The sequence below is a fragment of the Oncorhynchus tshawytscha genome, linkage group LG16 (assembly GCF_018296145.1).
Source record: "Oncorhynchus tshawytscha isolate Ot180627B linkage group LG16, Otsh_v2.0, whole genome shotgun sequence".
Classification (NCBI taxonomy): Eukaryota; Metazoa; Chordata; class Actinopteri; order Salmoniformes; family Salmonidae; genus Oncorhynchus; species Oncorhynchus tshawytscha.
The window spans coordinates 52,579,991-52,868,348 of record NC_056444.1 but is presented as its reverse complement, the minus strand read 5'-3'; the positions used below and the strand labels follow the sequence as shown (position 1 = coordinate 52,868,348).

The window sequence follows — 288,358 nt, the reverse complement described above, 5'->3', positions numbered from 1 at the left end:
TTGTTGAGCTGCCTTTCAGGTTATGTCGATATAGGACTCGTTTTACTGTGGATAAAGATACTTTTGTACCTGTTTCCTCCAGCATCTTCACAAGATCATTTGCTGTTGTTCTGGGATTGATTTGCACTTTTCACACCAAAGTAAGTTCATGTCTAGAAGACAGAATGCTTCCTGAGCAGTATGACGGATGCGTGGTCCCATAGTGTTTATACTTGAGTACTATTGTTTGTACAGATGAAAGTGGTACCTTCAGGATGAACCAGACTTGTCGAGGTCTACAATTATTTTCTGAGGTCTTGGCTGATTTCTTTAGATTTTCCAATGATGTCAAGCAAAGGCACTGAGTTTGAAGGTAGGCCTTGAAATACATCCACATGTACTCAAATTATGTCAATTAGCCTATCAGAAGCTTCTAAAGCCATGACATAATTTTCTGGTATTTTCCAAGCTGTTTAAAGGCACAGCCAACTTAGTTTATGGAAACTTATGACCCACTAGAATTGTGATACAGGGAATTATGAGTGAAATAATCTGTCTGTTAACAATTGTTGAAAAATTACTTCTGTCATGCACAAAGTAGATGTCCTAACCGACTTGCCAAAACTATAGTTTATTAACAAGAAATTTGTGGAGTGGTTGAGAAATGAGTTTTAATGACGCCAACCTAATTGTATGTAAACCTCTGACTTCAACTGTAGCTGCATTTAGCATGGCTTCCTTATTTTCAGTATGTTTCTAATTTTGCTAGAGTTGACTTGGTATTGTATATTAAACCCACCTTACACATTCAGTTGTTTCTCAATTTGTAACTTTCTCAATTTTCAAAATACGTTGTTTTACATATTGTGTTATTCGTGCTGGTCTAATTCCTAAAATGGAAACGGAGAAGAATCTGTTCGCTCTAGGATAGTAGTAATAGTTAATATGGTGCTCTTGAGTGTCCCAGGTTTGTGCCATTGATGAATAAATCATTTAATCTTTGCTTCATCAGATGTTAATATGTTATTAAGTATGAAAAGCATATGTATTCCTTTTTCACTATTTTGATTTCTTGCATTCAAGTGTTTGTTGTGATTGATGGGTGACTAGGGGCTTTCTTGTCAAATAATATGCTTATTAATTCATGCTTTGAATCTGCAACATAATATGTCAACAAGTTAGTTCTGAATTGCTTTAATACAGTAGTGCATTCTGACACCATGAATTGAAATATATTTCACCTTGTTGATATAGTTGTCATAAATGACAAGGGATTAAATATGGACCACCCACCATCTGAAGGAGAAGAGGATCTGATCAAATAAGGGCATGTTGCTAATATCATCTAGGTAGGTAGCTAGCTAGCTTCTTTGCAAAAAATTAGCCTAGTATTCATGGTACATTGTAAACATCTGACTGCTACTAGGATAGTATTCTGTACAAGACACAATACCAAATGCATAAATATGCCAACAATTATTTGTTAAATAAAATATTGAACAGTAAATTAAAATGTTCAATATATCTTTAGATTTGGATCAAGGTTGCTAGTAGCTAGCTAACAAATCAAATCAAATCAAATCAAATTTTATTTGTCACATACACATGGTTAGCAGATGTTAATGCGAGTGTAGCGAAATGCTTGTGCTTCTAGTTCCGACAATGCAGTAATAACCAACAAGTAATCTAACTAACAATTCCAAAACTACTGTCTTATACACAGTGTAAGGGGATAAAGAATATGTACATAAGGATATATGAATGAGTGATGGTACAGAGCAGCATAGGCAAGATACAGTAGCTGATATCGAGTACAGTATATACATATGAGATGAGTATGTAAACAAAGTGGCATAGTTAAAGTGGCTAGTGATACATGTATTACATAAGGATGCAGTCGATGATATAGAGTACAGTATATGCGTATGCATATGAGATGAATAATGTAGGGTATGTAAACATTATATTAGGTAGCATTGTTTAAAGTGGCTAGTGATATATTTACATCATTTCCCATCAATTCCCATTATTAAAGTGTCTGGAGTTGAGTCAGTGTCAGTGTCAGTGTGTTGGCAGCAGCCACTCAATGTTAGTGGTGGCTGTTTAACAGTCTGATGGCCTTGAGATAGAAGCTGTTTTTCAGTCTCTCGGCCCCAGCTTTGATGCACCTGTACTGACCTCACCTTCTGGATGATAGCGGGGTGAACAGGCAGTGGCTCGGGTGGTTGATGTCCTTGATGATCTTTATGGCCTTCCTGTAACATCGGGTGGTGTAGGTGTCCTGGAGGGCAGGTAGTTTGCCCCCGGAGATGCGTTGTGCAGACCTCACTACCCTCTGGAGAGCCTTACGGTTGAGGGCGAAGCAGTTGCCGTACCAGGCGGTGATACAGCCCGCCAGGATGCTCTCGATTGTGCATTTGTAGAAGTTTGTGAGTGCTTTTGGTGACAAGCCGAATTTCTTCAGCCTCCTGAGATTGAAGAGGCGCTGCTGCGCCTTCTTCACGATGCTGTCTGTGTGAGTGGACCAATTCAGTTTGTCTGTGATGTGTATGCCGAGGAACTTAAAACTTGCTACCCTCTCCACTACTGTTCCATCGATGTGGATAGGGGGGTGTTCCCTCTGCTGTTTCCTGAAGTCCACAATCATCTCCTTAGTTTTGTTGACGTTGAATGTGAGGTTATTTTCCAGACACCACACTCCGAGGGCCCTCACCTCCTCCCTGTAGGCCGTCTCGTCGTTGTTGGTAATCAAGCCTACCACTGTTGTGTCGTCCGCAAACTTGATGATTGAGTTGGAGGCGTGCGTGGCCACGCAGTCGTGGGTGAACAGGGAGTACAGGAGAGGGCTCAGAACGCACCCTTGCGGGGCCCCAGTGTTGAGGATCAGCGGGGAGGAGATGTTGTTGCCTACCCTCACCACCTGGGGGCAGCCCGTCAGGAAGTCCAGTACCCAGTTGCACAGGGGGGGCCTCGAGACCCAGGGTCTCGAGCTTGATGACGAGCTTGGAGGGTACTATGGTGTTGAATGCCGAGCTGTAGTCGATGAACAGCATTCTCACATAGGTATTCCTCTTGTCCAGATGGGTTAGGGCAGTGTGCAGTGTGGTTGAGATTGCATCGTCTGTGGACCTATTTGGGCGGTAAGCAAATTGGAGTCTAGGTGGAACAGAAGTGGAGAGGAATACCTATGTGAGAATGCTGTTCATCGACTACAGGAAAATAACTCAACGTCAACAAAACTAAGGAGATGATTGTGGACTTCAGAAACAGCAGGAGGGAACACCCCCATCCACATCGATGGAACAGTAGTGGAAGGGTAGCAAGTTTTAAGTTCCTCGGCATACACATCACTTGAGACAGCATCGTGAGGAAGCATCGCAGCAGCGCCTCTTCAACCTCAGGCTGAAGAACCGATTGCACTACAGATGCACAATCGAGCATCCTGGCGGGCTGTATCACCGCCTGGTATGGCATAAGGCTCTCAGAGGGTAGTGAGGTCTGCACAACGCATCACCGGGGGCAAACTACCTCCCTCCAGGACACCTACACCACCCGATGCTACAGGAAGGCCATAAAGATCATCAGGTAGGGTGGAGGTGATATGGTCCTTGACTAGTCTCTCAAAGCACTTCATGATGACGGATGTGAGTGCTACGGGGCGGTAGTCGTTTAGCTCAGTTACCTTAGCTTTCTTGGGAACAGGAACAATGGTGGCCCTCTTGAAGCATGTGGGAACAGCAGACTGGTATAGGGATTGATTGAATATGTCCGTAAACACACCGGCCAGCTGGTCTGCGCATACTCTGAGGGCGCGGCTGGGGATGCCGTCTGGGCCTGCAGCCTTGCGAGGGTTAACACGTTTAAATGTCTTACTCACCTCGGCTGCAGTGAAGGAGAGACCGCATGTTTTCATTGCAGGCCGTGTCAGTGGCACTGTATTGTCCTCAAAGCGGGCAAAAAAGTTATTTAGTCTGCCTGGGAGCAAGACATCCTGGTCCGTGACTGGGCTGGATTTCTTCCTGTAGTCCGTGATTGACTGTAGACCCTGCCACATGCCTCTTGTGTCTGAGACGTTGAATTGAGATTCTACTTTGTCTCTGTACTGACGCTTAGCTTGTTTAATAGCCTTGCGGAGGGAATAGCTGCACTGTTTGTATTCAGTCATGTTACCAGACACCTTGCCCTGATTAAAAGCAGTGGTTCGCGCTTTCAGTTTCACACGAATGCTGCCATCAATCCACGGTTTCTGGTTAGGGAATGATTTAATTGTTGCTATGGGAACGACATCTTCAACACACGTTCTAATGAACTCGCACACCGAATCAGCGTATTCGTCAATATTGTTATCTGACGCAATACGAAACATCTCCCAGTCCACGTGATGGAAGCAGTCTTGGAGTGTGGAGTCAGCTTGGTCAGACCAGCGTTGAACAGACCTCAGCGTGGGAGCCTCTTGTTTTAGTTTCTGTCTGTAGGCAGGGATCAACAAAATGGAGTCGTGGTCAGCTTTTCCGAAAGAGGGCGGGGCAGGGCCTTATATGCGTCGCGGAAGTTAGAGTAACAATGATCCAAGGTCTTTCCACCCCTAGTTGCGCAATCGATATGCTGATAAAATTTAGGGAGTCTTGTTTTCAGATTAGCCTTGTTAAAATCCCCAGCTACAATGAATGCAGCCTCCGGATAAATCGTTTCCAGTTTGCAGAGAGTTAAATAAAGTACGTTCAGAGCCATCGATGTGTCTGCTTGGGGGGGAGCTATATACGGCTGTGATTATAATCGAAGAGAATTCTCTTGGTAGATAATGCGGTCTACATTTGATTGTGAGGAATTCTAAATCAGGTGAACAGAAGGATTTGAGTTCCTGTATGTTTCTTTCATCACACCATGTCACGTTAGTCATAAGGCATACGCCCCGCCCCTCTTCTTACCAGAAAGATGTTTGTTTCTGTCGGCGCGATGCGTGGAGAAACCCGCTGGCTGCACCGCCTCGGATAGCGTCTCTCCAGTGAGCCATGTTTCCGTGAAGCAAAGAACGTTACAGTCTCTGATGTCCCTCTGGAATGCTACCCTTGCTCGGATTTCATCAACCTTGTTGTCAAGAGACTGGACATTGGCAAGAAGAATGCTAGGGAGTGGTGCATGGTGTGCCCGTCTCCGGAGTCTGACCAGAAGACCGCCTCGTTTCCCTCTTTTCGGAGTCGTTTTTGGGTCGCTGCATGGAATCCACTCCGTTGTCCTGTTTGTAAGGCAGAACACAGGATCCGCGTCGCGAAAAACATATTCTTGGTCGTACTGATGGTGAGTTGACGCTGATCTTATATTCAGTAGTTCTTCTCGACTGTATGTAATGAAACCTAAGATGACCTGGGGTACTAATGTAAGAAATAACACGTAAAAAAAAACAAAAAACTGCATAGTTTCCTAGGAACGCGAAGCGAGGCGGCCATCTCTGTCGGCACGTCAGAGATTATGACGTGCAGGAACTTGCAGGGATTCGTAGTCTTGCATGAGGTCTATTGGATGCTAATTAGCATTTTCGAATCTAAGAGTAAATAGAGCCAAATATATTGATAAATGTCACCTTGTATGAGAGAGATATGAAAATGAGATATGAAAAATATTGAAACAATTTACATGTTTTACCGCTAGGTTTTATGGGAAATACTGTGGTGCACTACTTGGCATTCTTGTTGCTTGCTAGCTACTATGTTTACAATTTGACAGGAACATGGTTAACTATCTTTTTTTTTGTTTACAAACAAATTAGTTAGTGCGCTAGCAAGCTAAACAGCTACCTAGCTTGTTGACTATTGTGGCTAGCGAAAAAAGCCCTTGTTTTGAAAGTTTGATTCACCTTATCCTTTAAGGCATTAGAAGTGTACTTACATTATGATTTAGAACATTCAAAGCAACTGGGAAACTTCCATGGAAGGCATTGTTGTCACCTTAGCCTGCTACATAACTACTTCTGAGTGAGAGGAAGCAGGAACACCAACATCAATCAGCAATGACAACTAGTGTAACCATATCTGCAATGACAACTGTCTGAACACATACAAATCCAATTGGGTCACTTGTAACTTGCTGTTTGGACAGTTAGTCTTCCAAAACGGATGAAAAAAAAAAACGGAACATTGTAGCCTGCAGATTCAGGCCCTGGTCATTAAGGTTACAGAGGTGTCACAGTGGTTCCATTGAAAAGTCCTCCGACAAAACCTCTAACCTTTTCCTTTTCATACATTGATTATATGAGAGCCAGGGCGCTCTGTCTGTCTTTTACAGATACCCAGATGTACTTTTACTCTAATGATCTTAGCATGACATCTTGAGGAGAACCACTCACTGTGGAATGTTTGATGGGGACCAACATACTCAATGGTAAATCATTGAGGTAATGCAATAGGAGAGCAGATTGCATGTAGTATGGAGAACGAGTTTGTGACAGACACACACACACACACACACATACACACATACACACAAACACAGTGTGTGTGTGTTCTACATAGTGGTTCTACATCACTTACATTCCTGGAGCCCATTGGTGATGATATATGGTGAAAGGGTGTAACGGCAGAACCCAGTGATTTAGCACCGTTTAACAAGTCCAGATGGAGGGCCCCTGCTCGGCCCCCCATTGGCCCCCATGCTAAATATGTCATGTGGCTTCCAACTCTTGTTCCAATGACGTGGGAGTAGATTTTCGGGGCACCTGCTCTCTCCACACTCTTGGCTGTTCCTTCCATCTTCCATCTTTGTTTCTCAGAGCACTTACATCCTCTCTTTCAATGAGTCTTTCAACTCCACTGTCTATCTTTTGAGGTCTCAAGCCACATGTATTAACAGAACACAGTATAGCAAACAAAATATATATATATATACAGTAGTTAATTCACTGGCAAAACGTTTTGTATAACTTGTTGTTTATTATAATTCATATACCAACACTAACTGTTAATAACAGGTATCATATTGTATTTAGTAGGCCACATCAAACTGTACTGTGAAAGTAATAAGTGTGTAGCACAGATGTACAGTAAAAGGTTTCTGCAGTTCAGGGATCTACCCAACTAACAACAAATGTTCCCTTAAGTCTCATTAGGTCAATAACTCACGTTTTCGTAGGAATGTTCCTGTGATGTGCAAGGATTGTTTCCAAGGGACCATTCCCTTAACGTCAAATATAAATAACCAGATCGTGGTTATTTGTTCTCTGAATTTAAGATATGAACGTTCTAGACACGTTTCATGGGAACATTGCAAGAACATTCATGTGTCCAGTTTTTTGAAGGTTAGGACAATATTCCATCAATGTCCCACCAAACATACACAGAACATGGTCAGGTATCAGTTAATCAGACTATTCTCATCATTTATTTGATTTACTTATATCAACAATTTAAGGGCTTTCTGTATAGTTGTCTAATGTTGGTGGGGCATGTTAACCTGTTTTAATGATACTCCTTAAACACTATGATCAATAAAATAGTTTTTGTTGAGTGTACTTTTAACAGAGCTGATATTTACTTCAAATTGCATTCTCCCTATTGCTTACACCTATCAAGTTTTTTCATCTACATACAGGAAGTGCCTTGGGAGGAGGAGTTAGGGTTTCTTCTGGACAGGGTCTAACTATACTGGCCCAATAAGCACATGCCCTAGAGCAGGGGTGTCAAACTCCTTTTGCCACGGGGGGCGCATTCGGTCTTCAATAAGGTACGGAGAGCCACATTGAAGACTGGTTGTTTCCACGCCGTGAAAATGTGAGAAGAAAATAGTCCTCTATCCGTCGTTTTTTGAATTTTTGATGCTTCCTGATTGTCTAGCTATCGTTTTGATGATTATTAGCAAGCTGGGCACAGTCAAGAAACTGTATTAAGGGAAATCCATTATAATTTATACACAGTTTCAATATGATTTCAGTCATTTTAACATACAGTTGAAGTCGGAAGTTTACATACACCTTAGCCAAGTATATTTAAACTCCGTTTTCACAATTCCTGACATTTAATCCTAGTACATATTCCCTGTCTTAGGTCAGTTAGGATCACCACTTTATTTTAAGAATGTGAAATGTCAGAATAATAGTAGAGAGAATGATTTATTTCAGCTGTTATTTCTTTCATCACATTCCCAGTGGGTCAGAAGTTTACATACACTCAATTAATATTTGGTAACATTGCCTTTAAATTGTTTAACTTTGGTCCACATGCTTCCACAAGCTTCCCTCAATAAGTTGGGAGAATTTTGGCCCATTCCTCCTGACAGAGCGGAGTCAGGTTTGTAGGCCTCCTTGCTCGCACATACTATTTCAATTCTGCACACACATTTTCTATAGGATTGAGGTCAGGGCTTTGTGATGACCACTCCAATACCTTGACTTTGTTGTCCTTAAGCCATTTTGCCACAACTTTGGAAGTATGCTTGGGGTCATTGTCCATTTGGAAGACCCATTTGCGACCAAGCTTTAACTTCCTGACTGATATCTTGAGGTGTTGCTTCAATATATCCACATAATATTCCTACCTCATGATGCCATCTATTTTGTGAAGTGCACCAGTCCCTCCTGCAGCAAATGATGCTGCCACCCCCGTGCTTCGCGGTTGGGATGATGTTCTTCGGCTTGCAAGCCTCCCCCTTTTTCCTCCAAACCTAACGATGGTCATTATGGCCAAACAGTTCTATTTTCATTTCATCAGACCAGAGGACATTTCTCCAAAAAGTATGATCTTTGTTCTCATGTACAGTTGCAAACCGTAGTCTGGCTTTTTTATGGCGGTTTTGGAGCAGTGGCTTCTTCCTTGCTGAACGGCCATTCAGGTTACGTCGATATAGGACGTGTTTTACTGTGGATAAAGATACTTTTGTACCTGTTTCCTCCAGCATCTTCACACGGTCCTTTGCTGTTGTTCTGGGATTGACTTGCTCTTTTCACACCAAAGTACGTTCATCTCTAGGAGACAGAACCCGTCTGCTTCCTGAGCGGTATGACGGCTGCGTGGTCCCATAGTGTTTATACTTGAGTACTATTGTTTGTACAGATGAACGTGGTACTTTCAGGCGTTTGGAAATTGCTCCCAAGGATGAACCAGACTTGTCGAGGTCTACAATTTTCTTCTGAGGTCTTGGCTGATTTCTTTTGATTTTCCTATGATGTCAAGCAAAGAGGCACTGAGTTTGAAGGTAGGCCTTGAAATACATCCACAGGTACTCAAATGATGTCAATTAGCCTATCAGAAGCTTCTAAAGCCATGACATAACTTTCTGGAATTTCCCAAGCTGTTTAAAGGTACAGTCAACTTAGTGTATGTAAACTTACGAACCACTGGAATTGTGATACAGTGAATTTTAAGTGAAATAATCTGTCTGTTAACAATTGTTGGAAAAATTGCTTGTGTCATGCACAAAGTAGATGTCCTAACCGACTTGCCAAAACTATAGTTTGTGGAGTGGTTGACAAACGAGTTTTAATGACTCCAATCTAAGTGTATGTAAACTTCCGACTTCAACTGTTTATTGAGTCAACCCCCCACCTAAAAACAAATCAATAACAATATTTATATGAAGAAAAAAAATATCATACCACCCGAGGGGCCGGATTGGATCCCCTTATAGGTGGCCTGGGTTTGAGACACACAAAGGGAGTCATCCTACTCTCACATTCTTGACAATGTACAGTGCATTCGGAAAGTATTCAGACCCCTTAACTTATTCAAATATTGTTACGTTTCCCCCTCATCAATCTACACACAATACCCCATAATGACAAAACAAAAGCAGATTTTTAGACATTTTTGCAAATGTATTAAAAATAGAAACTGAAATATCATATTTACATAACTATTCAGACCCTTTACTCAGTACTTTGTTGAAGCACCTTTGGCAGTGATTACAGCCTCAAGTCTTCTTGGGTATGACGCTACAATCTTGGCACACTGGAATTTGAGGAGTTTCTCCTAATCTTCTCTGCAGACCCTCTCAAGCTCTGTGAGGTTGGATGGGGATTGTTGCTGCACAGCTTTTTTTGATCAGGTTCAAGTATTTGGCATTCAGGCCAAACAATTCAATGTAGGTTTCATCAGACCAGAGAATCTTGTTTCTCATGGTCTGGGAGTCCTTTAGGGGTCTTTTAGCAAACTCCAAGCGGGCTGTCATGTGGCTTTTACAGAGGAGGGGCTTCCTCCGCCTGTCACCTCTAATATAAAGGCCTGATTGGTGGAGTGCTGCAGAGATGGCTGTGCTTCTGGAAGGTTCTCCCATCTCCACAGAGGAACTCTGGAGCTCTGTCAGAGTGACCATCGGGTTCTTGGTCACCTCCCTGACCAAGGACCTTCTCCCCCGATTGCTCAGTTTGGCCGGGCTGCCAGCTCTAGGTAGAGTCTTGGTGGTTCAAAACCTCTTCCATTTAAGAATGATGGAGGCCACTGTGTTCTTGAAAAACTTCAATATTGTAGACATTTTTTGGTACCCTTCCCCAGATCTGTGCCTTGACAAAATCCTGTCTCTGAGCTCTACTGGAAATTCCTTCAGCCACATGGCTTGGTTTTTGCTCTGACATGCAGTGTCAGCTGTGGGACCTTATTTAGACAGGTGTGTACCTTTCCAAATCATGTCCAATCAGTTGAATTTACCACAGGTGGATTACAATCAAGTTGTAGAAACATCTCAAGGAATCAATAGAAACAGGATGAACCTGAGCTCAATTTCGAATCTCATAGCAAAGGGTCTGAATACTTACGTAAAGGAGGTATTTCTGTTTTATATTTTTAATACATTTGCAAACATTTCTAAAAACCTGTTTTAGCTTTGTCATTAATTTAATCAATTTTAGAATATGACTGTAACGTAACAAAATGTGGAAAAGGGGTCTGAATACTTCCCAAATGCGCTGTATATTAAAATCATTATTACAACACACCTATCTGATCTATTTAAAATTAGGGGCACATTCGCTATATAACACAACATTGTTTTGTGAGAAAACCATCAGTTGAGTTGAAAATGCGATGGAAACCCATTTAATTTGTAGTTTTTATTCGGTACAAGGGAATTTCAACACAGAAGGTAGTTTTATGTGCACTACGTCGTCACACACAGCCTCCTATCAGCAACAAGTCATTTTGATGGAAACACATCTCTGGTGGGAGATGCGCATATTGTTTTTATGTTGATTTTAGAATATGCGCATACAAATATTTCGCCAATTGGATGTGAACTACTGACACCTTTGTTCTACATTGTATATATGGTGTAGGTTTCAAAAATAAGATAACCTTCTTTTTTTTTTAGATGCTCAGCTATATAGAATTAATAAATACTGATCATTTATGAAGTAGTGAAAATGTGGTCATAATTCGTGCTCAAGGGGAAATCCTACAGATTCCCATCTTTCAATAGTTAGGTTCCCAAACAATTTACTACAGGTTTTAATGCAAATATTCAAAAATATGAATAAAGAAAATATGCTAATTTTCCCACCAATGATGTGTAGGCCTTTCCACCAAACTAACTTGTTGCAGATACAAATCTGTGCGTGATGACATAACATTGTGTACGTTTTCATGTATTGAGTAAAAATGTAAAGTTGAATGTGTTTCCATCCCATTTTGAACCCATTTTGTCACAAAAACTGTTGTCTAAAATAGCAAACGTGCCCACTCTGGTCTTGACAGGTGTGCTCTAGTCAACAGTGTGGGTATGGCTGTGCAGATAGGCTAGTCCACATGATGAGATTATTATGGATAACCAGAATAAGACCCTTGATATTTCTATTTGACAAACGGCAGTCAAGCATCGATCATCATGTCACCAGAATAAGACCCTTGATACAGTATTTATTGGAAAGGAGCATCAAGTCACTGTGCACTTTCACCACCCTGTGAAGTTTATAATAATTTATTTAATCTGTAATCTAATAAACTTCATAGTTTCCCGAGTCGTAATGGGAGGACCACACACCATATCATCGCGTGACTCCAAGTTTACCTCAATATGATGGTTATTATAACAATATTTGCGCATTAAGGCATTTCCACCGCCATTTCTCTCATAATTTGTGAGAGCAGGGTGATTGCCCTACACTCAGAAAGGGTTCTATGATTGCTTCATATATGGCAACCAGTGGCGATTTTAGCATGTAAATCTTGGTGGGGCAAATGAAAAAAATACATTTTTAGATGCATTCCAGCAAATCCACTACACAACACAACATTAAACAATACATTAATTGCGCTACAACGGTGACAAATGGTGCCCACACACTGTTAGGGCCTACATAAAGCTGTCCCAATAGCAGAGTCCCAACAGCAGTCCCAACACCTTACCACTGCTACACCTGGCTATCAGCGGAGCCTTGTCTGGCAACGCAACAGTTAATTCAGCCTCATTTACTGCCTTTTAAAAGAACATAGCTGATATGGCTGTCTTGCTTAAACAAATGTGGTTTCTACTGACAATTGAGATGTACAAGCTATGGCATAAGAGGATGAGAGCAGATAAGAGGCAATCCGTAATTTCGATTAAGACATCAATGAGCGAGCTAGGACTGACGTGGCCAATATAACTATTTTTTCAGCGCTTTTGAAATGTACAGCGACAGAATTCAGAACATGGGGCGTTCTTACAGTATTCTCCCTGTACACCAAGTCAAAACTGTATGATAAATAAAGTGGGAATATAAGCAGACAATGAAAGCTCTTACAATATTTGATGATTACATTTCTCTAAAACAGGCTATAGGCTACATGTGTACCACCAAATCTGAACAGTAGGCGAAATTAGGAGAGGAATTGGGACCAAATTATTAGGGTGAGGCACATGGGCTACTAACAGCTTACTACACAACATACACTAAGTATTACTTTCTTAGCTACAGTATACATATCTCCCTAGCATATTAGATCATTTATGCAGCAGCATACAATACATTTTTGGACTCACCTTGTTGTGCTGTGCTCACTTGAACAGGAAGGTGGTGCAGCGGTCCATCGTCGGCAAATGTTGTCATCACACTTTGTTATCAAATCTGGCATTCTCTGGATTTATGGTGCTTTCAAGACAACTGGGAAATCTGGGGGAAAAAACTATGTTGAATCATGATGACGTCAGTGATCTTCAGGTCAGAGCTCAAGAAAGAGGCCCGAGTTCCCGACTTGCAATTCTGAGTTGGATGACCTTTCAAAGCATATTTTTCCAGTCTAAGCCATTTTTTCCCCGATTCCCAGTTGTCTTGAACTCACTGAAATCAGATTTCTCAGTTCTGAGTTTCCAGTTGTTTGAGTGCGGCAGAAGTCATCCTGGATTGACACTATGGCCAATGTATAATGTTTATCATTTAAGCTAGGAAAAGAGACCCTTAAACCCAGACTTTGGACCACATACCCACTCCACTGAATAGCAGGCTAGTGATTGCTTTGCAAAGCCACTGATTCCTCCCAAACTACTCATTGTTGAATTTGCAATTTCCATCTTGTTGCGTAATGTTTATGCTCAATAGCTGATGAGCATCTGAGCTCCTAGAGTGTGCGGCTCTCCTTTATTTTCAAGTTTTCTACTCCGCTAGCCAGCATCTCGCCTAAATAGGTGTGCGTTTCTTTTTCTTCTAAATAGCTGATGAGCACCTATACATTTGATCTATGATTCATGATAATGACTGCTAGCTTGTTAGCTAAGATTTGGAAAGTATGTCCAATTCTGGTGACTCTGTCAGTAATTTAGTTAGAATTCAAGGCACAAGCATGGCTACCACAGCATTTTTCAGCGATAATCCATCCCATCTGGCTTGCGCTTAGTGGGACTATCATTTGTTTTTCAACAGGACAATGACCCAACACACCTCCAGACTATGTAAAGGCTATTTGACCAAGAAGGAGAGTGATGGAGTGCTGCATCAGATGACCTGGCCTCCACAATCACCCGACCTCAACCCAATTGAGATGGTTTGGGATGAGTTGGACTGCAGGGTGAAGGACAATCAGCCAACAAGTGCTAAGCATATGTGGGAACTCCTTCAAGACAGTTGGAAAAGCATTCCAACTGAATCTGGTTGAGAGAATGCCAATAGTGTGCAAAGCTGTCATCAAGGAAAAGGGTGGCTACTTTGAAGAATCTAGAATACATTTTATTTGTTTAACACTTTTTTGGTTAGACATGATTCCATATGTGTTATTTCATAGTTTTGATGTCTTCACTTGTATTCTACAATGTAGAAAATAGTAAAAATGAGTAGATGTGTCCAAACTTCTGACCTGTACTGTACACACATCAAGTCGGTCACGTGGGGGAAGAGTTGTTGTGTCATGAGGTGTTGCTGCGTCATATTATGTTGTGCTTGTAATTGTTAAGGACAGGGGAGTTTTTCAGGATTAAAAAGAAATGGAATGGAGCTAAGCACAGGAAAAATCCTAGAGGAAAACCTGGTTCAGTCAGAAAATGGTTGCCTAGAAATAATCATCAATCAATAAGACGGAGCTTGAAGAATTTTGAAAAGAATAATGTGCAAATGTTGCACAATCCAGGTGTGGAAAGCTCTTAAAGACTTACCCAGAGAGACTCACAGCTGCTATCACTGCCAAAGTTGCTTTGGCAGTGATAAGTATTGACTCAGGAGTTTGAACACTTATGTAAATGAGGTATTTCTGTATTTCATTCACAATACATTTGCACATTTTTCTAAAAACATGTTTTCACTTTGTCATTATGGGGTATTGTTTGTAGATGGGTGAGAAAAAAATAAATGTAATCAATTTTTGAATTCAGTCTGTAACACAACAAAATGTGAATAAGTCAAGGGGTATGAATACTTTCTGAAGCAAGTAATGTTTTTGGGCTCCAACCTTTTTGGGCTCCAACCGCTGTTCCAATAAGGATTGCCCCTAAGACATGTGCTTATTGCGTCAGTATAGTTAGGCCCTGTCCTGTCCAGAAGAAACCCTACTCCCTTATCCCTAGACACTTGTGTAGATCTGAAACAAATTGATTGGTGTAAGGAAGTAAACAATAGGGTGAAGTCACTTTCAAGTTAATCTCAACTCTGTTAAAAGTTTACTCACGAAAAACTAACATGCCCCACCAACACTAGACAACTATACTGAAAGCCCTTAAATAGCTGAAATAAGTAAATCAAATCAATGATGAGAATAGTGTCAGGCCCTGATCTGTTTCACCTGTCTTTGTGATTGTCTCCACCCTCCTCCAGGTGTTGCCCATCTTCCCCATCATCCCCTGTGTATTTATACCTGTGTTATCTGTTTGTCTGTTGCCAGTTTGTCTTGTTTGTCAAGCTTACCAGTGTTTGTCCTGTCAGCGCCTGTCTTTTCCCAGCCTCTCTTTTTCTCGCCCTCCTGATGTTTGACCCTTCCATGTCCTGACCCTGAACCCGCCTGCCTGACCACTCTGCCTGCGCCTGACCACTCTGCCTGCCCCTGACCATGTCTGCCGTCCTGTACCTTTGCCCCTATCTAGATTTCCATCCTCTGCCTGACCAGACCCTGAGCCTGCCTGCCGTCCTGCACATTTGCCTCTGTTGCTGTAATAAACATTGTTACTTCGATACAGTCTGCAGCTGGGACTTACCTTATTCTGATAAATGGTCAGATTAACCTCTACATGACACGAATATGGTGGTGTAGCAGAAAGATTGGTGTACTATGACCCGAGAGGTTGTGAGTTCACTTCCCAGGTGAGGACTGTTGAATTATAATTACTGTATAAATAAACATGTCAAAATATGTATGTTTAATACACTGTATGTTCAATGCACTGTGTGCGTATCCCTAACCTTGCCAACAGACAAAGAGCTATGAATGGATCAGTGATCCACCAATCAGGGTCATGACTGGCTTAGCAACAGTAACAAGATGTGATTTGTAATTTAACCATTTTTTGGGTTCCATCAGGCGATGTCCTAACAACCGATACACAAAAATGTTCTTTCAATGTTCCCATGAAACGTCTGTAGAACATTAATATCTTATGTTCTGAGAACATGGGAACCATGTTCTGTGTATGTTTGGTGGGATGTTGATGGAATATTCTCCTAACCCACAGAAAACTGGATACTTCAATGACCTTGCAATGTCCCATGTAACGTGTCTACACGCTTAGAAAAAAAGGATCCAAATGGGTTCTTCGCCTGTCCTCATAGGATAGCCTTTTGGTTCCAGGTAGAACCCTTTTTGGTTCCAGGTAGAACCCTTTTGGGTTCCATGTAGAACCCTCTGTGGAAAGGCAGGGTTGGGGGTACTGAAAGGGTTCTACCTGAAACCAAAGACGGTTCTGCAAAGGGTTCTCTTAGAATTATGGTGACAGCCAAAGAACCCTTTTAAGTTCTAGATAGCACAAGTGTAGCAGATCATTAATATTGTATATTTTGAGAACATGGTATCCACATTCTGTGTATGTTCTGTTTGACATTAAGGGAATGTTCTCCTCACTCTAATGCAAAAACGTTCCTCGGAAGGTTTTTGGTAACATAAAAAGAATGTTCCCATAAGGGAAAACTGGATACTCAAACATTAGGGAAACATTATGGGTAGCATTATAAAAATGTTATCTCTCTCTTAAATTCTAAGCTTGAAATCTATAGGAATACAGCCACCACTTCCTTTTACATGATATTCTACACTCACTCTTTCAGAGGCCTGATCAAACAATTCTCTGCAGGAAGCGCTAACACATTCAAATAATATTGTGCAGATGTGAGCATGACACGCTGGGTTGACATCCAGTCTAACACGCTTTGGGGGTAGGTGTACAGAGAGAGAGAGAGAGAGAGAGAGAGAGAGAGAGAGAGAGAGAGAGAGAGAGAGAGAGACAGAGACAGACAGACAGACAGACAGACAGACAGACAGACAGACAGACAGACAGACAGACAGACAGACAGACAGACAGACAGACGTATTTACTGTTTCAAACATTATGTAGTATTGCTTGGTTTAATTTAAATTAATTCCATTTGCTGTACCTCCATGTTTTGGAACATAGTCTCCCTCTAGTGGTTGCCACGTGACATGGCGCTTAAACACATAACAAGTAACTGACATCAATTATTTAGATACCAAGAGTGCACGTCAGTTTTTCAACCCGTTCGTAATTACTTGAATTGGATTACTTGCAAAAAGGCCCACCAATTAAGAATGTCCATGTGTTATTATTAACAACTCTCAGTGTTTCAAAGATTATGGATATTTAAATCCTGCAAAATCATAAATGTAGGCATATGGATAAAATTCTATGCATCGGTGAAGATAGTATATGTCCAGGATGATCCTATTCAAAGTGTGATGGGCAACAGGTGTGCTGGTGCCATAAAACCCTACTTCCGCGCCAAACACTGCATGTCAAGCGGCGCGCAGTTACCTCTGCTCCCTCAACCCTGCCACGCGAAATCATGAGGAAGGATCAACAAGTTTGGTATGCTAGACCTAAGAAGACGATTTCGACTAGGCCTAATTAACATTTTCGCTGGGCAAGGTATAGGCTATGATAAAGCAAGGTATAGGCTATGATAAAAACATAACAAACAGGCCTAACTAAATGCCCACTACCAGTGGCGGTTCTAGCTTGTATGGCTCACTGGGCGAACCCCCATTTCAGCCCCCCAAAAAAAACAGAACCATTCTGCACTAACTGTAATTTTTATTCAGACATTTAGAACAACACAAATAAATAATCATAACACTTAAAACTATATAAATATAAAAATATATACAAAAATAAATATCAAAAAGAAGTAACAAAGACAAATAGAAACACATCTGTGTTGATTTGGCACTTGAGCATCAACTCATTAACCAAACCCACAAAACTGTCAACCAAGAGTCAAGACTAAACCAATTCACCTTGGCGGTGTGCAGACTGGTTTTATGTTTTTCTTAAGGATTTTGCACAACCAGACAAAAATGCAACAATATGTCTGTGAAACTATATATTCACAGTATTATGAATGAATTGTGGTTTATTTTGTAGCATTTTGTAGTGTGACTGATTTGACTAATTACATTAGTACTGTACAAAGTTAGAGGTGTGCTATTTGATAGACTCCGGCAAGATGCCGCCCTGGGCGGCTGCCCATTTCGCCTGTACCTAAATCCGCCACTGACTACTACCCACTTCAGGACTGCTCAATCAGGTAACTGCCAAAATAAAGGAAACTCTTGAGTAAATGAGGGATACAAAGTATAAATCCATTCAAAGTAGACGCTTCCACACAGGTGTGGTTCCCAACATGCTTAGGGTCATGTATAAAACTGCCCTGTGGCCCAGGATTTTGGCTACCATGGCAAGGTATCTCAGTGAAAGAGTGGTCTCAAAAGAGCATAAGGGGTTTAAAGGGTGTGTGTGTGACCAGATCTTAACCCAGCTGAACACTTATGGGAGATTCTGGAGCTGTGCCTGAAAGTGTTTTCCACCATCATCAACAAAACACCACATTATGGAATATCTTGTGGAAGAATGGTGTCGATTCCTTCCACTACATTTCCAGACACTTGTAGAATCTATGCCAAGGCTCATTAAAGCTGTTCTGGCGGCTGGTATTGGCCCAACGTCCTATTAAGACACTTTATGTTGGTGTTTCCTTTATTTTGTCAGTTACCTATATTTTCTTGTATGTTCATTATTGCATAAGCCGTCAACTAGGTCTATTTATGAGTAGACTATTTATTGATTGAGGTCAAACTTACAGAATAGGGCAAGCTATTGGCGTATAGACTATGCTTGTGTCCTAAGCATTAAAGTACAAATAGGCTAAATGTAGCCTGTCCTATCTCCAACTCAACGCCAGTATACTCATTCACTGAGTATACAGAACATCAAGAACACCTGCTCTTTCCATGACATAGACTGACCAGGTGAGTACAGGTGAAAGCTATGATCCCTTATTGATGTCATTTTTTAAATCCACTTCAATCCGTGTAGATGGAGGGGAGGAGACAGGTTAAAGAAGGATCTTTAAGCCTTGAGACAACTGAGACATTTTACATTTTTAAATTTTATTTCACCTTTATTTAACCAGGTAGGCAAGTTGAGAACAAGTTCTCATTTACAACTGCGACCTGGCCACGATAAAGCAAAGCAGTTCGACACATATAACAACACAGAGTTACACATGGAGTAAAACAAACATACAGTCAATAATACAGTAGAAAAATAAGTCTATATACAATGGAGTTTCATATGAAATATAGGCTTTTAGTTGCATATGGCTTAAAGACGCTGGCTATGTGTACAGTCATCTCGAATCGCATGATAATATTGACAGGAAACGCGTTTTGTTCTATACAACTATGACTGACTCATTCATTACAGAAGGTTTCCAGTTTTCTCTGGACACACCAAGTCGAAGATGTCCCCTTTTGGATTGGGCATGCGTGCCATTCAGAGGGTTAATGGGCAAGACAAAAAATGTAAGTGCCTTTGAATGGGGTATGGTAGTAGGTACCAGGCGGTTTGTGTCAAGAACTGCAACGCTGCTTGGTTTTTCACACTCAACAGTTTCCCGTGTGTATCAAGAATGTTCCACCACCCAACTGTGGCAAGCATTGGAGTCAACATGGGCCAGCATCCCAGTGGAACGCTTTCGACACCTTGTTGAGTCCTTACCCTGACGAATTGATGCTGTTCAGAGGGGGGAAAGGGGAGGGGGGCAACTCAATATCAGGAAAGTGTTCCTAATGTTTGGTATACTCAGTGTATATGTCAATAGTCCCTAGATCTTTTAGTAGAACAACAACTCGGAATGGAGACCTTTTTAAATTATTATTAACAACAACATGTGTATTCCAATTATGCAAATAAAACATATACGGTTTAGTATTTGATAACCTATAAGGAAGTTTACTTTGTCACTTGTATCTCTAACCAAATTAGTTTATTATGAGGTATTGTTATTCGTGGTAAGAATGTGTTCCCTGTCACATCCAAATGGCACCAAAGACCGTATAATCTATTGCATAATTGCCATTTAAAAGCATCATTGATGTTATTGGTCCAAACTTGTTCATCAAGCAAATGCAATTAATGTAGGTCTATTATAACAATGTATTACTTTCCAAAAGGGGACATCTTCGACTTGGTGTGTCCAGAGTAAACTGGAAACCTTCTGTAATGAATGAGTCAGTCATGTATTCTAGTTGTTTAGAACAAATCGCGTTTCCTGTCTATATTATCATACGATTAGATTAGAGATGACTGTACACATAGCCCGCGTCTTTAAGCCATATGCAACTAAAAGCCTATATTTCATATGCGTCAATGAAACAACAAACTACATACTTAAATCCTGAATTGAGTTTACTTCTACGTCCAAAACACACTGTTTTTAACTTTCACTGAAGAAGAATCTCCAGGGCCCAGTGGCAGTTTCATCTAAAAGGTTGGGATGGTTTTGATGCGGCATGCAATGAATGGGAAGGCGCAAAATGTGTTTTACGTCGCATGCCGTTTTTTTGTGATTGGTGGAGAAAACTTGGCTGTACTCCGCTTCCCCTCATGAATAAAAGAAAGCTCAGACCAAGAGCCTATCCGCGCGCGCGACAACCCCCTACGCCGTGCGCCAAAGTTATCACTTAAACACCCAACCTCCATGCAGACTTTGTCATCAAAAACTACCAGAGCTTTTAGGAAAACGCTGCAAAGAATTAAGCAACCTTTGCGCACTTGAGAGTTAAGGGACACCCTCCTCCCTCTCTCTGTACACACACAGTGTACCTTTTTCTCAGCAGTCCTGTTTCGCTCATGCTCCCCACCGTGCTACATCAGAAGTAAGTGTGTTTTACGGTTTTGGGGTCTTTCGTTTTCAGAGATTCGTCCGTTTGGATGAGTATAGGCCTATTTGTCTTTTTTCATTTTTTTTTTTTGTTGAGTGGACTGCACTTGTTTTTTCCATCGTCAAAACAATTACCACAAACAAGTCTCGACTTAGTTTAGCCGATGAAATATTGGCCTTGTTTTTCCTGCTACTTTTAGCTGTAGAATGCAGTCGTCTTTGCCAGGAACAGTACCGCGAATGATGCGACCAGCGCCTGGACAAAACTATCCGCGCACTGGCTTCCCTTTGGAAGGTAGGTGATGCATGCAATTTACAAACATCCATCATTGTCGAAATTACTGTATCATTCCAAGAAACATTTATTACTAATTTAAAGCACGTTGTTTATCAACAAAATGTGCATTTGATTTGGGCCTTTATCCTCAATCACATTTGAAACGGCAAAATGTTGGCTATAGTTATACAAATTGAAAGGACAAGTTAGTCTATTCATTATTTTATACACGTTTGCCCCCTCTGTAGACTACAATAGGTTTTACGAAAGTCAAACTTATATTAGGATTTCACAATGTCTGGGTACTCGATTATGTGACTGTTTATGTAAATAGACAAACGTGTGAATAAAATGTACAGGCACAATTTATTTGCATTGATTAATCTTCCGTGGGAGCGTCTCCCAGACAAGGTTCGTGCTCAAGTAGCTCCAATAAAATCTCCGAGAACACGAAGCTTGCAAGTTATCTTAGATCCGGGATTTGTTGAAGTGTCCTGGTGCTGGAAATAAAAGTAAAATACACATCAAAACGACGAATCAAAGGATTACATCAATATTTGTACGGCATGGCGGTGAATAATGAATCCGGACAAAGCCACACACTTCACAGCCTCTTCAATGACGGATGGAACACTCAAGTGTCATCTGGCTAATGACAAATTCTGCCTTCAAATCAAATATTTTTCCCCAAAATAACTTGTCGATTCTGTTCTAAAATGTCTATTTTTGTCAGTTTCAATTTCAGTAAGCTACGGATTCATTCACTTCAAGCATTATTGGAAATGTGTCCAATTACTTTGAATGTAGTAACAGTGGGTTTAGGCCTTTATGTTAATGTTTTTATGGCCACATTTCATTTCTGAATAGGAAAGCCTATAGGCTACATTCATTTATTTGTATATATAGACTACACAAATATAGGCCTAGCCTACATTGTGGAATAGACTTCCACTAGGTCGTATAGCCTAATAACAATTGCATTAGGCATCCACATATGCATATTGGCCTATCAAAAAATCTTCGAACGCTACAAAAATATGCTAAATATTCAAACATGTAGCCTATAGGCCTAAAGATCAAGCAGTCATCATTTGCACTGTAAAACAATATGCATTCCGAATAAGGTGTTAATGCCAATGTTGCATTTGGTGTGTACACGAAATGTTTTCACAGTAGGCCTTCTTTCTTCTGCACAGTGTCAACTCCCCTGGGTCAAGGTCGGGTAAACCAACTCGGTGGAGTGTTCATCAACGGAAGACCACTGCCAAATCATATCCGACACAAGATAGTGGAGATGGCCCACCACGGTATCCGTCCCTGCGTGATCTCTCGACAGCTACGAGTTTCCCATGGTTGCGTGTCCAAAATTCTTTGTCGGTATCAAGAAACAGGATCAATCCGACCAGGGGCAATAGGAGGAAGCAAACCCAGAGTGAGTTTGAGAAAGTTCTACCTCACAAAACAACAACAACCATTATTATTACACGCTAATATCCTACAAATATCAAAATACATGTAATAATATTATTATTAATAATACTATTAATATTAGCCTATTCTTATAATTATTCGTATAATTATTATTCTTATTATCATGACTGTTTACCGTTATGGACCACCAAATATTTAAACAGTAACTGGACATCCAAGGTATTTATTGTGGATAGTGTACTCCATTCCATGTTTGTTGCTTACATATTTATTAACCTGCCATCGAAATGGACAAAAACGAGCAATTTCGTAGCCTATATTTCCGGTGCCTTGAGACTTTGAAGTTTACTAATATATATTTTAAAAAACGGAATTAGTCCATTCAGATGTTATTTTTACAGTACATTCAACCTGTACTGAAGTTATTTTTCTTGTGCTCTTTCTCCTCTCCTTTCCTCTTTTTGTATTTTTCTTGTTTATCATTCTATTTTCTGCATTGTTTCTGCTTCTCATTTTCTTTCTCGCTCTCTTTCTTTCTCTCTGTTCTACTATCGTTCTGCGTAAATTAAACCCAAAAGCAGGTAGCAACGCCCGATGTGGAGAAACGGATTGAGGAGTACAAGCGCGAGAATCCCGGCATGTTCAGCTGGGAGATCCGAGACAAGCTGCTGAAGGACGGGGTGTGTGACAGAAGCACAGTTCCTTCAGGTGAGGCCTCATCTGGTAAGCAACCCTTTTTACTACAGAAGTGATGTTTGCTCATATATATTTTGTTATACTAGTTCTCCATAATAGTGGTCGATATGAAACCATTACAAACATTAGGTTGATGACGTATTTAGAACTACCAGCATAGTTTTATGTCGGCCAAAAACAGGCCTATAGTGTCACCTGAACTTAATTGCATTCGGTTATTATTTCGATGTGTCTACATTTGTTTTAGCCTGTGTGTAATGACTATGCAATTACTCTAGGCCTACCTTGTTTTGTTTTTATTCTTGTAGTGAGTTCCATTAGTCGTGTTCTGAGAGCTCGATTTGGGAAGAAAGATGATGAAGAAGATTGTGATAAAAAAGATGAAGACGGAGAGAAGAAAACTAAACACAGCATCGATGGCATCCTTGGCGATAAAGGTAGGCTAATTCAATTGGATCGGGTTTTAAAACAACCTCTTACAGGCCTATGCACAACATCCTGTGCGCTCAATATGTTGCAATATTTTTGTTCAGCTTTGTTTGTTTTGTTCACGGAATGCACTTCCTTAATTTAAAACGGACCTAATTGCTCTTTTGCACACATTTGTGATTTTTTTTCGTGATGTTAAGCTGTTTGCCAATACAAGCGTAACTAGACCTGCTTAATTATTTATATGAGCCTTGACGGAGGGTATTTGTGACTGCATTCATTTGCACAACAGACTCCTTTGGTGCTGGTAAATGGTCCCTTGAAACGACAACTGACAGATGACCGATGTAACAATCAATATCAATTACGACCAGCAGGTTGCAGCGATTCTTGATCCTGGACATTAGCCTATTTAGGTAGCGCGTGTATACTGCTTCATAGCTGAGTATTATCATAGTCCTATAGGCTAACTAATATGTAAGCTAAAATAAACCGGAAGCTAGTCATTTGCTAAAACGATAAACGTGCCGCAATTGTAGCCTAATTCGTTTTTTTTATTAGGTCTAGGTCTATTTGAAAATGGCTTATTATTATTTGTTACACTTTTTTAGTTGTCATTTTTTGGGGCAGTTTTAAACATATATTTTATTATGTGGAATGTTTAGGCTACAAAGAAACGGGGTTGTCTTTTGTCCTGGCGTTTTTTTGATGGGACCTCGGTATTATCTAGTCAAAATACATTAGATCCTGTGTCTGAAAAAAAGACAGGGATTTCCAAATGAAATGATCAACCATTTTGTAGCCTATCTGTTGTTTAAACGGTCGCACAAAAAGCCTTTCTCTAAAGCGACAGCCTCTCTAAACTTGAAGATGAACTTCAGTTCTCAAGACTTCCACTCCATTGAAGGCAAGGATTCTGAGGTACAAAGGCAAACCCCTCAAAAGCAGGGTAGTGAAAGGAGGAGTGGGACGTTTTTTTCACACTTAAAAACCCGCATAGAAAGGGGGAGAAAACTTTGGACAAAAGGCCAAGAGGAGAACGAAAGGCGAATGAATTATTCAATCCACCCTGCTGGTATATAGTTTTGTAATATTATAAAATCGTCTGTTGGAATAGATTAAGCAGTGGAGGGTGCAACATGCGTTTCGATTGTTGTTTGGAAATGCATATGCTTTTTAGAATCGAGCTATTTTCTGTTCTAACTGAACCTTTACTGATGTTTTCTCAATGAAGGGGGTGGGGTGAATGGGTCTGTAAGTGAATGTAGACTAGCCTATAACATACTCTTAATCTATTTCACAAACCGATTCATTGATAGATGTTTATAGTTTGTTGTCTATGGGCTCGTGTCATGAAATGGCCTGTGTTGTTGGTTTATCTCGAGCATGAAGTTGCCTGCACCTTGTTAGTAGATCTGTACATAACTGACCTATGGGACATGACACCAGTTCATTATGGACTACTGTTTATTTTACGTGTCGCTGTATGATCATGTCGTATTGTAGACAGAACGCCTCTCCATGATAGCTCGACAGCCGTGTTGAAACGGGTTCCACTGCCAACAATTGTCCCGCCAACAATTGAGCCGATTCAGGGGCCAGCCGAGGCTGTAGCGCTTTTGATTAAACCACAATTCTTCGTTAGAAATCTAACCTGATTGGCTTCAAACCACGTTGTCATCGGCCTATTTGTCAGTAGCCTAGCCCATGCATACACCGTGTGAAAGTAACTAAGATTGGGCTATATAGGCTATGGATATATGGCCTATAATGTACATGAACCCAAAGGCCCCACTGTATATCCTGCGTTCTTTTGGACATGAAATGGTCTCGCAAACCCTCTGTAAATGTTTTGCCCACGTTTGGCTTTTGATGGTGACATGTTGAAACCAGGCTACCAACTGTCCCATTTTTTTTTTATTCTTAAAAAGACTCATCTCTGCGCTTGTTTCATTCTATCATCCGGCTGGCATTTAATAATGTTAAGACTTATTACAGCTCGTAATGAAACCGGTGTCTGTTGAATAGGCGTCTGTGTTGGAGAGGGGTGTAATAGCTCGCAGGCATGGTAAGAAATGTATTTATCCCCTATCAGCCCTCACTCTTGGAGTTTCAAGCACAAACGTTATGTTGAAGGGTTTTAGAGCAGATTAAATTGAGCCTTTTATTTCTTTTCACTTTCATCTCTAAACGGCCCACTCTGCAGCTAGCCGCAGGCACAAATTCATGAGATTTTAGGTTTCTTTTATAGGCTATAGTTGTCGAGATTGTATTCATATATTTATTTTGTTTTATTTCATTTTTATTTTGGGATTGCATTGAAGCATATAACTCTCAACATGCCAAACTCGAATCTGGTGATGGAAATGTCAATTTGAAGTGAATTGTACAGTTCATATTGCAAGCAAATTGCTAGATGCATAGGCTTATTAGAATACAGCGGGGGTGGTTTCACCAAACAAGGGGGCATCGTGTTTGAAGTCTGAGCTTTCAAAAATAACCGCTGCTGTCCATTCGGATTTTAAGTTGACTGCGAAGGCTTTGGCTTTTGGGGAAGAGAATACTGCAGCTATGCTCCGTAAAATAGTAGGCCAAATGTTTTCCATCCATGCTGATATTGACAGATTGCATTAGAACGTATTTAAACACCGCGTGAGTGACATGTTTGCCAAGTTTAGAAGGGGACTGCTGATAGTGGCATACGTTGCCCCTTCCAAAGAGCTTATGTTGAGATGTAAAGACTTATGATATGATGTTTTGTTACACTAGAGTAGACTAATTATAAGGTAATAGTCTCAATATATGTTTACAAATAGATAGTAGGTCATTATGATCGAGATCAAGAATTTATTACGTGATCATATCAATGTTTAAAAGATTGCATTCAACCGTTATCAGGATATCTGCATTGATCATCCCATTGGCATAGCTATATGGTCTATGGTCGATGAGTGACCTAATTTCAAATGTTGCATTGGTGCTGAGAAAATGCACACCTAAATGGTGGCTGAAAGGAGTGTATCGGTCAATTCATAAAGAACAATTGGTTTTGATTAAACCAACACGCACCATCTTCAGCCCTCATGCGTGATAGAAGGGACAAATGGACACTTGAACAAACGGTCGGATTACCTGAGGTTCTCAATCTAATCAAACAGGGGCCAGGCGGGATTTGTGACTGTTGTGAGTGGGATCAGAGGAAATGATAGAGGCCACAAGGAGATAGCAAGATGTCACTCATCCCCAGGCCCCAGACACGGCCGTTCTCTGTAATTCAATTTCAAACGACGTTAAAATACACGTCTTAAAAGGAGACATATAACCTAGAAAACGCGTTTGGAAATGATAGATAGGCTATACCGAGAACTCAAAGAGCGACCGAAAGTACCCATAAAACCATGATATAAATGGTCTACTTATTTAAATGGTTATAGAAATAAGAGGAGCTATTGAGCCACATTGAGGAGTCATGCAATACTGAATAAAAACAAGAGGCTGCCATATTACATATTCCGGAGCATGATCTGGCATGCGTGCTGCTTTTTCTCCGAGACAGTTGTAGAAAATCGAAAATTATATTTAGGAGTCCGAAATAGCCTAAGCTTCATTGAAAGAAAAAGGATGCCTGGATGTGTCGAAAGACCACTTCAAACAAATCCATCTAGAATGGTGAGAGAGATTTAGTGAAAGTATGGGGGAAGTTATTTAGCTATTAATAATAAAAAAAATGTCCTAAGGCATCGAGAGTGACTCCATCTGCACTTTCTCGCAGCTATTTGGCTGGGCTGAAATTGAGGGAGACCCAAATGTTGGGTAGAGATAACACAATCATCACAGGCTTGGTCCTGTGCTGAGCATCAATGTATTCAACTCGGATTAACCTCCCTTTTCCCCCTCGCTGCCTCTCCAAATTTCATTGGAATTTACATGGCGAGATTTTTAAGAAACATAGCCTATAAAAAGCAAAAAACAACAGGCTGCGTGGAATATTTTAATAGCGGAGGGGGTTGCATCAGTTGTCATAATAATCACAAATGATAATGATAGCCCAATAGACATAATAATGCTAATAATAATGATAATGATAATAATAATGTATGCTGGGTTTATATATATATTCCTATAACTGTTATTTCATTCTAATAGTATGCTGATATTAAGATATTATGTACACTTCTACTTTAAACCTTTCGATTGGGTAGGCCTATCCGTGACGAATGCAGTTCATGTTGATGGCGATTCTCCCTTACAACGTTTCAAGACCGAAATAATAATTATATGCCATTTAATTCCACTGTTGTGGCCAGAAATATAGTGTTTTTTAGAGGTTTAACAAATGTGCATGGGTAGGCTATAAACCCGTCGACCAGACGGAACTCTATTACACGGAATCCCGATAAACCAAGTGACATAATTCGTGGAACAAATCAAATTAGCCAAACCAGCAACAAATGACCATAATTTACTATTTAAAAGTCTTTGTTAAGCATGTTGCATCTCTTTAATGCTAGGAATAATAAGATACCCCATTCATCCGGTGAACTAGGGCCTAGTGCTTTTTAAGGCCATGTAGGACCTTACTAAAAATAAACATGGGGAGATGTCAAAATCACTCATTCCCCAAACGAGATTTAAGAGGCAACATAATTCTTCTGTAATTTATTTAAATCAGTTTTGTTAAGCCTGCTTCCCTGACATCAAACAATATTTATATACGTTCATTGAATAAGGGGTCATGGTTTACATGCTTTTGTGCATCTTACAGGCAGCCCAACACCTTCACATTCCCCCAAAAGCATTCCTTAGAATGTATTTAGATGGTCGTTATTAAGCAAGAAACACCATGGGGGGTACTGCGGTAAATTAGTATACACTCATTAGATTAGGAAAATGATATTATGATGGCGACGTATATTTTTCCCTTCCATGACTTAGGCTATAGTCTACATCAACATCACAGCAGCTGATTGAACGCATTTTCAAAATGGACAGGGGGAAATCTTACATTGATGACACATTTTGTCCTGTCAATTCATAAGACATAAGACATCTAGAGAAAGAACGATCTTAGCGTAAGCCTCTTCATCACGTCGAATATTAATGTGCAATTATACCCCAATGCTCTGGGTGACCCGCTAACCTGAGGCAGACCCTGGGGTTTTCATGAAGGGGATTTCGTGTTGTGTGTTTCAGACATTTTAAGAGAAGAGAGGAGGAAAAAGTAGGTGAGGAAAAGTAGAAGCGGCTAGAGGAAATTGAGAGGCTTATAGTCTTTGATCCTTGGGTGCTTTTGCTTATCAGAAACATTTGTGGTGACACCACCACAATGGGAGTTCATCATATTACAGACTGCCAGTGCTGCTTTCAAGCCTGCCTGTCTATTAATTAAAGCACTTTTGCCATGTGGGACAGGGCCTATGCGAGTGCACATGCTACCAGCAGCGAATACTTCTCGAATCTCTGGTGGGTTATTTAAAGGGACAATCTCCCCTTTTGGGCGACTTAGGAAAATTCCAAGGTCTTCTGTAGACTACATGGGGATTTTTTTTCTCCTCATATAAAGGCAAGTACATAATCCTTTCCTGCTCAATAACTTTAAAGGAATTAACTCCCCCCTACCCAAACATTCACCAAATCTCAAGGTGTAGAACTTTCACGGAGTTATTCATTTTACTTTAAAGTAGGCTTAACTGTCCAGTGAAAATCTCACTTTTAAAAGTTCATATTCTGTTAACTCATACCCAAATAATGTTGTTGACTTGTCTTATACTCGTATTTGTGGTCAAAGCATAAATTGGAAATGAAACACTTCAAAAACCCCATCTCAAACTTGTATCTCAAACAGACCATTTAAAAAAATGCTTGCTATTTCCTCATGGAGAATGATGTCATCCTGCCTCATTGGCTGAGCTGGCCAATCAGTGGTCTACTGGCGTTCATATTTTTTAATGACCAATATACATCCACACCATTCTATTGTTGGGGTACGCCCACACCATTTCAACACAGCAAAGCTGCTTTTTAACATAATTAATTACCATTTATTTTAAGGAAAATTATTTTGCTCATATTCGAATTAATTATAGGTCCTATTTCATTATGTATCGAAACACTGGACATTTACTTTAAATGTACGTATAATGTTGCATTTCATTTCCATTTGTCATTGACAACAATTACATTGAAAAACATTTCTAGTTGGTTGGGGTCAGGGATGTACTAGGGAGCTTGGTGGGGGACATGGCCCTGCAAGATCTGAGGAACAAATCGGACAAACGACAAGGGAAAACTCCTGCTGACACCAATAAAAGTATTGGCCTCCGGGCTTCCTATGTGGTGTCACAAATAGTGTTTTTGATACCACGACTCGCCATCAGTCTATTGTTGTACGCTGCCCATAAAATTGGAAGGCCAAGGAACTATTGTTGACCCCAAATGAAGACCGCTCATCAGTTGATGAGGAAATGGGCTTATGTTTAGTCGTGCATGGTCGTTCATCAAATATACAGGCCTATATGCCTTTTAACTATGACAATTAGTTTATATAGTCTATATTAATATCTGATATCGAATGTTTAATTCAATTCAGATGTAGCTTAGTCTGGTATTATGTCCAATTTAATAAACATGTTATTTAATGTATAATTATAACCGCATTATGATTGAAAATATTTAAATATATTTGACCAAACTGAAGCACAAATATTGTCACTATTGTAGTAAGAAAAATAGAGCTTGGGCTACTTGTTGATTTTCCTTTTATTCTTCATCACTTCCAACTGCATCAATGGCGTCTTTGAGAAAACAAATATATAAAGAGGGGCAACTAAACTGGGAAGCGGTTTTGAAAGCGAGAATAGCAGCCCACTTCTTTGCCATAGAGCGTTCAGTAGCCATTCCTTAATCCTGCTTTCATTTTGCCGACAAATGCCAAGAATCTTGTTTGGCGACCCAATGGGAGACTGATCAGTGAACAAAAGCGAAGCATTTCACAAAGCAGAAATGAGCAAAACGAGGTCCAGGGCAGTCAGAAGCCTTGGGCAACCATTAAGCTCCGTTTGCAAATGATAGCCAATGGGACAAAGGAAAACACAAAAATCTTAAGCTATACAAATATGGCTAAACAAACGGATTGACAATGTCACCGAATGTTTTGACGGTTAATTGATCCCTTGGTGAGACGCATAGTGATTTTTGGAGATGTCTTATTGTGCAGGGTTATCGAGGGTGTTTTGTCAAATTAGAAGTAGCCTACTTTACTCATGGGGCATTTTGGGGATTTATCAATAAAATATAAATCAGTAAAATATTGCGCCAAACACATAAAGTAATCGAAAATGACATGACACCTAGGCCATTCATAATAGTCCACCGAATAACGCTTGATGGTGCAGAATTGAGAAAATATGTCAGGATCGTATCTTTGAGTAAAACATGTTAAATCAAACATCGCCAGATTCTACTAATCTACATCTTATCGTCGGTTTGAAGTTGCACCATTAAGACCAGGCATGTATCCTACAAAGAAAAGCAGACCAAACCACCACCTACAGTATAGCCTATGAGTTTTGACCATGCAATAAAGACCAGTGGTTTCCTTTTCGTTTGCCTGTCTGCTGTGTTAACTTGATATTTTGTGCATGACTGGTTTATTAGACACCGCATGTGTGGGGATTTGACAGCGGCTCCTGGGGTCTGGATACCTTCAGTTAAATCCAACTCATTTCGCTCTCTCATGTAATTCATCCGGGGAACCTAGGGAAACGGCCCACGGTAGGAGAGGTATCTTAAACCCTTTCATCTCAGCCTATAATAACTGGACCATAACAAGTTCTCAATGCTCAGGTTCAAACCATATCCTCATACCATGAGAACATTGCAGCACAAGGTTAATTAAGGTCGAGACTGCTGAGTTTACCTAGCATAGCTGTTAAGAACGTCCCATATAGCCTACCCTTTTAAAGTAGCCTACAGTAGCCTATAATTTGGTGAATGATAATAACGGTATATTTATTTAATAACCGTAGTATCATTTATAATAACGTTATTAGTAGTATTTAAAAAATCTGTCAAATAAGCATTTCGCTGCACCTGCAATAACATCTTTAAAATAACATTTGATTATTATTATCATTATTATGTAAATGAAACCTTTATATGATAGAATATGAATTATGTATTGATAATGAAAGTTTTTTGGGAAATGGTATTTTGGTACGTCTACCTAGCTCACTCTGTGCAAGTTAATATCTGTGAGTTTGCTGTGGCCCATTTCCAAGAACGTAGATCAAGTTCAAAGGGACAGAAACAGGCTTGAATCAGAGAGGAATGTTAATATGAAATGTTCAAATTGAAGTTATCTCACACACCAAGGGAACCACGTTACTTTTGCCCAGGTGGACCTGTAAGCAAATGGAGGCATAATGACATCTTAGTTTGTCGACACAGGCACAAGAATGTCATTCTACAAGTGTATTTGTCTAGGATTCGACTCCCTAAAAGCAAACGCTGTTGAAAATGCACAAATCCATTCTAATTGGGTATGAAATGACCCTAAATATATAGAGATTAAGCAACCATTAAGCCCCTACATTTTCTTCTAAAATAAACCTTGAAGCTGTTGAAAGGTTTGAAAGTGGATTAATGGTTCTATATAAGTCTCTGCATGAATGTAATTTGTGCCACTTATTTTACATGCCATCCTAAATAATATATGTGAGAATATATTTAACCAACTACCATCAAATCATTTATATTCACTTTTAATTCAAATTATGTATTTTTACACCCTAACTTCATCACTGTACACTCAAAGCTACCATTCTGGAGAGATTGAGGTTATGCAATGTAGGCCCTATCTATCTTGCTCGGCCATGTTAAGTGTATGTTGTCTGCCCAATCATTAGTGTCTGTTTGCGTGATATAAATGTACTTTCAGGAGAACACACATTAAAGTTAGAGACTCATTGTCGATTTTATCCAGGTTGTATCTGTGTTATAGTTCATAACTCCCTCTGTTAGTGTCAGTGACCAAGGAGCTAAACGTCAACTGTTTGTGTTTTGCCTTTTAGAAGCCTCTTTGTAGCTAAACCAGCTTTTTTGGTTTGGCCTGAAATCCCCCTGATGCGTGTCTACCCACTCAGTCTATTGATATACAAGCAGTCACTTAAAAAGGGAAAGAAAGAAAAAAAAAGTGAATGGGGATAGAGAACCGTCTGTTATTTTGTGTCTTTGGCCTCGCACCATTGGCTATTCAGGCGAGTTGATGAACTCCTCCAAAAGTTTATTAAGGGGAAGGAAACAATGCAAACCAAAGGCTTCAAGCAAACAGGCTGACAGTTTATAAACTAGCTTCCATTGAGCCTCAAAGGCAGATGCATGAATACGTTTGAATGGGCTCCCTCAAACTGACACAATCGAGCTAGACAACAGCCATGTTGAAAAAGGAGGGGTTTTACTCTTCGGTGCTGCTGCGGTGCCGATTGGTATTTCCATGCATTAATGTACATCTGCAGTGGGAAGGATCCAATCTGGGGGTTGGTTGGTTGGTCTGGTCGAGTCAAAGCGTTGGTTTTTGCTGATCTTTTTGCTTGTGTTTGAAGTAAAGCCTTGTGTTCCGCACGCCCACTCTGGACAGCAGGTGTCACGACACTGAGAGAAATATGCTAATCGCAATGAAAAAGAGAGTGAGGGAGAGAGAAACGTTTTACTTATGCTCCCTCACTTTTTCACGGTATGAACCGGAGCATTTCTCGTCCACATGCAGGTTGAATGGGTGATAAGTGGCTTTTAGCGATGATGGTATTCCTTTCAGCCGAAACAACTTTGTTCTCAGTCCAAGCAGTAGTTCCTGCTTGCCAGATCAGTCAGTGAGTGTGTTGGTTCGCTTTGCGTTCAGTCGTTGAACATAATTGCAAAGAAACCATTTCTCTTGAAATGTTAAATTATGTTTACCAGCTAGAACCTTGCTGAGCAGTGACTGTGGAATCAACAGCCTGAGGAAACACTGCTCTTACGAAATTCACCGACTAAAGTTTCTAAACCCTCTCCACCCCGGCCTACAACCTAATTGGGGACTATGATTTGTGAGTGTATCCAGCCCAGACCCAATGCTCCCTAAGTGGGCACCACCCGGGAGAGGTGACCCTGGGCAGCCTGGGGGGGTGTCTGAATGCACTGCGGACACAGCCTATAGCAGCCATCCAGAGCAGGTGTCACAATTAGCAACACAATCAGCCTCCATGGCCTGTGGTCATTGGGCGTCTGTTCAACCAAGCCGTGTAAGGCGGGCTGGATCTTGGGGGACAACACAAGAGGGTACACGTGGAGCAGGGACAAGACTAGGGCGAGATTACCCTCTGAAACAGCCATTAGAGAGGATGACGTCGCAGCAAACAAAAGTGGAGAAGAAATATCAACACTTTGTTAGTTTTCCAAACAGAGCCCCCTCGGTTACACTCTGCTCTCGCACATTTCCCAATCACTTGTTGTTTATATTTACTGTAAGTGTCAACTGTTGCTGTTATTGTTATGAACATTTTGGCAGTGAATTGGAAGTTATCTTTGTGTACTCTGAAAATGTCTTTATTAGGCTACAGTCTGGCTTACTGGGCAACCCCCTGTCTGTTTGTTTTATGAAGGGATATTGCCATAGTCATGTGGAGAGCTGACAGTACTGTGTTGTTGGGTGTTGAAGCCTGGGGACAGCCATATTGGTGGTTGGGTTTGAGTCAGTTTCTGTTCAAACTGATCATTTGTATTTTTTAAGAGGCCTCTCTTTTCACTACCACAAGAGTGCTCTCTTTGAATCCTTGGAATCACTCGCAAAAAGGGGTTATTTAAAAAAGATGAGTACTTCCTAGTATGTTTTATAAGCAGTTATTTAAGAGTGGGCAAATGTTGCATTAAAAACAATTAGAGTATTACTCAATGTGATTGATATGTTTGGTGCCGCTCTCTAGTAATATAAACATACTGCACTTAGTTTTGATGGTGTCAAACCCCTTTAAATACCCATATACTTTGTGAAAAAAATATTCTGTGTATATTATCTGGATTGTCAATATTTATTTGAAGATACTTGTGAGGACTTGCGTTGATATATTTCCCTCTTGTGCTGTTTTGTGTGATTCTACATCTCAGTGGAGGAGCATGGGTCGATCAGATAGGAGTGCAAACAGGCGCCTCAAATTAAAAGCTTTTATTTCACCGTAAACCTGTCCCTTAAAACCTGCTGCTTGCTTATGGAGTAGATCACTTGTTTTACTAGGCAGTCATAAAAGGACGATGGAAACTAAGGTAACCAACACCTGTCTGTATTCTAGGATATCCAAAGATTGCCACAACAGACTCTAACCAATAGGCATATTACATTTAGCTTGTGGCTCATTTGAAGTGAAGTTGATTTTTTTTTTTACAGATGATTGTTTTAAGCAATAAGGCACAAGAGGCACTATGTAATGAATATACTCACAGGTAAATGGCATTGTTTGGCCTGAGGCAAAGTGGTGGGACAGTCAACCCATTTACATGGGACTATATTCATTACATCGCACTGACCCGTGTGCCTTATTGCAGTTTTAAAAAGGTTGCCAACATATTCAAATAACAATGAATGAAATATCTTAATTAAAATTTTTATTTTGATACAATTTTCATAAAATGACATTCTTCCACTAGAAGATATAATCCGGACACACATCTGGTCGTTAGTTATTTTGGCCATGTTGCTACAGACGCTCTAGTCGTTAATTATTTTTGCATAGTTGCTTTGCAAAAGGATTGGCCGCCCGTACTAAAAAAAAAACATTTTTGCTATATAGGCTGACCAAAGTTCTTGTCATTTACTAGCTAGCTAGTCAACTTCAGGTAACTCAGTTGCGTCAAACATTGCACCAGGAATGACAGTACACTAGCTGCATTTTTGTTTATTTGAGCTTATTTTCTATTGGTATAAAATAATAATGATGTTGATGTGAAATTTCGCCTGGTCTCGTCTGGACAACGTTTGTTCTCAATGGTACAGGGGAGATCGCATTTCAAGAGTGAAACACTTTTCGGGGTCGGGCAGGCAGACAGCGTGGCTTATATTAACTACTGTTGTACCAAACTAAATGCTAGGCTAGAAGCGAGGGGAAATGTGCGAGCTGAGATAAATACAAGAGATGATTTGGACAGCAACGTGAACATGACGATATTGTTATGGGGAGACGTAGCGATAATTCAGTTGGAACTTCTAGCAGACACAGGCGTGCCAGTGTCGATGAATACAGCGTGGCTTGGAGCGCTGCTCGTCTGATCGGCATCTAGGATCCAAACAACTATTTTTAATAACGTTCCTGAGAGCCCTGACTGCTTCACAAAATGGTTGACGCTAACACATTTAGTGGCAAAGCTTATTTCAGTTGGCTGGGTTCACAGGTCTCTGTGGTGCTGACTTATCCTGGCCTTGAGGCTACAGCCAGGTCATCCTCTGCCCATTAACACCCCACCTAACTCTTCCTCATCTTCACTTTTCTCCACCACAACTGTCTGCAAGGCAGCAGTGAACTGAGATGAGTTTTTCTATAACCCAAGATAATTGCTTCCTTGAAATATTTATTGGGCTCACTTTTATGGATTCAATTGATAAGTCCCTCCCATTTCATGGCCTAATACAGTGTTAACCATTTTTATGAAGGACAAACACATTTCAACCAATTTTATGATTTCAGTATTACTTCACAATGGTCACCTATTTATATAAAAACGTTGCTCTCTGCCATTGTGTGTGCTTGATTAGTGAGTATCTAGACAAATGTCTACATTCCATTCTGTCCAAGAAGTATGTTTAAAATGAACAACAATCCTTTTGGGCTAATTCCACGACAATGGGGGCATGACATATATAATTAAGTACAAAGGCATTTGGCCAGTGTCACAGCACTGATTAGTAGTTAACACCATGGTCCAATAGTTTAAAAATCACCATTAGCCCACGCCACTTATGGCCATAAAATCTCCCATTTTCTGCTCCCTAGCATCTTCACCCCGGGATCTCTGCTCTTGCTTTATTTATATGTGTGTTTTGCCCTCACACAAAGACAATAAACATGTTCCCAGAGTGTTGCAAATCAGAAATTTGCTCAGATTCTTTCCCCACCGACTTGAATAGTGAATGTGGTGGCCAGTATGTGAACAACAGTAGGGCAGGCCAGCTGCAGGAGAGTGGTAGGGAGGGAGGGAGGGAGAGGGTGAGGCTGTTCTCCCCCAGCTTCAAACAGGGGGCTTGTCTTACAGTTTTTACTAATGGGCTTACTTATGCATCCACTGGCACTCTCCCTTCATGCTGATCCCCCCCTCCACACACACACACACACACACCTAACACCAAATGATTCCCCCCTCCTAACACCAAACTACATTTTTCCATCCAAAATCCACAATATGCTGTTGACATTTTAGAGAATTCATTCTATCATGGTGTGTCTGCCAAAAGGGAGTAGTTTTCTTTCTTACGATTCCCACAAGTCATTATGTGTTCATTTTTATTCATCATTTATTTACACATGCGATTGAATTTGAGCCGCCTAAGTGATAGACAAGTTTCTCGTTCCTGTTTTAGACTTGATTTGACCAATGTTTCACCAAGTGGATATCAGATCTGCTTGAAAAGGACAGCTGCCACACTGTTGATTTTTCATCTTGGTTTTAAAAGGATGCACTCCCAACAGAAAGGCACCAGATCAAGCTCTCAGCTATCTCCCCCTCTCACATAAACACATGGGTTGCATTTCAAAGCACCTTTTAACTGTAATCTTTAAATAGACTCAACAAGTCGAAATCACTTATTTTGTTTGCAGGGGGAGAAAACCCTTTTCTATGATTATTAATCTGCTTTTATTCAAAATAAGATTATTCTTTGCTCTTATAAAACTTTTGGCATTTTCTTTTTTAAGCCCCGAGCTGTCCACTAAGGGCTTGCATTTGTATATCTCTAATATAGCTTTGTCTTGAGTATTATATTTCCACCCCGTCATAATCTAACTCTGTGGTTATATTGACAGTCAGCATTTTGTTATTTATAAGGCCGTTTTCTATCAGTAAATGAGACATATGCATGCCACAGCTGGGGGAGAGAGAGCAGATAAAGACTTTGCATTTAATAACTGCTAGTTTGCTAAGACGTAATGCCTTGATAAGGCAAACATATTTGTGAGGGCTAGATTGAGTTCAATACCAGTTCTATACAGCATCTACTGAGAGGACAGAGCCGGGCTGCGCTGTGTCCTAGCCTATACAGTGTTGTGTTGTGTGTGTGTGTGTGTGTGTGATGATGATATCCATGATATAATGAATTCTCTGAAATGTTAACAGCATATTGTGGATTTTGGATGGAAAAACTTAGTTTGGTGTTGGGATGGGGGACTCATTTGGTGTTAGGAGTGTGTGTGTGTGAATTTTAAGCTATGCATGAATATTCATTAGAAACTATTGAATTAGTCTACTTGGCAAAAATATAAACATTTTGAAAATACTGTATATTCAACAAAACCTTACAACCTATGCCACCATTCACTGTATGCTTTGATGTAACTATACATTTTTGTGTTTTTTACTAAATGATGGCCATTGTGTTGCAGTCACTGTGGGATGATGGCTTATTTATTGGATATTGAATGAGTTAGATGAATACAGCTTTGTAGGCTACTCTGTTTGGAGTGTCTGTGGTTTTTATTCATGGTCCTACTCTCTCCATCAGTTTAGTTTGGCCTATTTTTTGGCCGCTTGGATTTGAGGGTGTTTGTTGGGGGATCAGAGTCCGATGCCAATTGGCAGAGTTTGCCAGCTTCCCTTTTGTGGCTCTTTCATAATTTTATTACTTTCGCTTTGACCTCAATTAGCGAGGTCTTTATATCAGGAAATGAAAGAGCACCGTCGGGTACAGAGAGGGGGATCTGTTGAAAATGGACACCTGCTCTTCAAACGCCAAGCAGCCTTCCTATTTCTGACAGGTCAAATGAGCACTCTTTCCAGTTTCTGTTGACAACGTTAGCTCAGCACTTCCTTTCAAAATGGGTGGTCATTGTTCACAGTTTCGATAGCAAATTAAAACGATTCAGTTGGAATGGGGCATTTTTCTTCAATGAAAGTGTGAGTGGTTACACAGCTGTACACGTCAGGATGACTGTACAGTATGTGTTATATGTGAGGTTTAGATACAGAGATACGATTTGTTGCAAACCACAGTACTCCCATAAGTCTCTAGTACTATTATAATCAAATACTGTACATCTATTGAAGCCCTACATGTTGTTGTTAAATTACTAGCTATTAAATGAGCCATATAGAGATGCATCACACATTGGGCAACACAAACATCTTCCAGGCGCCAAATTCCCACCCCCCCATCAATATACCAGGCCTACGTTCCTGCAACTCTCCTCCACCACCCTACCCCACCCGCCCTCCAACCCACTTGGTGCAGTCCATGCTCTTTCCCAACCTTTTAATGGTTTAATATGCAGTCAGCACTTAGGTGTGCTGTTCGGCTAAGGAGAGTCAATATGTCAGCGTTTATTGATGCCCCACGGAGCTCCGGCGGGTTGTCAGGCTCTCTTTTCAGGGCCAAGCGGCCCCCTGAGGTGCTGCCTCTATTGGTCCTGAAAGGACTGGGAGGCCCTGAGTCCCTCACACAGAGGCGGCGGACACTATTTTTTTCTTTAAGGGGTCCGCTTCAGGAACATGACAAGACACCTAAACGAGCATCACTCATCATCTCTCCTCCGTTACTTTTTATTTTCATTTTAAAAAGAAAGAATAGGGGCCTAATTGTTTCTTGTGGAAGCAAGAGATTATGGAACCGTCCTCTGTCCTTTCCTTCCCTTGGTCACTTGCTTCTTGCTGTTTTCTTCTTCTTCTTCTTAGTATTACCGCAACCATACAATGAGACAAATGTGAACCAAAAGAGAGAACTTTGAGAATTAACATTATTATTACATGCCTGAATTTGATGCAATGACCATTAAGATCACTTATATGTCATAGCAAGTGAATCCTCCTGATCCCCCCATCCATCCTCTCTTGCATCCCATCCAATCCACTGTGGTGTTCTGTAGACAGTGAGAGTGAGTACAGTGAACTTAAGATCTCTTGCAGGGAATGGGGGAGGAGGTGGGGGGCGCAGGTTTGGATAAATCTAGCCCCAAGGCCTGAGAGACTGTGGAGAAACAGATGCATGTCAGAGATAGCACAGCATAATGGCCTGTTTGTACAGTGTGTTTTTTTCTCTCTCCCTCTTTAAACTGTCAGACAAAGAGAAGGGTTGCACAATGGCAACAAAATGCACACACGCATAAGGATAAACTTGTTCAGGAAATATACAGCGACAATACACAGTTATTCTTGAGGAAGTAATCAAATCAAAGAAAAACTTTGTAGACAGTGACGCATGGCGTGGGGTTATTCCGTTAGCTGAAACTGGTCAATGCTTGTGTAAAACTGAAAGCAGGCCTTGATTGTAAATGTACTGGAACTAATATGATTTTCAGAATGACCCATAATGAGTGCATGCTGCTCTCTCCAGAGCTCTGTCGCTCACTGTCCCTCTGTCTTGGCCGACGTCCGGGACGAACAAACTCAAGTCAACAGTCAACAAACCATGGATGTTTCACCAATGTTTACATTTACTTTACATTAGACGCGTCTCTTGTGGGAACAAACATACGCACTTCATGTGAAGTCCATGAAAGTAATTAAGGTGATAAATGCAGAGAAGTTTATTTACAAGGTACCTACATAATGTAGACAACATGCTCATGATACACTGCTAATAATACCCACACAAATGTCAATAATGATAATAAAATGATCTCAGCGACATTAGAGGGTGATCGAAACATATTATAAGCTGGCGTGTAGGGGAATACAATATGACGGCATGATATGCTGTGTGTAAAAAATGTGTTCTGTAGTATTACAACTAGGGCTGTCAAGGTGAACATTTGAATTGTAGTTAACTTTTGGAATGTTTCACACCGTCAATTTTTTTCTCTGGCATTTAATAACATGCATTTCCAGTCTGAGTTTCCGCATGGACCCTTTTGAGCGCATCACACAAAGCGCTCACTGCTGTCGGTCACTACGGCTAACAGCTTCTGTAGAGCTGTCTGCCTCTCTTGTGGTGCTGAAATCAACCACTATGCGCTTAGCTTTGAGCAACAAAGTTGAAGGAAAACTTCGAACCATAAACACTTTCCCATGCGTTTCTTTAGATAACAGCAAAAAATGAGTTTACACAGAAGTGTACTAGGCAGTTATGCTAACGTTCGCTAGCTAGCTAACCAAACGAGAATGGCTGAATGGCTCAAAATTCAACACAATGATTTTAATCAGAACAGAACTTCCATTCCATTAAGCTACTGTTTTGGTTGTAGTTCTTATTCAGGTCAAACGATTAAAGCAAATGATCCCAATTCTAGTACCGTAACAGCTTGAGACTATTTCATGTTGAGCATTGATAAGAAGTAGCTTAGGTTAGATCTAATAGCTATATGATATTTTACATGAACTTTTATATCAGACCTGGCTGTTATTGTCTTAGAATACAGTAGAATACGTTATTATTGTCTTAGAATACAGTTGATTTTTCATTTTATAATCAAAATATATTATACCAACAAACCAATGGAATTAGTTTAAAATAAAAACATCTTTCATGAGGATCAAATTTGAAGTGTTTTTTATTTTTTTAATTGCAATTAATCGTAGTTACCCACAGAAAACCAATGCCATTGACTTGATTAAAAAAAACATTTAATCGTTTGACAGCCCTATTGAGAACTATGTATTATATTTAATAGTTCATTTACTTTACATGGGTGACTAACTGTACGCTATCTTTCTAGACAATGTGTCAATGGCATTTGCGTCACTGACACTAAAAGAAAGACAGTCATGCTCTGTATCCCTTTGGACTTCACAAACCAGAAGTGATGGTCAGTACAGTACGGTCTGTGGTGAAACAAAGCACCTAGCTGCCTCCTCACACTACTTCCGAACAGGCAGCAGAATCTCCAATTGATTGCTCTTATCACAACAATATGATCCCACTGGGAAACACCAGCCTCCAATGTAGCTAATGAACAGGCTTATTTAATTAGAGTCAAATGAGAGAATTTAGCTAATGTTCATTTTGATTCCTGTTTCAGATTGATTCCTCAATTAGAGGGAAGGTTGCAAATGTATTTTTTTGTGTGCAAACATATGGCATTGGAGAATGCCTTGGACCCTGGAGGGGTGTACACACTCCCAGATACTTAATTAGCCTCTAATTTGGTGATAAACGCAGAGCCTCCCTGACATTTTATCACTCTCCCAAGAACTTTCACATGGAATTACAGCTATCGTTATTTAATCATCCCAGATGTCTTCAACAATAGGAGAACTGCCTTTAATTTCGAACCCTAAGTGTTAATGAGATTTGTTTCTGTGTGTGCATGTGTGTATAACGAAAGTAGAATGTGATATTTATGTGCTATACACTGCCTTCGGAAAGTATTCACACCCCTTGACTTTTTTCCTCACATTTTGTTGTGTTACAGCCTGAATTTAAAATAGATTAAAAATACATTGTGTGTCACTGGCCTACACATAACACTTCATAATGCCAAAGTGGAATTATGTTGAAAATGACATGCTGAAATCTTGAGTCAATAAGTATTCAACCCCTTTGTTATGGCAAGTCTAAATCATTACAAATGTGTACAAAGTCACGCAATAAGCTGCATGGACTCACTCTATGTTCAACAATAGTGTTTAACACAATTTTTTAATGACTACCTATTCTCTGTACCCCACACATACAATTATTTGTAAGGTCCCTAAGTCAAGCAGTGCATTTCAAACACAGATTCAACCACAAAGTCCAGGGAGGTTTTCCAATCCCTCTTAAAGAAGGGTATCTATTGGTAAATGGGTAAAACAAATGTAAAAGCAGACATTGAATATGCCTTGGAGCATGGTGAAGTTATTAATTACACTCTGGATGGTGTATCAATACACCCAGTCACTACAAAGATACAGGCGTCCTTCCGAACTCAGTTGCTGGAGAGGAAGGAAACCGCCCAGCGATTTCCAGGCTGGTCACTAGGAACACACGCTGATTTCAGAAGTTTGAAAAGATCCTGAGGATGTTGATATATGCCATCCTCGGCGCTCACCAAAAACAGTGGCCCTGCTCTGGGCTCAAACTCACATTGCTCAGTGCCAGAGAGTGCTGCTTAGACCACTGCACCATGGCAATTCATAATTGTCTAGGAAGCAGGGAGAGTACTTGAGGATACTAAATGGAAACAGTGCATTATTATTTTTTAAATTTAAAAGCAAATTATGCTTTCCCCAATCGACAGCCCTGACCTTAACCACTTGAAATGAATACCTAAACTTAACCCGTTAAGTTGTTTCTGTTTTAACCCTGTAATCATGCAGAATGAACCCTGTAACCACACGGAATTAATGGGTTAAAAATTGACGTTCATCCAATTATGTAAAATCCCGAAGTGAAACTATGAGATCAGTTTGGGATTTCACCATGAAGCAATGGTGACTCAGTAACATATTTTAATGGCTGTGATAGGAGAAAACTGAGAATGGATCAACAACATTGTAGTTACTCTACAATACTAACCTAAATGACAGAGTGAAAAGAAGGAAGCCTGTACCGAATACAAATATTCCAAAACATGCATCCTGTTTGCAACTAAAAACGGCAAAAAATATTTTCAAGCATGGTGGTGGCTGCATCATGTTATGGGTATGCTTGTCATCGGCAAGGACTACACTCCTAGAAAAAAAAGGTGTTATCTAGAACCTAAAAGGGTTCCCAAAGGATAACCCTTTGAAGAACCCTTTTTTGGTTCCAGGTAAAAACCCTATTGGGTTCTATGTAGAATCCTTTCCCAGAGGGTTCTACACGGAACCCAAAATAATTCTACCTGGAACTAAAAAGGGTTCTACCTGGAACCAAAAAAAGAAACCATTTGGAATCCTTTTTTCTAATTGTAGGGAGTTTGTTCGGATAAAAAGAAACAGAATAAAGCTAAACACAGGCAAAATACCAGCGGGAAATCTGGTTCAGTCTGCTTTCTAATAGACACTGGGAGACAAATTCCCCTTTCAGCAGGACACAAGCCCAAATATACACTGGAGTTGCTTACCAAGACGACATTGAATATTCCTGAGTGGCCTAGTTACAGTTTTCACTTAAATCGGCATGAACATCTATTACAAGACTTGAAAATGGCTGTCTAGCAATGATCAGCAACCAAGTTGACAGAGCTTGAAGAATTTGATAAAGAATAATGTGCAAATATTGTATAATCCAGGTGTGCAACGCTCTTAGACTTACCCAGAAAGAGCCACAGCTGTAATCGCTGTATTGACTCAGGGGTGTGAATACTTACGTAAATTAGGTATTTCTGTATTTCATTTTCAATAGATTTGTAAAATAAAAATAAAAAACATGTTTTCATGTTCTCATTAAGGGGTATTGTGTGTAGATGGGTGAGGGAAAAATCAATTTAATACATTTTGAATTCAGGCTGTAATACAACAAAATGTGGAATAAGTCAAGGGGTATGAATACTTTCTGAAGGCACTGTATGTATCCCATTCAAAAGGCAAAATTGTCACCATTATATTCAGCCCTGGCACTTTCTGTAACCGACTGGCTCTTCATAGTGAAACCAAAACACTGGGGAAGGCAGCATGTCTTTTATTTATGCAGTGGCACATTTGCCCGTTGTCCCCCTGTATTGGGGGTGGGGGGGGGATCTGCTCGTCTGCCTCGCCATGGTCCTATTTGCGTGATAAGACCTAGCATGCCAATCATGGGATCTGGCGGAGACAAAGATGAGGTCCAGGTTGAGCCTCTCTATCGGCCAGCAGCGTCTGCTTCATTACCATAATCTCCCTTTCCATTATCGGCAGAGAGGCGCTGACCTTCCAGTTCCAGTGGGCTGCTGTCAAACTTTATTTAGTTTCATTCGGCGGTCGTTGTTCGCCACGGTCATGTGATACTGGGCGTACAGCGGCGTTAAGGTTGTTACCGTCAGATCAAGACACAGCGTGGAGATGCGGTGGTGGAACTCCTTGCCAGCCTCTTCGTTGCATGTTAAGATTCGTCGCCTCAGCTTCTCTTTAGTCAAACACACAATGACATAGAAAGATACATTTGAGAGACAGAGAGAGAGAAGTGGGGGTCTGAAGGTGATTCCAAACATGAAGAAGATCGGTCTCTGACATCAGGCCAAATCCTCTCACAGATAACCATGTGGGATGACAGAGAGAGAGGGAGAGGGAGAGGGGCAGAGGGGGACACAGAGAGAGAGGGACACAGAGAGAGGGGAGAAGAGAGAGAGAGAGTGAGAAAAGGAGAGAGATGGAGGGAAATAGAGAGGGTGAGAGAGCGACATAGAGGGAGTGCGAGAGAGTAAACAAAGTGATGCAAAGAGAGGATGGATACTGTGCCATTCCGCCCCTCCCCCACCCCCCCTAAATCATGCAGAAGAGAACAAATAAATTCCATGCCGTCTGTGGAACGAAAGGCTGCGGCCGCCAGCCACCCGAGCACTCCAAGGTGCCTCTGGAAAGTGATCTGCTGGCCCACTGCACCAGCCTCAAATGTTGTCATGGCGAGTTAACAGCAAATCGCTTTGCACCAACACCCCCAAAACCTCCCCCAAAACAACAACAAAGGGATATACGATGTATGTATAGATCTTTACTTGAAAATCTATGGGCCACTTAAAAAAAAAAATCTTTATGTGAAGAGAAATTGGCACTAGGAATTTATTTAATTAATGCGGCCTCATGTCCTGCGGCCACATGTAATCTGTTGAGAATTGTCAAGCGTGAGCTTTTGGGGCTGTGTAGGGGGTGTGAGGATGGGGGAGAGACAAAAAGACATCCACCGGGAGACTCCTCCAGTGGCCTGTAATGAGAGTCTCCATCTAATCCCATAATTCCTTGTTTAATTAAACCACCGAGCCTGCCCAGAGTCCAAACCAGGTTGATGAGCCCTTTATTTTTTGTGGGTTTGGTTATTTTTCTTGTGGCGCTTCACTTCACTTCACTTCACTTCATAGGAATACAGTCACATGAACAAACAAATGCATAGAATGAATGTGCATCCACCCACAGACTCCTATGACTAATCCCCAGAGTTGCTTGCATCACTCCCGTCCTATGTGTCTTGATGACAGTTGTATTCAGAGTAAGACTACTATATTTACAAGTGTCAAGTGTCATTACCGATGTATTTTGAAGCCTTTAAATGCATACCAGCGTTGTTTTTCTCGCAGTGTTGAAGTTTATTGGTGCTGTTGGCATTAGAGCTGTAAGAGTTGCATGCCACACCCAGGTTCTGCACTTCTCAATTGTCCCCCCAGGGCTTTCATCAGAACACTAGAAAGGAGCAGACAGGAGGCACAGGCTGACACATTATTACTATACAGCCCTGTTAACCCTCTCAAGTACCTCAACGCTTCTCATCATATCTGCCCCTCGAAAACCTCCCAGGTTTCACATGGTACACACACACACACACGCACGCGCACACGCACGTGCGCACACACAGACACACACACACACACACACACACACACACACACACACAAATGCATACACAGAAATACACACGCACAAACAAAGACATGCATACCCACCCACCCGTATGCCCAACCATTCTGAATTAGTTTAGAATCAGTGACAGTGACTCAAATGTAGAATCACAGCTGTCATTCCGAGATCCGTATGGAAATATCGCCCAGAATCACCCTGCCAGTTTGAGTTCACATTTGACTGTTGCCACTTCCTGTTATCGGAGAGGTCTGATTTGAGCGCCAGTCACAGTTCCTCCATAGCCATCCTTTCCTGTAGCACAGGAATTGTGTTACACTTGATGATTTGAAATGCAACGTATCCACATGTGTGGTTGAGTTCTGTTTTTAAATGGGTAAATAAATCAAATGTTAAAACATTATTCTGGTCAGCCACTGCCCTGCGTTGCTGAGGCCATGAAAGAGCAGAGAAAAGAGAAAGGAGTCTGTCATAAGGGAGAAGGCATGTCTGTCAGACCCGGAACCCAACCAGACCTCGCCCAGACCCAGACCAAGACCCAGTTCTGGTAGGCTCTGGAGGCAAACAGGGTCAGAGGCACGGTACTAAAGCATATCAGCGCTGAGAGGGACACAAGGAGGAAGCAGGGACACTGACCTCCCTCATCTATCCCACTCTCCCCTCCCTCCCTCCCTCACTCCTCTCTCTCGTTCTCTCCATCCCTTCTCCCCACCACTGCAGAGCCAGCATTGCTACCAGTCAACTCCCCCCATAATCGCCTGGCCACTGATGCGGCAGCCTGGGACCTGCGCCCCTCTTTTCCCCCTCCCCTCTACCCCTCCTCCTCTATCTCCCCTCCTCCCCGGGCAGGCTCTGCTTCTCATCTCCCCTCTCCTCTCCTATCCTATCCTCCTCTTTCCCCCCTCTCCTTCCTCCATCCCTAGCTCCATGCATATCTATGAGAGCAGCGAGAGGCGGCTGTGCAGCCATCCCTAATGTGGAATGGCTTAAATGCAGGGAGAAGCAATGGGGAGGATTAGGGCCCTGTGTCTGGAGAGCTGAGCCTCTTCAGGCGGCCGGGGGTGTGGAGGGCCATTTGGAGAAGGATCAGCTCTCATGCACACTCACTGCCCCCAAACACTGTCAATAAATATATATAGCCTTAAACACCCAGGGAAATGAGAAAGAGGGACCCTCTCTGCTGTCCGCAAGGGCTGGGCGACGGACAGACCTGACTGTCAATGTGTACTCAAGTGTACACTGTGTCCACTTCGAACATGAGTGTTTTTGATACAGTTAAAAAAATGCATTATTATTATTATTATGGTTTGATAGCAGCACAGTGTCTTGAGTAGTGTGTCAACATTCAATGTCCAACTGGCCAACCTGAATGAATGTGTTTGGTGAAATGGCCTACATTTCATTTCAAACACCCTGTTCATAACAAATATGTCACAAACAAGGGACTGTATGGAACCTCACCACTGTGAAGTCTCATGCTGTCCCTGGTGTACATACATACGGCCACAGAGATCCTATTAAATTATGTATGTAATTCTATGCACACGGCATCACATTACCAGTAGCCACTTGCTCTATTTGCACCCCGATTTACACATTTCATTAGAAACAATGGCGTCGCATCTTCGCAGTTTATCCTTTGCATGCTCTACCCCAGCACAACGCCAACCACGAACCGTAATTAAAACCGATGGCTGTATTTACCCGATAATCTGTCACTGTGGTTATTTTAAAACACCAGCATGGGTATATTGTATATTGTGTGGCACTGATTTCATTCAATCCCCGCCACACAATAATATATTGGCAATATTTACACACTGCCAGTTTGTTGTCGCGTTGCGCCCCAGGCCATGGTGGAAGAATAGTGCTACACGGATCGCCAAGGTGGTCTGGAGAGATTAGCGCCCCCCTCCAATCTGAGCTACCCGCCCCAGGGCATTCTGTGTACTGATGCCGGATTGTGTTGACAGAAAAGGCTCTCATATAAATAACCACACAGTGAAGAAAATACAGTCGTATTCCCTTTAGAGGAGCCATAGGAGGGCATGTCACTGGAGGACACAGCCATCCTCCCCGTGTATCAACCACTGCCTCCCTCGGTGAACAACATCTCTCCATGGTTGTTACCAACACGTCGTTCTTGCACTCAAACCCACGCTTGTCTTTTTAACTGCTAGCCCTGGTTTTGCAGATAGCGGCTCATTTAAAGAAGGTTTCACTTGGAAGGACTGTGATATGTGGTTGATTTACCCACTTAAGTTGAATGCATTGACATTGCTCTGGATAAGAGAGTCTGCTGAATGAGTAAAATGTCAACTTGAAACTGTAGAAAACTGCTAATTTAAGGAACGTTTTAATTGTCTTTTGAAGGTTTTACTTGATTGTGATAGGTGGTTGTTTCACATACCTGAACGCACTGATTGCAAGTCGGTCTGGATGAGCTTGTCTGCTAAATGACCTAAATGTCAATTTGAATGTAATGTACAGCCGAATAAAGAAATCACACAGTCAAATGCATTTTCAATGGAGTGGTACTGCCATAAATGTGTTCTAAGCAACGTAAAAAATAATTTGGACTGCTGAACTGCATTTCACTTCAACAGTATGGTACGGTGTCCATCAGTCGACTGAATTACGCAAGAAGACCAACTGTCTGTCTCTGTCCCCGATGCAGGTAGCCGTATGGACGAAGGCTCAGATGTGGAGTCGGAGCCGGACCTTCCCCTGAAGAGGAAACAGAGGCGCAGTCGCACCACTTTCACGGCCGAACAGCTGGAGGAGCTGGAGAAGGCCTTTGAGAGGACACACTATCCAGACATCTACACCAGAGAAGAGCTGGCCCAGAGGACCAAGCTCACAGAGGCCCGTGTACAGGTAGGACATGCTGTAGATGAATGCACGCACACCAACACGTCCGGGTAGTGTGTCCTCTCAAAAGCCTTCTCCAGCTCCTCCAGTTGCTCACGAAGCACGCGCACGCACGCACGCATACACACACACACACACACACACACACACACACACACACACACACACACACACACACACACACACACACACACACACACACACACACACACACACACACACACACACACACACACACACACACACACACACACAGTCTTGTACAGCTAACCTTGTGGGGACATACAATTCAGTCCCTTTCAAAATCCGATTTTCCCTACCCCTAACTCTAAACCTAACCCTAACCCGTACTCTTACAATAACCTTAACTCTAACCCTAACCTTAACCCAAAAACCTAACCTTAACCCTAATCCTAGCTCCTAACCCTAAACCTATTTCTAACACTAATTCTAACCTTAATCCTAAAACCCCTAAAATTAGCATATGAACTTGCGAGGACTAACAAAATGTCCCCAGTTGGTCAAATTTTTGTTTATTTACTATTCTTGTGGGGACTTCTTGACCCCACAAGAATAGTTAAACATCCACACACAAACACACACACACACACACACACACACACACACACACACACACACACACACACACACACACACACACACACACACACACACACACACACACACACACATTCAACACACCTCTATACTAGTACTAATCACAAGCTCAGATGTCCCACATGTGGTACTTTCTTGTCTGAGATTCTATGGGTCAAGAACAGCAGAAGAGCGTGTCAGAGCCAGCACCTACTCCTCAACACTTGAGAGAGAGAGAGAGCACAGCGTGGATGCCGATACCCTATAGGATTAGTCCTCTCTGTAGGGAGTGAGTATGGTTTTCAGTGTGAGAGTCAGCCATAAGGGGAGATGTCTGAGAGCACAACACAATGTCATCAGGTCTACTGTAATGCAGGGGTACGGAATGCAAAATAGCTGTGCTTGTGCCAATTTTGGGGGGGAATGTTTCATCATTGTGGCCTTCCTTCTTTAATTGGCTTTGGGGGGGGGGCTGTAAAATTAATAGAACATTCATTCAATTTCAATTTGGGAAACCGTTTGCTTTTCATATGTCTTGGAACTAAAGCTATTACTGATATTACTGTATGACTAGCCTGTGGAGTGGGCCTATGCACCATGCTAAATGCTGAATGTTTATGGAGGGTTTAAGGTTTTTAGTAGTCAATGGTGTTTTTATAGTGTTTGTTGGCTTTCTTTGGCACCCAGTTGTCGTTGATGAGTGTTATTGCTGGATTTTTTTTGGCACAGACAATTTTTTTGTAGGCTTCTTTTTTGTGTGTGTGTGGGGGGGGGGCTGCATCCCGTTGGTTATCCACAACAGCAGCTATGCCCTTCTCAGTAGAGAACTCAGTAGCATTTTCTGGCACCATCCTCGTTCTTCTCGCACGTCCACATATTTTCAAGCCTATTGTTTTCGCACACCGTTTCGTATTTATCAAATGCGTCCAATTTTTTCATTCCGACATACGTAAAGGGTCTCGTAAGACTTCAGCTGTTCCAAGCCGGCCAGAGAGCAGTTCTTTCTTCGCACTTAAGTACAGTTTTGACACCTCCTCTGTTCTCTGTACGTTCCTTTTTCCTTCTCTAAGTAACACTGAAGGGAAAATACAGTGGAGTTATAGCAACAGCTGTTGGGTCCGAGTGAGAAGGGGGCTTGGGGGAGACAAGTTGGGGTTGCATTCCTGATGGATTTCTCACTCCTTATACTCTTGGCTGGGATCGTTTCTTCCCACCACTTTCAAGCCCACCGCTCCTTGTAAAATTCGCTGCATATTAGAGAGGATCTCTCACCCTCTCTCGGGAGTCCCTAGTCCACCACCAGAAACATGAATCAATCAAGGGCTTGTTTTAAGAAAAAAAAGAAGAGGAAGAAGAAGAGGAAAAAGAATGGACCAGGAGTGTCTTTTCTTTATCCGTCAGTCCAGTCCTCACTCTTTTCTCACCCCTCCCTGCAGCCAGTGTTTCACTTCAGGACCTCCAGTCTACTGCGACATGACAAGATAGTCTTTGTCTCTGACCATCCAATGCGAACAATCGTAAACAACGCATGTTTTTAGACACCTCATTCCCATTGGACATGGTAGCACACTGCTGCAGTTGGATATAAGCAGTGTTGGGTAGGTTACTTTCTAAATGCAATATGTTATAGTTACAAGTTACCTGTCCAAAATGTTTATTCGTAATGTAACTTCTGGATTACCCAAACTCAGTAACTAATCTGATTACTTTCAGTTACTTTTGGATTACTTTCCCCTTAAGAGGCATTAGAAGAAAACTAAATGGATCCAACAAACGCATTTGGTGTGTCATCATAGTGGTCTCTGACTTGTGGTCAGACTCGCTCAGGTGGAACAAACTTAAACTTGCGCCTTTATTTTGATGCTAAATTGAATGTCATTGAGATAACATCCCATACATACCCACAAGACATGCCACAAGAGGTCTCTTCACAGTCCAAAACGAATTCACTGTAACGCACAGTATTATACAGAGCTATGATTGCATGGAACTCCAATCTCCAATTACTCATGCAGAATGCAAAATTACATTTACAAAATGGATAAAACAACATCTCATGGCACAATGGGGACTGAAATGACACACACAAACCCACGCACACACATACAAACTATATCACACTCTAACACACACAATCTACACATACATTATTAGTTAAATGAGTTATATTGTTTGTAATATCGTTGTATTTAAAATGAGTGTGACTGTCCTTGTCTATCAGTATATCAGTGTCAGTGGTGGAAAAAGTACCTTATTCTCATACTTGGAGGAAAAGCAAAGATACCTTAATAGAAAATGACTGACACCCAGTAAAATACTACTTGAGTAAAAGTCTATAAGTATTTTGTTTTAAATGGACTATATTATCAAAAGTAAATGTAATTGCTAAAATATACTTCAGTATCAAAAGTCAAAGTAAACGTATAAATCATTTCAAATTCCTTATATTAAGCAAACCAGACGACACCATTTTAATTATTTTATTTTATTTACGGGTAGCCAGGGGCACATTCCAACACTCAGACATCATTTACAAACGAAACGTGTGTTTAGTGAGTCTGCCAGATCAGGGGCAGTAGGGATGACCAGGTATGTTCTCTTGATAATTGCATGAATTGGACCATTTTCCTGTCCTGCTAAGCATTCAAAATGTAACAAGAACATTTGGGTGTCAGGGAAAATGTATGGAGTAAAAAGTACATCATTTTCATTAGGAATGTAAGTGAAGTAAAAGTCAAAGTTGTCAAAACATGAAATGCCTACATGAAATGTTGGAGTAATTAGCTACTTCAACATGTGACCCACTTCAGCTGTTTTTACTAGTTTTATTTTTCTGCACTACTTGTTAATTATTGTTTGCGACTGTGTTTCAGCTGCTATCGACAGACCCAACCTCCCTGTTAAAACTATTCAAGAGATTGAAATACTATAGTCTGGTGATAGCCTGGTGAACTTTGGCAAACCTTCGTTGGTAGCCTGCAACAAGAGATGTCAATGTTAACTCTTCTTGCACAGAACGTTCCACATTCCATCCGTTTAAAATAGTAGTGTAACCATACTTTTACCTGTCTTTAAAATTGTTTTGGAGACAATACTGGAAGCCATCTATAACTGACAGACGGAATGCAGTTTCTGCCTGGGTTAATCACTGATCAAAATGCAAACGGATGCGCTGATCTATCGTCACTGGTCTATCATCATCAATGCATCCACTCTTATTTATGGAGCTTATCTTGTGATCTCGACAAAAACAACTTTTATCATGAGGTGATCCTCTCTGGACTTCCGTACTGAACAGCATTTGGTGTCATATTTTTCCTGTCTCAAAAGCAAACATCATTGGGACAGTGGGATTGGTCCTCCACGGATCATGTGATGTGGTTGTTGTTGGCAGTCCATATCAGAGGCTCTGTTTAGCTTTCAGCCATGTTAGTAGGTCAGCTCAATGTCCCATTCTCTTAGCACAACCCCCACGGGGGAATTAGGCCATTATACATATTTATAGCTCACTGACTGATTCAAGTAAAAACATGACTAAAAGGGACATTTTTCTTTTTTTTGTTGTCAATAATGTGGCTAAATTATGTCATGTGAAAGCCTGAGGTATCTGAATTGTGGCAGTAATTTCGTTAGGCGACTTTCCTTATAATCTAATTCTGGGAGGCTTTTAAAAAAGCTCGAAAAGGTCAGTCCAAATTACATTTTTGAAAAGGTCACTGAAAAAAAATGTCCAGGACATGAAAATAACATTAAAAAAAGATGGTGTGCTTGTGTAATGCTCACACCAGTTATTGTGGACAAATGTAGTTTACAGTTTGGCCACTGGACAAAGTAATTCCAAAGATTGACAAATTGTTCCTTTGTCAGATGTCTTATTGCGAGGATGGATGGAGGGGTGGATGGATGGTTGGATGTGTGGGTTAATGGATGGATGGGAGGCTGGGTGGATGGATGGATGGATGAGGGCGAGACACAAATGTCATATTTCTAAGTCTTGTCCACATTGAGCTGAAGTCAATTATTGGTATACCCAGGACAGTGTCTTCCACGTTTCTGTACTCTTTTCCATCACCCTTGAATATACAACTGACCATGCAAGAGGCATCAGTCAGCTACTGACTGGACCCCAAGTGAAAACACATCTCTGCCAAATATAACAGCATACTCCCCTTCCAGGGTGGGTTCTCTACGGTAACAAAGGGCTTTCAGTCCTCCATCCACAACAGACTGAAGAAGAAGGTCCCACCTGAGTTAGTACTTTACTGTATGTCTTGGAAACTAATTGGATGTACAAATTGGGATCCCACTTCTGACACCAAATGTGCCAATTAGAATTAGTGCTCATTCAAAGTAAAGCGGTTCATGGGAGACGATTAACGGGACCAGAAGCTGAGCTCCATTGACTCCCAGTAATGACTCGGTGCGTGTAAAAAATGGCTCCTTTCAGGGCACCACTGAGAGGGGCTGTTATGAAGGAATCAGACACCTGGTGCTTCTGGGGTAACTGTTTTTTACACTAGCCCTCGACAGTGTCAGAGACAGGGCAGACAGGGGCCTAGGGGGCCTAGAGTCAGGTACCCGGGGAGCCAAAGGAGAGGGTAGACAAAGGTGGCCTGAGCCTCTTAGCTTGTGCAGCACACCATGGCCTAGTTGTTGACCTGGCCGGTGCAGCTGTTGCCTGCCTGCCTGCCTGACATGGTATCCAGATGTCTGGGAGAGGGTGAGAAACAGGGCTGCTGTGGTGTGTGTGTGTGTGTCATGGGGCGGGGGGCTTCTATGAGAGGGGAGGAGTCTTCAGCATCAACAGATTTCTCATTTCATGTGGTTCTCATAGAGAGAGACATACACACACAGAGAGAGAGAGAGAAACAGCCCATCTGTCTTCAGAAGCCACCACCAATCCTTAATTACATCAAACCAACTCACCATAGCTTATCCCTCTCCACCACACACACACACACACACACACACACACACACACACACACACACACACACACACACACACACACACACACGCACACACGCACACACACGCACACACACAAATACTTTTACAGCCTCTGTTTGACAAATGAACGACACTGATATGTATCTAGCCCAACGACAGGGATGAGAACTACCAGATCTTTAGGACTGAGCCACGGCTACCTGTCTTACTTGAAACATGTTCCACTGCTGACAACATAACCACACTCATGTTTTCTGTCAATGGGAGTGACAGGTTTGTGAGGCTGTAGTGGTGGCTGTTAACAGTCGACATGGAAATTGAGAATGTACTGTATATCAATGATTACAATTGTCATATCCTTCCACGTCACACCTCCATGTAATATGTGTTAGCCTAACTCATACTTCACTCCATTACTTATTAATTCCATACATAAATACATGAAATCAACAATACACAGTGTCAAAGTATATCATAATACCTTGATCCCACGATACCTTGACTCGCTTAGACCACCTCGGCAGTGGAGCTGGCTGAAAACGGAGCTGTAGGCCTGAAGCCTTGTAGCCTTGTAGTGCGACTTGCCCTGCTGCTACCATTCAGAGTCAAAGCTGCTCCTCCAAGTCATTTGTTTTGTGCGCCACAAAAGAACAAATGGGATTTGTGTCGACGGTGGAGTTGGAAGCAGTGGCAGTGTACCCGCTCTGGTGTTCAAACAGAGGGGTTTATTATTAGAGTTGAAATGAATTTCTTTCAGTCTCTCTTTACTCCTGATACTTATCGGCCTAATCCGCCCCTCCACTCCCCGACTCCCCGATTCACACTCCCAGCTACTTTAATTTGCATAGCGCCAACCCGGCTAGCAGACGGAGAGATCGAACAAGGGGGGAGAGAGATACAGGGAGGGAGAGGGAGAGGGAGAGAGAGAGAGAGAGAGCGAGAGAGAGAGAGAGACTGATCAGTCTGGGGCTAACTGGGAGAATCCTCTCCCTTGGTCTTTTGTTCTGATCTGTGACCATCGTTGCCAGGTTACTGGTGTCACTCCTTCTGTTGTAGAGTGGTGTCTCATTAAACCCATGTATGGAATCCTTCAAACTGTGGACGCAATCGAGGCCTATACTTTTCTAACAAGACATTTAGAATGGGAATACCCTACACAAATGGGACGAGTTCCATGAATAGGAAGAACATGAGCATTTTTGTGACCGTGTGTGTGTGTGTGTGTGTGTGTGCGTGCGCGCGCGGGTGCGTGTATGAGTTTGTGTATGTGTGTGTACGTCTGCATGTGTATGTGTCTGCATGTGTGTGTGAGGATATATGTGTGTGCCCTGGTTCATGTGGACCATCTGTGGGCAGTAAAACAGCATATCTCTGTCTTTCCATCTCCAGTGGAAAGAGAGAGAGAGAGGCCCCGCGGCCCTCTATCAGGGCTTGACCTCTGGATGCCTATGTCATGTAACCTCAGCCCTTTACTCTCCAAAACCCCTCCGCTCTGACGCCCTCACCCTGCCACCTAGAGCTACAGAGAGAGAGAGCGACAGAGAGAGAGCGACAGAGAGAGAGAGCTAAAGAGAGAGAGTGCGACAGAGAAACTGAGAGATAGAGAAGAGGCTACTGCAAAAGAGAGAGAAAAGATTGATGTTGGGCTTTTTCATGCCTCTTAGTCGCTGTTATGTTGGACTTTTTGGCTGTGAAATTCAATCACGTTATCCAGGTTTTACTCGTCATCGTGCCCGTCTCCAAGTCATTCCCCCCGCCAGCCAGCCCAACAGTAATCCCAGACGATATCTCCCCAACTGGAGAAGATACGCACGCACACACGCACACAAAGCACACACACACAGGCACGCACTCACACAGGCAGGTATACACACACACACAAAAATAGAACAGAATGGTTTTTAGCTCTGTTGTGAGCTAAACTAGGTAATTTACTACAGTCTTTATTTAGGGGAGGAGCTGGGGAGTATGAGAGAGAGAGAGAGAGAGAGAGAGAGAATCCTTCCAAGGTGACATTGCAGTCAGATTCCAGAGCAGAGTATCAAGTCCTTGGTGGTGCTCAGAGCAAGCCTCTTAGGAAATCCACTGAGCCCTGCAGCCGCACTCACACAGAGCAGACTTACTGTAAACACACACAGTGAAAAATCTAAATAAAACCTACAATGTGACTGGTATGTTAAATGCAATGAGCTTTCAGTAATGATTTTATTCATAAGGAGTGGACGTAAAAACCTGTCAAGAGTATCTTACGCAGTTGTATGGATGAGATTCAGTTTTCATGAATCTTTGGTACATCGTTTGTACACCGTTGGTGGTGATTCTGAAGTGAAGCAGAGAAAAGGCTGCCAAGTTTGTGAACTGAGAGTGTCTTAGCTCACTCCTCTCACTCTTAGCACCTAGGGCAAACACTGCCTCGTGTAATTATTAGAGTCTACCCTTCGAAAATAGAACTCCAAATGATATTCTACACTTGAAAGGCATGTTTTTCATTTGCACAAATGTAAAACTGCAAATGTAGTCGGTGAGGAGAGGAAGAAAGTGGGTAGCCCGGGGGAAAGTATAGGTGGTGTGTGTGTGTGTACTTTCACTCACTTTTATTCTCATATTGTGTGTGTGCGCATGTGCGTGTGAGCGTGTAAGTGCGAGCACGTGTGTGTGTGTGTGTGTGTCTGTGCCTAATCGTGCGTGTTCGGGTGTGGTGTGTAGGCTATCCATCTGCGTGTAGGCCCGTACTTGTACACGGTTTCTCTCTTTTATTTGCCACGTTTAATTAAGACCCGGCAATTAGTGTCCTGTGGAGTTGAAAGATGGGTAATTTGTGCCTATAGCCACGCACTGCTCTTTCATTTACCATTCTGCTTAATCTGGGCCTATGGGAGTGGAGAGGGAGGCTGACAATACATGAGGGACAGGAGGGCTGGGGGGCTGAGGGAGCTATAGCTGGGGGAGTGGGTGAGGCTGAAGTCCTGCTGAGCCTGAAGCTGGGGGGGGTTAGCACCTGGAATATCAGTTTGGGCCTATCACTTTTGCATATACTGTAGGGTTAAATTAAGTTGAAACTTTTTGTCGAGAATGAGTCATTCATTGATGTCTATGGGAGGATAGTGTGTAAGTGTAGAGTTTGACACACTTCTCTGAAGTTAAGATTCTCTCACAGTAATGTTATGGCCGAGCCATATGGACGTGTGTGTGTGTGTGTGTGTGTGTGTGTGTGTGTGTGTGTGTGTGTGTGTGTGAGCAGTGGAGCACAAATGTACATCCCTGTCCTACGCCATCCCTCCGTTGATCCATGTGAGCCAGCTGAAAGGTAGCGTTGCTGGGGCTGAGAGAGAGCCTGTTTAAAAAGGCCTCTTTGTGGCCCATTCAAGCCAAGCCTCCATTGTATCCTTCTTTCAGCGGCCCTCTCAATGGGCCGGGCCCATTTGGGAGACAACAGGAGATTAACTGCACAGACAGTGTATTAAGTGCTGATGAATCGGCCCCAAGAGCCATAGATCAATGACACAGGCCAACAGTCTCCTACTGCATATGTAGAAACATACATACAAATTTAGGATCTTAATTTGATCACCCTGTTGCAGGATAACTTTCCCGCAATGCAAGACATTTAAAACTTGTAGTGTGTTTGAGGTTTAAAAAGGCTCCTGAAGTCTGTAATTTCCACTTGATTTTCCCTTACAAAAAAATGGATCAACCCCTATTAAAATGTCAATGAATTATAATCCACATAGTAATTCACATTTCCTGTTGGTGCAGGATTATTGTCCTTCTGTAGCAAACTGGAGCCTTTAACTGGTTATTTAAACACACACAGGTGGGTCAGGGAGGGGAAAGATCCCTTACTGCCCGTTTTAGATGCATTACAAGATTCATGTTCGCCTTGAGTGTCTGACCTGTGTTTTGTCTTGATGGCCGCAGTTTGAGACAGCATTGACTAGGTGCTCAAAGACACATACAACGTTTGTTTATCAGGAACACCTTCCTAATACTGAGTTGCACCTCTCCCTTTGCCCTCAGAACAGCCTCAAATTCGTCAGGCATGGACTCGAAAGCGTTCCACAGGGATGCTGGCCCATGTTGACTCCAATGCTTCCCACAGTTGCGTCAAGTTTGCTGGACGTCCTCATTCTTGATACACACGGGAAACAGTGCAGGGTGAAAAACCCAGCAGCGTTGCAGTTCTTGACACAAACCGTGCACCTGGCCCCTACTACCATACCCCATTCAAAGGCACTTAAATCTTTTGTCTTGCCCATACACCCTCTGAATGGCACACATACACAATCCATGTCTTAATTGTCTCAAGGCTTAAAAATCCTTCTTTAACCCGTCTCCTCCCTTTCATCTACACTGATTGAAGTGGATTTAACAAGTGACATCAATAAGGGATCATAGGTTTCACCTGGATTTACCTGGTCAGTCTATGTCATGGAAAGAGAGTTCTTTATGTTTTGTACACTCAGTGTATAATGCCGGCAAAACCTTAAGCCCAAACCTATTTCCTATTTCCAAATCAAATTCATCTACTTTTGCCTTGTCCCAAATGGTACCCTATACCCTTTAGTGTCCACAGATCTATGTTCAAAGGTAGTGCACTACTTTGACCAGAGCCCATAGATCTCTGTTTAAAGGTAGTGCACTACTTTGACCAGGGCCTATAGATCTCTGTTTAAAGGTAGCGCACTACTTTGACCAGGGCCCATAGATTTCTGTTCAAAGGTAGTGCACTACTTTGACCAGGGCCCATAGATTTCTGTTCAAAGGTAGTGCCCTATAGGGAAAATGGATTTCATTTGGGACGCACACGGTGTGAATCAGCCTTTCAACCCAGCTGTCCCATTATGTATGTATTTGATGTATTCCAACACCAGCACATCTGAAACTAGTCATCAGCAAGCCCCTGTTAATTGAAGCAGGTTTTTTGTCAGTAATTTTGCCCATGGTGTGTGGGGCCCTCACACTGATGGTGTTAATTAAGATTTAAATGTGTTTGATTGACACGATAGCGATTATCACCCCCAAAATAACACTGGGTCAACCAGTTTGAATGAACAGTTAAACTGTTAATTGCAGGTTCTTTGCCTTGGTCTGCCTCCCTCCCTTTTAAGTCTTTGTTTTCTATTTTTCTCTCTTCTTATTTTCCTCCTTCCTGCCGTGCAGTCTCTCATTCATTCATGAAAATCCTCTTTCTCTCTAGGTGTGGTTCAGCAACCGACGGGCCAGGTGGCGTAAGCAAGCGGGAGCCAATCAGCTGGCGGCGTTCAATCACCTGTTGCCAGGCGGATTCCCAGGCAGCGGCATGCCCACGCTACCCACCTACCAGCTCCAAGATTCCGGTTACCCCACAACCACACTATCACAAGGTATAGACATCTCTACCACCACCTGCGAACACATGGTCCTAACATGTAGTGTTGAGGTACCATTATCAAAGTTGGTTAGCCACGTAGTGCTAGTGTGATCTAATGCTAATGTATTTTAACCTTGTCTGAGACCTGAAGGCGAATGTTACTGTAGCTCCTTGAGCTAATGGCTAGGATTTAGGTCAGTGGGCTAACACAGTCTCGTGGCGCATAGATGACATCTGAGTCACGTACTTGATTAGATCTGTTACAAACACCCAGTAAGTAACGCTATGATGATATTACATTCCTATGGTGCTGTGTATGTGATCATCACCCATGACCTTAAATGTGATTTCTCCCTGGTCCTCCTTCTGTATAAACCCCAGACGTTAGTGGCACGGTTCACCGCCCTCAGCCATTACCACCGTCCACCATGCACCAGGGAGGGCTGTCGGGCGGGGATGGTGGCTCGGCCTACGGCCTGTCGTCCAACCGACATGGCTTCTCCAGCTACTCCGACTCCTTCATGAGCCCCTCGGCACCCAGTAACCACATGAACCCCGTCAGCAACGGCCTCTCCCCACAGGTAGGTGCTGGGGTTCAAATGGTGGCATGTCAGGGTGTGAGGCAGTGTTATTCCACTGCTCTGAGGGTGTGTGTGGGTGTGTGTCCAAGTCACGCTGGTGTGTGAGGACAAGTCTTCCGCACTAAGAAATGTACCTGCAACCCATAAAGAAAACACTCCGAAGAGAGTATACTTTTCCACGTCCCATTTGATTCAAATCTAAATATTGTGCTGTAAAGAAAAGGACTATTCTTGCTACAACGCCAGAAAGCAAATCTCGATTGATAGTTTTTTTTCCCTTGTCCTACTGTTTATTGTTATTGTTTATTGTATATGTTATTGTTTATCTCTGACAAATGCTATGATTGTTGGTTGCATAAGTCCAAAACATGCATTCTTGCACTTAGGAGAAGAGTTGTGTTTTTGTCATACCCCGGAAACCCAGTGTCTATTTTGATAGAGTAACGCCCAGTGGCTTGTCTCTGATTAAGAGGGTCTCTCGTGGCTTTGACTGTAAACGTGTCAAGTACAGAAGATACCAATATCCTCTTGCTACAGGGGGATTTTGGATGATAATGTTTGACAATTAATTTCATCCCACATCCCTGAGCCTCAAATCAAATGAGGACGATTTGTTTGACACACGTGGATTCTAAACGAATTAGAGTTTGAACTTGAAACCCACAACCATGTTCGACAAATCCTTCGCTCGACTCAGTAGGCACTACAGGGAAACAACTAATACGAAGATATCCTAGAAAAGAAAAGACGTAATCACATTCAACTAATGAGTCTTTTCACGCAATTGTCGAGCTGTGTCTACCGACATCATTTTCGGAATTAACAGACTTCGCCGTCAAAGCGCTCTGTCCTAATGCATTGTAACTGATTAAAAAAAATAAGGCTTAGCTACCCAAGACAAACTTCCATAGATGAATATTGCATGGTGAATGACCTAGGCATGAAGTATTTTTCACTCAGAAAATAGAGATGAATTCATCACTGAACGTTAAAGGCATTATTCTATGAGACAGGTATACCATTTTAATGTTATAGAGCTTCTTCCTCAGATTCTAAGTGATAACTTGATGCTAACTAGCCTGCTCTGCCTCTTCTGTGAGAGGTCCATCGGGTTTTTACATAAGAGTCTTTCTTTTCTTGGCCATCTCTTATTAGAGGACAGTGGACTCGATAAGGGAATGCTACACCGCTGTAATCAATTGGTGTCAGAGGCCTTTAATGTTTCCTTTCCCCTCTATCGTCCGCAATGCCATTGTTGTGCGTGCTCGTGTGTATGTGTGTGCGTCCGTGTGGCATGCAAATAGGAATTGTCCACTTTATCCTCTCACGGCATCTTGAACAATAACCATTGAAAATGAGAATTTCTGATCGTGCTTGATTTTTAACGGCCACAGAATAGAGAATAGGACGGATGTTGATGCAAACCACTGGTGAGGAGGAAATTATATGCAATTACTCACCAAAACTGGGCAGTCCAGCCCACCCTGAGCAACAAGATCTGACTAACAAGCAGAAAATAAGATTGAAATGGTGTTTAAAGAGTCTCAAATTTAATTCAATGCCACATTTGTCCGCAATTACCCCCGCATTCACACATATTTTATTGCGAGCGCCCCCCCCTGAAATATTTCTCAAAGCAGATTGAGAAAACTGGTAATACTTCCACTCTTTTTTTCAGCGGAGAAGAGAAGAAAGAATGAAGGATTTGGGTGACAAAAAAGAGATTTTCTCTTGTACTGGAGAGTTGGGGGATAACAGGCACGTTCCTCAGCGTTTTCTGATTGTTAATCGTAGTGGTGAGGCTTTGGGAGGCTAATGCTTAGCGCTGCAAACCTGCATAAATATCAGGGACATGGGTTGGCTTTTCCTTATGATTATTAACGTGACTCCCTCTCTCCCTTGCTTGTTCGCCGGTAGAACAGATAAAATAACAAGACTTCCCTGTTTTACATTAGGGATTACGACGCTATAGTTCCCAAGCCTACTGTATGGGCAAGAAGAGATTTTTCTATTAAGAGGGGCCTTTACTTTGATTTTGCATACGTATGCGTTTATGTATTAGCAAAGGCATAGGCATTTGAAAGTGATTTTTTAAATTCAATTTGATTCTAATAGGAAATAACTGAACTCTAGTATTTTGTCAATTTAATTTCGAATAATATTACTCTAAGACGTGTTTCATTTGCATTTGAAGTGACAGAAACATTTCAATCACGTGATGTTAATTCACAGCACCTCAGAAAAAGACATGAAATCCGTAACAATGCGAGTTGTGTCAGCAACAGAGAAATGAGTTGTTAAAGCAGGTAGATCAGTGATTCACAATCACAACCCATCCATTCTAATACGTTGCTCCACATGGGTGCTTTTGTAAAGGTGTTCGTGTGTGTGTGAAAAAGTTGTACATTTCTCCAGTCTTAGCAGCACTATCTAGCTCTTCTCAACTCCCTTCTCTCTCTCTCTCTCTCTCTCTCTCTCTCTCGCTGTCTTTCTCTCTCTCTTACCCATTCGCCCAGGTCCCCATGTGACATGTGGCAATCCCATCAACCTCTCATTGTGGGAGAAATTAATGTCGTCCCTGACAGCAGGACTATCACAGTTCAGCCCTCCAGACCACCACACTGCGCTCTGCGCAAGCAACCCCTGGCCGTGCCCCTGCAGACACAAATACTATCCTCTCCTCCCCTTCTCTCCTTCCCTGTCTCCCCCCTTTTCTGCAGGGAAGGCTCATAGCATATGCTGAAGAAGCTGCCCCCCCCTCTTTTTTTTTCTAAATCGAAATTCCTCCTCTTCTTCTCTTTCTTTTAAATCTCCCCCCCTCTCTCCCTAAAATGTCATGCTTTTCCCGTTTCTCTCTTTCTCTCTGTGGAGTATGTTTCTCTGTCCTCAGTGTGGGCTACTATTTCTCCAATCCTTCTGTATGCCTTTAATAAAGTGTTCTATATGCGCACAGCAGAGAGAATATTTCCTTTACAGCAGGCAGGAACATATGGGAGGAGATGCAGCTTTCCCCAGTATGATTAGCCCGTACAGTGCCAAAGCACGGGAATATATATGGAAATGCACGTGAAAGTGTGCGTGTGTAGATACAATTATTTTATTCCCCCGTGCTTTTGTTGTAGTTTGTTGTTGTGTGTTATTGGGGATGTGAGCAGAGGAGCATTCTTCAGCCAATCCAGTCTTTACAACTTCTTCTTTCCCAAAGGAACATTTCTGTTCCAAAGTGGTTGTTTGTTCATTTCCTTTCCTCGTTACAAGACTAAGGTGTTTTAGGGAGTTTGTGTCTTGTTGGTTGTAATTGGTTTGACAAAGCTTGCAATGGAAAGAGCTTTACTTTGATCCAACTGTGGTTTATGCAACTAACATCATCCCCACAAAATATTTATTCCCCCAATTTTTGTACCAGGACAAGCATTGTGTCTTGAAGCGATACAGGTATTTGCACATATTCCATACTGTCCCACTTTCTTTTAGTGGGTTGGTGTTAGTGTACAAATGCATACTATTGAGGTTTTTAAATAACTTTTAATATCTCACCTTTGTAGCTGGCGTTTAATTTTTTTTGCTTTCTATGTTATTTTATTATTGTTTTAATGTAAAGTGTGTAGCGATTCTAAATGCACTTTAAATAAAGTGCATTTATGTTGTCAACAACAGTAAACAGCACTTACAATTGCCAAGTACTGTACTGTAGATGTAAACACAAGCCAGCTGCACCTTCTTTTCCCTCCCTTTTGTGCACTACATGAAAAACCTGTTCCAACCACATTCTATTGCTTATTTCATTCCCCGATTCCGGTATAACATGTTATAGACAATAGCAATCTGCATACTGCGTACCTCAGACAGATGACCAAGACCAAGTCATTACTAGTCAAGATGAAATAGTTCAAACTGAAGATATGAAGATAATATGTTCTAGTAGCATTGTGCCAGAGTTGAACACATTTGTTCTCTGTGGGTGTTGTCTTGTTTGGTGTCCATTGAATGTTCCTGGAGCCTGCCAATCATTGAATGTTACTGGAGGCTGCCAATCATTGAATGTTACTGGAGGCTGCCAATCATTGAATGTTACTGGAGGCTGCCAATCATTGAATGTTACTGGAGGCTGCCAATCATTGAATGTTACTGGAGGCTGCCAATCATTGAATGTTACTGGAGGCTGCCAATCATTGAATGTTCCTGGAGGCTGCCAATCATTGAATGTTACTGGAGGCTGCCAATCATTGAATGTTCCTGGAGGCTGCCAATCATTGAATGTTCCTGGAGGCTGCCAATCATTGAATGTTCCTGGAGGCTGCCATACATTGAATGTTACTGGAGGCTGCCAATCATTGAATGTTCCTTGTGGCTGCCATCCATTGAATGTTCCTGGAGGCTGCCATCAATTGAATGTTACTGGAGGCTTCCATTCATTGAATGTTACTGGAGGCTGCCATCCATTGAACATTACTGGAGGCTGCCATCAATTGAATGTTACTGGAGGCTTCCATTCATTGAATGTTACTGGAGGCTGCCATCCATTGAATGTTACTGGAGGCTGCCATCCATTGAATGTTACTGGAGGCTGCCAATCATTGAATGTTCCTGGAGGCTGCCATTCATTGAATGTTACTGGAGGCTGCCATCCATTGAATGTTCCTGGAGGCTGCCAATCATTGAATGTTCCTGGAGGCTTCCATACATTGAATGTTACTGGAGGCTGCCATCCATTGAACGGTGCTGGAGGCTGCCATTCATTGAATGTTACTGGAGGCTGCCATTCATTGAATGTTACTAGAGGCTGCCATCCATTGAATGTTACTGGAGGCTGCCAATCATTGAATGTTCACTGTGGCTGCCATCCATTGAATGTTCCTGGAGGCTGCCATCAATTGAATGTTACTGGAGGCTTCCATTCATTAAATGTTACTGGAGGCTGCCATCCATTGAACGTTACTGGAGGCTGCCATCAATTGAATGTTACTGGAGGCTTCCATTCATTGAATGTTACTGGAGGCTGCCATCCATTGAACGGTGCTGGAGGCTGCCATTCATTGAATGTTACTGGAGGCTGCCATTCATTGAATGTTACTGGAGGCTGCCATTCATTGAATGTTACTGGAGGCTGCCATTCATTGAATGTTACTGGAGGCTGCCATTCATTGAATGTTACTGGAGGCTGCCATTCATTGAATGTTATCTGGAGGCTGCCATTCATTGAATGTTACTGGAGGCTGCCATTCATTGAATGTTACTGGAGGCTGCCATCCATTGAATGTTACTGGAGGCTGCCATTCATTGAATGTTACTGGAGGCTGCCAGCCATTGAATGTTACAGGAGGCTGCCATCCATTGAATGTTACTGGAGGCTGCCATTCATTAAATGTTACTGGAGGCTGCCATCCATTGAATGTTACTGTTTTGACCGTTATTTATTTAAAATAGTTTCTAACTCTCCCCATTGAATGTTACTGGAGGCTGCCTGTATTGTTATATCTAGCCTTGTTGGTATTTATTTAAAATGTAGTTTCCCTCTCTCTCCCCCCACCCTGTATTGTAGTTATATCTAGCCTTGTCCTGGTAAAACGGATGGCTGGCATGGCTAAGACTTAGTTCCATTAAGCCCCTTTTGTCCCTAACAGTCAGAGGTAGGGAGTGATTTCCCAGTCTTGAACATGTCTTGAACATAACTCTCCATATCTCAGTCGGTGTTTGACAGCCTATCATCTTATACAAGAGCCTGTCCAGTCTGAGCTCAGGGTAATAAGGGAAGGCTTATAAGACATGTTTCTCACCCCAATTTGTTGCATTCTTTTTAATCAAGTACGAGCACTGGGATTTAACCTCTAGAAAGTCCATAAACAACAAAATAGTTGTATAAAACTTACTTGAAATTGAATCATTTGACTTTTTGACAACATGCACCCTCATTCTGAGCAAGGGGGGGTGGGGGGGGTTGAAATGAATAGAATGAGAAATACTTTTTTAAAAAATGCAGTTTATGATATCACTGCATTAGCGTTTTCATTGCGAGATCAACCATCTTGACCCCTCCGTCATGTTTCCCTTCATTTACATGAGATAACAATGTTGGGTGTGTTTCCAAATGATGAGCTTGAAAATAGCATAATGTCTATGCCCTCTGACACTCAATAATTCAATTTGGATAGTGCATATTGCTTTTGGCATCTGATGCACACACAAGACGTTTTGTGCCTCCCCCCTTTCAAATTGAATGCGAAAGAATTACTGACTTTCATGTAGGAAACTAGCAGTAGAATGCAGCCAATTCCAAGTATTATTGAGTGAGAAAATTACAATATGAAAATGCTAGCCTTGTGATGGGAAAGTGCATTTGATATGTATGCAGCCTGGCTCTCAGTCATTCTGTTACAGCCTTGGATTCTTGATGAAATAAAGCTGATCTTATTGAACCACGTTTTAAAAAAAACTCTATTTGGCTATTTTCGGTCACCCCATTGTCAGACTGTTTTCTATATGAAATGTCAGATGACAGGCACAACGTTGGTCCCCTAATCCCTCGCTGTCAGGACACACAACTTGTTGACCTGTCACAGATAAACAAACAATTACCCACAAACAAACCCCAACTAAACCCATAAATTCATCATAAAAGTCAACAAAAGCACACACACAAAAATACTGAGAAAAAAAGTCAAGGTTTTTCCTCCTTAATTTCAATTGCTGTGGTGGTGAAGGAAGATTTGTGTTTTGGAATGGCGGAAGAGCTCTGGCTAGCATTTGATGTCGGGGAGTGTGTGTTTGGGTGTGTGTGTGTTTGGGTGTGTGTATGTGAGCGAATAAGGCTGGGGTTTCAGCACTAGGGGATCAGAGCCACTGTAGCGCTCCCCGGCTCTCCCTTTGATCCATATCCCCAGGCCTGCCTGCCTGTGCTGCGCGCGCTAACTCAGGCCTCACTAGTGATTCCTGACAACTGTCTGCCCGAGATAAGGGGAGGGGGCCCTCTCCTCTCCCTCTTCCCTCCCTCCTGTTCTCTCTCTCTCTCTCTTTCTCTCTCTTTCTCCCTCTCTCTCTCACTCCCTCTCCCCTCACCACAGCACTTCCATTAGCACAGCAGCCACTTTTTAAAAAGGGGATGAATATTTAAGAAGCCTACACAGGAGTTGCCAAAAAAAAAAACATTTACCAGGGGAGATGTTTTTGGCTCCCTCTCTCTCTCTCTCTCTCTCTCTCCTCACCCAGCCCCCTCTTGCTTTTGACAAGACACTGTGTACCTGAATGTCAATGAGAGAGAAATATATATATATATATATATATATATATATATATACACATACATATATATATATATGTATATATATATATATATAGAGAGAGAGAGAGAGAGAGAGAGAGACTTGTGCCTCCTTAGTCTCCTACATTATGAAAACTTGGGGGTATTAAGCTCTTTCACTGGGCACCGTGTCAGCTGGCAAGCTCCGGTGTCAACATATCAAAAAGGATGAATGCGTATATTTACATCACTTCCATACTTAGAGAGAGGGAAAGCGGGGGGAAGGGGAGAAGAGGGTACATACTTGTTAATTAGAACTCATCCTAAATACAGATGCTGTTTCAATTTGGCAAGAATAAAAAAAAAGTAAGAAGCTTTAGAAGAGAAAAAGATGAGACCTGCCAAGAAAATCAGGCGAATTTAAATCATATCCACTGGCGGAATGTTTTTTTTTAGCATACATTTTTAGCATTTACTTATTTATTCATTTTGCTTCTTCTTCTTCTTGCTATTTTCTTCTTCTTCTTCTTCTTCTTCTTCTTCTTCTTCTTCTTCTTCTTGCTATTTTCTTCTTCTTCTTCTTGCTATTTTCTTCTTCTTCTTCTTCTTCTTCTTCTTCTTCTTCTTCTTCTTCTTCTCCCAGCGCTGGAAGCGTGGAAATAAGAAAATACGAGTCTTCCTGGTCTGGTAATTGTAGGTAGTAGAGTTTCAGTGGTTCGGATGAGTGGAAAGCCCTCCTCCTTCCTCCTCTTCTCTTTCTCTGTGGTGCTCCATTGGAAGAATGGACTCAATAGCCCTTAAGCCCCTTAAAAGGTGTTTGAGTTATCTCACGCAGTGCCTCCTGGTGGTTAGGTAGGCCTATCGCTAGCCGAAACCGTCTGGAGGTAAAATAATTCAGAATATAATACGGTACTGTACTGAACAATGGGAATTTGAGAAACCAGACATAGGGGTTAGGGCAGGTGAATGGTTATCAAAATGATAGGATGTCCTTGTGATTACTGAGAATATAGACAGGCCTACAACATGGTGAGATGCATCATGTGAAATTTGATATTTTCAGGACTCACTGGTTAACTTGGTTGCTCGTTCATTTACTTTGATTGCCTTTCTGTTGTCAAGTGGTACTTGGTATTATTGGACCTTGTCAAATCTAGTCTTTGTATTCCTGACCTCAAGATACTATTGTGTTATTTATTTAGATTTCTCTGTTGACCATTGGACATCTCTCTCACTCTTTTCACATTCTCTCCAATTCACTCTTTCTCTCTCCCTTTAGGTCTGACATCACCTCCGTCTTCCTCTCCTTCTTTCTATTTGCATATCTCTCCCTCTATACCCTATCTGTCTGTCTGTCTGTCTGTCTGTCTGTCTGTCTGTCTGTCTGTCTGTCTGTCTGTCTGTCTGTCTGTCTGTCTGTCTGTCTGTCTGTCTGTCTGTCTGTCTGTCTGTCTGTCTGTCTGTCTGTCTGTCTGTCTGTCTGTCTGTCTGTCTGTCTGTCTGTCTGTCTGTCTGTCTGTCTCTCTCTCTCTCTCTCTCTCTCTCTCTCTCTCTCTCTGTCTCTGTCTCTGTGCCCTCACTCTCCCCAGAGAGGCAACATTATTCCCCCTCTCAGAGGTGAAAGGCTAGGGAGGACAATAAAAATGCTATTTAAATGCAAGGTTGTTTGTGTGCGGGTGAGAGATATTTCTCCTGCTGAAAGTGAGGATGCTGTTGCATCCTGATAAATAGCGAATATAAGGGAATGCGATTTACATTTATCTTGCAGAGGCAGCCAATATGAATTTCAGTAAGTCCTAGAAAATGAGGATTTAAGTGGAGTGGTGGAGACCGAAAAGCACACTCTGGGACCCACGCAGTTGCAAAGGCCTGTTAGATCAGTAGCTGTGTTTCTTTATTACACTCTATGGGCTTGGCATTAACAGGATCTTAAATACTGATCATATAGGCATATTTATAGTATATACACTGAGTATACAAAACCTTAAGAACACCATCTTTTTCCACAACATAGACATATTAGGAATGTATACTCATTGTATATACTGTACATTTTCATTATTTCCATAAGAGACTTCATTATAGAGGTTCTGAGTTCCTTTTAACAGCTATTTTCACAGCCTGTTATCTAAACCACAGACAGTAAGTACACAATTGGCTATCAAATAGAATGGAATACATGAATGGAAACATAACCCTATCTTAGGGATGCAGGCAGGCTACAGCATACACTAACAGCCTTGGAGAGTGGTTTTCTCAATCTAAATCACCCTTTTCCCCATATAGTCTTCCTGCTACTGTAGGACAACAACACTACCTCAATTGTCCCATTGACCAGTAGCAGGGTTCAATTTCAATCAGAAACAATTTCACTATGGGTACAGATCGGTGTTCTTATTTTTTGTGACTCGTTGGGCCTCAGCCTTTCACAAGGTGGAACTGTCCGGTCAAAGTTCAGCATCCGGTCAAAGTTCAAAGGTCAAAAGGTTGGAAGGTCATTGAGTCTGGACTGTAGGGGGGCTCTGGCCACTGATGTGAACCTGCACCAGACACCCAGAGGTGAAAGATCAGCAGGGTGCATGTGCTTCCTGTTGGTCACAGATACCACTCTGACAGGTGGGGAAACCGTGATTGATTAGCCTGGATGGTGAGTGTAGGGTTTAGTCTGGTTTAACCAGGCTAGTAAGTTATTGATAAACCTTAGCATAGCAAAAGGTGCGACTGTCACTCCGGTCAATCAGACCATGTTGGTGTTGGTCCAATGTTACTGTACCGTAGGCTGACTTTTCACCATTGATGAACAGCCTTTCCGTTGCTCCTCTTTGAAGAAACATATACAAAACTTCAGACAGGAAAGTAACCTATTTTTTCAATGATTTGAAATTGATTCTCTCTCTGTCTCGCTCTCTCTCTGCACTGCGGTCACCAGCTGGCTTGTGCTAACAGCAGCCCTCTCTCACTCGGTCTCCAGCTGAGAGCCATTTCACAATTTATTTGCATGTAATTATGGGCTATGAGGTTCCAATATTAGCACTGTCAAGAACAATTTGACCTGACATTCTTCACTGGGCCAACTCCCCGCTGTTTTTAGCAAACAAAACTCCCCCCTCCGTCCCCCTCTCTCGCTTCCTCCCTCAGTGAGTTCCCACTTCCCACCATCCGGTAGCAGCACCCGGCTCTCGCGGGCTGGTCGGAGAAAAAAAACCACACTCTGGCGAAATCATTAAAGGCTGCCGTTTAATTTGGTGGAGGCGGCGGAGTGGAGAGGCGAGAGGCATGGGAGGGAGCAAAAGGGGGAAGGAGAAGTGGAGAGGGGTGCAATGGAGGAAAGCTTACCTTGTTCCTGGCGTTCCTGAATCTATCCCGGTTCCATCGCTGTCATATTACCCGGAGAGGGAGAGCGGATTGCTGCTACGCCTCCTCTGCGATGTGAGCCCCATAGAAAGCATTAACCTTTGGTTAGTGAGGGGCCTTGTAACACTTTGGAGTGGTTAGGAAGCGCTGACGGGTTTCTCCTGTGCCACGGCTTCACTCTACTAAGCCAAGACACACACATACAGAGCAGTTAGCAGTGCAGGCGAGAAATGTCCACGTTCAAAATATAAAAAAACATGGCAAAGGATGAATATTGACGACGCTACAGTATCACACTGATATGGTTTTAGTGGTAGCTCATTTACATAATAAAAACATATGGGCATTCTCGGTATGAGTGAGCCTAGAATGTCAATATTTGTTGCTTACTGCATACATTTTTACTAAAGAGTACGTACTAAATAGTATGTAGTAATTAGTCCACAGTATGTAGTTTTAGTACGTAGTAGGCAAGGCAGATTCCGGCCACGGCCCATGTCACAGTGTGTGGTAGGAAGTGTGTTGCAGATCACTGAGGGTTAAAGGAGCCATATGGCCAGTGTTTCCCATAGCTAAACGTGTTGTGGTAAAATGACAGCTTGTTTGGTTACACATTAATCGCTGTCATCTGCGCCTGGCTTGTCCCTGCCCAGTTCCTGTCACTGTCAATCAAACGCGTAATTTGAATCAATTAAAGACTTCCAACGGAGCACCCTTCCTCCCTCCATTTCTCCCTCTATCGCTATCTCCTCCTCCCTTCCCCAGCCCCAGTCTCAGCCCAAGCCTCAGCCTCAGCTCCAGCCTCAGCTCCACCCTCAGCCCCAGCCCCAGCCTCAGCCCCAGCCCCAACCTCAGCCCCAGCCTCAGCTCCAGCCTCAGCCCCAGCCTCAGCCCCAGCCTCAGCTCCAACCTCAGCCCCAGCCTCAGCTCCAGCCTCAGCCTCAGCTCAAGCCTCAGCTCCACCCTCAGACCCAGCCCCAGCCTCAGCCCCAACCTCAGCCCCAGCCTCAGCTCCAGCCTCAGCCCCAGCCTAAGCTCCAGCCTCAGCCCCAACCTCAGCCCCAGCCTCAGCCCCAGCCCCAGCCTCAGCCCCAGCCTCAGCTCCAGCCTCAGCACCAGCCTAAGCTCCAGCCTCAGCCCCAATCTCAGCCCCAACCTCAGCCCCAGCCCTAGCCCCAGCCTCAGCTCCAGCCTCAGCTCCAGCCTCAGCCCCAGCTCCAGCCTCAGCCTCAGTCCCAGCCCCAGCTTCAGCCCCAGCCCCAGCCTCAGGTCCAGTTCCAGATCCAGCCTCAGCCCCATCCCCAGCCCCAGCCCCAGCCTCAGCCTCATCCTCAGGCCCAGCCCCAGCCCCAGCCCCAGCCTCAGGCCCAGCCTCAGCCTCAGCCTCATCCTCAGCCCCAGCCTCAGCCCCATCCTCAGCCCCAGCAACAGCCTCATCTCCAGCCTCATTCTCAGCCCCAGCCCCAGCCCCAGCCTCAGCCCCATCCTCAGCCTCAGCCCCAGCCCCAGCCTCAGCCCCAGCCCCAGCCTCAGCCTCAGCCCCAGCCTCAGCCCCCCCAGCCCCAGCCCCAATCCCAGCCCCAACCTCAACCCCAGCCCCAACCTCAGCCCCAGCCCCAGCCTCAGCCCCAGCCTCAGCCCCAGCTCCAGCCCCAGTCTCAGCTCCAGCTCTAGCTCCTACCCTTCAAAATTCCTCACCCACGCCTCCCATCGTTTGTTGTATTTTTGGCCGACGGTGCTTTTCACTTTCAATTAATGTGCTGTGGCCAATTAAGGCACTGACATGCGACCGGGTGCCCCAATCAGCACTGTCATCTGCTCCCTGCCACCCTGCCACCACCCTTGGGTCTGACAGAGCGATGGATAGAGAGATGGATGGAGAGAGAAAGAAATAGAGAGAGCACAAGAAGGGGGAAATTGTGAGAGAGGCAGGATAGAGAGGACATAAAGAAATGGAGAGAGATAGACAGAGAGAGGGAGAGTGAGTTAGAGAGGGAGATAAAGAGTGAGAGATAGAGGGAGAGAGGTCCCGTCCTGTTGGCTGCTCAGAGATGCTAATTACCCAGCTCTGTCTCCACGGTGACAAAACCTGCTAATTGTATTTATGCATTGGCTTTTACTTTGAAATAGACACTTAGTGACTAGACCCAGACTACCCACCTTGATGGGGGACTGGGCTACAGTATTAGAATAGGGGTGTTAATTTGTAACTGGGTTGCAGTATATATTAGAGTTGTGCAGTTTTTGGAGACACCCATTTTATTATTTTCTATCTTTCATGCCATGGACCTCTTCTTTGCAGATTTTACATTTCAATATTTTAATAGAATTTCCAACTGTACGGTGCTGAAAATGTTATATTTTTTCAGTGCGCGAACATACTTTCACCTGGTGGCCATGGCTGATTCTCCTAAATAGCAAATAGTCGCTACTTCATTTACATTACAATTGAATACAGCAATATAATCTGAGGTCACTATTATCTGTCTCTTGAATTGGCATGCGATTACATCAGATATGCCAAAATGATCTATTTTTCAAAAGCAGCATTGCTCGACGAATACATTTGTTTTTCATTTGGGGTTGATTTGTTTGCGTACAACTCAGGCTTCATGACATTGAAATCTTATTTTTTTCAATGATGGGGGAGTTGGGATTTCAGGATTATTGCCTTTGACAATGAACCCATCTGCTTGCCGTAGAATGGCATAAGCTGATCTTGTAATTACTGATGATTGCATCAGATATTCACAATTCAATACTGTCATGCTTCTTAATTAGCTGTTTTCATCTCTGCTTCATATAGTTGCACCGGTCGCTGACTTAATTTCCATATAGGCGACATACTCTACATTTATGCTATGTTAATGAGATAGCAACCTACATTGAAAAGCCTTCAACAAATAACTCAGTATGAGGGTTGGCAATGGGAGTCATTCTGTGGCCATACAGATAACCTGATGACATTTGGAGGGCTCAACTTTTGTTCAACCTACAACCAACATAGTAAAAGGCTACAACCTACACTGAGAAGCCTTCGACAAAGAACTCAAACCATCATAAGCTGGTATCACGGTTGGAGATCTGGTGGTGAGTGGGAGATGTCATTCTGTAGACTTGAACCTGGTGACATTTGGAGTTGTCCTTCTTTGTTCCACCTACAACTAACATAATATCAACCTACATTGAAAAGCCTGGCAAAAGACTCTAGCTAACCCCCATAAGCTGGCATCAGGGTTGAAGATCTAATGTCGAGTGGGAGACATTCTGTGGCTTTCAGATAACCTGGTGACATTTGGAAGGCTCAATCCTTCCCACTCTGCGCCCGACCCCTCTACCTGCCGACCACTGAGGGGCATGAAGGCACTATTCGGGGGCGTTTGAGTCAGGGTGAGAGGAGAGGCTTATCCAGTCTCCTCCAGAATGTGTGTGTGTGTGTGTGTGTGTGTGTGTGTGTGTGTGTGTGTGTGTGTGTGTGTGTGTGTGTGTGTGTGTGTGTGTGTGTGTGTGTGTGTGTGTGTGTGTGTGTGTGTGTGTGTGTGTGTGCATGCTTGTGTGTATTTGGAGCATGGAGTGGGCTGATGGCACTGAGGTTGGCTACAGACAGACAGAAGGTCCTATCAGCTCGGCAGGCAGGCAGGCCCGCAGGCCTACACAGCAGTCCTACAGGGGCCTTTGTTACTCATCCCTCCTCCATCCATCCCTTTCTCTCTCTCTCTTTCTCGCCCCTCTTTCCTCCTACACCACTCACCACTCCTTTCCATCATCAGACCTGTGCTGTGAGAGCGAGAGGGAGAGGGGAGGAGGGAGGGAAAGAGAGGGAGGGAAAGAGGGAGGAAGAGATATGGGCCAGGTGGAGTGGTTTTTGGTTGTGTGGGGATGTCGTGGTCTTTAGTGCACAGTGTGATCTATACTCCCACGTGTGGTTTATTAAGACAGTGTTTCGTAACGATATTCGTTAAGACAGTTTACAGTGTCTCTCTGTAGGTGGACTCCTGCTATGAAGCCTTACTCTGGGTAATGTAGTTTGTCGTATTGTTTTGAAGAGGGGAACTTTATTCACAATGACAAAGAGAAATATTCACGATATTGCAGTACAGGTAATGAACACGTTCAAATGCCAGAGGATTGCAGGCAGAGTAGACAGAGATACTAATTGTTGAATTATTATCAATCAACCTTGAAATGTGTACATGCAGTATTTAGACATTCCGTCGTATAAGTTATGAGGGCACGGCTTGACAGCGCATCACACTGAAACCAGCATCGTGTTCATTCCAGATGAAATAGGACATCTCATTACAATGCAAATAGTATGTATCAGTTCCAGTCGTGTGAGACTACCACTCTATTTTGGGGGGCTATTAGAAAGAGAAGGCCATTAAATTGGTTCTGTCTCCGCCTCCGTAGCATTTCCACTTCGCTCCAGCTGAGAAAAAAACTGCCGCAACCGGGTCTGTCTGTTTCGGTGCTGGAAACCCAACAAACAGCGAGCTCTCGTCGAACAGTCACACAGAGACAAAAAATATAATTTAACAGTTCAGGAAATTAGGATTGCATGAAAGGCGGCTTTTTTGTGTTGCAAACGTGCTATTTATTTATCTGAAAGGATGCACATTGTATCAATTTACACTTCTCCGTTTACACGGCCGGAGGCTAGGGGGCTCAGAAGTTGAGAGAATTAATTACTTGTTTTATTATTATTTATAAAGTAATCTATCTGGTGTGTGTGTGTGTGAGAGAGACAGACAGACAGAGAGTGGGAGGCAGGGAATGCCCTGAGGCAGTGTCCTTTAAACTAGGTCCTGGCTTACATTATCTCCCCTTCCAGAACTGGCACAGAGAGCAGACAAATGAAAACTGAGCTAGTAAAGGGGATGTTTCCCAAAATGAGAGAGGGTGAGCGAGGAGGGGGAGGAGGAGGAGGATGAAGGGGTAAGTAAGGGGGAGGGAAATAGAAGTGAGAAGGGTGGCGAGGGTTGAGAGGGTTGGAGAGCCACGGAGAGGAGCACATTGTTAAGAGAAGAGGGAAAGTTAAGTGTGTTTTTCGACCAGGGGGTATTTTTGCACCACTTCAGAGAAGCTTTGTCCCCCTCTCCCCCCTCCCTTCCTCTCTCTCTCCCCTTCTATCTCTCTCTCCCCTTCTCCCTCTCTCTGGCCTGATCGTGGTCTTTGAGTTGGAGAGTAGAGAGCCTGGGGATATTGTTTGTCAGCTGGGTTGATTGGCAAACGTTCCCTGCTTCCTCCCAGCAGTCCTATCAGATACTAAGAGGTTACACTCAAACATGTGGAAAGAATATAGATTTTTACTTAGTGACGGTGGTAGTGGAAGTGCAGGAAATAATAGATTACAACGGCAACCCATGGCCGAGGTCTGGACCTCACTGTGCCTGCACTCCCCTCCACCAACCATCTCTGTCTCCACACACACACACACCACACACACACACACACGCACACACTGTCACACACACACACACACACACACACACACACACACACACACACACACACACACACACACACGCATGGAATGAACACAGGCAGTGTGGCTAGGATCGTGTCGCTACACTGTGTGGCTTCCACAACTGTAGAGAGAGCCAGTCACTCACATCCCAGAGACAGCCTTCCATTGACTGCAGTGCTGGAAGAGACTGGAGAGACCGAGCCGACAATATCTCACAACATCTCTCCATGAGTCTCACATAAAGGCTTCGGCTATAGCTCTTGCTGCACTCTCCAAATATTCCCCTATGAGTCGCCGATTTAATTGACGTCAATAAGGTTATGCTAAATATGAAGATTTGAATAATTTGGTCTTTCAGCGCCACAATGGGCTCACCATGGTGACAGAACGCTTACCCGCTGCCCTGAATAGAGGTGTCAGGCCCCCTTACCTCATCCCCCTCGTCCCCCACACGGAGGCTTTGACACCTCCCGGGTCGCCTCTACCCCACGTAGGGCTCTAAATCGCCTTCCTGGGGAGACTCAAGCCCCTTAAACGCTCCTCAGACACACACTAATGCCCTCACCGGGCGCTGGGGGAAATTCTGTCAAATGAAGGAGAAAATAACGGCCTGGGTCGGGCAGAATAATGAGGATTGAGGATTACAGGTACTTTACTAAAAGAGTTCTTAACGTTTCGTTACGATGTGTCCATCTTGGAAAACGAATATAATGTAAAATGGAGAATTTCATACTTGGCCATCATTAATAGACTTTTTCCTCTCTCCAGAAAGACTAAAAACTACGAGATAAAACATGTATATCGGCCTATAAATACACTATAACACCATTAAAAGAATTACCCCTTTTTTAAAAGGAGGGTGACATGACTGTTGAGGAAGTGTGCGTGGAATGTGGCGTGAATTCTAATTGGAACCACTAGATTTAGCATGGCGCTGATAGCATTGCGTTTAATTTAAGGGACAGATAAGAGAAGAGTGGAGGAGAATGGAACCGCAATGAAGCGCCTGTTAAGTCCCTCTCTCTGCCCTCCAGCCGCTTGCCTATCCTAGACCCCCTCGCAGAGTCCCCTGTCCCCATACACTCATGTTCCCTACACCCTACTCCGCTAGCACATAATGTATTGAGAACCATATGCTTCTTAGAGCTTGGGAGAGCGCTTCTATTGGAATTTTAGTACTTCAGCATAACATTTGTTTACAGGTTTCCTCATGGTTCTCTTTGAAGTCATGTTCTCAGAACATTAAGAAAACGTTCCATAAAAACTACAAGAACACATTAGTAACGTTCAAAGAACGTTCTAAGAATGTAATTTAAAAACATGCATTCCGTTCTCAGCATCGTCAAAACTATCTCTGTCCTCTATCTTGCATGATTAATGCCTAAGCAAATACATTTCCTTGTCCTATCTGTGCTTGGAGTTCAAAAAAGTTAACCCAAACTAAGCTAGCAGTGTTATTAAAAGTCTTATTGTTTTCAGAACGATATTTAATTACCTTCAAATAACCTAGAATTTCCCTTCTCAGAACGTTAATAAAGCCTCCCAGGAAAACTTTCAGGGAACCATAGTAAAACATTCTCAGAACCTCCCTGGAATCTAAAAATGTATGTTCCCAGAATAGGTGAAATGTTCACTTCTTTTTCTCAGAACGTTCTAGAAAACGTTCTGTTTTACCGGTCAGGAAACATATGGCTTCGTTCCCAGAACCAATGACAAGGTAAAAATCTGTCGTTCTGCACCTGAGCAAGGCAGTTAACCCACTGTTCCCCGGGCATCGAAGACGTGGAAGTCGATTATGGCAGCCCCCCGCACCTCTCTGATTCAGAGGGGTTGGGTTAAATGCGGGAGACACATTTCTTTCCATTTCCCTTTCCAATGGAAAACCAAAAACATACGTTCCCACAACATCCAATGAATCAAATGTGCTAGCTGGGTATGTAGTGTACCCTTGTCCCCTTACACCCTACATGTAGTGCAACCTTGTTCCCTACACCTACGGTGTGTACTATTGTCTCTTATGTCTCTTATGTACCCCTCTCCCCTACACCATATGCACTTGTTTGTGCACACGTAAATGCATGAAAGTGTGAGTGTCTGGGTGTGCACTTTGAAGGGCTGATATATCTGTCCTGGTCTTGGTACAGTAGCTGGTGACCTCGCCCTCCTTCAGGGACCTCCTGTGGCCCTTATTTAAAACAGACAGGTTCTGGGTTGGGCTGAGGCTACATGTGGGCTTGATTGTGTGGCCCGCTCTATTACTGGCTAATTGGTTTAGCAGCAGGAGTGTAAAGGAGCCAAAGGGCACTAGAGCGTAGCAGAGACTCAACAGGAACCTGATGTTGTAGCTAGAGGAGGCTCAGAGTGTGTGTGTGTTTATTTTGTATTGTGTGCCTTTCCCTCCATTTATCCATGCACTTCTCCCCATTCCCATCTTAGCTTGTCGACATACTCTAATGTCAAGTTTAGTTCAAACAGCTGGGTTGTTGTGTGTGTGTGTGTGTGTGTTCTACCCCTCATCATGTTTTGCACATTGAAAACAAATATTCTGATCTCCAGTACACTTGTTTGGTTCTACTGAACTGTACATTCTTATTACACCAGAGTGTTTCATAATCCCGATCCCCAATAAACAGGTCGTTTCTCTCAGCCCGCTGACCCTTGCATTCTTACTTCCACTGTGATGATCACCATGTTCCTTATATACTATACTACTTTTATAGGGTGCCATTTCATTATGTCTTTTCATGACACCAAACCAGGCAGCACTGGAAGTTTGGCATGTCATCACCTACAGTGTGTTATCTGTGCCGATCAAAGCTGAAGGAAGACATAGCTACTGTGTCTGTCTGCTGAAGTCTCCAGAGGCATCTAATGGAGACTCCTTAGGATCTTATTTAAACAGTGTGAATCATTCATGAGCTCTGGGAGACAGAGCTGCTCTGGGAGAGCTGCAGGGGCTACTACAGATTAGGAGGGCTCCCCAAGTGCTTGTTGTGGAGCAGGCCCCGGGACGAGAGGTGTCTGCCTCTGCCAAGAGAACCCCCCCCATCTTTATCTTCATCTCTACATCTCTTTCTCTGCCCACCCTCCTCTTGCTAGTGTCAAAAGTAACACTGCTTGCCTCAACATTAGTTCAGTCATCCACTTAATAACTCCCAATATTATAGACTGAGCAACTCTCTATATTTTGTCAAGTTTGTTATGCATTAGTTGAACCCTTTGCCTATATATACTGTACCATTGATCCACAGCACACTGACTGAGCTTCTCCTCTCCCCCCTCCCCCCTTCCCTCCATCCCCCCAGGTGATGAGCATCCTGAGTAACCCCAGCGGCGTGCCCTCACAGTCCCAGCATGACTTCTCCATCTCGCCCCTCCACGGCAGCCTGGAGTCGTCCAACTCCATCTCGGCCAGCTGCAGCCAGCGCTCCTCAGACCAGTCCATCAAGACGGTGGACAGCATGGCCTCCTCCCAGTCCTACTGCCCTCCCACCTACAGCACCACCAGCTACAGTGTGGACCCTGTTACGGCCGGCTACCAGTACAGCCAATATGGACAGAGTGAGTCGTGGGTTACTAGGGGTAACGACATGCAGGGGCTTTAGGATACGTGTCGTTTGAGAGACACCGTCACCTCTTCTGTTGTAACGCAAGACATGACGTGCCTGACAGCTATAGTCTTTGTGCCATTAAAATGGCTAGGTGTGTATCAAATCAAATCAAATTGTATTGGTCACATGCACATGGCTAGCAGATGTTATTGCGAGTGTGGTGAAATGCTTGTGCTTCTAGTTCTGACAGTGCAGTAATATCTAACAAGTAATCAAAAAAATTCCACAACAACTACCCAATACACACAAATCTAAGTAAAGGGATGGAATAAGAATATATACATATAAATATATGGTTGAGCGATGACCGAGCGGCATAGGAAAGATGCAATAGATGGTATAAAATACAGTATATACATATGAGATGAGTAATGCAATACATGTGTGTGTGTGTGTTTGTGTACGCCTCCGTGGGTACACATCCATCTAATGGAAGAGGTTTGGAGCGTGTGTGTGTTTGATGAGCTTTTATTTAAGATGTGTAGCCTGGGTGACAGGAGAAAAGAGCTTCCCTTCGAGGGTGAACAAGTATTTACCCCCTTTCTGATATTCTCTATTTTTGTTATCAGATAAAGGGAACCAGAGCTTACAAATAACACAAACATGGTATACTTATTTTATTTATTTAATTAACAAATCAAATCAAATGTATTTATATAGCCCTTCTTACATCAGCTGATATATCAAAGTGCTGTACAGAAACCCAGCCTAAAACCCCAAACAGCAAGCAATGCAGGTGTAGAAGCACGGTGGCTAGGAAAAACTCCCTAGAAAGGCCAAAACCTAGGAAGAAACCTAGAGAGGAACCAGGCTATGAGGGGTGGCCAGTCCTCAAAGTTATGCAACATCCATTTTCCTTATGTGAAAAAGTAATTGCCCCCTTACACTCAATAACTGGTTGTGCCACCTTTAGCTGCAATGACTCCAACCAAACGCTTCCTGTAGTTGTTGATCAGTCTCTCATGAACGCTGTAGACTTGATTGTGTGTTTTGGATCATTGTCTTGCTGCATGACCCAGCTTCAGCTTCAGCTCACAGACGGATGGCCTGACATTCTCCTGTAGAATTCTCTGATACAGAGCAAAATTCATGGTTCCTTCTATTAAGGCACGTCGTCCAGGTCCTGAGGCAGCAAAGCATCCCCAAACCATCACACTACCACCACTATGCTTGACTGTTGGTATGAGGTTCTTACTGTGGAATGCGGTGCTTGGTTTTTGCCAGGCATAATTACTTTTTCACACAGGGGAATTGCATAACTTTGTTAATTAAATAAAATACGTATACCATTTTAGTGTTGTTTGTAAACTAACAAAAATAGAGAAAATCAGGAAGGGTGCAAATACTTGTTCACAGCACTGTAGGTCTCCCCCCCGCCCCACACACATACACATACAGATACACAAACACACGTACGCACACACGACACACACACACACGCACACACATTCCCTCCCCAGCTGTCAGGGTGACGGACAGGTTGGCAGACGTCCTCCCCGCCCACAGGTGTGCCTCTCCTACCGTTACACCTCTACTCCTGACAGCTTCCTTTCTCTACTTACCGTCAGCCCCGTCAACACCCCCGACAGCAGTCTGGCACGGTCTAGAGTAAGACGCACACAAGCGCACACAGACACACACACATACTGTGCCCCTCTCCTGTCACACCCTCTCCACTTGCTCCTCTTTTGACAAAAGAAGGGGTTCAAATCACCTGCAGCGGGGAGGAGCATCAGAAAGAGCGACAGACTAGACATGTTTATAAAAAATAAGGGAAGACGGGCCAATAAGCCCTAATGCCAGCATGCTAATATCCACCTTCAGCAGCCTGTCTGTGCCATGTCTAAGGCTGTATAAGCTGGCCTCCGGTTGGCTCCTTTGTTCGGCGATGACACATTTTCTCCTAATATCAGTCATTTGAATTGGACACAATCTCAAAAGAGCCAATTGAGGCACGCACATAGGAGACGGACAGATAGAGACGCAGACATCAATGCAGACGTGCACACAGCAAAGACAGACAGACAGAGCTACACACAATCTATTTCTACCTGCACGTTCCATAACGTTGTTCCCTACGTGGCCCATCACTAGGATGGAGTGTTAAATGGAGGGCTTCCTTAGTGTTGCCCCCTTGTTCCTTCCTAGTTCTCCTGTCCTCTGTTTGTCCCCCCTGACGCCCAGCCCTGCGGCCCATTGGCTACACCTCTGCCCCAACCAATCAGCCTCTCCTAATGTCTTTTTAGCTTGTGTGGGGAAATTGAAACAGTGTGAGGTGTGAGCTAGATCAATACCCAGCCCCTGGGTTGTCATGGGGGAATGTAGGTAGTTGGGGTTTGACCCCATGACCCAGTGTCTGCCCGCAGGTGAGAGTATACACGTGTTCCTGATAAAGTTCTATTCTAGTATTCGGTCAGTCAATTCAGGAGATCAGAGATCCGTCCAGTCACAGCCCTGCCTGGTTGGATGACTGGCCGAACCCTGGGGGCCGGGTTAGTTAGTTAGTCACACCGTGGCCGTGTTGAACAGGATGTGTGTTTTGAATGGGACACACACATGCACACACACACAAATGTTTGTCTCTGTAACACGCGTACACACGAATGGGTAGTGACTATAGAGAAAGCATTTGCAGGTGGGGAACCAAAGGAAGCCCCAGGTTACTGCTAAATACGGTACATGTGCCAAATGTATTTGTAAAAATCTCTATAAAATCAAACATTATTGATTGCTTGATTTAATTGTATTCATTCATTATGATGGTGTCTTTTCACAGTAGGCTAAGTACGTGTGTATTTGTCCTGTGCTTCCATCTGCAGCTGCTGTGGACTACCTGGCGAAGAACGTGAGCCTGTCCAGCCAGCGGAGGATGAAGCTGGGAGACCACTCAGCCGTCCTGGGACTACTCCAGGTGGAGACGGGACAGGCCTACTAGATTAGTCGCACTACAGTCCCCCATCTCCCCCACACTAGCCCCTTGACCTGCTACCGGCGCCTCTCCCTCACCCCTATCTCTCTCACCGCCACCTCCATCACCAACGGGAGAGCCAGAAGTGTGTGTGTGTGTGTGCAGACGTGTTTCTGTTTTTGTGTGTGTTTGTGGGAGAGAGACAAGACAGAAGATCAAAGCACTTGTAGTCTCGAAGAGAGAAATGGACTGAAATTGAAGCAGCCATTCCAGGAGGAGGAGCAGAGAGCTGTAGCTACAGTCTCTTTCCACTGTTCAACCATTTCACAATTCCTCCTCTCATCCTCAACCAAGAGACCCTTACAGGGCTATGGCGAGCTAGAGGGGAATGAGCTCCTACTGTCTTGGGCCCCATATTGAAATGGCCTGCCCGACCTACGCTACCAAGAGTTAGCACATGCAGGCCGAACAAGTGTAGCTTATCTTTCATTCCCAAGTTTTTGGACCAGGTCATTTGTTACGGTACTTAGCTACTGGTGTTATAATTCCATTTGTCATTATAACTGTGGCTGTTCCTATTGCTGTTCAAAATTATAATTATTGTTACAATGTTGTTTACTTTCCATTTTGTCAAAGATTTCATTGGCGTTTGCTGGTATTATTTGAACAGATGATTTAGAGGAGCTTACAGAGAAAGAAGGGAGGGGGGTGAAAGAGAGAGAGAAAGAGAGGGAGGAGGGGCTTATGGAGAAAGAAGGGAGGGGGTGAAAGAGAGAGAGAGAGAGAGGGGAGGAGGGGCTTATGGAGAAAGAAGGGAGTGGGGTGAAAGAGAGAGAAAGAGAGGGAGGAGGGGTTTATGGAGAAAGAAGGGAGGGGGTGAAAGAGAGAGAGAGAGAGAGGGAGGAGGGGCTTATGGAGAAAGAAGGGAGGGGGTGAAAGAGAGAGGGAGGAGGGGCTTACAGAGAAAGAAGGGAGGGGGGAGAAAGAGAGGGAGAAAGTTGAGAAGGTCTGATAGCAGCTTGCTACTGAAGCCTCTCATGTCATGGATTTTGACCTTCCCACTCTAATCTCGTGCCCGACATTTCTAAAGGAACTTAAAGGCTACTCTGTGGGACGTTGAGCTCCTCAGAATCATCTGGGAATGAACGGCCAATGGGAAACTCCTAATTCCAGAGGTCCGCTTCACCCAGCCTCCCCCAGGCATTGATTGGCTACAGGGACCAGAGGATTGTTTTGAGGGGAAGAAAATGTTCAATGTTCAAGGACATCCATGTGTTTAGCTAACGCTAGGTCAATCATTACTTGCCATTACCATTTCGAGGTTGTTTGGAGGTCTTTTCATGGGTAGTGGCGGTTTTAGTGTGTCATACTTAATGTATGTGTGTCTTACAAAATTATGACCAATATATTTGCATTATTTCTCTCTAAAACAAGAGTGGTGCAGCATTCCAAAATCACAAAGTACTTGAACTATGGAATTTCATTCTATTTTCTATTTTACATTATTTTGTTTGAAAACCATTCCAAGATATGACAATTTGTATTGAATATTTGTGCCATACAAACTGTTTTATTATCTGCATCTCACATTATGCATCCCAGAAAATGACTCTAAGTTCTTAAAAGGTATAGTATTCACATCAGTCTGATATAATATGAAATAGCCCCCCAATACATAACATATGTAAAATAAAACGTTAATATTAAAACTGTAGAATCTGATCGTATTGGAACCAACCATATTCTGCTTAAGTAAAAAAACAAACAGTGAATATTTCATTCAAAATCTGATTGTGTATGGGTTGTTTATATGAAAACATGTTTTGTACTAAAACATATCAATGATGATTATGAGTTGAGATGGTTGAGAAGACATTGATGGTTGAGTGAATGCTGCATCTCTTGAAGTCTTACAATGTATATTTGTGTTACATTCCTGAATATTTGTTTGTTTCATTTGCTCCTTTTACTATGTTGTATTGATGTAAAAAAAAAAAAAAAAAAATACAAATTGTATTTTAGCTTTTGCTCTTAAAAATGATTGATGAACATGAACAATACCACTCAATTCACCAATTTCTGTAACTGGAAAATATGGATGTTAACCAATATCCACTGATCAAGAGAACAGCTGAGACATTTTCACATGAAAAAGTGTATCAGAGCAGGAATATTGAATTGGAACTCAGACCTGAGAGAAAAAAAGTCATTATTCACATTTACATTCCTATTGGAAGTTGATTCTTCCCCCATTTTAACAGACGTTCCCCTCCTGTTGGGACCAATGGAGTGTTCCTGTCAACCCTCACAGACAACATCTTACGTTCCCGCACTTACCTATCTCTTCCTGGGGCATAACATGAGGCGCGGACACTGACCCTTGAACTTGCTGTGGGGTAACATGGCCTCATATGCTCATTTTGGACACACACATACCTGAATGACTTTCCAGGACCTTAAAGGGATACTTCGAGATTTTGGCAATGAGGCCCTTTGTTTACTTCCCCAGAGTCAGATGAAATTGTGGACACCTTTTTTAAATGTTTCTGTCCAATATGAAGGAAGTTAGAGGTAGTATTGTGAACCATTGCTAACTAGCGTTAGCACAATGACTGGGAGTCTATGGGTATCTGCTACCATGACTTCTAGCCATTGCACTAACGCTACAAAGCAATTCCCCTAGAGCAATTTAGCAACTTCCTTCAAACAGCACACAGAGACATAAAAATGGTATCCACGAGTTCATCTGACTCCTGGGAAGTAGATCATTGCCAAAATCCTTGAAGTATCACACCCTCTCATCCAAACCAGTCCAATCAGTATTTTCAGGAAACCCACACAGACTTTACGGCTGCTGTGCCAATCAGTGCTCCCCACAACCCTTCCAATTTGTGTATTTTCTACGAAAAGAAACAGAGAAAAAAAAACCCGCGTCCCTGACCTCCCCCTCTACACCAGTTGCCCCCGCCTCCCGCCTACCTGTAGTTTTTTTTTACTCTTGCTTTATTCTATTTCTGTTCAGCATGTGTGTATATTACCATGGCATAATTTATTCTACTGTATGAAGTATTAGAGTAGTGGGAAACTTGTATTGGCATTTACTACCCTCAGCCTGTTGGTGTGTTGACTGTAACACTGGCGTAACTGTTATCAATTAAAGCTCTAAAACTGGACCAAGACCACTGCTTGGTCGACTCTTTTATTTCACTGTCCTTTATACTTATTTAGTACTTTATACAGTACCTAAGTACCATACATTTGTATAAGTACTGCTGTATATTTCATACGGGATCTGGTTCTGGTTTACTGTGATCAAATAGTGTTGACCTCTGCTTCTCAAATATACTGTTATTTTCCCCATGACAATCAAATCTTTAATTGTAATAGGCAGAATAGACGAGCAATTTAATGCAGGCATTTTACATTCAGAAATTCACATTAGCTCATAGGACAAAATACCCGATCATAATATCCCCTTTCTACTACATTCCAGAAAGCTTTGATGTCAAGTACATCTATAAAGTAACAGTGATCAGTGATTTAAGATCCCAAGAATCCCCATTTGTACAATCCAGAGTTGAATGAGCCAGTGTTACCAGGGGCCTCACTACAGCGGGGACTTTCTTCGTGACCTCACAGAGGAGGCAGTATGGGGATGTTAGGCCCTCGGGGCATTGGGGCCCTCGTTATGTGTCGGTCCCCAGTAAGACTATCTGTCGCCATTGGTGTCGGCTAATGGGAAGCCTAGCAAATCAAATCAAATCAAATTCTCAGACCCGGGCCCATATAGACAAAGCATCTTAGAGTAGGAAATTGGGGCTGAGAATGGAAACATTTTACTCCTACTGTTATGGGTAAAAATAAAACCTTTATGCACAAGCCTCTTTAGTTTAGATTTAGGAGAGCTGTCCAAACCAGTTGAGAGTTACCAGGAGGTGTCTTGAATATAGAAAAAGGCCGTGTGTTTTGTGCCACATGCAATTGCTTTGGAGTTGTTAAAATAATGTTTTGCACTTGTGACAATCATTTCACGTGGCCTATTTCACATGATATGCCTAAATACTTAGAACCACTAGCTAGGCTAATCAGTATCACACGTTTGTCTTTTGATTATTTATTAAACACACATCATGTTATTTCAAGTGATCCTTTTGGAGCCCAATACCACATCATCATCATCATGTTAAAAAATAGGTTGTGACTTGATGCCTACTGTGCCAAAGCAATTTAGAGTTGTTCAACTGAAGTGACGAGAGTGACGAGTGTAATATAACGGTAATATTATTTTTTAAAATCCACTTTTAACAACTATCAGAATTTGTTGAAAAAAAAAAAAAGGTTAAGCATGCCAACAAATTGATCGTATCAGGCGAAAATGATATCAAACATTTTACCATTGCAACTTTTGATGGTTGTCTAAAGCTTGCTATAGAGTCCACAGCTGGCGATGACTCATCATAATTGGTTATTCCCCATCACCCACATGGAAAAATAATATAGTGTATACTATGGTAGGAATACTATAGTGTTCACTGTAGTGTTTTTGGAGGACTTTACTGTAGTATTCACTAAAGTGTTTCTGCAGTCTTCAGCCCGCAAAAACACTACAGCGAATACTGTAGTATTTACACTTGACGATAGTATAAATACTGTAGTCTGAAAAAGAGTAGAATATAGCATAGCAATAACTGTAGTGTTTTTGCAAACTATAGTGTACTGTAGTATTTACTGTAGTGTTTTTGGGGACATTTTTGTATTATTATCTTTGATATAGAGGTGGGGGGGCATTCTCCTTGAGGATACCTACTGGAGAAATACTAAAAGAGCAAACGTTCCATATCTTGTAGGTAGAACTGGGTTCTGAACAGAGTTAAGCACTTTTGCTCTTTGCTCTTTTACATGATCGAGGGATACTACAGTATGTAGAATAGTATTTTACAGTATACTACAGAATTCTATAGTAAGTACTGTAGCATTCTATAGTAAACTGTAGTATTTTTTATGTGGGCATATGCAACAATGTCAATGAGCATCATCACTATCTTTCCTTTGAGGCACCTCAAACTGTCGTGAATACCAGCTGAGATAACATTTTATGAATTGATTTTACTCCTGTCTGAGCAGTGTCTTAACATAATCCTAAAACCCACTTTGAGCTGGGAGTTTTTTTTAAATGTCTTAGAAAAGGATTCCAAGGACCTTTTCTGAGATGCTTTGTGGATACTGCCCCTGACCACAGAGGCTATTTCTGGGCAGCATGTCTTGGGTCCATTTATTAATTTAGCAGACGCTCTCATCCAGAGAAACTTACAGCAGTGAGGACATACATTTTCTCATACTGGTCCCCTGTGGGAATCAAACCCACAACCCTGGCGTTGCAAGCACCATGCTCAATCAATTGAGCCACACATGTACAGTACAGTACAGTATAGTGTCTATAGTGTCTATGTGTGTGGTGTGTGTGTTTGTTTGTATTGAATGTCTCTTCTCAATTTCTGTACTGAAAATATTAAAAGTGATCACACTTAAAAGCGCACTCTGTCACTTTAACTTATGGTCAACCTTGCTGCCCACGGCCTGTACTTGTTTTGGTAAATGAGGTGTGTTTTCTGTGCAAATTCTAGGCCAAATGTGTTTGCAGTAACTTCGGTTGTAGCTGCTTGGGAAATTAAAGTTACAGATTCTACCTTTAGAAAAATATGAACCTACTTGCCTTTTTATCTTCTAATTTATTAAAGTGAGGTACTGTACATGACTGACACTTGGGAAAGAGGAGCATGTAACCCCCCATTACATCAGTTCCCATCCACCTTGAGGAGAACCCCTGGCTAAAATATTCAAATCCAGTCAATAATCTCAAACCTGGCTATGGAGTGAGGGCTTTGCACCAGGGGGGCTCAGCTCACTGGTTCCCCACTCTCTGTGACCCAGCCCTTCTATCCAAACACACTACTGTTCCTCGTGACTAATAATGGGTTAGAGTTGGCCCTCAGAGCAGCCAGGCTGCATCCAGGACCTTGATTGGTTCACCCCACCCCTGGGTAGGCTGATTTAACCAGCCACTCAATGCATTCTATTTAATGAAGACATGCCCATAATGGCAAAATGGATCAAGTCATCACAGTTTACTTTATAGCCCCTAGGGAATATTTGATGCAGTTTCGCTGATATATTGATACAGTCAGCAAATCTTGGTTCTTCAATGAAACGTCACGAAAGCGTGATGACCACACACGCACCCATCATTGGGGAAAACATTGGAGGAGTCTCAACAGGGCCGCCCATCAAATGTAGAAAAAAACATTTAAATGTTACGTTACCTGCTATATTCCATGTTACAAGTGGAAATGTATAGTAAAGATTTTATTTTATTTATTATGATTAATTACTGCATGTATTGTATTGGAGTTCTGGTCTGAGAAGACAAAAAATATTGGCGCTTTGAATTCTAATTATACAGAGATAACATATTGAAAACACTTGGCAAGGGAGTAATCTATTAAAGCAATTAACCTGGCAGCCGAGAGTACAAGGTCCCGCACTTTCTCAGTAATGAGTATTTTGGGTCAGTTCAACGTTATCATTATGACAGAAAGAAAAACCGCCAGGAGGTATGGAATGATTAAAACCTGTTTGAAGAAGTTTCGAGGGCCGCTCTCCCGCTCTCCCGCCCCCTGGCCTTTCCTCTCCTTCCCTCTCTCCTCTGCTCCCTGCTCCCACCAGCCCCCTGGGGTATTGTGTCGTTCTGAGTCTGCTGTGTCAAACACTTGAAAATGTCACAATGAAAGCACTTACAAAGCCTAACATCTCCCTAAATCCTATAATTATTCCAGGATACATTAGGTACCTGAGCCGCGGCTCTCAGATGGGCGCTGAGGGGATTCCACTGGATTCCGACATTCCCACAATCAGCTTACGGAGACAGATCGTCATGATTGGCTAATAACCTGGAATGGTAAGTAGTGCGCTTAAGTCAGGAGAGATTGTTGGGGAGAAGAATGTATCCTTTTTAACTAACACTGTCATTCCTGGGCCGCCTTTTATTTCGGTGACAGATTTTATTCTAGCTGACTACAAAAGGGTACGAGGCAACATTTTCAGAACTAGCCCCCCCCACCCTTCCACCCACCCTTCTTTCATTTCAAGTTCCTCTTAAAACCTCCATCTTTCATGTGCTAGGCCTATATCACCAATCCCCTGAATGTACGATTACAGTCCTCAATATCAACCTCTGGTGTTATGCACCCTACCCTCTCCCCCTCCCTGCCCTCTCCTAGAACCCCGCTCGCTAATCCCCACACTCCAGCATCACTCTCAGTATTAAGCTGGGAGGAAACTGGAGGTCTTTACTAACCCCGCTGCTCTCCGAAGACACTCAATCAGCCTCGTTGACGAAAAGAGCCCAGTCGACACATTTGAACCAAAAGTCTTTAGCCTCGTCTGTAAACTCTCCCTTTCAACGCCAGACGAAGTGTCAATACCGCCACCCTCATCGCCCGCCATCTCACCAAGGGAAAAAAGGAGGCAAAGAAAGAACGCCCTTGGGATTTTAACTTGAAAGAGCCTTAAGTTGTTGAATGCAGAAAAGTCCAAATATGAGATAAGATAAAAATGCAGAGGTCTTGTATTTATTTACATAAGTAAAGATCAGTTGAGTTTTCAGACTAATTCATATGAATGCAGAGCACGAAAAATGAGTTGAGACAGTGGCAAACCCAAATAAAGAAGAAACCCCACCACATATTTAGTCAGGGAATACGTACATAAACCCTTTTTTAAAAGAAGGGAGCTCCTAACAGGCATGAAGCCTGTGCATAGACTAATACACAGAGACAATTTTTCTAGATAATAGCCTATCACGCAGGATACAATTTAAATAAAAAAATGTAATTTTCACCTTGAAATGAACAAATGATTACAATTTCTATACAAATTAAGGCATCCAGGCTGTGCCTCAGTACTGTGCTGGGGCCATGAAACTTGACATAATTACCATGAAATACATTTTCAAATATTTGTATTTTGTCCATCGTTTCAGAACATGCCCGTCTCTGCCTTCTGCAAGCTTGTGATCTCACCTTCTGGGGATGATACAAAAAAAGAGAGACGAAAATCATCTAAGATGAAAACCCCCTTCAACAGATGAGATAACAATTTGAAAAAGGGGAGAGAAAAAAACAAACATTAAATTGCAGCAGTTGAGCCTGGCACCCCCTGCAGTTATCTCTTAGAGCCAAATGATGGCTTCTTATCGTGGGAATCATATCTAATGGTTATCTGCTCAGATGCTTCTCTTCTCAACCCCCCCTTCCCCTACTCTCTTGCCTCTTCTCTCAATCCACACCAAAGTAGTTGTTTATACCTGATTATAAATCTGCCTGAGTAGAAAAGATGTTAACTTGTGCGTTTCAGATTGAGAGTCAGAATAAATTGGGAGCTATATGAAAGGAGAGGCGTTTAATTTCAAGGAGAGGCGTTTAATTTCTTGGCGGGTAGAGGAGCCGTGGGGGGCTCTGGGTGATGCATACTGCTGTTTGTTCAAATGACAATTTCATTTAACAGTATAACTAAAATGTTTGCTATTGCTTCTCCACTGATGAGGCAGGTATTATCACATGTTAAGACATGATAAAGTGACATACCCATCCCTTAGTTGTGGTTGACACCACACATGCACCTACAGGTCCCTACACCTTCCTCCTCAATATATGTTGTCTGTCAGATTCCGGGACCTGAGAGACAGACGTACATCAGATCTCAGCACTTGACCCCATAATACCGGAGGTCAGTGCCACACCGCTGGCGATTTCACACCCGAGATGAGAAGGAAATGAACAGTGAGGCCCTCTGAAGCAGTGGCTTGTGGGGAAAGTGGCCATGCTGCAGGCTTGGCTTCCTTACAGCTGCGCTCCCCTTTTCACTGTGGGGCCACAGGTACAATGGAGAGCTGCAGAGACAGAAAGGAAGAAAGAGAGAGAGAGAGAGCAAGAGAGAGCGAGAGAGAGAGAGATCGCTTTGCCTCAGCCCGGCCCCCCGTGGCTCTCCCTCTACCCCCCCACCACGGGTTAGCGGGCACAGCTGGAGAGCAGCTCCTTATGCATTCATGAGCCGACGTTGCGGCTAAATAAAAAGCTTCATTACAACGCTAAAGTGTTACTAATTACATGTACCTGCCACCCGGCAACCTCTGAAAATCTAATGTGACACACTCGATTGGAAAATCTATTCCACCGCACTGCGCCCCTCTGCTCCGTGGAAATGTCCCTAACCTCCACCCCACCCATTTTAGCTCTCCTCATATTTACTATTCTGTTGCCATTATGTCCAACCAAGCCCTTTGCGCTGTCTGTCACGACCCTAATATTACCTGAAAATTGGACTTTGCAAACGTAACAGGGGAGGAGGTGAGGGGGACTGGGGGAGGAGAAGCCCAGTAGGGGGGCCCAGCTACATCAACCCCCTTCTGAGAGGAGGCAGAGAGGAGGAGAATCTCAAGTCCACTGGTGTTTACTTTCACTGACAGTGTCTGTCTGTGCAGCATTAAGCTAGCTATGCTTAACTGAAGGTGTTTCAACACAGCACAAATGTGAGGTCAAGTAGCATTGTTAATCAATTCATTGGAATGAATTGAATAAGGGTTCGGGAAGACAGACAGATTAATCAAATAGATTTTTGAACAACAAAAATATGAACAACAATTGCTGTGCTATTCTTGGCTTTCTTACTCGCACTGATTTCGGTAATAGCTGCTTTTTTTATACTTACAATGTCTTCGATGTGATTGTCTTACCGCACCGACTGTAGGGCTTTCTGGACAAGAGCGTCTGCTAAATGACTTTAATGTAAATGTCTACTTCCTTAAACCCTTTAAGGGGGAGGGGTACTAAGCTTAAATATGGAATTGTTTTAAGATGGTCATACAATGGGGGCTATAATATCCCTTTAGGTACTATAGCCCATAGAAATGCATAGAATAACACATTCATGAATTGCAAAAAATGCATCATAAAGATTAAGGTTTTGAAGTGTCTTTGTTATATCTAGGAGATATAAGAAAGCTCAGGAAATATATATTTTGGACACATTTATTATCCCCTTATTTTTGTTGGCACAAAACACCTCCATACTACCATTTGCATTACCTCCAGACCAGTCCCGTGACACTTGTGGGGGTCAAAGAGCAAAATGGAGAACATCCTTTCCATAGAGTTTGTAGGTTAAACCGTTCGGACGCTACAGACGTTTTTTTGACAAGAATGATTTTCGGGATCTCATTGTCTGACAAATACTGCTGTAGCTCGGCCACCTTCCACCACCAGATGAGAAAGGCCGACATAGGCGGATGCGGGAGATTGAGAAGCAGCTTGAAATAGCTAGCTTAAACTGATGGATTTTTATAGGATTTTTTTTGTTATGTTACTTAGATTGACACATAGGTGCGTCAATAGCGTAAGGACAGACGCTGGGAGATGAGAAGCAATTACAGGGAGTGAACATTTAATGGATAACAGACAAGAAACAAACAAAGACAGCGTCTGGACAGGGGAAAACATAACGGCATCAATGCTGACACGGAAACAAACTGAGGAACAGACAGATATAAAGGGGCAATCAACAAAGTAATGGAGTCCAAGTGAGTCCAATATTGCGCAGATGCGCATAATGATGGTGGCAATGATGGTGGATGTCGGAGTGTTTTTGTTAGCGGATCATTCATCTCCCCTTGAGGTGCCCAAATGTGTGCTCCGTAACTACTCGGATAGGTTCTGCCTGGAGAAGCCCTTCACCAACCACAGGAGGAGAGGATATGCAGGATCTCCTGCGATCAGGAGAGGTACTTACACTCCTTCTACATCAACCTCAGCCTGGGTTCACGTCTGAGGTTATTTGTACAGGTTGGATGTGGCCAAGACAACAACCCTGATTAGGTATTTGTTATCCACAACCACATGTAGGATGTTGGATGGCCAGCCCTTTCTGTTAACCAAATCCTGGTATCCCTCTAATGGGGGAAGAATTGGGATATGAGTCCCGTCCAGTGCTCTGTAGACCTGTGGCACACCATGTGTCAGGTAGTTGTGACGCGTTATCTCCCGTGCCTCTATATCTCCAGGCAGCTTGATATGGCTCCTCATCCTCCTTTTGATGGCTGTACAGACAGTCTTGCTGACTCCAAACAACTCTACAATCATCCGATATTTGGCACAGGTGGCAGCTTGTCCAGTGCAATGGCAATGCACTTACTGGTGGGTACAGGAGCACAAGGGCTAGGCAATATCGGTCCAATAAATGGTCCTATGCTCTCAGACAAATGCTTAAATGTTGGTGGGGACATTCTAAAATGTTGAAGCCAAAGGCTCTCCGTGAAATGCCCCTGGACAACCACCTCCCGGAACTGCCTAACGCGCTGCCGTTGCCAAGGGTTTGGCGCAGTGGCACAGTGGAGGGGATTTGCAATTGTTTATGTTCCTGATAGGTCAAAATTTAATTGAGGGCAGGAGCTGAGAACTTGAAGCAGCTGTCTGGTATTAGACTCATTTGACACGGTAACAACATGAGATCAATAGGGGCCTCATTTATAATCGTTTCATAAATTTCACACAAAATTTCTGCCTTCGCCATTTCTAAAAATTCTGAGCATATATAAAAATATTTAGATTTCTAAACTTGGCGCATGTTTCCTGTAAAGCATGTGTGAACAAGCATTAATACTCCACCTGGTAAACCATTCACCTTTTATGGTTACAATATGCCCTTTATTTGCTGTATTATTTGAAACTATTGAAACTAAGGCCATGGAATGCAGTTTCTATAAGAAAGAGCAATAACAATTTGGTGTGGGCAGAATGTTTTGATACTTTGCAGTGACTTTCAGTGGCGTGTATTCATGGATGCGAAGGGAAGCCAGGCTTCCCCCCCAAAAAATAAAAAATGTATAAAATAATTCATATTTCGTCTCTCAGTGTTAATTATTTTCCTTTAATTTGCAAGAGGCTGAATGTATCTCACCCTGAGAAAGCATCCAAGCAAGCAAAACAGCACCCCCCTGTCTCTGTATGTGTAGGCCATCTATATGATGCTGTCTGGTCAAAAAGAGTATGACATTGTTGCCGCCATAGCATTGAATGCAAGGGAAGCCAGCGAGAATTTGGCCTCCCTTGATAAAAAAAGTATAAAATAATAGCCAATCAGTGTTGAGCTAAACTGAGTGAGCTCAACTGTGAATGGTCCTGTAGCGCCCCCCCCAAAAAAGGGTCAAGGGAAGCCAGTTTGGATTTGGCTTCACTCCAATAAAATTGAGAGCAAACATCATTGACAGAAACAACATGAATTGTTGCATCTTATTGTGTTATTGTCCTCCGGTGGCTAGCTAGCTACCAAAAATTGTCCCTTTCCTAAATTAGCCATGCATGGAGATAGGGATCTGGACTTGTGGTTTTACTTAATTCTTCTGTACTGGCCAATGATTATAACCACGATTCTGATCCAACCATAAATTCATACATTGTGTCCCTGACCTGAGAGGATAGAAGTTAGATCTAGATGTAGAAAGCTTATGTTAACTAGCTTAACGTTGCCCATGAAAGGAAGTTAGGCTAGAGAGCAAGCATTTTAGCCAGGTAGCCTAGGACAACAAAAATAAAAGCCTGTTCTGCATGACGGAGTCATAGACCGTTTCTTTCAAAATTAAAGAGTGGAGGATGGCTTTGGCGTTTCTTTACAAGTAGAGTGAGTCAACATGTTTTATCTACGCAAATGCACCCCAATTTGATGATGTTGAAATGATGAAGTTGAAATGCTGCTGGAATAGTGGAGGCAGCTCCTGTTTTTTTTGCAACTTGAGATAACTCTAAATCAATAGTTGTTTAGTAGTCGAAAAATGTCAGAAACATTAACTTGCTTGACCATACAGTAGTTCATGTAACTGTTTGTTACATGCAATATGCTTTGTGGACTTCACAGGACAAGGGTTGCTCTCTGGTTTTTGTGTGGTTGAATTTATTCTGCCGCTGTGTCTTCTTATTTTCTCGGCCTTAGCCTATATATCAGCAAGGCATATGAACTAACAGATTATAGAGCAAACAACTCAATTTTGACAATACATTCAATGCCTTCGGAAAGATTGATGAGTAAAAAAAAATATTTTGTAATCAATTTTAGAATAGGGGTGTAAAGTAACAAAATGTGGAAAAAGTCAAGGGGTCTGAATACTTTCCAAAGGCACTGTAAGTTGCTACATGGCTTTCTTTTCTAGCTTGGCTTCCCCAATGATTTTACCCACGCACTGCTACTGGTGACGTTTTCAAACTAAACACCAATGCTGCCTAGTGTCTGTCTGCGCATTGATTGTATATTCAAAACAATTTAAAACTAGGCTAAATGCTACAGCCCACACCTCTATGTAAAATACTAATTGTTCAATTTTTAGTTTATCAATAGATTATTGGGTTTCTGTGTCCTGCCTTGGTATAAGTGCCTCTATTGCACAGCAATTCTGCAGGACTACCAGCGATTTCTGAAATATTGTTAAGAAATAAATCACAGCATCAAAGGCCTTACATGGCCTACTTCAGTGGTTCCCAACCTTTTTCGATTACTGTACCACCAACTGAATTTTGCTCTGCCCAGATTACCCCTGAAGTACCCCCTCGTGTGCATTTTTCCCAGTAAGCCTATGGTCTCACCAGTTTTCTCAAGTACCCCCTATGGATAGGCCAAGGACCCCCCAGAGGTCCTAGTACTCCTGATTGGGAACCACTGGTTTACTTCAATGTAAAATATCAACTGTTCACGACTTTTAATGCAGAATAAATTCCTCACCTTTTCTGGCCATGATGTGAAGTAGCCATACAACAAATTACCATGCGCATCTATCATTTAATTGGAACTTGTAGCCTAATAAATAGGTAGGCTAATGTATATGGAGTCTATTTAAAGTTTTGCAATCCCATAGGTAGTTAATAATATACAGTCAAACTTCTCAGGGATAGCCCCCTTTTTTGCCTCAATGATATACCCAAATCTAACTTCCTGTAGCTCAGGCCCTGAAGCAAGGATATGCATATTCTTGGTACCATTTGAAAGGAAACACTTTGAAGTTTGGAAATGTGAATTGAATGTAGGAGAATATAACAAAATAGAGGAAAATACTAAGAAAAAACCAACTGGTGTTTTTTTACCACCATCTTTGAAATGCAAGAGAAAGGTCACAGTTATAGCCATCACTCTGATTGAAATTCCAATAGTGTTCACAAGATGGCAGCAGTGTATGTGCAAAGTTTCAGGTGGATAACTTGAAGTGTGACTCAAGACTTTTAGTGTGAAGTCCCCAGGTACATTTGGGCAAATCGTGAAGGAGACATTCGCATACATATTCCATTTTTCTGCAAGACTATTGTCAAATCTCTATATTTGGACTTTGTTTTAGCTTTCCAAGTATTAGTAACCATATTATAAGTTCAACATTTGTAAAACAACCCATTTTCATAACTTCTTCTCTGAATATCCTTATAATTTTTGTCTAAAATGAAAAGGCATGCTGTCATACAAGGTTAGTAGCTACAGTTTAACACATATACATGGTTTACAAGCCCAGTTCATTGGCTATCTAGCTAGCTTCGCTTGACCCCGATTGGTGCTTTTTTGACAAAGATACAGTCGTTCAAGTGATGGCCGCCATGAATGCGTTGCTCTCTGACCAAATATGGTGTCCTATAGGATATACTACACCAATAATGAAATAGTGAAGTCTTGTTACCTTCTAGGATCTCTGAGGAATAGATACGAATGTGATTGGACTCTTTGAAACAACGTTTAGGGTGAGATTTTCACAGATTCCTTTCAAATTGAACGATTGGTAATTCAAAATCAATCGTGCATGCTATGTGGACCTTTTTAGGATATGAAAAAGGATTTTATCTAAGAAAACAACACTCACCTATCGCAGTGAAAAAACAGTTTTGTCATTGGGTGCTCTCCTCAAACAATAGCATGGTATTTTTTTCGCAGTAATAGCTACTGTAAATTGCAGTGCAGTTATATTAACAAGAATTTAAGACACATATATGTACCGACATTTGTTGTTTCTCTACAATCTGCGATCTTGACATAACGCGCTGCATGATTTACGAAAAAATTAAACATTCATTTTTACTCTTCTCTCAAATGGAAAATGGCTGCATTCTTGTTCATGTTTTTCTGTTGTTTTTATTTTATATTATTTTTTATACGCTTTTAATAATATCCCCATTTGCACAAAATACTTACTTACGAGCTTGCAATACAATATTTCATTGACTACCAGATGTCTGGACACATGGTTTAAAGTTTGTGAAGAGTTGAGCACATTCTCATGTCAAGTACATTCTTTATAAAATAACTTTTGCATAAAAACGGGCGCATGCACATTTTGGGATATAGTTTGTACATACACAGGGTTTAAAAATGAGGCCCCTGATCTGATGATTTATTATTTCGGCTCTTTGGGTTGCAAGCAAGATTGTTTTAAAGTAACTGTCCAGTGTTTCCAGATTTTTATTAAATATGACCTATAATGAATTACAATATCAGTTAAATAGTTTTCCTTCCAAAAAATAGGAAATAAGTATGTTAAAAAACAACTTTTCTGTGTTGGAATGGTGTGGGCTTACGCCAACAATTGAATGGTGTGGGCATATACCGGTCATTCAAAATATTCATGCCAGTAGATGGCTGATTGGCCAGCTCAGCCAATGAGGCAGGATGACATCATTCTCCATGAGGAAACAGCAAGCATTTTTTAAATGTCTGTTTGATACAAGTTTGAGGTGGGGTTGTTGAAGTGTTTTTTTTCTACAGTTTATGCTTTGGCCACACGAGTATAAAGTGAGTCAACAACATTATTTGGGTGTGAGTTAAAATAATATTAACTTTTAAAAATGAGATTTTCACTGGACATTTACTTTAACACGCAGTGCATATAATGTCCCATTAGTAGCATTTTAAGAAATCCAGCACTACTGTATCTATCGTGCAGCTTTGTGTTACGTTCTGCCCGTTTGTTGGAATCAACCTACTGAGATTAAATTAGGCTGTTATTGTTGCAAACACTTGTGTAGCAATCTGCTAGCTAGTAGCATGCCAAGCTTCATTGATAGAGAGCATGGTAGCTTTGTTAGCCAGCATTGCTAGCAGGCATCCATTCAGGAGCCTAGGATTTTGTGATGACTTGCCTGTTAATTGTATAATAAATGTTGTGTTATAACAGGCCTACATGTCGTGTTAGGCCTATGCAACCTTGTCATTTGTTTATTCAACATGTCTGCCTTTTTGACTGATAAATTCATATGATGTCAAACCCAATGTTCTGTATTTTTCTAAATGTTACATCAGTGTTTTGAGCCCACTTTGGTATTCATTGAGCTCCATTATTGCCGTTGTTTGGCAAACACTAATAACCCTATAAGGTCCGGGCTTCAAAAGGTCTGCCATTCAGCTATCTGACACATCATTAATTATTAATGTAATAATAGGTAGCTGTGGTCCACCTGTGAGCATCTGCCAAAAGAAAATCACTACTCCACTAAAATCAAATCAAATGTTATTTGTCACATGCCACGTAATCAACAGGTGCAGACTAACAGTGAAATGCTTACTTACGGGTCCTTTTCCAACAATGCTGAGTTGTTGGTGAGTTTTCCCCCCATTATTTTCTGCATATCCTCTGCAGCTCTGTCAGGTTGGATGGGATGGATTTTCACATGCTCAATCGGGTTCAAGTCCGGGCTCTGGCTGGGCCACTCAAGGACATTCAGTGACTTGTCCCGAAGCCACTCTTGCATTGTTTTAGCTGTGTGCTTAGTGTCGTTGTCCTGTTGGAAGGTGAACTTTCACCCCAGTCTGAGGTCCTGGAGCAGGTTTCCATCAAGGATCTCTCTGTACTTTGCTCCGTTCATCTTTGCCTCGATCCTAACCAGTCTCCCAGTCCTTGCCGCTGAAAAACATCCCCACAGCATGATGCTGCCACCACCATGCTTCACCATAGGGACGGTGCCAGGTTTCCTCCAGACGTGACGCTTGGTCTTCAGGCCAAAGAGTTTCTTGTTTCTCAAGAAACTCCAAGTGGGCTGTCATGTGCCTTTTACTGAGAAGTGGCTACCGTCTGGTCACTCGACCATAAAGGCCTGATTGGTGGAGTGCTGCAGAGATGGTTGTCCTTCTGGAAGGTTCGCCCATCTCCACAGAGGAACTCTGGAGCTCTGTCAGAGTGACAATCAGGTTCTTGGTCACCTCTCTGACCAAGACCCTTCTCCCCCGATTGCTCAGTTTGGTCGGGCGGCCAGCTCTAGGAAGAGTCTTGGTGTTTCCAAACTTCTTCCACTTAAGAATGATGGAGCCCACTGTGTTCTTGGGGACCTTCAATGATGCAGAAGTTTTTTGGTACTCTTCCCCAGATCTGTGCCTCAATACAATAATGTCTCGGATCTCTACGGACAATTCCTTCAACCTTATGGCTTGATTTTTGTGCTGACATGCACTGTCAACTTTATATATACAGGTGTGTGCCTTTCCAAATCATGTCCAATCAATTGAATTTATCACAGGTGGACTCCAATCAACTTATAGAAACATCTCAATGATGATCAATGGAAACAGGATGCACCTGAGCTCAATTTCGAGTCTCATAGCAAAGGGTCTGAATACTTATGTAAATAAGGTATTTCTGTTTTTATTTGTTATTAATTTTCCCAGATGTCTAAAAACCTGTTTTTGCTTCGTCATCATGGGGTATTATGTGTAGATCAATGAGGAAAATGTTTTATTTAATACATTTTAGAATAAGGCTGTAACGTAACAAAATGTGAAAAAAGTAATGGGGTCTGAATACTTTTCGAATGCATTGTACAGTATATGTAGTACCAGCACAGAGTCGATGTGCAGGGGTACAAAGTAATTGAGGTAGCTACATATATGTACAAATAGGTAGGGGTAAGGTGACTAGGCAACAGGATAGATAATAAACAGTAGCAGCAGCATATGTGGTGAGTGTGAAAGTTTGTGTGTGTGAGTGTGTGTGTTTGGGTGTATGTAGTGTGTGGGTATGTGTGTGTCGGGGTGACAGTGTAAGTATGTGTGAGTGTGTGGGTAGACTCCAGTGTGTGTGCGTACAGTCAGTGCAAGAACGTTAGTGCAAGAATTGGTAAATGCAGGTAGTCCGGATAGCCATTTTTGTTTTGCTATTTAGCGGTCTTTCTTAGCAGTCTTATGGCTTAGGGGTAGAAGCTGTTCAGGGTCCTGTTGGTCCTAGACTTGGTGCCTTGGCACCGCTGCCGTGCAGGTAGCAGAAAGAACAGTCTATGGCTTGGTTGTCTGGAGTCTTTGACCGCCTGATCCTCTACTCTCTGGGATGGGGGATGTATTTAATGAATTTAATTCTGGGGAACCATATTGTGTGTTACACCAGCAGTGTCTTAGACATGTGGACCCATGGTATTTTCATCTTCGGCAGCTAAGGGACAGCTGTACACAAATGACCATAACAATTTACTCTCTGCTGAGTCCGACTTGTAGTGTTTCTATCTATTCATTACTGAAGAGTTGGGGGATGGGGACTGGGATGAAACACACACACACACAAACACAAACACAAACAATGATTATCCCGAGAGATTCCCTTGCGTCTTGTAAAACCTATAAGCCATGTAAAGATGAGAAACCCATAGATCTAATTCCCATCTTTTCTAATTCAATTTCTGGTCTTCCCTTTGATTCACACTCATGTTCTCTCTCTGCTGCGGCCCACTCGAACATTTGTCAATTGTTTTGTTTACACGAAGTTGTGAGCACATGCACAGATGAAGAATGCGCACATTGAGAAAAGGACATTGCTCATTATTTTGTAAACATGGCTCTATTTGTAAAGGACTTTCAACAAAGAGTTCTCATGTCTAACACTGAGATGTGAGTAGAGTCGCTAACCCCATCTCTCTGGCTTATTGAGTGATGCGACAGACAGGCAAACTCCAAACACAAAAACACACCATGGTGCACACAGGTTACATGCCATAACCGCTCCTCTGCTTTTAGTGCATTGCTGCTCCTCTGTCCTAAGTCCCTTTACACTCGGGTGGTAAAGCACCGGGGCTTTAGCTAGCTATTGTCACTCTCCTGCACGGATCAGGGTGAGCTCTAACTGGCTGCCACACTGATGTGTGAGCAGGCAAAGTCAATCTCCACTTTAGCCACCATCGGAGACGGATTGCGGATGCTCCCGATTAACGTGTGACAATGGGACCTGGGGGAAGAGGATCCTGGTGCATGGCTTGCAAGTCTGCTGCCGAGTGTTCATTGAACCAGGCGGCTCTGCTACTGCCTACAGGCCAGAGCATTTGATGTACACACAATGACAGGGTGCAACAATGACCGACCGACCGACCGACAGACAGACAGACAGACAGACAGACAGACAGACAGACACCGACAGACAGACAGACAGACAGACAGACAGACAGACAGACAGACAGACAGACAGACAGACAGACAGACAGACAGACAGACAGACAGACAGACAGACAGACAGACAGACAGACAGACAGACAGACAGACAGACAGACAGACAGACAGACAGACAGACAGACAGACAGACAGACAGACAGACAGACAGACATTTCAATAACACACTTTTGATTCTCCTATAGCTTGTCTCAGTATTCATTGTCTAGCATCAAGATAGTCAGCAGAACTGACATAGTTCCCTTCTGAAGCACCTGCGCTAAAGATATTCAGCCCCTCAGAAAATCTGCATAGGAACTAAATCCTCCTCCCATTGTCCTTGTGAGCTGCCTGTAGAACAGGGAATATCTCCACTCTAACCCACCTGCCTTTGGATGGGAGGCAATTACAGTAGGATTTAATGTACGGGTTAGCCCGGGATTACAAAGCTTTATAACACTGTTGGAGCAACAATGGAGCGACCCTACCCCATATCGTGGTTGTGTATGTATGGGCTTCTTGGCGAAATGAGGAAACTAGCTACAAGGCCCTCAATTTAATTTGAAGGATCAGACGCTCGGCTGATAATGGAGTCAGATCCCATACGATACTGCAAGACGTTTTAGACGTCTGCAGGATTACAGGCTTTGGTGACTCAATTTCAAAAAAAGAAAAAGGACAAAGCGCTCAGCTGAGAGGCTGTCTGACATGAAAAAGCGTGAATGAAAGAATCAAATTAAGAGGAGAAACAGCAGCTATGCTAATGATTTGTTCCCTATCTATAATGTAACCTAGATCACGGACACCATAGCACATAGCCTACTGCAGCTTTTGGAAAGCAACTGTTGACATTGGATTGTCCGTGGTTTGGGACACTCTGAATTATGTTTTTTTCTATCCTTGAAACCTATTTGAGATGATTTAAGTTTATGTCCTTTAGGAAATAGGGTATGAATGTTGATTTTCTCTACTCTTAACTAAAGACTGTTAAAACAAACGGACACATCTCTTAAAGGGCCAATCTGCAGTTCACCAACAACAAAGCGGTCACCTGCCGCTGTTTTAGTAAACATTTATAAGTTAAATTCTTCAAGGATCAATGAGTATATTTTATTCATTTAAAAGTCAATCAAATGTATGTACCAATTACAGAATGCCCCTTTAAAACGGTCTACGTTTGTTTAAGCTTTATTTAACCAGGTAAGTCATTGATAACACATTCTCTTTTACAATAATGCCCTGGCTCCACATATTCATTTGCCTACCAGTGTGCTTGCTAGACTAGAGAGTACATAACAAAACAGTTGCCATTGAGCCTCTGGACAGACCTGCCTGTCCTATATACCCTCATCTGGGCGGGACAGCTCACAGAACTTCTCATGAATCATCGGTTAAGAGATCTCATGCCTTCATCCCAAATGGCTCCTTAAGCCTCCTGGCCCCGCTCCTCTCTCCCAGCGCTCAGTCACCCCCAAAATATGATCAGAATCGGGCCGCTTCAGGTTTCAGCCGGCCATGACTTTGGTTTGGGGAGGGGGCACTAGCAGTAGCAAGACCTCAATCGGGGGCGGGGAAGAAGATAGGAGCACCACTTTCCCAGGGTTCTGACAACCAGAACAGCTGAGATTCCTCCCCCCCACACCATCCCACCAGCAGCCCACCCCCCTGCTGTCCCTTTGCCCAGGGATGTCTCACTGCTGGTCCCACACAGATGTGTGAGGGAGAGTGTGGTTGTGATGTGGTGCCAAGCGGCGAGGCATGTGTAATGAGAACGAGAGGGACCAAACGTAGCTGGGTCCTGGGTAATGTTTTTCCTCCCATGGACGGCGAGAGTACAGGAGCAGCTGTGCTTTTTCCATTCCACTCCCTCTCTTTTTCTCTCCATCCCTCTCTTTATTTATTTTCTCTGTCACTCACTCTCTTTCTTCTCCCTCTCTTTCTCTCCCTCTCCCGCTCCCCCTCCCGCTCCCCCTCCCGCTCCCCCTCCCGCTCTCTCTCTCTCTCTCTCTCTCTCTCTCTCTCTGTCTCTCTGTCTGTGGTTGCCCTAGACTAGAGTAAGAGCCAGTCACTGAGGAGGGCCAGCTGGAGTTGACAAACTGGCATGGTGGGGGTGTGCTGGGGATGTTCTGTACACAGACTAGCACACATGGCAGCTTGCTGGCACGTAGGCATGCACACACAGGTCCCAAGCACGCACCAACACATACAGTAAGCCAATCCACTGCCTCAGACATAAAAAAAATAGGTCCTCCATATTGCAGAACTGACTAATGTCTTCCTCATCACGTCAAGTCACTTCCTTTATTGGCACTATCGTGTGAATCAGGCTTCCATGTTAGTGTCCAAGGCCTGTCTATGCTGTCTCAACATTACTATAATTCATAGTATGTTGTATGTCATTATTACATGCCCACCTGAAATCATATGGCTCATAATTTGAGTAATGTGAATAAATCATGTAATAAATCCTATGATCATATTCCAATCCCCTGGGCTAAGAATACAAGGCCTGTTCAGTGGTCTGAACTGTGTGGCCATCAGGATCTGCTGCAGGAAGAGGTTCGTTAGTGGCTTAAGTAGATTTAATGTCCTGATGGTGTGGGTGGATGGGCTGGTGTGTGTGTGTGAGTCTGTGTGTGTGGCTAACAAAATGTACTGTTTGACGGTTATTCGTTGGTCTAAATGGTAGGTTATGCAATGTGGCACAAGTCCCCATTCATGTTTGCATGCGCTCTCTTTTTAACATGACAGTAAATGTGGAGAATATGGGTCCCATGCTTACACACAGAAGACACATCTGTGAGTAAAGAAGCTGGACATGTGAACTGGATATGTGTCCTATTTGGGGTCCAAGATAAAGATAGAGAGACAGACGGACAAACCGAGAAAGACAGACAAGCAGACGTGACACTGTATACATATGTGCATTACTGGACTGATCGCAAGGACCCAGTCAAATAAAAACTCTAAACTCTAAAGACAGAAACGCTTTCTTTCTATCCTGTGATGGGTGCGAGGCAAATGGTTGAACGTGGGGTTTAACGTGGGTGGCAGTTTTACTTGTTCTCATGTTTTCCAGAGATCTTCAAGTGAGGGGGAGAAACTGAGAGCAGGTGTCAGGCAGATTCCATGCTCTCCTGCAAAACATTGTGAATGTCAGAGAGGAAAGCACGGGTTGAAAAAGGTCAACATCTGTTCATATCGCCATACCAACGCAGCTGGTGGGCAGCTGCACTTCCTACAGACACTGCCATGTGTGTGTGAGTGTGAGAGTGAGTACCCACAGCTCAAATTGTTTCACACTGACTCTACCTCTGGAGATTTGATTCTTAGAAGAGGTTTGACCTCCGTTTGTCAGGAATATGGGTATGCTTGTTGGTAGTATGGCCCTTTCCAGCCATGTAGTCGGGTTGCCTCCCTGTACATTTCCAATGGAATTGCAATAAAAATGGGCTTTATATTTGTGGAGGCTAAGCTTCGGCCTGCTGAAGAGAAGAGAATAGAAAGATAAAACACCACAGGCCTGAACCCCATGTTTCAAAGGAGTGTGTGTGTGTATGTGTGTGTGTGTGTGTGTGTGTGTGTGTGTGCGCGCGTGAACATGTGCGTGCGTGAACATGTGTGATGTTAAAGGGAAGTAGGATTACATATCCCTTTCACCATATTGCTCAACAAAACCCCAAAAACGTTAAATGTTTTTAATGGCATTTTGTATAATGTTGTGTGAAGAAATCTCGCTCACATGGGCCCCCAGTTTCTCAAATGTTCCCAATTACAACTCCAACAACACTTCATGCCCTCTCCCATGGGCGGTGTCAAGAAAGCAAGTTGTCGTACACCCAGAAGGGGACAAAGTAGTCCATGACAGAGTGACAAACAGACGTTTTCCTGGGGGTGGGGGGAGACATCTCTTACACAAGAGACTGGGCTTACACAAGCACCCAGTGTACTGCCGCAGAGCCCCCCCACCCCCCTCTCCAATCTAGTGGATCCTCTTAACATCCCACCCCTCACCCCTCATTCCTATATCAGCAGAGGCCTACAACAGCGCTCTATGGTGGCATGTCGCTGATCGCCGACCCTTGCTGCATGCCTAACAACTACAGGGAGCACGCTGCTTTTAAGTAGAGTAGGGGAGTGGGGGCGAGGGGAGGTGCCATTTCCTCTGTTGGATTTGGCTAATAAAGATGGACACGTAAGCCTGTTGACGGCTCGCGGTTCAAAAAGCCTCTTCGTGAAAGCCAGTGCCACATTCCCTATCTGTCTCGGAAGGGCTTTTTTTTCTATTGAAGTTGTCGCTGAAGGCACTGCAGGGTTGTTTTTTTTTCCATTCTGAGAAGCAGCACTGTGATTACCTCTCTTTAAGTCATTAGAACACAGAGCCCTGGGATCTTTTGTTGCAGCTCTGACTCACAACCAGACGTGTTCGAACAGTAGGCAGGTGGAGTGGAGGGAATACATTGGCAGGGGGAGGCCAGAGCTGCATCCATTCACTCTAAATTATTGGTGCATGTTTTCCCCCCACCTGGTCCATCCTGATCCCCACAGCTGTTTCCTGCTACCTGATCCCACATAGTGGCTCGTAGATGTGTGACTAACACGTTTGTGACTGACAGGTCGCTGTCAGTCAGAGCACCTGCAAAACAACACCCTCTCTTTGGGAAACTCTATGGAGACCCACTGACATTGTGCTTCAGTCCACGACGCATGAGGCCAGTGATAGTATCATTTATTTATGTTCCGACGGTGCAAAGAAAAGCATTAAGAACAGTTTGGAATTTGTTTTGTCACACAGCTAATTTTGATTTACAGTTAAAAAGTAGACAGAATAGAAAAAGATATTTACATACACACACGCACACACGCACACACACACACACACACACACACAATCGCTTTGGTGCTATTTTGGTGCTATATGCTACAGTACATGACACTGTTTTCACATTAGGTAATACACTTGCACTGCCCACCAAAATGTACTGAAAATCAAATGTCCGTAATTTCTATCCCATGTGTGATCGAAGCTGTGATCATTGAATCACAGTAAATGTCCTCATTGTTCATGCACGTTGGGAAAAACCTTTTGGCATGGCGAATCCAAGCCTGACATTGATCTGTATTGATGTCATCGCATGCCTCATCCATGGCTTGAAGAAGGATGGCACGCTCATGAAGATGGCAATCATACACATGTAGTGTATTGTACTTGTGTATTGTTGTGGTTCTGCGTGGCTCAGCTAATAAGAGCATTGCACCAGAGTTGTGGGTTCAATTCCCACTGGGGTCACATGGAAAAATAAATAATGGACTCACTGTTGTCACTGGATGAAAGCATCTGCTACAACTATGTAAATGGCAGGTATTAGAGTACTGTATTGGCCAATGCAATATTTGTGGAGCAGTGTGAATCCCCCCGTCAAAAAAGACCCCAGCAACTTCATTTTGGATACATGTTTACTGTATAGGGGATGCATTTTTTACATTACATACAGTACATCTCTGAGCAGATTTTTTAATCAGAATAGTCATCATCATAATATTACTTTATATGTTTTAACTTAACCGTTTACCAAATGGTTAAGTTATTATCAATTAAGAGTAGTCAGATTAATTAATAGTAAAACGTATTTTAACAAATGAAAGGACAATCAATTTCAAAAGTAATGTGAGTATTGCATTGTGAAAAACAAAAACTGTCAATGAATTGCAATATGTATTGCAATATGAAACATGTATTTATAGATGAAAAGTTTGAGGACAAAGTTACTTTATGATTGTGTGTGTTGTACTTAGTCAATTGAAAATGTTCTTAGAGTTTTAAAACAGCCTTTTTGATGCTCTGTTTTGCGTTTTGTACCAAGCGGTGTGAAAGTCGCACCAAAGCGATTTAAAAAAGGTCATTTGTTCATCCTGACCTAGGAGTGAAAGGATGGTGGGAGTTGCCTCGAAGATGATTCACTAGCAACATTTGACATGTTGTGTTTTTTGGGGTTGTTTGTTGATAAGGCTGCCCTCTATTGACAGTACCCAGTACTGCTGTGATGAACCATATACAAAGGAGATTCCTGTCTTACGTTGAATGATTTTGTGTTAAGTATCAAACATTTTTGGAACATCAAGAGATGTCATTGACGTGACCTGGGTGAATGGGGCGTCACTGACGCTGATTAAGTGATTCAACTTGTCGAATATAGGCTTATAATTGATAGGGCTACATCAAGGAAGGTGTTCACTCTTTCATAGTACACTATACACAAAAGAAACAGGCAAGAAGCTTGTCACATTGACTCAGATTATTGTCGAGACGATCAGAATGGTCTCAACCGGTGTGACTCACAACCGATGCTGGGCGGCTGCGAATTCAACAGGTTTCGCAGGATTCTTTGAGGGGATTAAAATGAGGGGGAATAGCACTTCATGTCTCGGATTGTGGAGTGAATCAGTGGAGTGATGAAGACTGGTGGAGGAAGAATAGGAGGAAGACCCTGTATGTGTTATTCATCATGGCCTGGGATGAGGATATTGGCCGTGTAGGACCCCATGTGAGCACAGATTGGAATGTAGGTGTCACCACAGCTGTGCAGAGGTATGCTGAGAAGTGGATGCCTGCCTACATGCCGACAACATGCCTGAGATGGCTGCTGAATTCCTCTGTGCACCCCCCCATCCCGAACCACACACACCTCCCCACCCCCTGAAAGCATAGCCCACAGCTCTCTCACACACATAAACACACAGACGTGCAGCAACACACAGACACACTGACACAAAAAAAATCACACATCCACCCACCCATACACACACACACACACACACACACACACCATTTCTCCCCACTGCAGACCACTTACATCTGCTGACTAGTGGGAAGACAATGAGGACATTAATATGACCCATAGTCCTTTGCTGCGGTGTCTGTAACATGTTTCACTTGTCAATTGGCTGAAACATCAATTTCCACCCTTTTTAAAGGGCCGAATATCCGTTCAAAATTTAAACAAACCGAATCAGCGTGACTCTTCCGAGTTTTTCTAGGATCTTCACAGCTCTTCCCTGGCATCGATGTAAAATTGTGTGACCTCATAATTAGCTTTGCTCAGAAGACGGTGGTCAGCCTTTTGGCAGTTCGCCATTTTCTTCTCATTTCCAGTTCATCTGCATTCATTTGAATAAAATAACTGAGACTGAGGACATTCTGGATTCTACTAAAAACACACCTATTACATTTGAGTTAAAAACATGACATTTGGGTTCGAGAAATAAGATGCCATATGTGCTTCTGGCAAACAGAACGGTGGTGAAACCTTGAATATCGCCCGTTTAACCCTCAAACTCAAAGCACAGATTCAAAGCACAGATTCAAATCCTTACTTGTGGAATAGTGTACTATTTATCAAACAGTACTATGTCTCAGCGTAAGTATTAATTCACAGAGAATGCATGTTATAAGTGTTTATTTTAAGTGTTCTGTTAAAGCTAGAATCCTTAGTTGCAACATACATTTTTTTAACTTAGAAATGAATGACATATACCCATTGATTCTTGGAGTAAAGCAATCTTATATTTTGGGTTACCATGGGGTAGTTGGACCAAGCTCATGAGGAATTTATACCTTATATTCTTCAATGTTTGTAAACAATGTCAATGTAAACAAACACTGTATAGCCTCAAAACAATTTTGATATCATGGATGGTCAGTCCTTGCATCCATTGCTCTGTCTATACATTTGATTTTGGTTAGAATTCTCCAGGTCCATCATCTTTACCAAAACCGAGGCAGGGTGATCCGCTTGATTTTGTTTCTAGCTTATATTCTTTCGACGCAACGCTACAGTGCACTTATTTATAAGGTTTTATTTATTTAACTAGGCGAGTCAGTTAATAAAGAACAAATTGTTATTTTCAATGATGGCCTAGGAGCAGTGGGTTAACTGCCTTGTTCAAGGTCAGAGCGACAGATTTTTACCTTGTCAGATCGGGGATTCAATCTTGCATCCTTCCGGTTACTAGTCCAACGCTCTAATCACTAGGCTACCTGCCACCCGAAAGTATCTGTATGGATACCAAAAATAATACTTTGGCACATAATTGTATTACATTATGTAAAAAGAAGAGTTGGCAAGGGTTTTGTGACTGGCATTGTCCTGACAATTACCAGAATTTTATGAGATTTGATTTATCTCATGTTTTTCAACAAGTTCCAATTAAATTAAACAATAATACATAGGCTAAATAAATGTATTTATTTAAAGTAAAGCAAATAAATGACCTCGTGACAATCTTTTTCTTTATAGAATTGAAGGAAGAAAAACAAAGAGAATTGTGACCTACAGGTCATATCAAATGAGTTATACAAACTGGAAAAAACAAAAATTTGTGTTCATATTTTCCCCCAGTACAATTGCAGGATTTCACTCATCTAAAAGTGATTCATATTCTAACTTGATTGCATGTGAATATGGTCAGTCAAAAACTGCTTGCTGTTGCGATATCGCTTAACGACGGTCACAATTACTGCTGGCCATTTGACTATGAGACTTAATTAGAAATTGAAAGAGAACTCGGTACAAGGAAGCACTTTGGAATTACCCTTTGATGCCAGGCATTTAGTACAAAAGCTCCGAGTTCACACACAGTTCCACGGAGCATGTCCTATCTGCAGAGAGAAGCTGAGGGAAAGAAAGACTAAGAAAGAAGAGAAAGCAGTCTTTTGGATTCTGACACACAGCAAAACTTCTTCTCTGAGGCTGTGTGTGAAGGATAGATTATAGGAAGGAAAAGATGCAGATGAAGAAACATCTGTCTCTTTCTTCCACTGTGTTTTCCTCTCCAGCCTCCCCCGATGAAAAGTGCCTTCCCTCTTTTCCTCAGCAGCACATTTGTTTTCCATTCATGATTATCCAGTGGTGGAACGCCAGGCCTGCTTTTCATGGAGAAAAAAAGCGGTGAGGGGACATGATCCCAAGTTGATTAATTTCTTATATCTCCGGTTGATATGGCGCAGAAATAATGGATTGCGGAAGCGGCCACTGTTGGATCTCCATTGTGCTGCCAAAATGTCACCTTTCTGATGTGACAGTGGCAGAGATATTAAAGGTTCCATATTTGTTATTTCGTCCTATCGCACTGCAATGGAGAAGGGCCATTTGTCAAGGTTTATTTCAGTCTGGAGACTCATACACTCTCTGTCTTATCTGCTCTGGACAGTAAACCCAACACTTCACTACACTGACAATGTGAAATCGTGAAAATAAAATAATACATTTACCATATCTTTGTAATATGGTCATTTCCTATCTGAATGAAACACATAGCACAGCTAACAGACAAATCTATACATTTCTCTGTATATATGTGGAATAGTGTTGCTTCTGCCCCTCTCCTCGCGCCAACAGTCACACTAAAAGCATTGTTACCTAATCGCCCTAAGAAAGCCAGGTCCTTTCAGAGCAAGGGAAACAACGACTTCAAGGTCGAGTGAGCGAGTGACGTCACCGATTGAAACGCTACTAGCACGCACCGCTAACTCACTAGCCATTTCACACCGGTTACATATGCACGTTTATAATTTTAAATCAAAACTACAATGGTTTAACATTGAGTAGCCATCCCACCACACTTTTTCAATCATACATTTTTCTCCCCCCCCCCCAACTCTTTTGAACATGTATTTCCGTCTTCAGTGTTTTCTGACAGGAGGGCTCTGTCAAAGAGTCTCAACATGCCACACTTTGCCTGGTCTCATACATTTGTAAAAGAAGCAAACATAAAATAGAATAAAAGTGGTTAGCTAGTGTTAATAGTCTCTTTAGCAGGGACTTAAGGGGAGAATGCATAGTGGGGTGGATGAATATAGGGGGATCCTGAGGTTAACTCTACTAAGTACAGCAACACAAAGTGAAGCCCAAAGTGATAATAACAAAAAAATGCAGTACAACTCGACATTACACAGAATTTACTGAGCTGTCGAGCCTTTGGCTTGTACTGTCAATTCCACCGGTTTGAATTAGGGGTGAATATAATTGTGAAATGTATTAGGGTTGTTCTCTTTGTTGCGGGTCCATTCTTTATCCTTAAGGACACGAAACAAACTGTCATGGCGAGACAAGACAGAGAAATCAACTGCAGGATACTAGATTTACTGTCTACAGGAACAGTATTCCCTATCCTATAATATGGTATAAATCTTTCAAACATTGTACTTCCATCCAAAATAGCAACTTATGGCTTTACTATTTAAAAACGGCAAAGCTACAACACATACCAATGCAAACATTTGAGCTTTTATTAAAGGTACATACCAGAAGTTTATTTGGTCATTATTTACCTTACATTTTGGCATTAGGCTTAGAGTGTATCTTTAATTGTAGATGAAGTAGCAATATCGCTGTAATATTATACAATAGTTCTCAGCTAGGTGAAACAGTCTGATGCTCTGCCACTTTGATTTTCCTCATTGGTTACGAATGGTCATGTTCATTTGTCACTGTACCCACAACAGCATAAAAACACAGGATTTTTCAGCCTAATGAAGTGTGAACGAACATGTAAACTTAGCCAAGTTTTAACAGATAAGGCTTTCTACCCAGGCCTACACACACACACACACACACACACACACACACACACACACACACACACACACACACACACACACACACACACACACACACACACACACACACACACACACACACACACACACACACAGCCGTGCGAATCCCAGCCACCGTGACCAGCAGTCAAAGCGCAAACAGATTTGAGGGGGATAAAAAAAAAAAGTTAGAAAGAAATGGCTTCAATATCTGGTGTGTAAATCTCGGCATGAGAGAGATGGGGGGACTTAAGGGGTAAGGGAGTTGAGGGAGTTTTGCAGATGGGGGGGGTGGTGGGGGAGAACATAGCAAATTGATGGCCTCCATATGTTCATGGGTGCTGGGCTCGTCCAGTGAATGACAATACCCTGAGCCGACTACAAGGTAAGGAGGATAAGGTAGCTTATGACGGCTACCGTGTGAAAGATTGTGTGACTCAGTCTGTCACGCTTCTGTTGCCATCCACTGTACTGGGAGCTCCTCTCTATCTGGGAGGTTTTTAGGGGCCCCACGGGGAGGGGGCTGGGGCTTTAGCCATTCTGTCTGTACCCACTTATGGTGTTTCATCATCAGTCCAGAACTGACTAGCAAATTTTTGCAAAACAAAAATGGCCACCGTTGTGTACTACTTTGACTGCCAGCTTCCATAGAGCTGTTTAACTCAATGAGCACACGAGTTTGATTATTAGCTAATTATCCTTCCGTTAGCCTATCTCTCTCATTATTGATTTAATGATATGTGTCTTGTCAGTTTTGATAATTGTTACTGTGTTGATTTTCGGCAAAGAGTGTTTAAGTTGGAATCAATCACCGTGTGAAATCTGAGAATCCAGTAATTATTTATTTCCTGAAAATACTTGGTGTGTAGGTGTCTGGCACAGCATACTGCACATTTGAGTCATTCTCATTTGAAATGGCTCGCACAAGGGCCCAACAACCTGGCCTTATGATCCAAGTATCTACCCACTGGGCACAGATGTCAATTCAATGTCTATTCCACATTGGTTCAACGTAATTTCCTTAGTCACTGTCATAGCCAGCTACCACCCGGTACTCTACCCTGCACCTTAAAGACTGCTGACCATTGTACATAGAGTCATTGAACATTGGTCACTTTAACAATGTTTACATATTGTTTTACCCACTTTATATGTATATACTGTATTTTCGTCATAGCTCATCCTATAGAACATCTGCTATACACACCTTTTCTATTCATATACTGTCCATACCGTCTTTACACACCAATATATGTATATATATTTAAAGACTGTGTGAATAGGCCTTCATGGTCGAATTGCTGCAAAGAAACCACTACTAAAGGACACCAATAAGAAGAAGACGCTTGCTTGGGCCAAGAAACATGAGCAATGGACATTAGACCGGTGGAAATCTGTCGTTTGGTTTGAGTCCAAATTTGACATTTTTGGTTCCAACCGCTGTGTCTTTGTGAGATGCAGAGTAGGTGAACGTATGATCTCCGCATATGTGGTTCCCAACGTGAAGCATGGAGGAGGAGGTGTGATGGTCCGGGGGTGCTTTTCTGGTGACACTGTGGGTGATTTATTTAGAATTCAAGGCACACTTAACCAGCATGGCTACCACAGCATTCTGCAGCAATACGCCATCCCATCTGATTTGCGCTTAGTGGGACTATCATTTGTTTTTCAACAGGACAATGACCCAACACATCTCCAGGCTGTGTAAGGGATACTTGACCTAGCCTCCACAACCACCCTACCTCAACCCATTTGAGATGGTTTGGGATGAGTTGGACTGCAGAGTGAAGGAAAAGCAGCCAACAAGTGCTCAGCATATGTGGGAACTCCTTCAAGACTGTTGGAAAAGCATTCCAGGTGAAGCTGGTTGAGAGAATGCCAAGAGTGTGCAAAGCTGTCATCAAGGCAAAGGGTGGCTACTTTGAAGAATCTCAAATATAAAATATATTTTGAATTGTTTAACATCATTTTGGTTACTACATGATTCCATGTCTTATTTTGTAGTTTTGATGTCTTCACTATTATTCTACAATGTAGAAAATTGTAGAAATAAAATAAAGAAAACCCCTTGAATGAGTAGATTTGTCCAAACTTTGGACTGGCACTGTATGTATATTCCAGGTCTCTGACATTGCTCGTTCTGATATTTCTTATTTTCTTAATTTTTTTCTGGATTATTTTATTAGACTTAAAAAAAAATTTACCTTTATTTAACTAGGCAAGTCAGTTAAGAACAAATTCTTATTTATAATAACGGCCTACCCCGGCCAAACCCTATCCCAGACGACGCTGGGCCAATTTTTATCCTCCTTATGGGACTCTCAATCACAGCCGGTTCTGATACAGCCTGGAATCGGTCCAGAGTCTGTAGTGATGCCTCTAGCAATGAGATGCAGTGCAGACCGATGCGCCACTCGGGAGCCCAAAACATTCCAATTAATTTGTTTTATTGCTAGGTATTACTGCACTGTTGGAGCTAGACACAAGCATTGCACTGCACCTGCGATAACATCTGCAAATCTGTGTACTTGACCAATAAACTTTTATTTGATTCAACCAGTGTGCCCAGTGGGTCTCTCTCTCTCTCTCTCTCTCTCTCTCTCTCTCTCTCTCTCTCTCAAACAGCCATTTGAAACCATATCCTTCATTTCCCCTACTTAGTCCAGTGTATGGTAATGGAAACAAGCACCAGACAAACACACTGGCCTCCCAGTGTAATACAGACATCACTCTCTGTGTGTGAGCAGACGGAGTGGAGGAGAGGCACTCCAGAAATGGGACTCACAGCATTAATCCCTGTGTCTTTATTACATTCCCACTCAACACACTGGTCAGCTGGCCCCTGCTCCAGGAACAGTGGGCAGTAGTCTCTCTCTCTCCCGCTCTCTCTCTCTCTCTCTCTCTCTGTGTTTTATATTATTAGAAGAAAGAAATGGATGGCTTGATTTAGTTGTGCAATATCTTGAACATTATAATAATGATGGTTAGTCACCGTACAGCTTATTTCCCTTCAACAGTATAAGCAGAGCCATGTAGATAGTTAGATACAGTTCAAACATACTGATTCATAAGTACTACTATTGGAGACTCACGCTTTGCCCTTTACCTCGGCTGTAATAGAGCTAGCACCATCTTGTGGCACTTGAGAAGCTAAAGTAAATTCCATGCCATTTGTTGGAAACCTACATTATGCTAAAGACAGCTAGAAACAGGGGTTTCGTGTGCGACAACAGTGACTTCAAGTTGAATTACAACAGTGTAACTGAAATATGTTCTGTTGTTCTGCCAAGTGTAGATCAAGCCACCTGACACTTGTTCTCTGCCTGTTTCTCTGGGCGACTGTTGTCATTCCAGATGGTGGAGATTTAGCATGATTTACACCCCTCAGTGAAGTGTTTTAGCGGGGTCTAAGGGTGCATCTCAATAGTCAAACATTTCTCCCGATTCTCTGCCCCTCTCCTTTAACTGCACTAATCTGGAGAGACAATATATGAAACCAAAGATTTTATATGTCCAGTGTTTTCAGATCAGCTTGGATAAAGGGAAGGAAACAGGACCTACTTTTGACTTTTGAGGTGTACCTTAGGTACCTGTTCGTGAAACGACATGAGTGGAATACGTGGTCAGAATGTAGGCCTATATCTGGTGCAGTATAGGAGACACGATATGCCATTGCACAAGTATGGCTGTCTGTTGCCTTGACAAACATAAAGACATCATTGACTGCTTTTATGACTATTGGACAACATCTTGAAAGATATAGACTCCAAAACAGTTTTTATTAACAGCTTGCAAGATAGTCACTGTAAAGAGATGTAATGTTCCTCAACAAAGTTGAGAAGATGCGCTGGGTCTGCTATCACCACGTTTTTCTTTCTTATTGTTTGCCGGTGTAAACCAAAATTGGATTCTAACCGGAATTCAAGGGGAAGAAATAGGGAATTAATCATAAAAAGAGGTGGAGGAGTAAGCAAAAGAATAGCCGGGACAGTAATTAGTCTATAAAAGCGCTTTGTTTGTTCCGTCCTTGTTGTTGGAAAGGCTTTCCCCCTGCTTTACAAGACAACAAAGAGGGCCTAGAAAAGAAAGTTGGATCTTCAGGAGGATGCTCTCACCATGGCAGATTTAACTTTACCGCGCAGCACAGATGGCTCAGCGGGCGAATTTGCATCGTCAGCGTTTCCCCCCGCCTAATCCCCATTCTTGCGAGGTTACCTGGTTTACAAGCAAGTTTAATAAGCATTCCCTCAGTATGTTCATATGCACACTATAAGCTCCTTTTGTGCGGAATCAAATAAATAAATAAATAGAAAGAGGGAAAGAGGGTGCCTGTGTAGAGAGAATAGCTGGGGTATCTGCTGCTGTGTTGAGCTGAACCGTACCCAGCTGCATATTTGGGTAATCATCTTGACTGCCTGGTGGATTTGCTCACAGATGTAGGAAATAGGCTGGCTCGAGCAGCTAAAATCTTTGTTTAATCCGTTGTTTCATTGGGCTCTTTTAAGAAACACAAATACAGAATATCTCAATGCAGCATAATGCACGGCAGTGCATTAAAACAGGACGAGTAGAGCGCCTGGTTATTCAATCTCTCCCAGATTTACACTAGGAATGTGATTCTCAGTTTTTCCACATGACTGTTTGGAAGTGGGAAGGTCTTTGTCTGCGGAGATACATGTGCCGAGATCTTTGCTTTGGCGTTTGAGGACTGGCTTGACCCTTCTCCCGTTTACATAATCCTGTGAGACAATGATAAGCATTGGGCCTACTACATGAATAAGATGTGCAAACCTGCTCTTTAAATCAGTTATTTCAGTCAAGTCAAATTATTTTCCACAATAGACAAATTAGACAAACTATGAACATTTGCACAGTGCAGATTTGAATAGCCTACAAAATCATGTATTGTCCTATATCGCCCCCTGGTGTTAATCTAATGGCAAAGCAGTGAATGATTTATGATGTACTCATTTTGCAAATTGTTCAACCCCCACTCATTCCTTATGCGTTTCAGTTGTCAATATAGTGATACATATAGCATTTTGGTAAAAAGGTAGGGAAGAACAGGGTAAGGTAACAGATGAGTTACCCATACTATCTAGATAACTGACCAAACCCTAACCCGGATGATGCTGGGCCAATTGTGCGCTGCCCTATGAGGCAGCATCCCGGAGATGCCTCTTCACTGTTGACATTGAGACTGGTGTTTTGCGTGTACTATTTAATGAAGCTGACAGTTGAGGACTTGTTTCTCAAACTAGACACTCTAATGTACTTGTCCTCTTGCTCAATTGTGCACCGGGGCCTCCCAATCCTCCTTTTATTCTGGTTAGAGACAGTTTGCGCTGTTCTGTGACTGGAGTACATCATTGTGCGGGATCTTCAGTTTCTTGGCAATTTCTCGCACGGAATAGCCTTCATTTCTCAGAACAAGAATAGACTGACGAGTTTCAGAAGAAAGTTATTTGTTTCTAGCCATTTTGAGCCTGTAATTGAACCCACAAATGCTGATGCTCCAGATACTCAACTAGTCTAAAGAAGGTCAGTTTTATTGCTTCTTTAATCCGAACAACAGTTTTCAATTAATCTACTCAGTCTGCAACCGAGAGTTTGTAAGGTTCTGGTTTAAATGAAACAGACAAATTTCCCAGCTTACAATAGTCAAAACGTTTATTCACGAGAGCACTCTGAAGTCCATTATACAAACCCAGTCTTTATAACACACACAAACAAGTTCAAATCTTAAGCTACGCCTTGCTCAGACAGTCTGTGTTTTCCCAATACACAGATACATTGTTTAATCTGCAACATGTTTCATAATTTTCTGCAAGCCTAACGGTTTCTCCCCTCCACGGGTGGAGACAGAATGTCCTGTAAGGAACACAGTATTACAACTTGTCTGTCGATAGCTCCTCTTATCATTTGTTTCCCACTTGCACCCTGCTTACATACTAAAAAGGAACAAAAGGTCCTTGTTCTAATTCTGACTAAAACTACTAAAACTACACACATCATGATTCTAATACATTTCATACAATTATATGGTTTCAGGGTAGAATTATTTAATCATTATCTTTTAAACATATAAATTATTTTATCAAACTGCAAAAGGGTTTTCTAATGATCAATTATCCTTTTAAAATGATAAACTTGGATTAGCTAACACAACGTGCCATTGGAACACAGGAGTGATGGTTGCCTATGTAAATACTCGATAAAAAATCTGCCGTTTCCATGTACAACAGTAACAATGTCTACACTGTATTTCGGGTCAATTTGATGTTATTTTAATGGACAAAAAAAGTGCTTTTCTTTCAAAAACATGGACATTTCTAAGTGACCCCAAACTTTTGAACGGTAGTGTATATTGTCCTGCTAATAGCCCATCCTAGAAACGTTGTTTGCAAAATTCACAGCCTTCTACCCTTGTGAAAAACACAGTTAATAATAATAATAATAATAATAACACTTTTCCCCCCTTCCACTTGTTAAAGGTTCCAATTTATATATATATATATTTTTTAAATAAATTAGTATATTTTAGTTTAACCACAATATTTGTTGTATTATATGTTCAGTCTTTTCTGGTGGATTAAACTGAAATTGCAACCAACTTTCTATGGCTTGTTTAAAAAATAACCATATTTTGGAGATATTTTCATTTTCAAATAACTGAAAGTGAGCGAGAAAAAGGTCATTCTTGAACATGAGGTGAGACCGTCTTACTAATTTGTAAATAAAGCCAGTTTGGTAATTTAGAATGATTTATTTCTGTTTTTAGAGGGAGAGAAACCAAAAGCCTACCGTCGCCTCATAAAACCTGTTTTTTGTAAGAACATAGTACATGGAATTGATTTTAGGAAATGTAGCTTAATTAATTTGATTATCATTATGGCGTTTCTATTCCAAGAAAAACTACAAACGAAACCCTCAGGGGTTCATGGAGCTCTGCAACGCGACCTTTATTTAACTAGGCAAGTCAGCTAAGAACAAATTCTTATTTACAATGACGGCCCACACCAGTCTAACGTTGCTTCCAGAGGCGGTTTGGAACTCGGTAGTGAATGTTGCAACCATGGACAGGTGATTTTTACACTACACGCTTCAGGACTTGGCAGTCCTGTTCTGTGAGCTTGTGTGGCCTACCACTTCGTGGCTGAACCGTTGTTGCTCCTAGATGTTTCCACTTCACAATAACAGCACTTACAGTTGACTAGGGCAGCTCTAGCAGGGCAGAAATTTTATGAACTGACTTGTTGGAAAGATGGCATCATATGACGTTGCCACGCTAAAAATCACTGAGCTCTTCAGTAAGGCCATTCTACTGCCAATGTTTGTCTATGGAGATTGCATGGCTGTGTGCTCGATTTTATACACCTGTTTCAGGTGTGACTGAAATAGCCAAATCCACTCATTTAAAGGAACGTCCACATCATGTTGTATATCTAGTGTATCTATGACCAACAGATGCATATTTCTATTCCCAGTCATGTGAAATCCATTGATTAGGGCCTAATTAATTTATTTCAATTGACTGATTTCCTTAAATTACCTGTAAATCTAAGTAAAATCTTAGAAATACTGCATGTTGCATTTATATTTTTGTTCAGTATAGTCTAATTGATGATATACGACTTATAAAGTATCGTTACATTTCATTTGCTGTGTTAAACCTACACTTTTGGAATGAATAGCTGTTGATGAATAACTCTCCACTTGGAAGTTTTGCCCAGCCTATTGTTTTTTGCTGATAGTGGATATGATGTTGAAGCTCTGACATTGTTTCAAAAGTACAAATTCAACATATTTTACACAAGGTTTGTCAATGTTGAAAATTGGTGACAATGATGACATAATCCTGTGGTTGAAATTTCAACCTCAAAACAACAGTTGATGATTTTTATTCAAATCCAAAGTATTTTCCACGTAGATTCCACCGTCACAATATGTTGACAAATTAGGTTGAAACAACGTTGATTCAACCAGTTTGTGCCCAGTGGGTAGTGTATTTCTCCTCTAGAGGACACCATCTCATTACAATAACTTTGACCCCGGGAGGACTACACTTTTAATAGGTTTACATAGATATAAACAGTGAAAAAATATCAAGAAGAAAAATCTTATTAGGGCTGTGAAGGAGTTTAGGCTATTAGCCTATATAAAATAGGCTGTAGGCTATGCTACTCAGTGGCTCGTTAGGGATATCTATACCTTCTACCTGCCGCCATTCATTATAGGCTATCATCAAGCTGAGGCTATTGAAGGCTGTAGCCAAAGACAGTGCTGTAGCATAATCTGCATTAGGCCTTCCTTTTCACAGCCATTGGCTCGTAGGATTATGCAACTTTTATTGACCTGTCATTCGGAGATTACATTTGGAGCGAGTGTAGTAGGCCTAGATGACACCAAAGGGAGCCTGGGAAATAGACACATTTCTGAAAACAACTGCTTGAAAAACATACAGCAACGGTGACGTAGGAATCTTACAGGAACATGAATATCAATTACAATTTCAACTGTAGGATCAAATGGCGCGTGGTTTAGGTTGATTATACAGTATATGGCCCAATGATGGACCAGGCTGGCACAAATCATTGGTGGTAAAACATGAGGATTGGGCGCGAGACATGATTGGGAATTCTGCTCTTGCTGTCATCTATTGACATCAATTTACAAAACAATAAGCCATTCGACTTAGAAGATGCAAGAAAAAGAGGCACACACCTGTTTATTTTGTAGTTGGATGCAAGTGCTGAAGAAGGCTTAGCATTTGGCAGGCAAATGTCAGTCAGTTCACCAAGCTTGTAGCTATGGCAACCTAATTGTGTTGGCTACATTTCCCTGATAGCATAAATATCTCAAAACAGAATGCAAAGCAAATCACTATTCATGTCTCATAGATTAATAAAGCATGGTTACATTTCATTTGCTCTGTTGAACCTACCCTTTGGAATGACTTTGATGGAGAGTGGTACTCAGTAATGTATTCAGTAATGTATTGTATTTTCCCTAAACATAACACTTTGTATTCAGGACAAAAAGTGAATTGCTTTACCAAATTTTTTTACAGTTTTACTTTAGTGCCTTGTGTCAATCAGGATGCATGTTTTGTAATATTTGTATCCTGTACAGGCTTCCTTCTTTTCAGGCTTCCTTCTTCCTTCTTTTAAATTAGGTTAGTATCGTTGTTGATCCAACCTCAGTTTTCTCCTATCACAGCCATTAAACTCTGTAACTGTTTAAAAGTGACCAATCCCTGAGCGGTTTCCTTCCTCTCCGGCAACTGAGTTAGGACCGACGCCTGTATCTTTGTAGTGACTGGGTGTATTGATACACCATCCAAAGTGTCATTAAAAACGTCACCATTCTCAAAGGGATGTTCAATGTCTGCTTTTTAAATGTTTACCCATCTACCAATAAGAGCCCTTCTTTATAAATGTTTTTGTTTTTTGTTTGTTATTTATTCCAGGTCATCTACAAGTCCATGCTAGGTAAAGCTCCGCCTTATCTCAGTTCACTGGTCACGATAGCAACACCCACCCGTAGCATGCGCTCCAGCAGGTGTATCTCACTGATCATCCATAAAGCCAACACCTCATTTCTTTCGTTCCAGTTCTCTGCTGCCTGTGACTGGAACGAATTGCAAAAATCGCTGAAGTTGGAGACTTTTATCTCCCTCACCAACTTCAAACATCTGCTATCTGAGCAGCTAACCGATCGCTGCAGCTGTACATAGTCTATCGGTAAATAGCCCACCCAATTTACCTACCTAATCCCCATACTGTTTATATTTATTTACTTTTCTGCTCTTTTGCACACCAATATCTCTACCTGTACATGACCATGTGATCATTTATCACTCCAGTGTTAATCTGCAAAATTGTAGTTATTCGCCTACCTCCTCATGCCTTTTGCACACAATGTATATAGACTCCCCCTTTTTTTCTACTGTGTTATTGACTTGTTAATTGTTTACTCCATGTGTAACTCTGTGTTGTCTGTTCACACTGCTATGCTTTATCTTGGCCAGGTCGCAGTTGCAAATGAGAACTTGTTCTCAACTAGCCTACCTGGTTAAATAAATGTGAAATATTTTTACATATTTTTTTTTACAGAAAACACAAGGAAGGGGTAACATTAAAGTTAGAACATGAAGGACAAACAATGCAGCATCAAGACACTATCAAACATGTATCAGTCTTTCCACAACAGAGCCATCCTTAAGAGCCCTTCTTTGCAAGGCATTGGAAAACCTCCCTGGTTGTTGTGGTTGAATCTGTGTTTGAAATTCCATGCTCCAACTGAGGGACCTTACATATAATTGTATGTGTGGGGTACAGAGATGAGTTAGTCATTCAAAAAACCCGTTAAACACTATTATTGCACATAAAGTGAGTCCAAGCAACTTATTATGTGACTTGTTAAGCAAATGTTTACTCCTGAACTTATTTAGGCTTGCCATAAGAAAGGGGTTAAATACTTATTGACTCAAGACATTTCAGCTTTTCATTTTGAATTCATTTGTAAAAAATAAAAAATAAACATTTCCACTTTGACATCATGGGGTTTTGTGTGAAGGCCAGTGACCAAAAATCTCAATGTAATCAATAAATTCAGGCTGTGTAAAAACTTTCTGAAGGCACTGTTGGCCTAAATAGCAGCATTGATGATTGATAAATTATGGTCACATTTAATTTGCTCTGTTAAACCTACCCTTTGGAATGACTTCGGTAGTAACAGTGAATCTATTTAGTTTTTAAGTGATATCTCAACAATCGTTCTCACTATAGCACATTGGTAATAGTGAGAAACAAATATCATAGCTAGGCTAGGCTTGCTAAAAACCTTGGATAGGAGACCAAAGGGTATCTGTAGATAGATCAATTCTCCAGTAGGAGGTGCTGCCCAGGCTATTGTATATATATATTTTTCTGATAGTGGGTATAACGTTGAAAGCATGACGTTGTTTTAAAGGTTCAACATATTTCATACAAGGTTTGTCCCAAATTTGACATTACATTATTCAGACGTAGTAGCCTACAAACATCAATACATTATTCAGTAAATACCGTCCCTAGATGACTAAACAAAAACTGTTTGGTTATAACACAATAGATTTAAAGAGGAAAAGGGGAGGGGCAGAGAAATACAAAGGAACATAGGCCTCTATCAGACATGGGAAGCTATGAATATATATGCACTTGAACAATTGCTCGTTCGGATAACTTACTTACTTACTGACTTTATTGTCCCCATGGGGAAATGTTGTTACAGTGTCATGTACACATTTAAAGTGGCGTTTAACTACAAAACTAAATTGACAATACAACTTTCATAACAGTTATGCACCAATAAAAATAAGAATAGTAAGAAATAAGAAATAAAACATGAAATAAAAAAAGAACAAAAGACTTAGGCTGCTGGCCTTACGGAGTCAATGGGAACAGTCGCCTGCTGGCCTTACGGAGTCAATGGGAACAGTCGCCTGCTGGCCTTACGGAGTCAATGGGAACAGTCGCCTGCTGGCCTTACGGAGTCAATGGGAACAGTCGCCAGCTGGCCATACGGAGTGAATGTGAACAGTCGCCTGCTGGCCTTACGGAGTCAATGTGAACAGTCGCCTGCTGGCCTTACGGAGTCAATGTGAACAGTCGCCTGCTGGCCTTACGGAGTCAATGTGAACAGTCGCCTGCTGGCCTTACGGAGTCAATGGGAACAGTCGCCTGCTGGCCTTACGGAGTCAATGGGAACAGTCGCCTGCTGGCCTTACGGAGTCAATGGGAACATTCGCCTGCTGGCCTTACGGAGTCAATGGGAAAAGTCGCCTGCTGGCCTTACGGAGTCAATGGGAACAGTCGCCTGCTGGCCTTACAGAGTCAATGTGAACAGTCGCCTGCTGGCCTTACGGAGTCAATGGGAACAGTCGCCTGCTGGCCTTACGGAGTCAATGTGAACAGTCGCCTGCTGGCCTTACGGAGTCAATGTGAACAGTCGCCTGCTGGCCTTACGGAGTCAATGTGAACAGTCGCCTGCTGGCCTTACGGAGTCAATGGGAACATTCGCCTGCTGGCCTTACGGAGTCAATGTGAACAGTCGCCTGCTGGCCTTACGGAGTCAATGTGAACAGTCGCCTGCTGGCCTTACGGAGTCAATGTGAACAGTCGCCTGCTGGCCTTACGGAGTCAATGTGAACATTCGCCTGCTGGCCTTACGGAGTCAATGGGAACAGTCGCCTGCTGGCCTTACGGAGTCAATGGGAACAGTCGCCTGCTGGCCTTACGGAGTCAATGGGAACAGTCACCTGCTGGCCTTACGGAGTCAATGTGAACAGTCGCCTGCTGGCCTTACGGAGTCAATGGGAACAGTCGCCTGCTGGCCTTACGGAGTCAATGGGAACAGTCGCCTGCTGGCCTTACGGAGTCAATGGGAACAGTCGCCTGCTGGCCTTACGGAGTCAATGTGAACAGTCGCCTGCTGGCCTTACGGAGTCAATGTGAACATTCGCCTGCTGGCCTTACGGAGTCAATGGGAACAGTCGCCTGCTGGCCTTACGGAGTCAATGTGAACAGTCGCCTGCTGGCCTTACGGAGTCAATGGGAACAGTCGCCTGCTGGCCTTACGGAGTCAATGGGAACAGTCGCCTGCTGGCCTTACGGAGTCAATGTGAACAGTCGCCTGCTGGCCTTACGGAGTCAATGGGAACAGTCGCCTGCTGGCCTTACGGAGTCAATGGGAACATTCGCCCAAGATGTTTAGGAGGGATATCACACCTGGCACAAATGATTGTCTCGTTCTGTTTTTCCTGCTGAGGGGTGCCCTATACCTGCGCCCAGAGGGGAGTAATTCAAAGTCCAGGTACAGGGGGTGACTTGGGTCTAAAATGATTTTGTGAGCCTTACGGAGGGCCCTGACCTTAAAGATCTCATCCAGGCCTGTCTGTTTGACTCCAAGTACCTTGCTTTGCTGTGGTAATAATCCTTCTCAGCATGTTTCTCTGGCTGACAGTGGCATTGCCAAACCATCAAACAATACAAAAAGTTAAAATACTCTCAATAAAGGATTTGTAAAACAGAGTCATTATAGTACAGTCTATATTAAAAGAACCCAACTTTTTTTTAGAAAGTACAGTCTCTGTTGGCTCTTTTTGTAGATCAGGTCTGTACATTTACTCCACTGAAGCTTATTGTCCAAAAGGACACCCAGATATTTATATTCCTCTACAATTACTATATTCTGACCTCTGATAGATGATGCAGAGGTAGGTGTTGTACGCTTCCTGAAGTCTATGTACGTCTCTTTGGTCTTGTTGGTATTGAGGACCAAGTGTGATTCCTCACACCAATCTACAAAGTCATCTAGGACCGGGCCATGATGTTCCTCATCATCATGCAACAGGCTGATCAAGGCAGTGTCATCAGCGAACTTAACGAGGTGTCTGTCAGTATGGGAACGAGTCAAGGAATGTAATCAGTATTTACGATTGAGCTGGTGATGTGAGGCTCTGGTTTGCCCAGTCGAGGTCGCCATTGTCCTTTGTAGATTCTGCCAGGTCGTCGTGGAGTGAGATGTTCATCTGCGTCGGTCAATGTTCTTACTAGATTTGTTACCTTTCCAGCTGCAGTCTGTTAGGCTGTAGTCTAGGACTCACTTCTTCTTGAGTGATCAATAGTTCAGAGGTCATACCATTTCACGTGTGGTGCAAGCTCTCACGTTTTCTGGCCTGTAGAGTTGAAATTAGACTTAGCTATTTTTTAACTTGAGGACAAGTCATCATGGTATTTGGAACTGAAGTGACTTTTCATCACGGGGCTTTTATTCTAGAGTGGAAAAGGGGTTGGTTCATCATTTCCAACCAATGCCTGTTCACTTGGGTGTGGTGACTGACTGGGCACAAGTTACCATAAAACAGACTATTTTCATTTTATAAGACTAATTCACATTGTTATCTTTTCAAAAGTATTCTTAAACTTCGTTAAACATTTTATCCAACATTCAGATGCAAGCCTCATAACTGAGGAACCTGTATAAACAGAGTTAGGGTAATGTGGCTGTATTGTCATGAGGTCACTGTCACGGCCGATGCTGGAAGAAGACCAAGGTGCAGCGTGGTGAGCGTACATTTTCCATTTTTATTTAAAATGTCGCCAACAAAGCAAGAAACGAAAGAAACAACCGTGAAGCTTATAGGGCATTAGTGCCACAAACAAAGTTAACTTCCCACAAAGAAAGGAGGGAAAGGGCTACCTAAATATGGTTCCCAATCAGAGACAACGATAGACAGCTGTCCCTGATTGAGAACCATACCCGGCCAAAACATAGAAATACAAAATCATAGAAAAACAAAACATAGAATGCCCACATCACACCCTGACCTCACCAAATAGAGAAATAAAACGTCTCTCTAAGGTCAGGGTGTGACAGTTACAAACATGAGACAAAACGGACTGGGTCATAGCTGGCTTCTCCACCGATCGTTTCCACTTTCTCTAAATTAGGAATAATGTTTAATTCTCCAATTCGGGGAGGTAGAAGTATTTGGCAGGAGAGTTCCTTTGTCTTACTGTGAAACTCTCTCTCTCTCTCCATACTGCATGGTCAGGGAGAGAAGAGTCTCTGCGCTGAATGTATGATGTGGTTGTTAAAGTCATAAAATTGCTCCCTCCTAACAGGAGAGGGGGGGGTCACATTTCTGCTAGAGGGCTAGCATCATGACACAGGTGTGCCAAGCTTGTAGCATCATACCCAAGAAGATTCAAGGCTGTAATTGCTGCCAAAGGTGCTTCAGCAAAGTAATGAGTAAAGGATCTGAAAACGTACGTAAATGTGATATTTCCGTTATTTTTGCAAACATTTCTAAAAACCTGTTGTTGCGTTTTTATTATGGGGTATTGTGTGTAGATTGATGAAGATTTAAAAAAAAATCAATTTTAGAATAAGGCTGTAACTTAACAAAATGTTGAAAAACTCAAGGGGTCTGAATACTTTCCGAATGCACTGTATCATAACCATTGCAGATTAAATTCCTCGCTTTTTAAGGTCACGATGAGTTCATACCATGCACACCTCTTATTTAATTGTGCCTATTTGATAGGCTGTTATAATTACAACTTACAGTATAATTTACCAGTCAGTTGATATTTTGCACTGAAGTGTGTAGGCCTACTGCAGTTACATCTTTTTTTTAGAGAAGACAATGTTTCGGAATCGCGGGCAGTGCAGCATATTTCGGTTCATGAGAAGAAGTTAATGCAAAACGTTATTGTATTCAGTTTGCAATGGTTGTTGTCTTTCAGAAATGGTCAGATACACCAAATGTCCCTGCAAAAGAAAACATTTTCCCAACACCTCCAAGGACAGTTGATCACGTTTGATCACGCCATGCATTGGCTATTTCCTTTAAATATTGTCATGGCCTAATTCCATTACTTCCAAAGTATACAGAAAATAAGGGCTCTATTGTCACCATAAAAGGTGAATGATAAGCATTTTTTAAAGCGGGGTTATAATGCACGTTTACACGAGCACAGTGTTACGACAGGTCTGATTTATTACGGGAAACATGTATGGTGTGATCCAAGTTTAGAAATCTCAATATTTACATTTACGGTTATAAATGAGGCCCCGTGTACCTAAAACTGAAACCTCGTGACCAGCTGGAGAGCCGTTTGACTGCAGTACTAACGTGTGGCATTGAAATTGGTTGGTCTCAGTTCAATGTGATGCCGTGGTCTCAGGGAAGTTGATCAAGTAAGATGTTAATGTCAAGGTGATAGTCACTGTGATAAGTAGGTTGCGCTCAGAGGCCCTGAAGCAATATCTTGGATTACCAACGCCAAAATGAAAACCTGAAAAGCCTATGCATGTTCATCAGGCATCTCTATTATTAGCTAGATAGCAAGATGGCCAAGCCTATGAGTCTTGTTCTCAGCCAAGCAGAGCACATGCTGCCAGCACTACCCAACAGACCCTGCACCAGATGCTCTCACCACATGAGATGGCGTTGGAGGAGATGGCTGGCGTTTTACGGGCTCTTAACCAATGTGCTATTGTGTGTGTTTTTTTCTCGCTTATCTGTAACTTATTTTGTACATTGTGTTTCTGCCAACGTCTCTTATGAACGAAAATAGCTTCTGGATATCAGGACAGCGATTACTCACCTCCTCATCAAAACCCAGCACAGCAACACACTTAGACCCAACCAAATCATGAGAAAAAAAGATCATTACTTGACATATTGGAAAGAATTAACAAAAAAACAAAGCATACTAGAATGCTATTTGGCCCTAAACAGAGAGTACACAGTGGCAGAATACCTGACCACTATGACTGACCCTAAACAGAGAGTACACAGTGGCAGAATACCTGACCACTATGACTGACCCAAACTTAAGGAAAGCTTGACTATGTACAGACTCAGTGAGCATAGCCTTGCTTTTGAGAAAGGCCACCATAGGCAGACCTATCTCTCAGGAGAAGACAGGCTATGTGCACACTGCCCACAAAATGAGGTGGAAACTGAGCTGCACTCCCTAACCTCCTGCCAAATGTATGACTATATTAGAGACACATATTTACCTCAGATTACACAGATCCACAAAGAATTCGAAAACAATTCAAATTCTGATAAACTCCATTATCTACTGGGTGAAATACCACAGTGTGCCATTACAGCAGCAATATTTGTGGCCTGTTGCCACAAGAAATGGGCAACCAGTGAAGAACAAACACCATTGCAAATACAACTCATATTTATGTTTATTTATTTTGTACTTTAACTATTTGCACATTGTTACAACACTGTATATAGACATACTATAACATTTGAAATGTCTTTATTCTTTTGGAACTTCTGTGAGTGTTATGTTTACTGTTTATTTTTGTTGCTTATTTCACTTTTGTTTATTATCTACTTCACTTGCTTTGGCAATGCTAACATATGTTTCACATGCCAATAAAGCCCTTAAATTGAAATTGAATTGAAATTGAAGTGATATCGGTGACGTAGGTCCGGGTGTCTTGAAAGGATCCAATGGCGAGTACATAATCCCCCTCTACCATCAGTCCTATTAGCCAACGTGCAATCATTGGATAATAAAATGGATGAGCTCCGATCAAGATGATCCTACAAACGGGACATTAAACACTGTAATATCTTATATTTAACCGAATCTTGCCTGGGGTGGCGGTCTGTGTCTATTTGTATGTTACAGCAGGTGCACAAAATGTGATATTAAGGAAGTCCCTAGGTTTTGCTATTTACCAAGAGTGTTATCATCTATATTCTTTGTAGATGTCTATTTACCACCACAAACCAATGCAGGCACTAAGACCGCACTCAAAGAGCTGTAGAAGCAAACAAGAAAATGCTCATCCAGAGGCCGGGGACTTTAATGCAGGGAAATATACCTAATTTCTACCAGCATGTTAAATGTGCAACCAGGGGGAAAAAATTCTAGACCACAATATCATGCCTTGGTCATAGCATTTTGTGTTTTCGTTATATATTTGGTCAGGCCAGGGTGTGACATGGGTTTATTTTGTTGTGTTTTGTATTGGGGTTTTGTAGGCATTGGGATTGCGGCTGAGTAGGGGTGTAGCATAGGTTTGGCTGCCTGAGGCGGTTCTCAATCAGAGTCAGGTGATTCTCGTTGTCCCTGATTGGGAACCATATTTAGGTAGCCGGGGTTTCACTGTGTATTTTGTGGGTGATTGTTCCTGTCTTTGTGTTTGCACCAGATAGGGCTGTTTCGGTTTTCACATTACGTTTATTGTTTTTTGTAAGTTTGTGTTTCTTTATTATTTAATAAACATGGACTGCAATAGCCACGCTGCATTTTGGTCCGATCCTTGCTACACCTCTTCGTCAGAGGAGGAGATAGAAGAAAGCCGTTACAGAATCACCCACCACACCCGGACCGAGCGGCGTGGTAACAGGCAGCGACAGCAGGAGCAGCGAAAGGAGGAATGGACATGGGAGGACGTTATGGACAGCAGGAGTATGGAGTACACGACGTGGGAGGAAATAGACAGGTGGGCGGTCGACCCAGAAAGAGTGCCGGAGCCCGCCTGGGATTCGCTGGAGCAGTGCGAAGAGGGCTATAGGAGAATGGAGTCGAAGAGAAAGACACGGCGGCGCAGAAAGAAACCCGAAAGTCAGCCCCAAAAATGTATTGGGGGGGGGCTCAGGGAGAGAGTGGCAGAGTCAAGAGTCAGACCTGAGCCAACTCTCCCTGTTAATCGTGAGGAGCAGCGATCAAAGGACTTCTGGACTTGGGAAGAGATATTGGACGGAAAAGGACCATGGGCACAGCCTGGTGAATATCGACGCTCCAAAGAAGAACTGGAGGCGGCGAGAGCGGAGAGGCGCTGGTATGAAGAGGCAGCACGGCGACGCTGATGGAAGCCTGAGAGTAACCTCCAAAAATGTATTGGGGGCTCACAGGGAGTATGGCGATGCCAGGTAGGAGACCTGCGCATACTCCCTGTGCTTACCGGGGGGCTAAAGAGACCGGGCAGGCACCGTGTTATGCTAGTGAGCGCACGGTGTCTCCAGTGCGGGTGCATAGCCCGGTACGGTACATACCAACTCTTCAAATTAGCCGGGCTAGAGTGGGCATCGAGCCAAGTAAGGTTGGGCAGGCTCGGTGCTCAAGAGCTCCAGTGCGCCTGCACGGTCCGGTCTATCCAGAGCCACCTCCAAACACCAGTCCGCCGGTGGCAGCTCCCCGCACCAGGCTTCCTGGGCGTGTCCTCGATCCAGTACCACCAGTTCCAGCACCACGCACCAGGCCTTCAGTGCGCCTCGCCTGTTCAGCACAGCCAGAGCCTTCCTTCCCTCTAACGCTGTCGGAGCCTCCCGCCTGTTCAGCGCAGCCAGCGTTTTTCTCCTCTCCTGCGCTGTCGGAGTCTCCCGCCTGTTCAGAGCTTCCAGAGCCTTCCTCCTCTACAGCGCTGCCGGAGCCTCCTGCCTGTTCGGAGCAGCCTGAGCTGCCAGACTGCATGGAGCAGCCTGAGCTGTCAGTCTGCATGGAGCAGCCAGAGCTTGCATGGAGAAGCCAGAGCTGTCAGTCTGCATAGAGCTGCCAGTCTGCATGGAGCAGCCAGAGATGCCAGTTTGCATGGAGCAGCCAGAGCTGTCAGTCTGCATAGAGCTGCCAGTCTGCATATGGAGCAGCCAAAGCTGCCAGTCTGCATGGAGCAGCCAGAGCTGCCAGTCTGCATGGAGCAGCCAGAGCAGCTAGATCCGCCAGTCAGCCATGATCTTCCAGATCTGCCAGTCAACCAGATTCTTCCAGATCTGCCAGTCAACCAGATTCTTCCAGATCTGCCAGTCAGCCATGATCTTCCAGATCTGCCAGTCAACCAGACTCTTCCAGATCCGCCAGCCAGCCAGGATCTGCAGGAGCCAACTACCTGCCTGAGCTTCATCTCAGTACTGGGCTTCCTCTCAGTACTGGGCTTCCTCTCAGTACTGGGCTTCCCCTCAGTACTGGGCTTCCCCTCAGTCCCGGGCTTCCCCTCAGTCCCGGGCTTCCCCTCAGTCCCGGGCTTCCCCTCAGTCCCGAGCTGCCCCTCAGTCCCGAGCTGCCCCTCAGTCCCGAGCTTCCCCTCAGTCCCGAGCTTCCCCTCAGTCCCGAGCCTCCCCTCAGTTCCGAGCTGCCTCAGTCTCGAGCTGCCCCTCAGTCCCGAGCTGCCCCTCAGTCACGAGCTGTCCCTCAGTCCAGTGGGGTTCTGGGTGAGGACTATTAGGCCATGGTCGGCGGCGAGGGTGGATTATCCCAGGACGCGAAGGGGAGGAACTATGACATTAATGGAGTGGGGTCCACGTCCCGAGCCGGAGCCGCCACCATGGACAGACGCCCACCCGGACCCTCCCTATGGTTTTGAGGTGCGTCCGGGAGTCCGCACCTTAGGGGGGGGGGGGTTCTGTCACGCCTTGGTCATAGTATTTTGTGTTTTCGTTATATATTTGGTCAGGCCAGGGTGTGACCTGGGTTTATTTTGTTGTGTTTCGTATTGGGGTTTTGTAGGCATTGGGATTGCGGCTGAGTAGGGGTGTAGCATAGGTTTGGCTGCCTGAGGCGGTTCTCAATCAGAGTCAGGTGATTCTCGTTGTCTCTGATTGGGAACCATATTTAGGTAGCCGGGGTTTCACTGTGTATTTTGTGGGTGATTGTTCCTGTCTTTGTATTTGCACCAGATAGGGCTGTTTCGGTTTTCACATTACGTTTATTGTTTTTTGTAAGTTCGTGTTTCTTTATTATTTAATAAACATGGATTGCAATAGCCACGCTGCATTTTGGTCCGATCCTTGCTACACCTCTTCGTCAGAGGAGGAGATAGAAGAAAGTCGTTACACACAATTACTAAACACACAGAGATGCGTACAAAGCTCTCCCTTTCCCTCCATTTGGCAAATCTGACCATAATTGTTTACAAGCAAAAATGAAAGCAGGAAGAACCAGTGACTCGCTCAATACGGAAGTGGTCAGATGACGCAGATGCTAAGCTATAGGACTATAGGTTTTGCTAGCACAGACTGGAATATGTTCCAGGATTCTTCCGATGGCATTGAGGAGTACACCATATCAGTCACTGGCTTCCTCATTGTCCCCACAGTAACCTTACATACATACCCCAACCAGAAGCCATGGAATACTGGTAACATCCTCACTGAGCTAAAGGTTAGAGCTGCTGCTTTCAAGGAGTGGGACTCTAACCTGGACGCTTATAAGAAATCCCGCAATGCCATCCGACGAACGATCAAACAGGCAAAGTGTCAATACCGGACTAAGTTGGATCATACCACACTGGCTCCAAAGCTCATTGGATGTGGCGGGGCTTGCAAACTATTATGGACTACAAAGGGAAGCACAGCTGCGAGCTGCCCAGTGACACAAGCCTACCAGAAGAGCTAAATTACTTCTACGCTTGCTTCGAGGCAAGCAACACTAAAACATGCATGAGAGCATCAGCTGTTCCGGACGACTGTGTGATCACGCTCTCCAAAGCCGATGTGAGTAGACCTTTAAACAGGTCAAAATTCACAAGGCTGCAGGACCAGACGGATTACCAGGACGTGTACTCCGAGCATGCGCTGACCAACTGGCAGGTGTCTTCACTGACATTTTCAACCTGTCCCTGACCGAGTCTGTAATACCAACATGTTTCAAGCAGACCACCATAGTCCCTGTGCCCAAGAACACCAAGGTAAACTGCCTAAATGACTACTGACCTGTAGCTCTCACGTCTGTAGCCATGAAGTGCTTTGAAGAGCTGATCATGGCTCACATCAACAACATTATCTCAGAAACCCGAGACCCATTCCAATTTGCATACCGCCCCAACAGATCCACAGATGATGTAATCTCTATTGCACTCCACACTGCCCTTTCCCACCTGGACAAAAGGAACACCTACACGAGAATGCTTTTCATTGACTACAGCTCAGCATCCAACACCATAGTGCCCTGAAAGCTCATCACTAAGCTAAGGACCCTGGGACTAAACACCTCCCTCTGCAACTGGATCCTGGACTTCCTGGCGGGTCACCCCCCAGGTGGTAAGGGTAGGTAACAACACATCCGCCACATCCAACACGGGGGCCCCTCAGGGGTGCATGCTCAGTCCTCTCCTGTACTCCATGTTCACCCATGCCTGCATGGCCAAGCACGACTCCAACACCATCGTTAAGTCTGCCGATGACACAACAGTGGTAGGCCTGATCTCCAACAAATATGAGACAGCCTATAGGGAGGAGGTCAGAGACCTGGCAGTGTGGTGCCAGGATAACAACCTCTCCCTCAACGTGATCACAGCAAAGGAGATGATTGTAGACTACAGGAAAAGAAGGATCGAGCATGCCCCCATTCTCATGGGGGGGCTGTAGTGGAGCAGGTTGAGAGCTTCAAGTTCCTTGGTGTCCACATCACCAGCGACCTATCCTGGTCCAAAGACACCAACACAGTCTTGAAGAGGGCACGAGAACGCCATTCCCCCTCAGAAGACTGAAAAGATTTGTCATGGCTCCTCAGATCCTCAAAAAGTTCTACAGCTGCACCATCGAGAGCATCCTGACTGGTTGCATCACTGCCTGGTATGGCAATTGCTCAGCCTCTGACTGCAAGGCACTACAGAGGGTAGTGCATATGGCCCAGTACATCACTGGTGCAAAGTTTCTGCCATCCAGGACCTCTATACCAGGCGGTGTCAGAGGAAGACCATAAAAATTGCCAAAGACCCCCCCCATTTTTACGCTGCTGCTTCTCTGTTTATTATCTATGCATAGTCACTTTAACTCAACATACATGTACATATTACCTCAATTACCACGACTAACCTGTTCCCCCGCACATTGACTCTGTACTGGTATCCCCTGAATATAGCCTTGCTACTGTCATTTTATTGTTGCTCTTTTATTAATAGTTATTTTTCTATTTCTCTTCATTTTTGTCTCTACTTACCAGATGTTATGCACAGCAGTGCTAGCTATCTGTAGCTTATGCTTTAAGTACTAGATTCATTCTCATATCCTTTGATTGGGTGGACAAAATGTCATGCTGCAAGAGCTCTGATAGGTTGGAGGACATCCTCCAGAAGTTGTCATAATTACTGTGTAAGTCTTTGGAAGGGGGTGAGAACCATGAGCCTCCTAGGTTTTGTTTTTGAAGTCAATGTACCCAGATGAGGATGTGAACTAGCTGTCCTCTGGCTACACAATAGCGTGACCCTACAGAGTGCTGTTGAGGCTACTGTAGACCTTCATTGCTAAACAGTGTGTTTAATAAATTATTTGGTTATGTGTGGTGTATTTGGTGTAGTTTTATCTGTGTAACCTCAGTGTAGCCTCTGAGGGGCCTCCACTGCAGTCTTTTACACTGCAGGTTGTGACATCTGTCCCCCAACACACCAGACTATAGTATCGCTACAGCCTGGCAAGCAAGGGTAACCAATTACTTTCTTGACGCATGGCATGTGCCCAGTTTAGTTATAAACCCAATATCAGAGCTGGAAACAAACAATTAGAAATACAATTGAAAATGTATTATTGTGCAACAGAGATAGACACCCTTGAGGTGTCAAAAGTTCCTTATTGGTGGATACTTTTCTGAGTCAAGCTAGTGTTTTTGAGCTGAGTCAAGCTGGTCAAGCTAGTGTTTTTCCTTATAGCAGCAGTCCTTTCCTTTGATAACGATGACCTTCGGGCAGAGTTTCAGCAAAGTGCTGAATATTTGAGTCTGATGGAAAAAATAACCACAATACATTCCATATGACCATATACACCTCTGTGACAGAAACTTGAGCCTCTCTGGAAAAAGTGCTCATCTCCCTTTTTGTGACCCTGCTTTGAGAGGTGACAGATCCCATTTAAACTTCCATTCACTTTGTGTGGCAAGACTAACTTTGCTTTGAGCCAGTGTGTCAGAATCTTAGGAGAGGAACTAGCATGATGAGCAGCATTGTCTGAGACCTGAATGCTTGTGTTAGCTCCCCAAGCTTACACTCAGGAGACACACTGTCTTGAGCTGGGCAGAGGACCTGGGTTTGATACCATGTCTGACACACAAGGAACAAAATTAGAGCAATCAAATCCAAATCAAATCAAATCAAATCAAATTTTATTTTATTTGTCACATACACATGGTTAGCAGATGTTAATGCGAGTGTAGCGAAATGCTTGTGCTTCTAGTTCCGACAATGCAGTAATAACCAACGAGTAATCTAACTAACAATTCCAAAACTACTACCTTATACACACAAAAGTGTAAAGGGAGAAAGAATATGTACACAAAGATATATGAATGAGTGATGGTACAGAGTGGCATAGGCAAGATGCAGTAGATGGTATCGAGTACAGTATATACATATGAGATGAGTATGTAAACAAAGTGGCATAGTTTAAAGTGGCTAGTGATACATGTATTACATAAAGGTGCAGTAGATGATATAGAGTACAGTATATACGTATACATATGAGATAAATAATGTAGGGTATGTAAACATTATATTAAGTAGCATTGTTTAAAGTGGCTAGTGATATATTTTACATCAATTCCCATAAATTCCCATTATTAAAGTGGCTGGAGTTGAGTCAGTGTGTTGGCAGCAGCCACTCAATGTTAGTGGTGGCTGTTTAACAGTCTGATGGCCTTGAGATAGAAGCTGTTTTTCAGTCTCTCGGTCCCAGCTTTGATGTACCTGTACTGACCTCGCCTTCTGGATGATAGCGGGGTGAACAGGCAGTGGCTCGGGTAGTTGTTGTCCTTGATGATCTTTATGGCCTTCCTGTGACATCGGGTGGTGTAGGTGTCCTGGAGGGCAGGTAGTTTGCCCCCGGTGATGCGTTGTGCAGACCTCACTACCCTCTGGAGAGCCTTACGGTTGTGGGCGGAGCAGTTGCCGTACCAGGCGGTGATACAGCCCGACAGGATGCTCTCGATTGTGCATCTGTAGAAGTTTGTGAGTGCTTTTGGTGACAAGCCAAATTTCTTCAGCCTCCTGAGGTTGAAAAGGCGCTGCTGCGCCTTCTTCACGATGCTGTCTGTGTGGGTGGACCAATTCAGTTTGTCTGTGATGTGTACGCCGAGGAACTTAAAACTTACTACCCTCTCCACTACTGTTCCATCGATGTGGATAGGGGGGTGTTCCCTCTGCTGTTTCCTGAAGTCCACAATCATCTCCTTAGGTTTGTTGACGTTGAGTGTGAGGTTATTTTCCTGACACCACACTCCGAGGGCCCTCACCTCCTCCCTGTAGGCCGTCTTGTCGTTGTTGGTAATCAAGCCTACCACTGTTGTGTCATCCGCAAACTTGATGATTGAGTTGGAGGCGTGCGTGGCCACGCAGTCGTGGGTGAACAGGGAGTACAGGAGAGGGCTCAGAATGCACCCTTGTGGGGCCCCAGTGTTGAGGATCAGCGGGGTGGAGATGTTGTTACCTACCCTCACCACCTGGGGGCGGCCCGTCAGGAAGTCCAGTACCCAGTTGCACAGGGCGGGGTCGAGACCCAGGGTCTCGAGCTTGATGACGAGTTTGGAGGGTACTATGGTGTTAAATGCTGAGCTGTAGTCGATGAACAGCATTCTCACATAGGTATTCCTCTTGTCCAGATGGGTTAGGGCAGTGTGCAGTGTGGTTGATATTGCATCGTCTGTGGACCTATTTGGGCGGTAAGCAAACTGGAGTGGGTCTAGTGTGTCAGGTAGGGTGGAGGTGATATGGTCCTTGACTAGTCTCTCAAAGCACTTCATGATGACGGAAGTGAGTGCTACGGGGCGGTAGTCGTTTAGCTCAGTTACCTTAGCTTTCTTGGGAACAGGAACAATGGTGGCCCTCTTGAAGCATGTGGGAACAGCTTCAAGGTTTAATATACTTTCCAGAGTCAAAAGGTTCCTACTGGGCACATATGTCAGTTTAACATCTAGTTTTGATTTACATTTGGTTGAGTTGTCAACTAACGTGAATTCAACTTGAACTCAACAAAAAAATTCACCATGTCATTGGATTTAGGTGAAAAAAACACGAAATTGTTGATTCAAGCGTCATCACATTGAATTTATTTGTTGAAATGGCGTGGAAACAACGTTGATTCAACCAGCTTTTTTGCCCTGTGGATAATGTGCATTGTATCATTTGATTGAATATATTGTTAGGTCAATATATGTCTAGTTTCTATAGTAGATCTGATATTGCCACAAGTGTGTGCATGTGTCGGTGCCTGCGCCATGGAGAAAGAGGGAATGCTCCTCCACTATGACTCTCAGTTACTCTCTGAGTTTACTCATCACATTATCTCTCTCACGGTATAATTTCTCTCTCCCCCCTCACTCCCGATATGCTGTTGCGCAAAAGCAGACACTGCAGGGAAGAATACAGCAAGTGAAGGCTAGCCACCGGCATCCCCCTTTTTCTCCGTCTTTGTCCCTCTCTCACTCTCTAGAAGAGATCTCTGCTTACCCTTCCATCACCACCCGTCATCTCCACCGTCTGAGCCAGGTTGGGGTTAGCTAAGGACAAAGGTGGGTACTGAAGCTCAATGACATTTCTCAATAACTAGTGTTCTGTTTTAGTCTAATAGCATGCAGTAGCACTGTGCTGGAGGACAGTGTAGACCAGATACCGGTGTGCTGAATGTGCATTATGGCTGGTTGCTGTATAGTATCATTGCAGTGCTGCAGGGGTCTCTAGCAGACGATGATATCATCTTAACATATTTATATTTTCTTTCTGTGCAAACCAGACTTGAAAGTTAACTGCATGATTGCCTCACTAGAGAGATGGTCTGCCACCAGTAGAAATCAGTCATCTTCAGTGAATGTCCTCTTTGAGGTATCTCTTAATTATGATGAACTATTTGTTTGCTATTTCTGCATATGGTTTAGGTGTCAGTTTGATACATGTTAGGGGACACTTTCAGTTTCCGTGGATATGAAACTAGTTTTTTTGTGCAGACTTTGCCTTGTCAAAGATTGTTGGCCGAGTGTTAAACATGCAGTTTAACACTCCAATCTGCTCTTGCCCAATTACTGAAGTGTTTAGCTAGAGTGTTTTGTTTTTGCGCATTCATTGCATGTGAGATTGGGAATCATTCCAAAACTGGGTTTGTGACTGTTGCATTGTTTGGTGCAGTAAGCTGTTGAATACAAGCGAGTGTCCTGGATCTGTGAGTTTGAATACGAGTTTAGAGAACAACATTTATCCATTGATCAAAATATCAGTTTTTTACCATGGTCCAAATTCTTGACTCAGCAATTATAGACCAAGTATTAGCAACAGATTTAAAAATACTAGTGGAAGTATGGCTACTAGTCATACACAACTTTGTACCATACGTGCTTCTGTTTTGTATATGAGATGCTTGTTTATCTACTGTTTGATAATACATAAATCGTTTAATCCCGTGGAAAGCGTATTTGGCGCATCTGTCAGTGGTATCCTCAGTTCAGCTAAGAAGTGGATCATTATGCTCTGCACACTTACAGCACTGTTATCTGAACATTGACACGATGTGTCCAGCGATGATGTCAGGAAGTGGGGTCGTGACTTGTTGCAAGGCGTTGCTCCCTCCCTCTCTGGATCGTATGTTATGTGCCCTCTGACCTGGGGCTCTACAGACTGACTGGGTTGTGACACATATTAGATGATGGATCTGTCCTGTGAAAGGAGCAACTATTTACTATAGGCTATTTGGGTCATATAATTATCGAGACATTATTTTACCTCAGTAATAGTAGAAAACGCTATTCCTGTGTCGTCTGCTGAAGTTATTGCTTGTGAATTATGTATTTATGCACTTATGTGGTAATGCTGTGCTGTGGTTTGTTGAGATGCAAGACAAATTACCCGAAAGGGACAAAATAAATTATCATAATAATAATCATTATCATTATTTTTGGAAGTAGGAACTGAGTAATACAATTTAGATCAATGGATTTGTATCTGAAGCAACCTACATTCTCCAAATGTTCTGTTTTTAGAGTGAATATGAGCCATGCTTTGGTTATTTGGCTATTTTGTTTAAATCCCTGATAGTAAACTTCTGACTTCCTAGAAACCTTCTAACAGCCATTTCAAAATGGTTACTAATACCCTCCCAACCCCTTAGAGCTTTGCATCTGGTGTCACATATCCTGCTGTTTCCATCTGAGTTAACACCATTAAATATTGACGACTGTGAAACGGAATCACGCTCTGTATTAAATAGTCACAAAGGTTTACTCAGAGCAAGGAGATTGATGGTTCGAGGAACATTGGAGAAGGAGGATGAGATAAAAAACAGCCTAATTACAAATGGGCTTCAGATGGAGACCTTCTGTCATTCTGTCAAGATCAGTCTCTTGGTCTTGTCATTTTTTCTCTAAAAGTCAAAAATCACTTCTGGACCCATAGATTCGTAATGTATCAATGAGAGCCTTTTTTTGCTCAGTTATAGAAATCCATCCGATATCATTCAGGGAAAAAGAAGTTGGAAAAAAGAACACTGCCAAACCTGATGCAATCCTAGGTTTGGTTATTGTAGGTGGTGCTAAACAATTGACACAGTTTGTTGTAAATGTGTAGTTACAGAAAGGTAGCACAACTGAAGGTCCTCTCCTCTCTGCCTTCATCGTCCAGGAGTTCTCTTCAAATCAAATTGTATTTGTCACATGCACTGAATACAGCAGGTGTAGACCTTGAACCAGTAAAACGCTTACTTACAAGCCCTTAACCAACAATGCCGTAAGAAGTTAAGAAAAATAACAGTTCAGTAAAAAATTGAAAATAAAAAATGAAAGTAACAAATAATTAAAAAGCAGCAGTAAAATAACAATAGCAATATGTACATGAGTTAAATCAAATCAAATCAAATGTATTTATATAGCCCTTCGTACATCAGCTGATATCTCAAAGTGCTGTACAGAAACCCAGCCTAAAACCCCAAACAGCAAGCAATGCAGATGTAGAAGCATGGTGGCTAGGAAAAACTCCCTAGAAAGGCCAAAACCTAGGAAGAAATCTAGAGAGGAAACAGGCTATGAGGGGTGGCCAGTCCTCTTCTGGCTGTGCAGGGTGGAGATTATAATAGAACATGGCCAAGATGTTCAAATGTTCATAAATGACCAGCATGGTCAAATAATAATAATCACAGTAGTTGTCGAGGGTGCAGCAAGTCAGCACCTCAGGAGTAAATGTCAGTTGGCTTTTCATAGCCGATCATTAAGAGTATCTCTACCACTCCTGCTGTCTCTAGAGAGTTGAAAAAGGCAGGTCTGGGTCAGGTACCACGTCCGGTGAACAGGTCAGGATTCCATAGCCGCAGGCAGAACAGTTGAAACAGGAGCAGCAGCAAGGCCAGGTGGACTGGGGACAGCAAGGAGTCATTGTGCCAGGTAGTCCTGAGGCATGGTCCTAGGGCTCAGGTCCTCCGAGAGAAAGAGAGAAAGAGAGAAAGAGAGAATTAGAGAGAGCATACATAAATTCACACAGGACACCGGATAAGTACTGAGATATAACAAACTGACCCTAGCCCCCCGACACATAAACTACTGCAGCATAAATACTGGAGACTGAGATGGGAGGGGTCAGGAGACACTGTGGCACCATCCGATGATACCCCCGGACAGGGACAAACAGGAAGGATATAACCCCACCCACTTTGCCAAAGCACAGCCCCCACACCACTAGAGGGATCTCTTCAACCACCAACTTACCATCCTGAGACAAGGCCGAGTATAGCCCACAAAGATCTCCACCACAGCACAACCCAAGGGGCGGGCCAACCCAGAAAGGAAGATCACGTCAGTGACTCAACCCACTCAAGTGACGCACCTCTCCTAGGGATGGCATGAAAGAGCACCAGTAAGCCAGTGACTCAGCCCCTAAGTGATTGCATAAATAATAAATAGAGCGTAGCTGCAGCGTAAAAGCGGAGTCTGGGTAGCCATTTGATTAACTGTTCAGGAGTCTTATGGCTTGGGGGTAGAAGCTGTTGAGAAGCCTTTTGGACCTAGACTTGGTGCTCCGGTACCACTTGCTGTGCGGTAGCAGAGAGAACAGTCTATGACTAGGGTGGCTGGAATCTTTGACAATTTTTAGGGCCTTCATCTGACACCGCCTGGCATAGAGGTCCTGGACTGCAGCAAGCTTGGCCCCAGTGATGTACTGGGCCATACGCCCTACCCTCTGTAGTGCCTTGCGGTCGGGGCAGAGCAGTTGCCATACCAGGCAGTGATGCAACCAGTCCGGATGCTCTCAATGGTGAAGCTGTAGAACCTTTTGAGGATCTGAGGACCCATGCCGAATCTTTTCAGTCTCCTGAGGGTGAATAGATTTTGTCATGCCCTCTTCACGACTGTCTTAGTGTGTTTGGACCATGATAGTTTGTTGGTGATGTGGACACCAAGGAACTTGAAGCACTCCACCTGCTCCACTACAGCCCTGTCGATGAGAATGGGGGTGTGCTCAGTCCTCTTTTTCCTGTAGTCCACAATCATCTCCTTTGTCTTGATCAGGTTGAGGGAGAGGTTGTTGTTCTGGCACCACACAGCCAGGTCTCTGACCTCCTCCCTATAGGCTGTTTCATCGTTGTTGGAGATCAGGCCTACCACTGTTGTGTCATTGGCAAACTTGATGATGGTGTTGGAGTCATGCCTGGCCATGCAGTCATGAGCGAACAGGAAGTACAGCAGGGGACTGAGCACGCACCCCTGAGGGGCCCCCGTGTTGAGGATCAGCATGGCGGATGTGTTGTCACCTACCCTTTCCACCTGGGGGCGGCCCGTCAGGAAGTCCAGGATCCAGTTGCAGAGGGAAGTGTTTAGTCCCAGGGTCCTTAGCTTAGTGATGAGCTTTCAGGGCACTGTGGTGTTGAATGCTGAGCTGTAGTCAATTAATAGCATTGCAACATAGGTGTTCCTTTTGTCCAGGTGGGAAAAGGCAGTGGTGAGTACAATAGAGATTGCATCATCTGTGGATCTGTTGGGGCGGTATGCAAATTGGAGTGGATCTAGGGTTTCTGGGATAATGGCGTTGATGTGAGCCTTGACCAGCCTTTCAAAGCACTTCATGGCTACAGACATGTGTACTACAGGTCGGTAGTCATTTAGGCAGGTTACCTTACTGTTCTTGGGTACAGCGACTATGGTGGTCTGCTTGAAACATGTTGGTATTACAGACTCAGTCAGGGACAGATTGAAAATGTCAGTGAAGACACTTGCCAGTTGGTCAGCGCGTGCTCGGAGTACACGTCCTGGTAATCCATCTGGCCCTGCGGCCTTGTGGATGTTGACTTGACTATGGATATACATTGATTTATGAATATTGAAAAATATAGACATGAATATTGAAAAAACACCATTTTGGATTTGGCACATTTTGTAATATATTGTTGAGCATAATATACTGTACGGGCATATCAAAGTTCCAAAATGGAATCTCTGCTACTTTAAGAGTTATGATCCAATTTGTAGGCATTACCAACAGAGTGAATGTGAAATTGAATTCAAAGTGGCCGTCATCTGCTGGTGATTTTCAGGATGTGCAATGATACAGGAGGGCTGTGATTGGTTACATTTCCTACTATACCAATTTCTCTCTATAAAATAACTTTAAAACTGGCAGAGTTCCCACTCTGAAACTTTGATCTGACCATAGAGTATATGTTCAACAATATATTGAAAAATAATCCAAATCCAAAATTGATTTTTTTCAATATTCATGTTTGTATTTGCCAATATTCAGAAATATTGAAATAAAAAATATATATATATATTGTGGTCTTTTTTTCTCCTGGTTTCATATGGAATCACTCAGTAGGCAATTTATTTTCATCACAATAGTATTATTAAAATGTTTTACATTTGAGTAATTTAGCAGACGCTCTCATCCAGAGCGACTTACAGCAGTGAGGACATACATTTTCGTACTGGTCTCTCGTGGGAATCAAACCCACAACCCTGGCATTGCAAATGCCATGCTTTATTAACTGAGTCACACAGGACCTGATTATGATTTGGTCGTAGATTGTCTGCTGATTGGGATTGTATCAACTATACACTCTATGTCCTCTCTATACTGTAGCTGCATCCCTGTGTGATCCCAGGCTCTAGTCTTTCCCATCAGTGTCACTTCAGGAATAGCTGCAAAGTGAGCACTCTGTCTCTCCGACACCTCTCCTCCCTCCCTCCCTCCCTGCTGCTGAAAGCCGATGATGATGGCATGAGACAGCAGAAATGCGAGCTGAGGGTGATACATCAAACGTCCTCTCCCGTCGGAAGCCAGCTGCGGACGCCCGACCATCCACTTGTGTTGGAGTTTGTCCCAGAAGAGTTGTCATTGGCTGAGAGCAAGCTGCAGAGTCCCCATGTGTTGCTCCACAATACACTGTCAATGTATTCCTCCTCCCTTTGCCATCTCTCCTTTCTACCTCTTTCTATTCCCCTCTTTGTTTGAAAAACTGAGTCTACCTGTTGGAGATTCATTTAGAGGTTTGGTTTACGGTTTCTATATGTCATGTCACCTCATGCAGCACTAACTTCAGAGAGGAAGCACGCATTTAGTTGACTATGGATACGTTGGACACCTTCCCGTCTCACCTCTTGGTCTCTAGCTCTTGGGAGTTGTTGATCCACTATCATGGCTTTTGTTTGGTTCGAAGGCAGCTGCAGTCGGAGGAATGTGGTGGGTTGTTTCAGTTGCTAATTTAGGCTCAAAAGTTCCAGGAAAGGTGGAACTCAGACTCTTCACTTGTTTTATGGCACCATTTCTGTCATGTTTCATTCGGTGCCAGGAAAATTCTTCTTGGCTGGCTCTCTGCTTCCTTGGCCGGAACAAGGACGGGGTGCAAGAGGCAGGAGCAGGTCGGCCTCCCCGGGCTCCTCGTCAGCACAAACACAGGCTCTCACACACACACATAAAGACACACACGCACACACACACGGGAGGCAGGAGAAAAATGGAGAGGGCATCTGGGATCGATGTATTTTTAAAGTAGAAACCAGGTTACTGCTTAGTGTAATGGCTACAGCTATGCACTACATTTTCAACACCAAATTCCATGTGTATGTTGGCAGTCAATTTCTATTCATCTGAAAGGATTGTATAGGTGTTAGCAATTTGGTGAACATTTCACCCAGCCTATCAGAGGGAAAGGTGGAGCAACCCCCATATTGCTTATACTTTAAAAAAAATCACATTCTGTTCAAGTGCCTAGGGAGAAAGGGGTTCTTTTTGGACTGGGCCATAGTCTGAATTGGTCCATGTCCCTCTTGGTTGCCATTCTCCCTGCTCAGCCTCTTATTGTAATCTGTTATTCTTGGATTGAGTCAGACCTTTCCACTTTTTAATGAACTTCTATTCTTAGATCGAGGGAGTATACATTTCCAATTACACCAGCGGTTTTAGGCAGATTTATCAGACCAAGGGCAAGGGACGGATTTAACAGTGAAACTCTATGACAGTGGGAAAACTATGGTTGCATTCATTAGTGCAGAGTGTAGCAAAAGGTTTTGCTACAGAAAAGTAAAACAAGTTCAGGTAGTCCCTCCTGTTTCGGTTTGTTTTCATCCATTTTACGACTTATATATTAAAAAAAGTGGTTCATCTACTGTTTGTACAGTGACATCAACTTATAGGCCTATTGTATGTTATATTCAATGGACGATGATGCCTTTGTGTGACTAAATGCAGAGTTGGCCAAAAGTACTGTATTACACGGGCACCATAGTTCACATACTGTATCTATATCAAATTCAGATTCAGATTCTTCTTGCCAACTGATTCCTCATTACGATTTAGAAAGGATCATTGTCACAGATGACTAATGCTGAATCTGAATATTGAAATGTCGGGTGTGTCTGAAATGGCACCCTTTTCCATACTGTATATAGTGCACTACTTCTGACCAGGGCTCTGGTCAGGGCTCTGTCCAGGGCTCTGGTAATGCACCATTTAGGGAAAAGGGTGCCATTTCAGACACATCCGACATTTCAATATTCAGATTCAGCATTAGTCATCTGTGACAATGTTCCTTTCTAAATCGTCATGAAGAATCGGTTGGCAAGAAGAATCTGAATTTGAAATAGATATGTGAACTATGGTGCCCGTGTAATACAGTACTTTCAGTAGATGGAGCACTATTTCTAATTATATAGTGTCTCTTTTCCAGAGGAAGAGCTGTGAATCACTGGTCTTGAAAGGAGGTCATTTGTTAATGCAATATTCGCTCAGAAATTGAGCGGACGCATTGATTGGATCTCCCAAAATGTTTTTCATTTCCTGGGGGGGGGTTTGAGACCTGTTGTTTTTTGGATTTGAAAATCAAACCGTTGTGATGGAAGGGGGGCTGTGCTTGTGGGTGTTTGAGTGCGAAAGACATGGAGGAGAATCAACCAGTAAAAGCACAGCCCCCTTCATTATCAAGGCATAACGTCAAAAAAGACTTTCCAGACTGAAGTCAGGAGGATTTTGAGTTTGGTATCAGCCAGACTACAGAATATCTTCCAGAAACTGCTCAATGGCTAGTAGGCAACCATTACTGCTGTTGCCAGCCCTGCTCTGTATCTCAATGAGTTGGAGGAGGGAGTTTGGAGTCACCTTCACATGATCTGCCCCTGCTTTTACATGACCGCTCCCTCACAATGCTGAGGGTAATGAGTCGTAACATTGATGCACTTCAGCCACAGAGACCACGCCAGAGCATGCAACAGCCCTCCTTTAACACACTTAAACAGTGGCTTGAGGCCTATATATTTTTACCTTTATTTAACTAGGCAAGTCATTTAAGAACAAATTCTTATTTACAATGACGGGCTACCCCAACCAAACCTGGACGACGCTGGGCCAATTGTGCACCACCTTATGAGACTCCCAATCACTGCCGAATGTGGTGCAGCCTGGACCCAAACCAGGGACTGTAGTGATGCAATGAGATGCAATGCCTTAGACCCCTGTGCCACTCAGGAGCCCCAAAGACTCACCATACATTCTCTATCTGTGACCTGGAAGGTGAACAACTCTCTTGGTTTTACAGTGGATTTTATTTAAACTGTGGGTTTCAGTGTCCATTTTTTAAAATCATACTGTAGGACATGACCTTCACTAATAGAGTGAAAAAAAGACTAACGTTTTGAGTTGGCCATTTTATTCAACAGCCATGGCCCCCTCCTTGCATTTGGATTGGCATTTTTAGATCTGAACCAAATCTCTAACAGTGACACCACATCATCTGCTACATCCAATTGTGTTTATATCAATGATCCTACAACATTTGGTAGAATTTTTTAAATTTTGCCTTTCCGTTTCTTCTCAAACAGAGTTAGGGGAAATAGAATCCAACGGGGGACAGAATCAGAGAGAACACTGGCCTTTTAGCAGATTGGTTCAGAAAATGAATCCACAGTGTCTTAATCCAGGGATGGGGGATTGATTGTCACATTTTTGCTGATAGAAATGTGTAAAAAGCAATAATGAAATGGGACTTTTATTAAAGTGATTTGCTTGCTTTGTTCTGATTGAGCATGGTCAAGTATTGTTAGAGAACAGCAACATCTATTGGAGGGTTTGTCCGTAGAACACTATACCACTAATGACACTTCTGATGCTTCTAGAAACACTATCAGATAGGCAAACATCTTACCAATACTTGTTTCCCTTTGGCTATGTGCAGTAACCCTTAAAATAACCCAGTCTGACTTCAGAAATTAATTTAATGAAGGGTAGGCTAATGCTTCTCCCCCTCTGAAATGGTGATGCACACCCCACATAAACACAATGTGACAGTTACAACCCTTCAAAATACCCTACATTGTCATGAAAATCCCTTAGCAGACTCTAGGAGGCACTATAGAACAATATAAAATTGAGAGCGCTAAAGCCTCTGGAAACACTATCTAGTTTCGGAAATTGTATTTATTTAAAGACTTTATGGAAGACTCACCATACATTCTCTAAACCTAGCAAGTTCAGTCCTACCCTGTCGTTTCTTGTCTGTCCACAGAGGTAAGAGATCATAGGTGAGAGAGTGACCCCACAGCAGGCGTTCCATCCCGCCACGCTCCCCTCCTCGTGGCCTCATGTATCCTGAATCCAACCAGGACTCGCCGGCGCGCCTCTCCCATAAACAGCATGCATCCCCTGGCATGATCTACAGGTACAACACACACACACACACACACACACACACACACACACACACACACACACACACACACACACACACACACACACACACACACACACACACACACACACACACACACACACACGTACACCTTAACCTTACCCTAACACTATCCTAATTCTAACCCTAACTCCAATTCTAACCCTAAACCTAACCCTTAAGCCATGTATCTTTTCTCAGAATTTTTGAGGGTTTATTATTCTTGTGAGGACTCTTGGTCCTTACAAGTTTAATAAAATGTGTACACACACACACACACACACACACACACACACACACACACACACACACACACACACACACACACACACACACACACACACACACACACACACACACACACACACACACACACACACACACACACACAGAATCAACACTAGGTGGAGCCATACATGTATGGCTGAAAGAATACAGCCTCACAGCAACAGGGAAATTTGGCTTAGTGCTGTAGTCCTGTAGATCTGTTTTATTTTACCCTTGTATTACTTGTAGGTTGCCTTGTATCTCTCTTGCTTGCTTGACAATGCTCTCTCGCTCCTGCTCTCTATTTTTCTATTTTTCTCTCCAGTGCTCGGTATGGGAGCCATGGGAGTCCCAGCAAGCGACAGCTGCAGTACTACAGGTACAATTTACAAGTCTTATATCCCTCCTCCCTGGATATACAGTCATATTCTCTGTCACTCCTCGGTCAATGAACCACAGTGGTATGCCTGTGGAACCAGCTTATAAAATATTAAAGATGCACTATGCAGAAATTGCTCTGCCATTTCCTGGTTGCTAAAATTAATTTGTGAACGACCAGCTCGAGTCGGCCTCATGTAGCAAAATTTGAAAATTGTATTTTTATTTTTACATTGAATAAAAGTAGAGACTCAGAGCTAGAAAATTGTATATCGTACACTACAGTTGAGGAACACTGGGAAAGTAATTCTGCTTTGAAAGTTGATAAACTTGTAACCTCACTTTTGAGAAAATGGCCCTTGTATATTTGATACTTACTGGAGAGCTCTTTTTTGTCTACACCCTTTCAGCATCGTTCACACCCTCTTAAGCTTTAGCCCCACCCTTCTCTTTAAGGAGTCACATGTGAGGCTATGTACTAAACATCCGAAGATTTCAAGACTAACGGCTGGCTTATACTACGGGTGTGTTCATAAATGTCATTTGGAGTGCCAGAGTGTGCTCTTGTAAACTCATAGCATTGTCAGATTGTCCATTCATAAATTGAAAGCATTTCGCTCTGGGAGCGTTCAGAGTGCACACAGGACGCTCTGGCTGAGGAGTGGGGTTGATCCGAGCTTTCTGACCTAACAACAGCAGTCAAGCACCTAAGCTAACTGGCTAACGTTGGATAGCTTGCTAGCCACTTCCAGACACAAATGAGAAAACAGCTCACTTTGACCATTTTATTTGCCCCACTAGAGTTGGTTAGGCTGTTTTTATGTTATCCAGAGCATTGGTGACTGCAACTGTGCTGCTGGCAAACATTTTGTGACGCTTTTTTGCCAACGTTTACTGGCACCGGCCATATTCAACTGGTGTTGAGCGTTCGTAAATTCGTCAGTTATTCTGCACTCTTGCATACTTAGACGAGAGTGCTCTGAAATCTGAGTAGATAGCCCAAGCGAATTTACCAGCTACGTCTATTGACAGTTGTCGCAGTGACATCATAAACATTCTATTGAAATAGTTACTTGCATAGTGGAGTTTTTGTTTAGACATATAGCTAGCTAGCTAACAATAATATGAATAATATTACTACACAGATCATACACGGAATGTTAGCTAGCTGGCTAACAGTACACTTAAACTTTAAATGAAAAAGACTTTGTGATAAAATTACAAATGTATAATATCTGAAAAGCTAGACTCTCTTACCCATTTACATGGATGGACGCTTCTCCCTCTCTGTCACGGATGCCATGGTTGCCCTTAGTTTGAAGTTGTGATCCGGAGACAGGTGTTTTATACAACAGCCTTCCGTGTGTTCTCTTTTCGACTCTGTCTGCATATTTGCAATCAAACACCAGAATATTTTCCATCTCCTTAGCTATCATACTCTAATTCCGCTGATTTCAAAACGCTGTCTTCCAGAAAGTGGAGAGCAACACTTATGCAGTTCTACTACGTGATATCTTCCAAAAAAGCCGTGTTAGAAAGGATGACCTACATATACTGACCAGCTCATATTATAGACAGAAGCTTGCTTTATGGCAGACCAATCCGAACTCATCTCTCGGCATGTCCATTCCAATCATTATCTCAGACAATCATGGCTAGTGGGAAGGTTTTCTGCTTTTTCTGTGGCAAATACCAACTAGGCTCGTAATTGAACACTTTCATTCGTATTTACAGATGGCATACATGTTTGTTATTAAGGCACGTTAAAGTTCACATGTTCCAGAAGGCATTACTGCCTAAAATTGCATTTTGATTTAAAAAAAGATTTACGTTCAAATGGCTCTCCTGTTTCCTGAAACGAGTCACATTTCAGTTTATTTGACAAAACAAGCAGGTATAGTATAGAGAATCATTGTACCATCTAAACCGCTGTGAAATATGTTTTCCATAACCAAAAATATTGTATTTTCAGCTGTTTGAAGCTGGTGTACAAAACCGAAAGTAAAATATGTAAGAACAACACTTAAGAACGGGAAGCATAGAAACAAAGCATATAGAAATGATCTAACGCTTCTTAGACTTGCTTTCAATGAGAATGACAGATGTGGAAAAACCCAGCAGTGTTGCAGTTCTTGACCAAACGGTACACAAGACACCTACTCCCATAACCTGTTCAAAGGCACTTACATTTGTTGTCTTACCCATTCACCCTCTTAAAGGGACACATGCATAATCCATGTCTTAATTGTCACAACGCTTAAATATCCTTCTTTAACCTGTTTTCTCCCCTTCATCTACACTGATTGACGTGACATCAATAAGGTATCAAAGCTTTCACCTGGATTCACCTGGTCAGTCTGTGTCATGGAAAGAACAGAGCTGTGTTCGAATACCCATACTAACATACTGTATACTACATACTTAGTGAGTATATACTACGTACTATATACTATTAGTTCATTTTAGTATACTGTAAATGAAGAGTATCGTTTCAGTTGAACGTACTAGAGCTTTGCCTGTCTACCTGAAATTGTTGTGGTTGTTATGCAACCTCTTGCTAGCTTGTTAGCATAACAAATGACTAGCTAAACATTTTCCGATTTTGGGTGCATTCGTAAATTTAAATGCCAGAGTGCGCTCTGGGCATTCGTAAATCCAGAGTGTTGTCAGATTGTCCATTCGTAAATTCAGAGCATTTTGCTCTCAGAGCGTTCAGAGCGCACACTGGATGCTCTGGCCGAGAAGAAGGGCTGATCCGAGTGTTTAACGGCAGTCAAGCACCTAAGCCAACTACTTCCAGAGCCAAATGAGAGAACACCTTACTCTTATCATTTTACTCGCCCTAGCAGAGGTGGTTAGGCAGTTTTCATGTTATCCAGAGTGTTGGTGACCGCAACTGTGCTGCTGGCAACGATTTCATTATACTTTTTTGCCAACATTTACTGACACCGGCCATATTCAACGGGTGTTGACCATTCGTAAATTCATCAGTTATTCTGCACAAGAGTGCTCTGAAATCAGAGTAGATAGCCAGAATTAACAATGTCCATTGAAACACACAACAACTATACCACTTAGCTAAGAATGATGTGGATAATCAAGGTCAATAAATGTCAGGTAGTTAGTTAGGTAGTTATTATACTGCCTGGCAAGTTTGATATATTAGTAACCAACTAACGTTAGGTAATTAGCTAACATACTGGTACAGACTGCTGTAATGCTATGAGGTTCATAAGGATAGCGTAGCTAACAAATTGTCAGCCAACATAACGTTTAACTTATTTGAAAAGTCATTACTTTATTACATTGCACAACATGTTGTTAACATTTGTCATAATTGGTTAAAGCAATGAATTTGTATCCGCTGTCGTTGGACTTCGGCTGCATATTTTCTGCCATTTTCTTCAAATCTGAAAATGTTGTAAAGCCATGCCCATTTTCTGAAGAATTGCATTATGGGCCCTAAAAGCACAGAAAATGTGTCCACTGCATAGAGAATTTAGTACGACATCCGGGAACTTTTGGCATACTAGCTATATCCATACTATGACCAATAAGCATATGATATACTCAAATCACATTACAAATAGTACGGCTAGTGCGGTTAGTATGAGTATTCGAATACAACTCAGGTGCTCTTAATGTTTTGTATACTCAGTATATATACAGTAGGTACAGTGCCTTCGGAAAGTATTCATACCCCCTTATTCCACATTATGTTGTCTTACAGATATAATTCAAAATGTATTAAATAAAAAATAAAAAATTCATCCATCTACATGCAATACTCCATAACGATCAAGCGAAAACATGTTTTTAGAAATGTTAGCAAATTTATTGAAAATAAAATACCGAAATATTAATTGACAGTATTGCTAGACAACCATTTTCAGGTCTTGCCATAGATTTTGAAGTAGATTTGAGTCACTCTGGAACATTCACTGTCGTCTTGGTAAGCAACTCCAGTCACTTAGAAATGACCTTCTTTTTGACAGAAAAGCAGATTTGTTATCCATTAAAATAACATCAAATTGATCAGAAATACAGTGTAGACATTGTTAATGTTGTTAATGACTATTGTAGCTGGAAACGGCTGATTTTTAATGGAATATCTACATAGGCATACAGATGCCCATTATCAGCAACCATCACTCCTGTGTTCCAATGGTACATTGTGTTAGCTAATCCAAGTTTATAATTTTAAAAGACTAATTGATCATTAGAAAACCCTTTTGCAATTATGTTAGCACAGCTGAAAACTATTGTGCTGTTTAAAGAAGCAATACAACTGGCCTTCTTTAGACCAGTGTCGTGCCTTTGGCATCATTAAACTGAATAATTATTTATCAAACAACTCTATGTAATTATTATTACGCGATTAAACTGATTAATCATGTAATTGTAATTAACTAGGAAATCGGGGCACCAAGGAAAATATTCAGATTACAAAGTTATAATTTTCCTAATACAACTTTTCAGATATTTTAATATCTGATCAATTAGTCTTCTGATGAATGAATTCTTCTTTCCGTCACGTTAGTCTCATTCCAAACGTCGTAAATTGTTGATAATCTGCACAAACCCAGTCTTCACTATGAGTCACCCATTCATCAATTGTCTTAACTCATTTATTTATTAACTAACTAAACAATCACAGAAGTGCACACACAAACAAACAAAGTAAATAGGGTTACAAGAAATGATAGGGGAATGTGCCCTAGTGGGCTAAACCGGCATGGCGGCTTGTTAGACAAAAGGGGAATGGGGGTCAGCTGAGAAGTCACTACAGAGTTGATAATTATAACAATTTAAATGCTAATCCTTTGAACATGAATGCTCACTCATTCGGGAACAATTGCAATCAATATATATATTTACGCTCAGTGTGTCGTCAGGATCTCTGTTGAAAAGTTTGTTTCTTTTGGAGAGTCTGTCTGCCCTCTCTCTCTCTCTCTCTCTCTCTCTCTCTCTCTGTCGTTAGAATGGTTAGTTCAGAGTGACATTCATTCATGTCGTTATAGAATAGATGTTTAGCCTGTTGTCGGTCTTCCCGTTCAATGATACCGAATTCCTAGCTGAAGACTAGTAATTAATATCAAAGACTTGTTCTTATTCTGTCGGTATCGATAGGCTAAGAATTTAACCACGTGGGATGGTTAAAAGATTCAGCAGTCTGGTCTCAAACCTTGGCCCTCTCGTTATCGAGGTAAGCTGGTCTGCAACCTTTGTCCTCTCGTAATTGAGAGAAACATGGTCTGGTGATAGAATTCTCAAGGTGGGGGTTTTATTCGGAAGAGCAGAAAAAGGCTGTCTCATAATGCCAGGTCCTAACTGTGTTCATGGGGGCGTGCCAGTGACTTAAGTGAAACTTTACACAGAAATACAATTCTCTCACATTACATCATTACATAGCATCCCATAATTTCACAAATAGTTTAATCTTTCCTCATTCATCCTGTACAGCAATTAGATGCAAGCCTCATATCTGAGGCTATTGTATAAACAGCGTTATGGTAATGTGGCCGTATTGTCTCCCATGAGTTTCACAAAATTGTACCAAACGGACTAGTTTGTAGCTGGATTCTTCACCAATATTTTATACCTTCTCCAGAACATAAATGTTGTTTGGACCTCATCTTCTGTAATGTAGAAGAAATTCCTTTGTTCTCTCTATGAAACTTCACTCTCTCTCTATACTGTCTGGCCATGAGGCAGGATCTTCCCTAGGAATTTACGACCTCTCTGACCACAGCAGCCTGGGTGTAACAGAGAGTGAGGTAGGGGGATGGTGCATAGAAAAGGCTGGTGCAGAGGGAGGGTGCAGTTCTTTTTCCCATCTTAATCTTTTCTTTTTATTGGCCAGTCTGAGATATGGCTTTTTCTTTGCAACTCTGCCTAGAAGGCCAGCATCCCGGAGGTGCCTCTTCACTATTGACATTGAGGCTGGTGTTTTGCGGGTACTATTTAATGAAGCTGCCAGTTGAGGACTTGTGAGGAACTGTTTTTCAAAAAAGACACTCTAATGTATTTGTCCTCTTGCTCAGTTGTGCATTGGGGCTTCCCACTACTCTTTCTATGCTGGTTAGAGCCAGTTTGCATTGTTCTGTGAAGGGAGTAGTACACAGCTTTGTACAAGATCTTCAGTTTCTTGGCAATTTCACGCATGTAATAGCCTTCATTTCTCAGAACAGACTGATGAGTTTCAGAAGAAAGTTATTTGTTTGTAGTCATTTTGAGCCTGTAATCGAACCCAAAAATGCTGATGCTCCAGATACTCAACTAGTCTAAAGAAGGCCAGTTTTATTGCTTCTTTAATTCGAACAACAGTTTTCAGCTGTGATAACATAATTGCAAAAGTGTTTTCTAATGATCAATTAGCCTTTTAAACGCAACGTGCTATTGGAACACAGGAGTGATGGTTGCTGATAATGGGCCTCTGTACGCCTATGTAGATATTCTATAAAGAATCTGCCATTTCCAGCTACAATAGTCATTTACAACATTAACAATGTCTACAATGTATTTCTGATCACTTGGACAAAACTTTTGCTTTTCATTCAAAAACAAGGACATTTCTAAGTGATCCCAAACTTTTGAACGGTAGTGTAGAATTGGCAATGTGTTTTAGGTTATTATCCTGCTGAAAGGTGAATTAATCTCCCATTATCTGGCAGAAAGCAGCCTAAACCAGGTTTTCTTCTTGGATTTTGCCTGTAATGTGTTGTATGGAATTTTCCCCAGACATAACACTTTGTATTCAGGACAAAAAGTTAAATGCATATTTTTTTGCCGCATTTTTTGCAACATTACTTTACTGCCTTGTTGCAAAAGGGATGTATGTTCTAGAATATTTGTATTCTGTATAGGCTTCCTTCTATTCACTGTAAATTAGGTTAGTATTGAGGAGTAACTACAATGTTGTTGATCAATCCTCAGTTTTCTCTTATCACAGACATTAAAATTACAGTTTTTTTTACAGCCTGTTAAATTCAGGCTGAAACACAACAAAATGTTGAACAAGTGATGCACTGTATATACAGCGAGCTCCAAAAGTTTTGGGACAGTGACCATTTTTTGTTGTTGTTTTGGGTCTGTACTCCAGCACTTTGGATTTGAAATGATACAATGACTATGCAGTTGAAGTGCAGATTGAGTTTTAATTTGAGGGTATTTTCATCTATATCGCATAAACCATTTAGAAATTATATCACTGTTTGTCCGTACTGCCCCCATTTTAGGGGACCAAAATGATTGGGACAATACAGTCGTGGCCAAAAGTTTTGAGAATGACACAAATATAAATTTTCACAAAGTCTGCTGCCTCAGTTTGTATGATGGAAAAACATCAGGGACAGACTGATATTCTGAAAAAGGTACAGGGATTGGACAGCTGAGGACTGGGGTAAAGTCCTTTCCTCTAATGAATACCCTTTCCGATTGTTTGGGGCATCCGGAAAAAAGCTTGTCTGGAGAAGACAAGGTGAGCACTACCATCAGTCCTGTGTCATGCCAACAGTAAAGCATCCTGAGACCATTCATGTGTGGGATTGCTTCTCAGCCAAGGGAGTGGGCTCATTCACAATTTTGCCTGAGAACACAGTCATGAATAAAGAATGGTACCAACACATCCTCCGAGATCATCTTCTCCCAACCATCCAGGAACAGTTTGGTGATGAACAATGAATTTTCCAGCATGATGGAGCACCTTGCCATAAGGTGATAACTAAGTGGCTCGGGGAACAAAACATCGATATTTTGGGTCCGTGGCCAGGAAACTCCCCAGACCTTAATCCCATTGAGAACTTGTGGTCAATCCTCAAGAGGCGAGTGGACAAACAAAAACCCACAAATTCTGACAAACTCCAAGCATTGATTATGCAAGAATGGGCTGCCATCAGTCAGGATGTGGCCCAGAAGTTAATTGACAGCATGCCAGGGCGGATTGCAAAAGTCTTGAAAAAGAAGGGTCAACACTGAAAATATTGACTCTTTGCATCAACTTCATATAATTGTCAATAAAAGCCTTTGACACTTATGAAATGCTTGTAATTATACTTCAGTATTCCATAGTAACATCTGACAAAATATCTAAAGACACTGTAGCAGCAAACTTTATGAAAATTAATATTTGTGTCATTCTCAAAACTTTTGGCCACGACTGTACATTTGTATTAAAGTCGTAAAAAGTGAAATATTTGGTCCCATATTCATAGCATAAAAATTCATAACTTTGAGACCTTTTGCCACATTTCAGGCTTCAAACATGAAGATATAAAACTGTATTTTTTGTGAAGAATCAACAACAAGTGGGACACAATCAGGAAGTGGAACGACATTTATTGGATATTTCAAACTTCTTTAACAAATCAAAAACTGAAAAATTGGGTGTGCAAAATTATTCAGCCCCTTTTCTTTCAGTGCAGCAAACTCTCTCCAGAAGTTCAGTGAGGATCTCTGAATGATCCAATGTTGACCTAAATGAACTAATGATGATAAATACAATCCACCTGTGTGTAATCAAGTCTCCGTATATATGCACCTGCACTGTGATAGTCTCAGAGGTCCGTTAAAAGCACAGAGAGCATCATGAAGAACAAGGAACACACCAGGCAGGTCCGAGATACTGTTGTGAAGAAGTTTAAAGCCGGATTTGGATACAAAAAGATTTCCCAAGCGTTAAACATCCCAAGGAGCACTGTGCAAGCGATAATATTGAAATAGAAGGAGTATCAGACCATTGCAAATCTACCAAGACCTGGCCGTCCCTCTAAACTTTCAGCTCATACAAGGAGAAGACTGATCAGAGATGCAGCCAAGAGGCCCATGAGCTGAGGTGGAAGACTCTGTCCATAGGACAACAATCAGTCGTATATTGCACAAATCTGGCCTTTATGGAAGAGTGGCAAGAAGAAAGCCATTTCTTAAAGATATCCATAGAAAGTGTTGTTTAAAGTTTGCCACAAGCCACCTGGGAGACACACCAAACATGTGGAAGAAGGTGCTCTGGTCAGATGAAACCAAAATTGAACTTTTTGGCAACAATGCAAAACGTTATGTTTGGCGTAAAAGCAACACAGCTCATCACCCTGAACACACCATCCCCACTGTCAAACATGGTGGTGGCAGCATCATGGTTAAGGCCTGCTTTACTTCAGCAGGGACAGGGAAGATGGTTAAAATTGATGGGAAGATGGATGGAGCCAAATACAGGACCATTCTGGAAGAAAACCTGATGGAGTCTGCAAAAGACCTGAGACTGGGACGGAGATTTGTCTTCCAACAAGACAATGATCCAAAACATAAAGCAAAATCTACAATGGAATGGTTCAAAAATAAACATATCCAGGTGTTAGAATGGCCAAGTCAAAGTCCAGACCTGAATCCAATCGAGAATCTGTGGAAAGAACTGAAAACTGCTGTTCAAATGCTCTCCATCCAACCTCACTGAGCTCGAGCTGTTTTGCAAGGAGGAATGGGAAAAATGTCAGTCTCTCGATGTGCAAAACTGATAGAGACATACCCCAAGCGACTTACAGCTGTAATCGCAGCAAAAGGTGGCGCTACAAAGTATTAACTTAAGGGGGCTGAATAATTTTGCACACCCAATTTTTCAGTTTTTGATTTGTTAAAAAAGTTTGAAATATCCAATAAATGTCGTTCCACTTCATGATTGTGTCCCACTTGTTGTTGATTCTTCACAAAAAAATACAGTTTTATGTCTTTATGTTTGAAGCCTGAAATGTGGCAAAAGGTCGCAAAGTTCAAGGGGGCCGAATACTTTCGCAAGGCACTGTACATACTGTATCAGGTATTAAGGTAAGAGCCAAGTGCAGACTGTGTGAAATAACAATGTTTATTGTAACAGCAGGGGCAGGCAAATGACAGGTCAAGTCTGGCAGGGGTCGATAATCCAGAGTAGGAGCAAAGGTACAGGACGGCAGGCAGGCTCAGGGTCAAGGACTGGCAGAGTTCAGTAATCCAGAGGTGGAGCAAAGGTACAGGACGGCAGGCAGGCTAAGGGTCAGGGACAGGCAGAGTGGTCATGCGGGCGGGTACAGGGCCAAAACGCTGTAAAAGGGAAAGGGTGACAGGACAAATGCTGGTAAGTTTGACAAACAAGACGAACTGTCAACAGACAAACAGAGAACACTGGTATAAATACACAGGGGATAATTGGAAAGATGGACAACACCTGGGGGGTGTGGGGGGTGTGGAGACAATCACAAAGACAGGTGAAACAGATCAGGGTGAAACACTACAAATTGTTTGGATGCATTTTCTGTTTGTTTTGGTTGTGTTTCAGATTATTTTGTGCCCAATAGAAATATATGGTAAATAATGTATGGTGTAATTTGGAGTCACTTTTATTGTAAATACGAATCTAATATTGTTTTAAACAATTCTACATTTATCTGGATGCTACCATGATTACAGATAATCCTGAATGATCTGTTAATAATGATGAGTGAAAAAGTTACAGACTCACAAATATCATACCCCCCCCCAAACAATGCTAACCTTCCCTGTTATTGTAATGATGAGAGGTTAGCATGTCTTGGGGATATGACATTTGAAAGTGGAGTACAGAGTACAGAGCCAAAACAACAAGTATTCAGACCGTTTGCTATAAAACTCTAAATTGAGCTCAGGTGCATCCTGTTTCCATTGATCATCCTTGAGATGTTTCTACAACTTGATTGGAGTCCACCTGTGGTATATTAAATTGATTGGACATTATTTGGAAAGGCACAAACCTGCCTATATAAGGTCCCACAGTTGACAGTGCATGTCAGAGCAAAAACCAAGCCATGAGGTCGAAGGAATTATCCATAGAGCTCAGAGACAGGATTGTGTCGAGACACAGATCTGAGGAAGGGTACCAAAACATTTATGCAGCATTGAAGGTCCCCAAGAACATAGTGGCCTCCATCATTCTTAAATGGAAGAGGTTTGGGACCACCAGGACTCTTCCTAGAGCTGGCCACCCAGCCAAACTGAGCAATCGGGGGAGAAGGGCCTTGGTCAGGGAGGTGACCAAGAACCCAATGCTCATGCTGACAGAGCTCCAGAGATCCTCTGCGGAGATGGAAGAACCTTCCAGAAGGACAACCATCTCTGCAGACTCCACCAATTAGGCCTTTATGGTAAATTGGCCAGACGGAAGCCACTCCTCAGTAAAAAGCAAATGACAGCCCGCTTGGAGTTTCCCAAAAGATTGTCTGGTCTGATGAAACCAAGAATGAACTCTTTGGCTTGAATGCCAAGTGTCACGTCTTGAGGAAACCTGGCACCATCCCTACAGTGAAGCATGGTGGTGGCAGCATCATGCTGTGGGGATGTTTTTCAGTGACAGGGGCTGGGAGACTTGTCAGGATCGAAGGAAAGATGAACAGAGCAACGTACAGAGATCCTTGATGAAAACCTGCTCCAGAGTGCTCAGGACCTCAGATTGGTGCGAAGGTTCACCATTCCAACAGGACAACAACACTAAGCATACAGCCAAGACAACGCAGGAGTGGCTTCGGGACAAGTCTCTGAATGTCCTTGAGTGGCCCAGCCAGAGCCCGGACTTGAACCCGATCGAAGACTCCCCAAATACATGTGTGCCAAGCTTGTAGCATCATACCCAAGAAGACTTGAGTCTGTAATTGCTGCCAAAAGTGCTTCAAATCAAATCAAATTGTATTGGTCACATACACGTGTTTAGCAATGTTATTGCAGGTGTAGCGAAATGCTTGTGCTTCTAGCTCCGACAGTGCAGTAATATCTAATAAGTAATATCTAACAGTTTCACAACATATACCCAAAATACACATAAATCTAAGTTCGGAATGGATTAAGAATATATATACATATATGTCAGAGCGGCATTGGACTAAGATACAGTGGCAAAGTGTAGAGTACAATATATACATATGAAATGGGTGATGCAATATGTAAACAATTTAAAAGTGACTAAGATACCGTAGAACAGTGTGGAGTGCAGTTTATACATATGAGGTGAGTAATGCTTGATACAGAACATTATTAAAGTGGCTAGTGGTTCCTAATCTATGTCTATAGGCAGCCACCTATTATGTGCTAGTGATGGCTGTTTTGTAGTCTGATGGCCTTGAGATAGAATCTGTTTTTCAGTCTCCTGGTCCCAGCTTTGATGCTCCAGTACTGACCTTGCCGGTAATGCGTTGGGCAGACCACACCACCCTCTGGAGAGCTTTGCGGTTGTGGATGGTGCAGTTGCCGCACCGGGTGGTGATACGGCCCGACAAGATGCTCTCAATTGTGCATCTGTAAAGGTTTGTGAGGGTTTTGGGTGTTAAGCCAAATTTCTATAGCCTCCTGAGGTGGAAGAGGCGTTGTTGCGCCTTATTCACCACATTGTCTGTGTGGGTGGATCATTTCAGTTTGCCAGTGATGTGTACTTTAGAGTGTTTTCTATCCAAATCTACCAGTTATATGCATATCATATATTTTGGGCCCGAGTAGCAGGCCGTTTAATTTGGGCATGCTTTTCATGCAAAATTCCGAATGCTGCCCCCTACCCTAGAGAAGGTAAAGTAATTATGGACTTTCATTTCTCTTTGCTTATTTGAGCTGTAATATGGACTTGGTCTTTTACCAAATAGGGATATCTTCTTTATACCACCCCTACCTTATCACAACACAACTGATTGGCTCAAACGCATTAAGAAGGAAAGAAATTTAGCAAATTAACCTTTAACAAGGCACACCTGTTAATTGAAATGCATTCCAGGTGACTACTCTCATGGTTGAGAGAATGCCGAGAGTGTGCAAAGCTGTCATCAAGGCAAAGGGTGGCTACTTTGAAGAATCTCAAATACATGATTACATATGTGTATTTCATAGTTGTGATGTCTTCACTATTATTTTACAATGTAGAAAATAGTAAAAAAGAAAAGAAAAACCCTTGAATGAGTAGGCGTGTCCAAACATTTGACTGGTACTGTATGTCAAACACATTCACATGTAGCTGCTTAATAAATGAAACCCCTCAGTAAATTAGGGATAAAAAAGTATATTGAAAGCAGTTGCTTCCTCTCAACTGTGGTTCCAGAGTTAATTACATGTAAGCAATTAACATCCCATCATGCTTAGTGTCATGTATAAAAACGACCAGTTGCCCATTGTTGTGGCCTCCATGGCTAGAAGAAGAGTTCTCGGTGACTTTGAAAGAGTCGTTTCAAAGGAGCATATGGGTGTAAAGGGTGTGTGCGCGCGCGCGCGTTTGTATGTATGTTTGTGTCTCAGTCACCAGATCTCAACACTTATGGGAGATTTTGGAGAGGTGCCTGAGACAGCTTTTTCCACCACTATCAACAAAACACCAAATGATGGAATTTATTGTGGAAGAATGGTGTTGTGTCCACCCAATATAGTCCCAGACACTATACCATGGCACATTGAAGCTGTTCTGGCTGCTCGTGGTAAACCAACTCCCTATTAAGACACTTTATGTTGGTGTTTCCTTTATTTTGACAGTAACCTGTGTATGTACTGTATACATATCTCAAGCACAATGTAAAACCACATTATCTCTGATGACCTGTGTCCCCTTTGATTCCAATGAAACCCTTGAAACCCTCGACAAAACCCACTGCCCCGAAGATTGGATAGCTATGCAATACAATATGGCAAAATGACATGTAGCCTACCGGAGAGCATAGTGGAGCTATTATATTTCTTATAACTATGCCAGTCTTTCCAATCAATATGAATTGGCTAATGGCCCAGGGGGTAGCAGGTACCCACGGAGCATGTGCACACATGCACACAAACACACACACACGTTTTCCTTACCCTCTACCCGTGGGAAGCACTGGGATGTTACAAACTGACACATTCCGACAGCAGCGAACTTAAAGACTCCATTAAAAAGTACCAAGCAGTTAACCAATGGATATCAGAGTTTTCTATTTAGGGTTGGCTGGGACATGGCTGGCAAATGGTAGATCCTAAATAATAGATAGGACAATTTTCAGACAAACCTGGTCCCTGTTAGTTGTGTGGAGAAACACTGCGTTGGAACTGCAGACTTTATGCAGCCGTGCTTTTGTACTTCCAAGTGGTACAACGTTGATGGCTATCTTTATATTGATGGGAAGTTGGACAGTGATTTCAGCATGAAAGAAGAGCTAGTACAATGTGTTTGAATGTTTGGTATTTGGTTGGACTCTTATTGGTTATACAATTCCAACCTTATTGGATGGATGGAAGGAAGATTTTCAAATGATTCACAGGGCCAATGAGTTATGGAGAAAGAGCAGTTCATGCAGTGATGGGAAAGTGGTTTTTTAAGAAACTTTATAGAGCAGGCATAAACATGGTTTATGTCCAAGGTGCTATGTGACTGACACACACACACACACACACATATACATTTGTTTTGCTATCCTTGTGGGGACCAAACAATTGATTTCCATTCAAAATTCTATTTTCCCTAACCCCTAACACTAAACCTAACCCTAACTCCTAACCCTAATTCTTTTTCAAGCCCCAATTCTAACCCTGAACTGAACTCCTGAGCCTAAAATAGTATTTTTCCTTGTGGGGACTGGCAAAATAAATGTTCCTTATTTTACCATTCTTGTGAGGACTTCTGGTCCACAAGGATAGTAAAACCAAACACACAGACACACAGACACACACACACACGCACGCACGCACGCACACACGCACACACACACACACACACACACACACACACACACACACCACACACACACACACACACACACACACACACACACACACACACCTTCTGTGCCCCCAGACCGCAACTAACTATGCAACATCCCATTAAACACTATAATACGATTTTAATCATTGGCCCCTCATAAGAGATTAACTTGCAGTCCAACAAATTATGTTATTCGCCCCTTGTCTGTAGGTTATCTTCCTCTAGCCCCTTAGTATGCATGGAGCCAGTGAGGGTGTGTTTTACATTTTATATACACACACGTACATCGGAACAGGCAAAAAATGTCTTTCTAGTGGTTCAGACAATCAAAAGCTTTTAGTGCAAAAGCGACCTGAATAATTTACTTGGGGGAATATTTTGCTGGTGTTTGTAGAACAGAAAGGCGTCCTCTGATAGGCACAAAAGCACTTCCTGACTGACAAGTCATGGTAAGGGGAGGAGGAGAGGAAAAGGTGGGGGTGTAGTGCTGGCCGTTGCTCACTGGCTGGCACACCACTGTAACTGCTGTAACTGTCCTGGACAATTAGTAGAGCAGCTTGACGCCTCTGCGCTTCTTCCTCTTGTCTCTTTTGGGGCGGTGACAAGATATCTTCATTTTTGTTAGTTCGGGCCACCATCAGTCGTCTGAATGACTAGCGCTAGCGTGGTGCAAAACCCCTACATGAGTCGGCCCCCTACCCGGAACAGGGTAAGTGTTAGCCTCACACAAGCTAATGTTGGGAAGAATGGATGGAGAAGGGATGAAGGGAGGAAGGGAAGGGGTGGATGCTGCATGGAGATGCTGCCCATGGCCTGGACTGCGTGTGGGACCCTGTGTCCGGCCAAGAGCACGCTGGGTAGGGAGAGCAGGGTGGTGGAGGGGAGGATGGATGGTTGGATTGATTTATTTCCCAATCCTCGGACACTGACTTCAGCATGACTACTGCTGCAAATCCTCGGTCAGCCAGTAAGGCAGACTCGCTGCTGCTGTTTTCTATCTTAGTCATGAAGAAGGGATAGGGAGAGGAGGCTTTTGAAAAATTTAGTCGATTCTTTCCCATGGCTCAGTAGGGGCTTGTGTTGGCTGCTATTCGGGAAGATGGAGGCTGACTGTCATGGAGGGAGAAACACAAAGATGCTCTAGATTTGTTTGAAAAAGGACATCGTACAACATATGTGTTTGTTTCATTTAGATTGTGTCTGGACCCAGAGGTATTACTGTACTGTATGTCCTCCGTTAAGATTTGGTGTGGTTGGCGAGTGTAGTGTTTTCTCTAGTTGGACTGAATTCAGTATTTACATGCTATGTACTGTATCAGAGGAGGTGTGAACAGTGATGTTTTATAGCATAATTGATCTGGGGCCTGTTCAGAAGGGTGCAATGTTACAAACCTTTCAGATAGATACAGTGTCTAATGAAATTCTACACACCCTTTGCAAAGTTTCACATTTTGCTGCCTTAAAACTAAATCTAAAAAGGGATTCAATTAAAAAAGATTCCTATGTATCTATTCAACCTGCTCTACATTCTCAAAGTGAAAGAAGAATATATATAAATGTTTCTTCACAAAAAAATATGTATGTCTTGATTGCGCATGTCTTCACACCCAAGAGTTGGTACTTGTTGGAAGCACCTTTGGTAGCAATTATAACTGTGAATCATTTTGAATACTGTAAAACTAAAATTAAACGCTGAGTCTCTGGGCAACGGAACACATTTCAGCAAATAAACCAGTTTCAAATAAACGCTGGGTCTAAATTAATTGTTTACTGGGTCACCATTAATTGTTTACAATGTTTATTGTTTAATTTGTTAAATGAAATAATTCTGTAATGACTTGAAACAATTATGGCAATCATCTGTATTTATTGCCAGTAAGAAACTTCTTGCCATTGGCTGCTAACAGCTGAGAACTGCTAGCTAACTTGCAAGCACAAAAACAGTAAACAAACCCCCCAGAAATCGACTAAAATACTGGAAGTGAATGCTGGAATGAAACAATTAACTAGGAAAATCATCAAACGCTGTGTGCATTAAGGAAATTGACGCCTGGCTCAAATAGAAGCATGTCTCTAATAAGCGTCTGTTGTGTTCAGTGATTTAAGCAAATACACGCACAAGCTATCAATTTAAGTTTTACGGTAAGTGCCTATTCTCATTGACAAACATTTAAGGAGAGGCAGAACCACAAGATTTCAATTTACATAGTATGTAGATAAGCTTTTCAATTTACATGGCATCCTTGCCTTATCTTTTGTTGTGGCTGGCAACGTGACATTCTTGCTCACAGTAGCCACTGACTAGCCAGTAAGCTTGCAAACTATTCAACAATGCAAATACATTTTCTTCTAAAACATATTAGCTACACTCTTGAATTGTCAGGTTTCAGGTAAGACCCAAATGCAGACTGTGCTGAAGTAACAAAGTTTATTACAGCAACAGGGCAGGCAAACGACAGGTCAAGGCAGGCACGGGTCGATAATCCAGAGTAGTGGGCAACGGTACAGGAGGGCAGGCAGGCAGAGACTCAGGACAGGCAAGTGTCAAAACCTGGAGGGCAAGAAACCGAGAGACTAGGGAAAAACAGTAGCTGAGACAAAACGATGGTTGACTCGACAAACAAGAAGAAGGGCTGTGAGACATGGGTCTACATCAAGACACATGAAAAGTAGGAAATATATGGAGAGTATGGGGCAACGGAGAACGAACAGCAGAGAGGCTAATGATCTTGAAGCAAGGGGAAAGGTCTCAGCTTCTGGGGATGTAGCCGCGGGGCTATAGCGGCGTGCCAACGCATCCGGTTTAACATCCCTGGGTACCGGTCAGTGTTGCGGAAGCGAACCATCAAGCAAAGCATCAATACAGGACTAAGATCGAATTGTACTACACTGGCTCCGACGCTCGTCAGTTGTGGCAGGGCTTGCAAACTGTTACAGACTACAAATGTCAAATGTCAGTCTTCACTGACATTTTCAACCTCTCTCTGTCTGAGTATGTAATGCAAACATGTTTCAAGTAGACCACCATTGTCCCTGTGCCCAAGAACACTAAGGTAACCTGCATAAATGACTACCGACCCGTAGCACTCACATCTGTAGCCATGAAATGCTTTGAAAGGCTTTGGCTCACATCAACACCATTATCCCAGAAACCCTAGACCCACTCCAATTTTCATACCGCCCCAACAGATCCACAGATGATGCAATCTCTATTGTACTCCACACTGCCCTTTCACACATGGACAAAAGGAACACCTATGTTGGAATGCTATTCATTGACTACCGCTCAGCGTTCAACACCATAGTGCCCTCAAAGCTCACCACTAAGCTAAGGACTCTGGGACTAAACACCTCCCTCTGCAACTGGATCCTGTACTTCCTGACAGGCCGCCCCCCAGGTGGTAAGGGTAGGTAACATCACATCTGCCAAGCTGATCTTCAACACGGGGGCCCCTCAGGGTTGTGTTCTCAGTCCCCTCCTGTACTCCCTGTTCACTCATGACTGCACGGCCAGGCACGACTCCAACACCATTATTAAGTTTGGTGATGACACAACAGTGGTAGGCCTGATCCCATGTGATAGCCTATAGGGAGGAGGTCAGAGACCTGGCCATGTGGTGCCAGGACAAGACCCTCTCCCCCAACGTGATCAAGACAAAGGAGATGATTGTGGACTACAGGAAAAGGAGGACAGAGGACGCCCCTATTCTCATCGACAGTGCTGTAGTGGAGCAGGTTGAAAGCTTCAAGATCCTTGGCGTCCACATCACCAACAAACTAACATGGTCCAAGCACACCAAGATAGTCATGAAGAGGGCACAACAAAACCTATTCCCCCTCAGGAGACTGAAAAGATTCGGCATGGGTCCTCAGATCCTCAAAAGGTTTTACAGCAACCATCGAGATCCTGACCGGTTGCATCACTGCCTGGTATTGCAACTTCTCTGTCTCCGACCACAAGCCACTACAAAGGGTAGTGAGTACGGCTAGTACATCACCAGGGCCAAGCTTCCTGCCATCCAGGACCTCTATACCAGGCGATTACAGACGAAGGCCCTAAAAATGGTCAAAGACTCTTGCCACCCTAGTCATAGACTTTTCTCTCTGCTACCACACAGCAAGCGGTACCGGAGCACCAAGTCTAGGTCCAAGAGGCTTCTAAACAGCTCCTACCCCAAGCCATAAGACTCTTGAAAAGCTAGTCAATGGCTACCCAGACTTTTTGCATTGCCCCCCCCCTTCTATGCTGCTGCTACTCTCTGTTATTATCTATGCATAGTCACTTTAATAACTTTACCTACATGTACTTATTACCTCGATTACCTCGACACCGGTGCCCCTGTACATTGACTCTGTACCGGTACCCCCTGTATTTAGCCTCACTATTGTTATTTACTGCTGCTCTTAAATTATATTTTATTCCTATCTTTCTTTTTTACTTTAGGTATTTTTCTTTAAACTGCATTGTTTGTTAAGGGCTTGTAAGTAAGCATTTCACTGTAAGCTCTACACCTTTGATTTGATTTTGTCATTCATACACACATTAAATGTAGCTTGCAAAATAATAACACGTAATGTCAGCATATGAAACATTAACATTTATTCCTCTCATACCGAATATAAAAGTACCATGTCAGCGTATTAAAGTGACCTAATTTGATCAATATTATGAATGTTATGATGAGGTAAAAGCAAAATTGCGATTGAAAATGTTGATAATTCGCTGATGAGTTGATCAACTTCTTGTTACATGCTTCTTGCCTGGATGATGGCTCAGGGCAGCATGAGCTTCCCTTTCTTAAAGACAATTTTCAGAATTTAACAGGTGAAAACTCAATTTAAAAAAGTCTAAAATATTTAGACAGAAAGTCGTTTTCATTTGAAGTTAAAGTGTACTGTTAGCTAGCTAGCTAACGTTAACTGGCTGGCTCGCTAGCTAACGCTACGTGTATGATCTTATTATTCGTATCTCAGAACCATTTGCTTTGCTGGTTATAGCCTTATGTTCGCTAGCTAACATTGAACCTGGTTGGTTAGCTACCTTTGGATTCATATAGGGTCGTAATGTCATGAGTTGGGATTAAGGTTCATTGTTTACCTAGCTAACTAGCTACAGTTGAAGTCGGAAGTTTACATACACCTTAGTCAAATACATTTAAACTCAGTTTTTCACAATTCCTGACATTTAATCCTAGTAAATATTTCCTGTGTTAGGTCAGTTAGGATCACCACTTTATTTTAAGAATTTTTGGAATTGTTAGTTAGATTACTTGTTCGTTATTACTGCATTGTCGGAACTAGAAGCACAAGCATTGCGCTACACTCGCATTAACATCTGCTAACCATGTGTATGTGACAAATAAAATTTGATTTGATTTGATTTGATTTAAAATGGCAGAATAATAGTAGTGAGAATGATTTATTTCAGCTTTTATTTTTTTCATCACATTCCAGTGGGTCAAAAGTTTAAATACACATAATTTTTATTTAAATTGTTTAACTTGGGTCAAACGTTTCGGGTAGCCTTCCACAAGCTTCCCACAATAAATTGGATGAATTTTGGCCCATTCCTTCTGACAGAGCTGGTGTAACTGAGTCAGGTTTGTAGGCCTCCTTGCTCGCACACGCATTTTCAGTTCTGCCCACAACTTTTTCTATAGGATTGAGGTCAAGGCTTTGTGATGGCCACTCCAATACCTTGACTTTGTTGCCCGTAAGCCATTTTGCCACATCTTTGGAAGTATGCTTGGGGTCATTGTCCATTTGAAAGACCCATTTATGACCAAGCTTTAAGTTCCTGACTGATGTCTTGAGATGTTGCTTCAATATATCCACACAATTTTCCTACCTCATGATGCCATCTATTTTGTGAAGGGCACAAGTCCCTCCTGCAGCAAAGCACCCCACACACCATGAGGCTGCCACCCCCGTGCTTCACGTTGGGATGGTGTTCTTCAGCTTACAAGCATCCCCCTTTTTCCTCCAAACCTAACGATGGTCATTATGGTCAAACAGTTCTATTTTTGTTACATCAGACCAGAGGACATTTCTCCAAAAAGGACGATCTTTGTCCCCATGTGCAGTTGCAAACCTCAGTCTGGCTTTTTTATGGAGGTTTTGGAGCAGTGGCTTCTTCCTTGCTGAGCGGCCTTTCAGGTTATGTTGACATCGGACTCATTTCACTGTGGATATAGATACTTTTGTACCTGTTTCCTTCAGCATCTTCACAAATTCCTTTGCAGTTGTTCAGGGATTTATTTGCACTTTTCACACCAAAGTACGTTCATCTCTAGGAGACACAACGCATTTCATTCCTGAGCGGTATGACGGCTGCGTGGTCCCATGGTGTTTATACTTGCATACTGTTGTTTGTACAGATGAACGCGGTACCTTCAGGCGTTTGGAAATTGCTCCCAAGGATGAACCAGACTTGTGGATGTCTGGTATTGGCTGATTTCTTTTGTTTTCCCCCTGATGTCAAGCAAAGAGGCACTGAGTTTGAAAGTAGGCCTTGAAATACAGCCACAGGTATGCCTCCAATTGACTCAAATGATGTCAATTAGCCTATCAGAAGCTTCTAAAGCCATGACATCCTTTTCTGGAATTTTCCAAGCTGTTTAAAGGCACAGTCAACTTAGTGTATGTACACTTCTGACCCACTGGAATTGTGATACAATGAATTATAAGTGAAATGATCTCTCTGTAAACAATTGTTGGAAAAATGACTTATGTCATGCACAAAGTAGATAGTTTGTTAAGAAATTTGTGGACTGGTTGAAAAACGTGTTTTAATGACTCCAACATAAGTGTATGAAAACTTCTGACTTCAACTGTACATGTCTTAACAATGCAATGCAAGTAACCATTTCAATAGAATGTCACTGTGACTACTGTTGATAGATGTAGCTAGTAAATTCCTTCTGGCTATCTACTCTGATTTCAGAGCGCTCTCATCTGAGTGTACAGGGTGCAGAATAAATGAAGAATTTACGAATGCTCAACACCCATTGAATATGTGTCAGTAAACGTTGGCAAAAAAATGTAAATTGTTGCCAGCAGCACAGTTGCAGTCACCAACTCTCTGGATAAAATAAAAACAGCCTAACCAGCTCTGCTAGGACGAGTAAAATGGTCAAAGTGAGATGTTCTCTCATTTGTGTCTGGAAGTAGCTAGCAAGCTAGGCAACGTTAGCCAGTTAGCTTGGGTGCTTGACTGCTGTTGTTAGGACAGAACACTCTACTCAAACCTTAAATAGATGGGTGGAGCTAAAACTTAAGAGGGTGTGAACAATGCTGAATGGGTGTAGACAAAGAAGAGCTCCCCAGTTTGTAGAAAAATATATAAATGCCATTTTCTCAAAAGTGAGGTTACAAGTTTATCAACTTTCAAAGCAGAATCCATTGTTCCTCAAATGCAGTGTATGATATATCATTTTGTAGCTATGTGTCTCTGCTTTCATCCAATGTATTAAAAAAAACACCATTTCAAATTTTGCAATGTAAGACCGAATCAAGGTGGTCGTTCACACGTCTATACATTTCAGCTGTTTCAAAAACATTGCTCTGCTATTAGTATTTTTACCGTATGAATGTTGGGCTCAACAAGACAATTCTGTTAACACTGGCCATCTTAGAGCAGGGCAACTGTCAGGCATTACAGTAATGTCTCTTGAGAATCTCTCAAAACACTGTATTTTCAAGTATTGTGGTGGCAGCACCACGTTATGGATAGGCTTGTCATCGGCAGAGACTGGGGGAGTTTATCAGGATAAAAATACATGAAATTAGCAAACGCCCAGGTAAAAGGATAATCTTCTTCATACCTAACACTGGGATAGAGTTTTTTTTCAGCTGGACAATTACACAAATTTGTAAGCCAAAGACACACCAGAATGGCTTTCCAAGAGGTGTAATTGCTGCCAAAGGTGCTTCTACCAAGTATAAACTCTGAGGTGTGAAGTCATACACAATCAAGACAACTTAATGTTTAGATTTTTTATTAATAAATCTTTTTATATGTTTCTTTCACTTTGAAAATGTGGTGTAGGTTGTGTAGATAAGTATTGAAACAGTCTAATTATATCCCTTTTTTTAGATTTCAGCCAGCAAAATGTGAAAGGTGTTATTCCACTAGGCACTATTTTGTAGAATGGATATGATTGTCTGTTGTGAAGGGAATTGAGTCAGTTATAACTATAACATTTAGACTTGCAACATTATCGCCAGATCACCTCAAATTTACTCAATTATTTGATGTTTCTTCGAAGTGAGATGTATACAAACGTGAAACATTCACAACCATTGTTTTATGGTAAGCAGTGGCAAACGATAGCGGAAGTAGGCAATGGGTATTTAAACGAATCAGAAAGAAGGATGACTAACTAAAAAATGAATGTGAATCTAAAAATAGTGAACTTGTCTTTTAAAATAGCATTCCACGGGGCCTGAAGCTACAGTGACCTCTAATTATGAAAGAGAGTAGTAATGTAAACACACGGTTGAACATGAGAGCTACATGCAGGGTCTCTCCGTAAACATTTTACACCGCATTTCTTCACATGTCAACGGCCAAAAGCATTGCCCTGTGCATTTGCTGTTGACTTTTGTATGTTGACACGTGGCGTTACAATGTGGTTCTCCAAAGACGGACCTTCTCTGAAAATTGATTTGATTAAAAGGCTAGCGACCCGCTCTCTCTCCGTCTATTTTTTGACAATCCCACAATCCCAAGTTAGTGGACAGCTTTAGATAATTGGGTGCTGGCCAGTTCTCAAGAGAGTCGTCACTCAACTTGCCTCTCACTCCCTCCTGCCACGGCTGGAGGTGGCATAATGCTATGCCCTCCTCCTCCCCCCAACATTCTCTTTGCATGCCACTGTACTCACACACGTTTGCTCCTGCCACCAGAGAGTTTCTGACAGTGCCACACTCGAGTAACACCACACGTTTCACCTTGCTTACTGGACCACACCCACCCCGGAAGAGCCCCTATATCAGTTTTAAATGGCGCCCTTGTGTTTGTGTCTCTTACACAATGGGGCGAGGGGAGAGGTGGCGGTGCTGGTGGAGAGGATTGCCTGCCAGCTCTGATTACAGGCCGTGATGCATGGGGCTGGGGGTGTTTTTGTCCTGTCACCCACTCAGAGCAGAGGAACAGGTGCTATTTAAAGCCACTGCTTTGTCCCACTCCCCTCCGCCTCGCCTCAGGGGCTCAGTGGCCACACACAGCACCAGCACTGCACTCTCTGCATCCGTACAGTCCGTCTGTCCTGTCTGTCCGTTTGACGACACTGCTTCGGGTGGCAAACCTATACTGTCTCTGACCGGGGTGGGCACTGGCAGTGCTGCCTGGGCATGTTTGGCACACACAAAAGCAGCCTGAGCGAGGTGCGGGGTGGGCACGGGCATGGAGGGGCCGGACGTCGTATGAGCCGCCAACAGAGTGTCCCTGACCACCAGATGCCCAAGCCGGGTGGCAATGGAGCTGGCAGCGGTGGTGGCGTCAGTAGCGGCGGGCAGGGGCCTCCTGTAGCCAGCATGAGGCGGAGCAGCAGCGTCAGTAGCGGCGGAGGCAACACCGGCAACTCCGGCACGGGTAAGATGCTGTCCTTGTCGTCGATGAGCGAGAGCGTGCGCAGTGGCCTTAGCTGCTTCCTGTCAGAGCAAGCTCTGGATAATGAGGAGCGGCAGCAGCGCAGCGACCAGCTGGCTGAGATGCAGCGGCTGAGGGAGGTACGTGCCGCTGCCCAGCTCAAGAACCTGGAGGACTTTCTGAAGATGAACGCTGTGTCCCTGCGGGAGTGTGTGTCCTACACCACCGGGATGAGGTACAGGTAAGGGCTAAGTGGGAAGTGGGATGGGAGGCTGGCATGAGCCACAGGTTAGCGATGAGGTAGAGATGAGGTACAGTCCTAACACATCTTTAGTAAACCAGCACCTAAGGAAATACGATCTATTTTGCACTCCTCAACTGGGCTAATGGCCTTGGGCAGGCATAATATTGAGGTTGAAGTTCTCAAAGGTTTAGCAAGATAAGGGCTAAAGGTTAGCAATGAGATTGGGATGAGTTTTAGGTAAAGGGGAGGAGATTATCCTCATCCTCAAGCCAGGCTCAATGTATGAGATTAGAATGGTAGATTGTTCTACTGTCCATAGCAAGGCCTACTGTCCATAACGTATACAGCCTGAGAGAGAAGACAGACGGCAATCTCAAGGAACTATTTACGAGAATGAAAGGTGGCAGTTTTCTGTGAAGGTATAATGAGTCCATTATCTCTACAGTTTGCATCCATAAATAGCCAATGGGAAGGATTATCGTGCCTGATAGCAGTGGGTCTTTTTTGGAGTGTGAGCACACCGGGGTGCGGCCCGGGCTCAGCTTTTAGTCTGTTCCCCTGGATTAGAGGATTCTCTCCTGTTAAGCCTTAGGGACAGCTCTGCCACTGACAAACAACTAAATGTCCAAAACCAAGTCATTTAAAAAAAATGTGATGACGTTGAATCAATGTGGAAAACTGATTGGATTTGCAAAAAGTTAACGTAAGGAATTGAGTCTCTTTTTCACCCAATGTACGTGTCATCCCTAACTAGACATAGGGGAGTGTCAAAAAATGTGTAGTTTTTTTTTACACGTTGTGTTATATTCCACTTAAATCCACTTTACAATTCTGTAAATGATTGGGAAAGACATGTAGAAAACAAATAGCCCTTTATTCAATTCATACAGTGCTCCACATACACAATCTTACATGAAACAAATTTTGTACATGCTAAATATCATTCTTGAAACACCTCAAACAAGATATTTATTATGTCAGTCAGTTAGATATGCAGTCCAGAGAGACCAACTCAGAATGTTGTACCTGGGATACAGGAGAACAGACTGAAGTTGGATCGGATATGATAAGTTGTTAACCCAGTACAGCTTGAAGAGTTTGTCAATTGCTCAGGTTAGGCCCTCATCCTCCAGACGGATGGCAACGTTGTCGTTCCTCGCAATGTTCAAATACTGGCGGGCTGCTCTGTTCGGAAGACGAAGGCACACCGTACAGGGAACGGATGCTAGTTCCAGGCTGAAACCAAACAAACACAAAATATCTTTACAATAAAACATGACGAGAACTAAAAAGTTGCCCAATCATTTACTTCGGTTAACATTAGCCAACTGCTAGCTTAGATACAGAACCTTACAAGTTCTAGGAGAACTTACCTCAGATGCCAAAAATATATATTGAGTGTGCGACTCTATTTATTTTTATAGCTTACAGTGCATTATGGAGGAAAACAGGTTCAAATTAACTGGGACACTTACTATTTGTATAAAACAGGGCTAAAATGTTACCCTTATTCTTATAAAGAGTACATTTACCTTATTCTTGTTTCTTATTCCTCCTGCTAGCTGGCTCACTCCAGGCTGTCAGTTGAACTTCTCATAGTGTGTTGCGTGTGGGTCACAGTGTGGGACCGTGGCCTAGATGCACAATGACGTCGGATCTGCAAAGTCAATAATCAAGCACATTTAGCATGTGTTGTATGGTTTTCAGCTTTTAACACATTAATTGCAGGAAGTGACACAAAATTTGTCAGAGTAGACACTACACATAAATTGTGTTGTTCAACAACACGTTTTATATGAATGTATACACTGGCAATGGTTACCATTCTTTACATGACAGCAGACACCAGGGTTGGGGTCAATTCCGAATGTCTGAGTTTAAGTAAATTCAAACAGTGTATTTGAATTGAATTTGAATTGGCCACACCTCACAGGAAGCATAATTAGAATGTTATTTGAATTGAAGCAAGTAGAATTTAATTCAAACCAATTCAACTGAGACGTGAACGTCTCATTAATTTGACAAATCTTTCATCAAAATATATTAATACAAAGAATACACATACCATTTCGAATATTAGTTTGATTACAACTCAAAGATGTAAAACAGTATTTGTCTTTGTCATGAGGTGTTACAGATGTCGGATCTTAATATGACCAATTTTGTCACAGGAGGAAAATAATCCTGCAGCAGGAGGATTTGAAGGGATATTTCATATTTAGAATTGCCTTCAGGGGGCAGCTGGGAGTGGTGTTTGTAGGATATACAACAACTTAGACTGGAGGTCTACTGTGCGACAGTTCAAGTAGCCGATGTAAGCTACGTGCAGGCTACCGCGTGTCTCGTGTGAATTCTTATGTGGATTGTAATAAATTGACAATATTTGTAAGGGGTAGATGTATTTTTTTGTTAGGGTAAATCCATGTTTTTAGATTAATTATTTTATCATATGTTCAAGGCAAGGTAGGTAAAATGCATTTATGTTTATCTCAGCACCAGCAGCTGCTGACAACGGCACACATATGCTAGCGCAGGCATGGGTTCGAATCCGGCCCATTGTTGACCTTAGAACTTTTGGAGAAACTAGTACTTTTCTACTTACTCTCTTTGGGCTGTACTTGTACTCTTACTCAAGTCATTTCTGAGGATTTTTTTTGTTCTTTGGTTCTCAGCCAGACACAATCTAAGGTAAGTTGCGCTTTAATTACCTTCTGCCTTTGTAATGTTATATATTTCTGGAGTAAGATTAGTATTTCTAAAATATAATTGTTGTGTTGAAATGGTGTTTCGATGAGTGCAAATCAAATGACTAGTTAGTTAGCGTTGGCTGAGAAAAAGTTTAATCTGTTTTTTAGCTCCCCATGTGATCTCTGTTTGTCTAGCCACCTTGTCATTGGCATAAAGAGTGAACAGATGAATTAGATGTGTGGGAAAATAGCTAGTTACCTATTGGTTGCCACTAAATAAACTGGCTAAGCTAGCTAGCTACTGTAGCTGCAGTGTCAACCATGATCTAGCTAACTTTAGCTAGCTGCAACGGGTCAGTCCACCCCAGCATCCTCCCATGCATTGCTCTCTTTTACTCTGTGTGTGTGTGTGTGTGTGTGTGTGTGTGTGTGTGTGTGTGTGTGTGTGTGTGTGTGTGTGTGTGTGTGTGTGTGTGTGTGTGTGTGTGTGTGTGTGTGTGTGTGTGTGTGTGTGTCTATATGTCATTCTGTTTTTATGGGTCTATAAGCATCTCTGTCAGTGTATCATCTCAGTAAACCTTTTTGTACCATGTACAAGAAATCAAGTTTTGTCTTTTTATTGACAGCTTGTAAAGGCACAACCAAAGGGGAGGAGAATAGAATCGAAAATACCCTTCTAAGTGGAAAGGAAAGAGAAGGAGGATGAAGGGTAAATCTAGAAGGGACACAGCTTTTGGCAAAAAATGTACTTTTCGTAACCGGTTAGTAGAATTAACATAGCAGGTTAGGAGGAGTATGTTAAGGTTAGGAAAATGATTAGGGTTAGCGAGAATGCAAAAAAAAAAAATGTGTCTGATTTGCATACAGTACCAGTCAAAAGTATGGACACATTTACTCATTCAAGGATTTGTCTTTATTTTTAGAGCCAGTTTCATCAAAGTGCTTGATGTTTTTTGCAACTGCACTTGAAGAAACTTTCAATGTTCTTAAAATTTTCCGTATTGACTGACCTTAATGTCTTAAAGTAATGATGGATTGTCATTTCTCTTTGCTTATTTGAGCTGTTCTTGTCATAATATGGACTTGGCCTTTTACCAAATAGGGCTATCTTCTGTATACCACCCCTACCATGTCACAACACAACTGATTGGCTCAAACGCATTAAGAAGGAAATTCCACACATTTACTTTTAACAAGGCACACCTGTTAATTGAAATGCATTCCAGGTGACTACCTCATGAAGCTGGTTGAAAGAATTCAAAGAGTGTGCAAAGCTGGCATCAAGGCAACAGGTGGTTACTTAGAAGAATCTGGGTGGCTGCTTTGGTGCCTACATGTTTCCATACTTATTATTTTCATAGTTTTGATGTCTTCACTATTATTCTACAATGTAGAAAATAGTAAAAAAAGGAAAATAAGTATTTGGTCAATAACAAAAGATTATCTCAATACTTTGTTTTATACCCTTTGTTGGCAATGACAGAGGTCAAACGTTTTCTGTAAGTCTTCACAAGGTTTTCACACACTGTTGCTGGTATTTTGGCCCATTCCTCCATGCAGCTCTCCTCTAGAGCAGTGATGTTTTGGGGCTGTTGCTGGGCAACACGGACTTTCAACTCCCTCCAAAGATTTTCTATGGGGTTGAGACCTGGAGACTGGCTAGGCCACTCCAGGACCTTGAAATGCTTCTTACGAAGCCACTCCTTCGTTGCCCGGGCAGTGTGTTTGGGATCATTGTCATGCTGAAAGACCCAGCCACGTTCCATCTTCAATGCCCTTGCTGATGGAAGGAGGTTTTCATTCAAAATCTCACGATACATGGCCCCATTCATTCTTTCCTTTACTCGGATCAGTCGTCCTGGTCCCTTTGCAGAAAAACAGGCCAAAAGCATGATGTTTCCACCCCCATGCTTCACAGTAGCTATGGTGTTCTTTGGATGCAACTCAGCAGTCTTTGTCCTCCAAACACGACGAGTTGAGTTTTTACCAACAAGTTATATTTTGGTTTCATCTGACCATATGACATTTTCCCAATCTTCTTCTGGATCATCCAAATGCTCTCTAGCAAACTTCAGACGGGCCTGGACATGTACTGGCTTAAGCAGGGGGACACGTCTGGCACTGCAGGATTTGAGTCCCTGGTGGCGTAGTGTGTTACTGATGGTAGGCTTTGTTACTTTGGTCCCAGCTCTCTGCAGGTCATTCAATAGCCCCCCGTGTGGTTCTGGGATTTTTGCTCACCGTTCTTGTGATCATTTTGATCCCACGGGGTGAGATCTTGCGTGGAGCCCCAGATCGAGGGAGATCAGTGGTCTTGTACGTCTTCCATTTCCTAATAATTGCTCCCACAGTTGATTTCTTCAAACCAAGCTGCTTACCTATTGCAGATTCAGTCTTCCCAGCCTGGTGCAGGTGTCCTTTGACAGCTATTTGGTCTTGGCCATAGTGGAGTTTGTAGTGTGACTGTTTGAGGTTGAGGACAGGTGTCTTTTATACTGATAACAAGTTCAAACAGGTGCCATTAATACAGGTAACGAGTGGAGGACAGAGGAGCCTCTTAAAGAAGAAGTTACAGGTCTGTGAGAGCCAGAAATCTTGCTTGTTTGTAGGTGACCAAATACTTATTTTCCACCATAATTTGCAAATAAATTCATAAAAAATCCTACAATGTGATTTTCTGGATATTTTTTTCTCATTTTGTCTGTCATAGTTGAAGTGTACCTATGATGAAAATTACAGGCCTCTCCTCTTTTTTAATTGGGAGAACTTGCACAATTGGTGGCTGACTAAATACTTTTTTGCCCCACTGTATATATTGAAATACATTTGCAATAATGCTATACAAATTGTACAATTATTCCAATGTCTCGAGTACCATATACCTTTAATGAAATTGTGCACATTGATAGATATTAATTCAACATTGAATGACCGTCATTGAAACTGTACAGCCAATGGACTTTGTTTGATGTCATTCTTCATTGAAAACTACCTGTGCTGGGGGACATCTGCAAGATGGTGCTGGCAGGCTTTAATAATAAATGAATGTCAAATCACAATTGCACTAAGTTGTATTCTGTCACAGATTACCATAAGGTGTAAAAACTACATTTGTACCTAGTACTTAAGTACTTTTCTGAGTGGATACTTTTTTACTCTTACTTGAGTAGTTTCTTTACAAAGCAAATTTTACTTGAGTAAATTACAATCTAAGTAACACTCCTTTTATTTAGGTTCGGATTTTCATCACTCTACCCACTTCCGCAAAATATACATAGCCTTACTATAAAACGTGGGCGAGCATCCACACTGGAGGCCTACATCTGTCAATCAACTGATGGCCCAAATCAACTTACCAATTTAGCCAGGGAAACACAAACAGCAGATTATTGGTTTTCACACCTTTCATTATGTGACTATTGATAGGCCAAAGGGTAGCCTACAAAATGTAGCCTATTGGAATATAATCAAATAACAAGGGGCCTATTACAACCATCGACGACACTAGATTATCGCCAACTGATGTCTCGTTAAACCATCAACATACGTTAAACCATCAACATTCACCTGCACAACTGATCTCAATTCCAACCATTGTTGGTTACATCATCACCGTTCCCTAAAAAAAAATATTTCGATGTTACCTTAGTCGCAGATCTGTAAATATTGACGAGATGCTCATTGCTCCACCCTAACAACGGTAGTCGTCCCAAAGGCAGGAATGCAGGCGACAAGCTTAGGCCTGCATATTAAGCCCATAGAAACACATTGGGCTTATTCTGGACTTATTATCTCGCTTCGCCTCTTCCTCTCTAACTTAGTGCTGCTTGCAACCAAAGTCAGTCAAGATATGTTCACCCTTTTGTTGGTATTGTAATCCAAACAATTTAGTCCTTTTTGAACAGACTAGAAATAAAGTATTTCCTCATTTACCACAGCCAATCTGCCACTCTAAAATGTGCAGTTTTGTCACACAACAAACACAATGCCAGAGATCTCAAGAGGTCTCAAGTTTTGAGGGACCATGCAATTGGCATGCTGACTGCAGGAATGTCCACCAGAGCTGTTCCCAGAAAATGTAATGTTCATTTCTCTACCATAAACCGCCTCCAATGTCATTTTAGAGAATTTGGCAGTACGTCCAAATGGACCAAAAAACACAGAAGATGTGTAACCACATCAGCCCAGAACCTCCACATCCAGCTTCTTCACCTGCGGGATTGCCTGAGACCAGCCACCCGGACAGCTGATGAAATTGAGGAGTATTTCTGTCTGTAATAAAGCCCTTCAGTGGGGAAAACCTCATTCTGATTGGCTGGGCTTGGCTCCCCAGTAGGTGGGCCTGGCTCCCAAGTGGGTGGGCCTATACCCTCCGAGGCAAACCCATGCTTGTGCCCCTGCCCATCCATGCGAAATCCATGGATTAGGGCCTAATGAATTTATTTCAATTGACTGATTTCCTTATTTAAACTGTAACAGAGTCAAATCTTGAAATTGTTGCATTTTGCATTTATATTTTTGTAAAGTGTTAATTAAAATTCAAGAATTGAATTGGAATTAAAGAGAAAGCCGCAACTCAATTCAGAACCAGGCTATGTGGGGTGGCCAGTCCTCTTCTGGCTGTGCCGGGTGGAGATTATAACAGAACATGGCCAAGATGTTCAAATGTTCATAAATGACCAGCATGGTCGAATAATGATAAGGCAGAACAGTTGAAACTGGAGCAGCAGCACGGTCAGGTGGACTGGGGACAGCAAGGAGTCATCATGTCAGGTAGTCCTGGGGCATGGTCCTAGGGCTCAAGTCCTCAGAGAGAGAGAAAGAAAGAGCGAAGGAGAGAATTAGAGAACGCACACTTAGATTCACACAGGACACCGAATAGGACAGGAGAAGTACTCTAGATATAACAAACTGACCCCAGCCCCCCGACACATAAACTACTGCAGCATAAATACTGGAGGCTGAGACAGGAGGGGTCAGGAGACACTGTGGCCCCATCCGAGGACACCCCGGACAGGGCCAAACAGGAAGGATATAACCCCACCCACTTTGCCAAAGCACAGCCCCCACACCACTAGAGGGATATCTTCAACCACCAACTTACCATCCTGAGACAAGGCTGAGTATAGCCCACAAAGATCTCCACCATGGCACAACCCAAGGGGGGGGGGACAACCCAGACAGGATGACCACATCAGTGAATCAACCCACTCAGGAGACGCACCCCTTCCAGGGACGGCATGAGAGAGCCCCAGTAAGCCAGTGACTCAGCCCCTGTAATAGGGTTAGAGGCAGAGAATCCCAGTGGAAAGAGGGGAACCGGCCAGGCAGAGACAGCAAGACCCTTGGCCTTAACAGTTCTATGTTTGGAGATCTGAAGGGTCTGGACAGTAGTGTAGTGGTGGAGCTTCCGCAATATATTGCTTTCACTGTGCACATCTGCAAATATGGATGGAGTTAGGGCCAAGGGGGAGGGAGCAAACTGGGACCGGCTGGTGTCTGGTGTAATCACCAGAGGTGTCAGCTGACCCTATTATGTTGTGAGCGTAAGATGACAAACGATCAAAAACCCATCATGCCAAGCATTCATTAAAGCAGTGGTCCTCGATGCTGGTCCTGGGGACCCAAAGGGGTGCACATGTTTGTTTTTGCCCTATCACTACACACCTGATTCAAATCATCAAAGCCTTTTGATGAGTCGATCATTTGAATCAGCTGTGTAGTGCTAGGGCAAAAACAAACACGTGCACCCCTTTCGGATCCCCAGGATCAGGCTTGAGAACCAGTGCATTAAAGGAATGTAAACTACTTTCAGTTCTGTTCAAAATAAGAGATCAGTTACTTCGAGTGTCACTGTCCACAAGTCATTGTCGCCACACAATTGGTGATTGAAAGACAGTTGCTGTTTTGACCTGAAGCCATGCAGAATAGACTCGGGGATATCACATGACTGTATGACACATGACATCCCATGATCGCGGTGACTCGTTGTCTCAGAACAAGGTTTTCTTCTGTGAGCAATCGCTTGAGTGCGACAGGTCATTGTGCTCTCGAGTTACTCAGGCCAAATTGCTTGTGAAGATGGCTCTCTCTGACTGACTGGAGTTTGGCCTGGCCTGTGCGTAGCACACCTGGGTTCAAATACAACTTGAAATCATTTCAAATCATTTAGCTGTGCCTGATTCAGTTTGTCTGGTGCAATGGAACGAATGCAATAGTCACAAAATGACACACCCTGCCCATCTGGCACTCTAAGCAGGCTAAAGCAAATGCAGAAAGTATGTAAAAGATTTCAAATAGTATTTGAACCCAGGTCTGGTGAGTAGTTTGTTGGCCGTCCTCTGAAGTTTCCCCACACTAAGCTATAATTACTTTCTGTTATCAACTCATCTGGGTGTAATTGGAGCTTTATCACAAGTGCTAAGTATATATCGAATGCTGTCATCGGCTCTACATTGATATGTAATTGATGGCAGTCGTGCCTTTTTGTTTCTCCTTATTTGTGAAAGTGTGTTATGGGAAGATGCCGTTAAACTTTGTTATGTGAGTACTTTCCTTCACTAAATTTTCATTATGTACTTATTTACAAAGATGCTCTGGTTTTTCCTTATCTTGAAAGTATGTTATTTACAGTCAGACAAAGCAAAGAATGGTCAAGTCTTGATCAAGGTTTTTCCTCATAATTTTTCAATTTCTTAAGGCTTTACGTTGGTTGTCCGATACAAAGCAGTGCTTACCAGGGCTGTGCACAGACCTTTCAGGGTCTCAAAATAAAAAGGGCACCCCCCCGCTTGATGTTTTTTTAACTTTTATAATTCATATCTTGAAATTCCTAACATAACAAATGCCTCTGTAGCGAAAATGTTTACATTTTTGAGCATAGGCCTATTCATTTCTGCAACTACATACTGACTCATCACAAATTGTAAGCAAGCTAGTTACAGTGCCTCCTAAACACATGACTGACATCGGGAAAAGTTCAGCTGATCATTGATGTTGATGACTGATGTAAATCGGCTTGTTAACTAGCTCAATTTATTTTACTGATTATGATTTATCTTTAATGCTCGTATCAAATAATAACTACATAACACAAATCACCATTTCTAGCTGATAATATATGGCTGGCTGGCCAGTAGCTTGTGCAGATATTTTAGTATGGTGGTTAGCTAAAGCAGGGGTTCCCAAACTCGGTCCGGGGCCCCCTGGGTGCACGTTTTGGTTTTGCCCTCGCACTACACAGCTGATTCAAATAATCAAAGCTTGATGATGAGTTGGTTATTTGAATCAGCTATGTAAACCTTGAACTAGGGTGTAGACTACATGTGTTGCTGCTGCCCTGACACATGTGCAGCTCCCCACATCTTGCCTCTCTCTGCTGTGCGTATCAACCAACCAAACCAAATATTGATGACGTAGGCTAAATCAAGTGTTATCGAGTGTTAATCAAATGTTACGCTGCTGTGACTGTACTGTTAATATTTCAACTAAGTAGCTAGCAGATATGGGCAGTATTTATGTTACATGCATTTGAAATATCTTTTTAAATTACTTCTGAGTATTTTGTATTACACTGGGCTGAATTACACTCCAATGATATTTCCGACAGCTGTAAATTGTATTTTCAAAATACTTTTCAATACCATTTTTTAAAATAACGGTTCTTGCTTTGTGCACGGGGCAATTTCAATAAGCATTTCTCTACGGCTGGCCATGCTTTCCTCCTGGCTACCCCAACCCTGGCCAACAGCCCGCACCGCCCGCAGCTACTTGCCCAAGCCTCCCAGCTTCTCCTTCACCCAAATCCAGATAGCAGATGTTCTGAAAGAGCTGCAAAACCTGGACCCATACAAATCAGCTGGGCTAGACAATCTGGACCCTCTCTTTCTAAAATTATCTGCCGCTGTTGTTTCAACCCCTATTACCAGTCTGTTTAACCTCTCTTTCATATCGTCCGAGATTCCTAAAGATTGGAAAGCTGCCATGGTCATCCCCCTCTTCAAAGGGGGTGACACTCTAGATCCAAACTGTTACAGACCTGTATCCATCCTGCCCTGCCTTTCTTAAGTCTTCGAAAGCCAAGTTAACAAACCGATCATTTCGAATCCCACCGTACCTTTTCCGTTGTGCAATCCGGTTTATGAGCTGGTCACCGGTGCACCTCAGCCACGCTCAAGGTACTAAACGATATCATAACTACCATCGATAAAAGACAGTACCGTGCAGTCGTATTCATCAACCTGGCCAAGTCTTTCGACACTATCAATCAACGTATTCTTGTCGGCAGACTCAACAGCCTTGGTTTCTCAAATGACTACCTCGCCTGGTTCACCAACTACTTCTCGGATAGAGATCAGTGTGTCAAATCTGAGGGCCTGTTTTCTGGACCTCTGGCAGTCTCTATGGGGGTACCACAGGGATCAATTCTCGGGCTGACTCTTTTCTCTGTATATATCAACGATGTCGCTCTTGCTGCAGGTGATTCCTTGATCCACCTCTACGCAGACGACACTATTCTGTATACATCTGGCCCTTCTTTGGGCACTGTGTTAACAAACCTACAAACAAGCTTCAATGCCATACAACACTTCTTCCATGGACTCCAACTGCTCTTAAACGCCAGTAAAACTAAATGCATGCTCTTCAACCGATTGCTGCCCGCACCCGCCCGCCCATCTTGCATCACTACTCTGGATGGTTCTGACTTAGAATATGTGTACAACTACAAATACCTAGGTGTCTGGCTAGACGGTAAACTCTCCTTCCAGTCTCATATTAAACATCTCCTTCACTCACACTGCCAAACATACCCTCGTAAAACTGACTATCCTACAGATCCTTGACTTCGGCGATGTCATTTACAAAATAGCCTCCAACACTCAGTGCCATCTGTTTTGTCACCAAAGCCCCAAATACTACCCACCACTGTGACCTGTATGCTCTCATCGGCTGGCCCTCGCTACCTATTCATCGCCAGACCCACTGGCTCCAGGTCATCTATAAGTCTTTGCTAGGTAAAGCTCCACATTATCTCAGCTCACTGGTCACCATAACAACACCCACACGTAGCACGCGCTCCATCAGGTGTATCTCACAGGTCATCCCCAAAGCCAACACCTGCTTTTGCTGCCTTTCCTTCCAGTTCTCTGCTGCCAATGACTGAAACGAATTGCAAAAATTGCTGAAATTGGAGACTTATATCTCCCTCACTGACTTTAAACATCAGCTATCTGAGCAGCTTACCTATCGCTGCAGCTGTACACAGTCCATCTGTAAATAGCCCATCCAACTACCTACCTCATCCCCATATTGTTTGTATTTACTTTTTTTGCTATTTTGCACACCAGTATTTCTACCTGGACATCATCATCTGCACATCTATCACTCCAGTGTTAATTTGCTCAATTGTAATTACTTCGCTACTATGGCCTAGTTATTGCCTTACCTCCTTATGCCATTTGCACACACTGTATATATATACTTTTTCTAATGTGTTATTGACCATACGTTTGTTTATTCCATGTGTAACTCTGTGTTGTTGTTTGTGTCGCACTGCTTTGCTTTATCTTGGCCAAGGTCGCAGTTGTAAATGAGAACTTGTTCTCAACTGGCCTACCTGGTTAAATAAAGGTGGAATAAAAAAAATACATATTGTCATGGTGAAACATGAAAGGGCCTTCCCCAAACTGTTGCCACAAAGTTGGAAGCACAGAATCATCTAGAATGTCATTGTATCCTGTAGCGTTAAGATTTCCCTTCACTGGAACTAAGGGGCCTAGCCCGAACCATGGAAAACAGCCCCAAACCATTATTCCTCCTCCACCAAATTTTACAGTTGGCGCTATGCATTGGGGCACATAGCGTTCTCCTGGCATCCGCCAAACCCAGATTCATCCATCAGACTTCTAGATGGTGAAGTGTGATTCATCACTCCAGAGAACACGTTTCCACTGCTCAAGAGTCCATGGCTGTGTGCTCGATTTTATACACCTGTCAGCAATGGTGTTGCAGAAATAGCCCGAATACACTAATTTGAAGGGGTGTCCACATACTTCTGTATATATTGTGTATCAGAGCTCTTGCAGCATGAGAAAGACAATAGTTGAACTGTTTTGAACAAATTAATTTCTTCACAACTTAAGGAGAAGCAGCAGGGAGAGTTAATGCAGCTAGCTAATTTAGCTTACTCAAACACCCGCTCAAACAGAGAGGAATGTAATTTATGTAAGCTAGCTCGCTCAGGCTATCGAACACTGAACTCTTCCGGTTTTTATTAATTTGCTACTGGGGCTAGCCCTTGTAATTGTACTGCATGATTGTAGTGGGTTTGCTAGCACGTTAATGTTAGTTCTATTAGCTATGTTGACTATGACGTTAGCTAATATGGTGACAATGACATAGGCTGTGTGTAGTAATTAGAAGTCCCTCAATTAGCCGATGTCAGTTAAAGGCCCAATGCAGCCATTTTTATCTCAATATTAAATCATTTCTGGGTAACAATTAAATACTTAAAATAGCTTCTTGGCAAAGGGCAATTTCTCAAGCAATCATTTTTTAGGACTATCTGGGAGGGGTCTGATTGGGGAGGGGAAAACTGAAAATGTGCTGTCATTGGCAGAGAGGTTTGGAACTCTCTTTCCTATTGGTCTATTAACTAATTGACCACCATGGTAGGCCAAAACTCCATCCCACCAAAAGAGGCTGAAATGGCTGGCAATCTTTTCAAACAGCTCTTACATTAAAAGGGCATTATCCAATTTCACAGTATTATTCCAACCATATATTTTTTATTTGTAAATCAGTTGAGTTAGTCTAACCAGCTATCCACAGTAAACTTGTAGTAATCATGTCCGAATTACCGAACAGGCACGCAGGGCATGTGCCGAGGGGTCCTGACATCCAGTGGTCCCCCATTGATTTTGTTAGTCACTCTCACTCAGATATCATATTAACATGTAATAAGTCGCTGCAAAATGTGTAGAAATGCCAAAAATTTGCTGTAAAACTGCTCAACAAAATGGTATTGTTAAGCAAACATATTTGTTTACCTTTTGTTAATAAAATACTTTTTCTGCTAACAGATCCCTCTGTAAGTATTCAATTGTAGTTTTTATTCCCGGTGCTGAGTTAATGTGAGTTAACGTGGAGCGGCTAATTGTATAGCTAATGGGCTATGTGTTTATAGCTCAAGTTATAGCAACCAGTGTGATAATGGCTGGGGTCATTTTTGCAGTTCTCCAAACAGCATTTTAGAGTTTTTAAAATTAAATTGTACAATCAGTTTAATATCGAATTATTAGTGCGTATGTAAACATACTCATTGCGAACTGGTCTGGCATATTGCAATGGCACTGTAGTCCAGCAGATGGTAGCACATTTACACCTATGTTCCGCTGCAGATGAATGCATACATACAGTAGATTCATATTGAGTTCCATTGTTCCTTAGATGTGGAAACATTTCACTTTTTTTTTTTAATCAGAAGTTGTAAACAGAGTTGTATTTGGAAGCTAACATGGGGATCTTTAGGCATCAGCTCAGTGCAGTGCTTTTACTAAACTAAAGTGTTAAAATTGTAGCATGATCTAAAGACAAGTACTCCTTCAAATGTTGGTCTGGGCTTAGAAGTGATTTAAAATGACATACAGCACTGCAACAAGAATTGTTTAACCAACTTTGGTGAGTTTGTAAAAAGGCTATGCACCAGCAACATCTGCCCTACTGCCTGTGACACCGATGACGAGTTATGTTCTTTTCTGAGTCGCCCAGTAACATCAAGATCTAGTTGGCCTTATTTTGGCCCAATGACTCACCATGTTGAACTTAACAATGCTGAAATCCATAATTCAACACTTGGAAAACTATTGAATTAAACGTTTCCATTGAATTTGAATAATAGTGATGATAATAATAGATTGCGTTTATTCAGTACTTTCTTTTGGTGCTTTAGGCCTGCATTGTGAGCAGGTGGCAGGGATTCACCTCATCCGCTACTAATGTAATGTATGTTACTAGTCTATCTGCCTGTCTACTTGTTTACCTGTCTATGTATGTGTGTGTGTGCATGTAAACTCAGCAAAAAACTGTCAACTGTGTTTATTTAACAAACTTAACATGTGTAAATATTTGTATGACCATAAGAAGATTCAACAACTGAGACATAAACTGAACAGACATGTGAATAACAGAAATTGAATAATGTGTCCCTGAAAAAAGGCGGGGGGTCAAAATCCACCAGCTCCATTTAAGTACTGCAGTGCATCTCCTCCTCATGGACTGCACCAGATTTGCCAGTTCTTGCTGTGAGATGTTACCCCACTCTTCCACCAAGGTACCTGCAAGTTCCCGGACATTCTTCTGGGGGAAATGGCCCCAGCCCTCACCCTCTGATCCAACAGGTCCCAGACGTGCTCAATGGGATTGAGATCCGGGCTCTTCGCTGGCCATGGCAGATCACTGACATTCCTGTCTTGCAGGAACAAGCAGTATGGCTGGTGGCATTGTCATGCTGGAGGGTCATGTCAAAGATGAGCCTGCAGGAAGGGTACCACATGAGGGAAAAGGATGTCTTCCCTGTAACGCACAGCATTGAGTTTGCCTGCAATGACAACAAGCTCAGTCCGATGATGCTGTGACACATCGCCTCAGACCATGAAGGCCTCGGTGTAACGCTCATTTCTTTGATGATAAACGTGAATCCGACCATCACCCCTGGTGAGACAAAACTGCGACTCGTCAGTGGAGAGCACTTTTTGCCAGTCCTGTCTGGTCCAGCGACGGTGGGTTTGTGCCCATAGGCGACGTTGATGCCGGTGATGTCTGGTGAGGACCTGCCTTACAACAGGCCTACAAGCCCTCGGTCCAGCCTCTCTCAGCCTATTCACGGACAGTCTGAGCACTGATGGAGGGATTGTGCATTCCTGGTGTAACTCGAGCAGTTGTTGTTGCCATCCTGTACCTGTCCTGCAGGTGTGATGTTCGGATGTATCGATCCTGTGCAGGTGTTGTTACACGTGGTCTGCCACTGCGAGGAAGATCAGCTGTCTGTCCTGTCTCCCTGTAGCACTGTCTTATGCGTCTCATAGTACGCACATTCCAATTTATTGCCCTGTCCACATCTGCAGTCCTCCTTTGGTGTTTTTCAGAGTCAGTTGAAAGGCCTCTTTAGTGTCCTAAGTTTTCATAACTGTGACCTTAATTGCCTACCGTCTGTAAGCTGTTAGTGTCTTAACGACCGTTCTACAGGTGCATGTTCATTAATTGTTTATGATTCATTGAACAAGCATGGGAAACAGTGTTTAAACCCTTTACAATGAAGACCTGTGAAGTTATTTGGATTTTTACGAATTATCTTTCAAAGACAGGGTCCTGAAAAAGGGACGTTTGTTTTTTTTGCTGAGTTTATGTGTCCTCCTGTTTCGACCATCCTTGTGGCAGACCTGATGAAGTCCTCCTCTTTTCTGCTCTTTAGTTAAAAGCTCCTGCTGCATTTTCTTTTTCTTTAATCTTTTTTTTTTTTGATGGTGGTGGTGGTGATGGTAGATTGGCCTCTGGGGAGAATATTCCGAATTAAATTAGGAAGGATTCTCTAAGACCTTTTCTCCTATGTAACAATATACATATACACTGCTCCTCCTCCTCCAAATATTAATGTAATGAATCAAAACATCCACATATACACTGCTCCTCCTCCTCCTCCAAATAGTAACGTAATGTAACGTAATGAATCAAAACATCCAGACATACACTGCTCCTCCCTCACCAAATAGGAATGTAATGAATCAAAACATCCACATAAAAAAACCAATAGAGGTTCAAAATGTTTTTGTTTCTTGTGTTTTTTTTCAGGCAATTTCTGGTCTCACATTGCATGTTAGAGTTCTTTTACACAGATCCACCACATATTTTAAGGAACATGAGTTGATACAAGTCAACAGGAGTGTAGACTGCGTACCATGCTAATAAAAACATAATGTCAGATTTGGCTGATTTGGCTATGTTATATTCCATTCTACTCTAGTTTCCCCGGTAATAGGAACAGGTGATGGGTTTTGTCTGTAAACGTTTGTCTGTTTTTGACTGCCACAATTACTGATTTGATATTGATTGACACTTTCGGAATCAAATCAGTTTACTGTTGTCAATGAGGCTAGCCCCTGATGTTGGGGAGTTGTTGAATGAGAAGAAAGAAGGTTATTGAGTGGAAAAACATAATTGATTGTTCGTCGATGTAGATTCATCTTTTAGAAGACACTGAGATCCTTTATTTGACAACACTGCTGTCTGGCCGGGACCTAAACCAGGAATTTGGTCATTCATTCAACATCTGACCATGAACATTAAGGCCTGTATTCCCTCGGCTATAGTAGATAGCCTCATACCTCTGTGTAAAGAATCACAGGAGACTCTTCCTTCAGTAACACAGATGGCACTATGGTCCCCTGTCCCCACCAGGTCTGTCTTATAAAACCAAGGAACTTGGTGAGGACAAGGCTGAAAAGCAAAGCCATTTGAGGCCATTGGAGAATAACTATCTGGCTAATGGGTGCCATGGGCTGTTTGTTGGAAAGGAGAAGCAATTTCTGTGTATGTGTTTTTTATTTATTCCACCTTTATTTAACAAGATAGGCCAGTTGAGAACAAGTTCTCATTTACAACTGCAACCTGGCCAAGATAAAGCAAAGCAGTGCGACACAAACAACAACACAGAGTTACACATGGAATAACGTACGGTCAATAACACATTCTCAAAAAGTCTATATACAGGGTGTGCAAATGGCGTAAGGAGGTAAGGCAATAACTAGGCCATAGTAGCGAAGTAATTACAATTTAGCAAATTAACACTGGAGTGATAGATGTGTAGATGATGCTGTGCAAGTAGTGATACTGGTGTGCAAAATAGCAAAAAAAGTAAATACAAACAATATGGGGATGAGGTAGGTAGTTGGATGGGCTATTTACAGATGAGCTGTGTACAGCTGCAGCGATAGGTAAGCTGCTCAGATAGCTGATGCTTAAAGTCAGTGAGGGAGATACGAGTCTCCAACTTCAGCGATTTTTGCAATTCGTTCCAGTCATTGGCAGCAGAGAACTGGAAGGAAAGGGGGCAAAAGCAGGTGGTGGGTGGTATATGGGGCTTTGGTGACAAAACGGATGACACTGTGATAGACTGCAGCCAGTTTGCTGATAGAGTGTTGGAGGCTATTTTGTAAATGACATCGCCGAAGTCGAGGATCGGTAGGATAGTCAGTTTTACGAGGGTATTTTTGGCAGCGTGAGTGAAGGAGGCTTTGTTGCGAAATAGGAAGCTGATTTTAGATTTAATTTTGCATTGGAGATGTTTAATATGAGTCTGGAAGGAGAGTTTACAGTCTAGCCAGAAACCTAGGTATGTGTAGTTGTACACATATTCTAAGTCACATATTCTAAGTAGTGTTGTGGGCAGCGATCGGTTGAAGAGCATGCATTTAGTTTTACTAGTGTTTAAGCGCAATTGGAGGCCACAGAAGGAGTGTTGTATGGCATTGAAGCTCATTTGGAGGTTTGTTAACACAGTGTCCAAAGAAGGGCCAGATGTATACAGAATGGTGTCGTCTGCATAGAGGTGGATCAAGGAATCACCCGCAGCAAGAGCGACATCGTTGATATATACAGAGAAAAGAGTCGGCCCGAGAATTGAACCCTGTGGTACCCACATAGAGACTGCCAGAGGCCTGGACAACAGGCCCTCCGATTTGACACAATGAACTCTATCCGAGAAGTAGTTGGTGAAACAGGCGAGGCAGTCATTTGAGAAACCAAGGCTGTTGAGTCTGCCGATAAGAATACAGTGATTGACAGAGTCGAAAGCCTTGGCCAGGTCGATGAAGACGACTGCACGGTACTGTCAGGAGGAAAGCAGGGCCAGCCGTAAAGAAATGCTTATTGATAATCGAGAATTTCAATAAGCATGGATTTATCGGTGGTGACAGTGTTTCCCAGCCTCGGTGCAGTGGGAAGCTGGGAGGAGGTGCTCTTACTTTCCATGGCCAAGGATGACTTTGTGTACGGGTGCGCTATTGATGAGAAAGGGAAGGCTTTCCTGGTGCATGGGTCCCACTGTGAGGGTGAGTAGTGTTGTGATGTCTGTGATTGTGCTGGATCCCAATGGTTGCTTATCCAGGGCTTGGACTGGAAAAGGAGAGGAGAGCGGGTACGTAATTATGTTCAGGGAGGAGGTGAGGGCCTCTAGAGCTGTAGAGACAACACCCGAGGGACAGCCAGCCAGTGAAATGGGAATCAGAAAGGGTTTGGTGGAAAACGATGATGATGGAATATTCACACCTACCCTGGGAGATGGAAGATCACAGGGCCGCCCCTCTTCCCTAGTGGACTCCGTGTTGGGATGCACTGGACACCGCTGAAGCTGGTGCCCCTCCTGTCCGCAATTAGGGACAGAGCCCCAGCAGTCCCCGGCGATGCCACTATGCCTGGGGGTGGTGTGTGGCCCCTATCTCCATAGGTTCAGGCTCTGCCTCAGGATAGCCAAAGGAGGGAGGCGAGTGGTGAGGTGGGCACTGGCAATCCCGAAGAAGATTATCCAGACGGATGTCCATAGCGATGAGTGCGCCCAAGGATAGGTTGTCATGCCAACTCCGTCTGGACCTTTTCACGCAGTCCTTTCCAGAAGAAATTGCGGGGCGCCAGCTCATTCCATCCGGTAGAGGCTGCCACTTTCCGAAAGGTGAGGGTACCCTGCTGTAGTTGGAGAAGTCACTGACCTCCCTCTCTGCCCTCTGTAGAATGGTCGAAGACTGCCCTGAACAGAGCCATGAACCCCTCATAGGAACTCAGGTCCTCCTCTCCTCTCTTCCAGACGGCCGTAGCCCACACCAACGCCCGTCCAGTCAGCAGGGAAATTACCGTGGCAACCTGGGACCTCTCTGTGGTGAGGGCTCCTGTCTGATAGACGGAGCACTGGAGTAGGAAGCTAAGTCATTTTGATGGAGTACCGTCATACTTCTCCTGAAGGAACAGTAGGTCATCGCTGACCTGGGCAGACGGCTGGGTGGGCTGGGGGACTGGCTCACTGTGACGACCCGTGGTAAGAGGCCCTTTGATGGGTATGGAGAGTCTCACTGGTGGTGTCCAGGTGGTGGAGAATGTGGAGGACCTCCTCCATGGCCGTACCCAGTTGCACCAGCTGGTCGTTGTGTTGGTGGAGTAGATGACCCTGTTCCTTGACCTTCTGGAAGATATAGAATTTAATAACAATAAAGCAAGGCAAATGAAGAAAACAGGATGCGTACTGAACATGAAAACAAACCAATACTGCCTGATATCTGAGGCTACTGAGGGCTAAATAAAGGTACACCAAGGTGATGATGAAGTCCAGGTGTGCGTAATGATGGGGAGCAGGTGTGCGTAATGATGGTTGTTTTCCAGAGCCGTTGGTTAGTAGACTGGCGACGTCAAGCGCTGGAGAGAGGGAGCGGGAGTAGGCGTGACATAAGCTTTTTGTGCTTATGGAACATTTCTAGCATCTTTTATTCAGCTTAGGAAACATGGGACCAACACTACATGTTGCGCTAATATTTTTGTTAAGTTTATTTTGTCAAAATGCATTTTTATTGTACTTGACATACACCAAAAGCACTAAAATGCATTTAATTTACTATTAAAATTACTACAAACATGATACATTATTGTTCATGTAATGAATCCATGTCTTTCATGTACATATGACAAATAAACAATGTCCAATGGGCAGAACTTAACATGTACTGGGTCATTCCATGAAATGAGTTCCTTTGCATCTCTTTGATGTGTTAAGTACAAATTAGGCAACAATATTGCATTTTAAAAGCCTGTTATATGAAGAAGTGCCTTTTAATATAAACCATATGGACAATTCAATAAAATAGATTTTCAATATGAATAAAGACTCAACCCTGTTACCATTAGATAAACCATCTAGAAATGTTTTAACAATGTATTTTTTTGGTGTGGATCTTGCATTCAATTGTCCCTCCCTGTTGCACAAGGGGATTCATGGCTGATTTAACTTGTAATTAATTACCAGTTGGAGGGGACTTTCAAGTGGATTTTTCCCAGATGTGTTAAATTCCCACCTCCCACTTGGTCACGAATGCACCATAACACCGCTAACCATCCACTGTAAAACCACTTATTCGAAGCACAAGACCTAGACCTACACTTTGACACGTGCTTAAACATGTGCTCTTCATGAGAGAATGTTCAAATTAGGTGAAATTCAAAATACATGTTTTACTCAGTCATCACAATTTAAACAATATCATTGCCAAAACATTATCTCCATTGATCAATATGCACAGAGTAATTTAAGAAGCTGAGTTAAGAACTGCTTTGGCCTCCCTGTAGACTAGATATCTTAGCTATGCATTTCTGGAATTGTCAGCCATTACATGCATTTGAGCAGAGATGCAAATGTATGTAAATGCATCTCTGGAATACATTTAAGACATTACATGCATTTGACCAAAGATGCAAATATACCTACATGTATTTGAAATACATTTTACATTAAATATATTGAAATATCCATGCTAGGTTAGCAAACGTTGAGTAGGTGCATGCCTGCTCCGCATGATATATTGTTTACTGCTGCTGCTAGGCTAGCAGAACAGCAGAGAGGAGAAGCGTGACTGGGAGGAGAGGATAGCATTTTTGTATTTTTCTTGTATTTCAAAGAATTGTAACGATGACCGTGGTCATTTTTCTGAAAACAAAAACGTCACCCAAAATTCCATGATCGTCACAGCCCTAGTGTGTGTGTGTTTGTTGAAGTGAATGAAGCTGCTCTCTTTAAACCCAGCGAAGAGGACAAGCATTTCTGGCATTGTTTTCCCCCAACTCTCCCCCGGCCCCTTTAGAGGAAAGGCTATTTCTGTCCCTGCCTGAATTTGTGAGGCAGCAATGCACACCCCTCCCACTGTGTGCGTGTGTGTGTGTGTCCTTAGCCCAGGGTTAGGATAACTCTGGGCTAAGATAATGCAGAGTGAAGAGGCGTAAAGTATTTTAGCATTATTATTTGTTTCAGAACAAGAGTGAAGACCATAGCGTGTGTGTGTGTTTCAAGTTTCAAGCTTGGTTAGTCGTATGTAAGGGATACACATGGTATACGCCGTTCAATTAAATGCTTACGTGTGTGTGTGTGTGTGTGTATGTGCAGTTGTCTGTATGTGTATATGTGCCTGTGTGTGTGCACATCTTGGCGGGCCATGTGCGAGCCTGTATCTCTATGTGTGTCTCTGTATGTATGTGGTATGTGCACTCGTCTGTTTGTATGCGACTGAATTTCACATTAATGTAAACTGGCCTGGAAAATAAAGTGATTTGAGCAGGAACACTGCGTCAGCTTCTGTGGATAAAAGAACACAGGCCAGCACGGGGGTGGGCAGTGTCTTACAAACTATGTTATAGTAGCACGCTAGTTACAGTGACTAATATTGAATTCCCCCTCCAGCCATTCTCATGACCTGCCTTGCACTGTAGGAGACCAACATCTGCACAGAGCTACTTTAGGCTCTGCACAGGGTGGATGGGAAATGTAGGCTGTGATATAAAAACTGATATAAAATAATATAAAAGAGGATTGCATACAGTATCTGTCCATCTGACCAGGGACATGACCCTTCGTCAGGAATGTTTTCCGACCAATTTCTCAAACATTCCAACTGGTTAGGCATACTGCAGTGTCTTACTATGTCTTATAAGATATAGACAGCTCATCTCGAATATCGTTTGTCTGACTGTGGCCCTTTGATTTAAATACACACATGCACATTTTACATTTCAGATATTTAGCAGACAGTCTGCAGAAGGAGGCGAGAGAGAAGACTGTTTAACTCTCCTCTCCATCTTTGCAGGCTCCCCAGTGGTGCTCCCAGTGCTCTGCTGTCAAGGCGCTCATTATTAATTCATCAGATTTACTGCCGCAATGACTGCTAGCATTAGCTGGGAGCCTGCATTCAACTCACAAATGGCTAGCGTTGAATGCTACAGCGAAATTGGTATTTTAAAGCTTTACATCAAAAGGAAGAAGGGGTGACTGAGATGATCGAGAGTTCTAGTCGTGTTCTAACCGCACTTGGCCCTAGGTTAAGAGAGATATTAGTCCAGGACTAAACAACGTCACACTTGCACTTTCTAATATATGGCTGGGCGCCAATAAGATATGTATTGCAATTCTCACGATTCTATATGTCTTGTGGTTCGATACTGTGATCTTATTGCAATTTGATGTTCCAAACATATTGCTCACTATGTGTTCTACAGTGAGACAAAAGAGAGCATGAAAACGTTTGTTTTGATCAGTTATGGAAATAAAAGTGCTGAAAACATGTTGGTTCACTATTTAAAATGAAAATGGAGAACAGGCTATAGGATGACATTTTTTGGCGCAGGTACACCTGACTAGTGCTAGCCTAGGATCATGTTCCTAGGGGCTAGCTAAAGCTACCTACCTAAAATGTCTTAAAGAGATAGTTTGTGGTTTTGGCAATGAGGCCCTTTATCTACTTCCCCAGAGTCCAATGAACTCGTGGATATCATTTTTATGTATCTGCGTTCAGTTTGAAGGGACTGGCATTAGCGCAATTGCTTACTAGCATTAGCGCAATGACTGGAAGTATATTGGAACATATATGACAATGACTTGAAGTCTATGGTAACAGCTCGCATGCAATTTGCTACTATAGTCTGCTAATCATTGCACTAATGCTAGTTAGCGTTGGCTCGTGAAACTACCTCTGACATACCGGACACAGATATATAAAAATGGTATACACAAATTCATCTGACTCTGGGGAAGTAGATAAAGGGCGTAATTGACCATTTTCCAAACTATCCCTTTAAGGATAACTCTGGGCTAAAATAATGCAGTGTGAAAAGGCATAAATATGTTAGCATTATTATTTGTTTTAGAAACGGAGTGATGACCGTGTGTGTGTGTGCGTGTGTACTCAAGTGTGTGTGTGTTCATGTATGTGTCAATGGCAGTTTTCTCTGACACCTTGTCCACCACCTCCATGTGCATGATAAGTATCTTCAAAACCAGTTTCAAACTACGTGTCTGTAAAATGGGTGTCAGAGAAAAGCAGCGAGGGAGAGATTGGCCACGAGGGGAACCCATTGAACGTTATTGAGGGATTTAAAATGATTTCACCAGCTTACCAAACTGGGATTGCTAAGTCTCTGAACCGAAGAGTGAGGCCTTGACAGATTAAATCTTCCAGCCGTGTTTGAAGTACTGAGAGGCAGAAAGCAGAGACCAATCTGGGATTAGCACTTTGAAAGGCCTGCAAACAAGTAGTCAAGAATCATTGAGGGGCAGACTATGACATTGAGGGGCAGAGTGGGATCTAACGATTGGAGGTCTTGGTTGAATGGCTAGGACTGTATCTGGTCTATTGACAGTATTCGTCAGACGGAATACGCAGTAGCTGATTAACCTGCATCGTGCATCGTGTTTTTAAGTGTGGGTGAGCAGTTCTGTCCGTTGGGTGAAGATAAACGCACACTGTCGAGTGTGGTTAACACATGTGCATGCGGATTTGCAGTTACAAAGAGGGCAGCCAGTCAGTCTTGCAAACTGAGGCCAGAGGAGATGAGCTCCCCTCAGCCCACTCACACATCTCTCAGTCTATGTGACTGGGTTGTGTGTCAGAAACATGGGGGACATGCCTTTGTGTGTGTGTGTGTGTGTGTGTGTGTGTGTGTGAGAGAGAGAGAGAGAGAGAGTGAGAAAGAGAGCGAGAGTGAGACTGTTTTGTGTGTGGGTGCATACATGTGTTCACACTCATATGTGTGCTAGTGCTTGCAACAGCTAATAAAGATTAAATAAATACAATAGTGCTTGCTCACACAACCTTTCCCATCCAGTCAATCAGCTCATGACAGGTCAATCTGGCTGCCATGACAGATACGGCACTATTCCAGGACACATCTAATTACAATCCACTGTCTTTGTGAAATTGTCCAGTTAGCATGTGGCATCCCCTTGATTGGCCCGTCACTCAGAACCAAGTGGAAACCCGAATCTAACTTGTTCCATCTTCAACTGGCACCATCAGTTAGAGTTTAACTGCTCTGTCTGGCTGTCTGGCTGACATTGACTGTGCTCACACAGAGGCAGATGTGACCGCCTAAATAGTGGTGTGTGTGTGTGTGTGTGTGTGGAGGGGGGTAGCTTGCCTAGGAACCCTGTTAGGAAGCAGTTAGCTAGAGGCTGATCCAGGAACAGCTGCCCCTCTGCCTGCAGAGATGTCAGTTGCAAGTCACTGCTGGGTGTAACGTATACCTATCGCCTGTGTGGAGGCTGATTTTCCATGACACACACATTAACAGACACATTAACTCATATTATACTGTACACAGTGTACACACATCCTTTTCTGTTCTCACAAGAGGAGTGTAAGGGTCACTGTTACACACACAAGTTTGTTTTAATTCTCCTTGTGGGGACCAAACAATTGATTCCCATTCAAAATCCAATTTTCCCTAACCCCTAACCCTAACCTTAACCCTTAATCTAACCCTAATCCTAACCCCAAACCCCTAACCATAAACCTAACCCCTAACCCTAATTGTAACCCTAACCCGAAACCTAACCCCTAGCCTAAAATAGCCTTTTCCTTGTGGGGACCTGCGAAATGTCCCCACTTCTCAGAATTGTCCTTGTTTTACTATAATTTTGTGAGGACAGTTAAACCAAACACACACACACAGCTCTCCTGCGGAGGTCTGTTCTCTTCTAAGTGGTGTGTACTAACTATACAGGTGCCATCCAATGAAAACTTTGATCCAGGGAGGGATGCTTTAGGATGAGCTAATTTTAACGTTTAAAAGAGGTGGAGATTGGAGGAGACAAGAAAGGAGGAGAGGAGAGGGGAAGAAAGGAGATGTCACTGGTCTTAGTAGATGCACACACACATCATAGTTAAGTCATCCCCTAATGAGCCCCTAAGGAGCCAGATGCAGTACTCCAGGGCCCATATTTATAAAGCGTCTCAGAGTAGGAGTGCTGATCTAGGATCAGTTCGGGCCTTTTAAATTAGGTGATCTGGACCCATATTCACAAAGTGTTCCAGAGTAGATTTGCTGATCTAGGATCAGTTTGAGCTTTTAGATTAGGGGACCTGATTCATAGATTAGATTACCTGCATTCATAAAGCATTTCTGAGTAGCTGAATAATGAATAAGATTACATGGGCACAGGGGACCTGATCCTAGATCAGCGCTGCTACTCCTGGGACACTTTATGAATACAGTTCCAGTGACTATAGGGGAGTGATGGGAGGAAAGACTGGGCCTTTCTAACTCTGGATGGAGCTCAGAGGGAGTAAAAGCCAACCAGATGGTTCACATTTTGTTTCAACATGCATGGCCCTAATTTTAGTCCTGACCGTTCACTCCCCCTTTATTCTCTCTTTTGATGGGCAGTGGCTTTTCAACGGGGTATTTTGCCCTTCGTTGTAAGCTACAGTAAAGCAGTGCATGTCCCCTATCGAGTCAACCAAACTAGAGCATGCAGAAATGTGGAACAGGTTCAAGAAAATGTAGCCTATAGGTATTGGGAATGATGGATTATACTGCACCTCGCACTCATTCGACACACATCAGGGGTCGACTGATTTCGCTGACATTCGCTGACATCTCGCTTTCGTATATATGTCTATTTTCTCTAACGCAAAATAGAAAAGCAGTATGAGGGTCTGTGCTCATGCGAAAATGAATGGTGACCGGTGTGTGAGAGAATTCTTTTTTTGTGTACTTCAGTAAATACTCAGACTCAAAACACAAAAAGCAAAAAACAAGGGGGCCGAGATGCATTATTCATGAATCCCAATATCAATGATGTTAAGTGCCACATGTATCCTTACGCCATGTCAAGTGTGAGGGAAAATGACTTTCATTGACTTGGGGTCAATGGAAAAAAATTGGTAATTCAGTTGACAGTGTTGTAAACCGCTCATGTCCATTGCTCTTGACCTGCTCCTAATTTGAGGCAGGTCAGGTTGTATAACAAGCATTGTTCCCGTGCTAACAGAGTCTGGATATGTTAGACTTTCAACCTGTCCTCACCTTTCACCCCCTTCCACTGTAGTCAGCAGAGGAGAGGACACAGGGTTTGACATTGACAGTGTCTGTCTGTACTGAAGTGGCTGAACAATAATCTAAAACAATAGTCTTGTTCAAAATGTGAATGTCTTTTTTTTTTACCTGGTAAAATAAAATCATTAGTATGGAATTAAGGAATGTGGAAAGAGGTAGGGGGGAAAAATAAGCAAGAGAACCAATTTAATATAGAAATGAGTATGTTATGAACTCTCTGAAATCTGCTTGAAGGAAGGGTGAAAGCGTGTGTTTTACTGATCAGTGTTCGTTTGTGAGATGAGGAGCATTAGCTGATCTAGAACGGAATAGTTGAGGCGATCCCTCGTTCGCTCGCTCTCTCGCTCTCTCTCTGTGGCGTGCGCTCCTTCCAGACGGGGGACACATCACTGCGCTGAGTTGGACTACACTGGACACTGAGCTGCTGCAGTCTACTCTCTGTCTGAATCCCCTTTATCTCCTAAACTACTACCACTAGTAGTTTGCTCTTGAGATCGGACAGCCGGAATCTGAACAGTCTGTTTTTGTCACTGTTCTGCCTCTGAAAGCCACAGTGGATACTGTGGACATACTGGACACTGAGCTGCAGCAGACCACCTCTCTTTTCTGCACTGCCGGACAGTTTGCCACGCAGTATCAAACTCATAGTTTAACTGCTAGCAGTTTGTTCTCTTTCATCCTGTGCTTCTGGGGGAGGGAGGCAAAGACTTGAGACAGGATGCTAACTGCTGGTTGACAAGCCGACTCGGAAAGATCTTCCTCCCTGTTGTCAACTTTTTCGTCTCCTTCAGTGGGTTCCTCAAGCTCGTTTGAGTGCTTATTTTCCGTCCGAGTCGAGTCTAAGCTGCCCTACGGGGCCATCATCATTGGGTCACCACCATGCAGGTGTCGTTAGTGTGCTCGGACAACCACCGTGGCGGTGGCGTGACACGCACCACGGAGGAGCGTCTGAACCAACGGAACTCCAACAGCCCCAGTCTGGGCACCAAGAACAAGTTCCGCGCTGTGGCCATGGTGGCCCGCAGCCTGGGACAGCTGTCCATCAACATTCCCTCGTCCAGCGACCAAAGCATGCGCACTGGCATGAAGTATAGGTAGGAGTCCAGGAAAGACCCCATGCATGCACCTGGACAAGAGCTGGGGAGCCATATGCATGAAGTGTCTTGGAGAACGAGTGCTGACAGGATCAGTTTAGCCTTTTAGATCACAACGCAGAGTGCACCTGATCCTAGATCAGCACACCTTCTCTGAGGTGCTTGATACATATGGCCCCAGACCCCAATACTGTACCATCTGTGGGTGAAATAGTTCTCTGTGTTCTGTCAAGAGTGGGATGTATAGATATGACACCCTGACCCTGTACCTTAGCAAGAGTGTAAGATACTGTCTGTACAAATTGTAATGACGAGACCCTATACCTGCAACCTTGCAAGAATGGCAGGCATGAGTAGAAGAGACCTCGTCTCTCTGTTCAAGTGTGTATAATAGTTTGAGACATTACCTTGCTCTCTGATTTGCTGGTGCACATGTGTATATGACTGTGCAGGAAAGAGAGAGAACGGATTTCAAGGATGACTGATTGTAATGGGGCTATGGAATGATGCTCATAGTTCTGTCTATTACCTTTCTCATTATTCTCTGACCTCATTATAGTGTTGACTGTGAAATGAATAAGACGGATAATCAACTTAATGCCAATCAACTAAGTGGAGAGTGAATACGTTTTTAGCTGAATTCAAGCGGGATGATACACTTTACAACTAGTCTATAGCTAGTATCATTACTTTAAGACCTTTCCTGACATAAAATTATTATACACCTTTGGGAGAAATGTTTCAAATCATGCATACTATGTGATGGATTCAATAGAACTGTACTTGTAAGAAAAGTTTTAGTGACATTACAGCAGTTCCTCCTGATGCTGAAGCTTGTAATCAGCAGTGAAAGGAAGCTGACAGCTCAAACGACTCCCCGTCACTACTATACTGCTACGAATGAGACGAGCAGAACGGTCTTAGCGCTATCAGTCTTAATGAATTAGACTTTGAAGTGGAAATAGAGCTTAAAATTCTTACATTTGACTTTTAAGGTAAAGACTGAGAGATCGAGCATTTTGTCATTAAGCTCGGGTGGAGCTGGAGGTAGCTTTGATGATAAAGCGCCCTTTATTTTGTCTTTTTTCCTCTATTGAGTCACACAAAACCCCTAGCATAATATCTTCCTCCTCACCACACACACACACACACACACACACACACACACACACACACACACACACACACATTTTTGTGAAATTTCATGACTTTTTGGGGAGTAAAAATGTTTCACATACTTAAAAAAAAAAATCCTACCTCCTAACCCTAATCCTACCTCCTAACCCTAATCCTACCTCCTAACCCTAATCCTACCTCCTAACCCTAATCCTACCTCCTAACCCTAATCCTACCTCCTAACCCTAATCCTACCTCCTAACCCTAATCCTACCTCCTAACCCTAATCCTACCTCCTAACCCTAATCCTACCTCCTAACCCTAATCCTACCTCCTAACCCTAATCCTACCTCCTAACCCTAATCCTACCTCCTAACCCTAATCCTACCTCCTAACCCTAATCCTACCCCTTAACCTAACCTTAACACACACGCACTCACACACGCACTCACACACGAGCACACACACCACCCCTCAGCCCTAATTCAGCCACAGTTGTCCATCTCAGATACATAGTCTATGGATACATAGTCTTTTATGTAGGTTGGAATCTCTGGAATGTGTTTAATGTATTCTGACTGTAGACAGTATATACATGTACTGTGTATGTTACTGTACCTTTGATGAAGCTTTCAGTACAAGCAGTATTACTGATTGCTGACATTAGAAATTTGAAGTGTCCTGAAATGACTTTAATGTTGCACTGACATTTCTAATACATACAGTTGAAGTCGGAAGTTTACATACACTTAGGTTGGAGTCATGAAAACTCGTTTTTCAACCACTCCACAAATTTCTTGTGAACAAACTATAGTTTTGGAAAGCCGGTTAGGACCGCTACTTTGTGGATGACACAAGTAATTTTTCCAACAATTGTTTACAGACTGATTATTTCACTTATAATTCACTGTATCACAATTCCGGTGGGTCAGCAGTTTACGTACACTAAGTTGACTGTGCCTTTAAACAGCTTGGAAAATTCCAGAAATTATATCATGGCTTTAGAAGCTACTGATAGGCTAATTGACATAATTTGAGTCAATTGGAGGTTTTCGGGTGGATGTATTTCAAGGCCTACCTTCAAACTCAGTGCCTCTTTGCTTGACATCATGGGAAAATCAAAAGGAATCAGCCAAGACCTCAGAAAATAAATTGTAGACCTCTACAAGTCTGGTTCATCCTTGGGAGCAATTTCCAAACGCCTGAAGTTACCGCATTCATCTGTACAAACAATAGTACGCATGTTTAAACACCATGCAGCCATCACACCACTCAGGAAGGAGATGTGTTCTGTGTCCTAGAGATGAACGTACTTTGGTGCAAAAAGTGAAAATCAATCCCAGAACAACAGCAAAGGTCCTTGTGAAGATTCTGGAGGAAACAGGTACAAAAGTATCTATATCCACAGTAAAACGAGTCCTATATCGACATAACCTGAAAGGCCGCTCAGCAAGGAAGAAGCCACTGCTCCAAAACCACCATAAAAAAGCCAGACTACAGTTTGCAACTACACATGGGGACAGAGATAGTACTTTTTGGAGAAATGACCATCGCTAGGTTTGGAGGAAAAAGGTGGAGTCTTGTAAGCCGAAGAACACCATCCCAGCCGTGAAGCACAGGGGTGGCAGCATCATGTTGTGGGGGTGCTTTACTGCAGGAGGGACTGGTGCACTTCACAAAATAGATGGCATAGTAAGAAAGGAAAATTATGTGGCTATATTGAAGCAACATCTCAAGACATCAGTCAGGAAGTTTAAGCTTGGTCGCAAATGCATCTTCCAAATGGACAATGACCCCAAGCATACTTCCAAAGTTGTGGCAAAATGGCTTAAGGACAACAGAGTCAAGGTATTGAAGTGGCCATCACAAATCCCTGACCTCAATCCCATAGAAAATTTGTGGACAGAACTGAAAAAGTGTGTACGAGCAAAGAGGCCTACAAACCTGACTCAGTTACACCAGCTCTGTCAGGAGGAATGGGCCAAAATTCACCCAACCTATTGTGCGAAGCTTGTGGAAGGCTACCCGAAACGTTTAACCCAAGTTAAACCATTTAAAGGCAATGCTACTAAATAATAATTGAGTATATGTAAACTTCTGACCCACTGGGAATGTGATGAAAGAAATAAAAGCTGATATAAATCCATCTCTCTACTATTATTCTGACATTTCACATTCTTAAAATAAAGTGGTGATCCTAACTGGCCTAAAACAGGGAATTTTTACTAGGATTAATTGTCAGGAATTGTGAAAAACAGAGTTTAAATGTATTTGGCTAAGGTGTATGTAAACTTCCGACTTCAACTGTAACTTCAAGGTGCCACAGCCATTGAGCTACATTCAATCCCTGTCAACAGGAGATTTTTTTTTTAACCTTTATTTAACTAGGCAAGTCAGTTAAGAACAAATTCTTATTTTCAATGACGGCCTAGGAACAGTGGGTTAACTGCCTGTTCAGGGGCAGAACGACAGATGCTAAATATTATTGTTTTGTATTAATACTATTCCCCTCTCATAGACAATTGTTATAGTACAGTATGTTTTCCATATGTATTGTGGCTTGAATTTGTCTGTGAAATGGGTAGACGTTTTTGTAATTGTATCTGACAGTCTAGAAAGTCCTAATTGAATCACTTGAACGGCTTGATGCTTGATACTGTAGCTACATACTTAACCATAACTTTGATGAAATATTCAAATATTAATTATTCACAGATGCCATCTTTACCTACTTAGGTCAGGGAGTACAGGGGGGATGTTTTGTAACAAACACAAACACACACAAATTTAATGAGCTGTGATTACGTTTATGAGGATGATGATGATGATGATCATTATGTTCATTATGTTCCTATCGGTCATCTACCACTATAAATAGATGAAAGGTTAATTGAAGAGCCGGCCAGCCAAGTTCCACTGTTAGTCCTCACTGTCAATTCAGATAAAATAACTAAACCATGTTAATTATGCAAAGTAGTACCACACATACAGTGTGTGTGTCTGTGTTTGCTTGTGTGCATGTGTGGATGTTCATGCATGCGTCTGTGTGTGTGTGCATGTGTTGTTGTGAATGCTACTTCGTAAGGCGTAAGGATTTCACCATTTAGTTATTGACTGGATTCGTCTGGAATTTCACCTTTTAGTTATTGACTGGATTCGTCTGGATCGTGAGGTCAACCTTTTTTCTTGTTTTCAGCATGTTTTTCAAGAATGGCGAGGATCATCATTAACTCTTTTGGTCTGCATTTACCCATGATTTCAAAGTGAGAAAATAGGACTGCTTTATTTTATTTTATCATAACATACAGTGCATTCGGAAAGTATTCAGACCCCTTGACTTTTTCCACATTTTGTTACATTACGGCCTTATTCTAAAATGGATTAAATAAAACTAATGACTCACCAATCTACACACAATAACCCATAATGACAAAGCGGGATTTTAGATTTTAGAAGGGTACCAAAACATTTTCTGCAGCATTTAAGGTCCCCAATTTACCTCCATCATTCTTAAATGGAAGAAGTTTGGATCCAACAAGACTCTTCCTAGAGCTGGCCGTCCAGCCAAACTGAGCAATCGGGGGAGAAGGGCCTTGGTCAGGGAGGTGACCAAGAACCTGATGGTCAATCTAAAAGAGCTCTAGAGTTCCTCTGTGGAGATGGGAGAACCTTCCGGAAGGACAACCATCTCTGCAGCACTCCTTTATGGTAGTGGCCAGACTGAAGCCACTCCTCAGTAAAAAGCACATGACAGCCCGCTTGGAGCTTGCCAAAAGGCACCTAAAGAATCTACGACCATGAGAAACAAGATTCTCTGGTCTGATGAAACCAATTTTGAACTCTATTGCCTGAATGCCAAGCGTCACGCATGGAGGAAACCTGGCACCATGACTACGGTGAAGCATAGTAGTGGCAGCATCATGCTGTGGGGGTGTTTTCCAACGGCAGGGACTGGGAGAGTTAAAGGTGAACGGAGCAAAGTACAGAGGGATTCCTTGATGAAAACCTGCTCCAGAGCACTCAGGACCTCAGACTTGGGTGAAGGTTCACCTTCCAACAGAACAACGACCCTAAGCACACAGCCAAGACAACGCAGATGTGGCTTCGGGATAAGTCTCTGAATGTTCTTGAGTGGCCCAGCCAGAGCCCGGACTTGAACCCTATCGATCATCTCTGGAGAGACCTGAAAATAGCTGTGCAGCAACGCTCCCCATCCAACCTGAAAGAGCTTGAGAGGATCTGCAGAGAAGAATGGGAGAAACTCCCCAAATACAGGTGTGTCAAGCGTGTAGTGTCATACCCAGGAAGATAATTTCTGCCAAAGGTGCTTCAACAAAGTACTGATTAAAGGGTCTGTATACTTATGTTGATGTTATTTTTTTATAGCAAAAAAAATCTAAAACCTGTTTTTGCTTTGACATTATGAGGTATTGTGTGTAGATTGAATAGGGGAAAACAATTTAATACATTTTAGAATAAGGCTGTAACTTAACAAAATGTGGAAAAAGTCAACAAGTCTGAATAATTTCCAAAGCCACTGTATGTCCCCCGGAGGAGGACGCATGACTTTCGGAGGACGCATGACTTTCAACCTTCGTCTCTCCCGAAACCCGTACGGGAGTTTTAGCGATGAGACAAGATAGTAGCTACTAAAACAATTGGATACCACAAAATTGGGGAGAAAAAGGGCTAGAATTCAACAAAAAAAACGTTTAAAAATTAACTATTTTACCTATCCATTATAAATGAGTTATTATAAAGTGTTACCCAACAATGTTGACTGCCATCACTCCAAACCTATTGAGGAAACACTCTTTTTTTTTACTGTTGCTATGAATCGTTACTGTAGCCTATGCTATTTAATAAACTATAGTATCAAATCAATCCACAATGGAGTATGGCGAGAATATTACGTGCCCCCAGCCGAATTGGAGTTGATGACAACACAAAGGCTGTCGATAACCCACAGACCTTGAGCCAATGGTATGCCGTATTAAGCCATGAAACGCTTTGATTGGCCAGTGAGTGGCCAAGCCCTGGTCACACCTAGAATTTATTTATTGACCAAAATCCAGCCCTTTCGCAACACCGCCAGCTATTGTGCTCCTACTTCCTGCGGAGAACATTTCGGACACACCTCAGGATCTATTGCGCTACCACCAGCACTAAGATTTACCATTGGGTTAGGTTTGTTAAAATAGAGCCCAAATATTTTCTATGCAGAAAAATCCCTGCACACACACACACAACGTCCCCATAACCTTGTGTAAGGGCTTCCTCAGATCCATTAAGTACTTTCTACAGAGCTACATTGGGCCCCACACAGACACTAAAGTCATGTGCCTTTGATTTCATGATGTGCCTTTGATTTCATTTCATGTGTATTATCCATCTCTCTGCCCGCTGCTCAACACCAGTTTGGTGACATCATCGAGGAGTGGACAGCAGTTGAGAGAGAGGTGTCGTTCCCATAGCAACGATTAAAACATTCCCTAACCAGAAACCGTGGATTGATGGCAGCATTCGTGTGAAACTGAAGGCACGAACCACTGCTTTTAATCAGGGCAAGGTGTCTGGTAACATGACTGAATACAAACAGTGCAGCTATTCCCTCCGCAAGGCTATCAAACAAGCTAAGCGCCAGTACAGAGACAAAGTAGAATCTCAATTCAACGGCTCAGACACAAGAGGTATGTGGCAGGGTCTACAGTCAATCACGGACTACAGGAAGAAACCCAGCCCAGTCACGGACCAGGATGTCTTGCTCCCAGGCAGACTAAATAACTTTTTTGCCCGCTTTGAGGACAATACAGTGCCACTGACACGGCCTGCAACGGAATCATGCGGTCTCTCCTTCACTGCAGCCGAAGTGAGTAAGACATTTAAACGTGTTAACCCTCGCAAGGCTGCAGGCCCAGACGGCATCCCCAGCCGCGCCCTCAGAGCATGCGCAGACCAGCTGGCCGGTGTGTTTACGGACATATTCAACCAATCCCTATACCAGTCTGCTGTTCCCACATGCTTCAAGAGGGCCACCATTGTTCCTGTTCCCAAGAAAGCTAAGGTAACTGAGCTAAACGACTACCGCCCCGTAGCACTCACATCCGTCATCATGAAGTGCTTTGAGAGACTAGTCAAGGACCATATCACCTCCACCCTACCTGACACCCTTGACCCACTCCAATTTGCTTACCGCCCAAATAGGTCCACAGACGATGCAATCTCAACCACACTGCACACTGCCCTAACCCATCTGGACAAGAGGAATACCTATGTGAGAATGCTGTTCATCGACTACAGCTCGGCATTCAACACCATAGTACCCTCCAAGCTCGTCATCAAGCTCGAGACCCTGGGTCTCGACCCCGCCCTGTGCAACTGGGTACTGGACTTCCTGACGGGCCGCCCCCAGGTGGTGAGGGTAGGCAACAACATCTCCTCCCCGCTGATCCTCAACACTGGGGCCCCACAAGGGTGCGTTCTGAGCCCCCTCCTGTACTCCCTGTTCACCCACGACTGCGTGGCCATGCACGCCTCCAACTCAATCATCAAGTTTGCGGACGACACAACAGTGGTAGGCTTGATTACCAACAACGACGAGACGGCCTACAGGGAGGAGGTGAGGGCCCTCGGAGTGTGGTGTCAGGAAAATAACCTCACACTCAACGTCAACAAAACTAAGGAGATGATTGTGGACTTCAGGAAACAGCAGAGGGAACACCCCCATCCACATCGATGGAACAGTAGTGGAGAGGGTAGCAAGTTTTAAGTTCCTCGGCATACACATCACAGACAAACTGAATTGGTCCACTCACACAGACAGCATCGTGAGGAAGGCGCAGCAGCGCCTCTTCAACCTCAGAAGGCTGAAGAAATTCGGCTTGTCACCAAAAGCACTCACAAACTTCTACAGATGCACAATCGAGAGCATCCTGGCGGGCTGTATCACCGCCTGGTATGGCAACTGCACCGCCCTCAACCGTAAGGCTCTCCAGAGGGTAGTGAGGTCTGCACAACGCATCACCGGGGGCAAACTACCTGCCCTCCAGGACACCTACACCACCCGATGCTACAGGAAGGCCATAAAGATCATCAAGGACATCAACCACCCGAGCCACTGCCTGTTCACCCCGCTGTCATCCAGAAGGCGAGGTCAGTACAGGTGCATCAAAGCTGGGACCGAGAGACTGAAAAACAGCTTCTATCTCAAGGCCATCAGACTGTTAAACAGCCACCACTAACATTGAGTGGCTACTGCCAACACACTGTCAATGACACTGACTCTACTCCAGCCACTTTAATCATGGGAATTGATGGGAAATTATGTAAATATATCACTAGCCACTTTAAACAATGCTACCTTATATAATGTTACTTACCCTACATTGTTCATCTCATATGCATACGTTGATACTGTACTCTATATCATCGACTGCATCCTTATGTAATACATGTATCACTAGCCACTTTAACTATGCCACTTGGTTTACATACTTATCTCATATGTATATACTGTACTCGATATCATCTACTGTATCTTGCCTATGCTGCTCTGTACCATCACTCATTCATATATCCTTATGTACATATTCTTTATCCCCTTACACTGTGTATAAGACAGTAGTTTTTTTTTGGAATTGTTAGTTAGATTACTTGCTCGTTATTACTGCATTGTCGGAACTAGAAGCACAAGCATTTCGCTACACTCGCATTAACATCTGCTAACCATGTGTATGTGACAAATAAAATTTGATTTGATTTGATTTGAGGTAAAGAGGGCGAGAGTGTTAAACGTGTGTTAAAGAGAATGATGGGAGAGGTAGAGCGAGGGGAGCGACAGAGCTTTGGAGAGGTTGACAGCCAGAGATAGTGATGGTGAGCAGGTGAGGATGAGAGGGAAAGTGAAGAGATAAGAGCAAGAAAAGAGAGTGAGACAGACTGAAGAAATCAGTTTAATTTAGACTGTCCACCATTGAGGAGGATAATTTTATTCTCCATTATTTGATCACTGTGGGCAGAAAAAGAGATTGAAAGTGCTGCTTTAAAGCTAGAATCCTTAGTTGCTACATCCATTTGTGGACTGATAAATTAATAATTTACCCATTGATTCTTGAAGAATACAATCAATAAATACCTCTTGAGCTTAGTTCAACTGCTGTATCCCATCAGAACCCAAAATATAAGCTTGTTTTACTCTAATGGTTGTAAATAATGTATATGAATATAATGTATATAACACTGTATAGCATCAAAACATGGTTAAAACTATAATTTCACATCATGTATGGTACGTCCTTGCATCCATAACTCTGTTTTTGACAGTGGTTACATTTCTCCAGGCCCATCCCTCCCGTCCATTTTTACAGAAACAGAGGCAGGGTGATCCTATCAGGGATCAAGGTAAGACCTAAGTACAGACTGTGTGAAGTAAAGATGTTTATCGTAAAACCAGGTGCAGGCAAATGACAGGTCAAGGCCAGCAGGGGTCGGTAATCCAGAGTAGGAGCAAAGGTACAGGATGGCAGGCAGGCTCAGGGACAGGCAGAGTTTAGTAATCCAGGGGTGGAGCAAAGGTACAGGACGGCAGGCGAGCTCGGGGTCAGGGACAGGCAGAGTGGTCAGGCAGGCGGGCTCGGGGTCAGGACAGGCAAGGGTCAAAACCAGGAGGGTGAGAAAAGAGAAACTGGAAAAGGCAGAAGCTGACGAATTGGCAACACACAAACAGAGAACACAGGTATAAATACACAGGAGACAATTGGGGAAGATGGGCAACGCTTGGAGGGTGTGGAGACAAGCACAAGGACAGGTGAAACATATCAGGGCGTGACAGATTTGCTTTGTTATTGCTTCAAGTAAGGATTCTTGCTGTAAGAGGTGATTACGTAAACACCAGTGGAGGCTGCTTACGGGAGGACGGATCATAATAATAGCTGGAACGGAGCAGATGTAATGGCATCAAACCATGTGTTTGATGTATTTGATAACATTCTACTTATTCCGCTCCCGTCCTTCACAATTAAGGTGCCACCAACCTCTTGTGATAAAAGCTAAATGCTCTGCACTATCCAGCCCTCTTTTAACTGATACCGGGGCCAAGGCAACAGCTTGGTTACACTGCCGGCAGTAAGAGATAAGTATGGGGTGAGAGAGAGAGAGAAAGAACTACTGTTTGTTTGTATACACTGGAGGTGGCCCAACCTGCCACTCCCCAGTAAACAAGCAAATGTATACCGTAGCTTCAGATGTTTCGTTTTTTTCATGTTATGTCATCCCTTTACCACTACACATATGTAAGAATGTGGAAATGTTATGTAATGGACGTTTAAAGGTCATGCCGTGTAACTTTTTGTCATTGGAGCTCATTCATTCTTTCTGTCCACATTCAGTACTTGTAGGTGGATGTGAACTCTATCAAACTTCCCATATAAGGACGTAGCCAAGCTAAAAGGAATGAGGAAATGGAAAATATTGGGGGGGTCTGAGATTGGAGGAAGGCTTTGATATTTGGGGGTGGAATTCCGTTGGTACTCACTGTACCATTGGGAGCCTAGTTCCTTTGCTTCAGGTCGTCATTGTAAATAAGAATTTGTTCTTAATTGACTTACAGTACCAGTCAAAAGTTTTAACACACCCACTCATTCAAGGGTTTTTCTTTATTTTTACTATTTTCTACATTGTAGAATAATAGAGAAGACATCAAAACTATAAAATAATACATATGAAATCATGTATTAACCAAAAATGTGTTAAACAACTCAAAATACATTTGAGATTTTAGATTCTTCAAAGTCGCCACCCTTTGCCTTGATAACAGCTTTGCACACTCTTGGCATTCTCTCAACCAGCTTCACCTGGAATGCTTTTCCAACAGTCTTGAAGGAGTTCCCACATATGCTGAGCACTTGTTGGCTGCTTTTCCTTCACTCTGCAGTCCGACTCATCCCAAACCATCTCAATTGGGTTGAGGTCGGGTGATTGTGGAGGCCAGGTCATCTGATGCAGCACTCCATCACTTACATAGTCTGGAGGTGTGTTGGGTCATTATCCTGTTGAAAAACATATGATAGTCCCACTAAGCGCAAACCAGATGGGATGGAGTATCGCTAAAGAATGCTAGGGTAGCCATGTTGGTTAAGTGTGCCTTGAATTCTAAATAAATCACAGACAGTGTCACCAGCAAAGCAGCCCCACACCATCACACCTCCTCGTCCTTGCATCACGGTGGGAACCACACATGCGGAGATCATCCATTCACCTGCTGTGCGTCTCACAAAGCTACAAAGATACGGCGGTTGGAACCAAAAATCGTAATTTTGGACTCACAGACCAAAGGACAGATTTCCACTGGTCTAATGTCCATTGCTGGTGTTTCTTGGCCCAACCAAGTCTCTTCTTCTTATTGGTGTCCTTCCGCAGTGGTTTCTTTGCAGCAATTAGACCACAAAGGCCTGATTCACGCAGTCTCCTCTGAACAGTTGATGTTGAGATGTGTCTGTTACTGGAACTCTGTGAAACATGTATTCGGGCTGCAATTTCTGAGGCTGGTAACTCTAATGAACTTATCCTCTGAAGGAGAGGTAACTCTGGGTCTTCCTTTTCCTGTGGCAGTCCTCATGAGAGCCAGTTTCATCATCGCGTCTGATGGTTTTTGCGAGTTCATTTGAAGAAACTTTGAAAGTTCTTGACATTTTCCGCATTGACTAACCTTCATGTCTTAAAGTAATAATAGACTGTTGTTTCTCTTTGCTTATTTGAGCTGTTCTTGCCATAATATTGACTTGGTCTTTTACCAAATATAGTATACCACACCTACCTTGTCACAACACAACTGATTGGCTCAAACACATTAAGAAGGAAAGAAATTCCACAAATGAACTTTTAACATGGCACACCTGTTAATTGAAATGCATTCCAGGTGACTACCTCAGGAAGCTGGTTGAGAGAATGCCAAGAGTGTGCAAAGCTGTCTTCAAAGGGTGGCTACTTGGAAGAATCTCAAATCTCAAATATATTTTTATTTGTTTAACACTTTTTTGGTTACTACATGATTCCATGTGCGTTATTTCATCGTTTTGATGTCTTCACTATTATTCCACAATGTAGAAAATAGTAAAAATAAAGAAAAACCCTGCAATGAGTAGGTGTGTACAAACTTTTGACTGGTACTGTACCAGTATAAATAACAGTGAAATAAAGCTTCCCCTCTGTGGTAGCTCTCGCAAAGCTAACATCCACTCTTTGTCTTATCATACCCAGATAAACTTTTTGCTCTCATAGCATTACCTTCTTGTATATCTACTGCTTATACCTTACACTTTCTTGGATCTTATTTCTCCCTCTCCCTCATATCTCATTACACATCTCTCCACCTCCTCCCCTATACATTACTAAGGCACTTGAATAATCTTGCATAACCACACACTCAACCCAATTACTTACTATATATTAAAGAAACACAGGGTCACTTCCTAATTCAGATCTGTTAGTTTACACCGGCTTGCTAACTAAGAGTCAACACTGCTCTCTGTCATGGTATGAGATGTTTTACGTTGTATGTGTGCGTGCATGTGTGACTCACAGTATGTGATGTCTGAGTATGAGGCTTTTATGTGGTGTGTATGCATCTGTGTATGTTTATATACTACATGACCAAAAGTATGTGGACACCTGCTTGTCGAACATCTCATTCCAACATCATGGGCATTAATATGTTGTTGGTCCCACCTTTGCTGCTATAACAGCTTCCCCTCTTCTGGGAAGGCTTTCCATTAATGTTGGAACATTGTTGCGGTGACTTGCTTCCATTCAGCCACAAGAGCATTAGTGAGGTCGGGCACTGATGTTTTGCGATTAGGGCTGGCTTTGCAATCGACATTTCAATGCATCCCAAATGTGTTCGATGTAGTTAAGTTAAGGTCAGGGCTTTGTGCAGGTCAGTCAAGTTCTTCCACACACCAATCTCGACAAACCATTTCTGTATGGACCTCGCTTTGTGCATGGGGGAATTATCATGCTGAAACAGGACAGGACCTTCCCCAAACTGTTGCTACACATTTGGAAGCACTGAATCGCCTAGAATGTCATTGCATGTTGTAGCATTAAGATTTCCCTTCACTGGAACTAAGGGGCCTAAGCCCGAACCATGAAAAACAGCCCCACCATTATTCCTTTTCCACCAAACTTTACCGCTGGCACTATGCATTGGGGCAGGAAACGTTCTCCCAGCATCCGCCAAACCCAGATTAGTCCGTTTAACTGCCAGATGGTGAAGCGTGATTCATCACTCCAGAGAATGCATTTCCACTGCTCCAGAGTCCAATGGAGGTGAGCTTTACACCACTCCAGCCAACAATTGGCATTGCGCATGGTGATCTTAGGCTTGCGTGCGGCTGCTCGGCCATAGAAACGTGTTGGAGAATGTGTTGGGGAAGTGAATTGCTTAATGAGCACAGCTGCCTTACCATGGGGATTGGGTGAGGACAAGCTGAGTCTCCCTATGACTGACTGCATGAACTCTGATTCCACAGTACCACTTTTCCATAAGCCTCTTTATAGGGTTTAGGTGTTACTCATGACTTCGTCGAGATAACCAACAATGGAGCAAATCAGGAAGATGGTCTATCACAGGGCCATACCCCTAATCCATCTCCTTATTGCTGAGTGCCAAGTAAAGAGGCATTGAGTATTACGTATGACTAGGGATCGAATCCCCAAACCTTCCAATCTCAGGTGGCCTCTGAGTTGTCCGAAAACACCATAGGAAAACACCAGAGCTACTGAACAGTCCTTAAGTCCTTAGCAGCATAGAGATGGGTAGAGTGTTCACAAAAATAGGAGTGCCCTCTTTCCATCTCTATGTTTAGCATATGTTTGTATCTAAAGTGATTTAAAGTTAACATGCAGTATATTCAGTTGCCTATGTGGGATGTAGCCCGGCAATTGAACCCACAACTTTGGTGTTGTGAGCACTACTCTCTGACCAACTGAGCCATCGGAACCATCAATCAATCAATTTGCCCAGCCCTTTTCATAGCAACATTGGTAGTTATGTGCTTCACGGTAACCATGGAGAGGAGGTAAGGTGTATGTAGAACAGCATGGCTTTGCGGCCTTGGCGTTGTGGGCGCTAGAGAAAGAGCTCGGCAACCCGGAGAATCAGGAAACAAAGGCTACATATTCATCTCCAATTGACTCCTTGAGGCCAGTCTCTGCCCCTACCCCACCCCCACCCCCCTCTGTATCCATGGATGTGTTAGTAGCAAAGGCCCTCTCAGTGACACTGAGCACTGTATTATGGGGGATCACTACACACACACAATGCTTTGAGTAATCTTGTCACCGTGGCATATCCACAAGGCATTTGTATCTCTCACAATTGCAGCGAAATAACTGGGTCTTCTGCTGTAGCTGCAGTTATAGGACTTCACTGTCAGATCTCTATCTCAACCAGAAGATAGCAGAAAGCTGCTCTTGGACCCGGAGTTGTTCATCCTCACTTTGATCTGAACACATGGGACACTATCCTAGCAGTCTGTTGAGAAGTCTGCGAAGAATCAACGTGTTTCCATTTATATACTGTGAGATATATGATGTAAAATCAACCATAGAAACCCATATATAGAAACCTTTTGCTAATAGTATTTCATAGGACTCTGGTCAAAAGGAGTTCACTATATAGGGAATAGGGTATCGTTTGGGATGGAGAATCTCCAGTTCATGCTATTCCTCTTCTCCTTCTGTCACAGCACAGGTCAGTAAAGTCATTTTTCACAGCCTAACATGTTCTCTTTTTTTGACAGAAACCTGGGCAAGTCTGGATTGAGGGTGTCCTGCCTGGGATTAGGTGAGTGTGATGATCCATTCAATTGAACTCAATGTCATGTTCATTGTCCTGGTAGGAAATGCATTGTGCAGTCAGGAGTTACAAAAGATACAACGTATGTTCACCACATTCTCTGCAGACAATGGACTTCCGCATATGCATGGCTGCTCGCGTACACACACACACACACACACACACACACACACACACACACACACACACACACACACGCGTACTCATAGGCGCGGTTTCCCGGACACTGATTAAAACTAGTCCTGGGGTAACAAGCAAACGAAAGGGAGAATCTCCATGGGAAATTATTTGAAGTTCAGGACTAGGTTTAATCTGGGTCCGAGAAACCACTCCATAGAGTTCTGACACTCTCTATTCTCCACAGGCACGTGGGTTACCTTCGGAGGACAGATCACAGATGAGGTAGGCGGAGACTCCATACTCACAACATCCATTGTCCATGTCCACAGTGTATGTGACGTAGTGGAGTCAATAGGTGCGATATTAGGGTGACATCCTAATTCAACCATGAATCTAGCTGTCAATATCCAGTTTAGTTGCTTGATTGATTATTATTTTAATTAAAATCACATTTTAGGTGTAGACTAACAGTGAAAATTCTTTCTTACGGGTCATTTTCCAACAATGCAGAGTTAAAGATACAAATAAAATGTAAACAACGTGGCTATATACAGGGAGTACCAGTACCGATTCAAGGTGATTGGGGTACGAGGTTATTGAGGTAGATATGTACTGTGCATATAGGTAGGGGTAAAGTGACTAGGCACTTAACAAGGATAGATAATAGACAGTAGCAGCAGCATATGTGGCGAGTGTCAAAATGTGTGTGTGGCGTCAGTATGTATGTGTGCACAGTGCATGTTATCCATGTGTCATTGCTTTATGCTAATCAACTAAAGCCTTTTCACTTTTCAGACCTTCTATTAGACAGACACAGACACCTATGTCATCTCTCTCTCTCTCTCTCTAGATGGCGGAAGAAATAATGACATTGGCCTATGAGAACGGGATCAATCTGTTTGACACAGCGGAGGTCTACGCTGCAGGGAAGTGAGTGCGCACACACACGCACACATGCACATACACGTGCATACACACCACACACACACATCCACTCTTCCATTCCATCTCCGTCTGTTTTACTGGGCCTCAGTGGCTAACCACTTTGAGGTCACTGTAGCTTCAGAGCGTGGTTGAACTCCCATCCCCTCCAACTGCATAAGAACATCTTCAACTGCATTACGTGTGTGTGTGTGTGTGTGTGTGTGTGTGTGAAATTATTGCTAATAACACTCACACACCACATACAGTACACACACCACAAATACACACTAACAAAGCTGTGTTTGATAAGAGCTGTCACATAGAGGAAGATGTGCTTGATGGGAAATGATAAGAGCCATTCATGGAGAACACATTGGTCCTTGGGGCAAAGATGTAACATCTGTCAACAGCCAGAGAGATGCATCGTCCTCGACCCAATCCTCCCTCTATCCTTCCCTTTCACATGCTGAGAATGTCCTTTTGGAGAGAGAAAGAGAGAGCGCGAGAGAGAGAGAGCGAGAGACTGAAAAAAGTCTGAAAAAGCGATAGGCAGAGCATTATTCTCTGCTGTCACGTTTCAGTAAATCGCCTGCTTCATTAGCCTTGACCTCATAGACCAGAAGTCTCCACTGCTCTCCTATTTCACAAATTGTGCTCAGTACTTCCCTCATGCACCATGTGTCAATAACATCCAAAGAATGGTATTCATTAAACTTCCCATGGTTGTAAGAATTTGTTGTTCTTCTCTTGCAGGGCAGAGGTCGTATTGGGAAACATCATCAAGAAGAAAGGTTGGAGGTGCGTAGAGTTGAATGGGATTTCTGTTGTCGTCCGGAGCCATTTTCACACATGCCCGTGTGTGTGTGTGTGTGTGTGTGTGTGTGTGTGTGTGTGTGTGTGTGTGTGTGTGTGTGTGTGTGTGTGTGTGTGTGTGTGTGTGTGTGTGTGTGTGTGTGTGTGTGTGTGTGTGTGTGTGAATTATTGCTAATGCCATCTATGCTGGAAATTCTAATATATATATTTATTTTTTTATGAGCATGGCTTATTTCTATTACAGCATATTGGATGACTGTCTTTCATATTCCATTCACCCAGCTCAATATAACATCCATGGGTTTAGGCTGCTACATGATCCCAAAATAGGTCCTGTACCCATCATGAGGTTGCTACAACCTAGCTTATGAATGAAAGTTTACAACGTAGGTGCACAGGTCAAGAGAAAAATTTGAGTAATTAAGGTGACAGAAAGTGACACATTCAACACCACCTTGCACACTCTTGCCTGCATCTAGCTGATCTAGGTTCTAATCATTAGTCCAACAGTTGCAAATGAGAGTTCCTATTGGACAAATTAATGTATGTTTATCCCCATTTTGTTCCGTTTGCTTCCATTTAAGAAACTTTTTCAATAGAATTGGCGGAATGAATACATCCCTGATCACACGCAAACACAATTCACTTTCATAGCAGCCACATCTGAACAGCATGATCACTTTACGCGTTGTATAATTCCTTCTCGCATCTACGCGCTCTCCTCCTCTTACCTTTTCCCTTCGCTTGTGGACTTCAGTGCTGGTCTGTGACCAGGTGAAAAAACATTTCCAAGCCAATCATTCATATCATAACTGCTAAACGCTACTCCCAGCCTACATTGTTGTCACCATATTAGCTAACATCAACATACAGTGCTTCGCAAAAGTATTCACCCCCTTGGCGTTTTTCCTATTTTTTTTCATTACAACCTGCAATTTAAATAGATTTTTATTTGGATTTCATGTAATGGACATACACAAAATAGTCCAAATTGGTGAAGTGAAATGAAAAACTATTTAAAAAATGTAAACAATTAAAAACAGAAAGGTGGTGCGTGCAAATGTATTCACCCCTTTTGCTATGAAGCCCCTAAATAAGATCTGCTGCAACCAATTACCTTCAGAAGTCACATAATATGTTAAATAAAGTCCACCTGTGTGCAATCTAAGTGTCACATGATCTGTCACATAATGTCAGTATATATACACCGGTTCTGAAAGGAGAAGTACAGATCAGGGTTGGGTTATAAAAAATATCCGAAACTTTGAGCATCCCACGGATGTTAAAAAATGGAAAGAATATGGCACCACAACAAACCTGCCAAGAGAGGGCCGTCCACCAAAACTCACAGACCAGGCAAGGAGGGCATTAATCAGAGAGGCAACAAAGAGACCAAAGATAACCCTGAAGGAACTGCAAAGATCCACAGGGGCGATTGGAGTATCTGTCCATAGGACCACTTTAAGTCGTACACTCCACAGAGCTGGGCTTTACGGAAGAGTGGCCAGAAAAAAGCCATTGCTTCAAGAAAAAAATAAGCAAACACATTTGGTGTTCACCAAAAAGAATGTGGGAGACTCCCCAAACATATGGAAGAAGGTACTCTGGTCAGACGAGATTTAATTTGAGCTTTTTGGCAATCAAGGAAAACGCTATGTCTGGCGCAAACCCAACACCTCTCATCACCCCGAGAACACCATCCCCACAGTGAAGCATGGTGGCGGCAGCATCATGCTGTGGAGATGTTTTTCATTGGCAGGGACTGGGAAACTGGTCAGAATTGAAGAAATGATGGATGGCGCTAAATACAGGGATATTTTTGAGGGAAACCTGTTTCAGTCTTCCAGACATTTGAGAGTGTGATGGAGGTTTACCTTCCAGCAGGACAATGGCCCTAAGCATACTGCTAAAGCAACACTTGAGTGGTTAAATGGGAAACATTTAAATGTATTGGAATGGCTTCGTCAAAGCCCAGACCTCAATCCAATTGAGAATCTGTGGAATGACTTAAAGATTGCTGTACACCAGCGGAATCATTCCAACTTGAAGGAGCTGGATCAGTTTTGCCTTGAAGAATTGGCAAAAATCCCAGTGGCTAGATGTGCCAAGCTTATAGAGACATACCCCAAGAGACTTGCAGCTGTAATTATTCTAAAAGGTGGCTCTACAAAGTATTGACTTTGGGGGAGGTGAAAAGTTATGCACAAGTTTTCGGTTTTTGTCTTATTTCTTGTTTGTTTCACAAGAAAAAATATTTTGCATCTTCAAAGTGGTAGGCTTTCATACAACCCCCCCCAAAATAAATGTTAATTACAGGTTGTAAGGCAACAAAATAGGAAAGGGGGTGAATACTTTTGCAAGCCACTGTAGCTTCTAGAACTAACGAATTAGTAGACCTGCTAGCTACAATCATGCAGGACAGTCAGCAAGCAGATTAGCAGTTACACCGGCGGGCCCTGTTGGCAAGAAATCAATACAACCAAAAGCTTACCTTGACTTGGATAAGTTCCAGTGTTGGAGAGCCATAGCCAGCTAGGTAACATAGCTTATGCTTTCAGAACTAGATTCATTCTCTGATCCTTTGATTGGGTTAATTAACATAAACACACAGCCTACAAGCCACTGATGCAGACCTTTGGAACATTTACATTTTAAAAAGTCTAATAAAGGCATGTAATATAGCCTACACCTTCACAATAAACCCATTATTTATTTTAGACAGGTCTAAAGAAACATGATATGAAGAAAATGTAGTCTAGAACTATAGCATACTCTGAGTTGTCCTTCTGTTAGGTCCTGATCTGGCTATGCCATATGGCTGTGGGCTACACACTAGTTCATTTAGCCACAAGATTAGCTAAGAATTCCATGGCATTATTTTATATTAATTTATAGTATGAACAATACAATTGAACAAAGCTGAATAAAATAGAAATGATATTTTCTCCAAACGATTGGAGTTGAGAGGTTAACAAACAAATAGGTATTCCTATATGCTTACTTTATAGTTAATAATGTTACTTTAGTTGTTCTACAAACGTTGGGCTCTATGTTTTGACTTTTAATACATTGTAAGGCTGCATGATGCGACTCTAATGATTATTTTGAAAAAAGTTGCTTGAAAGGCATGAGCTCTGATTTGTTTTTTTTGTGCAGGCTGTACACGCATCTTCAGTCTCTCATTCACAATTTGAGAAGCACTTGATAATGCCTTGAATTTCCCGGCGGCATCCACTTTGTGTGGCCATAATGCACCCTAAAAAAAACATGCCTTTTGCAGCCCTTCTCCCTGAGTGCTGCCTGCTCCGAAGCACCTCTCATCTCACTCACACTGCTCTCCTTCATGTGATCGGGTCTTTCTCAAAAGCTACAAGTGAAGACAGACGTATCCGGGACGCAACTGCACGCGTCCTTATCCAATTCCGAGGTGCATATTGAAGATATTGGAAGAACTGTCCACCTTTTCGTCAGCAACAAAAAGATGAGGCCTAACAAACAGCAAAAGCACCCATTTCAATCTACTATCCCCCATAGTACAAAAGTATAGATATTATATTCTGTGCGAGAAATAAATATTCCAAACATAGTCTGATACAGTTGTGGGATGCGATAGATCCCAAATAAATGCAACCACTAGCAATGAGGCTGATGCAACAGATCAGAACGTTTAACTTTAAATGTTAATAAACTATTAGGCTATTTCTTCACATATAAGCGCAGCAATACGCACATGGTAGTAGACTATAAGCGCAAATGTTCCATTAGGGGAAAACACCATTATCAAAAGTGACGCAAATGCAATTATGCATGTAACGCTTTTATTATAAAGGTGCATTTTTATGGTTAAAATTATGTTCCCCAAACCTCAAACTCACGCGCTGCGTATGTATGCCAGTTAGGCTCTACACCCGTTGTAAATCAGATTAATGTGCTTCATTTGAAGACATTATTTGTCCACTTTAGTTGTGATACAAACCTTATCAAAACATATAGGCCTATGGGCTAGGCTACATGAGGTGTGCGACTATGTTTACAAAGTCATACATAAAGGGCATTGTTTCTTGCTTTAAGCTGGGCATAATTGACAAGTGATAATATATCATTCATAAGTGATAAGCTAATATTGTCACCCATCAGACTATACTTGATTTAATCTTTCATATTAAAAAATAGGGGAAAAAATACATGTCATCTCTGCACTTACAGTGCCTTCTGAAAGTATTCAGACCCATTGACTTTTTTCCACATTTTGTTACATTAGACATATTCTAAAATGAATTAAATAAAAATCCTCAGCAATCTACACCCAATACCCCATAATGACAAAGTGAAAATTGTTTTTTAGAAATGTTTGCAAATGGATTAAAGATTTTTTTTAAAACAGATATCTTATTTACATAAGTATTCAGACCCTTTGCTATGAGACTTGAAATTGAGCTCAGGTGCATCCTGTTTCCATTGATCATCCTTGAGATGTTTCTACTACTTGATTGGAGTCCGCCTGTGGTAATTTCAATTAATTGGACATGATTTGGAAAGGTACACACCTGTCTATATAAGGTTCCACAGTTGACAGTGCATGTCAGAGCAAAAACCAAGCCACGTGGACAAAGGAATTGTCCGAAGAGCTCCGAGGCAGGCATGTGTCGAGGCACAGATCTGGGGAAGGGTACCAAAAAATGTCTGCAGCATTGAAGGTCCCCAAGAACACAGTGGCCTCCATCATTGGAAGAAGTCTTCCTAGAGCTGGCCGCCCGGCCAAACTGAGCAATCGGAGGAGAAGGGCCTTGGTCAGGGAGGTGACCAATAACCCTATGGTCAGTCTGACAGAGCTCTAGAGTTCCTCTGCGGAGATGGGAGAACCTTCCAGAAGGACAACCATCTCTGCAGCACTCCCCCAATCAGGCTTTTATGGTAGAGTGGCCAGACTGAAGCCACTCCTCAGTAACATGCACATGACAGCCCACTTGGAGTATGCCAAAAGGCACCTAAAGACTCTCAGACCATGAGAAACAAGATTCTCTGGTCTGATGAAACCAAGATTGAACTCTTTGGCCTGAATGCCAAGCGTCACTTCTAGAGGAAACCTGGTGGTGGCAGCATCATGCCGTGGGGATGTTTTTCAGCTGCAGGGACTGGGAGACTAGTCAGGGTTGAGGCAAAGATGAATGGAGCAAATTACAGAGAGAGCTTTGATAAAAACCTGCTCCAGAGAGCTCAGGACCTCAGACTGGGGCGAAAGTTCACCTTTCTACAGGACAACGACCCTAAGCACACAGCCAAGACAACGCAGGAGTGGCATCGGGACAAGTCTCTGAATGTCCTTGAGTGCCCCAGCCAGAGCCCGGACTTGAACCCAATCGAACATCTCTGGAGAGACCTGAAAATAGCTGTGCATCAACGCTCCCCAACAAACCTGACAGAGCTTGAGAGGATCTGCAGAGAAGAAGGGAGAAACACCCCAAAGACAGGTGTGCCAAGCTTGTAGCGTCATACCCAAGAAGACTCGAAGCTGTAATCGCTGCTAAAGGTGCTTCAACAAAGTACTGAGTAAAGCATCTGAATACTTATGTGAATGAAAAAAAAATGGGGGGGGTCAACTAACTGAAACATTGGTTTAAATTCCACTGAACACATTGTCTTGAGCATACAGGAACACCATTGTCTAGTCCGCTGCACCTGTCAAATCTATCTCTCGAATTTAAATGTTCTGTCTCAGCAGCTATACTCGCTATTTTTAAGTGAAGATGGAGGAGATTGCTAGTGGCCAGACTTGTTTGTTACTCCTGTATTTTTGTTATTTTATGAATGGTGAAGTGCACTTAATGCTAGCTATCTAGCCTGCAGGGTATGCCGGGTAGTCAATGGCATTGGATGGGAGCGCTGAGGGGAAACAAACATGCTTCTCCCCCACTTCTGAAGAAGTACCCTGCTAAAGCCCTCAGCCCTTCTCCTGTTTGATTATCATCAGAGGCAGCAGCAGGAATCAAGGTTTTCCTAAAAAGTGCTATTTATTAGTTTCTTTTTATTTGTTTACATAATCAGTTACATAATCAGTCAACAATTACTATGAATTAATTACTGCAAGTAAAAAAAACAACACACCAGATGAAATAGGTTCAGAATGAATTGTTTTTCTGTCAAAACGTCATCGGGGCCAAGGGGACTTAAGTGCAGAAGAATTATAATTAAATCATTCTGAAGAATTCTAACATAATGCACTGGATCTCCCATTTTCAAGTCAGAATGCTCACCATGCAACTGTCCTCATACACTTCTCTGTCCTTACAGGCGCTCTACTTTGGTCATCACCACCAAGATATTCTGGGGAGGAAAGTACGTATTACACTTTTTAAAAACCTTTTCTTTATGTGTGTGTGTGTGTGTGTGTGTGTGTGTGTGTGTGTGTGTGTGTGCGTGTGTTAGAGGCAGTATTGAGGCTGTATGACTCTTAATTGTTTTCCTATGAGGAAACGGGGTCGATCCCCTCCTATGAGAATGCCCTTTCACTGAGGATCAATTAAAAGGGCATTCATTAGTAGCTGCTTATAAATAAATGAATGATATGTACCCATTGATTCTTGAAGAATATAACGTATAAATGCCTCATGAGTATCAGGTATCAAGGTAAGACACAAGTGTAGACTATGTGAAGTAACAATGTTTATTGTAACAACAGGAGCAGGCAAACGACAGGTCAAGACAGGCAGGGGTCGATAATCCAGAGTAGGAGCAAAGGTACAGGATGGCAGGCAGGCTCAGGGTCAGGGACAGGCAGAGTTCGGTAATCCAGAGGTGGAGCAAAGGTACAGGACGGCGGGTAGGCTTACTGTCAGGGACAGGCAGAGTGGTCAGGCGGGTGGGTACAAGGTCAGGACAGGCAAGGGTCAAATGCCAGGGGGACAAGAAAAAGAGAGGCTGAGAAAAGACAATAGCAGACAGGACAAACAAGATGAACTGGCACAGACAGACAGAAAACACAGGTATAAATTCCCAGAGGATAAGTGGGGAAGATGGGCGACACCTGGAGGGGGTGGAGACAAGTACAAGGATAGATGAAACAGATCAGGGCGTGACAGTACACCCCTCCCTCTAGGGATGCCACATGGTGTTCCACCTGGGCGGATACTTGGTTGACTGTGGTGCCGGCGGGGAAAGTCGGCGATAATGGAAGGGTCCAGGATGTCTTTAGCGAGAACCCAGCACCTCTCCTCCGGGCCATAACCCTCCCAGTCAACCAGGTACTGGAAACCACTGCCCCCGTGGTCAAACCCTCAGGAGGCGTCTCACCGTGTACGCTGGCTGGCCCTCGATGACACGGGGAGAGGGATGGGCCTAGAAACAGAAAAGAGGGAGTCAGACATGGTTTTGGCTCTAGACACAGAAAAGGTAGGAAAAATACAGAGGGTACGGGGCAACAGAGGATGAACAACAGAGGGGCTAATGATCTTGGAGTGGGGGGAAGGTCTCGGCTTTCGGGGGTGTAGCCGTGGCACTATAGCGACATGCCATCGCCTCAGGCTTGAACTTCTTGGATACCGGTTGGTGCGGTGGAAGCGAAGTGGCCCGGGCCTTACTAAACCCCTCACGGAGGTCCTGGTACTCTGCGGAGCTGGCAGAGAGGTCCCGGGAAATTTCCTAGGAAGATGTCCCGGGGCAGGCAGAGCTGACTTCAGGCAATGAGTGTGGCAGGACGGGCTCCAGCCCACGGTGGCACCAGTAGCCCAGTCAATGGAGAGATTGTGTTACCTGGAGCCAAGAGAATCCCAATACCATGGGAACTAGCAGAAATTGTATCGTCTCGCTGTGGTTCCCCGACACTCGTAGGTTGACGGGGTGGTTTGGTGGGTGACCTGGCCTATAGAGCGCCCGTCCAGCGCCCTAACACCCATGGGAATGGAGAGGGGTTGAGTGGGGATACTCAGGTCGGACGCCAGGGCAACGTCCATGAGACCCACATCGGCCCCTGAGTGGATGAGTACCTGGAGAGACTTGGACTGGTCACCCCACAACAGGGTAGCATGGAGAGGGGGGCAAGTAAGGAGAGAAGAACAATTATCTTTAAGACCCACTAGTGTACTCACTCCAACAGATGAGCTAGGTCTCTTGAAGGGACAGGTAGACACAAATTGACCGGCAGTACCGCAATACAGACAACTCTAGGTCACAAGTCTGCGTACGCTTTCGGCTGGAGACCACCTAGACCTGCCGAGCTGCATCAGCTCGGGAAGAGGTGAATCGGCAGTCTCCGGAGGCTCTTGGAGGGACTCGGGTAGGCTCAGATCCTCTCGGGGACGTAGACAACGGGGACTTCCGGAGTTCATCAGCTGCAAGGTGGGATCCCTGTGTGAGTGATTGGGACTGCAATCGGACCTCTTCCGCAATCAGACCTCTACGTTCCTGTAGCCGACCATCAATCCGGATGATTAAAGCGATGAGTGAGTCGAGATCTGTCGGTAGTTCTCGGGCTTCCAGCTCATCCTTTACCTCCTCCGATAATCTGGGAACTTGTCGAACAGTGCTTCCGGGTTCCAGGTACCCTCCGCTGCAGCGTGCGGAACTCCATCGCATAGTCTGCAACACTGAGGGTGTCCTGCCGAAGCTGGAGAACTTCCGGGCAGCCTCTCTCCCGGACACTGGAGCCTCAAACATTTCTCACCTCTGCCACGAATACCTCCAGACTGAGGCAGATGGCGGATTGTTTCTCCAACACCGCCGTGGCCCAGGGAAGTGCCCTCCCGGACATCAGCGTAATAATGTACGCTACATTCGAGTGGTCTGAGGGGAACGAAGAAGGCTGTAGCTCAAACGAGGGAGCACTGGGAGAGAAAGGCCCGGCAGGTTCTGGAATCTCTATCGTAGCGCTCCGGGGGAGGTTAGCGGGGTTCCCGGGAAACCGGGGTGACGGCGCTGCTACCAGCCGTGTTAGAGGGGCTGGGAGGTTACTGTTGTGGTAGGCTGCCTAGTAGGCAACCCACAGAATTTCTCCCGCAATGCGTCCAAGACTAGGTCGTGTCGTTCGGCCACGGCCTGGAATCCTTCCATCAGACCACAAAGCAACTCCTCGTGCCTACAATGGTGGCTCCTTCGGAGGAGATGGTGTTGCAGAGCTGGACCAAGTCTACTGGGTCAGTCATGGCCAGTTTGTACTATCAGGTATCAAGGTAAGACCCAAATGCAGACTGTGTGAAGTAACCATGTTTATTGTAACAACAAGGGCAGGCAAACGACAGGTCAAGGCAGGCAGGGGTCGATAATCCAGCGTAGGAGCAAAGGTACAGGACGGCAGGCAGGCTCAGGGACAGGCAGAGTGGTCAGGCGGGTGGGTACAGGGTCAGGACAGGCAAGGGTCAAAAATGAGAAAAAGAGAGGCTGGGAAAAGACAGTAACTGACAGGACAAAGGCTGCTAAGCTTGACAAACAAGACAAACTGGCATGTACAGACAGAAAACACAGGTATAAATACCCAGAGGATAAGTGGGGAAGATGGACGAGGGGGTGGAGACAAGCACAAGGTCAGGTGAAACAGATCAGGGCTTGACAAGAGCTTGGTTCAACTGTCGTACCCCATCAGAACTCAAAATATATGCTTGTTTCACTCGAATGTTTCTAAAAAAATGAATTTAAAAAAAGTAAATGTAAACAACCACTGTATAGCCTAAAAACATGGATAAAACTATAATTTTGATAACATGGATAGTCAGTCCTTGCATCCATAGCGTGGTCTATTGATTTGAAAGTGGTTAGATTTCTCCAGTCCATCCCTCAGGTTTTACTGAAACAGTTGCAGGGAGAACACTTAGTCAATGTTTTAATTAAGAATTGCTGCTTTAATGGTCTTGCCTAGCACTGACAGGAGGCACCAATGCAACTTTAATACGTTTCAGGGCACATGCTGCACCTGCTAAAACATGCTGTGTGTCAAGTGTGCCCTCTATCTATCTCTATGTCTCACATTCAACCCGCCAATATGGATCGAATACAGTGAACATCGGTACTGTATCAGTTACAGTATGACATGTGAAACTGTGAATTGTAGCACGCAGTTGTTAAACGTCATGATTTTATATCCTGACAAGGGCATTTGTTGTTTGCTTATCAGAGCAGAAACAGAAAGAGGGTTGTCCAGAAAACATATAATTGAAGGTAAGCCATTTTAAGCCACTTTTATACTGAGTTATTATAGCATGTACAGTGTGGTAGCCTATATACTTGCAGGATATCAATATGACATTTGGATCCAATCCAGTCATTCACTACATTCAGTACATCCTGTATATACAGTGCATAAATGAGAGCATTAAAAACAAACAGGATTCTGGCTTTAATGTAAAGTATTACCGTTATCTTGATGGTCTTTGCCCTATATAATGCAGGACTAAGGGCATCGCTAGACCGACTGCAGCTAGAGTATGTGGATGTCGTTTTCGCAAACAGACCAGACCCCAACACACCTATGGAAGGTAGGCAGCACTCTTCTTTGAATGCCTTTTGTTTACATTCATCTGTGGTATGTTCAATGCTGCGCATCTGCTGCACCATGACATATTCATGTCATAAACAGACCACCTTGCATCCAGTGGTGCAGCGGTGCAGTAATAATGTTCGGTCAGGCTAGAGTCTCATGCGTACATATTATCTACAGACAGATAAATGGCTCTATGGTTTGGACCTTAAGGTTACATTTACTTTTATTGGGTACATAAGTCTAAGTTTTTCGAATCCTAGATGTAGAGATAGGACACAGTTGACAGCTCAAACATCCTCTTTGCATACCAACTGCAGTAATATATGATTGTCTAAACCAAACCTACCGAACAGGGGCATGGGCAATGGATGACAAATTTCTATTCCTGTCACTGATTGAAATGGTCAGTAAAGCATTGTGAACTTTGAACTTGAGCTCAGTCAGTGCATGATGGGGCTCGCTGTATTGGGCTGTGGCTCCCACCCTGCAGGCCCTTATGTATACTTCCAGATGTCATTCATTCACAGACTGGTCAACGTCTTCACTCTCTTTGTTTTTGTCACCAGGAGACCCATTTCACACCTCAAAGTCCAAGACATTCATCATAGAAGGTACATGGTACCCTTAGTCAAAACAAAGTGTTCAATCAACACCCCTTTAAACGAAAGGCATTTTATGGCAGTGACTTGATAAAATTAGTCCTCCCTCTGTTATCCTACCATTCAAAACCCCATTTAAATCCATAAAATGTTGGACTTTTCGTAGTGCTAGCACAAAAGGGTGGTCTACTGTAGTAGATTGATTGAGTGTTTGATTCATATTTGATAACGTTACATCTTGTAAGTACATTTTGGAGAAATTCACAGAATTTCATGGATCCCTCAATCATTGTAAAAAAACAAAAAATCCGTAACTTGTTTCCGTTCTCATTTTCACTTCAAAGCTTTTTTTCCCCTCATGTTTTCACCATCAATTCATGAGTATAACCGATATGTTTAGTTGACAGAAATAAATAAACTGTTTCTGGGCTCATAATGCCAATAATGCCACTGTGGGCAGTTTCAGTCATCTTGAAAAGGCAATTTCCACTTTTTGTTGTTGGAAGAAATGACACTTAAAGATGTCCATTCTCTCCCCGACTGACAATTGTAACCAAAATATGATGTAATCCTTCCAGAATCCTTTGATTTACTCAGTTGGGTGTCTTTCAATTTCTCTCTCTGTTTCTTTTCTCTCTCGCTCGCTCTCTCCAACTGTAACTTATGCCAGATGAAGGCAATTATGTGGAGTTCCATACAATATAGAAAGAAAATCAGGATATGAGGTGTACCAAGCCACATGTACCATTACACTAGTCATAAAACATTGTGAAAGCCCCATACCAAACCACTCCTGACCATTACTGTTGTCGTTAGCATCACTCATCCCTCCCATTTCTCATACGACTGGCTTGGTTTCCTTTTATTTTGCAAGATGGCCGCTGCCGGTGCTGCTGCGGCCTCCATTGTGAACGCTGTCTTGACTGCAGTGTGTCTCTCTGGCCTGAGCATGCAACCCATCAGGGCTTTGTTCCAGCCAAGCAGTAACCCAATTCTACTAATCAGAGTCTTGATTAAATACTAATTAATGGGCGGAATAGGTTTTATACTTGGGTGGAACAAAAACGTGCACCCATATGTGCCATAGGAGGGAAAGAATGCATACCCCCAGGCTAGATGATGGTTTTCGAGCCACTGAGGCCTTATTCACAAATCTTCATTTTTTTCTCTTTACAACAGTTAAAGCCTGTACAGATATATCAGCCGAGACAAGACGTTTTTATGCAGTTTTAGAACAAAGTTTGCTTGATCTGAATGGTCTAGTTTTAGAATGTCTAATTTTGGCTGCTGGAGTTTACAGAATTCAACCTGTCAAAACTTAGCAAAAGACTTGAGACGAGACTGGTCCGTTTAGCCAATCAGAAAACAGTATGTTGACATTCTGTGTTAGCCAAGCAGGTAGGTAGCTAGCCAAGCAGACAGCTAGCCAACTATTTTGCTCTAGCTAGCCTAGCTTGCTGATAGATCTCTGACAAGTTACAAAGTGTGCCCTGTTTCTGGTGCATGTATTTTCATGATACTTGTTTGCTACAACAAGTGGTAACTGTCTCAGAGTTTTAAAAAATCTGAATGCGCATCTTTAGTCAGCTGTTCTAAAACACATCATTTTAAAACGGGCTAGTTTTTTTCTCGTCTCCTCTCTCCATATGTCAGCGTTATATCTCAAATAAAATAACATTTTACAGCAGGCAGAAAAGGTGCAGTGAAATGCTTATGTGCTAGCTCCCACAACATTGCAGTTCAATAATCAATATCAACTATGAAAGGACATTTTCTGAAGTAAATGTGTTGTGCTTGCTAGTCTTGAATTCTTTATGGTTGTGAAATAGTAGTATTAGTGGTAGTAATGGTAGTAATAGTGTTTTAATAGGCTGTGTTAGCTATAGTGACCTATTTTGGAGTGGTTTGTAGGTGTGGAGCTATTATAGTGGGTTATAGTGGGCTAGTATAGTAGGCTAGAGTACTATATCGTCATAAGTCATATCATATATTTTTAAGCTCTCAATGTTTTAGTTGGAACATTCTGTAAGTTTTGTGCCAGTTATTTCAGTTTAGAATGTTGAAGCCTGAATTCCGCCATTGAAATAAATGGGGATAAGACAGGCTTCATAGTTTATAAAGTATGAATGGTATCAGAAAACGGTGTTGAAGCCATCTATGTTGAGTCTGTCTCCACATGTCAACATTGGGGTGGTGTTTGTAGCTGAAATGGCTCAAGAGCAGTGGTGAATCCAAATGTTGCCTTTGAAGTCTATGGAGCTTTTATGCTAATATAAAACTGTTATAGTTCCAAAAGCACAAAGAGCATCAACAATCTTTTTACATGCAATCTAAGTTGAGTCAGTCTGTACATGTCAGTATTTGTTTTGGTGTTTGTGACGTTAACAGTATTGAAATGTATTCTTTAGGATGTCTATTTATAGTATTTTTTTCCTATGAATTAATGTCGGCTAATCCAAATTCTTCGCTTTAAGGCCTTTAAAGCTTTTATGGACATTTAAAATGGTTATAGTTCAAATACAATTTATACTATCAAAAAGCTGTATTCAAGCACACTATTCCAGAATGGTGTCAACGTTTTTGAGTTTGAATGGTGTTTCTAGCTTAAACCATTGAAATCTAGCAGCGACCGGTATTTCTTCCATTAAAGTCTATAGCCCCTAAATTATATTTGGGTTTATGCAAATATGGTCGCAGTATGAAAAGTATAATTCGTATCAAAACGTTTTCTTCTAGCAACAGTACCAGTGGCAATCTGCACGTTTTAAAGTTGCTTTGGTGTTGGTATATTTAACGGCTCAAGAGTATTGGTGAATCCAAATACTTCCCATTTAAGCCTAGCTACCACCATTAAACAGTAATAGTTCAGAAAGTATACATGGTATCAAAACGCTGAATACAAGCAACCTATTCCAGACCAGTCTGCACATTTTAAAGTTTGAATGGCGTTTCTTGCTTAAACAGTTGAAGACTAGTTAAGGGCTACATTTTTTACCATTCAAGTCTATGGCCATTGAAATGCATTGGGATTTATGCAAGTATGGTTGTAGTGTGAAAAGTTTTTAAAGTGCACTGCAGATGGTGAGCCTACACGTTTGAAAGTTGTTTTGGTATCGGTAGATTTTACGGTTTTGACGCTACATTTGGCCGTGGAGAGAATAATAATAATAAGAAGAAGTTTTAACAGTTTCTAAAAATGAACATGTAATATAAGAGTTATTATGCATAGTAATAGCCAGATATATACACAATGGGAACTACAGTATAGATAATGAATGTGCTATGTCAAGTACAACTGTATTTAGAAATATAAAATGGATAGTATCTTGGTCGCGGTGTTGAATAAATAATATATACTAGAGCAGCAGTGTTGACTGTGTATGTGTGTGTGTGTGTGTGTGTGTGTGCCTTCAGAAATTATTCACACCCCTTGTGAATTTTGTTGTGTTACTAGGTGGGATTAAAATGTATTAAAAAAAAAAGTTTTGTCAATAATCTACACAAAATACTCTAATGTCAAAGTGGAAGACAAATTCGAACATTTGTCAAAAAATTTTGAAAAATAAAACACATATAGCTTGATTATATAAGTATTCAACAGTGATTACAGCTTTGAGTCTTTCTGAGTATGTCTCTAAGAATCAGAGAGGTGTGGGGGTCTGCCATAATCGACATCCACGTCTTCAGTGCCCGGAGAACAGTGGGTTAACTACCTTGCTCGGGCAGAACAACAGATTTTTACCTTGTCAGCTCGGGGATTCGATCCAGCAAGGTTGCCTGTATCTTTGTACTGATTGAGTGCATTGATACACCATCTAAAGTGTATATAATAACCTGCTCAAAGGGATATTCAAAGTCTGCTTTTTATAAAAATGTTACCCATTTACCAATAGGTGTCCTTCTTTGTGAGGCATTGGAAAAACCTCCCTGGTCTTTCTGGTTGAATCTGTGTTTGAAATTTGCCACTTGACTGAGGGACCTTCAAAATAATTGTGTGTGTGGGGAACAGGATGGGGTAGTCATTTAAACACTGTTATTGCACACAGAGTGAGTACATGCAACTTATTATGCGACTTAATAAGCTAATTTGTACTTTAGGCTTGCCATAACAAAGGGGTTGAATACTTATTTCTCAACAAAGGGGTTGAATACTTATTTACTCAAGACATTTCAGCTTTTCATTTTATATTCATTTCTAAAAATGTCTAAAAAAAGAATTCCACTTTGACATTGTGTGTAGGTCAGTGACACACAATCTCAATTGAATCCATTTTTAATTCAGGCTGTATCACAACAACATGTGGAAAAAGTCAAGGGGTGGGAATACTTTCTGACGACACTTTAGGTAACTGCTGTTTGACTTGACATGAAACTAAACTTAAGTTTAATCCCGGGGCTGAGCTAGTGCTTGTATGAAATGTGTTTGTAGAATGAAAAAAATCCCCTATTGACTGAGTTGAATGAAGCTCAATGGTAGTGGCCCCCATGTAACAATGTCAAATTTTGGGTCGAGTTATTAAGTCATTCACAGTTGTCTTTCAAACGTGAAATTATAAAACAGTTACATAGTGGAACAAGAAAATGTGTAAAAACATATAACAGAATCTTCAGCAATTGGATGTGTAATTATACATTCCTTGTTCCAATTGTGTAATAACTGATAGCGCTACAACCTTATTACATATAGTTACAGTGTAACACCTATGTAATTACTATGTTGTTACTACAGTTATAACTGTAATTACATAGTAATAGGGGAAACATAAAATACTGAATCTCATTATCTGACAGCATGACATGTTTAAAATTAAATTGTGCTGCTAGATTATGAGATTTACAGTATTTTTCTTGCACAGAGCTGTTCTCTTTAAAACATGCTTTTAAAACAGCCTTTAAAAAAAATGTAATGTTTCTTATATAAAAGTAGCATGAAAAGCTTTGAAGAAAACTCTGGGTTTTGGATTGACCCTACTGCTATTTTGACTCTGGCATGAATAGTGTTGTTTTGCCCAGATAAAATTGGTATTTGACTGCCTGATTTGTGACTGTAAAAACTTAACGCATAAATACCTTTGTGTGTCAAATCAAAACAAAAGCCTAAAAAAAAAGAAAATCAATGTGTCAATTGACTCCTCAAAAAATTACATAGTATCCTTTTCTCCCCATATGTTTCATTGCTCATTATTTAAACTGATGTATACATTAACCAGGTAGCTCCTTTGTGCTTTTACCCTTTGTCCAAAATTCTACGTGGACTTTCCTTCTATCTCCTCTTTCTCTTTCAATTCTCGTACATCCCTCTCCTCAATACCTTTCCACCCTCTCTCTTAATCTCACCTGTTCCCACCACTGCTCTTCTCCAATGTCGGGGCCAATGGGTGAATGGTGTCTTTTGATTGGCAGAGACGGTGCGGGCAATGACCCATGTGATCAACCAGGGTATGGCCATGTACTGGGGAACGTCGCGCTGGAGCTCCATGGAGATCATGGTGAGTTGGAAAACGGTTGAAACACGATTAAACCACAAAATAATCAATGACTTATTCCCATCACTGTATTGTTACAATATTACATTGCTCGTCCCTGAGCCTGTTTGCTGCTGTTTGTTGTCTGTCCTATAGGAGGCGTACTCAGTGGCCAGGCAGTTCAACCTGATACCCCCTATATGTGAGCAGGCTGAGTACCACATGTTCCAGAGGGAGAAGGTGGAGGTGCAGCTTCCCGAGCTCTTCCACAAAATAGGTAAGTTACACAGCAACCGTCTGCCTCCCTTCGGTTTGACCCATAAAGGTGGATAGAGGATGCACTTACTACAACCATAAAAGATGTGTGCCCTCTTTCCATCTCTATTGTTCCAGCGTTTAATAAGGGTAGATCCTGAAAGAGCTGAGGTCTGCCATTTGTGCCACAAACATACTCCATGTGCTGCTATTCATGTTTGGTAATGTGGCTAATGCTAGCCAAAAGTTGTGATAATTGTAATGTAGCTAATATACACTATTTGTATTTTGAATGAATCACTCTTAGGAGATGCTCCAAGTCCAAGTAGCTTGTCAAGGCACATAAAGACCAAGGCATGGAAGTCATAATGGCGGTAAAGCTGGGTATACATTAGGCACCAAATGGAAGAAAATGGACTGAAACATAGACGGCCTACCTGAACTTGTCCAATAAGAAACACTTGTTTTCGGTTTCCGTTGCAAAACGTTTTGCTACGGTGTGCACTAATGAATATGATCCCGATGTCTCTGTGCAGGTGTGGGTGCCATGACGTGGTCTCCGCTGGCGTGTGGGATCATCTCAGGGAAGTACGATAGTGGGGTACCCCCGTACTCACGGGCCTCACTAAAGGTAACCTTTGACCCTTGACGAGTGACTGATGCCTTATCCTCTCCAGCCCACATCTGTCACACCCCTTTGCTTGTGGTTGTAGTTGGTGTGGTTTTCTAGTCCTGCCACTCTGCCACCTTCCTTTCTGCTAACAACAGTTTATCCTGATAGTACATTGTTGTAGGACGTTCCTCGGAACTAATGCGTGTCAATTGAGGATTGGAGACTTTGAGAGTGTCAGGAAAGCCATTCGGTGTACATGGGTCAGCCAGCTTCAGTTGAACATTCCTTGGAGATTCTACACACCTACGCTCAAATGCACGCTCGCACACAGTGCTCTTTCTACAGTATGTGTGATGTACCATGCTGTCTATAGCTCTCCTGCTATTGTTCAGTGATATCTTTGGCTTAATAATCCTCCAATGAAGGGATCTATGCCACTGATTTCCTATGTCATACTCTCCACTGGTGGAAACAGGCTATTTAAGTCCACTCAGGCACACAAATGTGGAAGCACAGAACCAAGGTCTAAGGCAGAGGGTACAGGTAGCTGTGTGTGTGCGATAACCAGAGGCAGTCAGTTACAGTCTCTGTGTAGTTCACTCACATTGCAGACATCTGCTCTGCCACTGGTGAGAGATCCACACACACTGGATGTGTTGTGTGTGATAAATGTATAACTTTCAGCCATTCACAGAAAGGCATCTCTGCACCCCAGAGGTTTCTGGATACAGTAGTCCTGAGCGAGTGTGTGTGTGTGTGTGTGTGTGTGTGTGTGTGTGTGTGTGTGTGTGTACTGTGCTGTGACAGGGCTACCAGTGGATGAAGGACAAGATCCTGAGTGAGGAGGGGCGCCGTCAGCAGGCGAAGCTGAAAGAGCTGCAGGCCATTGCCGAGCGACTGGGCTGCACCCTGCCCCAGCTCGCCATCGGTAACACACACCTGCCGCTCTCTCTTTTTCTCTCTGTCTGTCTGTCTGCCTGTCCTGTCCAGCCATCCGTCTGTCTGTGTCTTTTGAGCTCCAACGTGTTAGTCAGTCATTAAAGCAGTCTGTCCGTCAGTCAGTCTGACTTATGCAATCTATCTAACAGTGTTCACAACAATGTCAAATTACCAGAGTTAGCAAATGAGCAAACTGTCGTCCATAGTCTGTCTGTCTAGTAGGACCTCAAGTGGGAGGTTGGTCAAGTCTCTGGTAGTCAAATCTTTTCATGCGTTGGTTCAGCTTAACGTCACATTGTCTGAGAATGAGTCTTTGTGGTCACCTGAAGTCACTTAGTTGCACTGGATGTGTGTGTGTTTCTTCAGTCCTTCACTGTGCTTTGTGCTTCTACACACACATTGTACATTTTCCTGTGTGGTTGTTCCCTCCCACAGCATGGTGCCTGAGGAATGAAGGGGTGAGCTCTGTGCTACTGGGGGCCTCCAGCACAGACCAACTGATGGAGAATCTAGCAGCAATACAGGTCAGAAGTTAATACTCCACACACACACATTCACACAAGTACTCACATTCACATATACTGTACTTATGCATGCTTGCTCACATACCACATACACATGATCTCTCTCTCTTTCTCTCACACACACACACACACACACACACACACACACACACACACACAATGGGTGTGAACCCAGGTGTGCAAGAACTTACATTCACACATACTTATGGATACTTTATTGCCTCTAAGTGGTAAATACAGTACCTTCGGAAAAAATTCAGACCCCTTCAACTGTTCCACATTTTGTTACATTACAGTCTTACACACACAATACCCCGTAATGACGAAGAGAAACCCGTTTTTTAGAAACTGAAATATCTAATTTACACACGTATTCATCCCCTTTGCTATGAGACTTGAAATTGAGCTCAGGTACATCCTGTTTCCATTGATCATCCTTGAGATGTTTCTGCAACTTTATTGGAGTCCACCTGTGGTAAATTCAATTGATTGGACATGATTTGGAAAGGCACACACCTGTCTACATAAAGTCCCACAGTTGACAGTGCATGTCAGAGCAAAAACCAAGCCATGAGGTCGAAGGGATTGTCCGTAGAGCTCTGAGACAGGGTTATGTCAAGGCACAGATCTGGGAAAGGGTACCAAAACATTTCTGCAGCATTGAAGGTCCCCAAGAACACATTCATCATTCTTAATTTGAAAATGTTTAAGATTAATCCAAACTGAGCAATCTGGGGAGAAGGGCCTTTGTCAGGGAGGTGACCAAGAACCTGATGGTCACTCCTACAGAGCTCCAGAGTTCCTCTGTGGAGATGGGAAAACCTTCCAGAAGGACAACTATCTCTACAGCACTCCACCAATCAGGCCTTTATGGTAGAGTGGCCAGACAGAAGCCACTTCTCAGTAAAAAGGCATATGACAGCCCACTTAGAGTTTGCCAAAAAGCACCTAAAGTCTCTCAGACTATGAGAAACAAGATTCTCTGGCCTGAATGCCAAGCGTCACGCTGGGAGGAAGCCTAGAACCATCCCTACGGTGAAGCATGGTGGTGCCAGGATCATGCTGTGGGGATGTTTTTCAGCTGCAGGGACTAGAAGACTAGTCAGGATCGAGGCAAACATGAACTGAGCAATGTACAGAGAGAGCCTTGATGAAAACCTGCTCCAGAGCACTCAGGACCTCAGACTGCGGCGAAGGTTCACCTTCCAACAGGACAAGAACCCTAAGCACACAGCCAAGACAATGCAGGAGTGGCTTCCGGACAAGTCTCTGAATGTCCTTGAGTGGCCCAGCCAGAGCCCGGACTTGAGCCCAATCTAACATCTCTGGAGAGGTCTGAAAATAGCTGTGTAGCACCACTCTCCATCCAACCTGACAGAGCTAGATAGGATCTGCAGAGTTAAATGGAAAAACAGCAAAAACAGGTGTTCCAAGTTTGTAGAGTGATACGAAAGAAGTCTCGAAAGGTGCTTCAACAAAGTACTGAGTAAAGGGTCTCAACACTTCTATTTGATATTTTTATTAATAATTAGCACGTAAAAAATAAGCTGTTTTTGCTTTGCCGTTATAGGTTATTGTGTGAAGATTGATGAGGCACAACGTAACAGAATGTGGAAAAAGTCAAAGGGTCTGAATACTTTCCAAAGGCACTGTACATCTGCGACATCGGCTTAATTTCCAGAACATTTTGTTGTTGTTTTGTTTTTTACATTGTGGCTCAATTAAATGTTTTACATTATTGGGAAATATTTCCCTTTGGGGTAATAAACTGTTTGCTTGTGGTAGAGTGGCCAGAGAGAAGCCACTACTTAGTAAAAGGCACATGACAGCCCGCTTCTGGATATCAGGACAGCGATCACTCACCTCGGATTAGACAAAGATTTCTTCAACAACAACAACAAACAGGACTCACACGATATTCTCCAAACACCCCACAGGGCAGATATGCCAGTTATTTGCAAAAGGAAGCGACACAGAGGACGAAGAGCTGGATGCCTCTTCCGGACCCGCAGAAGGCAACTAGGAAAGCTGCCGTTACCATCAATATTGCTCGCCAATGTGCAATCATTGGACAATAAACTAGATGAGGTACGATCACGAATATCCTACCAACGGGACATCAAAAACCGTAATATCCTATGCTTCACGGAATCGCGGCTGAATGACGACATGGATATTCAGCTAGCGGGATACACGCTGCACCGGCAGGATAGAACAGTAAGATGAGGGGGGGGTCTGTGCATATTTGTAAACAACAGCTGGTGCCAGAAATCTAAGGAAGTCTCTAGATTTTGCTCGCCTGAGGTAGACTATATTGTGATAAATTGCAGGCCACACTACATGCCTAGAAGGTTCTCAGCTATACTTTTCTGGGCTGTTTATTTACCACCACAGACGGATGCTGGCACTAAGACAGCACTCAGTCAGCTGTATAAGGAAATAAGCAAACAGGAAACCACTCACCCAGAGGCGGCACTCCTAGTGGCCGGAGACTTTAATGCAGGGAAACTTCAGTTCTACCAAATCTCTATCAACATGTTAAATGTGCAACCAGAGGGCAAAAAATTCTAGATCACCTTTACTCCACACACAGAGACGCGTATAAAGCTCTCCCTCGTCCTCCATTTGGTAAATCCGAGCACAACTCTATCCTCCTGATTCTTGCTTAAAAGCAAAAATTAAAGCAGGAAGCACCAGTGACTCGGTCTATAAAAAAATGGTCAAATGAAGCAGATGCTAAACTACAGGACTGCTTTGCTATCACAGACTGGAACATGTTCCGGGATTCTTCCGATGACATTGAGGAAAACACCACATCAGTCACTGGCTTTATCAATAAGTGCATTGAGGACGTCGTCCCCACAGTGACTGCACGTAATACCCCAACCAGAAGCCATGGATTACAGGCAACATTCGCACTGAGCTAAAGTGTAGAGCTGCCGCTTTCAAGGTGTGGGACTCTAACCCGGAAGCTTACAAGAAATCCCACTATGCCCTGCGACGAACCATCAAACAGGCAAAGCGTCAATACAGGGCTAAGATTGAATCACACTACACCGTCTCCGACACTCGTCGGATGTGGCAGGGTTTGCAAACTATTACAGACTACAAAGGGAAGCACAGCCGCGAGCTGCCCAGTGACACGAGCCTACCAGACAAGCTAAATTACTTCTATGCTCACTTCGAGGCAAGCAACACTGAGGCATGCATGAGAGCATCAGCTGTTCCGGATGACTGTGTGATCACGCTCACCGTAGCCGATGTGAGTAAGACCTTTAAACAGGTCAACATACACAAGGCCGGGCCTCCCGGGTGGCGAAGTGGTTAAGGGCCACCAGAGACTCTGGGTTCGCGCCCAGGCTCTGTCGCAACCGGCCGTGACCGCAAGGTCCGTGGGGCGACGCACAATTGGCCTAGCGTCGTCCGAGTTAGGGAGGGTTTGGCCGGTAGGGATATCCTTGTCTCATCGCGCACCAATGACTCCTGTGGTGGGCCGGGCGCAGTGCACGCTAACCAAGGTTGCCAGGTGCACAGTGTTTCCCCCAACACATTGGTACGGCTGGCTTCCGGGTTGGATGCGTGCCGTGGTAAGAAGCAGTGCGGCTTGGTTGGGTTGTGTATCGGAGGACGCATGACCTTCGTCTCTCCCGAGCCCGTACGGGAGTTGTAGTGATGAGATAAGATGGTAGCTACTAACAATTGGATACCACGAAATTGGGGAGAAAAAGGGGGTAAATATTCAACAACAAAAAAACACACGTTTCAAAAAAAAAGCATACACAAGGCTGTGTGGCCAGACAGATTACCAGGACGTGTGCTCCGGGCATGTGCTGACCAACTGGCAGGTGTCTTCACTGACATTTTCAACATTTCCCTGATTGAGTCTGTAATACCAACATGCTTCAAGCAGACCACCATAGTCCCTGTGCCTAAGAACACAAAGGCAACCTGCCTAAATGACTACAGACCCGTAGCACTCACGTCCGTAGCCATGAAGTGCTTTGAAAGGCTGGTAATGGCTCACATCAACACCATTATCCCAGAAACCCTAGACCCACTCCAATTTGCATACTGCCCAATCAGATCCACAGATGATGCAATCTCTAATGCACTCCACACTGCCCTTTCCCACCTGGAAAAATGGAACACCTATGTGCGAATGCTGTTCATCGACTACAGCTCAGCGTTCAACACCATAGTACCCTCAAAGCTCATCACCAAGCTAAGGAACCTGGGACTAAACACCTCCCTCTGCAACTGGACCCTGGACTTCCTGACAGGTCGCCCCCAGCTGGTGAGGGTAGGTAGGAACACATCTGCCACGCTGATCCTTAACACTGGAGCTCCCCAGGGGTGCCTGCTCAGTCCCCTCCTGTACTCCCTGTTCACCCACGACTGCATGACCAGGCACGACTCCAACATCATCATGAAGTTTGCTGACTACCTGTGTCGTCAACAAACCTAATGATGGTATTGGGTCGTGCCTGATCACTGACAACAACGAGACAGCCTATAGGGAGGAGGTCAGAGACCTGGCCGGGTGGTGCCAGAATAACAACCTACCCCTCAACGTAACCAAGACTAAGGAGATGATTGTGGACTACAGGAAAAGGAGCACCGAGCACATCCCTATTTTCATCGATGGGGCTGTAGTGGAGCAGGTTGAGAGCTTCAAATTCCTTGGTGTCCACATCAACAACAAAATAGAATGGTGCAAACACACCAAGACAGTCGTGAAGAGGACACTACAAAGCCTATTCCCCCTCAGGAAACTAAAAGGATTTGGCATGGGTCCTGAGATCCTCAAAAGGTTCTACAGCTGCAACATCGAGAGCATCCTGACTGGTTGCATCACTGCCTGGTACGGCAATTGCTCGCCCTCTGACCGCAACGCAAGAGGGTAGTGCGTACGGCCCAGTACATAACTGGGGCAAAACTGCCTGCCATCCAGGAACTCTAAACCAGGCGGTGTCAGAGGAAGGCCCTAAAAATGGTCAAAGACCCCAGCCACACCAGTCATAGACTGATCTCTCTACTACCGCAGTTCAAGCGGTACCAGAGTTCCAAGTCTAGGACAAAAAGGCTTCTCAACAGTTTTTACCCCCAAGCCATAAGACTCCTGTGCATTGTGTGCCTCCCCAACCCGTCTTTTACGCTGCTGCTACTCTCTGTTTATCTTATATGCATAGTCACTTTAACTATACATTCACGTACATACTACCTCAATTGGCCCGACCAACCAGTGCTCCCGCACATTGGCTAACCGGGCTATCTGCATTGTGTCCCACCGCCCGCCAACCCCTCTTTTTACGCTTCTGCTACTCTCTGTTCATCATATATGCATAGTCACTTTAACAATACCTACATGTACATACTACCTCAATCAGCCTGACTAACCAGTGTCTGTATATAGCCTGGCTACTCTTTTTTCAAATGTCTTTTTACTGTTATTTTATTTCTTTACTTACCTACACACACATACCTTTTTCTCCGCACCATTGGTGAGAGCCTGTAAGTAAGCATTTCACTGTAAGGTCTACTACACCTGTTGTATTCGGCGCACGTGACAAATAAACTTTGATTTGTTTACTATTGTTGACATGGATTTGCTGACATGTGTAGTGGCATTGAATTTGAATTCCAATGGGGACATTGTGTTCATTATGTCATTCTCCTTCTCTCACAGGTTCTTCCAAAGTTGTCGTCCTCCATCGTTCATGAGATGGATAGTATCCTAGGCAACAAGCCCTATAGTAAAAAGGACTACAGATCCTAGAGGCTGCCTGAGGAACATTGTTGGGCGGATGTCAGCATCTTCCTTCTTCCTCGTCTGCGACCAGCTTCAGTTGAACAAGACACCAGGCACCATGGGAAATATATAGCCATTGAACCACTTGGGAAAGTCAATCAGAGTATCTAAATATATATATATATATCTTTCTCCCAACCCAAAGATTTTAGAGGAGACTTGGAGACATTTCCCATCCGAGGAATTGTATTCACCATTCACAGTCCTTAAAAGCACTTCGTTCATAAACTATTTATTCTATAACAGATTCTTGATTGAAAAGGTTCAGAATCCAGAACACCTTTGAAAAGGTTTTTGTCTTGTATAGGTCCCATAAAATAAATTGATCCAGCACTCCATTAAAGATGCACTGTGCAAAATCACAAAAATTCAAATAGTTCGCTTAATTTCTGTATATATGACAAAACAAGCAAGTGTAGTGCAGAGAATCACTGTAACATCTAAACCACTGTGAAATATCCACAATATTTTCAGCTGTTTGAAGCTAGTGTGCAAAACTGAAAGTAAGACACAAAAAAACAACAACTTAAGAACAGGAGCACATAGAACAGATCTGCCGCTTCTTAGACTTGCTTTCAATGAGAATGACATATCTTTAACACACATTTCTATGTGAATTTGGTCAGGTCGCCCAAAAAGTTACATATTGCAACTTTAAATAGCTAATACTGAACATTTGTTGAGATTACCAAAGCTGATACTATTCCATGCGTAGATAATAGAAATAGAATGATGAGTGGACATGATTCTGTATCTGATATAAAGGGCATGTGTCCCACTACTCTGATGATGAGTTGAAAAAGGACATTGAACACTTAAATAGTTAGTATGGTTAAACCACACCCATTCAACTAAGGCAACTTGGGCTGCCATCTTTTCAACTGGCAAAAAGTTGAGATCTTGCCTGCACCCACTCTTTCTTCAGTTTACAGACTGAACCATTATGAGTTATTTCTGAATTTCACCTAGCTACAAGACTGTACATCTGCCAGTCTGTGTGTTTTTTGTTGTTGTAAGCCTACCGAATGGCTGTGTCTATCCTATTCATTGTATTTCTTCACTTATATACCTTTACACACACACTCCCTCCCTCTGCATCAGTGTGAAGAGGGCAGCCCTCCCAGCCCTTGTACAGTAATGGCTTTTCAGAGAGCACTCAGTGAGAAAACCCCTTGCCTCAAAACTCTGTCACATCCTATTGTGACTGGATCAGGTTAAGTGTTTTTAACTTTTTACTCTCTGTATCGCAGAAGACAGAGTCCCGGGATTGGTCATGCAATTTTCCCAGAGTGCTCGATAAAACAGCTTCCTGTGTTATGAAGTTATATAACACAAAACAGAACGAACTGGCACCACCAAAAACTACTTCTCCCTTCCCGAAAATATATATGTTTGATTAAAGTGTAATGTTCCAGTTTCATAAATGCTTTCTGTGAGCAGACAATGGGCAGTTATATTAGTGTGTGTGTGTGTGTGTGTGTGTGTGTGTGTGTGTGTGTGTGTGCTCACTTTACCTGGTCATGGTCACTGCTGTAGTTGGACAAGAGACATGTTCACTCGTCTAAAGCCAAAGAGAACACCCCAACACACATATTACTGTACTGTATAATACTCAAGGCATCTAAGTGGTTTCTGCCAGTCAGAGTGACTGTGGTTAGTTTTGATTTCAGTCTCAATGTCGCTTGAGATTCATTTAGGAAGGCTTTCATGCAGACTAGTCTCCTTTCCTCTGTCATTGAAGATGTGGGAACATGATATTTGGGAAACACAGTTGCAAACATAGTATTTTCTGTGTTTGCAATGTTGCATTTACTGCCTAATGATGTTGTGGCCCTATTCTAAACATTGTTCAAAAGCATTTGTGACCTAGACACACCGGTTGTATCTCATTCTAAATGAGATAGAGATAGAAAGAGAGAAAAAGAGAGAGGGACATGTCTCAGTCAAAGTCAATGCTGCAAACCTCAGGAGTATCTTTGTTGGGTCTTTGGCGCCACCTTCAGGTCATAAAACATCAATGGCAGCATTGATGTTGATATTTCTTGTCTGAGAAAACACCCATCCTGTCTACAATTGGTATTAAAACCTGATCCATGCTTCACCTTAATATTTTGAGCTATATATTTTGATTTGATAATGTAATTTCAATTTGGCAAGATAACTTGCCATTATAACGACATGCTCTAACTATGGCAATGGATGGTCGATGGTATGATACCATTTAGTAACAAGACAGTGAAGTCTACAGTAAATACAATTTTGTAACACCTTACCCTCCAGTTTGCATAAATATCTATACCCATTGGAGTTGTGACACTGAGATAGTTGGCCCACATCAACTCTGCTGTCCAACCAGTTACTGAAATAAATGACTGGGTCTGAAATGACTGGAACTTGAGCATTAGGTCTGATGATAGTTTAAGGTAGGCTGATGGATGTGCTTCCAGGATAACTTAGACCGTAGTTCAGCACAACATAGGCCTGCAAAGATTTATGGGGTGTCCAGATTTGCAGGACACCAGACAAAAAAAGTGACTGTTTATATATTGCATGGGCACCCACTTTAACAGTACTCTTTAGCTAATGTTGATACAAATACAGCATATCGTCTGAGTGTAAACCTTCAGCTTTTTTAAAGTTGTCTACCTATGTTTTACATGTAACATACCTATGTTTCGTATGCTTAAATGATGTATCTAAGGATTACAACTGGCCTCGCCTGTAAGGCTTTTGGGCTTTCACCAAAGCTCACGACTGAGCAACATATAGGAAACATCTTATTTTAAAGACAGGTTATATACTGTAACCGCTCAAATTGTACAGTTGCATATGTGTGTGAGTGGGTGCATGTGTTCATGAGTGCGATCCTGTGTATGGGTGTATACCAGTAACCAACACTGCTCTCTTATGTTTCGTACTGTGTGCTCTGATGTTGACTTTGTGCATTTCTCTGAGCTTGTGGTCACCAGGCCTGGTTCTACCTAGTCCCAGTGAGCTACTGCAGAAGGCATCTCTACATCAGACTGTCACTTAGAAACATTAAGTAAAGGAGTGTGTTGGGAGCTAGCCTGGGTGCCAGGAGAAAGAGATGAGCACCCAAGCTATGCGTGAGCCTCACCCAATGAAAAGTGATTATTTAGCCACGGATCACTCTCTTTGGGTGTGTTTTAAAGTAAATTTACATTATATAACATTTCTATTCTTTCCAGATTGATGGAATGCTGGTCAGACACAAGTAAATGCAGCCCGAGCATCTAGTTAAGGCACGCTATAAAGACACACACTATGTTGTAGATAAGAGCAAACATAATCAACTAAGTAGAGAACGCTACTGTGCATTTCATGTAAAGGGACTAATTCACAAGCTATTTTAATGGTCTTATTTTTTACACACACAAATACTGTGCAGCGTAGGAATCTGTAATATAGTCAACTGCAAGCTATTTGTACATTTGCAATGTCAAAATACATAATGGATTCACAGATTCTTTCTGTACTGTATATAATCTAAATTCTGTATATACTGTATGGCTGTTAGCTATCACTTTCTGCCTTTGTTTTATCTTCTGTTCATTTTGCAAGCATTGCTAACTGAATTGTGATTGAAGCAGACTTTAGGTGAATTGTGTTTACAGCTTGAGAACATATAAATATTCAAATAAATGCTATAAATAAAAATAAACGTATTGACTTCATACAGAACATGACTTGACTGTGTGGAAATTTGTTCCCATTGAAGATGATCAAGTTTGTAAAGCAAAGACATTTAAAGCGGTTTGAATTGTTTATATTTAGTCGTAAACCTATCCAATCTGGAGAAAAAAGTGATGATGAAACAAGGGACAAAATTATCAGATTGTAAATTAGTTTGTTCATTTTCAATTTCAATTCATATCAAAATACAACACTAATGTTGTCTCTTGACCAAGGTGCCCTTGTAAATTACATTTTGATTATGTAACATTTTGCTCGCAACACAACACAGGCTGCCAAGATTGATGGAGTGTCCAGAATTTCAGTACACCAGACAGAAAAGTGACTGTTTATATATCGCATGGGCACCCACTATGACACTTCTCTTTAGCTAAAGTTGATACAAATACAGCATATTGTCCAAATGTAAACATCCAGCTTTTTTTAATGTTGTATGGTTAAGAGTGTTTACATTAGTGAGTGGTTACATTGGCTAAATGAGATAATTTCATCTTTAAACACAAAGCATTCCAATACAAGACTCAAAAGTCTTCTCGGAAGGCCAAGATGGATAATGGTTATAAAGGTAATGAATCTGCCTTTAGAATATCGAGTATGGGACGCAGTTTGGGTCTTTGAATGTCAAAAAAGATACGTCAAATAACAAAATGCTAATTATATGCAAATGTTGGCCAATCACAAATAAGGCGCGTGTAAAGCCAGCTAGCTCATTCATCGTCAATCATTTGTGTTAAAGATTTTCACTTAGACTGGTCCTTTTTAAAGGGCTCATCGGGGATCTGAACTCAGGACCTCTCACAACCAAAGCAAGAATCATACCCCTAGACCAACAAGCCACTTTCCAGCATGTATAATGCATTACTGATTACTGAAGACAACAGGTAACAGCCAATCGGTCTCCACAGGAAACTTGGAGACTTTATTTACGTTTCAGAACTTAGTAATAGCAGGCTCATCCTAGATTTCTAGCAGACACCAATCACACTCTAAGCGAGAATCATACACAGAGAAAAAGGAACCCATTTCAGGTGTTTCTCTTAAATAGTGCTTATTTCTAAATGTTGGCTGTGTGTATTTCAGTGAAGACATATTCTGAGAATTGTGCACACACACACACACATACCTTTTTCGCACTATTGGTTGAGCCTGTAAGGAAGCATTTCACTGTAAGGTGAACCTGTTGTATTCGGCACACGTGGCAAATAAACTTTGATTTGAATCTCGCACGCGAAGCGAGAATCAAATCAAATCAAAGTTTGCCGTACCAGGCAGTGATGCAACCGGTCAGAATGCTCTCGATGTTGCAGCTGTAGAACCTTTTGAGGATCTCAGGACCCATGCCAAATCTTTTTAGTTTCCTGAGGGGGAATAGGCTTTGTAGTGCCCTCTCCACGGCTGTCTTGGTGTGTTTGGACCATTCTAGTTTGTTGTTGATGTGGAGACCAAGGAATTTGAAGCTCTCAAACTGCTCCACTACAGCCCTGTCGATGAGAATGGGGACGTGCTCGGTGCTCCTTTTCCTGTAGTCCACAATCATCTCCTTAGTCTTGATTACGTTGAGGGATAGGTTGTATTCTGGAACCACCAGGTCTCTGACCTCCTCCCCATAGGCTGTCTCGTCGTTGTTGGTGATCAGACCTACCACTATTGTGGTCGTCTGCAAACTTAATGATGTGTTGGAGTCGTGCCTGGCCATGCAGTCATTGGTGAACAGGGAGTACAGGAGGGGACTGAGCACACACCCCTGGGGAGCTCCAGTGTTGAGGATCAGTGTGGCAGATGTGTTGCTACCAACCCTCACCACCTGGGGGCGGCCCGTCAGGAAGTCCAGGATCCAGTTGCAGAGGGATGTGTTTAGTCCCAGGTTCCTTAGCTTGGTGATGAGCTTTGAGGGTACTATGGTGTTGAACGCTGAGCTGTAGTCGATGAACAGCATTCTCACATAGGTGTTCCCTTTGTCCAGGTGGGAAAGGGCAGTGTGGAGTGCATTAGAGATTGCATCATCTGTGGATTTGTTTGGGCGGTATGCAAATTGGAGTGGGTCTAGGGTTTCTGGGATAATGGTGTTGATGTGAGCCATTACCAGCCTTTCAAAGCACTTCATGGCTACGGACGTGAGTGCTACAGGTCTGTAGTCATTTAGGCAGGTTGCCTTTGTGTTCTTAGGCACAGGGACTATGGTGGTCTGCTTGAAGCATGTTGGTATTACAGACTCAATCAGGGAAATGTTGAAAATGTCAGTGAAGACACCTGCCAGTTGGTCAGCACATGCCCGGAGCACACGTCCTGGTAATCCGTCTGGCCCCGCAGCCTTGTGTATGATGACCTGTTTAAAGGTCTTACTCACGTCGGCTACGGAGAGCGTGATCACACAGTCGTCCTGGACAGCTGATGCTCTCATGCATGCCTCAGTGTTGCTTGCCTCAAAGCGAGCATAGAAGTTGTTTAGCTCGTCTGGTAGGCTCGTGTCACTGGGCAGCTCGCGGCTGTGCTTCCCTTTGTAGTCTGTAATAGTTTGCAAGCCATGCCACATCCGACGAGCGTCGGAGCCGGTGTAGTATGATTCAATCTTAGCCCTGTATTGACGCTTTGCATGTTTTATGGTTCGTCGCAGGGCATAGCGGGATTTCTTGTAAGCTTCCGGGTTAGAGTCCCACACCTTGAAAGCGGCAGCTCTACCCTTTAGCTCAGTGCGAATGTTGCCTGTAATCCATGGCTTCTGGTTGGGGTATGTACGTACAGTCAATGTGGGGATGACGTCCCCAATGCACGTATTGATAAAGCCAGTGACTGATGTGGTGTATTCCTCAAAGTCAACGGAAGAATCCCGGAAAATGTTCCAGTCTGTGATAGCAAAACAGTCCTGTAGTTTAGCATCTGCTTCATCTGACCATTTTTTTATAGACCGAGTCACTGGTGCTTCCTGCTTTAATTTTTGCTTGTAAGCAGGAATCAGGAGGATATAGTTGTGGTCGGATTTACCAAATGGAGGGTGAGGGAGAGCTTTGTACGCGTCTCTGTGTGTGGAGTACAGGTGATCCAGAATTTTTTTGCCCTCTGGTTGCACATTTAACATGTTGATAGAGATTTGGTAGAACTGAATTTTCCCTGCATTAAAGTCTCCGGCCACTAGGAGCGCCGCCTCTGGGTGAGTGGTTTCCTGTTTGCTTATTTCCTTATACAGCTGACTGAGTGCGGTCTTAGTGCCAGCATCCATCTGTGGTGGTAAATAAACAGCCCAGAAAAGTATAGATGAGAACTCTCTAGGCCAGTAGTGTGGCATGCAATTTATCACAATATACTCTACCTCAGGCAAGCAAAATCTAGAGACTTCCTTAGATTTCATGCACCAGCTGTTGGTTTACAAATATGCACGCCTACCTCTGTTCTATCCTGCCGGTGCAGCGTATATCCCGCTAGCTGAATATCCATGTCATCATTCAGCCATGATTCCGTGAAACATAGGATATTACAGTTTTTGATGTCCCGTTGGTAGGATATTCGTGATCGTACCTCGTCTAGTTTATTGTCCAATGATTGCACTCTGGCGAGTAGTATTGACGGTAATGGCAGCTTTCCCACTCGCCTTCTGCGGGCCCGGACGAGGCATCCGGCTCTTCGTCCTCTGTGTCGCTTCCTTTTGCGAATAACTGGGATGTCTGCCCTGTGGGGTGTTTGGAGAATATTGTGTGAGTCCTGCTTGTTGTTGTTGTTGTTGAAAAAATCTTTGTCTAAACCAAGGTGAGTGATAGCTGTCCTGATATCCAGAAGCTCTTTCTGCCGTAAGATACGGCTGAAGAAACATAATGTACAAAATAATTTACAAATATTGCGGAAAAAAACACATAACAGCACAATTGGTTAGGAGACCGTAAAACGGCGGCCACCTCCTCTGGCGCCATCTTCCAGGGAATCACACCGCTAGACCAACGAGCCACTTTCTAGCGTATATATAAGATGAAGAAGACATTATTTACGTTCCTGACCTTTGTAAAAGTTACTTCATCCAAGATTAATCTCAGACACCAATCACAATCTAAGCTAAAATCATGCACAGAGATAAATGAGCCCATTTCAGCTGATTCTCTTAAATCCAGCATTGGCTATGTTTCAGTAAAGACACATTCAGAGAATGGTGGTGAAGGTTTTCACTTCAACTTTACCTTTTTAAAGGGGTCACCTGGGATTTGAACCTGGAACCACTCACACCAGAAGCGAGAATCATACCCCTAGACCAATGAGTCACTTTCAAGTGTATAAAAGGCATTACTGATAAAAGACGACGTGTAACAGCCCATCTGTCTTCACAGGAAAGTTTTTTTTATGGATGATGAAGACTTTATTTACGTTTCCGACCTTTCGTAAAAGTAGGCTCACCCGAGATTTGTAGCAGACACCAATCACACTCTAAGAGAGAATCATACACAGAGAAAGACCAACACATTTCAGCTGTTTCTCTTAAATACCGCTTAAATCTAGCATTGGCTGTTTCAGTGAAGACAAATTCTGAGAATTGTGTATAAGGTTTTCACTTAGACTGGTCCTTTTTAAAGAGCTCGGTTGGGGATTTGAATCCAGGATCACTCGCACCCAAAGCATGAATCATACGCCTAGACCAACGAGCCACTTTCTAGTGTATAAAAGGCATTACTGATACAGACGACAGGAAACGGCCAATCTGTCTCTTCAGGAAACTTCTTTTTACGGATGAGAAGACTTTATGTACGTTTCTGACCTTTGTAATATTGGGTTCATCCAAGATTTGTAGCAAACACCAATCGCACTCTAAGCGAGAATCATACACAGAGTAAAAGGAGCCAATTTCAGCTGCTTCTCTTAAATACTGTTTAAATCTAGCATTGGCTGTGCGTGTTTCAGCGAAAACATATTTTGAGAATTTATGTAAAGGTTTTCACTTAGACTGGTCCTTTTTCATGGTCTTGTCCGGGATTTGAACCCTCTCTCACCCGAAGCGAGAATCATACCCCTAAAACAACGAACCACTTTCAAGCATATATAAGGCATTACTGATAAAAGACGACAGGTAATAGCCCATCTGTCTTCACAGGAAACTTTTTTTTATGGATGAAGACTTTATTTACGTTTCCGACCTTCGTAATAGCAGTCTCATCCGAGATTTGTAGCAAACACCAATCACACTCTAAGCGAGATACATACACAGAGAAAAAGGAGCCCATTTCAGCTGTTTCTCTTAAATACTGCTTAAATCTAGCAATGCCTTTGTATGTTTCAGTGAAGACATATTCTGAGAATTGTGTTTAACGTTTTCGCTTAGACTGGCCCTTTTTAAAGGGCTCGGTCCAGGATTTGACCCCTCTCACACCCAAAGTGAGAATCATACCCCTAGACCAACGAGCCAATTTCTAGAATATAGGAGGCATTACTGATAAAAGATGACAGGAAACAGCCCATTTGTATTCACAGGAAACATTTTTTTTTTTATAGATGAAGACTTTAAAAGGTTATCTATGCCTGTGTGTGTGGGTGTGAATAAAAAGAGTATTCCCTATCCTGTGGGTGCATCTGTCTCCAAATGTCTAGTAAATTGAGATTCTTCATGAATGACATGGTGAGCTTGGCGACTTTGGTAAAAAGGGAGGACCTATCAAGAACTGTATCTAAACCAAAATTATGTCATATACCAGTAGCCATCCTAGTAGTGTTTGAGCAACCTGAAGGAAGATATTCTGAATAAACGTATGGTCATCAAAGTTAGGAGCATAAATATTCAATAGGGTCCAAGACTCCGAAAACATATGCCCCTGCACCAAAACAAACTTGCCTGATCAGAGATGGTGTTGTTGACGCAGAAGAAGATGTGTCTATCTATTTTAAAATTGCAGTTCCTCTTGCTTTGGAGTTAAAAGAGGACGCAAAAACGTGTCCTACCCATTCCCTCTTTAGTTTATTGTGTTCAATGGCTGTAAGAGGTGTTTCTTGTAAAAACACAATATCAGCCTTTAATTTCTTATGGTATGTAGACTCTTTTCCTCTTAATCGGGCTGTTAAGACCTTTTACTTGAATGTGACATATTTTAGTGGATTAAGCATAGGTTGGGTTTCAAATATATAACCAAAAGGTAATCCTTCATATGTAAATAGTCAGGTAATGTTTCAACTTTAGTTACAACATTGAAGTGACCTGTGTCTCTTTAGGAAGGAAACCACAATAAACATAGAAAAAAACAGAACCCCCCACCCTAATTGTCAGACTAAAACCACAATCCCAAATATCAAACATGAAAACACTTGTAGAGATACGTTGTTGCTCACTTTCCATCTTGCTCTTACTAGCTAAACCTTGGTGTAAACTAAAAACCTACGAGCTCTCTATGTTGAAAACAAACATTGTGAATAGACATTTATGGCTGAATATTTACTGTCCACAGGGCTGCTCGAGTCTCTTTTCAGGAGAGGAGAAACATAAATGGGGTGGAAAGCAGTAGGCCTAAGCCTACTAATTTGCTTCGCCTAGTGGATTTTGGCGAAACCAAAATATACTCTCCTGTAAATGTAATAGAACTCACCACGGGGGGAAACTACTAGTTGAAAGTGTGCAAATCAATTGAGGCGACCAGATAGCGCGGTAAACGGTTCCAAATTCCAAGAAGATATCAGCAGTTCAGTCCTAGGACAGCACGGATAAGAAAAAACAAACAATAAACTGCGTCTTATCCCAGAGAAAGACCATTGTGAATAAAACGCGTTTCAGTTCTTTGAGAAAAGTGAACACGTCTGCCGGTATGTCGAAGAGATGGCTTCGGCCATTGTACTGAACTTTCATCCGTGCATGATGAATGAGGTAGCCGGTGATGTTCTTCTCCTTCAGTGCTTTGGCGGCAGGTCTGGACTGCTTGCGACGTCAGGCGAGATCCGTGCTCATATCCGGGAAAAGGCTGACCCTCTTGCCATCGATGTTGATGTCCCCTTTGGCTCTTGCGAGTTGCAGTATCTTCTCCCTGTCCTGGAAACGGAGGAACCTGATCAGGACTGCCCGTGGGGGCTCATCTGACCGCGATTTCGATGCTGATGTTCTGTGGGCGCGTTCGATTTCCAGCGGTTTGGTGAAGTTGACTATGCCTAGGACATCAGGGATCACGGCCCTCGCTGTCTTCTCTCAATCCCACCACACGCTACGTCTGCTCTGGTTCTTCATCTGGTCTACCTTGTTATTGAGATAGGCATTGTCCTTCTGCAGCTGTATCAGAACCTGGTCATGTTGAGTGACGGTATCTTCAACTGTGCTAATGCGCAACTCAGCCTCAGTTGTTCTCAAAAGGAGATCATTCAGGGAGGATTTCAGGTCGTCAATGGAAGAATGGAGTTCAGCCAATTTCTTGTAAATTTTCAGAGAAAGACCTTTGCTACCATCTCCCGGAGGAGAGTAGCAAGTATGCCGGCAGGCTTGTAAGAGGCTGCTGAGAGCAACAGTCTGGAACTGTCATCTGAGTTATGAGGGCTAATGGTAATCTTGCTAGCTGTGGCGTTATTGTTACCTTGGGATTCAACTAAATTTTGGTCATCCTTCTTGCCTCTCGGTCAGAGGTCCATGGCTCTTTGAGAAGGTAAGTACTTGACAGTTTATCAGCCGATGTTAGAATATTGTTTCAACGTTGTTATTTAGGTAATAATAGGATAACTTTGAAGAGCTCGGTTTGTCAACTTCTGCTCAGCTTCGCGGCATCACGTGCTCACCAACGCTAGTTGTAACCAATATTTTCAGAGAAACAGATTAAATGGGTTCCTTTATCGCTGTGTATGATTCTCGCTTAGAGTGCGATTGGTCTCTGGTTCAAATCTCGAATGAGCCCGCTTTTACAAAGGTGAGAAATGTAAATAAAGTCTTCATCATACATACAGTGGGGCAAAAAAAGTATTTAGTCAGCCACCAATTGTGCAAGTTCTCCCACTTAAAAAGATGAGAGAGGCCTGTAATTTCCATCATAGGTACACTTCCACCATGACAGACAAAATGAGAAACACATGGGCTGTTAACGGTCGTTTTTCATCAGTAATGTTCTAAATGACATAAAGTGGCTCGTTGGTCTAGCGGTATGATTCAGGCTTTGGTGCGAGAGGTCCTTGCTTCAAATCCCGGACGAGCCCTTTATATAGCTTTAACACACTTTCTAAAATAAACTTCTTCACAACAGTATCTCGGACCTGCCTGGTGTGTTCCTTGTTCTTCATGATGCTCTCTGCGCTTTTAACGGACCTCTGAGACTATCACAGTGCAGGTGCATTTATACGGAGACTTGATTTACACACAGGTGGATTGTATTTATCATCATTAGTCATTTAGGTCAACATTGGATCATTCAGAGATCCTCACTGAACTTCTGGAGAGAGTTTGCTGCACTGAAAGTAAAGGGGCTGAATAATTTTGCACGCCCAATTTTTCAGTTTTTGATTTGTTAAAAAAGTTTGAAATATCCAATAAATGTCGTTCCACTTCATGATTGTGTCCCACTTGTTGTTGATTCTTCACAAAAAAAATACAGTTTTATATCTTTATGTTTGAAGCCTGAAATGTGGCAAAAGGTCGCAAAGTTCAAGGGGGCCGAATACTTTCGCAAGGCACTGTACCTAACCGTTGTTGGGCACTGTTTGTCACCGTTATAGGGCAATTAATGTATTGTTTAGTGTTGTGGCTTTGCTGGCATGCATCCCACTTATTTTTTTGCCCCACCAAGATTTACATGCTAAATTTGCAACTGAATAAGAACTATGTATTTACTATGAAATATGTTAACTTCTTTATACAGTAGTATCTGGTAAAATCTTAATACACAAATATTTGAAATATGTGCTTAAATGCAATATTTTCCGACTTCAACATTTCTAAAAATATCTAGAATGAGTAAATGACATTCTTACAGTTAAAAAAATCAAATGTAATGCTTTTACATTTTTATATGGAAATGAAATGTAAAACTTGTGTGTAGAGAGGTTTATTTTGTTTAATGTTCATAGATTGAAAAATGTATATTTTTTGTTTTTCATTGTATTGTCCACTGATAAATACTCCTAGTCACACCCCTGTACATGGATGGAAACTCTGACAGATACCTCTGCTAGTAAAATGTACATGTCATTTTGAGCGAATATTAGATCATTCACTTGAAAATCGATATACAAGTGGATGAAAATCTAGCTATTGCCTTCATATAGTGGAAGAAAATATAGGCCTAAATTCTGGAAAAAAATTAATCTGACCCTTTCTCTCTGTTAGTATGTGTAATCTAGTGCAAGCTTGTTGAAAGTATAATATTTTCTGGGGTCAATTATGCATTAGTCAGCCATAATGACTGTTTACTGTTTTGTGTATATATCAAGAAAGAAATAAACAAGTCAAATACTGCGTTTGTTTATTGTACAAATACGCATATTGCTAGCATTTCAGTCCAGCAAGTTTTTTTCAAGGGGTAAATGTTTAAACAGGCTTTATAACACTATCATACAAAAACAAAGAAAACAAATAATCATATCAATTGAAATAATACGGACACCAAATCCAGGACAACATCTTTTGATCCTTGTTTAAAAAGGCCTGGTCCAGTTTTTAAAAAAAATCCAAAAACAATCCTGATTTTCATATAATCTTTCTACAACCTCAGATGAAATTAACATTACCAAAGTGTTAGAAATATGGTCAATGTTGTTGGGGGGGAATGTACCATAGAAATGCAGGAGTTCAGCACATTGCAACAGATATTGCACTCTGAAGGGAGAATCAAAAGGCAGGAAAATAGAACACTTGAGAGAAAATGCAAAGCAATTACATTTATCATAAAAGATGCTTTCTCCCACATAGGACTAATGCAGATGGGCATCATGATTATGTTTTCTGGTTCATTAAAATATTCATTCAGTTTGGGCATTATTATCCATGACACCATCTACACATGGTATATGAATAATATTTCAAATCCAAATGACAGACAATACGATCATTTAGTGTCCATGAAAATGTGTCCATGTCTTCTTTCAACATGTGGTGTATTATGATCCATTTCAAAATGTGTCCAGCATGCCAGCAACAAGTCCACTCCGACATTGGATTTCACACTTAAATAGACATTATAAACTGGGTAGTTTGGGTCCTGGATGCTGGTTAGCTGAAACAGCATTTCAGCCCTGTGTACATCCGACAATATACCACAGTATGATGCAAAAATACTTGTTTACTGTTCTATTTACGAAGGTAACCAGTTTATAATAGCAATAAGGCAACTCAGGGGTTTGTGGAATATGGCTAATATACCACACATCCTGTGGCCTTATTGCTTAAATATACTTAGAGACTCCAACTCAACCCATTTTCTGGCCTGTCTTCCACATGTCTTCTCTACACCTACAGGTTGTACTACTTCACCTGATGAAGGCATTTTGTGCTGGGTATTGGCATTTAAACTGATATCAACCCCCCTTGTCTGATACATAGCACTTAAACATGGTAAAATAAGGGTTAAATAAAAAGTACTCGTACAAAAATTTTCAAAAAGGACCCTGTGGTTTTGGTAGGACGCACAAAGTCATACATTTGCCTTGTGAAAACCAACCTTAACGGCTATGCACAAGCTGTTCAATATGAAGATTATTTACTCCGTCAAAGACTAAATTAAGATTAGTATCAAGCTCACACAAAAACAAACTAAATCAATGCTACTAAAACAACTTTGAGATAGATGCACTTTCACCCCATTTCCATTGGTACTGCACATGATACCAGGGTAATATTCAATGGGCAAACATTGTGGAACATTGCAGATAGAAATGTAATGAAAAGAGCTGATGTGACTCCCAAGACTTTGAAAGAGCTCTAAATATATATATTTTTTAAAATCTATTCCTGAAGTGTACTTTTTGAAGGGGAGGCTTTTCCATGAATCCAACATTATTCTACATGTCAGAGACATTTTTGTTCTACATAATATATTTATATCTGGACGTGCCACAATGTTGTGCCCTGCTGAAAGCGGGCAATATCATTCACAGCAAAATGTTTCGCTTCAAGTGTACAGCTCGACCAATCAATAAATTCTAGACTAACATAATCCTTTCTTTTTATGTTTACATATATTTATAACCATTCTCCTACACCCATGATAAATCCTACTCTAATCAAATATTTTAGCACCATATAGTAGCTATGTACAATGTATCCATCCCCTATGATCACAGGGCCATTCATGATCAGGACAAATGCATAATTTCTGCAATGTGATATATTAAACAGTTTGATCGACTGAATGATCCATTGATTCATTAAACCCCTGAATAGTAAAACATTCCCCTTAATATAAAGTTCAGTTCATAGCAGTTATATGCGATCTAAAAGCAAACAAAGTCAATTGAGAGAGAAAATGCAGAAACTGGCCATGAAACTACAGTACTTGAAAGCCATTCATTTCAGAAAAGGCCTCTCCCAATATAACTTGTCTTTGCCGTTCAGATTCCTATACAGCACACCATACTTCATAGTTTATTTGGAAAGAACTTAATCTCACCTTGATACTGAAAATGTGACCTTGCAACACAAAATCATATACAGTACTGAAATGATTTTGATAGAAAAGGTAATGATACTAGAGGTGATCAAGAGTATGCAATTATAACTCATGAATATAACATTTACAAAACTCAGTTATGTCCTCAATCACAATGATGGGATGTGTACGGTCAAATACAGGCATTTTTGACATTCTCAAGAAGAGGGCATTTAAGGGAATCACATGACTCATTCACATTTTTCTATAGTTCCAATGGCAATTTCCCACTGCTCCCTCCAACGGCAGCCAAGTCAGGGAATAGAGGGGCTTAAAACCAGTAACCACACACTGCCGTTAATGAAGTCAAGACTAGCAAAGTGGCAGTGTTGGTTCTTAGCAGTGTGATCACACAACTACAGCTCTTTGGTCAAGAAGACACAATTCTGGCTTATCCAATATAAGGTTATAAACGTGTCTAGCCCTCGGCCCTCATTAGAAGTAAAAAAATAAATTTTAAAAAAGTGTTTGAAACATCTAATTATCCCTGTAACTAAAAGAGAAGGCAAAAATAGAACATTGTGAAACAGTGAAAACTTGATGGAAGCATGAGGACTTGTTGATTAGAGGAAATGGAGAGAAGAGCAATACTGACAGCAGGGAAAACTATCAGCATTAACTTTCAAGTCTGGTATGGGTGGAGAACTAAATGAGATGAGCAACGATAATGGGACAAATGGCTAGAGGCCATTTCGCTACACTCGCATTAACATCTGCTAACCATGTGTATGTGACAAATAAAATTTGATTTGATTTAGAGTACGCTAGTACTATCTGGTCAATTCTTCATACATTGATTTGACGATCTGGTCAATTCATTCATAATTCTACTTCTCAGAGAGAGTTCAGTGTGTCGGAGGGCCTGTTGTCTGGACCTCTGGCAGTCTATGGGGGTGCCACAGGGTTCAATTCTCGGGCCGACTCTTTTCTCTGTATACATCAATGATGTCGCTCTTGATGCTGGTGATTCTCTGATCCACCTCTATGCAGATGACACCATTCTGTATACTTCTGGCCTTTCTTTGGACATTGTGTTAACTAACCTTCAGACAAGCTTCAATGCCATACAACTCTCCTTCTGTGGCCTCCAACTGCTCTTAAATACAAGTAAAACTAAATGCATGCTCTTCAACCGATCGCTGCCCACACCTGCCCACCCGTCTAGCATCACTACTCTGGACGGTTCTGACTTAGAATTTTTATTTTACCTTTATTTAACTAGGCAAGTCAGTTAAGAACAAATTCTAATTTTCAATGACAGTCTAGGAACAGTGGGTTAACTGCCTGCTCAGGGGCAGAACGACAGATTTGTCAGCTCGTGGATTTGCACTTGCAACCTTCCGGTTACTAGTCCAACGCTCTAACCACTAGGCTACCCTGCCACATCTACAAATACCTAGGTGTCTGGTTAGATTGTAAACTCTCCTTCCAGACTCACATTAAGCAATTTCCAATCCAAAATTAAATCTAGAAATCGGCTTCCTATTTCACAACAAAGCATCCTTCACTCATGCTGCCAAACATACCTCGTAAAACTGACTATCCTACAGATCCTTGACTTCGGCGATGTCATCTACAAAATAGCCTCCAACACTCTACTCAGCAAATTGGATGCAGTCTATCACAGTGCCATCCCGTTTTGTCACCAAAGCCCCATTTACTACCCAACACTGCAACCTGTATGCTCTCATTGGCTGGCCCTCGCTTCATATTCGTCACCAAACCCACTGGCTCCAGGTCATCTAAGTCTTTGCTAGGTTAAGCTCCGCCTGATCTCAGCTCACTGGTCACCATAACAACACCCACCCGTAGCACACGCTCCAGCAGCTATATCTCACTGGTCATCCCAAAGCCAACACCTCCTTTGGCTGGCTTTCCTTCCAGTTCTCTGCTGCCGATGACTGGAATGAATTGCAAAAATCACTGAAGCTGGAGTCTTATCTCCCTTCCTAACTTTAAGCGTCAGCTGTCAGAGCAGCTTACAGATCATTGCACCTATACGCAGCCCATCTGTAAATAGCCACCCAACTACCTAATCTCCATATTGTTAATTTTTGTTGTTGCTCCCTTTGCACCCCAGTATCTCTACTTGCACATTCATCTTCTGCTCTATCACTCCAGTGTTTAATTGCTGAATTGTAATTATTTCACCACTATGGCCTATTTATTGCCTTACCTCCCTAATCTTACTTCATTTGCACACTATATATAGACTTTTCTATTGTGTTATTGACTGTACGTTTGTTTATTCCATGTGTAACTCGGTGTTCTTGTTTGTGTCACACTGCTTTGCTTGATCTTGGCCAGGTTGCAGGTGTAAATGAGAACTTGTTCTCAACTGGCCTACCTGGTTAAATAAAGGTGAAATAAAAAAAGACATTTGAAATCTGTGTAATGCAAGTGTGTTGAAGATATAGTGACAGAAGTCAAGAGGATGGCGAGAGGGAGACAGGTGACGGGGAAGGTATGGTGTCAGCCAGGTTATAGGTGGAGTTTGGGGAGGATGGTTGTGGGGATGACAAAGGGGTAAAAAGAAGCCTGGTGGCAGAGGGGGGCGGGGAATACAGAGCAGCAGTGACTGTGGTGGGCGAATCCGAGCTGACCTCATCCCCTTCCTCTGAGTCCCATACCTCACTCTGCAGGTAGTCTGCAAACAAGGCCTTGGCGCGCTGCATCACCCTGCCCAGATTGTGTCGCCGAACAAGGCGGTCAAAGTGCATAGCCAGCTCGTTGTAATCAAAGCCGTTCTTTATAATGTGGTCCCGATGCTCCAGCAGGATCGACAGGCACAGGAACAACATGAAAGGATTTCCTTTGCCAAACTCTTGAGGAGGTGGCAGGGAACAAGGTTTGATGGTGGTATTCTCTGGTTTGGTTGAATTTGGAGTGTGAGGCGCAGTGCTAAAAGCTCTGCTGCAAGGAGATTGAAGGTTACTAGAAAAGGACTTGTTCACCGGTCCAACGGGCAGCGAAGGAAGAGCTCTTCCAAAGGACAAAATTGGCGAGGAGAGCAACGCTCGAGACAACAGCGGAGAGGAAACTAAGGACCTCCCTGTGGGGGTAGCGGGTGAGTTGGCTCCGGTTCCATTCGGCACCGCCATCCTTCCGTTGGGTAAAATGGGAGAGGTGAACTTTGGTGACGGGGTGTCCGGGGAGGCACCTCTCCAACTTGAGGGGGAGGAAGTGGAGCCTGGAGACAGAGAGGAAACGTTTTTCCAGTTTGGCAGACCAGGAGGAAACGAGGAGACCGGAGAGGCCATTTGTCCATTTGGGGAGCTCCTCGCCTCTGTATCTGGGCTGGAAGACTTGTTAATGTCCTTTATAAGAGGCGCCCTCTCCCATGGGTGTGAGGCGGCTTCCATCTCAACAGGACCCACTGGTGGGTCTGTCTGCTCGAAATCAAAGCTGTCTTTGTTCCGTGCACTGTAGTATTTGAACTCGCCAAAGCTGGTCTGCTTCTCGAAGGAAGGAACAGGCATGTTGTTGTGAGCCTTCTCCTTTCCCACGTCAGGCATGTCAAAGTTCCCCTCACCCTCGCTTCTGGCTCCTCTGTCCTCCCTCTCTCTATCCTCCATTTTGATCTTTCTCCCCCCATCTGCCTCCTCTCTTGAGGGCCTCAACATGTGTCGTCTCCGCTGCTTCTCTTTCAGCTCCCCTTCATTTCCATCATCCCCTGTAATGGCGGGCCTCTTTTCAACACCACTCTCACATGTCACTATGGTTTGGTCTGTTTCTAGCGGCGGCCCATGAAGCTCCACTTCTGTTTCGGGAGGGTCAGGGGGCAGGGAGCTCCAGGTGACCTCCAGCATCCTTAGGGCATCGTCGAAAGCAAACTCCCGTTTGAGTTCCAAGAGCAGCCAGCGGTAACAGAAGAAGAGGTCATCAGCTCCGCGGGACACCAAATAACAGTAGAACTCAGGGTCTGAGTAGTGCAGTAGCAGCTTCAGATGCTGGAACTTGACGGACATGAAATGGCCATCCGGACGGAAGTTTCCCTCTAGGCGTTTCATGATGCCACAGAAACAGATGAATGCATGTGCCTCATTGTCCATGACGGCAAGTATCGGAGAAGCAATATCACTCATGCCTTGGCAGTACGACACCTATGAAACAAAGAAGTTAAGATAAATTAAACCCAGCAAAAATATACAGGGCTACAGACAAACATTTCTCCCTGGTGCCACTAACTTTTAGTTGATGGCACCAGCCCAGCTTTAATAAAGCACTGTGAATGATTACGAGGTGTAAGTAGACTACTGAGATGATATTCAAGAAATAAGTGGTTTCATCTAAACATGTCCATGCAGGAATGCATGATTCAAGATATTTTGATGTGCAACCTAACCCAGTGACTGTCATAAATTGTGTTGACAATTAGGATATTTTTCTTATATTTTACTGTTAAAATAGGTCTCCAGAATTGTATTTTGTTCAATAGAGGTTAATTTTCCAACATCTTTATGTGCATTAATATCATATGCTAATTTATTTGTGGCTATTTCACCACCTGAGTAAGTGGAAACTCAAAACACATTAGCTAGATCGCCAACGCTAAACATAATACCCAGATGACATTAGTGGTAGGTGGATTGTTTGCCCAGATCTGTAAATCGGTTAACCAGTAATCATACCACACCAAATCATTCAAAGCTGCACCAATGTTCAATATAAATCCACAAGAACAAAGAGGAATAGCTGATAGGCAGTGGAGAGGCCAGGTGCGTCAATGTGCATGAAAGAACATGATACACACGCTGCTCAAAAAGCTCCCCTATTGAACTTGTTAAGGGACAATACAATTATCCTACAACAGCAAAATGCATTGAATAATTGCATTATTGTTTAAAAATAAGTACAAAATTATACTCTATGCTGTTAAACGCAGTGAATGTCATTTGAATAACGATGCTAAAGCCCTGTGATTTGAATGTTTCATTCCGAATTAACTGCATCTATCCAAGGCAACCATTTGGATCAGCGGTGGGTCTACTCGACAGGTTATAGGACTGAATAATTTAAATACATTTGGAGGAGCGCGTCTTCGGTAACCCAGATGAGGCACTCTTTGGAAACGAGGATGGACACTTGAAACAATGAAGTATGCAGGTAGGCATGTTTTAGAATGTGCAGTATATTTTCAATTCAAGGCACTCTCAGGAATGGACCATTTAAACACCTTTTGTGTATAGGCTACTTGGCTGCAATGCCAGGATAAAAAGACACACCAGGAGACATATTGCTGTTGAACCAGACTCCGTTATAGTAGGGTAAGGTTAGCCTACTGAGGGCTTGGTTTTTAATCAAGTGAAACGGAAAACAAGCAGCGATTACATTAAAGTAAATGAAATGTTTTTTAAAAAATGTTTTTTTTTTTAAAGTCACTGCACTGGCATCATCTAATTTCTCGTTTCATGATGGGCATATATGGAGGGGGATTTAAGCATGTCCAAAATAGTAATAATGAGCTGGCTAAATGCACAATGCATAGATCAAAAGAGGGATGTCTGCTCACTGTTTTGCTGCTGCCAAACGTGATAATTTAATAACGCTTTGGCGAATAAGTTTTATTTCAAAAGGAGTCTCACGAGCCAAAGCCTTATAGGACAAGAAAGGCACAGTAGCAGGCCAGCCTGGCTGTATTTTTTCTTCTGATACCGAGATGTGCTGTCTGTTGCGGTTCATCATTCTCCCAAGTCGTCCTATAATAATGTGGCCACATATGCTTCCAGCAGGCCCAGTTATTCAGGAAAGCTTAATGCACGCTCTGCTTCCTCTATGATCCGAGAGGCTATTCCTCATGCACTTAGAACCTGACGCGTCAATATTGCCTAAATATTTGTCATTTAACTTAGAAAAATGCATGGCCTTTTATATACAGCATAAACACAACCAGTTAGTGTTTTTATCTGATCAGAATTCTAAAGTCTCCCGTAGGATACTTGCGCACGTTCATCCACTCTTAATAGAATTCCAGCATCCAAACAGAGCCATGGGCAACGTCCATTTGATGAATGGAAAAAAATATCAAAAAGCTAAGCCTTCGATACAAGGTCAGGAGGGATGTATTTACTCTTTGAGCACGACAGTGTATAATTGTGGTGTTAAAAACGCAAACCATGATGTTGAAGCGTCCTATTCTTTGCTTATTGGTTGCGTGGTGCATAGACACCGACACGGGTTGGTGGAGGATTTGTTGACTATGTTTTATACCATAAATATATCAAGTAAATGTGAAAAATCTGATGCACCCCTAGCTGATTGTCTGCAGTCGGCTCTGACCGTAGTATAATGAAACGGGCAGGGATAGTGAGCTCATCTGTGGTGGCCGGAGAACTCTCAACCTTCTGGCCCATAGCCCTGCATGGAATCGACTGTGCCACAAAAGCATGTTGAATTCCACCCCCCCCCGAACAATCCCTAATCTAATAGTAAATGCAATGTCCTAAAAAACACCATTGAATTAGGCCTCCACTCACAATGGCCAATGCTCATTTAGCACGCTACATATCATAAAGCCATTTCAAGTATATTGGCTGTAAAAATAGTTGCTATATAGCTCAATATTAAGAGTCAAGAATTACAAATTGTACCTACAGAAAGCTGATAATCTCTTCTTTTCAACAGTGACAAGAGTAATGAAATGTTATAGCTTACAATCAGAACAAATGTTTTTCTCCCAGTGTGCGGGTGAGAGGGAGTGCGTGGCTCGCTAAACACAGCAGAAGGCCCCAGCGAAACAGGCACAGACTTTCATTACAGGAGGATCATGAGGATAATGCACATTACTGTTTGACCAAATCATGATTTTAGTAGCTTAAAAAAAATAGGATTTTTAGAGTGAGGTGAGTATGTAGAATATACAGATCGCATCAATGCGACCAATTATAAATATAACTAGCACAGCGACTAAATGTTCGCAGTCTGGAGCCCTGACATTTGAACACCAACAACTGGACTTACATATCACTCACTGCAAGCAGACTGAGTTTACTAATCATAACTCACTAAATAGCAAATACACATAATCTAAGATGCCAAACACCAGTGTTGAGCATATCATTTGTTCACTGAACTTAACACCACACCCCTTAGCATGTCTGCATGTCAAGGAATTTAAAAAGAAAGCAAAATACATTTTTAAAAATAGATCCCCACACCTGTGGATGTGTAATGGCAAACGTGGTGAGCAGGTCGGTGAGAGCAGTGAGGTGGGGGCTGTCCTCGGAGCCAGCGTAATAGGGATGGGCCCGGTCGGTCCTCAGGACGTCCTTCAGTACGTTGCCCCTGATGAACTCCAGGTCCTCTGGACTGGCCCTCGCTGACCACTCCCCCTTCAGTTGGTCATACTCCCTAGTCTTGCCCTTCATGTAGTCCATTCTCTCCTGACCGGTCAGCCCATCGGGGTACACGTTCAGGAGGTATCGCCAGACAACCTGGGCACAGAGGTAATGGTTTTTGACATACAGGATCTCTAAAGTCATTGCGTTCATACAACACAGTAATAGAAAACTATAGTTCTCCTACCACCAAATGGCATTTCTTTGTGCCATTTGTTCTTGTTCCACATTGAATGACCTACATAGATAGTCTGTTTAGATTCCAAAGTACAACAAGGATACACCCAAATGCTCTATTCCCACATCTAATCCACATTTTGGAAAATTATTAACATCCAAAGAGCATAAGTAAACACTTCCCATCAATGTTTTGGAAACCATAAGCCCTTCTCAATCGCAACTCAAATGTTTGCGCAAATCTCCCATTGACATAAATGCAAGGATAGGGGAAAGTTTAAGATACACACAAGTTAGGATTCAGCCCCATGTGATTTGATATTTAAGCAATTTCAATTATATTTGTAGCAGACTTGCTGTTGAAATCTCTCAGTGAATGTACAATTACCTTGCGTAGAGAGGGCTCCACCCCACCATGATAGATACGTAGCCTCAGTTCCTCTGGCCGGGACAGCTGCCCCTGGCCGTTGAGGTAACTGTGGAACTCGGCATCGCTCAGAGGGGGCTTGAAAGGCTTCACCTCCTCCCCATACGACCAGCTCAAGGCCTGCTGTACTCTAGACAGTGTTCGACCCATCATCTGAACACAGAGACAGACAGCGAGAGATTGAATCCCAACTGGGTCATTGTAAGCAAACAAACTCAAGGCAGCACTGGCTGGTAAAAAATGTGTCTGACAGGGTGAAGAGTGAGAGCATCATCAGTAACCTGTGAGAGCAGGGACTGTGTGAAGGGAAGGGCGGCAGCAGCCAAAGACCTCCTATCCCCAGGAAGCTGGTCAGAACCAATCACATCTTTGGGGCTTATTATGTCCCAGTCTTCCATAATGGGACCTTAAGGGAATAAGAAAGTGGGGGGAAAAAGGTGATCAATCAATGGAACTGTATGAAGGAGTGGCCCACAATTAAAATACAAAAAAAGTTAACAGGGAACAGATGCTCTGTACAAACGACAAATGCAAAGATTTTAGTTAGTTCATATTTAAAAATCAGTCAATTTAAATAAATTAGGCCCCAATCTATGGATGTCACATGACTGGGAAAACAGATATGTATTTGTTGGTCACAAATAACTTAAAAAATGTTTGTTTTTTTAAAAAGGGATTTGGATCAGAAAACAAGTCAGTATCTGGTGTGACCACCATTTTCCTCATGCAGCGCGACATCTCCTTCATAGAGTTATTGACTGTTGATTGTGGCCGGTTGTCTGACTCCTCTTCAATGGCTGTGCGAAGTTGCTGGATATTGGAGTGAACTGGAACACGCTGCTGTACACGTTGATCCAGAGCATCCCAAACATGCTCACATGCCTGGTGAGCATGCAGGACATGGAAGAAGTGGGACATGTTCCACTTCCAGGAATTATGTACAGTTCCTTGCGGCATGGGATCATGCATTATCATGCTGAAACACGAGGTGATGGTAGTGGATGAATGCCACCAAAATGGGCCTCAGAGGATCTCGTCACTGTATCTGTGCATTAAAACTGCCATCGATAAAAATGCAAGTGTTCGTTGTCCGTAGCTTATGCCAACGCATAACATTACCCAACATTCACATCAGCAAACCGCTCGCCAACACAACATCGTCCTCACCAGGGTCTTGACCGGACTGCAATTCGGCATTGTAACTGACTTGTGGGCAATTGCTCTCCTTCGATGGCCACTGGCTTGCTGGAGAAGTGTGCTCTTCACTGATGAATCCTGGTTTCAACTGTACCAGGCAGATGGCAGACAGACGGATGAGCTTCCCCGAGACAGTTTGACAGTTGTGCAGAAATTCTTTGGTTGTGCAAACCCTCAGTTTCATTAGCTGTCCAGGTGGCTGGTTTCAGACGATCCCACAGGTGAAGAGCCGGATGTGGAGGTCCTGGGCTGGCGTGGTTACACGTGGTCTACAGTTGTGAGGCCAGTTGGACGTACTGATAAATTCTCTAAAACAACATTGGAGACGGCTTATTATTGGCAACAGCTCTGGTGGACATTCCTGCAGTCAGCATGCCAAATGCATGCTCCCTCAAAACTTGAGACATCTGTAGCATTGTGTTGTGTGACAAAACTGCACATTTGAGTCCCCAGCACAAGGTGCACCTAATGATCATGCTGTTTAATCAGTTTCTTGATATGCCACACCTGTCAGGTGGATGGATTATCTTGGCAGAGGAGAAATGCTCACTAATAGGGATATAAACAAATCTGTGCCCAAAATTTGAGAGCAATAAGCTTTTTGTGCATATGGAAGATTTATGGAATCTTATTTCAGCTCATGAAACCATGTTGTGTTTAGATTTTTGTTCAGCATAATTTAACACATATCCCCCAAAAATATACAGAGCAATAAGGCGAATACTGAAATCACACACACACACCAAATCAACGACTGAACTAGTTCTTAAAGTGGTGACCCAAAGGAACACAAACAGAGATAAAAATAAACAGATTAGCTTTCACTAAATGACCTAAAATGGTTATACAAGTGAATGTCTGCTTACTGTCTTCGGAGAGATTCATGTCCATCTTGAGCTGTAGATAAGGTTTAGCTGCACTGACAAAAGCAGCTTCTAAATCCCAGTCAGAAAGGAGAGAGAGATACACTTCCACACCTCCACGGTCCTGGGACAGGTAACTTATGCCAAAGTTGCGTTTGCTAAGTAGGAAACAAGAAAAAAAAAAGTGATATCTATTCTAGAAAGCATGCCAATCCAAGGCATCCCATATACAGCGAATTCAGGAAGTATTCAGACCCCTTGACATTCCACATTTTGTTACATTCAAGCCTTATTCTAAAACAGAATACTCCATAATGACAAAGCAAAACAAATTGACATTTTTGCAAACATATTAAAAATAAACTAAAATATCACATTTAAGTACTCGGACCCTTGACTCAGTACTTTGTTGAAGCACCTTTGGCAGCGATTACAGCCTCAAGTCTTCTTGGGTATAACGCTACAAGCTTGGTACACCTGTATTTGGGGAGTTTCTCCCATTCTTCTTTGCAGATCCTCTCAAGCTCTGTCAGGTTAGATGGGGAGCGTAAGGGCACAGCTATTATTAGGTCTCTCCAGAGATGTTCGATCGGGTTCAAGTCCGGGCTCTGGCTGGGCCACTCATGGACGTCTTTTCTGTGTGCTAAGGATTGCTGTCCTGTTGGAAAGTGAAGAGTCACCCCAGTTTGAGGTCCTGAGCGCTCTGGAGCAGGTTTTCATCAAGGATCTCGCTGTACTTTGCTCCGTTCATCTTTCCCTCAATCCTGATTAGTCTCCCAGTCCCTGCCGTTGAAAAACATCCCCACAGCATGATGCTGCCACTACCATGATTCACCGTAGGGATGGTGCCAGGTTTCCTTCAGACGTGACGCTAGGCATTCAGGTCAAAGGGTTCAACCTTGGTTTCCTCAACCCAGAGAATCTTCTACTGAGGAGTGTCTTCCGTCTGGCCACTACCATAAAGGCCTGATTGTTGGGGTGATGCAGAGCTGGTTGTCCCTCTGGAAGGTTCTTCCATCTCAACAGAGGAACTCTGGAGCTCTGTCAGAGTGACCATTGGGTTCTTGGTCACCTCACTTACAAAGGCCCTTTTCCCCCCCGACGGCTCAGTTTGGCCGGGTGGTCAGCTCTAGGAAGAGTCATGATGGTTCCAACTTTCTTCCATTTATGAATGATGGGGGCCACTGGTGGACTCCAATCAAGTTGTAGAAACATCAAGGATGATCGATGGAATCAGAATGTACCAGAGCTCAATTCAGAGTCTCTCGTATATATCAATGATGTTGCTCTTGCTGCGGGCAATTCCCTGATCCACCTCTACGCAGACGACACCATTCTATATATTTCCGGCCCGTCCTTGGACACTGTGCTATCTAACCTCCAAACGAGCTTCAATGCCATACAACACTCCTTCTGTGGCCTCCAACTGCTCTTAAACACTAGTAAAACCAAATGCATGCTTTTCAACCGTTCGCTGCCTGCACCCGCACGCCTGACCAGCATCACCACCCTGGATGGTTCCGACCTTGAATATGTGGACATCTATAAGTACCTAGGTGTCTGGCTAGACTGTAAACTCTCCTTCCAGACTCATATCAAACATCTCCAATCGAAAATCAAATCAAGAATCGGCTTTCTATTTCGCAACAAAGCCTCCTTCACTCACGCCGCCAAACTTACCCTAGTAAAACTGACTATCCTACCGATCCTCGACTTCGGCGATGTCATCTACAAAATTGCTTCCAACACTCTACTCAGCAAACTGGATGCAGTTTATCACAGTGCCATCCGTTTTGTCACTAAAGCACCTTATACCACCCACCACTGCGACTTGTATGCTCTAGTCGGCTGGCCCTCGCTACATATTCATCGCCAGACCCACTGGCTCCAGGTCATCTACAAGTCCATGCTAGGTAAAGCTCCGCCTTATCTCAGTTCACTGGTCACGATGGCAACACCCATCCGTAGCACGCGCTCCAGCAGGTGTATCTCACTGATCATCCCTAAAGCCAACACCTCATTTGACCGCCTTTCGTTCCAGTTCTCTGCTGCCTGTGACTGGAACGAATTGCAAAAATCGCTGAAGTTGGAGACTTATCTCCCTCACCAACTTCAAACATCTGCTGTCTGAGCCCATACTGTTTTTATTTATTTACTTTTCTGCTCTTTTGCACACCAATATCTCTACCTGTACATGACCATGTGATCATTTATCACTCCAGTGTTAATCTGCAAAATTGTAGTTATTCGCCTACCTCCTCATGCCTTTTGCACACAATGTATATAGACTCCCCTTTTTTTCTACTGTGTTATTGACTTGTTAATTGTTTACTCCATGTGTAACTCTGTGTTGTCTGTTCACACTGCTATGCTTTATCTTGGCCAGGTTGCAGTTGCAAATGAAAACTTGTTCTCAACTAGCCTACCTGGTTAAATAAAGGTGAAATAAATAAAAAATATTAAAATAGCCAAGGGTCTGAATAGTTATGTAAAATAACAAATGTTTATTTTTAATACATTTGCAAAAATAAATATAAACCTGTTTTCACTTTGTCATTATGGGTTATTGTCTGTAGAATGATGAGGGAAAATGTGTATTTAATCCATTTTAGAATAAGGCTGTAACGTAACAAAATGTGGAAAAATGGAACGGGACTGAACACTTTCCGAATGCTATGCATGTCCCTCTTCATCATTTCTTTTTTAACTTTACTGTAGGCAAAACTTTCTCCCACAACAATACTTTCTAATATTTTCTGCAGAATGGTCAAAGTTGCATGAAGATGGTGGAATTCAGATATGCTGTCATCGTTTTAGCATTATCCATGAAGTGTTTAAACTACGGCACGCAACATGGTTCAATGCACCAATAAAATCAGCACAATCTACTATTACGGCTTTTCAAAAAGCCGGCATCTTGGAGCTAAAATTGGGATCATGTATACTGTGCTAATGCTAGGGCTGGCATAATTACCCTTTAACCAAAGATTATGGATAAAGACCGTAAAATAACCATCAGAACCGCTTTACAACAACAACAAAAAACGCCCAGAATTTGCGCAGTTGAGTCCGTTTCTACAATTACATGGTTTAACTTGAAACTCTGTTGCTCCTTGCTGAAACAAGCAAGGTGTTGAGGCAAACAATGAATAGAATGGGCTTGTAACCTCAAACCCTGGTAATTTGACTGGTAAACTCATGGGTACACTCGCAATGGCTGCCTGGTATTGTGATGCAATAATTTCTATGGTATTGAGTTCTGAAAATATTAAATATACTTCTTCATATCACTGAGGGAGAAAGGGGAATGTATGATGTTAACATTGTGTCCGGATATGTTATCGTTAGCCATCAGGGATCCTATGGGAGGAAAAGAGTCTGGTACGAGTCAACATGACAGCCGTGAGTTGGGGAGGAGTGAACACTTTGGGGCAGAGTTCAGATCAGATGAAGTGAGAATGAACAGATATCACTAAGGTTCTGTCAAGCAACAGAGATGCATTGACTATTCAGATGTGTAGGAGACTTAGAATAGGAGAAAGGGTTAAATAGCTGTGCTTATGTGAATATGTCTGGTCTTATGCAGCTGTATTGACCCAATCAATGGGTGAATAAACTTGGTCTGAGCTAATCGTCCGTGAAATTTTTATAAAGGTTCATTTTATGACATTTTTGGCCGATATCGATATCCAATATTTTCCTTGCCACCGATATTTAACCTTTTAGTGGCCTTAAGCATTCTAGTACAGTTAAATAGTTCACACACACACCAGTCTAAGGCACTGCAGCTCAGTGCAAGAGGCGTTACTACAGTCCCTGGTTCGAATCCAGGCTGTTTAACATCGGCCGTGAGTTCCATCGGGCGGCGCACAATTGGCCCAGCGTCGTCCGGGTTTTGCCGGGGTAGGCCGTGATTGTAAATAAGAATTTGTTCGTACCCGACTTGAAAAGTTACACACACCAAATTATTTTGTTGGCATTTACATTCAGTACTGTGTACACGTTTTAGGCAGGTGTGAAAAAATGCTATAAAAGAAAAAAAGTAGACACGTTAATAGATTATATTTATCAATTTACTAAATGCAAAGTGAGTGAACAGAAGAAAAATCTATATCAAATCAATATTTGGTGTGACCACCGTTTGCCTTCAAAACAGCATCAAATTCTTCTTGGTACACTTGCACACAGTTTTTGGAAGGAACTCGGCAGGTAGGTTCGCCCACAACTTGGAGAACTAACCACAGTTTTTCCTGTGGATTTAGGCAGCATTATGTGCTTCGCTCTCTTCGTGTAATCCCAGACAGACTCGATGAGGTTGAGATCAGGGCTCCGTGGGGGCCACACCATCACTTCCAGGACTCCTTGTTCTTCTTTACGCTGAAGATAGCAAAAGGGCATTAAGAACTGTATGTTTGGGGTCGTTATCATGCTACAGAATAATTTTGGGGCCAATCAGATGGTATTGCATGATGGATAAGTATCTGCCTGTATTTCTTTCTCAGCATTGAGACCATTCATTATGACCAAATCCCCAACTCCATTTGCAGAAATGCAGCCCAAGGAACCTCCACCATGCTTCAATGTTGCCCGCAGACACTCATTTGTGTACCGCTCTGCAGCCCTTCGGTGAACAAACTGCCTTCTGCTACAGCCAAATATTTCACATTTTGACTCATCAGTCCAGAGCACCTGCTGAAATGTTTCTTCACCCCAGTTCCTGCGTTTCTGTATATAGTTGAGTCGCTTGGCCTCGTTTCCACGTCGGAGGTATTGCTTTTGGGCTGCAAGTCTTCCATGACGGCCACTTCTGACCAGACTTCTCCAGACAGTAGATGGGTGTACCAGGGTCCCACTATTTTCTGCCAATTCTGAGATGATGGCACTGCTGGACAGCTTCCGATTGTGAAGGGAAGTAAGCATGATGTGTCTTAAGCATCTGCTGCCGTAAGTTTCCATGGCTGACCACTGCGTCTACGGCCCTCAACGCTGCCCGTTTCTTTGTGCTTCTTCAGGAGCTTGGAAAGCACATCGGGAAACCCCTGTCTGCATTGAAATTTTTGCCTGGAAGAAACCTTACTAATGCAGTATAACTACCTTGTGTCTTGTTGCTGTGCTCAGTCTTGCCATGGTATATGACTTTCCAGTAAACTGTCTTCAGCAACCTCACCTTGTTAGTCGAGTTTGGCTGTTCCTCACCCAGTTTTATTCCTCCTAAACAGCTGTTTCGGTTTCAGTTAATGATTGTGTTACAAAATCCTTATTGATGATCATTAGCACCTGTTTGTTATAATTGTTCAATCATACACCTGACTATATGCCTACATAATCTAAGACTTTGTGCAAGTGTACCTACAAGAATTTAATTGACAACGACACCAAAACATACAGCGAAAGTCATTAAGAACTATCTTCAGCATAAAGAAGAACAAGGAGTCCTGGAAGTGAAGATATGGCCCCCACAGAACCCTGATCAACAGCAAGTCTGTCTGGGATTACATGGAGAGAGAAGCACCTGAGGCTGCTTAAATCCACAGAAGAAGTGTGGTTAGTTCTCCAAGATGTTTGGGCCAACCTATCTGCAGAGTTCCTTCAAAAACTGTGTGCAAGTTCACTGTTCACTCACTTTGCATATAGTTAATTGATAAATATAATCTATCAACATGTCTATTTTTGAAAGCATTCTTACTTTACAGCATTTTTTCACACCTGCCTAAAACTCCTGCACAGTACTGTATGTCCCCATTACCAGTAAAACCTTTTAAAAACAATTTAACTTACTTGCTGTGCTGTTTCGTTGTTCAGTCGTTTAATTCTCAACCAGGACTTCTGATACTATGGAACGCTGTTAGGGTCTTTGCGTGTCAAATAATACAGGCCCTGAATATGACTGCACGTCACATAATAATTTAATGCGTTCATTTTCTACATAGTCATTACACTACCACTCGTTTTTCATATGTCACGATTCATCGATACGTATGCTATGATGCTGGTAAAGTTGTCTCGCGCACCTACAGTGTTGGTCATTAAAAAATAATAAAAGCTGGATGCAAACAATGTTCTTCCAAAAAACATAGTAAAATGACAATCTGTTTCAGTAGCTAACTACATAGCTAGTTGTAACCCTAAAATAACCCTAATTTATAAGACAGTTTTTAGTTGATTAATAGTGGTCGGACGCATCTATGTTAAGATGACCACAATAAGGATTAGCCACAAGTGGAGTTTGTAGTTAGCCTTCAAAATAAAAGTATGTCATTGACAGTGATGCAAATGAATACAAATAGTAGAATTATGCCATAATTGAATAGATCATGCTAAACGGAGTTGGAATGTTATATAAAAAACAAAATACAATCATTTGTTAATTTGACAAATCTGTTGAAATCACACTGGATCTATATTATACTTTAGAATTGCATTGGGGGCATACTTATTTCACTGTACAGCCTTACCTATGGCTTGTGGATCAATGACATGAGGTATCAGTCCACTCAGTGACACCCAGAGAACATTAGCGTAGTAGCTCTTATTGCGGAACTCAAACAACTGAATTGAGCCACATTTATTATCAACCTGTGTGTATTGAACACTATTCACGAGGAAAAACAATACTGTGTGGATGTTTAAGTCAGATAACTCAAAGGAGGATGTTGGGAAAAAAATCTCTTGGGTATTGAGTAGACTGATACCCCATTTCATTGATCCCCAATCCTTACATGCTGACCAGACCGGACACTTCACGTGCATCGCAAAACAAATGTTGAAATCCATGTTATTCAATTATTGCACCCACACTGCTTGCGAGTGTCTGCGTTGCCAAGGGCTAAAATAGAAGTCATTCCTATTTCTGACACAGATCACACTGCAAGTCCTGCCTCTCCCATCTCCTCATTGGTTTATAGAAGCAGGTACCCACGTGCCATCTCCATTGGTTATACCCACGTGGGTGATTGAAAGACTAAATGTTTTGCAGCAAGTTAGCTAAATAGGACAAATTAGCTAGCAAGTGCAAGCTAACTAGCTAAATTGCCATACATGTTTAATGCTTTTCGACCTGTCCCCAAATGAATGTCATTGGTTCAGAGTTTTTGTTTTGATATTTTAACCTGCGTGTCGTGATCGCCTTTGGTGTAGGGGGACAAAATAAATGTCTGTACGATGGCGCACGCACGCAGCCGGTTTGGGTTCCGTGTTAGGTAAAGCTGTACAGTGCAATATGAATATTAACACACACACACACACACAATAGGCTGGTGATTTCACACAGTCACGAAATAAGAGCTACAATGCTAATATTTGTGTAAACTCTTCACAGTTGTGTTCTGTGGGTGTCACCGAGAAGACTGATACACCATTTCATTGCTTCACATTTCGAACCCTGTTTAACATTATCTAGTCTGAATATGGCATGATTCCACCAATTGTAATCTTCTGCATCACTTTCAAAAGAGGAACTTTTATTTTGAAGGCAAACCGCAAATTCCAGTATGGTGTCTAATCCTTATTGTGGCTAGCTTCACAACACATAACCCAGTCCGGTCGAGCCTCACTAGCCAGATGAAGCTAGTTGTCTGCTTATGACGTTAGCTTTGGGCAACAGGGTTAAGTAGCTGTCTAGTCATTTATTCTAATGAACTAAAGTTCAATTTCAATAGGCGGACAACAATACGTACTCACAAGGGTTCCTAAATCATTGCTAAGAATAATGAAAATGACTGCAGTTTCTACTGGTCATTGTTTTCAGGATGGTTGTATTGGTGCAACATATGTACTGGTGCTCGACCAGTCGGCTAAAGCCAACATCACCCACGACAGAGAACGGTTGATTGTCAAGGGCAATGAATCCCATTATCTTGGCGTTAATGGATTTTGCCTTTGAGCTATCTCACTGAAAATGTCTTTCAAATGACTGCTCGACTTGTTGACTGTTCGGTCCACACAGCAGACATTGTAGGCTAGGTTAGGATGGCTGTGTTGCATATGTAGTGCTTGTCAGCTTTGACATTGGTTTTGCACATGGGCGTTAAACTAGACATCGAGCCGATACCGATGTTGGCATTTTTAGCTAATATCGGCCGAGTCCAATATGTTCACCGAAATATTGTGCATCCCTCATTCATTTAGAACCTGACAGTGGTAATGTAGAATGTTAATTCAAATAAGGAATTAGAATACTGTAAGTTAAGAGAACCTCTGATTCTTTGTAATAACAGTTGAGTTGAATCAACAAATCACAGCACATATTGATGGTTTTTACTTCCTGCTTTTACTTCGTCTCGTTCCTATGGGTTCACTCGCGATGGCCACCAGTCCACCCATTATGCCATCATTGACTTGAACGGGGACGCCAATACTATTTCTTCGGCGGCACATGCAGTCAGGAGCGGAGGAAAGGAGAAAATGTGCGTCAAAATGTGCGCAAGTTAATTAAGAGAACCCCTGATTCTTTGTAATAACATAAATAAAATGTGGCTGGCCAAATACCATCATCCAAAATTCCATGACAGCCACAGCCCTCACTAATGCCAACACAAAAAGAGAGTAACTGAGAACAATATATAAAAGGGCGAACTTAGTGCATGTCGTCGTCCCCCTTCAGAATATCCAATTAGTAGTTACCGTCTTGGACTCACATCGCTGCATCCTCCGATACGCACTGACTGCAGGAAGCCAGGCGCAAATGTGTTGGAGAAAACATTGTACACCTGGCAACCGATCCGAACTCCGACGGACTCAGGAGAGGCAAAGGTCGATGCATCCTCCGCACAACCCCGCAACAATGTTCTTGACACAATGCACTAGCGCTAATTACACGCTAATTGTTAGTCGCTAATGCTAATAGCTTATAATTGTACTGAGTAAGAGCAAACATAGCTAGCTAATACATCCTGATAATACCAGTGATGGTGTAGAACTAAATCAGCATGTTTGTGCAACAGTATCTTCTAAATCAAAGAGGAATATGCAAAGCAAGAATATGTTAGCTACATGAAGTAGCTAAGAGAAAACATCCAATGTAGCCAAGGGTCCCCTAGGAAACACTTAAGTTCCTACCCTGTCACAATAACTCCTCCCTGGCATTTTAATTAGTTGTCATCTCAAACACTGTAATCAAAGTGCCCACTATTATATTCTAACTATAGAATAGTCATTCTATTTCTATGATTCCAACAGTTTTGCTCTAATTCGCAAGTCAAATCATAATTACAACATGTGGTTAAAAATAGACAGAAGCTGTTTTTCAATCTCAAGGCCATCAGACTGTTAAACAGCCACCACTAACATTGAGTGGCTGCTGCCAACACACTGACACTGACTCAACTCCAGCCACTTTAATAATGGGAAATGATGTAAATATATAAACAATACTACCTTATATAATGTTACTTACCCTACATTATTAATCTCATATGCATACGTATATACTGTACTCTATATCATCGATTGCATCCTTATGTAATACATGTATCACTAGCCACTTTAACTATGCCACTTTGTTTACATACTCATCTCATATGTATATACTGTACTCAATATCAGCTACTGTATCTTGCCTATGCTGCTCTGTACCATCACTCATTCATATATCCTTATGTACATATTCTTTATCCCCTTACACTGTGTATAAGACAGTAGTTTTGGAATTGTTAGTTAGATTACTTGTTGGTTATTACTGCATTGTCGGAACTAGAGGCACAAGCATTTCGCTACACTCGCATTAACATCTGCTAACCATGTGTATGTGACAAATAAAATTTGATTTGATTTATATTTTTAATGGTGCCATCTGGTTTGCTTAATATAAGGAATTTGAAAGTATTTATACTTGATAATTAAATACATCAGTTACATTTACTTTTGATACTTAAATATTTAAAACCAAATACTTTTACTCAAGTAGTATTTTACTGGGTGACTTTCACTTTTACTTGAGTCATTTTGTATTATGGTATCTTAACTTTTACTCAAGTATAACAAATTGGGTACTTTTTCCACCACTGCAATTGAGTGCAGGAAATGCTGAAATGATAAGTGCTGAAAATTCTTTGGTTGAAGTTGTATTGAACAGTATAAAACAAACAGAATGAAGAAAGACTTATTGAAATCACTTAGAATGCATGTGTTGCCACCCTACGATCACTCACTACTCATAAAGCAAATGAATAACTTTTATTATTCAAAAACTAAAAATACCGTCAAATACCATCGTACCGTACAATTTTTTAAAAAATACTGTGATATAATATTTTGGCCATAACGACAAGCCCTAGGGACAAGGACAAGGACATCACGGCCAGCCAAACCCTCCCCTAACCCGAACGGCGCTGGGGAAATTGTGCGTCGCCTCATGAGTCTCCCCGTTCACGGCCGGCTGCGACACAGCTTGGTACTGAATCAGGATCTGTAGTAACTCAGCAAGCACTGTGATGCCTGGGGCTGCCCACTTATGCACCTCCGATATTCTGCTTTCCATGTCAATCAACAACACTGTAGATATGATGTTGATGCTCCTCACCCATTTAACTCAAAGGCTCGGATGAGGATGTGCTGTAGCACCTCTAGTGATGTTATCTGAGGATCCACAGCAAACGAGCGGAGCTCCACTGGCAGCATCCCCTCCCACTTCTGAGGAATGTGAGAAACAATCACAAACAATGTAACCATTAATTGTAGGCACATTTTATAACATCTGTAAATCAAATTTTATTAGTCACATGGGCCGAATACACCTTACAGTGAAATGCTTACCTATGAGCCCCTAACCAACAACGCAGTTCCCCCAAAAATATGGATAAGAATAAGAGAAAAGTAACAAGTAATTAAAGAGCAGCAGTAAAAAAAAAATGGCGAGATTATATACGGGGGGGTACCGATACAGAGTCAATGTGCGGGGGCATCAGTTAGTTGAGGTAGCATATGTAGGTAGAGTTATTAAAGTGACTATGTATAGATGACAACAGAGATTAGCAGTGGTGTAAGGGGGGGGGGGCAATGCAAATTGTCTAGGTAGCCATTTGACTAGATGTCAGGAGTCTTATGGCTAGGGGGTTGAAGCTGTTTAGAAGCCTCTTGGAACTAGACTTGGTGCTCTGGTAGCGCTTGCCGTGCAGTAGCAGAGGGAACAGTTTATGACTAGGGTGGCTGGAGTCTATACATTTTTAGGGCCTTCTTCTGTACCAGGCGGTGTCAGAGGTCCTGGATGGCAGGAAGCTTGGCCCCAGTGATGTACTGGGCTGTCCGCATTTCCCTCTGTAGTGCCTTGTGGTCGGAGGCAGAGCAGTTGCCATACCACTGCTCTCGATGGTGCAGCTGTAGAACCTTTTGAGGAATTGAGGACCGATGCCAAATCTTTTCAGTCTTCTGAGGGGGAATAGGTTTTGTCGTGTCATCACGGCTGTCTTTGTGTGCTTGGACCATGTTAGTTTGTTGGTGATGTGGACACCAAGGAACTTGAAGCTCTCAAGCTGCTCCACTGCAGCCCGTCGATGACAATGGGGGTGTGCGGTCCTCTTTTTCCTGTAGTCCACAAATCATCTCCAAAATCATGTGACTGAATCAATGTCATTCTTCCTTTCCAATCAAAAGGCTAGCCTGGGTTTCAGACTGATAGTTTAGAAATGTATTGTAACTAAATTCTCAGTTTAGAACCCAGGCTACCAGTCTAAAACCAAAAGGCAACAACAAAATGTGAATGTAATGCATGGCAGACTGACCTTATACAATCTTTTTATTTTGTACAATGAATGGGTTGTATACCAAATAAGGCATAGGCTGTGTGTGCCACAAGACAGCAGAAACACCCACTTTTAACTTACTAGGTGAGGTGTCACTAGCTTACATCATAAAGTTCAATGGAGTCGAAATGCGATGAGTATACCTCCGACTTGGCCTACATCGAGTCGGTAACCCGTTGTCTTTTCTTTGGGTGCTGCAATCCGTAGTTTGATAAAAACGTTATTCTATGTGATCTCTGTCAAATTGCACAGGCTAATCCACTGTTTTCCTATAGAGTACAATGTTAGCGACTTCCAAACCTGCATTACCACTCGATACATTTATAAATAATTATTTATGGCTTACTGTGTACCTGTCCTTGTCATAGAGTTGTCAGTGGGAGTTGTAATGCATAGTTTTTTTATTTAAAGAATTGCATTCTATGCACCCCATACACTTAGGCTTCTACCTTCAGTTTACACATCTTACAGACACAATCTATTTTACAATAGTTATATGTAGTTTGTTTTTAGTCCTTCCTCTATTTCTGATGTCCATCCAGTTTGATTTCTAACTGTGATATTTCACAATTTCTGAACCTATATACATTTTACAGATCCCATATGTTTTACATTGGTTATCTTGTTGTTTAGTCGCTCCATTCAACCCCTCCAATCTATCTCTAAACATCCATTTAGGATTTCTATTTGTCATATATTTTTCAACTGTGCTGTGATGCGTCACAAAAGTACTGAACCTTTTTTATTCTCATAGCTTCTACAAATTGTAAATTAAAAATAAACATTTTTGCTACATTAATGATATTATTGATTGACTATGGCTTTTCAAATCACCCAGTATTGCGATCTGCAGCTTAGTTCTAGGCAAATGTTGCAATTCTTCAGCCATTCCTGTACCTGTGACCTCTCCTCGCTCCTCCCTGGGCTCGAACCAGCAACACAACGACAACAGCCACCATCGAAGCAGCGTTACCCATGCAGAGCAAGGGGAAAAACTACTAGAAGGCTCAGAGCGAGTGACGTTTGAAACGCTATTAGAGCGCGCTAATTAGCTAGCCATTTCACTTCGGTTACACCAGCCTCATCTCGGGAGTTGATAGAGTTGAAGTCATAAACAGCGCAATGCTTGACGCACACCAAGGAGCTGCGACCAAAAAAAACGCCCGAAAATGCTGTTTGAATGAATGTTTACACGCCTGCTTCTGCCTACCACCGCTCAGTCAAATACTTAGATACTTGTATGCTCAGTCAGATTATATGCAACGCAGGACACGCTAGATAATATCTAGTAATATCATCAACCATGTGTAGTTAACTAGTGATTATGATTGATTGTTTTTTATAAGATAAGTTTAATGCTAGCTAGCAACATACCTTGGCTTACTGCATTCGTGTAACAGGCAGGCTCCTTGTGGAGTGAAACGAGAGAGAGGCAGGTCGTTATTGCGTTGGACTAGTTAACTGTAAGGTTGCAAGATTGCATCCCCTGAGCTGACAAGGTGAAAATCTGTCGTTCTGCCCCTGAACAAGGCAGTTAACCCACCGTTCCTAGGCCTTCATTGAAAATAAGAATGAGTTCTTAACTGACTTGCCTAGTTAAATAAAAAGTATTTTAAATTTAAAAAGGCAAATCGGCGCCCAAAAATACCGATTTCCGATTGTTATGAAAACTTGAAATCGGCCCTAATTAAAATCGGCCATTCTGATTAAATCGGTCGACCTCTAGTTACTACACCTAGTGTTGCCAGCACTGCCACTGCCTGGGTGGGGGCACCCCACCGGCTAGGTACAAGGTCGTCAAGGTTCTCATTAGCAGCTTTGAGAATTTCCTTGTATATGATGCTCTCCCTTTAGGGGGCTTTGGCTTTGCAGGACCAACCCTGCCAAGAAGGCTCAGAATCTTGAGCGGGCAGTGCTGCTCTGGTGGAGTGCTTCAGAGATGTTTAATTTCTGATTACAAGAATAGACTGACGAGTTTCAGAACAAAAGTTCTTTGTTTCTGGACATTTTGATCCTGTAATCGAACCCACAAATGCTGATGCTCCAAATACTCAAATAGTCTAAAGAAAACCAATTTTATTGCTTCTTTAAAATCAACAACAGTTTTCAGCTGTGATAACATAATTGCAAAAGGATTTTCTAATGATCAATTAGCCTTTTAAAATTATAAACTTGGATTAGCTAACAACGTGCCATTGGGACACAGGAGTGATGGATGCTGATAATGGGTCTGTACACCTATGTATTCCATTAAAAATCAACCCTTTCCCGCTACAATAGTAATTTACAACATTAACAATGTCTTCACTGTATTTCTGATCAAATTGATGTTATTTTAATGGACAAAGAAAAAAGCTTTTCTTTCAAAAACAAGGACATTTCTAAGTGACCCCAAACTTTTGAACGGTAGTGTATATATGCAAAAAATTGCAAAAAAAAGTTTTTGCTTTGTCATTATGGGGTATTGTGTGTAGATTGAAGAGGAATAAAATCAATTTAATATATTTTAGAATAAGGCTGTAACGTAACAAAACGTGAAAAAACTCAAGGTCTGAATACTTTCCCAATACACTGTATTCACCAGTATTTACCCACCAAAGCTTAAATGCTAATTAGCTGCTAATGTGGCTATCATAAAGAACTACAAATGCCATGACGATCTGGAGGAGACTGCCGAATAGATACAAAGGTAAGAATCTCTCTAATGTTAGCTTTAACATAGTAATGAATAAATTGGCTACATTTCTTTAAATGGACAATTCTGTGAACAGTCTTGTGCACGTTTTAAATTGACAATACCTCTTAACAAAGGTGTCAGCTAGAGATGACGTGCAGGAGCTTTCAGGGATTTTTAGTTTTGCATGATGTCTACTTTGATGCTAATTGCATTCGAATCTGAGAGTAAATAAAGCCAAACATATTGATAAAAGTGACCTTGTCCGAGAGACACAAGGGTAAGCCTACACGTAACACAGCCCTTATTTCAAGTGTCTCAAATCTCCTATGCGAAAATGGAGTGCGAAACAATACACTATTGTCTAATGAATCGCACTCCACTCTGCCCTTTCCCACCAGGACAAAAGGAACAATTTGTCCCAAAAAAATTCGATTATAGACGATTATAGTTTGGAGTAAACGGCTTCCGTTGCAAAAAGTTTTGCAACAGACAGACCATTTAGCAACGGAAACCGAATAACGAATAATGAATAAGCCGAACTCTGGTTTGTGTTTTCCGTTTGCGAAAGTTTTGCAACAAACCGTTTTCCAACAGACGAAACTTTTTGAAAACAGAATCGGCGTAATGAATACACCCCTGGAGTGGTGATGTTTTTTATTTTACCTTTATTTTACTATTACAAAAACTATTTAGCTAAAGTTATATAACCCTGTCACGTTACTGTGGGGTTCTGTCTCTGAATCACTGAATTAATTATTTGGAATAACACAATTAACCTACTAGAGAACCGTCAAGACTTGCTAAACTCAGTTGACTCACAATTCTGCTTTCTATTATTTTCCTAGTGCATGACCACAACGCATCACATCAGCAAGTAAAACCATTGTCAATCACCGAATATTCCTAATCTGTTTAGCTAGCTTTATTTGTTTTAAATCAATGATTTACTTTTTATAGTCAGAAGATCCAAGAGGGTTGATAGATTACGTTAGAATAATGCCGCGTTCAAGACAACTGGGAACTAGGGGGGGGGGAAACGAGCTCGACAGGAAAAATGTTTTTAACATTCATAAAATTCGTTAGTCTAAGTCGGAAACTCCTGCATTGTTCTTGAGCTCCGACTTTCCGACCTGAAGATCACTGACGTCAAGATTTGACCCCCCCAGTTCCTTCTTGTCTTCAAAACACCATACTGTACACTTTGCTCATTACTATAGACATTAGCAACTGTAGGCTCAATGCTAAAAACAACAAAGCACTGGTCTGGACTAGGCAGATGATGTGGATAGCTTAACAGTTCCAACATCAAAGCAGGCTAGCTACAAGCTACCGCAAATGTCATGTGAAATGGCTCAAATAGGTCGGCCACAGTCTTGACAATAGCTTGCTATCTGGAAATGTGATACCTGGCAAAATACGCAAGGGTACACCAACTAGCTAGCCGCTGCTATTCCATCATTCACATATTCCTCACCTTGACTTTGACACGCACTACGCCCCTCTCCTCCTCAGTTGTCATGTTTAGGAGTTTACTGAACACACGATAGTTGTATTCAATTTTTAAAAATTATATTATAGCCATTTGTAAAACGAGAACTATCGCGCCGAACCGTATTTTTCCGTTGCCGCTTTGTCCAGACCTGTAAACCTGCGATAATAAGAGATCTATTTCCTGTTTGAAGGGAATCAGCTTTCAAAATAAAAGCGCTTCTCAAACATTTGCAGAACTTCACCGAAGCTAATTTGTCAAATTATCAATTCTTATTTCCGTTAACATGTTTTGAGTACCAGAAAACAGATATAATGTACAGATTTACTAAAATATTTGTCAAAATACCTTTCTTGGTTACAAATGGGGACTTTTAATATTGCCAAAAATTATTGAAGTTTCAACTTTTACGAATGGAAATCAGGATATGACGCTCATACATATTACATCTTTAGTGATGCTTCTGAATCTTTTTTTGTGGTTGTTGCATGCAGAGGAATGTTAAATCACCAGTATTTTACTTCGGCATGACAATTAGCTGGAATCTACAATTTATCATTATTATATGGTCACGGTTAGTGTGACATGATTGCGATCAATTACATTTTAAATTAGATTGGAAAACTTTTTTTTTTAAATATATATATATATTTTTTTTCTTTTTCCTCACCTTTTATTTAACCAGGTAAGCTAGTTGAGAACAAGTTCTCATTTGCAACTGCGACCTGGCCAAGAAAGCATAGCAGTTCGACACATACAACAACACAGAGTTACACATGGAATGAACAAAACATACAGTTAATAATACAGTAGAAAAAAAGAAAAAAAAGTTGATATACAGTGAGTGCAAATTATGTCAAATAAGGCAATAAATAGGCCATGGTGGCGAAGCAATTACAATATGGCAATTAAACACTGGAATGGTAGATGTGCAAAAGATGGATGTGCAAGTAGAGATACTGTGGTGCAAAAGGAGCAAAATAAATAAATACAGTATGGGGATGAGGTAGATAGATGGGCTATGAACAGGTGCAGTGATCTGTGCGCTGCTCTGACAGCTGGTTCTTAAAGCTAGTGAGGGAGATGGGAATTTCCAGCTTCAGTGATTTTTGCAGTTCGTTCCAGTCAGTGGCAGCAGAGAACTGGAAGGAAAGGCGACCAAAGGAGGAATTGGCTTTGGGGGTGACCGGTGAGATATCCATGCTGGAGCGCGTGCTACGAGTGGGTGCTGCTATGGTGACCAGCGAGATGAGATAGGGCGGGGCTTTACCTAGCAGAGACTTGTAGATAACCTGTAGCCAGTGGGTTTGGCGACGAGTATGACGCGAGGGCCAGCCATCGAGAGCGTATTGGTCGCAGTGGTGAGTAGTGTATGGGGATTTGGTGGCAAAACGGATGGCACTGTGATAGACTACATCCAGTTTGCTGAGTAGAGTGTTGGAGGCTATTTTATAGATGACATCGCCAAAGTCAAGGATCGGTAGGATGGTCAGTTTTACGAGGGTATGTTTGGCAGCATGAGCGAAGGAAGCTTTGTTTGCGAAATAGGAAGCCGATTCTAGATTTAATTTTTGATTGGAGATGCTTAATGTGAGTCTGGAAGGAGAGTTTACAGTCTAGCCAGACACCTAGGTATTTGTAGTTATCCACATATTCTAAGTCAGAGCCGTCCAGAGTAGTGATGCAGGATGGGCGAGCAGGTACGGGCAATGATCGGTTGAATATCATGCATTTAGTTTTATTTGCGTTTAAGAGCAGTTGGAGGCCACAGAAGGAGAGTTGTATGGCATTGAAGCTCGTCTGGAGGCTAGTTAACACAGTGTCCAAAGAAAGGCCAAAAGTATACAGAATGGTGTCGTCTGCGTAGATGTCGATCAGAGAATCACCAGCAGCAAGAGCGTGGCACCCCCATAGAGACTGCCAGAGGTCCGGACAACAGGCCCTCCGATTTGACACACTGAGCTCTATCAGAGAAGTAGTTGGTGAACCAGGCGAGGCAATCATTTGAGAAACCAAGGCTGTTGAGTCTGCCAATAAGAATGTGGTGATTGACAGAGTCGAAAGCCTTGGCCAGGTCGATGAATACAGCTGCACAGTAATGTCTCTTATCGATGGCGGTTATGATATCGTTAAGGACCTTGAGCATGGCTGAGGTGCACCCATGACCAGCTCAGAAACCAGATTGCATAGCGGAGAAGGTACGATGTGATTCAAATGGTCAGTAATCTGTTTGTTAACTTGGCTTTCAAAGACCTTAGAGATGCAGGGTAAGATATATATAGGTCTGTAGCAGTTTTGGTGTAGAGTGTCTCCCCCTTTGAAGAGGGGGATGACCGCGGCAGCTTTCCAATCTTTGGGAATCTCAGACGATACGAAAGAGAGGTTGAACAGTCTAGTAATAGGGGTTGCAACAATTTCGTCAGATCACTTTAGAAAGAGAGGGTCCAGATTGTCTAGCCCGGCTGATTTGTAGGGGTCCAGATTTTGCAGCTCTTTCAGAACATCAGCTATCTGGATATGGGTGAAGGAGAAGGGGTGGGGGCTTGGGCGGGTTGCTGTGGAGGGTGCCGGGCAGTTGAGGGTGCCAGGTGGAAAGCATGGCCAGCCGTAGAGAAATGCTTCTCAATTATAGTGGATTTGTCGGTTGTAACAGTGTTTCCTAGCCTCAGAGCAGTGGGTAGCTGGGAGGTGGTGCTCTTATTCTCCATGGACAGTGTCCCAGAACTTTTTTGAGTTTGTACTGCAGGATGCAAATTTCTGTTTAAAAAAAAGCTAGCCTTAGCTTTCCTAACTGCCTGTGTATATTGGTTCCTAACTTCCCTGAAAAGTTGCATATCACGGGGGCTATTCGATGCTAATGCAGAACGCCACAGGATGTTTTTATGCTGGTCAAGGGCAGACAGGTCTGGAGTGAACCAAGGGCTACATCTATTCCTGGTTCTACATTTTTTTGAATGGGGCATGCCTATTTAAGATGGTGAGGAAGGCACTTTTAAAGAATAACCAGGCATCCTCTACTGTTGGGATGAGGTCAATGTCATTCCAGGATACACCGGCCAGGTCGATTAGAAAGGCCTGCTCGCAGAAGTGTTTTAGGGAGCGTTTGACAGTGATGAGGGGTGGTCGTTTGCTCGCAGACCCATTACGGATGCAGGCAATGAGGCAGTGATCGTTGAGATCTTGGTTGAAAAAAGCAGAGGTGTATTTGGAGGGTGAGTTAGTTAGGATGATATCTATGAGGGTACCCGTGTTTACGGATTTGGGGTTATATCTGGTAGGCTCATTGATAAATTGTGTGAGATTGAGGGCATCAAGCTTAGATTGTAGGATGGCCGGGGTGTTAAGCATGTCCCAGTTTAGGTCACCTTGCAGCACGAGCTCAGAAGATAGATGGGGGGCAATCAAATCACATATGGTGTCGAGGGCACAGCTGGGGGCAGAGGGTGGTCTACAGCAAGCGACAACGGTGAGAGACTTGTTTCTGGAAAGGTTCATTTTTAGAAATAGAAGCTCAAATTGTTTGGGTACAGACCTGGATAGTAAGACAGAACTCTGCAGGTTATCTTTGCAGTAAATTGCAACACCGCTCCCTTTGGCAGTTCTATCTTGTCGGAAAATATTATAGTTAGGAATGGAAATTTCAAGGTTTTTGGTGGTCTTCCTAAGCCAGGATTCAGACACGGCTAGGACATCCGGATTGGTGGAGTGTGCTAGGGCAGTGAATAAAACAAACTTAGGGAGGAGGCTTCT

General features: G+C 42.6%; 3 protein-coding genes and 1 non-coding gene across 11 annotated transcripts; 2 read left to right on the top strand and 2 right to left on the bottom strand.

Moving 5' to 3' along the window:
* The first annotated feature begins 20,501 nt into the window (after positions 1 to 20,501).
* Positions 20,502 to 83,858, top strand: LOC112233051 (paired box protein Pax-7). 3 transcript variants are annotated; one of them, XM_024400429.2, is made up of 10 exons: positions 20,502 to 20,741; positions 20,947 to 21,041; positions 22,220 to 22,455; positions 23,033 to 23,162; positions 23,459 to 23,587; positions 48,874 to 49,073; positions 59,812 to 59,977; positions 60,346 to 60,545; positions 79,909 to 80,164; positions 83,034 to 83,858. In XM_024400429.2, the coding sequence occupies exons 1-10, from the start codon at positions 20,716 to 20,718 to the stop codon at positions 83,147 to 83,149; spliced, it is 1,554 nt and encodes a 517-aa protein (XP_024256197.1). In that variant the 5' UTR covers positions 20,502 to 20,715; the 3' UTR covers positions 83,150 to 83,858. The 3 variants fall into 3 exon arrangements, with proteins under 3 accessions (XP_024256197.1, XP_024256196.1, XP_024256198.1); XM_024400428.2 differs by having other exon boundaries at positions 23,033 to 23,177; positions 83,034 to 83,857; XM_024400430.2 differs by having other exon boundaries at positions 20,502 to 21,041; positions 23,033 to 23,177; positions 83,034 to 83,857.
* A 4,044-nt stretch (positions 83,859 to 87,902) lies between these two features.
* LOC112233094 lies at positions 87,903 to 87,957 on the bottom strand. The gene has a single exon (XR_002950725.1). It is a non-coding gene; the product is annotated as a U7 small nuclear RNA (small nuclear RNA).
* Positions 87,958 to 138,980: 51,023 nt separating this feature from the next.
* LOC112215187 (voltage-gated potassium channel subunit beta-2-like) lies at positions 138,981 to 243,933 on the top strand. 5 transcript variants are annotated; one of them, XM_042299349.1, is made up of 16 exons: positions 138,981 to 139,207; positions 148,663 to 148,815; positions 149,417 to 149,470; positions 216,835 to 216,878; positions 217,255 to 217,292; positions 217,861 to 217,940; positions 218,688 to 218,732; positions 225,039 to 225,083; positions 228,850 to 228,893; positions 229,124 to 229,210; positions 235,218 to 235,303; positions 235,436 to 235,556; positions 236,071 to 236,165; positions 236,955 to 237,075; positions 237,522 to 237,610; positions 243,297 to 243,933. In XM_042299349.1, the coding sequence occupies exons 2-16, from the start codon at positions 148,739 to 148,741 to the stop codon at positions 243,384 to 243,386; spliced, it is 1,116 nt and encodes a 371-aa protein (XP_042155283.1). In that variant the 5' UTR covers positions 138,981 to 139,207; positions 148,663 to 148,738; the 3' UTR covers positions 243,387 to 243,933. The 5 variants fall into 5 exon arrangements, with proteins under 5 accessions (XP_042155283.1, XP_042155279.1, XP_042155280.1 ...); XM_042299345.1 differs by lacking the exons at positions 138,981 to 139,207; positions 148,663 to 148,815; positions 149,417 to 149,470 and adding exons at positions 173,371 to 174,000; positions 229,782 to 229,826; XM_042299347.1 differs by lacking the exons at positions 138,981 to 139,207; positions 148,663 to 148,815; positions 149,417 to 149,470 and adding exons at positions 201,141 to 201,919; positions 229,782 to 229,826.
* Positions 243,934 to 260,969: 17,036 nt separating this feature from the next.
* LOC112215895 (TBC1 domain family member 25-like) lies at positions 260,970 to 284,766 on the bottom strand. 2 transcript variants are annotated; one of them, XM_024375366.2, is made up of 7 exons: positions 284,594 to 284,766; positions 279,224 to 279,333; positions 268,708 to 268,862; positions 266,926 to 267,050; positions 266,606 to 266,797; positions 265,861 to 266,136; positions 260,970 to 262,806 (listed from the first exon to the last, which is right to left on the bottom strand). In XM_024375366.2, the coding sequence occupies exons 1-7, from the start codon at positions 284,636 to 284,638 to the stop codon at positions 261,130 to 261,132; spliced, it is 2,580 nt and encodes an 859-aa protein (XP_024231134.1). In that variant the 5' UTR covers positions 284,639 to 284,766; the 3' UTR covers positions 260,970 to 261,129. The 2 variants fall into 2 exon arrangements, with proteins under 2 accessions (XP_024231134.1, XP_024231133.1); XM_024375365.2 differs by lacking the exon at positions 284,594 to 284,766 and having other exon boundaries at positions 279,224 to 279,476.
* Positions 284,767 to 288,358: the final 3,592 nt, after the last annotated feature.

What these genes read in the sequence shown, in the direction of transcription:
- LOC112215895 (XM_024375365.2), bottom strand. Translation starts at nt 279,387, where the DNA reads ATGTGCCTACAATTAATGGTTACATTGTTTGTGATTGTTTCTCACATT. An exon ending in CACAGTCCCTGCTCTCACAG is followed by an intron (nt 266,798 to 266,925) that starts GTTACTGATGAT and finishes CTCTGTGTTCAG; the next exon opens with ATGATGGGTCGAACACTGTC. An exon ending in TTGCCATTACACATCCACAG is followed by an intron (nt 262,807 to 265,860) that starts GTGTGGGGATCT and finishes TTTGTTTCATAG; the next exon opens with GTGTCGTACTGCCAAGGCAT.
- LOC112215187 (XM_042299345.1), top strand. Translation starts at nt 173,522, where the DNA reads ATGTTTGGCACACACAAAAGCAGCCTGAGCGAGGTGCGGGGTGGGCAC. An exon ending in GAGGTCTACGCTGCAGGGAA is followed by an intron (nt 217,941 to 218,687) that starts GTGAGTGCGCAC and finishes CTTCTCTTGCAG; the next exon opens with GGCAGAGGTCGTATTGGGAA. An exon ending in AAGATATTCTGGGGAGGAAA is followed by an intron (nt 225,084 to 228,849) that starts GTACGTATTACA and finishes TTTGCTTATCAG; the next exon opens with AGCAGAAACAGAAAGAGGGT.
- LOC112233051 (XM_024400428.2), top strand. Translation starts at nt 20,716, where the DNA reads ATGCTCCCCACCGTGCTACATCAGAA. An exon ending in TGGCATCCTTGGCGATAAAG is followed by an intron (nt 23,588 to 48,873) that starts GTAGGCTAATTC and finishes TCCCCGATGCAG; the next exon opens with GTAGCCGTATGGACGAAGGC. An exon ending in CACAACCACACTATCACAAG is followed by an intron (nt 59,978 to 60,345) that starts GTATAGACATCT and finishes TATAAACCCCAG; the next exon opens with ACGTTAGTGGCACGGTTCAC.